The sequence below is a fragment of the Diadema antillarum genome, unplaced genomic scaffold (assembly GCF_040938485.1).
Source record: "Diadema antillarum isolate AM-2024a unplaced genomic scaffold, OU_Dant_1.0 seq00001638_RagTag, whole genome shotgun sequence".
Classification (NCBI taxonomy): domain Eukaryota; kingdom Metazoa; phylum Echinodermata; class Echinoidea; order Diadematoida; family Diadematidae; genus Diadema; species Diadema antillarum.
Window position 1 is genome coordinate 197,277 of NW_027272344.1, and position 226,984 is coordinate 424,260.

The window sequence follows — 226,984 nt, forward strand, 5'->3', positions numbered from 1 at the left end:
TCCCAACTCTATCCATTATTAGTATGACACGCGTTCGTCGCGTTTGCAGCCGTTGGTCGAGTTTGGAGTGCGCCGTACTGACGATCAAGTCACCATATCAAAGAGCAATACTGTACTAATAATGATAGCATTTTTATATACACAATACTGTGTTCATCAGACAATTATTTACCCTTTTATATATTTGGAATCAACACCCTTTTTTTCAAAGTCACCATGGATACCAGGATATTATCTGTTATTCTTCTTGTCTGCACAAATATAGATTGCTCCGTTCCCGACGTTATTAGCTGAGAGAGGGAGGGAAAGGAAATGCTGTGAGATGACGATACTCATTCATTTCTGATCTCTTCGAAAAGATAATTATTTATGATTTGAAGAGATGTTTGTATCGTCTCTCGGAGGGGCAAAGTTGACATAACGCGAGGACAACATTATACCGACTGACTCCGCCGCGCCGTCTCCTCCCGTGTGAATATCGTGACGCTTTCGTTCGGGCACGTGGAGGTAAAGTGAAGCCGGCTAGCTAGGGTGACAGCCAGTGAGCGAGACCCGGCAAGCAGCCCGCCGGTCGGCCGCGGCCACGGCCACGTCCGCGACAGCAGCTAACCGATAATTCGAGAATACACAAACAAACGTAACCTCAAACGTCCCCCGACAGCCAGCAATAAAAACAATCGAGCGAGAGAGAGAGAAATGCACCGAAGTGTCATCTGCAAATCGCTAGAATTTTCTGGCGATGGGGCAAATCGATAAGCATAAAATCAGAGCGGAGCGATCATTAGGAAAGTTGAAATTGAATCAGACAATAGCAAGAAACGAAAATAGTGTAACGTGCGCGAGATTATTTAATTTGCCATTCACTTCAAGCGCAGATGATTGCTCAGGCTAGTATCCACGCATTCATTATGTTGACTCTTTTTTTAACCTATCGAAGAGGATATTTTCGTCTGTACTGGATTAAAAAATTGGCACGTATCCACAAAGTAGAGTGTCAGCTTCTGATAAATGCTGTCAATTCATTTTCAGTCAAGCGGTTTTGTTTGTTCCTATACATAATGTTTGCAGTTTGTTATGCTTTGTAACTCGACCTGACTTAATAATGAAAGAGGTTTTGTCGAAATCACGGTGAAAGATTACTTGCCTTAAATGAAAAAAACACCACACAACAACAAACAAACTTGCTTGTCATTGCTTTTTGATAGTTCCCTTACATTGTGACTACATTAACTACTTTCTTACATTAACTATTTATTTGTTTCTTGTTTGCTAGGTTTTGCTGAATAAGTATGTTTGTACCTGTGCTTCTTTTAACGAAACTGAAATTTTTTAGAGAAATATGTCTACTTCAAAATTCTCTAAAAGCTACTGAATTGCTGTTATGAAATTCTTTTTTTATCATTTCAACGAAAAGCACCCGATTGCAAAGTATATATTTTGTGACGCCATCAGTGGGTGACGACGCGTGGTGAAATGATGACTACCGCACATTCGAAAAAAGCATTCGTTTGAAAATTATAGGACTTCATTTTTTTTTCATGGTCATTTTATCTATTTTCACTAAATAAAACATGCATTCATGAAAATGTGACAATGATAAACTATGATTGACTCAAAATTTGACACACGCACACACACTCACAACATACACAAAACACATACACGATCCCACTAACAATTCACGAGATGACATTTTCACAAACACACCCCTCCATTGTGCAAATCTCACATTAATTCAGAATTATATTGATTAATTCAAGAATACTTTTCAAGTGAAATACACTAAAAAGCCTTCTTAGAACTGTTCGGCCGTCTTACTACATTTCACACTTTTTCATCAGAGTGTATATAATTCCAGATTTGGGGGCCTTGAAGAAAATAAAATATTAACTTTTTGTAGGAGGATATACGACTAGCAGGAAATTTCAGGAACGCCACTGCAGTGCTTTTTAGAGGGGGGGGGGGGGTCAAATGTTAATTTTCATTGTAAAGTTCGACTCCATTGTTAACCAACAAAAGATATACGTATATATATATATATATATATATATATATATATATATATAGGGGGTACACACACAGAGGTGTACTCGGTTTTGTCATTCAGTTACTTGAATTAGCTTAATCATTAGCTTAACATAGAGAAAAAGTTATATCCACTATCTGATATAACTATTGACGTCATAATATCATTGTTAGGATGTTCATCATCATTTTATTATCATCATTAGGGGGGCGCTGTGGCATAGTGGATAAGACTCCGGACTCCCGATAGGAGGACCCGAGTTCGATTCCCGCCCAGTGCTTACGTCCTTGGACAAGATGTTTTTACCCACTATGTCCCTCTCGACCCAGGTGTATGAATGGGTACCTGGCAACGCTAGGGTAATAATGATAGCAGGGCCCTCTGGTAGAGCAGTGGCAACACTGAAGAGGCTACCCTGGGTAAATAAGACATTACTATTATTATTATTATTATTATTATTATTATTATTATTATTATTATTTTGTCATATTTTTTTTATATTATCACCGTTATAATATATCTTATGTAGCTTACTAAAAGCAGTTGCGTGAACAACTTGCCCATTCGCTCCAGCAATAGGTAATCGTGATGAAATTGTCTATTGATATCAATTATTCTACGCTGTAGATTCAAAGTCACATACTTTATAGTGGAAAGGTAGTTTTTGCTTTAGATCTTATCATTAAAGGAGATACACAACAAATCTGAAAATAAACTGAATTAATCATGAAGAAGGGTAGGCCCTATACCTGTATGTATAAATATATATCTAATAAATGATTTCTATTATCGACGATACCACTGATTGTTTAGAATTTTGCAGGCGGAAGGTAAGCATCTTTGTATTCCACTTTCAGTGGAACAGTCATTGAAATTTGAACAGTAGCATAATTACTCTTGGTTGTGTGGAAATACGATGGGGGAGGGATGCTCTTCGTAGGTCCACGGATTTGGCACGCGACCCGTCAGTCATTCCGATTACCCACTGTGTCGATCCACGTATAGAATATTGTTATCAAATTAATGCCATTTGGTAATGTCTTTAGGGGAGGAAAAGAAACTAATTTGCCCATCACCATTCAGACAAATTACGGTAAAACAAATTTCATGGTGGTGTCTGATAGCATGGATTTTTTTTTTCTTTTCGTTTTGTTAGTTCATGCAGATTTGGGCTGCTGTCTGAACGGTCCTGAGCGGGCGAGGACTGGAGGACGAGGAGTTTGCGACAGCGGGAAAGCTGCCGGCCGTGGAGGGAGCTCGAATGTGAAATGTCCACACATCCGTTGCCAAATTTGATATCTCTACGCTGTGTTTGTTTCTCTCTGTAGATCGTTTTCCTGTTCAATTTCCTCGGATGTTTACTTCATTTTCTTGATCAGTCTACAGAGATTGGACGCTTAACACCACACATGTGTTTACTTGTGAGTCGACTGTCACTTATGGTTTTTATGCAGTGAAGTAGTTCTTTTGTCTATCGGAGAACTTTCAGATCGAATTTTGTTGAGGCTTCTATGACAGTTATAGCTTAATCGAAACAAAGAAAAAGACTGTTTAAGAGTGTGTTGTAGAAGCGGGTTCAAACAAATCAAAGGTACACACACGCACACACTCGCACGCATGCGCAGACATCATAATAGTATACACAAGTACACAGAAATTCGTGCGCACATTCGCACCTACAAAATGGGGGACACGAACCATGATGGCATTATGTATTCGATTTTCGACTAATTTGCAAGTCATTTCTTTCACACGTCTCACCTTTATTCCCAGATGCTTGTTGTTGTTGTTCTTGTCATTTTAAACGAATACCTTTGAATGGGACCACCCAACATTCTACGAAAACTTTTCTCCTATTTCGAGTGCTGACAGCGTCTTGGAAGCTTGTTTTGTTCTGCGTATTTTGCTCGCATTCTACATCTTCATGTACTCTTTCCATTTTATACTTACAGATCCAATGTTATCAAGTCACGTGACAGTATCTTTAGGACATAGCATGGCAAGAAGCTTGGATTTGTCAACCATACCAATATCGAGACCAAGAAGAAACCCCGAGGAAGATTTGATATAGAACTGACCATGTCAACGAGTTTTGAGAGAAGAAAAGCTCCCTGTATAATGTTATCATGTGTGGCATAAGTTTATTAGGAGATAAATTCTGCGACACCTGCAAGTGAAAAAGCCCTGCAAATGGTGCAGAGTGAAACGACAAATGGGACAAATTACAGAAAGGAGAGCGCTTTTTTTTTTTTGGCTTGTTCAAGGATCCGATTAACAGCAGCGAAGCCTTGCAGTGACGCCTAATGAGGCTGAGTTGTCCCCCTGTCATGCCTGTTGATTAATAAAAGACAAGCATGGAGTTAGACGAAAGTAAATCTGTACATGTCTTCTGTGTCTCTTTTTACCGGCTGGTGGCTTTTACATCTATGGCCAGAGTGCGGTATAAGAAGCCGATTAGCAAGGGGGATTAGAGAATTAGGTGAAGAAGACAGATAGAGTTTATCTTTCTATTCCTCGATTTGAAACCCCACTACTGACGATTGTTATCACGTTTCTGTGTATGTTTCTTTTTTTTTGTGTAGTTCCAGAGGGCACCAACGCAAAAAAAGACAATGAAAAAGAAAAGAATATTCAAGACAAAGGCTCGTTATAAATCAAAGACGTTTCGATCAGACGCTTAGCTTAGCTGTACAAAATAGATTCGAATAATCATTTCATATAATTTCATTTCATTTATTTCATTTCCAACAATGCAAAACATTTTCATACACAAAATAACACAATATCCATACAATGTAGTAGCAAAGAAAAATACGTGAAATTAACAAGACGACGTATCACAAAAGCAGATGAAATTGAATCAATTGAAAAGTTGTAATTATTCAGAGGAAACAGAAAAAAACTTGGTATAACAATCGTATGTTCTTTAGAGGAAATTAAGATAAGGCTGCGAGTCGCTTGGTATAAGCAGGGAGGTGGAAGAGAGAGTCCCACCTCCCTTGTATGAAGAAGATGAAGAGAGAAAAGAATATCTTGAACAATTATCATTTAATGAAAGAAAATTATTTATCAAAGAATTGCAGAACAAAAACTGTGGTATAATACGAGATGATTCATTTTGTTAAGACTTGTATTCAATATAATAGCACATGCGCATTTCGTTTCCCCAGCATATTCATGTGGACTGCAGCTTCCATTTAATTCTTCCTTTGTCTCTGATTTAGGTGAGGGTACGTTTTGTGCGTGTGTGTGTGTGTGTGTGTGCGTGACGTGTGTGTGTGTGCGTGACGTGTGTGTGCGTGACGTGTGTGTGTGTGTGTGTGTGTGCGTGACGTGTGTGTGTGTGTGTGTGTGTGTTTGTGGGTATGTAAAGGCTATGCAAAGGATGTACCTCCTTAGCATGATAAATTTATTTATTGTTGAAAATTCAATTTAACTTATTCATTGTTGATGATTCAATTTAATTTATTCATTGTTGATAATTTTTACGACTATTTTTCTAAGTCAGTAGGCACCTAAATGAGATTGTTATGTTTTTCACTTGTATTGTGGGAGCAGAAAAGAAAATATAAGAAATTACAGAAAAACCTTGCAAGATGACTAATGAAGGGATAAATGTTACAAATTAATACAATGATATGATTTCGAAATAAGTTTTGTAAAATACAAAACATAATTCAGATGAGACTTCATCAGAATGTACAGAAGTTTGATTTGGTATAAACACGAGGTCTGTATGCATGCGAATTACACTGTGGTCATAATGCGAAAAAAAATATGATGGGGCCTGCGTAAAAGCATTAGCTTGTACAGCCGCAGGTCCCGTGAGTAATCAGATTAGGGGAAGTTTAAAGTACGGATGTTTTTTAAGACCAACTATATCTGGGGAAACCGATTAAAACAAACAAAACAAAAAATCCAATTAAATATATATCACTAAATAAAAATACAGAAAAACAAAAAGCTGAAAGGTCACATGTTGCAGCAGTGAACAACAACTGCAGAGATTCAAGGGGTGTGTTGCAGAGTATAGAAAATGGCGTAACTGTATGTCATAAATACATAAGTAGAAGGTGGGATAATGAGATTTGTCGTGAATGTAAACAATACCGAAAGCTCAGGAGTAACATTCCAGCATGGGTCCTAAAACCAAGCATTCCGTGTATGAATGTCAATCGCCCTCTTCATCAATGTTATACATATGTGATCAGGAAAATGGTACTGGTTAATTAAAGCACGGACTTCACGTTTCCTTAACTCCTTTTTTTCAGTTTTTGATAGTAAATACAATAAATCATAATAAATGATAAACTGGTCATTGCGTATTCGTTTACTTTATTACGAGTATATGATTGTACAACTATTGTATACTGAGGACTGTATTTTATGCGTATATTTGCATGTAAGTATGCATGCATGCATGCATGCATTTAGATAATAATGACAATAATGACAATGAAGCCAGGTCAGGTAGGGTACTAGTATATGAAAAATAGGAATATTGGAGAAGCTATCTGGTTAATACAGATAACATGATTTTTCATTGTTTGAACAACAACATACATTTGTTTTAATAGCGGTTGATTTTGAGAAGACGTTTGATTTGTTTGTTTTTTATGATTTTCTTTACAAAGTATTGAAATTGTTTAGTTTTGGTCCTTTTGCACTTCGGTGAAAAGTTTATAAATGGAATAAGCAGTTGTGTAATGAAGAGAAGGTTTTCAACTGGTTACTTTGATACTGATTGTGGAGATAGGCAATTACGGGGATCCTCTGTCGCTACATATTTTTTTGGAGGGGTTGTACTTGAGATTCTTGCTCAAGCACTGACGAATGATGAAGATATACATGGTATAGGAGGAATTGCTTTGGGGGATTCTATGCATTATCTAAATTTAGTTGTATATCATCTTCAATTGTTGTCCCTTTGTGGGTATTTGCAGAGATTAAAGACAATTCTTTGAATCTTTATGGAGATGAAAAGACCATATGAAAATGTCATTTTGTATCAACTGATCAAGATCACAGGGATGAGGATTAGAATGGCGAATTTTGAGTGTCTATTAAAGCTTAATGAGTAATGTGGGTAAAAATGCTTCTTTGCTGGGAAAAGAATGCGGCCTGGATTTGTTTTGAATTGTATTTTCAAGTCAGTCAGTGGGAATTTATTTTTTCAAAGTAATTATGAAACATATTATTTCTGAAAGTACCAACTTTTTCTACAGAGCTTTTCAAGGGTGGCAGGATTCGGGAAGTTTGCGAAATTTAGAAGATGAGAATATGAAACAAGTGATATCTAATGATGAATTGTTTGTATTTAACGGGTAAAATGATATGCAATGAAAATTTTACCTGAAAAATGTTTATTGATATAATCATTATTTTGATGAAAAAGGCATACGACCGATCGCATATCTTAAAAAAGCAAGATTATGCAGTAATTGGAAATGAATATGTTTGGAGGATTTGTGACGCAATGTTTAAAAGTAGAAGGTCGTAGGTATCTACCATACCTCTTCAGGTCAATGGCCACATGAGGATGTAATTTTACTTTAATCTTCGAGTAAGATTTATAAGTACTGTGTAAGTGATTTACAGCAGTCAGATAATTTGGAAGTACGGGATGGACAGAGTAGTTTCTCTTTTTTCAATAATAATAATAATAATAATAATAATAATAATAATAATAATAATAATACTTATGATAATGATAATAATAATAATAATAATATTTATAATAATAATAATGATGATAATAATAGTAGTAATAATAATAATAACTATAGCTAGTCTTATATTGCGCATTTCACACTTGTTAAGTTTCTCGATGCACTTTACAGACTATTTTTACCCTAGTCACTGGATACATTATTTCCACCCAGCACTGACAGTGCTCACTCTCCATTCCCTGGGGAGCGTTCCAGCCAGTCGCAGCCATTTTACAGGCTCGCACATGCTGATCAACCAACATAGACTTTCTCATCCTACCGGATACCGAGTTACATTGTATAATCTAATCGGGTGGAGAGCAGCAATGTGGACCAAGTACCTTACTGAAAAGACATTCCCGAGATATTATTCTCAGACCAAGAGTTACGACTCTTAGGTGCTATATCCCAAAGCTCAGGGAACTCCAGTTCCAACTTCTTCTTCAATGAGGCATTCTACACAAAAGTTCATTCCAATTCGTACAAGTTTGGCTTTACTATGGGTAATCGTTGTTCCTTTTGCAGTCAAAACATTGAGATATACCGTTGGTACATGTATTCACAGTTATTTTGGGATAGCATAAAAGAGCAGGAATTGTGGCAAATCATTATCCAGAAACTGAATTTAGTGAAATATGATGTGTGTTGGAAAGTTGTTTATACAGGCTTATCAGGGAATTCGATAACATTAAAGGATAGAACATAATTGTATTACTGATTGAATATGTTTTATACTTAGCGAGATCAGAAGGGGGTACGTGTAATGATTTTTTTTAAAATCGAATGTAGAAAAGAAGAAAATAAAATAGTTGTTTAAAGGATAACCATGGAAATGCATATGGTGATGATGGAATGTTTTAACAAGGATTTTGTTTCTTATTCTTTCACTTGTATTTGTTTTGTTGTTGTTTTTTGTTTGTTTGTTTTTGTTTTGTTTTGTTTTGTTTTTGTTTCGTTTTGGGGTTTTTTTGTGCTGTTTTTATGCTTTATCTTTCCATTACTTTCACATCACTACAAGGATGTGTTGTATAAGAACAATGGCAATTAGGCCAGATTCATTCAAATATGAACAGGACTTGAACCTGAGTGCTGGAAGCATGGGCGGGTTGTGTGCTTGTGTGTGTGTGTGTGTGTGTGTGTGTGTGTGTGTGTGTGTGTGTGTGTGTGTGTGTGTGTGTGTGTGTGTGTGTGGTGTTTCAATGCTTACCCCATAATATAGGGCACCAGAAAAGTAACTCCTTTTTTTCCTCCCATGTATGGCATACCACTACTGTAAATACAGTATGTGCCACTGTCAGTCCTTTTCAAAACATAAAGAAGTGCTAAAAAAATTAATAGCTACAGCTAATATTCACGATAATTATCATAACTACATGTTTGCATTAATTTGTAAATACACGTCGTATGTGCGTGTGTGTCCCCTTACCTGTCTTCTCACTGAAGACATTAAAAGTGCTGGCATGCCACATACACATCAATAATGATTCAGACTTCACAGGGATTAGTATGTGTTCTAAATGGGATTTATTGCAATACGGAGAGAACATAACGTTAAATCAAAACAATATAGTATATTCAAACTCAGATATACTTATAAAAATTCAGTGAATTTTCACTTTGAGTATACATGACCGAATCAATCTTGCTTGGATTATGTGCTATAATGTCAATTGGGTAAAATTCATACTTTCATACACAAATCTGGGCCTGAAAATGTTACTGCGAGTCAATCTTCAAGGAGAACATTTCTTTTTTTTTTCATTCCCAGGGCAAGTAAGATCAAAATTCATTAGTTCAATTAATTTGACTCTACCAGTACCTACCAGTGTATTCACACCTCATTAATCTTTCACCTTTGTGCTTCACAACGATACAGCAGTACCATCAGTACTAGTACATGAAAATGATCTGACAACTTGATAACCACACCAAATTATCTCAGCATCACATTACAGTTATGCTAAACGACCAATATCATTTATGATGGTGTAGGTAAATACTGTGAGGGTTTTGCGAGAGTATATATTCCTTTAGCATCATCATTTCCTAACGCAATTTTTTAAATACACCACCATACCGTAATTGCGCTGGGTTCTTTACAGAAAAATGGGGGTTTGATTACTGCATTACATCACAATGATCCCTGTGCAAATATGTGCACAGGGTCTCATCTCATAGAAAAGGGATCACCACATCATACATACAAGCATTCACATCTCTTATCTGCCCCTATAACATCCAAAGTCAAACACTCTCCTGCAAGGATTGTTAACCTGCCAAGGCAAAAGAAGAAGAAAGGGGAAAAAATACATATTACATTTACCAGAAGAACTCAAGGGGGGCAAATAGTTCCTACAAATGACACGCTGTACACTCTAACACCACTCTTCATGTGGGCATGCTTGGACAAAACACTGTTCGGCAAATTTTACTCACAGTATGACTAGTGTCTGTGTGTGGGGTGGGGGTGGGGGTGGGGGAGGGGTAGGTAGGTCGTCTGTGTAAAATAAGGATATACATTTCTTACACACACAAATTTGTCCCCTCAAAAGAGTACCACCAAAACATAAAAAAACTTTCAGTGAAAAAGATCCTGGTTTTCTCTCCAGCCACTTGTGCACTTCGAGGTCAACTTCGATGTTCTTGTAACGACAAAACATTATTTGAGATATGATGATACAAATCTTTGTTCCAGGTGGGCTTGTATGCCAGAGCTCTGAATGGAAATTTGAGGGGAATCTCCTCATTGTGAATGTCACAAAAAGTTGTTGAGAAAGATGGTGTGCTATCTCGGGCGATGCATGCAGTGTCATATCCGGCAGTGTCAATGTATCACAAAAGATTCTTCATTCGGTGCAGTCTGTTGCACTGACAAGTGCACACATTTTACTCTCTCTAAATATATAATTCTTTCTCTCCTTTCTGACCCTTCCTGAAATGAGCAATATTTCTCATGTATTCACATACATGTGTATTTCCCTCATGGGCACACAATACCAAAGCAACCCTGTTTCCAACAACTTTCATGAAAACTGCTTCAATGCAGCCTGAATACACCCCCTAGATCTGCTTCCTTCTGTACTCAAAGGAACAAAATGGCTACCATGGCACCAAAAAGCTTGCCTGCTGCCTGCCTGTCTTTTCTTCGAAACGACTGCTGTAAGCATTGCATAAATCCAGACTTCAAAACAGAATAAAAGAAAGCCAGAAAGAGAATACTGTATCTCTTCATGAGCCATTGTCAGGCAAGAAACATCTGAAAATTTGATCGCACAAGGTAATCCGGCCTACTGTTGCTATGTTGCATGAACCAGTACATTGCCATGGAAACATTGGTCATAAAAGTAGGCGTAAACTTTAAATGCATTATAGAGAAGTCTGCAGTCAAAGACAAAGCAATGCCATAAATACATGTAGGTGCACACATCCTGTACTATCACGTCACTGATAAGGATGAAGGTACATGCATTTATACACTTCAATATGGGTTTATACGTAGCTACAGACAGCCACATAGTCATTATGCTGGTATGTACAGTGTGTCTTCAAAAATATTAATTACAGATATGACGTGGTTTAAAGTATGAATTCACTGCTTCTAACAAGTTATTGGCAATCAGTTATGTATGTATATTTCCATTTGCATGGTGGTGAGCTACATTTTGATGCCAATATGTGAATTTACATCGAGTTAGACTGTACATATTCTCATACGAAGATAGAACATTCAAGACGTAAGAGTGTGTCTAAAGTACAGATTCACTTCATCTAAAGTTGCTTGAAAGAGACCCACTTTGTATATCTGCCGAGTACACTGGATTACATTTAAAAGAAGGCACTTTTCAATCACTTTCAGCTTGATTTTTTTCAGGTAAAATATATCTATTTTTGTTCCATCAAGTTACATATATGTCAAAGATTAGCACGTCCAATACAAGGTACTGACAAAATCGCTCCCGACATCAGTGTCCAATGAATTAAATAATTACATGCTCAATTCATAAATCACACAATATCTTCATGCATATTATTGTGTACGAACACACACACACACACACAAATGGTAAAATTCAAACAATATTTTGTGATTTTACAAATTTCACTTTGAGAAGCTACCATCCACATAATCATTGATTCCTATACACTATAAACTCTATATTAAAAATATACATGATTCTCTCCAGCAGTTCCCACAAAAGCCGATGTCTGATATCGCATCAGAGCAATCGCGTATGCCATCCTATTCAAACAATCACAGCGTAAAATGATGACTTTATGATACACTTTGAATAAATTAAAAACTCATCATACCACAACGAGAACATGTCGATAGCAATAAGACTATTACAACACAAACATTTCAACAAAATCAATGACAGCTATGCATCAAAAATGCTTCTTCCTCTTCTTCTTCTTCTTCTTTTTTTCCACGGAGTACTGCGGTTTAAACATTATTTCACTCAATAACCCGCTAGAAATCTCGACTGTGAAAGTCTGTCATTTCATCACAGTGTGATTTTACAGGAAATGGACAACTGCTAGCTTATTCACACCAAAAAAAATGTGATTCTAAACATTCTAGAAGATGTTTGATCTGCGGCTACTGTAGAACATACGACTCTCTACCCCTTACAGCAAATAAGAATGTGTAGAAAAGCCCCAATGTGTTCAATAAGTTCTTGTTGTTTTTCAAACTATGGCAATGACAGAATTGCAAATCACAAAAGCAAGATAGACCATGTTAGTTTCCATAAAAAAAACTTTTCAGTGAAAAAGATCCTGGTTTTCTCTCCAGCCACTCGTGCACTTCGAGGTCAACTTCGATGTTCTGTTAAAGACAAAACATTATTTGAGATATGATGATACAAATGTTTGTTCCAGGAGGGCTTGTATGCCAGAGCTCTGAATGGAAATTTGAGGGGAATCTCCTCATTGTGAATGTCACAAAAAGTTGTTGAGAAAGAGGTTGTGCTATCTCGGGCGATGCATGCATTGTCATATCCGGCAGTGTCAATGTATCACAAAAGATTCTTCATTCGGTGTAGTCAGTTGCACTGACCTGTGCACACATTTTACTCTCTCTAAATATATAATTCTTTCTCTCCTTTCTGACCCTTCCTGAAATGAGCAATATTTCTCATGTATTCACATACATGTGTATTTCCCTCATGGGCACACAATACCAAAGCAACCCTGTTTCCAACAACTTTCATGAAAACTGCTTCAATGCAGCCTGAATACACCCCTAGATCTGCTTCCTTCTGTACTCAAAGCAACAAAATGGCTACCATGGCACCAAAAAGCTTGCCTGCTGCCTGCCTGTCTTTTCTTCGAAACGACTGCTGTAAGCATTGCATAAATCCAGACTTCAAAACAGAATAAAAGAAAGCCAGAAAGAGAATACTGTATCTCTTCATGAGCCATTGTCAGGCAAGAAACATCTGAAAATTTGATCGCACAAGGTAATCCGGCCTACTGTTGCTATGTTGCATGAGCCAGTACATTGCCATGGAAACATCGGTCATAAAAGTAGGCATAAACTTTAAATGCATTATAGAGAAGTCTGCAGTCAAAGACAAAGCAATGCCATAAATACATGTAGGTGCACACATCCTGTACTATCACGTCACTGATAAGGATGAAGGTACATGCATTTATACACTTCAATATGGGTTTATACGTAGCTACAGACAGCCACATAGTCATTATGAAAAAAAAAAATGAAAAAAAAAATTATGAAAAAAAAAGAGATTAATTTGTGAAGAGAGTATATATTGTGTCAATCACCCCAGAGAAAAAGACGTGCTCTCATATTTATCTACATCTGTATTGTTCTTTTATTTTTCAAAGATTTTGTGAGCTAAAGTATGTCATTGCACCATGTTTCTAATTTTTAAAGGGTATGTGTTATTCTTTGTGTTATCAACTAGGCCTGACAAAATGCAATTCAAATTCAGATTAGATTTCATCTTTCTACTGCGTTAGCTATACTTAAGCTTTAGGACAAATGCATGTGAACCATTTCTCACACTTCTACCACTGACAGCCATACACACATGAGATATTAGTGAATTGTGATGTGCATCGATTATGAACATTCTGCACAAGAAATTATTTTTTTTTATCATTTGTTTAATTTTGCTCAAAAAGAACATCAACATTGAATAAACCACTGGAGTTCTTCCATGTCATGCTTCCGTGCAACTTCTGCATTCAATGTTGCGCCCTCATTGGTACGGAACATCTACTTCCGCCAAACCTCTGGCAGTTATACTCAGAATCAAGGTCAAAGCCACGGTAGGAACACACTTTCAACACACAGGATGACCTCAGAGAATTGTTCTTTCTATATTACAGACTTGCTCTCAATCAAGTGCGCAAGCATTGTGCAGAATGAGAATTTCACATATGGGGCTGACAGGACGACGCACTTAATGACATCACAAATATCAAATTTCATGACATATTCATATGGCCTTCCATTTTTACAGCCTGATTGAATATTCATGCAGCCCAAATATGGATGCTTCGGTTTTCCATTTCAGAAAGGCACAGACACGTAACCTTCTGGCTTTCATCATTTTTTTTTTCTTTCTCTCTCAAGTTTAAAATGCTCCCACAGGGCACCAGTGCATATTTAGCAGGCATGGTAACTACCTTCACACTTACATCCAACACCTTGCGTGACAAGCTTCTAATCAATATAACTCCTGTGAAATAGAAGTAGAATGCAATATATCAGTTACTTCAAAGTAATCAATACTGCTACTGGTGTCTGCAGTGTATCATGGTCTCATTTCTTTGAAAGGCAATGTGTACAAGTGTAGATGATGAAGTTGACTTCTATTATCGGTAATCACACTCTGCCAATCTGAATTCAAGCCGTGATGTGCTTGGCTGTTTTTCTCAGGAGTTCCACATGTTTTATTCTCAAATACAACATCTTCTTTAATTCAGTAATACCAGGTGAATCCTATGAATGAGAAAAATTAAAACTTTCCAGTGATCTACTTGGCAACCCCCTCCCCATCAAAAAAAAAGAAAAAAAAATTCAATTATCCTATCTGAAAAAGCGCTGGGGATAAATGTGTGATAAAGTAGTAATCTAAACTCATCAGAATCTTTGTCATAAAGTGGCTGAGGAACAGAAAGACATTGGTAAGATTGCAGTCATTCTAAGAAACAACAGTGCCTATTTCTTTCTTTTTTTTCCTTTAAGTGGCTTCAACATTTGACACAAAAAGATGTTTAGCTAACACGGCACGGAAAATGCTAACACCGGACAAACGACAATCATCATTTTCTCTGCCAAAATGGTACAGTGTAATGGTAAGCTCTCATATTCTATGGCCTATTTCTTGTCTTGATTGATTCAACTGGCAGTGCATCTATAGGTATCCAAGCATGAAATGAATTGCAACACAAACTGTTGAAGCAAATAAACACAGTATTGTTGTATTAGAATCTTTCTAACGACCGGATAATAATTGCTTATCATAGCCTTTGTACTCACTAGACTAAAACAGACAGAAGATATTTTAAACGCAACACTGGATTTCAACAATAAGTAGAACCACATGTTTCCACACTGAACAAGGAGCAATACAAAGTGATGTAATATGACAGACTCAATTCCAGACAGTTTTGTATGTATACACAAATATTGCTAAAAACCAAACATATGCTTAAAAAAGTTTATTTTAGAAAAAAAAAATATTACAAATTCAATAAGATATGTCAAGCTACACAGAGTACTTTACTTTTAAAAAATCAACTCAAATATACTTTCAGAATAAATAATTCAATTGAAATCCACCTTTGCAAAACACTGCCATAAATTAATTCATAGTTAGCATGCACTTCCTAATATTTCTAAATCCATTTCATTATTTAGAAAAACAAACAAAATAAAACATGAAAATCTAAAGCAGGCTAGTACATCAACCTACATTAGGTCTCTAGCCATTTTTGATGCATGCTTGCAAACAGACAAGACATTACTGAAGAACAGACAACCAAGGAGAGTAAGATATAATCGCCAGAACACGTCAAAGTTCATGAGATGCACAAGAGATAGAGAGAGATAGAAAAAAAAAACTCCCACTCTTTTTATGTCTTGCATCATCTTGACTTCTCAGTTCTCTTCTGCAAGGTGGATGTTTTGAGAGCTGACCTGTGACATGTGACCTCTGACCTCTGACCTCCGTCACGGCCAATCCCGATTGACCCCTGTCTTGTTGAATGCTTCGGGCAGTAACATATAGGACTCATGGTTCCAAACAGTGGGCGAAATGGCACCAAAAGGGCTGCCAAGCAGTGCTTTCTCCCAGCTCAGTTTTGCTAGTATGCATATTTTTTTGTTATTTTTGTCCCCAAAAAAAAATGATGTAAAGTTTTGTCGAGCCATCAGAGATGGATGCTGAAAGTGGCAGATGCAAAAGTGTAACACAGCTAGGACACAATAGAACCGCTCCAGAGTTCCGACAGAAAAACGTTTCGCGTGCTCTTATGCTCTCAACAGAGGTTTTGGTTTCGTGCTTGCTTGACTCCCAGTGACGTGATCCCACGCTGTCCTGAAGAATTTTTCTTTTTGTCTCATCGATAGCATGTTCTGTACAGTGGAGATAATAATGAAAACAACATTTCTATGAAAATTATTTTTTTTAGAAATCAAAATTTAAAATCTCTCTTTAGTATCAGTGACATTGACAGGGCATCCCTACCTTCAGAGTAAGAGAAGTACGTGCGAAATGCATTCCTGATAGTTTTCAGCTCAGGGATGTTCACTTGGCAAGAGATAATCCACATGACATACAAAAAATGTCATCCCCCCCCCCCCCAACCCATCAAAATGGTGTAACTTTTCACTAAAAATGTTTTGAGCAAAATAATGTGGCAGGGGTGTTACTTCACTTTATATTGACTATTAAATAACATTGCTTAAATGAGAATGATCTGCTGAGTCATGCATGAATGAGCACATAGAACAGTACATCACTTTTCCAAAGTCCCAAGAATCATTTTTTTAACGGTCTGTGCAATTAAATTTTCACAAATTCTATTGCTGGTGTATGTTCAGTGTTGTTGTTTTATCATCCATTTTTTGACCCCTTATACCATAACAACAGTACATTTTTGGCATTTATTGCTTGTGAGTTCATTTGACCATGACCAAAGTTCACACATTAAACACCTGGTGTCGAGTCTTTCACTAAACTGACTGGATTTTTGCAGTTAAAGAGGGTTGAACATACATACATGTAGCCATTTTCCAAAGATTGTGCTCATCCAACAGCAAGTTTGAAGTGTCAGGGTTGGCTTAAAAAATCTTGTTTCACAGACTCCCCCAAAAGAACTCTTGTGACTTTTGCGAAGTGACCATTTTTGTCTTTAATGTGAGTTCACTCACATTAAACTCTGAAATAACGCACGACTCAACAGATCATTCTCATTTTTACACAGAAGTGAGCATATATATGTGTGAAGCTGCCACACTATTTTGCTCAAAAACTTTTCATTCAAAAGTCTCTGCATTTTGATGGTGGGGGAGGGGGGACTTTATATATATACATATTCGCATGTCTGAGCCTGAGGCAACTATGGGCATGTACTTTAAATCCTCCCTCGTGAGAATTTCAGCCTATCATGTGTCAATTCCAACCTTGACCAACTACAGAGTTCTAGTGATTCGATAGACCATGGCAGTATGATATAAACATGTTTGGCCCATTATGCATTTTTCAAATGTAGATGTACATAAGTCTGGGCTTAAAATCATGAGGGTTTCTTTCGTCTTTTTGTTTGTTTGTTTGTTTTTTAGTATCGCCAGTTTATCATAGTTTGTAAACCGAGGAGTCTTTTTTCAAGCATCCATTATGTGTCTTATCATTGAATGTTTTAGAATGCAAACATACAAACATAATATACAGACATATATGTATGTATACATTTATATATATATACATACATACATACACACACATAATATACATTGTATATACACATATACATATATATATACACATACATATACATATACATATACATATACATATACATATACATATACATATACATATATATGTCAAAATCAAATTTCACTATCTTTCTCTCACCATGCCTTTTGTCTTCCCACTCCTCCATTCAATTCCTGTCATTTCTTTACAGGTGCTACAAAGATGCTTAAAGGGATGGTACAGTATAACATTGGCTGACATGAGTGCACACAATTCTAAGAGGATTTCAAAGTTTATTTGATAAAAATCAGTTTTGAAATGGCTGATCTATCCAAAAAGCAAGGTAAAACAGAGGAATCCTAATAAAAATTTGGGTCCCACCCTCTATCAGGATAGCTTTGTTTTGGATATCCCAGCCAGCAATTTTCATCACACAAACACTGAATTCCTCTTACAATGATATGCTTTTCTGTATTTTGTAAGAGGTTTCTCATTTTCTCATTAAAACTAGCTGGAAACCTGAAGCCCCATCCCAACCAAAACAATACCATCCCATTAATCTTCCGATTCAATCATATTGATGTGTAGATAACGATGACCACTTTCTAATCATCATCATCACTATCATTTTTCACTATGATAGCACATTATTGTCATTATGAATAATATCTCAACTATTACCTTACTATTCCTTTAAATTACTTTCCCAACATAGGAATGAGAAGCTTTCTGTCACAATCATCATAATTGGATCAAATTAAAGACTTCGATTCAATGTCTTTATTTTGCCTATTGACAGCCTGAGATTGACTGCATTTGCATCTGTTTTTTTTTTTTTTCAAAGTCATTTTCAGGAAATCATGGTGATGCAAAAAAAAACAACAATAAACCAAACCTGAAAAGGCTGTCTGGAAATTCCTCAAAATGATGAAGCTGTGTGGTTTGTTTGTTTGTTTGCTTGCTTGATTTTTGTTTGTTTATTTTTAATAATCTGTGGAGTAATTATCTTACTGGAATATGATCATATTGGTAACTTGTAGATGTATAAGCCTAATCTCATGTTATATTTATTGAATTTTTATTATTATTTACTTTTCACTTTATATTGAGGTTTTGTTGGGGTTTTTTCCTGAAAATACTGTATGTAGTAATGCTATTCTCTCAATTGATTTTTTTATGCTTTTTTTTCCAGGATGCACACAATTATACAAACACATACACACACACACATACACACACACACACACACACACACACACACACACACACACACACACACACACACACACATTCTCATAAATTGCTTCAGGGTCCCCGAGTTCATGCAGCCAACATCTGTTTTAATGCCATTTTTTTTTTCAACATCATCTGAGATGAAAAGTGCGACAATTTTTCCTTTTCAAAAAGGATTGTTCTACTCCTGAACATAAAATGAATAATGTAAAAGAGACCCATGAGCATGTAGTTTGAGGTTACAAATACAAAAGATATTACATTAAATGCGCACAACTCCATGCATGTAATTCTATGATGCATGAATTGATCATTCCATCTCTTTCAGTGCTCGTTTTATCTCTAGCACTTCAAAAAAATCCTGTCCACCTGCTTTCCCACGTTCTGATCCTAGATTTTTTTCTTTCTTTCTTTCTTTCTTGAGGGCTCTTTTGTTGGAGTTTCCTCTGTAGCCGATTGTATTGTTCATCCAAGTGACAACTAAACCATCTACAGAGGTTACAATCCTAATGAACACTTGACTCTTGTTGCATAGTGGCCTTATAATTTAATGTGGGAGTGGGGTGGGGAAGAGTGGATCGAGTATTCATTTTGCAGGAAAATAATTCACAATTTTCATGTGCTTATTCCGAAGTAAAGATAGGCACTGGACTCTCTAGCTATCAACATAGCCCATCTCGAGTTAAATCAATCATTTTGACTTGCATGTAATTTGGGATAGTGATGCAACTACTGGATTGATACACTCCACAATACACTCAACACCGACAGGGATCTAAATCTAATTAACTATAGCCGCCACTTGAAAGTTACAAAAATGGAAAGAGCATACAAATATGGAGCATGACAGACACATCAATCAACACGAGAAACACCTGCATTGTGCTAGCATCCACCGCTAAACCCTATTGTCTGTGATAAAGCCATTGTGTACCATAATCATGATCCAACCATCAAAATTTCTACACGGCATGGAGAGCTGAGATGGGAAAATACACACACAGAAAAAAAAACAGAAAAGGGGGTAAATTCAAATGATTGAGCAATCATACAGCTATAATTAATTATCTTATGCTGATTGCACTATAATGAATGCACGCTGGCATTAGCTTTACAAATAGGTAAAACCACATGCATGTCATGGCCTGCATTTCAGTGTTTGGAATCACAAAAGGATTGTTTTCCTATTATGTGTATGAAAATACAGAAAACCTCGCAGTCAAGTCGAGGGATGAGGGGACTACTTTCAATTTTCACATCACTCGTACTGCATTAACATACAGATCTACCGAGGAGGTGTGACCACACACAGCTCTCGTTTAGTCCCAGTCATGCACTGTTGACCACTGTAATTAATGCATTCCTATTCAAACTGGAATTTCCAGAAAACAGGTGGCGACACACCCCTAGTTAACACCCCTGGTGTCCCCCGTAAATGTTAATTCCATTCCGTAAGACCACATTACGGGTCTGTCCAACATGTTTGCACTGTTGCCGTGCACGCATTCAGACGTGAAACAAGCTATAAAGGCTCTCCTTCTCTTGCAGGAATGAATGGTAATGCAAATAATTAAAGTCGTATGTTGTCATTTTATACCTCTAGCTATTGCCTTATGCCCTCTTTCATTATTCACACACACACATACATACACACACACATGCAAGCACACAAAAACATTTTTGAAAAAAATCTTCCATCATTCATCTGCTGCTATTGATTACGCAGTATTGTAAAAGTGAAAATTTGCGCAGTGTGGAAATTTTCGTGCATTTTGTGCAACCAGAAGCTAGCACGAAAATAAAAGCAAACATATACAGTATATTTGCATGCCATATAATCCAGTCTACAGTTCATGTCCTGATTCAGCAGAATTAAAGACATGCGAAATTTATCTTAGCCGGCCGAGCACAAAAAATTACTCACAGGAAAATATCTACTTTTACTGTATCTATTTAATGAACTATTCCCCTTTTTGTTGATGATTAGTCAGTATAGTTCACAAACTACTCCAGCCAGGGACCTCACACAGGTACATTGTATGTAATGCATTAAGTATGATAACAATGAATACAAGTTCAGGTCCTTTGACCTATGAGTTTAAGCAACTTACCAAAAAATCTTATCATCTAATAAAAATTCCCACGTATATCCATTTTATGTTGATGCCCTATTCTCTTTTGTTCACAATCATTTACAAAGTCCCAAATCATACATGTACACCAAGAATTGTTTGATGTCAATGTTTACCTATAATTGTCACTAAATGTGGTATCGCCAGAAGGCAGATGTATTATACGCAGAAGTTTTTATAACACTTTTATAAAATGGGTTCAAGAATGTAGCCAATAGGAAGCGCTGAAATGAGACACACCTCCTTCCTTTACTTCAGTACAATTGCACTGCCTGTAATCCTATGGTAGATTGCCGATCGTCTGTGCGCGCGGCGGCTCCTTTGATGAATTGCATGCATACGCGTACGCGCTGTCAATCCTGTAAACAACTTCTAGTTCAGGCTGCCGGCCGGCCGGCCTGTCTTCCCTTGTGCATAACATGTGTGGCGTACGTACGTATACTCTACTATACGTACACTTTGTACAGTACAGTAGACCAAGCGTTATGGGACCGGACGCGTACATGGAGTCACTTTGAAGAGCAAATCCAACGATTTAGCAGGTTAATTCTCACGCCGTTTTCAGAGTATGTTGTCTAGTAGGCCTATATGAGGAGTCTATATCAAGTCTTTAAGATATTCTATGTAAAATAAGTAAGTTTTCATGCGGGAACTTAAGTGTCCGGAAACCCAACCCCCCATTATACTTATACTGTATGTGCGGGACTTCCGCGAGTGCGACGTGCGTAAATGTTTGGGACGAACATCTTCGGACGTCTTGACCCACAAAGGTACGTGAAAAACGCTGAAAAATGATGTTAGTTTTCGAATTTTCAACCCATTTTATAAAACAAATGATGCACAGGATTATTTCGTGGCGTTAGTGGAGGCGTAGCTCACTCTCGGGTATTTACAATGTAGTGCAACATGCACTCGGCTTCGCCTCGTGCATGTTTCACAATTGTAAATACCCTCGAGTGCACCACGCCTACACTAACACACTCTATCCTGTGCATCATTTGTATAATCCCGCATTTGACAGATATGAATTCCTCACAGAGGACATGAATCATATCTTGCCATGTGAATATGACATGTCGCCAAAGACATGTCTACAAATAATGCTATTCGTAGAGTATTACCGAAGGTGCACTTCAACGGTTGAATATTAAGAAAAGTTTTGACAATTTTACTTCAATTTTTGCCAGTATATCTAACAATGAATGAACAGACGTGTGTGTACAATCATAAGTGGTAACACATTTATTGGATAAGGCAAAACCTTTTTTTTACAAATGAAATAAAAATGTGTCATATTTTAGATGGGCTGGTAATGACAAATGTTTTTGAAAACTGCAACAGGAAATTACATTGTTTTGTTGTCAGTGGTGGTTTACATGTCTTTCAAATGAGAACATCTCCAACACTACATTCATTCTACGGGTCCAGGCAATTCAAAATTTTAGATTACATATGCCTGAGGGGAAAATGATTATTGTCATGTACAGGTTGCAACATATGTGCATCTTGCCTATTGCTAAAGCATTCACCTGTTACTTGTTCAGATATTGTCAATCTAAATCACATTCTATTGTCTCCCCAATATTTTGCTTGAGGATACATTCCCTTATATCAGGCAGATGGGTTGATGGGTTTCGATCTTCGAACCATCCGTGGAACATGGCCCCCACACGATCCCTCTCTCAGCCATCCAGGACCATCTTACCAGCTTCACCTTTCAGGACCTATCCCTCTGAATGTATTGCTACTTGTGGATGGCTCTGAGATGGTTTCTGTACATTGGATCTATAGCCCTACAAAGTGACCCTAAAGCAAGCCCAGTGTGTTGCTAACCACTTCAAAAACAGTCAGTTCTTTATTCCACAATGCTAAAATCACACTATTGTTGCTGAAACTGCACTCCATATCATTTCTTCCATCTCTCTCTGTCCCTCAGTACATTCAAGAAATCATAACTGACTTTGGGCAGAACGCAACATTTCTGTCTTTGTCTGTACTGAATTCATTGTTGTGTCAAGAGTTGGGCAAAGTCCTTTTTTTGTGTTTTTAAACTTTAGCACAAAGCAAGATTTCTGGAGGGGGACTTGGGAGAGAAAAAAAGATGGACACGTTTGCGACAGCTGTGAAGTTAATTGAGCAAGCACGATGGAGGATATGTTTCTCCAACCCCACCCTCACTCAACTCCCCCCTCCCCCAACTAAAGTAAGATGCTTTGTCTGTTGAAATTAAATGATTGATTTAAAAGTATTGGCAATACTTGTAGAAGAAATAATAGGGACTTCCATATTCAAAGGAAACAATAAGCGCTGCAAACTTATTCTGGCCATGTGCCCTGCAATATACTACAATCTTTACTTGTCAACAACAAAAAGAGTATCTTTAGTAGCAAGGTGAGACCCCCTCTTAAAAAGCCGAGCATTGAACAGCTGACAGCTCGCCCCTGCACTGGTTTACTTTTGAACTTCTGGGCACTGGAGGAGCAGTGCGCCGAACTGTAACGGAGCGCCATCATCGTGCCTCTACATTGTGTTAACAAGACAATCGACTCGAACTTCTCTTCGTCTTTCATTGTGCCGCGGCGTAAGATATGCTGTTGACATTTCGCTTGACTTCTCGTTTCCACATAGGTCGGCTGATCCATCATGCCACTTCCCTGACTTTCCTGGAAGGGGACAATGCTCGGTCGATGTTCACAAAGGTACACATGCATCTTAGAAACAATCGGGCATTTAACTTGGCAAGTCTCCATATGAGTCCTCCCTTGTCCATTTTTTTTTTTTTTTGGAAGACAAAGTGAAATATCCAGCACAGATTTCTCAGTTTTTTGTTTTTTGTTTGTGTGTGTGTGTGTGTGTGTGTGTGTGTGTGTGTTTTTTTGGGGGGGGGGGGGGGGGGTGGGAAGGGGGTGAGAGCTTGCCAAATTTTGAATCTGACATTAATGTCAAACTTGAAATGTGACAAAAAGTTCTTCGGTCATATTCCTCAGTGGAAGCGTCATCTTCTAGCACCTCTCGTGTGTGTGTGTGTGTGTGTGTGTGTGTGTGTATACAAAGCCTATTTTTTGTTACCATTGTGTTGATAAACTATAGCGTAGAAAATGCAATGATATGAAATTATACTCTAGAAAATGCAATTGTAATAATTAGCTTTATCATCATTTTATCTTATCATTTGAAGGAAATAAAAATAAAGATATCAGAAACAAAGTAATGTGTCTTTAGCTTGTGTGCCTGATCTCCCTCCCCCTCCCCTTCCTTTATTTTTGCATTCATTAATGCACAAAGTTCTGCCCAATCTCAATCCTAATAGTGAGGGCAAGATTGCTGAGTACTAACTACCTTGTAGTACTAACTTCATCATCAATATCAGAATTTATCTGAAACAAACGACTGCAACTGAGTCGGAGACATTTGACAACAATCATAGTTTCTGTACCTGATCATCGTTATTCAGAAAGCATTTACGATTGATGTGAAAGCATTTTTCACAATGTTCTTTCCCATTAAATACATATTTTTTGACATAAAAGCGACTTTTGAGATTGATGGCTCCACCTCTACAGTGTAGGAACAACTAGAAATGTCGCTATGGCGACTGATGCCTCCGCCATAATGCATGATTCTCCCAATAGGTGTATAGTACAATGTCTTCACAATGTGTGATGACAGTTTCACATAACTGGCAAAATAATGAAATGACAGGTTTGTCAGAAATATCTTGAATGTTCACTGTCCTTAAACTGGGTTTGCTATAATTGTCTAAGAGTGCAGGTACACATATTTGGGGAATTGAGAATTTTTACTTGACTGCTGACCGACCCTTTTATAAGTTTATGCATTGAGTAATTTTTTTTTTTTTTCTTTTTTTTTGGGGGGGGGCATTAAAACCTGGCCTTTGACCCTTAACCTTTGACCTCTGGCTAGAAATTTCCCAGAGAATCTCCATTAGGTAATGCATGTACAGTCAAACCTGTCTATAGCGGCCACCCATGGGAAACGGAAAAAGTGGCCGTTATAGACAGGTGGCCGCTATAGACAGGTAATCCATCTTTGTGTACATTGCCTAAATGCACATGTATTATCGTTGTATACATCTATAAACACTTACATGTACATGTATGTGTGTACGTATGCACACGTGTGTATCATGCATAAACCAATGTCGGTGTTTATGAAATTGTTGACAGTAACCGTAGCATGTGCACAGTCATGAAGAAAACTTAACACTAGTGCATTATTGGGACTGAATAAGTGATGAATGCAACGGTGGCGATCACTGAACGTTGCCCAGGAATGACTGGCACGGCTAAAAAGCAGAAAAACACACTGAATTATCGGCTCGGCTACGGCTCCATCAGGTTTTTGGCCGCTATAGACAGGTTAAAATCTACCACGGGAAACAAAATTTGTGGCCGCTGGCCGCGTTAGACAGGTGGCCGCTATACACAGGGTCTTTAACATGGCTTTTCTCTCGGGGGGATTTTTCAGTGGCCGCTATAGACAGGTGGCCGCTATAGAGAGGTGGCCGCTAAGGCAGGTTTGACTGTATATGTATTAAGTTTCACCCCTTTAAAACTAATGATGCAAGCATTGCATAAAGTATATGAGGGAAATAATAAAATTTTGAGGGGTTGACCTTGACCTTTGACCCCCTGACTATTGACCCATGACCCCTTAATTCCCTAGATAATCCCTGCCAGTCAGTACATGCGTATGTACCAAGTTCCATGAAGATACATTGAACCATTTGCGAGAAAAGTGATATTGCAACATTTTCACCTAGCCTTTGACCTTTTGACCTTATGACATGAAACTCTCTCTGGAGAATCTTTACGCAGTAGTACATGTCTACACTAAGTTTCAAGAAAATACCTTCGGGCATTGCATAGATATTGGGGAAATAGCAACATTTTTAGCATTTGACCTTGACCTTTAGACCTTTGACCTCTTGCCAATGTCACTTAAATCTACTCAATTAATTGCCCCATCATACATCATCCTTGGACCAAGTTTGGTGAAAGCTGCTTTATCCAGTTTTGAGTCATCACGTAAAGAGATAAATTTTAGGATTTGACCTTGATCTTTGACCTTTGACCTCTGTCCGATTTCACTAAAAAACTAATCAAGTAATTGTCCTATCATACATCATCCTCCGACAAAGTTTGGTGAACTTTGCTCTATCTAGTCTTGAGTTATCAAATAAACGGAAACAATTTCATGATTTGACCTTGACCTTTGACCTTTGGCCTTTGGCCGATTTCACCCCAAATCTTATCAAGTAATTGCCCCATCATACTTTATACTTGGAACAAGTTTGGTAAAATTCCAGTCAATATTACTCAAGTTATTGCGTAAACGAAAGCGGACGGACGTACGTATGGACGTACGGACGGACGGACAACCCGAAAACATAATGCCTCCTGCACCACTTCATGGCAGAGGCATAAAAAGGAAGGAGGGATTGTTGACAACTTGATCATGACCCTGCTGTTGTGACAAAGACGGACAATTAATTCCCCCCCCCCCCCCCCCCCGTAAAAACCTAATCATTTTTGTGAAATCAATTGAAATCTAAAGGATAAACAAAAATGACATAATAGCATTGTTACCGAAATAGCTCAACGTGCAACACGAGCATGTTTGGTGTTAACAGTCAGCAAAACTCTGGAACAATGTAAAAAGTGAATCAGCAACAAATGGGTGTCCATCTGGAATACACTTTGGATGGTAAGTGTTGGCTGGTGATTCAACGTGTAGATAGGCATGATATCATCGGCTATACCTCGTATCTGAAATTTTGGTGAAAATTACATTTTTGGATCAGTGGTTAGATAATCAGTTAAGTGATGTCCTGTCCTAATCCTAGCTGCCTGACCCCACAAATGAAGCCACCACAGCATGTCAAAGGAAAGGCTCTCCCATTTGATACAGTGCTTTGGCTGTGTTTTTCTGCTCTCCTGAACATTTGGCATTTTGTAGATACGAGGTCTTAGTCGCTTCAGCCACGATATGCGTAATTCAACAGCTGTACTCTGTAATCGGTGGACACATGCATCCTTGGCCTATAAAGTAGATTTCTCTTTCTTTGCGTAACCCGTGTCTAGATTATTGATGCACTATGCCACATGTTGTATCAACTGAAGCATGGTTCCTCCTGAAATCACTGTATGACAACATTTCCCATGCACGAACTGCACGATACACAAGAAGGCACAGAAATAAAGGAGGATGCACCCATGTGCACACAACTGGCAAGAGAGGAGCACACGGTAGAGCCGGCACCCAGTTCCCGACTTTTATTGCCGCGGGGCAAACTCCAAAGGAGTCATTTACCAAACTGCATCAAGTGATGGTGGCTAAATCTCACTACCTACGGGTGGGGGTGTGTGGGGGGGGGGGGGGGGGGGGTGAGGAGGGAGATGTTGGGTTTGTTTGCGAGATGACACGCACCACCACACAATGCTACCACCATGCCTCCATTGGCAGCTCCACATACACACACACAGCCCCTACATCAGTCCCATGCAACTACCATGTGCTTTGGAGTGGAGAGAAGATCATCTGCAGCCTGTTCCAGATATATTCAGGTTTTATGGCATAGAAGAGAATGACATGGATCATTTCACATCAACTGACAAAAGACCACATTGCTAAATATAGAGCCATAAACTTCTCTACTTGCCCCCCAGACTGGGACTAATGATACTCCGTGGAACATTTCATACCAGTATTCACATGGGCATAAAGAATAGACAAGATTTCTCTGTGTGTCCTTACAGAGTACATGCCTCTCACCTTTCACCTTTTTAATTTTTGCAGTGATCAAAAAATTGATTTTGATGCCCATAAACAACAACAAAAATCAGAAATACTTCACATTCCAGAGTTCTCATTGCATTTTTCAGATGTGATATGCATCACTTGTCTTTGATTCTAGCGAACAATTCCTTGATAATGGTAAAAAAAACCCAACAACAACAACAACTCAAGTTATCTGACTGCTGCACACTATCAAGCAGAATGTTGTAGCCCTCTTGCTGTAATTTTGTTTTGCCACAGGTATATGGCCCTTCATTTACATCTTGGCATTCATTGATCTTGACTGATAACCATGAGGATTGAAATTCATCACTTTCAGCAGAAAGGGCTTAAAATCTATTTCTATTCATCTCATCAAGCAACATTGTCATTGGATTCTTCTGGCAGAAGTCAGGCAAAGACAAATAAAAACAATAAAAACTAGAAATGTCGCTACGGCGACTGGTATGCCTCCGCCAAAATGCATGGTTCTCCTAATAGGTCTATAGTACAATGTCTTGACAATGTGTGATGACAGTTTCACATAATTGGCAAAATATCAAAATAACAGGTTTGTCACAAATGTGCTGAATGTTCACTTTCCTTGAAGTACACGTGTAGGTTTAATTGGATGAATGACTAAGTTGTCAAAGTGCAGGTTTTTTTACTCGACTTCTGACCCTTTTAGAAGTTTATGCATTGAGTAATTTACAAGGTATGGAGAAAAAGTGTAATTTTAGTATTAAATGGTAAAATATCAATATCTAAACCTGGCCTTTGACCCTTGACCTTAAAGTTTCACAGAGAATCACTGTTTAGTAGAACATGCATGAATATGTAATAAGTTTCATGATGATACCTTGATTTATTATCGAGATATGGAGGAAGCAGTGAAATTGAGCACTTTTACTTGACCTTTGACCATTTGACCTTTGACCTTTTGCCAAGAAACTTTCTATAGAATATCTATTGGGTATATATCAAGTTTCAAGACAAATTCTACAGGCATTGCATAAATATGAGGGTACTGATTGACAAATTGCCCTACATCAACATAAATAAGCACTGAATTAATCATTGTTTTAGTAGTAGCCATGATAAAAAAACCATGGGCGTACATACTCGAGCAGGAGGGAAGTAGTGACATTTTGAGGAGTTGACCTTGACCTTTGACCAGGCGGAGGCATAAAAACAAGAGGGGGGGGGTCTATCGCTCTCCTGATTTCGCAAGTTCACCTTCCACACATTCTTGCAGACCATAACCTACACTTGGGTGCCGTGGCTTGAGGGCGGCATATACCCCGTTTATACTGCTAGCGGGTTTCAGAGCCTCCTCGAGGAGGTTCGAAAGCTCACTCTGAAAAAGCAGCCTCTCGTCTGTTTATACTGCTCGCCAAAAGCAGACCCTAGCAGGCCCTAGCAGGCCCAACCTTCTCCTCTCCTTTGATTTATGGTGCGGGCTTTTGAGTGAAAGTGTGCATGTTGAAAGGCTTTCTGCAGCGGGGATTGGTCGAGATGGCTGGGTTGTTTATGTAAGCAGGCGATGACCTTCAGCAATTACCTCTGGGGTCGGCCAAAAAGCAGCTTCTTGAACCCCCTATGCGTTTATACTGCAGTCGAACCTCCTTGAGGCTGCCTCTGAAACCTCCCCCTGTAGGTGATTTCAGAACCCGACCTTATCGGATCTCCTTTTCTGAATTCTGTCTGTTTATACTGAGCTGAAAGCCTGCTCGAGGCTGCTATAGGAGGCTTCAGAACCCCCTTCTTCCTCAGTATAAACGGGGTAATAGTTTCCATTTTTATATTCTATCACACTGGCTATGATAATACTCTCCAAGTTTGTAGAAAATGGGACCATGGGTTTTCAAAAAGATGATCTAAATGTAAAAACTGACCCCCAATTTAGCCCTCGCCCAAAGGTGGCCACCCCTGGATCTGCCATAAGCAAACTCACTAGTGTATTCATTCAGGGCATTTCCGGTTGTAAAGAAAATTTGGGCTCTGGTTGGGAGGGGGATGGTGCTCAATTGGTATAAATATAAATTCTATCACCCTAGCTGTCATGAATATCCAGTTTGATGATGAATTTGACCATGGGCAATTCCACGGTAACTGACGTTACGCGGAAGGATTTTCATAAAATTGTTTATGTTGTAGTTTTGTGAATGAAAGCACCCGGGGCTTGTAATTAGCATTGATGAATGAGTTCATGAGAATGAAGAAATAGGTGGAAAGTTTTTCTCTCAAACTGCATTTCTTGTCACAAAGCAAGTGAAAATGTGTCGGTAACTGACGTTACGGAAAAAGGACATGAGAAATTATGGTGTAGATTTAAATGGAAATATCTCATGTCCCTGAACCCTAAACTTTATGTGTTTAATATGGCAATAAACCTAGGTTCTTAGGAACAGGTTTGCAAAATAATGTGCACTTTAGATATTTCCTTTTAGCACCATGCCAATTTCAGTGAAGGCATGACGGTAACTGACGTTACGTAACTGACGTTACGCTTACATTTGCCATAGGGTTTACACATGGAAAATCATGATTAGGAATAGTTTTGTGATATTTTATAATTCTGACCTTTCAGAGTGATTTGTTTGATACGGAATCATACCTTGGTTCATCAATTACAAATACCCAAATGAAATGAAACATAAGTCCATTTTCTTTATGTTTTATGAAAACTTAAAGGTAAACATGTCAGTAACTGACGTTACGTAACTGACGTTACACATACTTTTGCTATGAGGTTTACAAAGAATTAATTTATTTAACAGGTTATTATACTGCTGCAGTATACCAGTAACAATCCCAGGCATTAAATTAGCAACAAATTAAAACAAAATCTAAAGACAAAAATGGGGTGGGGCCCTTAGAGGGCAAGCTCCCCCCCCCCCCCCATGCTATAGCACAGTTGAGCAAAAATAATGTAAATGCACCAGAGGATATTTCTTGACATTTGTCTTAAGATTGAATGCTTTTTCAACAGTTAAGATTACACAGAGCCATTTAGATTCAGCAGTTCCAAGTATAAATATTTACATAACTAAGGGTTGTTGTTGTTTGTTTTTTTGGTTGTTTTTTCTTTTTTTGATGAACAGGAAAGTTTCTATCGAGAGTACCCCACCCATAATGCCCTCCAGTACTACACAAAACACAGATGTTTGTGTGTGTGAAAAAAAAAAATATCGTTCAGGTCATGGGAAAAAAACACATACAAATAAAAATATTCATAAATATGTATGAAATCTGCTGTGATATATTCTTTCTTCTTTTCTTTAATTTACTCCTTCTCCCTCAAGGCACTGTTAGGGCCACAAATAAAAAAATGATCTCCATTATCAATAATGATTTAAATGAATAGTGATACACTTTTAATATTTTTTCTGTGAAGAAGAAACATGCTTTCTTAGTCAAAAGGGCATTACTGTATTTGTTTATTCCTTGCTTGAAGGAATGTAATTGTTTATCTTTTCCTTTTCACTGTTATATCTAGGCTTGCAAATACATCCCAGATACCAAGACTTTGCACCGAAAGAATTCTAAGATCAATATAAATGAAACTTCCTGTTCGTAATTATCATGTATTACAAAAATGTCCCTGCATGAATGAAATAAAGTAATCAACAAATATGAACAGTTTTTTATTTTACCCCAGAATCACCTCTCACTTTGAGCAACATCAGTGTTAGTTTCAAACAGTAATAACAGCACATGCCTTATGTCAGGCCTGCTTAGGTATGCAACATTTCAAGATGTGCCATATTAACTAAACCACACATTTAAGTGCAAGCGAAGAAATATATCTGTTCCTGCATTTGCCTTGAGGTAGAAACTCCACTAAGCTTCCAGAAAAAAAAGAAAAACGCTTGCAAAAGTAGTCATTAGTAAAGATTATAAAACTGTTGGTATACAGCTGTACACAAGCTTTTTAATAGAAAAAGGTGGTTACCATGCAACCACATCATTGATTAGGCCTACAAATGTGGTAGCTTTATCATCCCGTAGGACAGTGAGTACTGTATAGTAATTTGAGTGCATTATATGTATAATGCATGTGGTAAACCTAAACTTCCAGATGATTTAACCTTAAACTTGTGCTGAACCAAAAATCAAAAGTTCAAGCCCCCGTCCCCATCAAAAAAATGAATAAATATGATAAATAAATAAATAAGATAAAGTGAACAAAAAAAAATTATCCATGGACATACAGTGTACCATGGTGATGACATCATTCCCTATCAAAGGGATTGCTGCTCTTTGTTGATAACCTTTGACTTCCCAGATGTATTGAAATGGCCTAAAGTCAAAAAATATTCCTAAGTTATAATTACTGTCATGGTAACTGACGTTACATACTGGTATATGACGTTTCAGTAACTGACGTTACACATTTTGATGTGTTCATTTGACTCTCCAGTATGCCAAGTATCCTTATTTTCTGGTATTGAAAGGAAGGCATATGGGCATACATTAGAAATCCTAAGTTACATCATACAGCTCACTTTCTTTGATAAATAATGTTAAAAATTCCTTGTTTTTGGTAACTGACGTTACATCCATCAGTGTCAAACTAATTAAAAGTTTTTATAAAATTCTTTAAAACAACCAGCTTTTTCTTTTTATCATGTGGTAAAAGACTTGCCTGGTATCTGCATGCATATAAAAGATTGTTGTTTAGAGCACTAATAAAGTGGATATACAGAGGGTCAATTATGTGACAATACACTCTTTCTTGCCATTGAGTTATAGGCATATTTTGGCAGCCATTTTGAAAATCAAAATGGCCACTTTTATTGAAAATCATAATGATTCTTAAAACTTCAACTCAAGTATTGTCTGAAAATGTATGGTGTTTGAAACAAATATCATTTTGAATTTTTGGCATCTGTGTCCTACATACCGTGGAATTGCCCCCATGTGTTTCAAGAAGAACATGAAAATGTGCACCAATTTGGTGCTGCCAGGCCAAAACAGACAGAGGTGGATCTGACATAAACTTGAAAATGCACTTACGAATGAATGTACTCATCTAACCACACCATTTTAGCTCTATCCTTCCTGGTTTTGTAGACAAACATCTTTTAAAGATTCTCTAATATGGGGGTTCTGGGCCTTCTGGGGATCCCAGATGGGCCATGATACATACAACTGTAGTCACAAATCTACTTACTCCTAGCATTAACTTCGCTCTGTCACTTTCAACTGCAGAGAAAAACTCTTGCCCAGATTCCCTAATTTGGGGGCTGGGACTCACCCAGGCATAGTGCCCCTGGTGAGCCCCCATATGGGGCATGGTGAACATTTGTACATTCTACCACCCTAGAATAATTCCTGTCAAATTTGGTTAGAACTTTGATCATGCCTTTTTTCAAGAAGAAGATGAAAATGTAAACATTGGGCCTAAATTGGACCCCTCCCCTAACAGGGCTTGGGGAGGGAGGGAGGCATATAATCGGATCTGCCATGGACAAACTGGAAGTACAGCCACCAATGTATTAACTCATAACATCAAATTTGTTTAATCATTTCTGGTTCTAAAGGAGATTTTTGACCCGGTGAAGAAGAGTCCGGAGTACACTCGTGCAAGTGTCTATGGTAAATGCATGTTGTAGCAAAATAAGCCCATCCACAATGGGTTAAAATGATTCCTTATTTTGCAGCCATATGAACAAATGAGATTGATCCTATCACCCTGGGGATATTATGGTCCAAGTTTGGTGAAAATGTATCACAGGGATTTTTTTAACAAGAAGCTGAAAAAATGTAATAAGTTCATGCACGCTGCATGCTGGCTGCCTGAAACCAGACAACACAAGATGCAAGACACACACTGGACAATGAATAATAGCAATGGCTAATTGAGCATTTGGCTCAGGTGAGCTGAAACAAAAAACGGCCTTTGAACATGACAATTCACCTTCCCCCGTCATTTCAGACAACTGACAGTACAGTAACTATCAGCATTCTTAACATATACAACATTACCACCGAACATGAAGTTTTTTTAGATGGGAAATGACATCCTCGACCTTTAACATTTCATCACTATCATTTCACATCTTCACCTGAAACCTTTCTCCACAGTTGTCATGGAAACGATAGGAAATAAATATAAATCTGCTTCTATTTGTACGATATGGTGTATATCTATCCATGCATCCATCCACTTATTCTTCTACATCTCCCCCTTCTTCTACCTTCATTCAAGCTTTATCTCTTTCACATTTCTACTGGTGATGTCACATGGCACTCACACAATCTTCTGCAATGTGTAAATCACATCCATAATATGCATAATCTCCACCACAATCTGCCTGTGCCTTATTCGCAAACTCAACCAAGATACACCACGCTGCATTAATTAGGATCTCAAAAAGTCAACTGTAGAGAACATTGGGCATTGTGCTTCAAATGAACTTTAGACTATTTTCAAACTAGAAAAGCACTCTGAGAGCGCAGACCTCTGCCAAGCATGCAGCTAATTTCCACCACTGATCTTGTTCTTCCATACAGATATCAGTGATTTCCACCCATACGTACTTACAGCATTGTGTGCTGATAGTCGCCCGATTTCCAATATAGAAGCCTTTGTTACGTCATAAACCCTCAGCTGCACGGCGCGCCTCGCCCTAGCAGAAACTAGAGCACGCACTTTAGTGCGCGCATGCAAACCTCAAATACGCGCAGCTTGAACTCTCAAGTTCATTGACCCTACCTGCCAAAATATCAAAAATCCTTCATAAATTCCCCCAAAATTGTCGTATCACTACCAAAATTTAATCATACTGTTACTTGTATCATTCTAAACCTTTCCTGCAAGTTTCATCCAAATCCATTAACTACTTTTTGAGTTATTTTGCACACGGACAAACTAACTAACTAACAAACACACAAACCAAGGGTAAGGAAAACATAACCTCCTCCCTTGGCCGAGGTAACAAAAGTATAGTGAGGTTTGTTACCAATGTGATAGATACTGTCCGCTCAAGGTAAATACTTTGTATCTCATTCTGAATACATAACTTTCATTCTGTTGAGGTTTCCAATGCAAAAAGATACTACCACATGTTAGATCATGTCTACTTACAAATAGCTGACACAAACTAGACTGTGTAAATGGTTTTGCAATACATTGGGATGCTTTGACACCGAATGATTATTCCAAAGGTGGGGGGGGGGGGGGGGAAGACTTCTTATGCTTATTTACTAAAACTATTCAACGGCACACACCATCTGGAAGTTAGAACAAAAATTTGAGCAAATTTCTGGCAGAGAATGGAAGAACTTGTATGGAAAAGTAAATGCCGTTTCAGTCTTCTCACACAACCACATTCACAACATTCCTTCACCGATCTTTAAAACAGGGTTGCACACTAAGCCATTTTTTTCCTACTGGTCCGCACCATAAATTTACTGGTCCTGTATTTTTTTTCAACTGCCCCCAACTGTGTTTTATTTGTTATTTTACTTGTTATGTCAGACCAGTAAATTTAAGCAATCCCTGAAAAGTTATTGTAAAACACGATATTTTCACGACACGAAATTTTCACGAGTTGCCTCCAACATTCAATACGTATAGTGTAGACAAGAACTTTCATGTGCATTTTAATTTCGCGAGTCTTGGCTCTTGCGAAACTCGCGAAATTAAAATGCATGCGAACATTCCTCAATTTCACAGTACTGGTCCGACAGTGATTTTTACTGGTCTGGGACCATCAGACCAGTGCTAGTGTTCGGCGTTGTTTAAAAGCTGTCTCACTTACATAATCTCTCCACATAGTTTCCAGGGAAGGTGCCAAAGAGGCCAGTAGACTCCGAGTATCCCACAAACCAACCGTCGTCACACTTCTCCATAACGACCACGGTGTCACCGTCCTTCAGTTCGAGCTCGTCGTCGTTGTTGGGCTGGTAACTGTACGCAGCTCGATATCTGAGTCAAAAAAGAATGATCATTGGAATGGCTGCAATCAGACGGAACTGAATCAAATTTTATAAATGAAAAGTATGCATTCCCTCAAATTCTTACAGACATACACTGTACAAAAAAAGTTTTTGGTACCTTGGGGTACCAAATAGAAATTTACTATTTTGTTGATTTTCCCTCAAAACCCGGTCACTTTGGCGAATTTGTTGTTTGTTGTTGTTCTCTTCTTTTTTGTTTGCAATTATACTCAATGAAATTGTAGAAAATTAAAAGCGTACAATGTACCTACCACTTCTTGCATAGATCAAATGAGCTGGCCTAACTTTTTCCCTATCATTCCCACATCCATGGGGAAAAAAAATTATTGCTGCAGTCACATTAAACACGTCATAACAGTGCTAACTTACCACTGGGATCATCATCGCCGAGTACTAATATCTGGCAGCCATAATAGTAATGTGTAACTGTACATCTTGCCAACACGAGATGGCACTAGACACAATGTCATAACCCACAGTTTGATAACATCCCGGGTTACAGCATGAAAAAACGTATTGTCTGTTGAGAATGAGAATGGCTTTAAGTTGTCTTGAACACTATGGGTTTAGCGACAACTTAATGCCCTTATCATTCTCAACCGATGATATGTCAAGGGTAATGTTATTTCCCCTCTGCCTTCTGAAGTTTAGTCTTTCAGTTTGCTAGATAAGAGCAGAATTCTCTTCATATTTTCCTCTTTATTCAATTCATTCGTTTTATTTCATTCTTCGGATAAAAAGATCGGAAAATAACAATCATGCATACAATATCACACAATATGTACAGGTATAAAAATGTTAAAATGCAGTTTGGATAGTAAAACTGAGTGGGAAAGGGTGTTGAAGGCCTTCGATAAATCCATAAATATTACAATTGCATGCTTATTTTCATCTATAAGATTTAATACCCGATCGTATAAATCAATTATAGCAAACTCAGTGGAATAATGAGAACGGAAACCATACTGATTAGAACAAAGAATATCATTCTCATTAAGAAAAGTGTAAAACCTATCAAATGCTATTCTCTCCAATATTTTTGCAAAAACCGGTAGTACTGATATAGGTCTGTAGTTATTACAATATCATATATTTCTGATTCAGAAACCGGTTTAAAAAAGAAAGAACATTCAAAATTGCCGGAGAGATAATCAGAAAAACTCATAGACGTATCTGATGTATCAATCGAACAAGACAAATTTGGACCAATATCAACAAAATGTTCATTAAGAATATTTGCTATTAAAACTTGATCACATATTACATCTTTTCCTTGTACCGGTACTAAAATTTCTGGCAGATAACAATCAGTTTTTCCCAGAGTCCGGTTAATAAATTTCCACATACATTTGGAATCAAATTTAGCCTTATAAAATTCATCATAATAATATTTTCTTTTAGCTTGTCGAATAACAGAGTTCAATTTATTACAATATTGCTTATAAAATAATTCATCACTGTTGTTTGGATTCAATTTATACAATTTGAATAATCTGTTTTTCTTCTTGATTGACTTCAGTATTGCATACAGTGTGATCCAGGGCTTTTTAATCCTTTTATCAACAGAACCCCCTTTTCTAAGCGGCATATGTTCATTCAATATACACAGAAAATGGTCCAAATATAACTCATAGGCAAGATTGGCGTCCGTCAGCTCAAAGATATCTGACCAGTCAGCTTTCGATAAATCGCCCATCAGTGATGATAATGACAAAGGTGTTATTTTCCGTGATAATACACTATGCTTTTTACTATTTGAACTCAACATAGCTACAGAAGAAACAGAAAAAACTGGATAATGATCACTCAAATCAGAGAGTAAGATACCAGAAATGAAATGATGGTCAGAAGAATTGGTAAAAATATTGTCTATAGGAGTAGCTGAACTCGAACATACACGGGTTGGTTTACATATCAGGGGGGAATACCCCATTGTAATTCTGAATGACGCTGTTTTGGTCATACCGTATCAAATCAAGATTCAAATCTCCCATGATAAAACACACTTTCAACATTGCATTCAATGTATTAACTAGATCAAAGGATTTTATGAAATCATCGACATTCGAAGAAGGTTTACGATATACAATTCCAATTATTATCTTGTTCTTAATTGCATCCGTGGTTTCGATGAAAAGAGATTCTACGCCATCAACAGACAATTCTATATTTTGTAAAGTTTGAACAGACAGATTTTCTCTCACATATAATGCTACTCCTCCACCTCGGCCTTCAATACAATTGGCTTGGAACATATTACAACCCTGTAGAGAAAAATGATTTGATGCACTGCTCATCCATGTCTCAGTTACTCCTATAACAGAAAAGGGTAACTTAAGAACCTGTAAATCTTCACAAAGTTTATCAAAATTCTTATTCAAACTTCTAGCATTATAATAGATCAAGCTAAGCTTGTTCATCAACGCATGAGAGATACTGAATCACGAAACTGTTCAAAATCATAATAGTTGCAATCAGAAGTGTAAATTTGAGAATAGGAATTCTCATTGTCATCAGAATTGACCGAAAAATCAGTGCCTAGATACTCATAGAAAGACCCCATTGTAAAACAGGGATAATGAAGCTTTATTGACGATACACAAAGAGTCAATGTCGCGGAGAGAAGTGATCAGTTTCTTGGTTCCGTTTTTTGTTATTGTGAAGATTCTTCCGTCAGATGACCATGTTTGCATAGTGTTCATGTGAGATAATGCTTTGTAGTACAGTTCCTGCCTTTCATATGTCAAGTCTTCACGGATGACAATTCCTGTCCCCTTCAATCGCGACTTGGCAGCATACATCCGGTTATGAGCGTTGTACGTCAATGTATCTCACAAATTTGACTAGGAGTGGTCTGGGTTTTGCAGGTGACTGATGGTTGGTAGATCGATCGCCGGAGCGTGGCTTGGAGGTGATCCTATGGCTTCTGTCTAGGTCCCAAACATCCAGGTCGACACCAATCTTGGTGGCAAGAGCGAGGATGGCATCATCCGTATTCTCCTTTGGAAATTCTGGGAGGCCGTATACTCGCAGACAGTGACAACGTGAATACTGTTCCTGTTCCTCCAGCTCTGATTCCAAGTATTTGATCTTCTTCTGGAGTTTCACCGATGATGAAGCAAGTTCACTGATCTTTTCGTCCCTTTGCTTTAGTTCTAGCTGAAACGAAGCTTGAAGTTCGTCCCCAAGTTTCTCGTAGACAGCTGTGTAAACAGCGTCAAATATTTCCTTGATGACAGTTTCTGAACGGAGGGCTTTCACCACTTGCTCAGAAATGAGCTCTTTCATGTCAGCGATCATGACATTGTCCGTGCTCGCATTTGCATTCGCACTTTCACTCGTATCGGCATCACAATTTGCATTTGAATGAGGAGTTGTGCTTGAGTGCCCAGCAGCAGTAGAGACGCCTCTGCAGGGACAACCTATACTGGAATGCCCAGCCAGGTCGGGGGAGTCCTCAGGGGAATCTTCTTCGATGGTTTCAACATGGTGACCAGATTTAGAAGATTTCTTCTTCAGTCTCGTTTTCGACGAAGACATGGTTGGAGACGATTTGGACTTACTCCTGACGTGGCTTGTGATATATGGAAACTTGCAGTTTGTACATTGCAAGTCAAACAGCGTCGAAACGCAGATATACAGTAGACCAGTCATGACACGGTGGAGACACACGGTGCTAACACAAGCCGCCATTCTAATTCAGTAGTGTAGTAAGTTTGTAGTTGTACAACAATTCAGTAATTTTGTAGTTGTACAACACTGACATTTTGAATCGTTGTAGAGTTCTTATCCAGCAATACTGGCACATTAATTTAACATACTCTTTCAAAGTTCATCACATTCTATTTACAAAGACTGTCCAATTCTAAAATTTCACTGATGATGTGTATCAACATCAAGGCATTCACTGAAATCCACATAATATTTGGAGTAAATTCTCCTGCAACTATGTCATTCTTGGTGAATTTTTCTCCTCATTATTCCTCATTTTTAGACAGGAAATGATAGCTGACAAGTTTTATTACCTCGAAAGGCAACATGAAAATACTTTCTACAATCATTGATATTTATCAATTCCTAGTTACCTCATGTTAACAACATCATACCCAATCATAGAAATGAAACAGGGTGCACATGTCACCAGCTATGTGCAAATCAAACACAGCTGAGGTATGTTTCAAGAAGGTCTTATGAGAGACTTTTTGCTCTTAAGACACTTATGAGAGACCTCCGGAAATGAAATTTCAAAGTCTAATACAGCTACATATGAGCGACTTTGGCCATCCTGAGATTTATGTGGAGACTTTTATGCAATGAATTCATAAAAACAACCTCGGGTCAAAGAGTTTAAAAGCTATATTTCTCCCCTTGATAAATCTAATTTTGAAACTACCTACGTATTTCACCATTTAACAAAAATGTGCGTGTGTGGGTTCCATTTTGATCTTGAAATAAATGAAACTATGTTATCTTCCCCCTTGAATATTCAACTACAAATGTATTAATAAAACTTCACCTTGATGATAAAGCTTCTATTATAATTATTATCATATTCCTCCTCATAATCATCATAATTTTTATTATCATTTTCATTATGATAGTACTATGGTTTCAAGTCACAATGTTTGTTTGTTTCATTTTTTCCATCTCAGAAGATGGCTGGATAGCCCATATTCAACTACACGAGCTGGTATTCCATGGGGTCCAGTTTAATGTGAAGCTAGACCACTTCAGCTGTTAATGCATCCTGCCCTTTGTGATGAATGAATGAAGAGGGATTTTTACATGCATGAGTTGTGACTCTCTCACACACACAGGACCTTCATTTAAAGTCCTATCCGAGGGACAGAGTGTTTTGCCTCTTTCTAGAGGGGATGGTATGATCAGACACAACATTGCTCAGATAGACTCGGTAATCGAACCCGGGTCCTTTGGATCGGGAGGCAGATGCGCTACCGGCTGAGCCAAATCACAGCCCTAATGGTGACATCCATATCACAACGGCCTCCAGAGCTTGCACTTAGTGGCAACAGTTGCCTTTTCACTCTTGATCGATTGGCATGTAAATCCTTGTGTCTGGTCGGACAAGAAACTGTCACTCACCGTTCTTGAGTTGGGGAACCAAACTGCCTGGAGGCCTCCGCAGGGCCCTGGCGATGAAAGCCCTGATTCTGGGAACACAAAGATTGACATGTTGTAAAAGACAAAGTGAACGCTTTTGACTGCATGTCACTTAATTGTTTATGCACCACAGTGTAAACCCCCAGTGTGCCATATTATTCTGAGATTTTGAGGATGGCGTGTTTTGTGAAAACATTCTGTTTTTCATCTCAATGCAATTTTTTTTTTTAGATTTTTGTTTTGCTGTATATGCAATGATCAAAGTTGTAGAAAAAATTCAAAGGGTTGATTTGATGTAAATCTCATGTCAAATCTATAATTGTTTTCACTAAAATGATCAGTAACTACATCATTAATTGTCCAGGTAGGACTTTTGCAGACAAAACAGAGACAGAAACTTTTAGAATTTACTCAAAAAAAAAAAAGGAACACTGCGTGATATTCAATCATCTCACAAACAATGCAAGCTGCACGAGAGAGGGATGGGATTGTGAGTGAAGCTTTCTGAGTTTCATTGTGATGTGGCAATTGGCAATTCATTGATCAGTTAGGGCGGGTTTGTGTGTTTGAGCAAAATATGCGAACTTGGCACATCGTCGACTGAGTCGAGCGTGCACATGTGGCTCATAAAGAGTTAGTTCTTCCTAGCACTATAGCTGCACTAATGGAAGCCCAAATCAGATAAGAATGAAACTAATAAACCACAAATGGTGACAAATTGACTCTTGTCATTGACAGAACAAAAGCACTCCACATACACTTTGGCATTCAGCATTGCTCTAAACCTCCATGAGAATATTCCTCTAGAATGCCCTAAATAAAAATCAAATATCACCAGAATTTCTTCCTATTGCGCTAACTTTCCATTAATCTTCACGACATCCATATGTCTTGCAATAAAGCATATGTGTTATAATCTTCAGGATAAAAGGTGGCAGATTGCATCAAAGATAAAGAAGAAAAAGAAGTTGGGAGAGAATGGGGATAGGGGGGAGGAGAAAACAAGAGAAAAACAACAAGAAAAACAAGAACAAAGAAGAAAAAAGAAGGAGATGATGATAATGATAACAACCAAGACAAAGGAGAAGGTATTAAGAAAGAAGGAGACAGAGGAGGAGCAGGAGGGGTAGAAGAAAAAAAACTTCTGGTTGGAGTACCTGGGCAGGTCTGCCAACATTTCCGCCCCTTCCCTGCACCGGCCCGTTGTTCCAGGCAGCCGGCTTCTGCTGCTGCTGCTGCTGATGAGCTGATGGCGGCTGACTCCTCATCCCTCCCGTGGGGCCGTATCCCATGTGATTACTGGACTGTGTCTGGTAGGACGGCGACTTCGCCACCGGGGTGGGGCTGTGAGGTGACCGCCCCGCAGGACTGAGCGGCGCCCCTTTGGGTCCTCCTGACGACAGTTGTGGAGACACGGCTCTCCCTAGATCAGAGTAAGTGGCACAAACATTACACATGAGAATCGCTGACATATTTTGTAACTCTTTTGAGACGCCTCTTTTTTGTAAGATATTTTCACTTTTTCCATGTTGATCATCATCACAATCATAAAAGGTTTATAGGTATCTATGGCTTGTAAATGCCATGACTGCAGATACTACATGTTTGATTCACCGACATTATAATCATTAGAACCCATTTCAATACGGTTGCTTCAAACCGACGATTTGGAAAGCATGGGTCTACTCAGTCTAAACCTGCCATAGCCGCCACCTGCCATCATAGGCGCCGGAAGTGGGGGGGCAGGGGGGGCGGCCGCCCCCCCAATCCAAAAAGTGGGGGGGCAAAACGCATTTTTGCCCCCCCAAAAAGCCCCCCCCCAAAAAAAAAAAAAAGAAGTAATAATAATGATAATAAAAATAAATGAAAAAACAAAGAAAATTAAATAGATATGTATATATATGAATAAAAGGGAAAAAATATGGCTACAAACGGCAGCTTTTGGACTGTAAAATGTCAAAATTTTCAAGCTCGCTCGCTGCGCTCGCTCGCATCCAGCAGTTGAGCCCGGTGCGCCTCCCCCTTAATTTCTAAATCGAAAAACATAGCCACGACGGCAGTTGTTGGACTCTAGAATGTCAAAATGTTCAAGCTCGCTCGCATTGAATCGTTATGCCATTCTCCTAATGTTGCTGACAGTAATTGCCAGTAGTTGCGCCCGATGCCCCCACCCCTTAATTTCCAAAGCGAAAGATAAATATAGCTACAAACGGGAGTTTTGGGACTGTAAAATGTCAAAATTTTCAAGCTCGCTCGCTTCGCTCGCTCGCATTGAATCGTTATGCCACTCTCCTAATGTTGCTGCCAGTAATTGCCAGCAGTTGCGTCCGATGCCCCCCCTTAATTTCCAAAGCGAAAGATATAGCTACAAACGGGAGTTTTTGGACTGTAAAATGTCAAAATTTTCAAGCTCGCTCGCTTCGCTCGCTCGCATTGAATCGTTATGCCACTCTCCTAATGTTGCTGCCAGTAATTGCCAGCAGTTGCGTCCGATGCCCCCCCCCCCTTAATTTCCAAAGCGAAAGATATAGCTACAAACGGGAGTTTTTGGACTGTAAAATGTCAAAATTCTCAAGCTCGCTCGCTTTGCTCGCTCGCATTGAATCGTTATGCCATTCTCCTAATGTTACTGCCAAATTGCCGGCAGTTGCGCCCGATGCGCCGCCCCATTAATTTCCAAAGTGAAAGATAAAGCTACAAACCCCAGTTTTGGGACTGTAGAATGTCAAAATTTTCAAGCTTGCTCGCTTCGCTCGCTCGCATTGAATCGTTATGCCATTCTCCTAAATGTTGCTGCCAATAATTGCCATTAGTTGCGCCCGATGCGCCCCCATTTATTTCAAAGCGAAATATGTAGCTACAATTAAAACTCCAGTTTTGGAACTGTAGAATATCAAAATTTTCAAGCTCGCTCGCTTCGCTCGCTCGCATTTTATTGTTATGCCATTCACCTTATGTTGCTGACAGTATATAATTTGTCGATCGTTTCACACCGTCATTCCATCCATGTAAGGAAAACTTACAATGTTCCTCAATGACTGCGTTGTTGAATGTATCACATTCCGTAATGTATATAATTGTAGTCCCATTATTGCTCACGCACACACGCACAAGCATAGTACAGACCGTCAAAATTACTTTATGGTTCCCCCCATGTTTCGACCCACCGTACGCCACTTTACATATATATATATATATATAATAGATGTGTGTGCGTGTGTGTGTGTGTGTGTGTGTGTATGTGTATATTGTGTAACATATGCATGGTCTAATCTTGAGCCCCCTCCAATGTTTGCCCCCCCAATCCAAAACTGCTTCCGGCGCGCCTGCCTGCCATATACAGCCAATAAACACAATTTCCCACCCCCTCACCCGAGAGAAAAGCCTTGTAAACAACCCTTTCTATAGCAGCCACCTGTCTACAGTGAACACTTTCTTTGTCTCCCTTGGGTGGCCACTATAGACAGGTTTGACTGTAGTATGGTTTGCTCACATGCCACACTTTCAAACACATGCTGGCTATCTCACCACTGTAATCTGTTAAAAGCTGTACAGAGCTGAGACATCTTTCCATTCAACACAATCTTCTCCAGAATGAGTTTCACATTGTTCTCACGTCTGAATCTAACCCATGTACATGATGGTAACACAGGTTTCAGGTACTGCTGGAATGATCCAAATCTTTAGGTGTTGTCAGCTGATAACGAAAAAAGTATTTAGCAGGAGCACACAAGGTCCCATTGCAATGATTCTCTTCATTTTCACAATTTACAACCTAATTGATTTTCTTTTCATTAAAAAAAAAACACTTAATTTTGAGTTCTGCTGACAAAGGTAATGTCCAGCATTGTATATTTTGTGCATTGCTATTCTGACAGAAGTCATTCCTTCCTTACTTATTTTCCTCCTTATACTGGCAACTGGATACACCATTGCAGTATTTGATGTGTCCGTCTTGTTGGAATCTTTGTGTAGAGTAATGTTCGATGTGCAAACTTATGAACAGTTTAATGTAAGTGACTCGAGATATCTCAACTGCAAGAAGGTACAAACACACTTTCTGGGTTTCACGATAATCAATCAATCTCTGATGTGCAGTTTCTCCTTCATCGCAGGTCCATCTGTAAATTTTGATACGCATGACATACTGTTGTCATGGCAACAAGAGGGCACTGCGTCTTCGGACTGACCTGACTGGGGTTCCCTGAGGACCTCGAGGTAGGCGAAGGGGATGATGCCTGCCCTGCCTCCGACCCTGGCTTCCCACCAGTTGGCATCGATCCGCCTCACCAGGTCTATGATTTCTCCCTAGGAATGACCAAACACAGAGCATTTGACATGTTGCAGTGTTCACTACTGTACCTACATTACATGAACCACCTATACATTCTTCACAATGATGTAAACATGGCATTTTACACTTTCTTGAATGCATGACAGGTAGAATATAGTGATAATGATAATAATGATAATAATGATAATAATAATCGTACTATAATTCGAGCAACGTTTGTCTGTCTGTCTGTTTGTTCCTCTACTCCTCCCAGGTCCTTGGTCCGATCTCCATCAAACTTAGTGGGTAGATGCAGGTTCACCGCGAAATTGCCCTTGAGGGGTTCATTTTTGGAAAGGTCAAAGTCACTGGGGTCAAAGGTCAAATAACTCTTTTTCGCTACTTCTCCCAGGTCCGATCTCCATCAAACTTAGTGGGTGGATGCAGGTTCACCACGAAATTGCCCTTGAGGGGTTCATTTTGGGAAAGGTCAAGGTCACTGGGGTCAAAGGTCAAATAACTGTCTTTCGCTACTCCTTGGGATTCCCCCAGAAATATCCTCAATGGAGATTTCCCAGGTGTAGGCCTACATGTACTTGGGACTGCGATAACTTCATCATAGCCCCCCCCCCCCCCCCCCCCCATGCCCCACTTCGGCTGATTCAGCACTCCACGGGTACATTGACTAGTAATAGTAATAATGATAATAATAATGATAATAACAATGATAATAATAATAATAATTATCATTATCATTATTACTATTATTATTATTACCGGAAAACCAAGATTTAATCCGAAATTATACAAAAATACAAATATATCAAAATTGTATGCAGTTCAAACAATAAATGCAGTGTATGAATATGATAAATAAATACTGAAAATCAAACATGCCAAGCACAGAATTATATTCCATATATGACACACAATCTAACTCTCACGATATCATAAGAATACATAAGAACATTCTATAATCAATTCACACATTCCTAATCATTCTGTAGAATTATGTGATTCTCTGGACTAGATATCCTTTCTTTGTATCAAATTATCTAATGTCAAACTATCTAAAGTCCCTCTAACACATCTTTTTTTTTTTTTTTTAATTTAATGGAGGACAGGTGTGTTTCCTATGTTGGCCTTTAAATGATTCTTGCAACCAATGGGAAACACTCACCTTGTTTACTGACAGCTCATTGGCCGTTTCACCCTTGAACTTGTACTTGGCTCTTCCCTTGCCTTCAGCACTCGGTGTGTTCACCTCCAAGTTTCGAGCTTCCTCTATGCTGGTGACAACCTGAGAGAGGATAGATTCACTGCTGTAAATCATGGATACCTTAGAAAGGAAAGATCTAGATATGGTGTCGCATCTTGTGGATACCACAAATATCAACAAAGATATAGCCGGGTTGATCCCTCTCATATTCTCCCTGTCTATTTTTTGTCTCTTTTTAAATTGTTTCATTTTAATTACAAGATTTTCGTCTCTTGACTTTTTGCTCAGTCGCACGTTCCCTCAATTTCATTTTTAATCAACCTATGATGTTCTGTCTAGCCCATACTTGAATAATGATTTCAACTTCCCTTCACTCAATGCATGTGACTGATCACTCTCATTTTGTGTATAATATAAATCTTCTGCTTTTACGGGAACATATAGAACATCTAATAAGCTATAAAATTTGGGGGCCTCTGAGATGTTTTTTGCATGTACATTATTTCAAATTTTAATCCTTTCATGCGCAATTGCAAATTCACTACAGCTCTCCAGACTTACAGCACCGCAAACTTTCAGAGCAAAAGTGAAAGGAAGTAAAGAGTTGTGTGCCCTGGGGGTCAACTCTTTAACTCAAGAGGCACTTTCAATAGTTTTAACTTGCCAAGCTTCTTCATTAGCGTTCAGTAATTCCTCCCAAACTCTAACCAAGTTGTAAAGTTAGCTTGTCCACTTTAGGTGAAGCAATGTGCCTCAGTTCAATGAGAAGACCAACATGACGTATCTGGGATTAAGGGGATTTATAAGTAGTCTCTATTCATTCACGATATCTTCCTTGACATTGTATGTGTCAATCAGCACACGAAGCAACTCCAGCAAGCTTACAAATTGGCGAACGAAGCGCAGAAAGGGTTAAAGGAAACCCAAACACAAAGAGACATGTAGATTGAGTGAAAGCAGCAACATTAGTAGAACACATCAGTGAAAGTTTGAGGGAAATCGGACAGTCGATGCAAAAGTTATGAATTTTTACAGTTTTGGTGTTGGATCCTGGATGAGGAGACTACTAAAGATTATGACATAATTATGTGTGAACAAAAATAAAAAATAAAATATACAGGGAATCCCACAAAAATTCATTTTTCATGAAAATTAAGCATTCCATCAACTTGATACTGACATACGTTAAGGGCAGCAATTATTCCCCCTGCTTTCTGAAAGCGGTTTAATAGTCAAGTGCTCTTTCATTATGATAGAAAAGTGCCTTTAAGAGGAATTCCGTTTATATTTCCTTTATATTGACTTTGTTGTCCACACATGCGTCATAATCTCTGGTAGTCTCCTCATCCAGCGGTTCCAACACCAAAACTTTAAAAATTCATAAGTTTTGCATTGATTGTCCAATTTTCCTCGAACTTTCACTAATGTGTTGTACTAATGTTGCTGCTTTCACTCAATCCACATTTCTCTTAGGGTTTGGGTTTCCTTTAAGGCTTACCTCCACATAGCTCCTGGGAAAGATGCCCTTACTTCCATGGTGCTCGCCCTCAAACCAATTCTTATCCACTTCTCTCGTCAGGAAAATTGTATCCCCCTTCTTGAAACTCAACTCTCTGTTAGGCAATAATCAGCATAATAATGTGTAATAATTTTGATGTATGTATGTATGTATGTATGTGTGAGGATAGACTAACAGTCTGCAAAGCAACTCAGAGTAAACCAATATGACATCGAATATCTGAGTTCAATTGAGTCCTCTTAATTTTTTTTTTTCCCGCACAAATGCAGAAAGGATTCTACAAAGCCACACATGGCAGACTTCTTTTTGCTTCATCATGCGCTGCTTGACACATTCATGGGGGTTTATTACATGTACATTATTGACATTTTCTTTTCAAACCAAAGGGGGGGGGGGGAAGCATTATGGTTTTTTTTTATGATTTGCACACAGCACATAACCTCAGGGAACAAAACCTGCTGGTACACAGTCACTGTGGCTATACAGAACAAGATCTCGAGGGCGAGTTGATCATGACACTGAAACATACAAGACCTAGATCTAGCCATCACAGGTTTGTATTCCAAGGCTCCAGCCATTGTGCCTGTATGACTGTAACTACCCCCTCTATGGTGAGAAAATGCCAATCTCACAAATATCAAAGTCAAATCTCTCAAATATCAATGCAAGTCCACTGTATGAATATATAGGTCTATTTGTCACTACAGTTTGAACAGAAACTGATGAGGATTGTTGGAACAAAAGAACAAAAAGTCATGGTAAAAAAAAAAGGAAGATAAATACATTGTACTACCCGATTCAGTAAAAAAACAAAAACAAACAAAAACAAATACAACAAAACAAAAACATGTTTGTGGTTTGTTGTGGCATCTTCTCATAAACAATATATCTTGTAGTTCAGTGCTGGTATTTCATTGGGCAGAATCACAAATTTCACTCTTCTTTCAGCCCTGTATTATATTGGTCACATATCACTGCTTATCTTGGTTCCATGACAGGCAAAAATCTCAATAACAATCACAAAATTTTAACTGATCCTTACATGTCATCACATGTCAGAGTACAGGCAATGTGCCCATCTCAAATTGGCAACCGTTTTGCATTTTTGTTTTCTGATGTTGAACAGATTTAGTAAATTCAACCAGTTCCAGCTAATCTGTTTCCACTGTAGGAGATGCAGTTAAATTCAGGAGTTGCCAATTTGATGAGGAGAAAATGATCTTTTTCTGCAGCAAACTTATCTGGGGGTTGACAGGTTAAAACAAAAGCTACGTCATACAACAACACTGTTATTATCAAAATCTGTGCTCTTACAATTTACATTAATTACGTTCCTATGTAACATACAGTGTATACTCTGTTCTGATGCAAAAAGAAAGATTATAAAAACGAATCACAAAAACTGCTACCAGAACCATCATTTAATCACTTTTAAAGAGACATTCACTACTTATATTCTCAATGGCACTTGCACAGCAAAGTTTAACTCTTTTTTTATTTTATTTTCTGTATCTATTTCACTTTGTTCATTGCTGTCCAATCCAGGATTCTGTTGAACATCACTAACTAGCACGTCCTGAAAGCTTGCTTATCACTGTTACATATCAGGACAATCTGGACATGTTTAACACAAAGCATTCATTTACACAGATACTTTAATAGTGTATAAACTTACTTCTTGGACTGAGCTGTGAAAGGGTACAGTGCAACAGCACTAGCTTTTGTAATCTGAAACGACAGGGGGAAAATAGAGAAACAGAAAAAGTGAAATTAAAACTCGATATTCGTTCATAATGTGAGACAAGCATGCCAACGTCAAGAGATAAAGGACGACTCTAGACAACAGCCACAATCACCATAAAATACTAGATGGACAGGCACATTGAAATGACACAGAGCAATGTAACATATATATGTATATATGTGGTGTGTCATCACGTTACCCAATATAAAGTCAAAGATCATCAAAGGAAGGAAAAAGCTGGTTTTGGCAGTATAATATTTACTGTTTCCTGACTTTTTTCTTGTGTGTATTTTCCTTGCATTGAAGCAGGGAAAAATATATATTGACTTTTAGCTTAGCATCTGGAAAATTCATATATGTTAAAAAAAGGAGAAAAGATTCTTCCTATATAATATGGTTTTCATGATAACGCATCAAATATATAAAATACATGTCTCTGTATAACAACGTTACTACAATATCCTACAATTTTCGTGCAAGGTACTGATGTTTCAGCACAAAAGTAGGCAACCATCAACTGAAAAAACTGACAGAATTGATCATTGCAGCTGGTAAACACGCTGATGATAAAGGTCTAATACTGAAGGCACATTAATGATAGCATGAAACAATGAGACTATCCACTTATATCACTAACACAGACCTGACAGTTTCACAATTATAAGTACAACAATGAATGCATCATTATGATTTGTACAAGGCTACACCACGTTTCATTGTACTCAAGAGAATGGAAGAGCAGTACATTTTACATTGTCAAGAGGTACACATATCTATTGAAAACAATCATGCAGTCTCAAAGGCTTTACATGCATCCATTAACATTTTGTAAGACAATTCTCTAATAGTTCACCAAGTGAAAATGAATATTGTACACAGCTACCTTAAGCTGAAACTTGCACATGTAAGACCACTTAAAAGTAAAATGCATTCATGTATGAGATCAATAATCGCACATTACAACTGCTAGAGTACTTGAAAGATGTACAATTGTATGCACACTGCTTTCACATTGCAGCAAGAGGGCAGCACAAAGAGCAGTCAACCATTAAACAGCACGACATGCCAGTATTGAAGTGGATCACTTTCTCTGGTGGCGGTCAAATGCTTGACCTTTAAATTGCCACTTTGGACTAATGGTCAGTGATCACCCTGACCTTTGATATCAAACTGCTTGGACCTTCATTCAAGGGTGCTGAAGAAGGAGACAGACAGACAGATAGACAAACAAACAGACAGACAGAGGTCCCACAGAACTAATAAACACAGACTGTAAAGGTATGCCAAATCCCTATTTACAGTAACCTACAATAATGAGAATATTGTGTACATACACTAACATACCTGGGATTATACCTAAATTTTTTAATGCAGACAATTTTTTAACCACAGAAATATATGATTTATAAGGTGTTGTCTCACTGCCTGATTGTTCAGAAACAGTTTGTTCAGCAACTTGCATTCAATTATCACGAATGCTCCTAAAACATATGTTTCTATCAATTCAATTATATTTCATTTTACACTGTACTTTAAAAACCTAATTAATTGCCTTTCATGTTTACTGGAATGTTGCTTTGTATCTATTCTTTTGAAGTATTGTCTCTTTCATAAAAAAGAAAGTCTTCATTCAGTCATAACTGAAAATGAATCTGATTTCTCTTCATCAAGTGCAGCTGTGAGTTGAAAGCATACTGAACATACATCACTCTCGGTTTTTTTAAAAAGAAGAAAAAATGAGGAAAACAATATGAAGTATGAAATCTGAAGATGGAGAGGAGAAGTACAAATATGCAGTGGTACAATAATGATGGTGCATTGCTGTTAATACTGCCAAAGCCTGCTATTATTCATCCACACGACAGATAAATATTGATAGTGCATGTGCCATGCATTGTTGGCTCGTATTTGTGTCTCTTTGATCTGCATGCAAACACTCAATTCTATATAATTCTTTCTACAGTCAGGTTTACTATGTCATAAATCCTTACATCAATAAAATTTAACACAACTATGCAAGTTACTCATGACGGCTAAACTATTAAAGTGCTGCAATGTACAGACATCTGTCTAATATCACCTTCATCATTATTAATGGGTTGTATGTTTTCAAATTGTTATTATCAACAGGATTTTTCTATCAAAATTCTATCTCCACTGTATGACCATTACTGGAAGAAATGCATGATTTCTTCCCTTTTCTCAGTTTGTTTGTTTGTTTGTTTGTTTGTTTGTTTGTTTGTTGTTGTTTTTTGGGGGGCGGTGGGGCCTCGACTATCAATTTTCCATCATACCGCACAGCCTAACAAGAGACCCGCGGGTCTAGCGCTCACCTGAGTATCGCAAGTTCACCTTTCACGCAGTCACTAATCTAAATTATTCACAGCTCTACCAAAATTTGACCAGGCATTCTGAAGTAGAAGATGAAAATGTACAATAAGGGCCCAAATTTTTAAAGATTCCTTAATTTGGGGGATTGGGGGCCCCCTGGGGCCCTCTGGGTGGGGCATGGTGCCCATTTTGATAAATTGAGATCCTGACCCCCTAAGGATGCTACCTGCCAAGTTTGACGAAAATCTATCATGAGGTTTTCAGGAAGAAGATGACAATGTACGATTCAGGCCCCCATTTGGACCTACCTAACCAACCCCCCCCCCCCCCCCCCTGCCCCCAAGAGGGGCACCCCTGGATCTCCTATGAACAAACTCGAAACTACAGTCATTAATGTACTCACTCATAGTATTATCTTAGCTGTATAACTTCTGATTCTAGAAAATTTTTAACGATTCCTTCATTTGGGGGGTTTGGGCCCCCCTGGGGGCCCCCTGGGTGGGACATGGTGCCCATTTTAACAAATTGAGATCCTAACCCCTTAGGGATGCTACCTGCCAAGTTTGGTGAAAATGGGTCATGGGGTTCTAAAAAAGAAGATAAAAATGTACAATTTAGGCCCCATTAGGACCCCTCCTCACCTCCCTCCCCTGGGTCCCAAGGGGGGCACCCCTGATTCTGCCATGAACAAACTTGAAACTGCAGTCATCAATGTACTAACTCATAGTATTAACTTAGCTCCATCACTTCTGGTTCTAGAGAAGAAGATTTTTAAAGATTCCTTAATTTTGGGGGATTTGGGCCCCCTGGGGGTCCCCTGGGGGTCCCCTGGGTGGGGCATGGTGCCCATTTTAACAAATTGAGTTCCTAACCCCCTAGGGATGCTACCTGCCAAGTTTGGTGAAAATGGGTCATGGGGTTCTCAAGAAGAAGATGAAAATGTACAATTTAGGCCCCATTAGAACCCCTCCCCACCCCCCTCCCCTGGGTCCCAAGGGGGGCATCCCTGATTCTGCCATGAACAAACTTGAAACTACAGTCATCAATGAACTAACTCATAGTATTAACTTAGCTCTATCACTTCTGGTTCTAGAGAAGAAGATTTTTAAAGATTCCTTAAATTTGGGGGGTTTGGGCCCCCCTGGGGGCCCCCTGGGTGGGTCATGGTGCCCATTTTAACAAATTGAGTTCCTAACCCCCTAGGGATGCTACCTGCCAAGTTTGATGAAAATTGGTCTTGGGGTTTTCAAGTAGAAGATGAAAATGTAAAAAGTTTACGCACGACGCACGACGGACGACGGACGACGGACGACGGACGACGGACGACGGACGACGGAAGACGGACGACGGACGCCGGACGAAGGGCGATCGCAATAGCTCACTTGAGCCTTTGGCTCAGGTGAGCTAAAAATATATACATATATGAAAGCAGGGAATGACATGAAACTTTCAATCACTGCCAAAATTATCAAAACATGGCACCCCCTCTACAGACTTGGGGGTTTTTTTTCACTTAGAGGTGGTTTTTCATCAAATTCCAATTAAAGTGGGATAATTTTCACAGACGTGTCTGTCTACACATTAATATTGCCTGCATGCTACAGATCACGCTGCAAATGTCACATCGATCAGAATGCATATTGCTAAACTCATTTAGCACAATTGTGCATTCATTCTGCGGTAATACCTCAACGCTGCTGTCAATTCAATTTTGCCTTCTGTCTGGGCAATGCGCCATTTGCTCGGGGAACTTTATTACTGTTGCAATGCAGAGTATTGCAATAGTTGCATTTACATAAAAGTGCTGTTGGTCATATAATGGGAAATATCTACACACCTTCCAATGACTATTTGGAACTATTTCACAATTGTTATTTTTATTTCTTTACTTGCATTTGAATCAATCACAAAAGTAGAAGAGAGAAATTGAATGGTACAGTCATAATCTAATTTTGTACAGCATGGCCTTGGTATCAACTAAAATAAAAGTTGAAGTTACCGAGATGAAACAGCGCAACCAAATTTAGCTATATATCACAAGAATTTGAAGAAATGTGTCCAATCTATCAGTTTCAATGACTTGCAAATTGTGTATTTTTTTCCCTTACATTTAGTTCTTCTGTCCTTTGGCAGCCAACTTTACATGTAACCTTTAAAAACAGCAGCACAGCGCCAATCTGGCCAGAATACATTCCTGCATTCCTGGCACTGCTGGAATTGGCACCCGATAAGTCATCAACCCATTGCTTTCCCCCCATCATGCACCTGTTCGTGACTGTGTCCGACACAATTCATACAACAGCACGCGGGACTATGCACACACCCATCTAATCTTCTGCTAAAGTTAAGTACTGTTTTGAGAGACTTCACTCCTCCTTGACAATGAAATCAAATTTTCATGGGCAATCTCTGTTGTTGCTGTTGTTGTTTCTTGAGTCATGCTTACAGACTGTGTGTCCCTTTTACAACAATGGTCCTTTCATAAGCTGGTATATTGAAGACCTTTCCTCTAAATAATAGAACTAGAAACTTCTTTATGATGGAGGGGAAAATAATACTATAGACTTACGATGAATTTATTCAGACAAAAAAAAATCAAACCATTTCTTTTTCAAACATTTTTGTGTATTCTTGGTTAATACGGAGTTGGTTTTTCATTTCTTTGAACAAAAAATTCTAAGGTGTATTGACTTAAGATTTCATACAGTATACTGGGAGACATTATTTTGTAAACATACAAAATTTCATGATGTTTGCAAAAGGCTGCAGATGTAAAATGCATTCAATTCTCGGTATTCTGCATGCCAAACAAATGGTTTGATTCCTAGATTTCCTTAAAACATAACCTGTTGATGACTGTGGTAGTTATGGGGGTATAGAGTTATGTTGTGACATACTGCACATGACTGAGCACAAAAACCAAAAAAAAAAAAATCATTTTTATATGTACAAAATACTCATTACAGCATCTTACAGTTCCTGCATGCCGAAATTTTTTGGTAAAACTATTGTGGTCATAAACATACTGATCATGATATCTGTAACATATTGATCAATTTTCAGACACATAACTTTTTGAATGAAAGATATTATTCAGAGGGGTGAAGGTTCAGGTTCGCACTGCCGGCAAGCAGGGACAGCCTGGTGGTAGTGTCGCTGCCCGTAAAGCAGTAGATGACAGGTTCGTGTCCCACTGGTTCCTTTTTTCCAACATGTTTGTTAATTAAAGATCAGCAGTTCTCTCATAATGCTTTGCACATAATGCTTTGCACAAGGATGTCATATCCTTCACAACATGAAATTTTTGCCTGGCATTCTGCAAACATACAAATACAAGTTTATGTGAGCATATTTCAAGAGCTGATGCATGCATGCTGCTACCACAAGTGGGAACATGCTTGAATTTTTTTTTTCTTTCACTTGCCAACAGACAAGCACATGCTAAGATACCAGTAGAATAATCATACATATTATACATTAATTAGCTTCATTCCCAGATCACCAAACAAGATTCACACAGAAACCCCTTCCACAAACTAGAATATATGAAAGAAAATTCACGGTTGTAAAACATGCAGTTGCATGGAGGCTGCACATTACAGACTCAAGACAAGATTGCCACAAAAAATAAATCAATGTAATTGTATTGAATGTTCTCTGAAATTCTGATTATCAGACACCCAACATACCTGTCCTTGTCGGATAAGGAAGCTTTTTTATTCTTTGCAAATTTTGATATAATGTATTGGCAAAGGATTTATTCCATTCACTCAAATACCATGAGAAACCCATAAATTGTATGATACCTTATTTCCACTTCTAAAGTGGACAACTTTCCTTTTAGGAGCACCTCCTACAACTGCCTGATGTAATTGTATTGAATGTTCTCTGATCAGGAAAAAATATGATCACTTCCTACATATGCTCCAAGGCCATCTTAAAATTTTAGAATTAATCTTTTCTTCCTAAATGAGGTGGAAAGGAGAATAAAAAAGAAGAAGAAGAAAGAGGAACTCTGGATATAAATTCACACCATTCAGTTGTGCCAAACCAAGGAAGGAAAAAATGGTTAAATTTAGGACAGTATGCCATGTTTTAAAGGTTCACTGCACAATTTCACTCCAGCACGGTGCGTGCGTGTACGCGTGCTGCGGGGGCAGAGTGGAGATGGAGGTACTCCACAGCCCCCCTTTCTCTCTCTACAAGATCTTGGCTAGCCCACCTGTTTGCCGGGAGAGGGAGAACGTTCAACTGGGGGCAGTACCTCCTGTTTGGCCACAGGCACGATGACCGGTGGCGTGAAGTCAAAGTCGTCGAAGCGGTCATCGCTGATGTTCGGCGATTTGATGGGGTTGTACTCCGGCAGGCTCTTGCTGTATGAGGCGTCTGGCTCCCTCACCTCTCGCGGCTTCTTTTCGGCACTCGACCTCTGCTGTGAATGTATATCAACACAACAAATGCAATAATTCATGTACATCGATATGTATTCACATACTATGTAGGAGAGAGGCACATTTTTCAATTAAGAATGATTGTATGTAAGGCCCAGATGAATACACAAAAATATAATCTCCAGGAAAAAAAAAATGTATATATATATGTATAAATATATTCATTTGTTACAAAATATGAAAATCTGCCCGTATGACCCATCCTCACTGAAATTAAAAAAAAAAAACAACAAGAGACCTACCATGCCATGATGAACATGTTCTGAAAACTGATTTCAACATTACTCACTTTTTGACATGTATTTTCTAAACATCTCCAGCAGGTCATAACAAAATATGAAGCTTGATACCTTCTTTTACTCTTCACTATGTTGCAGAATTTATATAATTTGTCTTCTTAATGCTGTTCCTCAATTAGATCTCCATAAAATCTGTATATTTGATTTGTTAGATGATCAGTATATAAAATGTACACATGCTAGAGTATAGTTGAAGAGAACAAACACGTGCTCTTCTCTGGTTATTGCATCGATTCCATCGTAATGCAGTCCAACCTCTCCTATCCGGCCTCCTTTTATCTGGATCTCTCTATTATCCGGACACAATCTCGCCATGATTTTTTTTCTTCAATCTAATTATTATGGGGAAAGGGGAATTCTAAACTCCTGTACACTATATATTATTCCAAACATAAACATACATTCACATCAAATTTTGATCTAAATAACATGCTTTCAGACATTCACCACCCCCAAATCACATCGAGAATGTGGACATAAAACTTTTCATTAAATCAGGGCACGGTACAGGCGATCGTTCATTGAGCAAAATATCAGAAAATTCTGAATGCAGACGAGGTGACGAGGATGTGACATGTTCACGCAAAATTAATACATGTACATGTAGCTACCATTGGGTAGGCAGCTGTGTCTATCAAACATTGAGTCTCCCATATCCGGCCAAATCCCTATCCGGATGAGCGCTGGTCCCAACATGTCCGGATAGGAGAGGTCAAACTGTACTATATGTTCAATATAGCACTTGACACATCACAGCAAACAGACCAGTATGCAGACAGACAGACAGACAGACAGATATATAGACTGAGAAATACACAAACAAATAGACATATATAGACAGACAGATCACATCGACAGATCACATCTCCCCAGATATGGTACCACTTACATCGGCTGTCGATAGCTGGTTCATGTAATCATATCTGCTGTCAGGAACCGTCGGCTTGGTGACTGTTGATGAGGCTGCACGACAGAAGCAATATCAGACAGAAGACAAAGAAATGAAGAGATTAAAACAAAATTATGCATAATCAGCCAATATATTGGATATAACCACTCCAAACTATGGAATGAAAAATGACATGCAATGATTGAAGATGAGCTGAATCAATGCTGAGGGTGTAAATACAGCATATTATATCAAATTACGATTCCAACACACACCAGTACATCAGTTGAATAGTGAGGTGATGTTAAAACTGAACCACATTCACAATGCTTGCATTTTACAACTGGAGTGTGAAAAGAAATTATCATCTAGAGCTGATATTGACACATCATGTACAGTGTACATTAATATACAATGGACACAGTTATAACCATCACATAAATGACATTACATGGAAGCAAGACAAAGTGGTGATATTGAAAGGACAGAGTAGACATACTCTTCCACTTCGTCACAAAATCATTCTCCTAGGAGCAAGAATCCGTGGTGATTCTTATCCTAAAACAGAAATAGGAAAGAGTAAATCCACTGGGCTGGAGTGGGAGGTTGTCCATCGTATTGACCAAAACAGATGATCATCTCTGGGCTGCATTCTTCCTTGTATCTGCCGACCACCTTTACATCTATTGTATTTATTTTCTTACTTCATTTGTACATGACCAACATAATAAATACATAAACATACCCAAATTGGAACACACTTTTTCTGCTTCTTTTGGTGCTGCAAAGTTTTTCCCACACAAACAGCACTGAATGAATAAAATCTCAAAGGATTAAATTCTTAAAGTCCAAATTTTCACTGGACTCTGAAATATACGTACTGCAGCAAAACTTTCATGAAGAGCTCATATAACTTTTACATATTACAAGCAAAGAACAGAAAAAAACTTATTGAGTAAAATCATAACAATTCATGCTAAAAAAGGACAAGTCAAGAAGAATACAGACCACAGGTACAGTGTAAATGATTGGTTTTCTCCTGTGAGACATTTCCTTTATGTGCTAAAAATGTTATTTGCAGATAATGGTACATTATACAATGTATGTTATATTACACCCAACAAGACCCAAAGCATACATTCAAATGACAATGTCTACCAGTAGTTGTAATAAATCAGCCTATATGATTAAATTTCTGCCATTCAGCTGTAAATGGCACTTGTTCCACTGGAAGCAACTGTAAGGGCCCTTGAACTACTTATACAGACTCTACTGGGGGAAAGGAATGTGACAGCATCTTTTAATTTCTCACAGTTGAACCCTTAATGCAATCTGATATCATACCCACACTCCTCTGTTGTACATGAATGCTAACTTCCAGCACAAGATGGCAGATATCCAAAGAGTTATACATTTGAGGGCTCCTACTTATCTCGAGCACTTATCTCCTACATCACATGATTCGTGAGTGATGCTGCACACTCTGTATTTCTCTTCTTGGATGTTTTGAGTGCTTCTCTTGCAGGATATGATACAATTGCCCATGTGTCTGATGTTGCCAAACTGAACACTGACTGGGGTGTTTTTGTATGATTTTGTTAGAAATTACACTGAAAAATGAGTTTCAAGATCTGATGTATTTTGATTCAAAATGAAATAACTTAGAGAGGATCTACCCAAGTGTGCACTAGGAGATATCAGTGTGTTTCATGGCTTAGCCGGGCACGTCTTCTACAGTTACAACCCTCATCCCATGGTAGAGCCTCCTAGATGTTTAACCAAGCAAATCAAATTACAGTAGACATTTCAGTAGCAGCGAAGTCGTTTAACCAGCGTAGTAATATGAGGATCTTTTTCTGACATGTGCTCTTTTTCATCAGCCCGTGACAGCCATGACACGCTTGCTGGTCTCCGATGTCAACCTGACTTTCTGGCTACCATTAACAACCCTTTACATTCATGAGAAATGGCATCTTACCACGCTTTTACACAATAAAATAAAGGTAATATGTACCACCCAACCAAAAATATGAAAATAAATTTCAAACAATCAGAAAATGCTACATTCTCTTCCTAAATTTCATGCCTTGTCAGATGCATGTGACATTCAATTGCTACGTTCACTTCTACCTTACATTCTGCTTCTATGTCCTAACTGCCCTAATCAATGCTGCACTATACAGCTGCTCTTTAAATGTCTCAGATTCTTTTTTTTTGGGGGGGGGGGGAGTGGGAGAGAAGGGGAGGGGACGTACTGTTCTTCTGGCTTTGAACATTGAATCTAGTAACACATAACAAGTGCACAACCTAAAACATATTATTATAAATCTTAGTCTGTGATATATTGTCAAAACCAGTTCATCTTAATAAAAAAAAAGTGAACACACGACTACAGATTCTATTTTTTAAATAATACAATATCATTCATCAATTCAGTGACAGAGAGTAAATGAAATATGACAACTTCATGATTCTTGAAATAAGACATCTGTAACTTATATATGTCCAGTCTTTGAAGATATTATTTGCTATTCCTCATATGCATCTCATGGTATTTTCAGACACCTAGCACCTAAAAACATTACTCTTATCATGCTAAAATATTATCACACCTACAAATGTAATATATCCACACAGTGATACCAACATGCAACCTCACATCCATCGCTGAGTCTGATCTTTACTGACACAATCATGACTACTTTATCAAATAATTAGCATCATTACTGCTTTGCAGTTTTCATTCTAATCGTAAACATAATCGCTCATCAGCATAAGGTAGCATCATTCGCGATGATCATAATGGAACATACTGGAAGGAAGTGAAAATGAGGAGAGGAACACACATCTGCCATCTGTCTTCAGTATCTCATAAGTCGGTTCCCTAATTCTCCGTGCCTCATTGACTACAAGCACGCTTCTCTCAAAACCATCCGTCAAGCCGGGCATCTCCTTCGCTATTTTCACACCCTCCATGTCCCCCATCCATGCTGCAGACACTTCTTACAAATTATTTTCTCTTGCCTATATCTCATATTAAAAATACATTACAAAATGTAAGGAGGAACTTATCTTGTGTCACATTCTTGATCACTATATGACACCAAGAGCCCAAGTGTATAATCAAAATGATTGCAATTACAGAAAGCTGCAATAACTGCAACTACAAAGGTGACATTAAAGAAACAGCGAATCAGCCATGAACATAACAAAAATGTTGCTCCAATAACTGCAATTATTGGAACTTCCATTACTTGAAAATATTTCCTTTAGTACATCCAAGGTTTAGTACTCAAAGGGAGTCTTGGGAAGTTTTCTTTTAGCGAAAAGCAATATTGGAGGCTTATTTCAAATTGAAAAACAGGGTTTCTCAATTAATCACCAGTACACACAAACTTTGGAATCATTTTCATAACTGTGTTATCATCTCGTGCAAATCAAAGTAGACTAATAGTATAAAATAACGTATACAAAGTTTTGACAATGACTGCTCGTACTTTTGCTGTTGAAACTGCACAGGCATAATCATACAGAAGTGACAACAGAGAATCTTCAGTTTAATTTGATCTGATTTGACTATCAAATAATAATTTCAATTCTATGAATTACAGGGAAAGACAGCTGAAATGGTAAGGCTGCATAAAAGGAGGAGCATTCAGCAGTTAAAGCATGGAGAAGTGATAGGAATGAGCACCAATTGAGATGGGAAGAGGCAAGGAAGGATAATTCTTGAAAGGAGGTATCATTAGGGCCTCATTTCAATAAAGATGTTTAGATAGGATAGCAACTCTTGCTGGAACAGCAACATTCCATAGCAACAGCCAATCAGGAAGCTATATTCTTGTCGTTACCATGACAATTGCCATTCCAGCAAGAGTTGCTATCATATCAACTTTTTATGAAATGGGGCCCTGGTCTCCTACCCAGCCCTTCTATGCTTGCTTTAATTTGAGCACCCTTCCACTGATGAGGCGGACTGAATTCCGCCGAGAGGTATCGATGACCCCCTCCCCCACCCCCAAATGGAAAAAAACAAGATCGGGTTGTTATTACGCCGCCCCGCCCGACATCTACACAGGCTGCAAATACTGGCTTGCTTGGCTGGCGTGCAAAGCTAAATGTTATTTTTAGCGGCCCAAATTGGCCCGGAGGAACGCCACAGAGTGCGAGATGGCCGCAACATAACAGGGCACGGGTCTGAAATTGGTTCCGAAGTGAAAAATAATTTGAAAAGAATTCTAGACAGAGACCAGCAAGATTAAGTTGGATCAAGTAATATGTACATCTATCAGTCTGAGGTTTCTCCCTGCATCTCCAGATGGAATTTTATCATTCTGTTGAAAGAATTGTGGCTATGTTCTGCCATACAGCTCCTACAAAAAAAAAAGATTCCCAATCTAACAGACTAAATACATAAAGATCTGCAGGCATTTCTATTTTTGTGCTCTTGTATATTTACCATTTCTGAAAAGTTGTGCTTAAAGGTAAGCAGCGAAAAGCCATAAAAGTTATTTTGAGAAAAAATGCATTGCAAAAAAACCCAACAACAACAAGCAAGGATCCATAAAATGTACACTTTGCCTTATACTTTTATGAGTCATGGAATACACTTTAATACTCACTAAAACAAAGACAAAACAGCAATTGGACTGGGTTTTTGAAACACAACCCAGCAAAGTTTGTGATAACTAGCGTGAGTCCACTGCAGTACTACTTGAAGTTCTGGCTATCATGGTACTAACTAAGTACCATCGACAAAGAATGCACAGGTTGGTAATGTGCCTGTGTGAAAGCAGTCCAGCAGTACATGTTTCCCCCTTCCATAGTCAACTGCATGTGCCATAGAGCAATGCAAAATATTGATCTAACATGAGATATGAATAGAGCGTGCACTGATGGGCTCACAAACTCTTTTGTTATACATTATACAGGCACCCGAATGGGGTCAACGAAAGTCAACATTCAGTGAGTTCAGCCTTGATTGCTACGTATCATCTTTATATGAGTTTTATAGCAAAAACAGGTGCACTAACTGTGTTAGAAAAAGGTAGAGAAAAAAAATTTAAAAGGTAGACAAAAATACACACGGTTTTGATACAGAATAAGAACAGACATTGATAGAAGAAACTCTAATCTTTAAATGAAAGTTATTTTTCTGGCAGGCGTAACACAAATTAACATGAATTTAGGCCACAAATGCTGACACTCTTACCAACAATTTGGGAATCTTGTACATATACCAGTAGGGGGGCATTTCATGAAGCGTTTTGTCAGATATTTTTTCGGACAAAATGTTTTAAGCTACTGAAATCCTTGCATCTGAATGGCTGAGAGCAAATTTGTAAGACAAATTTGTCAGACAAAACGCTTCATGAAATGCCCCCCTTGGTTCCCATATGAGTTGACGCTACAGGAATCTGGTATGGTTCCCGTAACATATGCAAGTAAAATCCATCATTATGGAAGAGGTGCTTGCTTATTATAAGGCAATATGAGAACAATAAAAATAAAAAAATTACGAAAGGAAAATTCTGAACATGAACATAAAATTTCAACTGTCTTCCAAAAGAAACAGAAAAGATTCTCCTTTTAGTTAGAACTCCCATCATTCTGTTTATATGCCATCAGTTGACACATAAGAGACTTCAGTAATGGTTGTACTTTTTCCACAAGCTTGATTTCGTCAATTTGCACTTAATTCACTGGCATACAAGCCGATTTGAGTGATGATGAGCATATTTCCCTTGGACAGTGGTAGAAACAAGTTATGTGTCAGTGATTTGAATCAACAAAGACAATTAGAATATTTCAGTAATTTTTCTTTTATCTTTCCCAGAATTTAAACAACAAGACATCATCTACAATGTATTACACATTATGACACAATAATGTATTTATAGGAGATAAATGACAGAAATTATACCATCTACATTACAAGATAAAGATTATGAATTATACCGTTTGCTCTCACAGAGGATGTTCTAGGTGGAGGATGATACTTTGCAGGTTTCCATACTTTCTTTGCCTTGCCTCCAACATCAACATAAGTGGAGGGAGTTGATACTGTTGCAGCAACGGATGAAGATGTTGTAGAATCAAATGGAGAACTAAAAGATGTGGATGCAGCGAGAGATGCCGAAGGTGATGATGATGATGATGATGATGGTCGAATGGATGATGATGATGATGATGATAATGATGGTACTTCACAAGGGAGAGTACCTTGAGTATGCACCTGTTGCCATGACAACTGAGGGGCTGCGGCAGAATGCGCCGGGGCAGCAAAGTTGGATGCCACAACTATCTTGGGCTGACAGCTGGGCTGATCTTGCGGAAATGAAGGTTCACTTTTCTGGCCAAAAGAGGACTGATATGGAACTTGCTCAGGTGGATATGTTGGTCCGACAGCGGCTAACGCTCCTCTCTGATTCGCTACCGACTCTGAATAATGCGACGGATGCTTCGGTGTTCCGCATCCAAACAAAGAAGAACGCAGCGTCATCTCGCTGTGATCCGGGAGTGAAGACGACAGATAACTCTGTTTGTGGATTTGCGGCGAAAGAGCCGACACGTTCTGCGACTGAGTCGGGATGGGTATGGGCGGAGTGGGCCTAGCTGACGGAATGGAGGAAGATGACATCGACGCTGGGGATGATAGCGATGTTGCATGGGCTGCTATCGCCATGGGGTTCGGTGCAGCGACAGAATAGGGCGGGGCCATACTTTGGGCAGACCCGGGCACGCTTTGGGTGGTCCCAACTAAATTCTGCGAATGTCCACTCAAAGGATATGTTGCCGTCGGTATGGTTGGAACTGTTGACGAATTAACACTTCCAGTCTGGCTGGAAACTGAGGTATCGGTGGCGGATGGAATGGGAAACGGTGGAGGAGACACAGCGGAGGATGGAGAAGTGTCCGTCTTTTTGCCCAGCTGCCCGAGACGTGGACATTGGGGAAGCTGCTCCAGCAAAATGGTGAGAATGTCCGAGGTGAGAGGTCCGGGGTCCGTGTTGGTCCGCCTCATCACTTTGCGCTTCGTGCGGCCGGTTGGCGGCTTGGCAGCCGTCACCTTGGTCAGGTCCTCCGTGCTGGAGCGGCGCTGCGGGTACTGCACCATCTCGAACGTCGGGTTGTTGTGAAACAGACCCTTCTTGCTGGGTCCAAATGGCCGGAAGGCCTGGGTGAATATCATGTTTTTGATGCGAATCAGCTGCAAAAGTCCCAGGGCAGGAAAAGATTTTAGCGCAGGAATCCTTCCAGTACCCTCTGGAATGTCGATTGGTAGTGAAAGGAGAACCACACCACTGGCAGGGCAGCTAACGAACTAGAGCCGACAATCCTATGATCAGCCTTGCGCACTGACAGGGACATTGATACACAAACGCATTCCACTGGGTCACTGGTTCAGCTTCCAGTTGCCACTGGCAATCCAGAGGGCTGGGGGCCCCCCACACACACATGGCATTCCTTTCCAATAACAGAGAGAGGGGTGAATAAACATGTCTTTCAGCAAACTCTCCACAGAGAATCAGGGCCACTTGTAAACCTTCACCTCTAACCCACAAAACAGTGAGTGGGATTTGCCTAAATACAACGCAGCTCATCTGAAAGGCATTATGAGAGGTTTTCCATCATTATTTTTTCATCAAAATAACTGCATGCTTGAAATAACTCTTTTTTCCCTATTCAGTCCTAACCTACACGACAGCGCTCACTGCTGCTCTCTATAAGTCTTATTCTCGGAATTGGCTTTCAGGAATGTTTGCAAGATAAAAAAACCTGTAAATGCTGCAATAATGTCACAATCTTCAGAATAGCTAAATGGAGCTTTGACTGGGGATGTAAAATTGCACCAAAACACCACCTATTTCACTCTAAAACTTCAGGCCCCTTGGTATCATAATGAGGAATAAGGCTTTCCTTTGATTTGCTCTCTGTGACTATAAATATATATGTAATCTACTTCATAATGAAAGTACAAATAATGAGATATTGACAAAGCAATAACAATACCATTTTCATTTTCAACAATTATATAATAATCATACAGTCCTGTAGTTACTTTAGTACCATATTCATTAAATTATCATTATTGCTATTATCATTATTATTATCATCATCATCTCCTTTACTGTTATTATTAGAACAAAGATAGCTCGGTCAATTTGATGCAATTTCTGTTCCAGCCCATTCCAGTACGACGAAAGTTTTTCATTTCTTAACCAGGAAAGCATGAAATCAACAAGATACCATAATCAGAATAGTAGTGACACAACACTCAGAACAAACTGATCTCCAAAGAACTCGCAGAGCGGTAAACACCCCATCATGGGACGGCCAACATTCTTCCCTGATACATGATGTTCTTCCAACGATGCGAGTTGTCACACGCCGGACGACATTCTGATAACGTGGCTCACATCAAATGCACATGTCCTGACAGACCATGACGAATGGTGTGATCTAATTACGCTCCAATCACCGAAAGGATTCCACCCTCACATAGCCTGGCAACATCAGCCTTACAAAAAAACATACAAACAAACAAAATTCCGTTCTTTATGTAATCCAAAGGACTCTTACAAAGCTGACTGAACATACTTCTGCGTGCAGACAGTCCATTTCCACCTTAAAGATGTAGTACTATACAATAACACATTCTACGACAACAATGCTCTTTCTCGAACCATTCCCATTCTAAAGCATGCCAGAAAGAAAGACACAATCACTATCGTGTAGTAACGATGATGCAATGGTAATCGCATTCCCTATCAGCTTTGCCATTGCTGTAATTTATAATTTCATCACCATTCAATCAGTTCAGCTAAATCCTTCTTCTTTTTCTTTTTCTGATTAAGTCTGCCTCCTTCAATGGGCTGAAGATTCTTGCAGACTGATAATGATACATCTACTTTGAAAGAAGTAGAAACAATCTGATAAGACTTAAGAGCAGGCTCAGAAAAATTAAATCAACCTCACATATAAAGTCCTCCAGACCTAGATTTTTTTTTAAAAAGAAGGAAATGTTGTGTTTTTAAAAATGTCCATAAGTGCAATATCTATACCCCTCGATATTTCAACACCCCTATTTTTTCAAACAACCATTACCATTTCCATGTTTGGTGCAGTTGACTTCAGACACTATTCATTATACTACAGAGATTTTTGGTTGCAACGCAGGTTTGCATCTTGGAGCTTGTTATTGACTTTCAAAAATCTTGTAATCACTGGCAAAAATTGATCCACCCAAAGTGTGTTGTTCAAGATATTGTTTTTCTGCCACAAATTTATTCATAATGGTGTAACTGCTGCTTCTAAAAGCACTTACTCCTCAGGGTAAAAATAATTGAATTGTTGTATCGAAATTCAAATAAGCTTGTAGTAGATACTTGCAGTTTAACAGCAGCATCATAATCCAAATTGACGCTGTCAACTGCACATAGCGGGATAAAGCTACAGAAACAGCTGAATAGTTGATGGGCCTAAATTGCACATTTTTATGAGATGCTGATTGAGTAGAAGCTCGCAGGACAGCAAGATGCTTGTAGTCACACAACAATATACAATCATAAATCCAAGCAAGGAACAATTCTCATATCTGCAGAAATTGCAAAGAAACAGATCCCAGTGGAAATCCAAAGAAGCAAAATGATTCCTCTATCCCAAGATCATATTAATCAAAGCCGAGGAGCCACATCCAGCAAATTCCTATGTCCAGAATCATATCCCAATCATAGGGGCATATTGGAAGATCTCTGACAATTAAGCAGTGTTTCTAAAGGCGGATATACATAGAAAGCAGTCAGATGATATGACAAATCACTGCGATACATCTCTTGCACAAAATTGTCCCTTGAAAATGAGAAATACACACTGAGGAGTGAAAACGTTTGGAGAACTCGAAATAAATCGAGAGAGGTGGACATCGACGGAGGACAGTGATGGAATGCTGATGACACTCGGCAATTAGGAGCATCCCTCGGGAGCGACTGTAGCTACTGTCGTGCCAGTTTGAATGTCCAGATGCTCCGCATCCCCTGGGCAATATTGCAGGCATTCGCATCCTCCGCCAAATTGCAACATCAAGATCGGGTACTATTGATTCTCTCCTCCCACCCTCATTGTCGTCTCACTCTCTGATCTTTCCCCCCTCCCTCCTCCCCTCCCCCCCCCCACCCCCACTTCCTCCTTTCTCACTCCCCTTCCTCCTCTCTTCCTCTGTTTCCTGCTGCCGTAGTTTATCTGTTATTGACACATCTCTACCAGCCTCCTTTTCTCTGTTTCACAGTATCCTCATCATATCCTCTTTGGCTCTTTCTTTCTTTCGCTCCCTCCCCCCCCCCACTTCTCTCTGCCTCTCTCCTTCCAACTCTCCCTCTCTCTCTCTCTCTTTCTCTCTCTCTCTTTCTCTCTCTCCCTGTTTCTCCCTTAAAGGGATAGTATAGTTTTCTTTGAGATGGGGGATTCAGACTTGAAGTTTTTGCAAGATAATTAGAAACCACATATGAAATATTAAAGAGCATACAATTCTAAGAGGAAGTTAAAGTTTATTTGGTGAAAATTGGTTTTGAAATGACAGAGATATCCAAAAACAAAGTAAAAACAAAGTGGTCCTAATTAAAGGTGGGTCCCACATTTAATTAGGATCTCTTTGTTTTTGGGTACCTCGGCCATTTCAAAAAAATTTTCATCAAATAAACTTTCACTTTCTCTTTACTAGAATTTTATGCTCTTTCATATTTCAGAAGAAGTTTCTCATCATCTCATAATAAAAAGTTGGAAACCTGAAGCCCCATCTCAACCAAACTATACCATCCCTTTAAGGCTTCCCTGGCACATCACTATAAACCTGCCCTTCTCTCTTTCTCTCTCTCTCTTTCTTTCCCTCCTCCTACCCCTGATGGTACGGTCCCCTTTCTCTTCTCACCTGTCATGCATCAGTCTGATGTTTGATCCATTTCACACTCGAGGGCATCCACTATTGACATTGGTCTTCCCCCTCTCAATATGCTAGCTGTAGCAGCCATGGGCCAAGCAGCCTAGAGAAGGGGAATCTCAACCAGGAGTTCCCTCTCAACAAAAACCCCGAGACAAAAAAAAGAAAGAAAGAAAGAAAAGAAAAACCCCAAAAGGTCACTGCAACACTGAAACAATTTGATGTAATTGTGTGCCGCAGATGTAGGACCACAATAACGACAGGAGAGTTACAATGTGAACACAGAGGAAACATCACTGTGATGCAGCAAACAACTCACTACACTCAAATCATCCAAAGTAATCATGTTAACGTGGCCTTCTCTTCCCCCTTGAGACATGGATGCTGTCCTAACAAGCAGCAAATCATCTCCAACCTACTCTCAATTCCCCCACTTTCTCACAAGCGCAGCAAAGAGCACTGCAAGCCACCAACTGTTTGTCCACCAAATATTTAACGAATCCAGTTCCTAACATCAAAAGCTGGCATACTCCTTCCATAGTATTCTTCAGCTCACTAAAAAAAGCATCACATAAAACAACAACACAAATACAACAATGACATTTCAATTCAGCGGTTAAAAATGCACCAATTAATATTTCTGATCCCCTACGTTAAAAGTCTCCATGACACAAAAAGGTCACTTCAGTAATAGCTGCCATTATTAGCCCTTTATCTGCTCTCTTTCATTTTGCAGAGGGGAAAAATGCTTGTAAGATGTGCATTTAAGATAATGTTTGTAAGTTGACTCTAACCAATATAATAGAAGCACTAATGTTTGGCAAGAAACTCTACCTGTCAAAGTGCTTACTCCATACACTTGTATATAATGCATGAATACTAATGTCTAACAGGGAGGACAGTGTGTATGCTCAGTTCAAGACTTTACCAAGTTTTATCACCCATGTATTCTAGTTGGATGCATTTAGTGAGGAATTATGCTCAAAAACATCCACAGGTTTCTATCAACATTTACAACAAAAACAGAGAATAAAGTTCCTAATGAGTGATTAAGTTACTAATTGCTGATTGACACAACCCAACGATACATTTAAACTACCTCTCAAGCCACAGAGAAACTCTCCATAGCTTTGAGTTAACGTAGTCACACATGCCTTGAGCTGAACTACCAGATACCAAAATGGTGGAAGGTGAAATCTGCAATTAATTGGGGGTGACGAGAGGAACAGATGCCAACTAGTTGTACATGGCATCCCCTCCTTCAAAATAGCCCAGAAGTGGTAACAGTCTCACTGAGCAGGATATGCTACCAGTCTGCACTCAGTGTAACCAGGACTGACATCTGAGGTGCACTGATGAGGCCATCAGTGCAATGAGATAGGGACTGGTTATCATTTTTTGCCATATTTTTACAGAGGCTTCATAGTAAATATGTTGGGAAGATTTGACTTTTCACCCATCTCCACCTGCCTGAGCACTTTCTTATCATCACACATTTTATGCACAACAAGCTGCAAGGATAATACCACAGACTTTGTGACAGAGACGATCTCTTTCTTTCCATTCAATGATTTTTCATTCTTCTGTCGATCCTTCCTTGTGACAATGTAATATGGGAAGACAGACCAAGTTAGATGGATTGACAAACTAGCTGCACTTATACACTATCTTATAAGCTGCTATTTGGATGAATGCAAAGCATCAAACTGGTACCTGCAACAAATTTCAATCACAAACTTTAAACTTATGGACTTACTTCCATCATCCACTGTCTTACCCCGAATGAGATACAAAAAAAAAAAAAATACAGAGGAGGAGAAATATAGCGAGATTAAGTGCAGGGGAGCACTGAGAAATGCAGTGTGCGAAATATCAGTGTCCAGTAATTGCTGATTTAGGGGGCGAAGTATGCAAGCCTACAGAAGCCCCGCAATAAAAGTGTTCGGCCCAGAAACAAACAGCAGCGGCAGTCGAAATCAATAAACAACGTCTTCATCCTCGGAGCATGAAAAGTGATGCATATATGGCACCTCTCTTCCCCTCCCTCTCTATCCCTCCTCTCTGCCACTCTAGAAAGTGCACGGTACTTTCGGCCATCTCTGGAGATGGCACGCCGAGAAATCGCTGCGATCCATTACGCAGGGTACAGACGGACGAGATAAAAGCTGCACCTCTCTCGTTGAGAGATGAAGTGGCCATCAGATGCATGGCTCCAATAAAGAAGGAAAACACTTTTCTGGCACAGAAGTGGAAAGGGATATTCTATTCAGAAGCTCCCAGAGAAATCCACAAAAAGAAAAGAAAGACTTGACATTTTCCCTGATCTTTCTCTATCACAGAAATACTTTTTTATTCATAGAAATCTATGAAAAAGTTTTTGTTGTGGATTCAAAGCTTTCAGCAAGAATAATTCCAACTGATATAAAAATTTGGCTTATTTGCTTTGTTTTATCTATCTACTCATGGCAGTTTAAAACTTTCCCTAAGCTTACAGCTGTTTTTCAGAAGTTGTTCAAGAACAAGAACAACAACAGCACCAACAATCAGTCATAGGTATAGTGCCATAGTAAGTACGGTGCAGGAGCCCACAGATTTACAGAGTTGGAAGACTAAGTAGAAATTATACATTTTGTCTCAAAGCGTAAAAGGAGATGAGAAATATAAAGCATATACAAGGAAATCTGCCAAACCGAATGTGGACATAATTCTTTAAAATGTCCGGCCTGTTCCAAGGTTTTAAAAGAGACATCTACAGACACTGATTCCTATATCTCTCCTCGCTGTTCTTTTTACGCCACCGATAAAGCCGATAACCGACCGAAGGCTAACGTATGACATAAAAACATAATGCACATACACGCACAGTCCTTCTTTCAGAGCTGATGGTTATCCCTGACAATGATGAAGGACGAAAGAAAACTGAGGAAATCCTTCCAATCAAGCTGCAAACTTCTCGTTGAAGAATATCATGATCCACCACCCAACTCTCTGAACACGCCTCAATTCAGAACCCCCCACAGCACTAGATAGGACTTCCACATGGTTTTATCATGCTTTGATGCAGAATCTTCCACACAGAAGAAAGCGACAGCAAGGCCAGCAGCTCATTGAGTTTGAAAAGGTTGGCACACCAACGAGAAAGTTTTTTTTTTCTCTCCAAGCTCCCAAGATGCCAAAAGAAAAACAAAAAACTTTTGTCAATATTCCAGTGGGATTCCAAGCAGCAAAGTCAAGGATAGTACATTATGTTCTCTCATGAGTACAGTCAGATGGATACAACAGTAATGAGAGTAACCACCATCCAGTCCGATACCACTAGGGTTGTTTGGATGTGCCCAGTGGGAGGCGGTGACCTTTTCTCTCATTTGAAGTATAATGTACTGGTATGCCGGGCAAGAGCCGAGAACATTCGTTACCAGTCCACTCAGTCATCAGTGTGAGGATCCCGAGGATCCCACATTGCAGACTACAATGGAGTAATGGTGTCCCTTAATTGCACTGGGAAAACATACCATAGCATACATGTAACTGCACTAACCATCAGCTGGCATGTTTGATCAAAATACAAAGCAATAAGGGTCTATTCATCAAAGAAATGTCATTCAGATTCATATTAGACCACAAATATGATAGCATAATAGCAAGATTATATATCTATATATATATATATATATATATATATATATATATATCATGAATATCATTCACTATAATCTACAAAGTACACAAATGACCACATGGTTCCTAATATCATATTATACATGTACTTTTTCACCATACATTCAGAACAGAAATTATATCAGACGATTCACATTCAATCACATACAAAAACAAATAATGTTTATTCCATTTGGGTAGCCACAGCACTTCAGCCCTCAGAGCATCTCTAGAACAGGAAACCAAACAAACAGTTGTGGTGGCCATAACAGTGAGGTTAACATGCCTCTGAAATGACTAAACCACTCTTCAATCAAGCCATTACTGCAACTCTGAGCACACAACCCACCAACCTGACACACAGAAAAGGGATATGAAAATACCTAAGGGGGGGGGGGGGGGAGTAAACAGAACCCTCAATGACAAGAGACTTGGCACCCCTTTGTAACAAAATGTTATGATCCCCTCAAACTTTATACTGACTACATTTGAGGAAAAGTTAGGCACACATTGTGTGGTGTCCTATAGTGTGAGCCACCATATGCAAGGTAGAAAATCATTCTTTTTTTCAGCTTGTATCTAGCTCTGAAGAGATTTTCAATTCTATCTATCATCTAAAGAAATTCTATCATTATTATGGTATTTTTTTCACTACACACTATCTCTGATGACAAAATATACTTGACAGCATAGTGTGATTTTCTCCACTATCCAAGAGCATAAAGTTTAAATGTAAATGATTCCATAATATTTGCCATCTACATAAAAACACTTCAGCACTTACAGGTCCCATGCACTGCAAATACATGTCGACTTGTGTTGATTTATAGGTCCCTAATCATCACCTTTGTGGCAAAAATAATATCCAAATATGTGACATATATTTTATGATAATTTGTCTACTACTTTTCTTCAGACTACCTGGATATGCTGACAAAAAACCTTCCAAACCAAGATTCAGTCGATGACATAATCTGTCAATCACTAAAATGATTAGCAAAAGACAATGGAATGTACCTTCCCCTTGACTCAGCATAACTTGCATGATTTCATGCATGTCTTTTGTTAATCATATGAGTAAAATTTGCGTTGCTTATAGTTCCTTTAAGAATAGATGACTACCAATAACTAAAATCATACACCTAACCAAGCTCTACCATGAGCAAAAGTGCTTAGTCAAGAAAGTGATTAACTGTGATCGATGAATTGGGTCACTAGTGATAATTACAGATGTTGCAACTGGGTGCATGACCCACAAATCATCACCATGACAGGGTGACCCAATGTTGCTCCCTGTCCCAGATATTGACATACTACAGTCACGGCTCCACGCATCAGGGACTGCCCAGACCAGACGAGGTAAGTCCAAATAAGTTCAGTCACATGGGTAACTGATATCCCAAGTTTAGCACCCCAAACTACCAGCCCTTCCATCTGTTTATTCTTCCTTTCAGTCATAATTCCTTCTGTCATTCGAAAAAAATGAAAACTCAGACTACCATGGCTGACTAAAGCAGAGATGCCCAAATGTACTAGCAAAACTCTCCACTTTATATGTTTGATAACATGCAATGCATGTCTTCTTAGACTCGGCATTTGTAGCATAGTTAGATTCTTACATAATATTCTGCAATCAAATCAAATAATCAACAGTTTCTGGTAAATCTTGTGGCTGATTATGACTAGAGTTTATGAAAAAAAAAGAAGAAGAAGAAATTGCTGGATAGACTTTCCCAATCTTATGACTCACAGCCATAATGCCATATACATCTACAGGAGATGTGAAATCAATCTAACTCAGAATCCCTACATTTGTGGTAAAAACAAAACAAAAAACAAAAACAAATCACTGGAGTCTTTTGTTATTAATGTGCAATCATTTGTTTTGGTTGCAGAATTATCAAAGACCTCTCAATTGCCAAGTATGTACCTGCTTATTAAATTGGCAAGACATTTTTAAAGCTCAAATTCCAATTTCTCTCTCTCATACTGATTTTCTTGCTCATTGCATTCTTTTTATCATTTTGTGCAGATATAATGAATTCAACTAGTTCCATCAAATTTTTCTCTACTATAGAAAATGCAGTGAAATTCAGAGTTGCCAATTTAGTAAGGATTGACTGATAATTTCTGCAGAAAAATATCCCCAGGATTCCATGAGTCAATAGGACAAGAGTAAAAGATATGGAATGCCTGTAGACACAATATGCCCTGCAGTTTGACAGCATGTTCATTTACAGTGGAAAACCGTAGACATAAAAAATGATGTAGGAGGGACTTGCATCATCCTTTAATTATCAGTTCTGGTGACTAAAATTGGCATTCAATACTGTGTGCATTGACATATATGGCCATATGGAAGTCTATATGCAGATGAAAACACAGCATCATGGAAGAAGATATGGTGCAATTCAACTTTCAGAATCACTGACATTAAAAACATATTCAATTAACTACCATCTGTGCTACAAATTCACAATGACATTAATGATTTGACTTGATCACAGAATGGTGCTTTACTGATACATAACGGTTATCCATCCATTTATTTATCCTAGGACCATAATGCCTCTGTACAAATGAGTGGTTCTTTTCGGGTAATCAAATGGCTGCCCATAATTCTACATTACAGACACAGGTATGTCCATCTCCATGCATCTGTCATATGCATGGATCTGGCATGAGCTAGAATCAGGGGAACAGTCCTTCGTCACTGGAAAAGGATGCATTAATACTCTAGTGGAATGACATCTTTCACTCACTATTAATTCATATGAGAAAAGGAACAATTAAATAAACTGGTTAATAACAGGAAGACAATCTTTACCTTGGCTATTCACATGCGTTTCCCAAATCAAAGAATGCATCTGATACGTGCGATCGGCTAAAAGCGTGGCATGGAATTTGACACCGTCGCTATCTGGGATGACACCACTGGTACATAGACAATGGGAGAGCCCCCTCACTCGCAAGACACGCCCATAAATGCTTTGATGAGCACCTGGATCAGTCTTGTAGCAGGGCGAAACACCATAGATTCTGACTACAAAATCGCGTAGTTAATTGTTCCAGTGCGGCGCCACCAATTCCATTCAAGAGGTGGTGGTGAACAAATGACAGTGTTTCGTATTCAGCTGTCTAATGGCTGCCATGCAGTGGTAATGCTTACTTATCGTGCTTCATCAGTCCCAGCCTCAATCAAAATTGCTTGATGCAATATCCAGGCTGGTTTTTCCCTGCGGGCTGGTCTGGTATAAGCCTCCGACATAAGCCCACATAAACCTACATGCTCTGCGTGAACTTTTCGGCCAGTCGTCCAGCTTATAGTGGCCATCCAGGCTCTCCCTAACTCTGCTCCAAGCCTATAACCCCCTGTACCTCTGCCAACACTGTACCATGCAGCAGATCACATTGTCATTTTTTTAATTAGCTCGCGGAGAGAGTGACAGCGATGCCATAACCAGATGTTACTTAAGGACAGACGTTTATGGCCCAGAGCATTCATCATATATGGCATTGCGGTGGCATCAGGATAGACTATCGGGCATTCTACTACACTATGTTTTGGTTTTTCTTTTAATATGTAATTTCATCCCAAATAGAACCTACTGGTAACAAACACATTCATGTCCTGCACACATACATGCACAACCTCTAAGATCCAACACAACTTTATCATTACACTTTGATAAAGCATGGCTTGCTGATCACACTTGTGGGGTCAAAGAAAAGGTAGATATTTTTTTGATATACAGCTAATGACATATATTGGTGTCAACAACACAACAGATGCGTTGAGATTCCAAAACATCATCATATGCCAAATGACTTTCAGTAGAATGTGTCAAATTTCATTATTACTTTTACAAAAACTTCATACTGCTAATCATTTTTTCCATCTGGGGGGCGTTTCATCAACGAGTTCGTCTGAGGTTTTCACCGACAAATTTGCTATCAGCCAATCAGACGCAAGGATTTCAGTAGCTTTAAACAGTTGTCAGTGTAAATCACTGACAAAAAGTTTCATGAAACGGTCCCCTGATCAACCTGAAATTTTGAAGGTAATTGTTTAAAACTAAAGTAAGACAGTTTGTTGCCCCTACTTAACCCCCACATCCCTTGCTCCTGCTGCATTCTACATTTATTTCATACTTAAAAGTCAGTCTAAAAAAATTTCATCACCTTTTTAGTATACATTGTAGACTAGAAACTTACCACATCTCAGATTCTGTTTGTGAATGGCAAAATTAAAATGTCTGAAAGTGACACGATTAAGGCATTGATTGAACAAATAGAGCAAGACCTCCAAACCATAGCCATCCTACAACTGATATCATACTTTCAGTTAGGAGAGAATATTCCCTCAGGTTTGAGACAGGCATTTTGAACCAAGAAATAGAAGAATAACCAAAAGATCAGTGAAGTATCTGGCAAAATGTTTCAAGTTTAGCTGTGTATGTTACAAACATAACAACGTCAGTATCATCAAATAAGCCCACTTTTTTCATGCAGCAACAAAATCATACACCTGGGCCCCATTTCATAAACTTGTTATCAGTGACAAGTTGTCATAGTTGTTATAAGCTACTGAAATCCTTGCATCTGATTGGCTAAAAGCAAATTTGTCACAGAAATGTGGCAGTTGTCACTGATAACAAGTTTTATGAAACGGGACCCTGCTATGTACATTTTCGATAACAAAAAGGTAAAAAGAGTTGATTTTCCTTGACAGTTTATGTAAATGATACATTTTTCAGTTTTTCTGATGATGTATCCCCAAACTTAATATACTTGATACATATTTGGCAATTTTATAAAGGAGAAAACCTTCAGTGTGAGAAAGTGTCATCAAGTTATGGTACCAATGTGCATTGTACTAATCATTCAAATCTGTATAGAAATATTGCATAGATGTCACAAGTAACAGTGACGGTAGATTCAACTCCTACTGGAAGCGAAGTTGCATAACTCAGTGTTATTCAAAAGGCAATAGAGCTTCTCTCAGTGCTTGAGATAATTTGCCTTTCTGCTGACATTGATCTCTCAGAAATGCATGAATCTGCCATATATGCATGTGAAATTCATTAAACAGTCACACACCCTGCATGTATACTGCTTCCAATGCAGAAATTACAGAAATTGTACCCCTACAGTGTATCAAATTTGTATGGAGGGCAAGGAGACACATACCCTGCATATGCACATTAGAACACACTGCTCGTCTTACAGGGAAATCAATATCACAGCATTGTGATCATCACATGACTTTCAAGGGGGTCTCTGCACTTTGCTGCTGCATTTCAACCCATGAGGGCAGCAGACACCTTTCAAGTCATGGAACATCAAAGCTCACATCCGCTGCGATCCATATGTGTGGATGACTCAGCTAGGACACCCATGCTCCAAAATAATACTCAGAGGCATTCATGACTTTAAATACCGGTACTCATGGAAGCATACTCATGTATGACACACTGTCTTTAATATTAAGTGCACGAGATGTAGCTACAGCCTTTATATGCGTTATAGTTCATTCATTACCTGGGAGCAGTGTGTACGTACCCTGCAACCATCAACCATTCCTACCAAGTGGATATACACTGTACTTATTGAGTTTTGATTATCAAATTCCTGAGTAGCAAGATCTATACCCGCCTCAATAGGATGAGATGAAAATTAATTTTGTGGATGCAAATCGCTTCATCGATCAGTTGGTGATGCACTGGAGTCCATGATCAGTCACACATGTATAGTGGTGCATGCTTGTTGGTTGCTTATCCCTGGACCACACAAGACTCTGTTGACCCTGTTCAATCCATGCTCAGCAATTCCTTCTTCTTGCAAAGGGCCTCATCCTTCAAGTCCACACTTTTATTCCTTGGCCCTGATCTGCAGTCCCAACCAACTCCAATAGGCAGCCCTGGCCTACTCAAGCTCCTTCATTGCACCAATGTTCCTTATACTTAGTCCAAGTATCAGTTCTCTCTCTATTAACATAATATTCCTCGATCTGCATCCATACCAGTGAGTCTTGGCAGTAACCAGCAGTCCTCGCATTGTATGGTACTCGTTCAGACTCACGCTGCAAGATATTGTCCTCATCATCATTCCATGACCAGGGCTGATGGGCAATTTTACTCCATGGATACAAATATTCAGTAGTCCTTGACCATATCAATATTTATTGATCCCAATTGAACTGATATCAAAATCAGTGTAAAGTCTGTGAATGGTGGTCAAGTTCCATGCAGGAATCAGTGTAAAGTCTGTGAGTGGTGGTCAAGTGCCATGCAGGAATTCAATCAGCCGTTTCCATGATAACACTTGTCAATGTTCCTCTACATCGGGATTTGTTGATTTTAAGAGGTGTTCCTCACTGCTTGGTGGTCCATTCCCCATTCATTTGGTCAGGGTCAATGTGACTAGTCCATACCCACAGCGCATACAATATTTCGTTGTTTCATATGTCATTTACTAGCACATAAAATCTGTATCAATTTCTCATTTGCCAAGGCTTTGAAATACCACAATTCAGCAATTTAAAAGCATTATCATGAGTCATAGCAGGATATATACAAAAACTCTAAAAAAGAAAATAAAAAATTAGCACATAGGATTAGTAATAGAGTGAGTAAAAAATCAATTGGCAAAACCACAATTACCCAGAATTCTTTGTTCCCCAATTCACAGTCTATAACATTAAAAATAGACAACACAGCAAATAAAACAAACACATACGTTGATACAAAAATCAAGATGCCCAGAAGATATATCAATCGCAAAACAGAAAGGAGATGGGGTTTAACATCATCATAGATTAATTGCCGCAGAAAGTCACTTAATTAGTGAAACATCGTAAGATACCCATTTTCCACTTATTTTCCCTTTTCACTTGTAGCAATCGCACACACAAAAAAGAAAGCCAAATACAAAATCAATGAATTTCATGTAAAGAAATTTCACACTCTTCCAAGCACAAAATTCATAATTGCACAATTCCCCAGCATGAGATACATTCCAACTGTGGGGCAAATGAAGTGTGTGTGGGGGGGGGGGGGAATCAACATGAAAACTTGATATACAAACAAGGCATGAACTGAAATGAGGAAAAAAACTGAAAGCATGTCAACCATGCTTCATGCTTGAAAAATGCATCAGAAATAATGACTGTGACATAAAGGGGATAAATTACACATTTCTGTATAACACAGAACAGTCAAATACAGTAGCATACCAATAACAACAAATTCTAATGGTGCAAACAAAAAGATAACATACACATGCAGAGCAGAGTACTATTTAGAATGTTTACACCTGTGAAATATAATGGATATAGAGAACTAGGCACACTGTGGAAAATTGTTTTAGAACTCTTCGATAGTGGCACCAAAAGTAGTCCAGTATTTCTGAATCCATGTTATAACATAGTAAAGAAACGACTGAATCAAAGGTCTTTGTGATTTACGTATTATTTCTAAAACACTGAATGGGTCTGTATCATCACATAAAATCCACTTTAGCCAAGGTGCTGACAACAACTTGCACTGGTGAACTAAACTAAAATCAGTACATACTACACACAAATAAAGGCTGCGGAGATCTGTGGAACAAAGGTGTATGATGAGGGAAAACAATTCTCTTTGAATATTTTGTTCATGAGAGTTGTTTCATGAGAAATAAATAATTTCAGAAGTAAATATGCAAAGCATTGCCTTCTATGCAACTAAACAAAGACATAATAGATACAACTCGTATATAGCCTTTTTGGGAGTACAGCATGAGGCATAAAGAACAAATGTATAACACAACATAAAATCTTCAGAATAAGCATGAAAAAAAAAATCATGATATACAACCAGGGAAAGAATTTGTAAGAAACCCATGTGTAAGTAACCTTCATGCAGAAAAATGGACAAAGTGAGTTTTCGAGAGGGATGAGTTTTTAAAAAAAAAGTTGCATCTTAAGTTTATAAGCAGAGTTGAATTACTGGGCTTGCTCTCTGCATTAAAAAAAAAAAGGAAACCACGCCCCCCCCCCCCCCCCCCCATTTAAAAAAGATGTTGGGGTGGTGTAAGGGATTATTCTGCTATTATTTTATGAGGCGTCATCTAAACAGTGAACAAACTGTAAATGTGCTTTTAGATATTGAACAAATTATCATACTTGTCTTATATACAGTTTATTGCTGGTTCCTTTTCATTCTAGATTTGTTTTGTTGTTGTTGTTTTGGGGGGGGGGAGGGGGGAGGGGGAGGGAATACATTAATGATATACCATGGTTATCAGGGAGAGGGAATATACACATTAATTAGATACATATGCCTTCATGCATCAAGAATGACAGTTTTTTTCCACTTCCCCTGCTAATCATTTTAACAATTGAAACCACTAACTTGATTTGAGATTAGAACCCAAGTCCAGTGTGTAAAAGACTGCCCAGAGTATCCACGGAAAGGATTAAGAAATTGCTTTTTGGGAGGGGGGTCAAACCCCGTTTGGGGCTGGAGGGGATGGAAATGAGATGGAGCATGCACCTGAAAGTCTGGAAGGGGGCGGGGTCTTTATCCCCAGCCGCTCAGCAGCAGATAACCCGCTCCCCTCACTATAGCGCTGTTTCCTTTTCGGCAGGCTACTCCGCGGGAGAGAGGAGCTCTTCACCGCAGTTGCCGTGGGAACCGTGCTCCCGCTTACACTCCACGACCGCACGGGGGACGGGAGACCATGTGACGGAGGCGTTGATGGAGATGATGATGATGATGGAGGAGGTGGTTGGTGGTAGTGATGTGGAGGAGAGTGGTTTGATGACTGGGTGGGGCTCGCTGTGTAGGGCTTGTTTTCTGTTAGGGGTTAGATTAGTACCAAAAATGGGGGCGTGGTATATAGACACATACATTACGAGATGCACAGGTACTCTATATCAGTATGTGTTTTCACCATCGATGTGTCTACAATTTTGAAACCAACATTCCAACCATGCTAACATCTTTATGGTAGTGCTTGAAATACTGGGGGTTGAATGCACTTGTCAAAGATTTGGCCGAGAATCTGAGATTTGCAAACTCTTGTTATGAGGATGTGTTTTTTCGACTGTGTGCTCAATTCAGTTGGGGAATGCATATGTACAGTGTATGTCATGTTTGATGATATACAAAAAGGATGAATAAAGATGTGAGATGCTGCAGGTAGTAGCAATTCAATATAAGACAATGCAATATCATGCAGAATATGCACACATGACAAATCTATGACTTTCACTACATTGCACATGAGAATGCTTTTGATTTTTTTCTTTCTAAAATAAAATTGAAAATAATGGATGCATTTAGAACAAGCAAGCAACAAAACTCCACTAAAACATGCACCTTTCATGCAATTCAACACTAATTTAGCTAATATTTTTGGGTGAAAATATCAAGAAAAGCATAAGGGACATTTTCAAAACACCAAGAGCACTGGCAATGCAGCATGCAGAATAGACAGAGACAAAGACAGTTTGTACATCACACGCAACAACAGACACACAGACATACACACAGCATTATCAGTGTGACATATGCACCACTTTACCCCCATTGTGCCTTTAAAGCAATGCTCAAGTACAGATAACACACAATGTACAATCACACTGACTGAATGAAAACACAGTTAACAATTACTAACATTGAAAAAAAAGGAGAGAAAATAACTAAAATATCAAAGCAACAAAATCTGTCATTTGATACAATCACTCAGTGCTATAATGAACATCAAAGGTTAGTGCATTGTTTGGTCTGCCATAAAGAACAATGTGCTAAAATAAAAAATGTGCTGAAGTGAGCCATAGAAATGTGTATGGTTTATCAACATGAAACAAAACATTTTATGCGAGAAGTTTAATATCTTCTCACATCTCTATTGCATCATTTATTCTCCCTTAAAAACCATAAGTACTGCACAGAAATACTTTAATGCATAGTCAAATTTGACATGCATATGAAATAAAAAGAAATGCACTACGTCATACCCTGAGAACATTAAACCAAATGAATCTAATCTATTTCAGCACAGTCAATACTGAGAAATCTTATCTAAATCTATGCACCTTTGCCATATTTGCCACATAACAGGGAAATGTGTTAGCATGTGGGACTGGATATTACCTTTAAATTCTATGAGTAGGGGCCCGTTGCATAAAAGTTACAATTATGGTAACTTTGCCATCCAATGGTAACTACCATGGCAACAATACTCAACAGCCAATCAAAATCAAGAATTCCATGGAAGTTACCATTGGATGGGAAAGTTACCATAATTGTAACTTTTATGCAACGGGCCCCAGGTTCCGTTACAGCAAAGTTCTGGTTTCAAATCTTAAACTGTAGCCAAACTTGGTAATACTTTCCTCTTCAACACTTTATGCTTTATACTTACTGCCATTAGTAACAAAATAGAACGCTTAACACAAACATCAATAGTAAATCCCCACAATTTCAGTGAAATTCGAAAGGACTACAATTACATGTATATCACTAATATTAATGGAATGTGAGTTATCTTCACAAAAGAAACTTTTTCAGGCATGACAATATTAATAGATATTGTTTTTTTATCTGATGGTAATGGGGAGACCAAGAATATAATTAGTGATTAGAAATATAGAATTAAAGACAATCAGTTGTTGATAAATAAATGAAGAGACTCATCTATACACATACACATTGTAGCTTTTACCTTCTTTGCAATAGATAACAGGACTTGGATTAGTAAGACAGCATTATTTGTAAAAGTTTTGCATCAAGCTTATTCGTGGTAAGAGCATTTAAGTAATTTCCATTATGGCTTTTTGAGCAACTTTACACTTGGACCAAAAGGACAGCAGTATTTGCACAGGTTTATGTGATACAGGTCTATTTCACCTGGAAATACATGACATAATATCTTGAAACAAAAGGGTAAGCCACGTGGTCAAAAAATTCAACATATTTATTAAACCAAAAAATAGATAAATACTTTGGGATATTTATGACTTTAGCATCTATATCAGGAAGAGGCTCAATCAAATATCATTGGGACTGCAGATATCTGAGGGCAGAAACTGTTTAATGTGGCTCTTAAAAAAAGGAAGGGATGCTCATGGATGCATTTGTGGCATCATCTCATACTAATATTGTGGGAAAAAAAAAACAGAAATAAGAATAATGTTTAATGAAATACAAAAAGTATTCTGTGTATGACGTATCAAGAGTTAGAGAGGTTGGTTATACATGTTGTTCAATAAAACCAAAGTCTTACAAGATGGTATTACCTACGAAATACAAAGAGCTTTGGGATTTCTTCTCTGTTTGTTTCATAGAGCTACACTAAAGTGCCCAAGTAAGAGTTCTGACCAGCAATAAATGATCAGCTACTTGGCAAAGAAGGGAGAAGATAGCCATCTATATAGGACTGCAAAAGCATTTTTTTTTAAGGCTTGCATATTATGGGTGGAGCCAGAAGAAATCCAGGAAAGATAATACCGCTGACCCAAAAAATAGAAGGTCAGACCTTTTGGAACAGGAAGGAAGTTGGGGTTGGATTTGACTTTTTGAGATGCCCATGTCTTTGAAGTCATTCGTAATGGAACCACTTTGGCTCAGAATAGGAAATAGAAGTTTGGGATTCATTCAGCTTATCAAAGGATAATACTTTCTATCTACATTAAATTGTTGCCAGCCTTCCCCAGAAAGCAAGAAACCCACAAATGTATGCGGAGCACAATAGTTAAAAAAAAAAAAAAAAAAAAAGTATTTGGTTGGCATCACACACCTTGGCATGCCTCCCTATTTACACTGCAAGAGGACTTTTTGATATATGCCAGCGCCATTAGCACCAAACATGTGAAATTCATCTCCCTCTGTTCTCTGTTGATCTTGCTAGGTTGTCAAATGTTGCATATTTGGGCAGTCATCTGGGACGGAGCCCGCAAAGACTCAACCCAAGACCAGGTACATGTAGATCAACAATGAGACGACAACCATGGTGAGTGAACAATTAGGAAACGAAGAGCACACATCAAGTGAACACCTTGCTGAGAAGAGTCGAAGTTCACATGGCACAAATGATCACAAGAGGTGGTACAAAGCTTCTTGGAATTTAGGCAGTGTGGTGCACCTTTAAAACAAAATAAACAAAAATGGAGGGGCATTTGGAAAGGAAATGCACAAATTTCCTGGATCCCACAGTGATGCTCACGTGAGGACACTCATGCAAGAATTTGATGGTGAATGAGAAACACCGAAACAGAAATTTTAACAGCTTCAGAGATACGTTTGGTTTTTATGGTTGAAGAGGCATATAAACTCTTGATGAGACCAAAGAACACAGTTCGTCACTGATTTTAGTTACCATCTTGGTTCATGTCCACTCTGCATAGTGTATAATAAAAGTATATGCCACATCAATGTGAAACCTTTTTGGATGATGGATTAAAGTGAAGAAATTCTCCCAAAGGGAAGCTGGTAAAATTTCTCAGATAGACAGAGCACTGAACCAGCTTGTAGAGGGAAATAGAAAAAAAGAATGAGAATTAAACATTGCAGCTTGATACCTTTATGGTCATAATCCATATAAGGGTCAGGAAGCGGAGAAGCCCTGTAGTACGCTTCCCCGGTGTCATCATCGACTGCAACAAACTTTGGTTGCTGCTGCGATCTTGGCTGTTCAATCTGATGGTGAAATGTATCATAGACCCTATCCTCTCGTCTGGCGTAATAAGGTGGTAGCTGCCTACTTCTGGCCACCATGAAAGATGGCTGAGATGGGAAGCCAGGGTTATACGTATCACCATTATTCCCTGGCACTGGGTACATGTCTTTGCCATGTTGAACGTATGTGGGGATGGACTCCCTCTTTTCGCCTCCAGATAGCCGCTGTGGCATTTGTGACCTTGCTGGCACCTGCGAGGGTGTATGAGAATTCTGGTCAACCCGTATACTCTTCTTCGAGCTTCGTTCCTCATCTCCTACCCCATCTGGTCTATCCTGGCCCCTGAATGAAGATGGACACTTAACCGTAGGCCCAGTCTCATATTGCTGAGGTGACTGTGAATGTCTACTACCCTTTTTAGGGGACAATGATGGGGTGCCAATGTCTGTCCCAATATTGTGAGGATTAGACATCCTTGGATTTGTGTCAGTTAATCTTATGGCAACGGAGTAATCATTCATTTCACGTGGCTGAGGTTTCACTGGAGAATCATGTCGAGGAAATGACATGGAACTGTCTTTCAAGTTGTGATCAGTAACTGTTCTTCTCGGTGAGGATGGAGTTGCTGGTGACTGCTGCTTCTTGGACCAGTTTGGGTTATACGGAGGTGGTGGTCCTTTCTTGCCTGATTTGCGACTGTGTTGCTTGCTTCGAGTATCTAATCGAGACATACTGCTGCTCTTCCCCAGCGGCAATACAGGTAATGCTGACCCTGCTTCAATTATCTTGGATTGCTCATTTTCCATAACCTTGACACTGCTTGTCTCAACGGGAGGAACTTTTGCCCTCCCTGAGATCTTCTGTGATTCATCTTGGAGGACTGCCTTTGCTTTCTGCTGGCCTAGAGACCCCCCACCCACCAAGGCGGCTGGTGGATGTTCAGTGGATGGCAGTGTGTTGACCATGTGTTCCTCTTGCACCATTTGCTTTGGTATTCTGATGTCAGTTTCAACTGGTCTTGTCCTGTCAAATGGCAGACATGTAGTTGGTGTTGTACGATACAGCTCGTCCTCTTGTGGCTCTGTGAACACCTCCCATGATCCCTGTGCATCGCTGTCTACATTGGCATCCTGTCGAATAAGTTTGGAGTACCCTTTTCCGTAGTTCAGCTTAAAATTCCGGGGCAGGGATCGCGTCAAAAGATCATCATCCATGTTCCAGTGGCTCAGATCTGACGTCTGGGTGCATTCCGCTCCCCCAAAACTGAAGACACTGCTGGCATCATTCTGGCTGCTCCCATTCTCACGATCCCCTTCCTGCTGCCTGGCCTCATAGGCAGAGATGGACTCCTCCCAGGAATCCTTGACCTTATCATAGGTCTCCAGCCATTCGTCTTCCTCTGAGCTTGGGCTGCGAATCACTACAGATGGTGTGACTTTACCCTCTGGTGTGCTCAATGATCTTACCGGAAGACTGAGATTGCTTCGGGACAGGGAAGAACTCTTAACAATATCACTATTGGTGGCACATGTGTTCACTACTAGACTAGTTCCTTTATCGGGTGAAAATGTTTGGGGAATTTCAGGTGTCTTAGCCTGCGACTGACTGACATCAGAGTGACCAAATGTTGGAGATTTTTGTCCAGCCACATGGGAACTGCTGAAGGGTCTTGGCCTTGGATTGAAATCTCTTCTTTGTCTAACCCCAGCATCAGGAGAAGTAGGGGAAGGAATAGCTTGGGCAGATGGCACTGGACTTTCAGAACTGGTCGTAGAGTCAACCTTATCGTCAGACCACTGGAAAGGTTTCACTGCCGCAGTGTTGACTGGTTTTGACCGCGAAGTGAGGGGGCTGCAGTCCTGGTCAAATGAGCTGGACTGGTACTTCCTGCTATCGCTACTGCCAGATCTGTCCTTGCGAGTCTCCTCTGAAAATTGCCTGCGACGGTGAGCAGCACTGTCATTTAAAAACCTCTCATTTACTTTTTCTTCTTTTCCACTTTGAACAGATACCACTGAAGCTTCCTTGTCATTCCAGACAGTATGAACACTTTCAACATCTGCAGGTGAAACATATTCCACATTTAGATCTACTTGATCTGAATTTTTATTGTCCACCTTTGTGTCTCCCATGCAGGATGATTTGGCATAAGTCGGCCCTGGACTTTGATTGACTGCATCCACATTCTCTTTGACCAGTGCAGGCATAAGAAGAAGGTCTTCTTGATGAATAACTTTGTTATACTTTGATGCGCTAAAGTTTGGATCATTTGAAAGCAGAGTAGGATGTGGATGTAAGTCTGTGTCTTGAATGTTTATTTGTACACTGGCACTACCCTGATTGTAATGCAGCCCTTGAAATGAATGTCCACCTCCCTTGTCATTTTCAGACTGTGGTTGAAGGGGAAAGATATCTGATGACAAGTCTGGCTCCTCTTGGTAGGGCCGTGGTTTGAAGTGTTTCACTGGGGTTGCTGGCAGAGACACAGCCTTGCGTGAAGTTCTTTCTCGAGAGCTGTCTCCACTGGCTATCCCTTCGTATCTCTTATGAAGCTCACTGACGTTAATCTCCCGCTGGGCCATGTGTTTCTTCTTGTCAGCAAACCTCTTCATCTTAAGTCTGTCCAGCCTCTCCTTGCTCTTCCCGTCCACACACAGGCCACAGTCTAGCTTGGTGTAAAAGCTGTGCAGATCATCGATGTTCTGCTCTCTCTTTTGGAGACCTTTCTCCTTTTCTACAGACCAGCGCAATTCATCAAAGCGATCGTTGACAATGGTGTGTCCATGATCTGCCGCCATTTCCATTTCCATATACAGGTGAAGAGTATTGTAAAACCTTTCAAGCTGAGCTGAAGAGGGGAGATATTTCTTAGCCAATGTCTGAGCCTTCTTTTTCTCGTTTTCAGCCAAGTGCTTGTTGACATTTGCATAGAAGTTGACCAGGTCTTGGTAGCGCTCGGTCCTTTGTGATGCCTGCCGGATGCCTGATGCGTACCGCTGGTAAGATTCCGAATCTGCTGCAACGGATCTGACAACCCTCGCCCCAGAATCATTGGCTGATGTTGATCGTTTGTAAGGGGGCTTCTGCTTCTTACCACTCTCTTCTTCCAGAACCTTTGATGCTGAGTGGGCCCTCCTGTGTTTGCTCTTCGCTTTGCTACTGTTGATGCGGTACTGGATTCTGCTTGGCCTCGAAGGACTCTTGAGACGACCCGTCTCCTTCTCCACATCTCTGTCCTCGTCTTCGGTTACCTCCCAATGGTTAGCGCCATCGATGTCATCACTCCCTCTGTTTGGCATCACAGGCATTGGCTGTGGTAACGGATGTCCTCCCAAGTCCAGCCTGGGTTTCCTGAATACAGAAGGAAGTCCTGGCACTGCCTTGCTTCCCGATGCTGTGATGGACTGCAGACAACATGGCCAACTGCTGAGCCAGAATCTACGCCTTCCACTAATTTCTGCCAGATTTGCTTGGTTGTCACTTGCATCCCAGGGACTTTCAGTAGCGAGTCTTCTTTCACTCACCATCTCCTGTGTACATCCACTCATCAAAAGTGAGTATGATGCTGGTGTACTCTGGTCTCCAGCATTCATTGATAGTGATGATTTAGTACAATTGCACCCAGAACAACAATTCATGTTACCCAGGCTATGAAATTTATCAATAAGACTTTCTCCCTTACAGTCCTTGAGGGGTGTGCCATTTTTTCTCAAGGGAACACTTTCAGTACACCTTGCTGACGGCAAACTACACAATGAATCTTGCACAATCTGTGCTCCTACCACATTTGTGTCAAGTTTGGGAGAGCTGTTAGTGGGAAAGGTAAAATCCATGGCTGCATGTGTGAGAATGAAGAGAGTGGCAAACATATTTGTTAGGGTTAGTGCTGTTAAATGGCCTGCCTAACTGTTACGTTCAATTGAACAGTGAAGTTACTTGCTTCATGCTCACAATAGGCTAATCATTAGTATCATGTTGAAATGAAATTAGTTATATGTTTCCATACATTTGCCCACTTCATAGATTTCCTCTTCTAGGATAATTGACCAATAACAGTCCAATAACATTATCATTGTTGTTTATCCTTTCTCTTCTTCTTTTTTATTGATCAAGTGTATCTTAGGTTTCTTAAATAATTCCTCACAGAAAATGTTCAAGAAGTCAATCATCAAGATGCATTAAATTGTAAATAAAATATATCATGATCCTCATCTAGTCAGTGATATCAATAAACCAAATATATATGCACTCCCATGATGCTTTCATTATAGAGTGTGAGTGATTATCTCTCATGACAGAAAATTTTTCCTTGATAATCAAAGGAAAGAGAAGGTTAATCAACCACTTCCTAATCAATATTAATCAGCCGTTTCCTTAATCCCATTGAGTAAATTGCTCAATTCTGATAAATTAACAACACATTATTAGAATATTCAGACAAAAACCTGGGCACATTCCCCAAAATAAAAAGGTTAAGTAACAAACAATTCTTGCACATGCATTGTTCACAACATGCATCAGCCACAGCAATCAAATCCTTGGATTCATTCAAGCAAATCAAGCTCTTCTCTTCTATCTAACAAGCAGTAATATCTATGGAGGGCATTTCACGATTCCTTTGGGGACTGTGTGGCAGAGCCTTTGACGCATCAACTGATACCGTCAATCACAACATGCAAGGCAGGAATGTACTCCCATTCACACTACTGATATCCCCCCTCTGTAATAGCCTCCACTCCACGGTCAGACATGGTTCAAACATCATGGACTCAATCCATCCACCCATCCATCTATCCATCTATCCATCCATCCATCCATCCATCCATCCATCCATCCACAAACACATTTCCAACACGGGCCCACTGCTGTACGCCTCAAGAAGAATGCTACTGGTACAGCCAATGCTTAAAACCTTTTATGACAATGTCATGATGAGTGGCATAATGGGGATACACAAGTGAAAACACCTTTCAACGAGGTAGACACCTATTCAAGTACGTATGGTATGGCAATGTTGCCGATAAGAGCTAAGCTGTCCTTTTGCGATGAGTCAACAATGAGTGAGGAAAGAAGTGTGGTGTTGCACGATGAAGAAATGAGGCTAACCAGGAGGAGTGCAACCCAAGGGGTACTTATAGCCCCCTTTGGCATGCTTGCTGTCCTCCATCATTCTTACCTCTCCGTACTTGAGGAGCTCCCAGACCGAGTCCCTGACTGGGCAGCTGTCCAGACTTGACAAAGTTGCGGTAGGCTTTCCTCGCCTCTTCGTCTGACCCATAGCCAGACCCAGGGGCAGACATTCTTCTTCTAGGGGGCAAGCAATTTACAGGGAACAAGGAGGGAGAAAGAAAACAAAACATTAAAACAACTTACCTCTTATTCATGGATAGTTGCATTATACTATGTGTGGCAGTTATTTTTAGGACTATCTGATTTTTTTTTACCAGGGTGGGTACCTTCAGGAAATATCTAAACAACATATTTTCAGTATTCAGTGCTTGCTATAAAAGGAATTAGAATCTCTTACACAGGACTTAATGTAAACAGAGAGGATTTAAAAATGGCTCCCATGCACCTTCATCTTGTGAAGAACAAATCAATTTGCTACCGGCAAATTTCAGACACAGACCTCTAGAAATGAAACATACAGTATATATTACGCAATACAGCCATTTTTTCTGTGACTTCCAAAGGCAAACAGGAATTGTGCAAACACTGACAAAAAGATGAGATTTGTGAAGCCTCCAAATATTCTTACCCTTGGCCAGCAGGTTCCTTTTGTGCTTGAATCTGAAAATAAACAAAGGACAAAAACATTCACAAAATCATGACGTTCATGTGATGTTTTCAGGAATAGGACATTTGACAGCCAATTGATTTAAGCTGACTGGAAAGTTCTTGTAAGCTTTACTCTGTTAAGACAGACAAAAAAAGAATGTGCAAAGTAGCTCTCTCCAATGAATGGCCAACCCACGTGTATAAATGGGAATACTAGGGTAATAATAATGTTATTATTTCATAACTTACATTTCTTTCATGAGTGGCCAAGGCACTTTGACCAGGTACGAAGTCTGTTATTTTCCCAGGCTGCACCCGGTAGGCTGGGGTGTTCTTCACCACTGGCTCCGGTTCATAATCCCTGATTTGAATCATACGCACACATAGAAAAATAAATAAGTATTGTACATTCAATATACACAGTATGGATGTACAATAAAGGTGTATGTGTGTGTGTGAATACATTTATACATTGATAAGTTACTTCTCCTTCTCCTTCCTCTTCTTTTCCACATTAAAGGGATTGTACAGTACTGTTTGAGGTGAGGATTCAGCTTGTAACGTTTTGCGAGATATTTAGAAACCACTCTATGAAATGTTAAAGAGCATACAATTCTAAGGGGAATCACAAGTTCAGATGATTAAAATCAGTTTTGAAATGATTGAGATATCTGGAAACAAGAAAAAACAAAGAGATTCTAATAAAAGTTATGGCCTGTCAATTTTATTAGGATCGCTTTTTGGGATATCTCAGCAACATCAAGGCCAATTTTCATCAAATAAAAAGTTTAATCCTTCTTGAAATTATATGATCTTTCATATTTCATAAGAGGTTTCTCATTATCTCACCAAAAAAAAAAAAACCTTTTATAAACCTGAATCCTTACCTCAGTCCCTTTTACGAAGGTAATATGTGTTTGTAAAAGCACACTGGAGTTCTGACACACGAGGAAGTTCTGACAAATACACAGCATAAGTAAGTACTTGATGAAGCCCTTCATCCCATCATCATTTTTATGTCAGGTTTATAGACACCATACTGTATGTCTTCAACAGAGATATGGAAAAATTTAGGAACTGTTTTCATTTCTTCTTCTCAGTCACTTAGGTAACATTTTGATAAATGATATTGACTCTTAGAATTGTCTTGGTTTATGACAACTGAAAGTACTTGCCAGGGAATGCTATCAGTATAATGTCAAATCTTGATCATTTGTCTTAAATACACGGAAATCAGTAGTATTCATAATGGAATGAGAAAGTAGATTTCAGTCACTCATGACCTGCAGACTTACTGTCTTACCACAACTGTATCAATGTCTGGCTGTTGCCATTTCTGACAGAAATTCCTGAAAATTTTGTGAACACACTTTGCAACATCAAAATTATATACTAATTTTTCATGTGGAGTACACTCACTTCTGTGTCACGGTCTTCCATGAATCTGTATGTAGGAAAAGAAAGCAATGACATAAATGTATCAAAGCCCTTATACAAAACTTTCATTGTACATGGCTAAACACAATATGCAATGTCTTAGATGTTCTATATATATATATATATATATATATATTTTTTTTTTTTGGGGGGGGGGGGGTATCGAAGCAATGAATTTCTAATGACCAACAAGTCCTAAAGTGATTCACTGTTCACTACAGTTGTATATACTGCAGTAGATATATGACTAATTTAGTGTCTGTTTACAAACTGCTATGTCCATCCGTTGAAGTGTCACTAGATGCATCAAAATGCATAATAAAACAAAGAGGGTGAAAAAACAAAGTTACAGAAGGCCATCGTATTATGGGATTACCAGTCAAATCACACACTGATATTTCATCTTCAGGATCTACATAGAATCGCCGTGTATCCTGATAAGTATTTTATTATAGTCTGTATGTTTCAATGTCACTTGCTTTGTACATTGTATATCTCAAGTTTAACTTTAGCAATGGAAATTTTTTTTCAAGACAAACTTATGTCAACACACAAGTTTCCATTTCCCTTCGTTAAATAACATACAAAAACATATCTTTAATCTATTCTACGGTTTTGAAATACTACTAGTAATCTACTATAACTGGAAAGTACATATCAGGCAGTTTGATGACCAAGAAAAAGAATGCTTTTAACATTTTATAGAAGTGTGAACAGAGGTCATGCTTAGTAAGAATCAATATGTACATGTACGTCACTGCTCTGAGCATTCCATTCATGCTATATCAACAGAAATGCATTAACATTCAAAAATTACCATGCACTTGCTAAGTACATTCAGGTATTCATACTAGCTATTCCACAGCAAACATGCCTTGCAGTCGTGCTAAAAATGGTTTATCATAGGTATGTCAAAGTACAGTCATAAATAGTTTATGCAATATCTCTCAAAGAATATTCATGCATGTTTCATATCATTGCTTTTCTCCACGTTACAGAATCAATCTAGCAAGTTAGTTAAAGCAATATGCCCTAATTCTGAAAAAGTTGTGTAATTTTTAATCCATTGAGGAAAGACTGATTTTGCTACAACAAACATTCCCAATCACACCTGCCCAAGTATTCTCGGTACTTGTCTTTTACGAGTTAACTTCAATCTCCTATACTTTGATACAGTAGTCTGTCATAGAAACTTCAGACATCTTGAAAATGTTTGGTCAATATGTCAAACTCCTTTATTTCAAATGCACAGAGAAAATGATGAAGATATGGAGATATACACCATGTATCATTTTAAAAATATTCAAATAAGATGCACATTTTTCATATGTAGCAAAATCTTCTTTACTTGAAAATATATTTTGACCTAATAGCTGGTACCATTGTGGAAATTTGCTAGATTTGCCATGAAGAAAAGATGGCATTGACACAAAGCTAGATTTGTCAGTGATTTCGGTGTGAGTGACAAAGTTAATATCCTTTATTCTCAAGTTTGCTCTACTCTTTTATCTATTCATGAATATGCAACATTTCATCATAATTGTTAGTACACAAACTTCCACCTACTATTATGTGTTTATGGTCAATATGTTTAATTTTTGTTTTGATACATGGATGCTTACAAAGTGCATTCTGGCTGATAAACTGCTGATTGTTAATTTGAATTTGGCATTCATTAAAAATGATAGCTAAACTAAGATTGTGATGAGGATAATATGATGATAGTTACTTGTATATGGTAATTATTACAATAATAATAATGGTAGTAATGATAGTAGTAGTAGCAGTAGCAGTAGCTGAGTAATATTACTACTAATGATAATGAATACTGTCAATAATTTTAATGTAATTAATGTAATATCACAAAATAATAATTGATAATAACAACAATAATAGTAATAGTAGTAGTAATAACAATAATAATAATAATAATAATAATAATAATAATAATGATAATAATAATAATAATAATAATTATTATTATTATTATTATTATTATTATTATTATTATTACTATTATTATTATTATTATTATTATTATTATTATTATTATTATTATTATTATTATTATTATTATTATTATCATTATCATTATATTGATAATAATAATAGTAGTAGCATTGATAATGTCAGTAGTTATGATAATGTAAACAAAAGTTTAATTTGAATGTCTGGAAAGAGACTGCAAAGAGTAAGCGGCACAACTCCTTCTCACCTCCGGCATGCACAGTCTCATTTTCACTCACAAACACGCTATCTGAGCTGTCGTCTAGGAGTGGGAAATAAAACACCAACAGCGCCACCAAGCAAGGGAAGAGAAGAGAACTAGATTAGTACAACCAACAACCACGGGGGGTAATAGAGGGCAGCATTTCAAACACAGACTAGCTGATGTAGAGCAGAGACTCCAACTCTCCCGTTTTCGACGGGAGATCTCCCGCCGAAAACCCATTTTTGCAAAATCTCCCATTCTCCTGTTTGAGATTTAATTTCTCCCGCCCTGGCTCTTTGTCTCCCGTTGGAAAGGATTTCTTACATATTTCTATCGTATGTTGAAAAAATAAGTCTTAGATAGCACCAGAGAGCATCTAGAACCCTGGGAATTTCGCGCTTCGCACACATCAACTTTGAGTCTCCCGTTTGCTAGGGATTTCAGGCGGGAGAATCTCCAGATCAGAAGGTACTTTGGGTTGGAGTCTCTGGTAGAGTCTGTTGATCACTCTGGTACTCAAAGTCTCTACACTGGCACTTCTAGTGAATTCACTCCTGTCAAGCTTAGTGAAGATGCTGGCATATTTTTGAGCTGTGATTTCATTTTTCAAATTAGCCATGAGCAGATCTGCAAGTCACAGTTAGAGGAGTTAAAGTTTTGCAGATGCTGACACTTCTGCCACATTTGACAAAGATTTCACACAAAAGAAGATTTTAATATTGCAAGAAACATCATTTAAAGAAAGAATGAAACTCATCATGTTCAATCAACATAAAGTGAGATGATCTGCACAAAAAAGGACACAACACACGAGTGTCAGTGAAGAGATTGGTGTTTACAGATGAAATGTGTTTCGCTGAATGTGACGCACACATGTAGACAGCAAACAAACTCACAGCATGCAGCTAAGAAAGAGTCATCCCAAACAAGAGGCAGAACATATCGTTGATGTCATATAACCAGGCACTGCTTTAGCCATATCACATGTCCAGTAAGTAGGTGTAAGTGTGCAATATATCCACCACAAGACAACTTAGGAAAAGATAAAAGTTGCAAGCAGTAGGTCATGCCTGAGAACGAATACCTGGACTGCGTACGAGTCTTTCAGAGAGAACATCGAACATAGAAGTCCAACTATGAATCACATGGCTCATGTCCTTGCCCTTCTTATATGCATACAAAACACTATCTCACAAACTCATGAACAGCACGTGGATATCCTAAGTCTGCCTGTTCTAAGTCTGCCTTGCTCTTGGCTACTTGAAACATGCCTTATTCTGCCCGATGTACTTTAGACAATAATCACATCACACTGAAAACTGCCACCATAGCACCAAATGTTGTTAATACTTTGCACAAAACTCATCGAAGTGCTTGAACAAATTGAATCCTGCTGTAAGATTTAGGAGGATCCAGATCGAGCAGCCCAGGGCACAATGCCAATTGTCTTCTGAGACGTTGAGATACCAATGAACCCTTCAAGAATTGGATCCAAAGCTCTGCCCTGTTAGGCACTGCTAGGATAGTACTGGGACATAACCCAAGAGAAATCAAGAAAAGGTCCAAGTGGTGTATGACACTAATGAACATCAGTTTGACACCTACCTACAAAGGACACACATGTGAACATGCTTCAAGTTACCTCTACAAAAATGAAGAGAGTCATTTCAAATCGTGTTTATATGTCTGTGTGAACTTTGACATTTCAATCTACATTTTTATCTTCAGCAGCAAAAAGTAAGCTTTAAAGGAGTAAAAAAAGTGCTGTATAAGTGGAAGAATTATTCATGAATAACTTGCATTTCTGTTTTACTCTATGAGACTCCAATGTTTTGAATAAGGGCATGAAGTGCAGTTTTTTTTTTCTTTTTCTTCTGTCACTTTTTGCATATAGAATTGAAATTTGAAAGTGTGCTGTAAGAAGGTGATCTAAAAAGTGCAATAGTATTTGACAAAATGAGCTAGACTCAAGGAAGTACAGCAAAGATGACGACGCTTAGAATATTATATGACAAATGCTCTTTCCTGATATAAGACAAGGGTATGAGCATTCAGGATTGGTGCATGCATTGCAGCTATCAAAGTTCGCAGTGGGCAGGGTGTATCCATTGCTTGAGCATATTTGATTCACAATGAATCATGAAGAGAAGTATTCAGAGTCTAAAACCATGAGAAAAGAATTACTGGTAATAAGAATAATTAGAGGGAGAAAGTGCCTAAAATTCATACAAAAGCCACCTCTAAAATGACTATCAAAGAAAGTGTATTGCTCTTGGGATGAGTTGTCCATTACAGTCAAAATGAGACTTAATAAAGGGTTTAGTCAACAATCAGTTCATCTTCAGATACCTCTAAAATATGACCAGGAGCACTAAAGTTAAAGACCTTCACTGGGAGCGTACTCTCTTCTACATGAAGTGATCCTTGAGATTCAAGGTATTGAAGATTGAATGGCAGCAGACAAAGACAATGATCCTCATTTTATTCATTCATTCATATTTTTTTCTTTTTTTTAAACTGAAGTTTCTATAAAGATTACACAATGTGACGAGATTTCTTGCTGGAAGTCCCTGTATTTTCACAGGTTTCCTTGGCTATGCCTTAGGAGATACAATGTACCTTCTGATAAAAAGATGCCTTCTGGATTCCTTACAGGAATTGTCATTTCACAACCGACATTTCAGTGGTTCAATTAAGGACTTAAAGAGAGACCAGTAAACTGCAGCCAAAGAGTGCTGGTAAATAAAGATGGGGCAAGAATTATGGCTTCCAATGATTTTCCGTACTGCCGATCATTACGCCCAATATAAAAGATGCCATCATAGCTATTTCTGCTAGAATGGCAACTTGATGTAGCAACAGCCTATCAGGGAGTGAGATTCTTGTCATTACCATGACACCTGCCATTGAAGCTAGAGTTGCTATCATTGCAACTTTCTATGAAATAGAGCCCAGGGGTACGTGCAAGATCAAGTCTGGAGAAAGCGACATATGATGATGTAACCCTGGTAGAAGAAAGACACATACTAAGGCAAGAGTACCATGCAGCACGATTCTGGGGGGGGGGGGGGTTCATGTCATCCTTGTATTACTCAATGGGAAGATGGAAAGTATAGTGATTCAGGATTGCACAAGACTACATCGGAATTCCAATCACAGCACGTCGTAGGGAGGGAAATGGCATCGTATACTCGAGGAGAAGGAACAAAAAGAGAAATAATTGTCTAGATGTAGGGTAGAGGAATCCTTTGATGATGAAACTGTAAAACTAACCAGGAGGATGGGAGTGATACATATGCTGTACTTCTTCTTCAACCACAGCATGTCGATGACCAATCTATCCACATATTGCATCTGCATCTCTAGAAGGTTCAGTCCTTTTGTTGCTCACATGTGACTTTTTAGAAAATTGGTTCTTGGAGGCTGCACAAAGGACTTGGCTTTTCATTTTGTTTGAAAGATCTCCAAGATTTATGAATCAGCAACTGCCTGAATGGGGGCGGGATTTTGTCCTCCACGGGAGCAGATGTAACTAATTCAGATTTGAATGTCCTAATATCAGGTATATCAGGAATAAATTGCCATCTTCCATTTACATGGCATTAAAACTTGGTGATTGCTGCAGAATTTAATTTTGAGGAAAGGCATACATCATCTCTTTATAGGTGCTATAGCCATGTAACCTATTGAATATGACATTCTGGGGGATTTCTGATACATATCAAAAGTAAAGGGGTTCTACTGTACCAGTGAAGGGAAAAAGAAGAAAATTAAAGACTGTACAGAGCGATACCCTGCATGTCCAATGTCAGGTCATATTAAAGACATAGAGGGTATTTTAATGTTTAATGTGTCACTATGGATGCAACTTTCTCACAGCTTCCTTCAAAAGCCTATAAGGATGGCATGCTAACAGTAAGCTTCAAACTTTACACTCCGGCAAGTTTCTACCTATTTCAATTCCCGTACGTCAAGATGCATATGGAAAGCCAGTCGCAAGCAACTTAAAACTATGTTTTGTTTTGTTTCTTTTTTTTTATGGATGGGCACAGAGAGAAACGAGAGGGCAGGCCTTTCTTTTTCCCCCATGAGCATTGCAGAGAAGACGAGACTTACCCTTTCTTTCATCTTCAATTTCGTGGGGGTACCTATGTCTGGATCTGTAACAGGATTCTGTCATGTCTGTGTTTAATATTCCATTACAGGTGTGCATGTGCGTGGGTGCAAAGACAGGAATAGGAGGGCAGGACAAAAAGAGTTTACATCACTTCTGGACTAGGTTAACTTTCAACAACAGCGAGATTAGCATGTATCTGGGATTTTTCATCCCCATTATGATTTCAGGAGTGAATACGAGAGGGAAAAAAAAGAACAACACAAAGTACAGCTTGGTCAGAAAGCCACTTCTGTATGACAGAAGTTTTCTTTCTAATCTTACTACTAAAAGAGAGGAGATATCACTACAAACTTGATCAATGAAAACCAGAAGGGCATAAGTCTCAAAAAAAAAAAAAAAAATCTATGGAGGTAATATTTTTCTGGTTTTCAAGTGAAGTATGTAAACTGAGTGGACATAAATAAACCAAGAAAAGTAAACAAAAAAAAAGTACCACATTTTCGATGAAAACGGACATGGGTTAGTTAAGACAAGTGTCGCGTTCATCTAGACTGTAAACAGTAACTTTGAATGTGACTACTACGATGAGTTATCACATATGAGGTGAGAGTGATTTTGATGGATGTGACGTATGGAATGCCAACTGTGCCACAGCATTCAGGCAAATATCTAAGCGATGTCAAATGAAAGGGCAAAGAAATAAATTTGGTGTATCATAACCTTCACGGTTTTGTGAGGTTGAATAATCATCATTACCATCTGTAATGAAGAAAATACATATGAAATATGGAGAAGAGTAAGCTGGGACACAAGCATGCAGAAATCTAATTTTCCAGAATTTCTATGAAAAAAAAAAATACTCATCAATAATGAATTGATAGCTCAACCACTATTAAAAGCTGAGGCAGGACAGTAACATTGGAGCCATTTATATTGTTTAATACTGTTTTATGGGATACTTTAATCAGATTTACAGTGAGCAGAACAATTTGGAAGTTAACTGATTTTACAGTCAAACCATTAACATTTTGCATTCAAACCCTTATTGTACATGGTTAGAATCTAAGCAATTTGGGGTTTTTTTCCCCCTTTTAAATCGAATTCACTAAATCTCTTTACATGCTTCTGTAAATAAACACTTAATACATGATTGGTCAGCCACCGCATTCAACTTGGCAATTTTTTTTTACCTTACTGAGTCCATCTTCAGAGAACTTCTTTTCAAAGTATTCTGTAATCTAGACATGCTATTAAAGGTCAAGAAAATATGCTTCTCCTTATCCTTAGGGTGATAATTTGGGCAAGGAAGATTAATCAACTTTAAGGGATAAAAAAAGAACTTAACATTTTTCCCACTTTCTCAGCTAGACAGAGCAAAAATAAAGGTAACTGAGAGGTGTTGAGAAGATTGTGAACTTATATAAACAAACAAACAAACAAAATGACAGATATCAGTAATTGGAGAACTTTGAACTTTAGTGTAAAAGTGCAACACCCTCTTCACTGGTATTATTTCTCATGCCATGCTCTTTTAGAAATAAAACAATTTCATTAGTCAGAACTACCTCAACATCCTGTGAAAACTTGAAATCAAATTATATCAAGGCACATGACATTTTTGTAAAGTGTCAATACTCTTTTAAAAACAAAGTCCTATTCTGCACATGTTACCAAAGGACACTATCAAGGTGTCAACGTTTCTGCACTGCATTCGTGCTTTAAAAGAAATAACAAACAAAAAACAAATGCATTTGTAAAAATTATTGTCAAATTAAGTAAAGAACAGAAACATGTCCTACTATCAAGTTGACATAAGGCGCAGAAACAAAGTGCTTGTGGAAATAACTGCACTCTACTGCATTCTGGCGTGTGCATGTGTTTGTATGAGTGTCACTGCACAAGTCTTCTCTCAGTTAGTTTGATATTCATTCAGATATCAAACAGTATTGGCAATCTAATGACTAGGTCAACATTAATTTCTCACTGTGATTATGGCCACTTTTCCATGTGCTTAAGATATAATTCATACAAATTTGCTTGCAGTTAATTATTATCCTAAAGTAACAGTGACTTGGATGTTCTAATGGATTTTAATAAGCTATTTATCCCTGGCTTAACATTTGCTCTGGTAACTGAAAATATTTGTAGCATATCTTATCAATTTACAGAAGACTGGTACTCCCTTAAAATTCAATGGATTCGGTGCATTCTTCCTCCTTGAAGTATGAAAACCACTGATGTTTGAGTTCTATATCATAATATGGTAAGTGTGAAAAATGTTCAAGTAGCTGTATTTTCACTTTCTTTACGAATGATTAGCTATTACTGTACATTTGATTTCAAAGAGACAATATCCCATTAAAATTCAGTGCTCCCACTGCTATGCATAAGGGTTTACAGTACAAGTGTTGAAAAGGCCAGATCACTCTTAAATAAAAGTATTATCATAGTGTGGGAGCGGTCAATGTTCCTTTGCATAATGGTTTGTCCTAAATGTCAGAGAGATCAGCTGGGGGCCATTTTATAAAGATTGATCTTATGATTGATCTTACGATTGATGAAATTAAAAAAAGATTATGCTCAATCTACTATTAACTTGTGCTTTAAGTCAAGCTTATTGTACGTATCTTTTTGAAACAGCCTCACGATTGATATCGATCTTATGCTCTATTCACCGAGTTACACTTGATAAATTGAGCGTACGATCAAACATAACTCTTCATAAAATGGGACCCAGTAATAAGTTCCCACATCTATATGTCCATGTCTACAAGTGATATAGATGTATACATCAATCTTGTTCATTGACTGAATGCTTCATTCATGGAATTGATACCCAAATGTAAATCAATAATCCATACGGGTATTATAAGAGGTTAATATCCTAGAACACACAATGTGTGATAATGTGTAGTGAAGTGACTGATGGCCAAGTATAGCTAAGTCATTTGAACTTACACCCCTATTAGATTAAAAAGAGAAGAAATGGGTATGAACGGTGGGCGGGTTGGGGGAGGAAGGGGATGTTAATGGGGAAAGTGGGTGATTTCAGTAGTTGAGATGACTGGGGGGTGAGGTGGGTTTACCTTCGTCATTGTCCTGTTTGTGAATCGACTTGAACATTTCCTTGTACCAGTCGTGTCTATTGTCTTCCTTTACATGCTGCAGATGAGAGAAGAAGTTAGAAAGAAACATACGTGAGAAATACTACTAGTTACCCCTTGTTTGAGGCCAGAGGCCTCATGGTATATGGCATGAAACTGCCGTATTTGGTGAGAACGAGCAAGGGATAGCGATTTTATCTGTTCGTGTGTAGATCCAGATGAATTTTGTAGTGTACTCTCGTTGGTAAATTTTCGACAAAAACAATTTACATTTCAGAAACATTTGTCTACACACCTCTTTTGCATTCTTGTCTTTCTTTCGTAACTGTTGCTAGCTATGGGCTCTTAGAAAATCTTCAAGTTTTGCAGCTGTGAAAGATCACCAACAACGAAAAACATGAAATACAACATACGTGTGCAGGGCAAGGACCTCATTCACGAAATACAGGAGATATTCAGAAGACGATTGACCAATGAGATTACAGAATTTACAATCACTAAAAGATCTAAGTATCTTCATCTGCTGTTATCACTTTTGAATCATTGTGATGGAATCACGATACATCAAGGTACTTTTGTTTAATCACTAACACAGACATTGAAAGGCCACATACCTTGCTTCACTAAATAATATTTGAAAAGACAGTCAAATAAATTCACAGTATCAGATCCATGAATCAATAGGTAGTCATATTCTATGGAGTGTAAGATGAAGTAATGTATTTGCCATTGCTTGATAGATACCCAAGATAATCAATTTGCTAACACACACAAAAATATGTGGCACTGTACAAAGTTAAAGCAAACACATCAACACTGTTTAAAAGGCAACCTTTTACACTGCAAATTTGCTCAAGCATGTCCTCGTCGTAAGTTGGAGTGATTTAAAACTTGCAAGTTTTGACTACCGGTATTAAAGCTGAAAGTTCCTGCACAAATCAAACATTGAGAGTTTTTATACTAAGAAGGGCCCCTTATCTGCACACGTCTCCAAACACATTTAATGCTCATCAAGCAATTTTTGTCAGTTCGAATGCAAATATAAAAAAATATTATTTTGTCAAACATAATTTCGAAGTTGTGTTTGGCTAATCACAGTTCAGAAGTGTTATTCAATCAGGTTGTGCTCGACTCTGGGTGCATGTTTGTAATTTGTACAGTTTGAGCCAAAATGCATTTAGAAGCACACATCAGAAGAAATTCACAAATAGGTTGTTTTGTGAGTCTGAAACCCCGAATCGACAGCTGATACGTGTGACCTATCCCGGGTACTTGTGTAGTCTTGCCCATCCAGGCACTTATTGGGTCATATATCATCACCTTGACGACAACTGCCCATCAGTCACCACAGTTACATTATTGTCCTCTCATACCTGTCTCAGACCCAGGGGCATTCCATCCTTGTCCCTCGGTCCTATGCCGTCGTATCGCGGCGCTTCGTGCTTCTTCACTGTCGACGAGTTCCTCGTCACATTCTGGATCGGGTAGAACGTGTCCGTGTGCACGACGTCGCCTTCCACTGTCTGCTTTTGGAAGAGCGCCCCCGGAGGTAGCTTGGTGGGGTCTGCAAGATGGCGTTTGAGAGGCAAATATCCATTTAAAGACTAGAAAGACATTTCAGATGATACAAACACTACACCATTTTTCATTTTTTCACTTCAAATTACTTCAAAATACAATTCAGCATTTTTGCTAATCAAAGTTTCCACAAGCTGTGGTTTGGAAGGGGGGAAATAAACAGTCCATGATCAGATTAGGTTTCACATTCAAACCCAAATTCACCTATGAAATCTTTGTCATATCAGTAACATTTTCACTCAGGGCATATCTTAAGTTTTTGGTATGCAGATATGTATTTTCAATTCGTATTGTTCTGGAAGTTTTGTGTGTATGTACATGCAAGTAAGTCTATGTAAGCTGCGCTTTTGCATGCACTCTTACCCAGACACTTATCTTCTTTTTACATGTATCATAAAATAAATGATAAACATTAAAAACTAATCTACCTACCCTTCCAATACATACAAATGATTACATACATCTGTACCTCTGAGGTAACTACAGGTCTAATCTACTTAAAGGTAATCTCAATGGAAACATATCACAGAATACATCTACGCACATTAGTTGATGAAGGGGAAAGAAATATGTGTATGAAGTGTTGTGGGTGCGGCATCAAATACTGAAGCGATGAAAATGAAGTGCATGTGCAAACTACATATGTACAAATATATGTTGGGAAAAATGTGGGACAAAGACACAAATTACCCATCTGAAATGGGACAGTGAACAGCATATTTTAGATTCTATACCTACAGTAAAGCAATACTATGAAAAAAAAAAAGATGTCAACCTTTACAGTCATAATGTATCATATCAGTCAGTCAATATTAATTTCCTTCTGCTCCCCCTCCCCCCCCCCCCCCCCCCCGGAAAAAAATCTAAATCAATATTACTCTTACATTTTTGTACAAACAAATTCCTTGAACTGCTTCTACAAGAATATACTCAAATTTGCAAATGTACATGTTTCAATAATATACTAATTTCTTTTAAAAGGTGTGAAGAATAATTGTGTTTGGCACATATTCATGGAATGAAACAGATATATAAATAGTGGCACATTCAATAGATATCTGTTAATACATAAATGATGTTGAATATTTTCTGATGTATCTAAATTGACCATCACAAAAGACAGATGCATAATTAGCCTACAAGTTTATCATAATATTTCTTAATTTTTTTCTTCGCTTTAGTTCTTTTTATCGCGACACACAGAACTTTGGTGACACAGCAAAGTTGATGCTTATACATGAAGAGACATTACAAACAAAAAGAATCACATCAAACGGGTATGCATTCAAAGACACTTTTCTATAAACTGCTTTATATACCACACACAACACATACATACACACAGACGTACACACACAAACACACACATACACACGCAGAGATGTGCCAGCTCTAAAATTGATGAAGTCTACCTAGTGATGTGGTGCACATTTACTACTCACTACTTATGAGCCGTGGGTGTTTTACAGACGCTCATATTGATACACTTTGGTTCTTTGATGATCATTACCCATCTCTCCTTCATTCCCTCCTTATTTCTCTCTCTCTTTCTCTCTTTCAATCTCTTCCTTCTCTCTCTCTCAATCTCTCTCTCCCTCCTGCACACGAAGCACTGTGCTAGCAACTCTACCTACAGTGGGGTGAACAAAGTTAAGCTTCATAATGAAAACTAGTGCTGAAAGGACATGAAACACTAAATACACAGAAAAAAAAAAAGAAATCTGACGTGACCAGAGCATGTAAATCTTGAGGTAAAGACAAAACACCATCCTTCAGCTTCCAGTCTTCACTCTCTCAATTAAGAAAAAAAAGAAAAATGAGTATTTCAGTGTCTTCCAGTTTTGTGTTTGAATACACATTATAAGCATTGCATTGCATAGGCCTTATAATTCTATCATTTCACTTTAGATTAGATCCATATCATATTCCTGATTTAACGCTGTTGTAGTTTTGTCAAAATTGACTGGCTGACTGAAAACTCTGGACTGTATTTCCAATATAAGAATCTCTTATGAAAACAAAGACAGCCAACAACTTTGCTACAGCGGAATTTAGATATTTCTATGTCAAGCAGATGATGCCGCTGTCAGTAAGAATTGATAGTCTCACTTCAAGGCACTGAGACTAATTCCAGAAGGCTGTCTCTCTTTGGGAAAACGGTTGTCTCTCTTTGGACGGATATCAAAGATCAAAGATGTCAGATCTATGGTGGGTCCTACAAATAAACATATCATTCATGCATCAGAATAAAAAGTGAGTCTAAAATTGTGACAGAATTTACCACCAGGTTTTTTTTAGAGAGAGATTTTAAATTACAATTGTAGCTTTTCACTCTATTGATGAAACAGGGCAGAGGAACCATTCTCACATGTTCCGTTCCAATGACAGATCTCAATATTTCGGTCCAAAATATGAAGGATTGATGACCCTTTTGAAAACAGATTTTTAGAAATGTCATTTTACAGAGCATTCTGATGGAAACAAATAACATCTTTTCATGATGTCCTACAACTAAACATATGACTACCTTGTAAGCAAATGTTCATGGCGTGAAAGCTTTTGGAAAGACTTGGACAGGATGGATGCTTTTGTTTTCATTGTTGCAGCTCACAAAATGAACAGTGACATTATGCTAACACAACGGATTTTGTAACATCACATTTTGCTCCTATGACACATCACTACAGTGCGCAAAGAACATTTTTCCCTTCTCAAAAAACATATTGGCTCAACAACACAAGTTTTGCCTCACGTCACTTCAATACACTCAGCGACATTTTGAATGTTTGTTAGCCTTCAATTTGTTTGTTTGCTTGTTTGTTTGTTTGTTTGATTGGTTTCCAGTGCAAAACAACAAAATCAACATTTACACATAGAAGACCAACTCAAAGTCTCACCAGTGATGAACGAGGAATTGTCATTGGTCGAGGAGGAAGGGGCGGAGCCTGGCTGCGTGCCCCATGTCAACAAGTCTGGGGCGACGCCCAATAGCGCATACATTAATTTAGTCGTTCCAGTAGCAATGGATGAGATTTAGTAAGAATGAGGGTGGAAATACATTTGGAGGGGTGCAAGGTACAAGGAGGAACAAACCAAAGAAGGGGAGAGATGATAAAATCAATGATTAATGAGCAGTAAAACTCATGGAAGTATAAGATAGTCAACTCAAACCTGTAACACAAATGAGATTGAAAAGGGGGATTTTTTTTTCTTCCAATAAATGCAAGCCTACTGAAGCATGGAGTAGCTGGTTTGGCTCCGACAACATGCAAAGTCATGCTAAAATCCATTTCGGGGGAAGAAATTTAGCCGCTCATTTAAAAACTAATTTTAACAACAACAAGACAAATGTGATACCCTAAATTACAAAAGAAATATGAGTCTGATATCATACATACAAATTCAAAGGCTACATAGGTTATGAAAATCTGTGACTGCAGATGATCAAAATCATCTACTCACACATGTTATCACTTTGGCAAACACTTTGTTATTAGGTACTTTTTAAGAATTACTTTCAACAAACAACAAATATACAACTGAATACAATTTTTCTTGCTGGTCTTATGAGTTTCTAATAGTCATGGAATGTTTCTTCTCATTACCTAAGATACTATCTGTGCAGGTGTATAAACCAATTGGCAGCAATATGATATTCTGAACAAAAGTTTTACTATAGATGCGAAGAGTGATACATCTTCATAACTTCCCCGAGTGTGACGAAACCAGATATCTCCATGCACCAGCTACACAAGTCCATGCCACGTTCAACACAAGTCAGTCGTAAAAATATCAAGTGACGACATCAAATCTCAACCAAATCAAGAATACACTTTTGCAATTGTAGCTACTGGGATATTTCCCCTCCCCTTTCCATCTTAAAATGATTTCAGATTTCCCAATATTGCATGGATCTTCATTTTAAAGACATCATAAAAATAACTGAAAGTTTAGTGCAACAAATGCACACTACAACAATGTTTCAAAGAGTTTTAATCAGACACAATAATACTATTCTTTACTTACTTGTACAAACACACTTTATCTGTTCTACCTTTCTATACCTTCCCAGTAATCTTACACTATGAATTTGTCAAGCATTATGTATAAAAATTTCGTGCTTGAATGGAAACTCCACTCCAAATTTCAAAGTTTGCTGTGATAAATGGAGCAAAATTACAATTTATGGATCAGTCAAAGCTCATCAAAACTGAACAAAAAGTTAGATTCTTATCTGTTTACATAAAAGTCATATCTGTCCCAATAACCTATGCAAATCAAATGAAGACATAAGGTCATGGCCTCACATTTGTTTTGTCAATATAAAAATCATTTGTCAGGTTTGTAAAAAAAAATTGAAACATGCAAAACTTTAAAAATTCATGAATTTTCATGTTTTCCTCTTATCTCTTCTGTTTGATTTCTTACTCTTGTTACTGAATATTAACAAGACCATGAATCAGAGTACGGTGTGTGAATCATTTTATTTTATTTCTTTATTTTGGGGATTTGATTATATTTACTACATACATGAATTACTGTATGCTTCAGATGTAAAGTACATGCATTGACAACACTGGTCACCCAACCATAAGAGAACAAGACTGATTGAAGACTGATTATCATACAGCCTTTATACAGGATTGCATTTCTAACTTCAGTCAACTACATTATCAAGGATTCTGGCTCACACTTTAAACTAAAAGGAGCAGACTATACTACCACATTCGAGTTTATTTCCAGATGTTAGACATTATCACCAATGAGATTACATAACATGTCCACATCAAATGTCTGTCCCCTTAATATATTTGTGGTTCATGCAATCCAGGCAGCTGACAGATACTTTCTGTAACTAGTATCATGTCATCATCAATCATATGCAGGGCGGTCGGAATTCTACTGTACTGCAGTATAGTCGGGTAAGCAAGTCTAACTTGAGCCAACTACTCCACAACTACGCATTCCACTTCTTCATACTTTGTAATGCTTACTATACTTGAGTCTGCCTTACGGACAGTTACTACTAATTCTGTCATACTCAGCTGAATATGCTAGGAAGCTTACTACTTCTATAAAATGTCAACTTGGCACTCAATAATAATAGCATCAATAGCCAAGTTTCTCGATGCTGGTCGACAGACAACTTTCCATGTTTGATCTGTTAGTTTGATTCATTCAGGTACATGTAGCAAGGGTGTGCACGGAGAAAGAAAACCCTACCTGTTGTGAGAGCACCGGATGAGCCCGAGACTGCACTGGCAGGGATGAAGCCGTATCCGTTGGGTATTCCATCATACTGCACAGGTACCCCTTGAGTGGTAGGAGGGGGTCCTCCACCGGAGCTGACTGGAGCCGGAGGAGCGGGTCCAGCTGGGAAGTAGGGGGCCTGCGTGGGGGGCGGTGGGGGAGGCGGTGCGTATTGGTCTTGTGAAGGGGCACTGTGCACCACCACCGGTTGCTGGGGGGACTTGGGCTGGGGGGAGGCAAAGCCCCGGGCCAGAATGTGGGAGGGGTCTGAGAGAGTGTCCACACTTAAGGGCTGAGAGGTTTGGCTTGGACTCAGGGGCGCAGCAGGGGGCTGGCTGGGCGGGGTCCATACTGCTGGTGGTGCTGACGATACCTGCATGGGTTTTAAATCAATGCAGATAAGGGGGTCTTGAAAATCCACATATCATAGGTTCATATTTATGTGTATAGACTTGATTATCAGAGAGGAAAACATTCAAAACAAAACAGCAAAGCTACAAATACAACACTCCACACATAAAATTATGGGACTGCATATGACACAGAAAAAATGTTCTAAAAAACACTTTTTCTGCAATATCAAACAACCTTCAATTTGCCTTGAAGAGAGAAAAAAAAACTGATGCTTCACATTTTGATTACCGATGATAATTTTATTAATACACTTTCTCACAAGTCCCAATTTAAAAAAAATTAAAGTATACTGGCTAAATATGTCGTGAAAACAACCTTTTTTTTCTTTGCATTTTTGTCCTTCTCTGTGATATTATACTATTAAATAATTATGCTGTTTACTATTGAAATCAACTCTCCACATGACCTCAATCAAATATGCATGTGTGCATTAAACAAAATTAACTGTATCAAGGCTGAATATAATTATGCACTTCAGGTTCAAACTGGATCACCACAACTCTTTAGGATGTAAGAGTCTTGATATACTTTAGAGGGATGGTATAGTTTGGGCTCAGATGGGGCTACAGGTTTCCAACTTTTTTGTTTGAAATACTGAGAAACTTCATATGAAATATAAAAGAGCACAAAATTCTTTGAGGAATGGAAAGTTGGTTTGATGAAAATTGCTTTCGTTGAATTGGATGAGATATAAAAACACAAAGAGGTCTTAATTAAAGGTGGGAACCACCTTTTATTAGGACCACTTTGTTTGCTTTGTTCTTGGGTATCTCAGCCATTCCAAAACCGACTTTCATCAAATAAACCTTGAATTTGTCTTTTACAATATTGTAGGCTTTTTGATATTTGATAAGTATTTTCTAATTATTTTGCACAAGTTAAAATCTGAATCCTCCATCTCAACCAAAATTAAACCATCCCTTTAACACATATTTAGTCTCACAGTCTTGGAGGACTGTAAAAGTGGAAATTTTTGCAGTGGTGATATTTTCACGCTAGTGTGAAAATAAAAGCACGCGAATATTTTTGCGTGTCATATGTTCCAGTAGTCGATGTCTTGGTTCCGCAGAATAAAAAACACGCAAGACTCTTCTTACCCGGCCAAGCGCGAAAAATTAGTCGTGCCAAAATATCGACTTTTACAGTAATCTGTGCTGAGGGCAATGTGTAGTTTAAACTATCTTTACATACTCCAGTTTAGTATTAAATGTACACACATCATTACGTGTTGCTGATAAGTGAACATTATACACAATGATGTTCAAACTATCTTTGCATACTCCAGTTAAGTAACACACACATAATATACCGTATGTCCCCCCCAAAAAAAAAATAAAATAAAATAAAATAAAACAAAAAAATAAAAATAAAATAAAAATTACAATGGAACCTTGGCAATGATAACTTTAAAAATAGTGAATCAATCCAAATACAATTTTAGGGTATGAAACTATAACTCATTACCCACTTCTGGCAGAAAACCCTATCCAATTTGCTTTGGTGGTCAAAGAGAAATGAGGCTTTTTGTAGAGCATATCAGGAATCACTTCCCTCCAAGTTCTGTCCATTGTGTTCACACATTAATATGCAATTCCAAGAGCATCAAGTGCTAAACTTGGAAGAATCACATCGACGACATGCTTCACAACGATTCACATTTCTCTGTGACCACTTAATCAAATCGAATGGGGTTTTCTGCAAAATATAGGTAAGAGGTTATATTTTTAGACCCTGAAATAGCATTCAGACAGTTTAGTCATATTGGAAGTTAACAACGTAAAGATCTGATTTTTTTTGGAGGGCATACTGTACAGTATGTGTCACTGATAAGTGACATTTTACACAACCACGTAGACAAGTATACATGTACACAGCTTACCGGTTGGACAGTGCTGGCCTTACTCTTGGGTGTCAGGTCTGGCCTGACCGACTTGAACTCCTTCTTGGGCGCCTGGACACCAGACGGGGCCCAGACGGGGGCCGTGATGTGACTGTCCGGGTTACCGAGGGGTGGCGGTGGCGGGAGGTCGCCATGGGCATCGCTAGGGGTCCACATGTCTGGAGAAAAGAATCACACTCTCAGTCAGTAACTTACAGCAAATGGTCAGTGGACCAAATATGACACTGACCATTAAATGATACCTCCACTTTCAGACATGCAGATTCAGCAGAACGAAAATTATAAGAATCCAGCATTGCAGTAAGGCTGTCATTGCATTCTTAAACGGCCAATGGACAGAATACACATGCACGCATTATTGATACAAGCATGATTCCACAAGTGCAAGAACTCAAATGGTCATCTGTGTAGCAGCATTAAAGGGTCTAAAGCCATGGGACAACTGTAAAAAAATCTTTGTGGACAGACATTACCTAGTATTCCTCATCTGTTTATCACCTGTTTAAATCATAAATTATACTAAATTATCTATGAAAAATGTGAATGGAAACTACACAAAAAGCATTTTTTATTTATTTTTTTTTTTTTTACAGAAAAGAAATCAGAAACACTCCGGAGAAGCTTTACGATAATATGAAGAACAATCAGCCATTTTCTACACATTGGCGTGCACTGTTCTGATGTTCTTCATAACAGAGCAGACTCGAATGTTAACTCTTTCACCTGAGGATTTTCAAAACTTTCTGCATGATCTAACAAGGAAATTTCATGGCAAATTTTGGATCACACTAGATTAATGAAATTTTCCAGTATTGCATGCAGTGTGGATTGCAGATAACCAGCTGGTCTTTAATGTAGTGTAAAATTTCTTTAGTTTCTGCAATATAAAAATAATGCTGATATGCTGAGAAAGCCAAGTATCTGTCTTCAAGGAACTCCTTTCTTAAGAATAGACCGCCTAGATATAAAATCTCCATGCCTAGTAATACACACTTCTACATTGTATCATAATATCCTCTTATATCCCATTATATTCGCATTACAACATTTGTAGATTATAATTCATGCAAGTCAGGAAATACTGTCTACACTATGGAAAAAGTAAGCTTCAATGCATTATCATGAGAGTATGATAAAAGACATATTTGCATATATGGATATATTTCAACAAATATATATACATGGCATGCTTGAATACTTATAAGATATCAAACTATGAATGATTATGTCCAAGAATATCATCTCATGTGATACAGAAGTTATTTTGTTTTACAGCTTTCAAGCAGAGGGAAGTACATGAAATGGATCATATTTACCATAAATATCATGGATGTTTATTCATATAACAATCATCTACGCAAATTGTACATGCTAACAATTTCTCCAAACACTGACACAATGAATCTTCCTTTTTGTTATATCACCGAAGACTTGTATAGTTCAAGTAAAATACCTGATTCCCCGTTTCACACATAAATGACAACATAATTATGTTTATGTTGTTATCTCCTATCTCTCATATTGCTATGTAGATGAGTTTCAAATTCTATCCAAATACCCCTCACACTTATTTAAAGATTCATTTAATGTATTTGCATGTTTGTTTTTCTACAAGAAAATGTTTCTCCATACTGATTTTTACATCTGAATTTTTTTTCTCCAGTTGTAGTCAATATCTATCATCCTCGCTGAACATCTAGAACCTTACATCAACATAAAAGTTGAACATAATTGATTAAAATAATCCTATCTAGTGAAGGGAAGATATTTTTCAGGAGGCATAAGAGGCAATCCTCTAGAGGTTGTGACCTTTGTTTGCAGCCCCTGGGTCAGGGTTTCAGGCAAATACGACTTCATCAGTCCTCTAGAGGTCATGACCTTTGTTTGTAACCCATAGGCAAGGGTCTCAGTAAAACATGACTTCATCAGTCCTCTAGAGGTCATGACCTTTGTTTGTAGCCCATAGGTAAGGTCTCAGGCAAATATGATCAGTCAAGAGGTCATGACCTTTGTTTGTAGCCGATAGGTAAGGTCTCAGGCAAATATGACTTCATCAGTCCTCTAGAGGTCATAACCTTTGTTGTAGCCGATACTTCGATAGGTAAGGTCTCGGGCAAATATGACTTCATCAGTCCTCAAGAGGTCGTGACCTTTGTTGTAGCCGATACTTCGATAGGTAAGGTCTCGGGCAAATATGACTTCATCAGTCCTCAAGAGGTCGTGACCTTTGTTGGTAGCCCATAGGTAAGGTCTCAGGCAAATATGACTTCATCAGTCCTCTAGAGGTCATGACATTGTTGGAACCCATAAGTAAGGGCAAATATGACTTCATCAGACCATAAAATGGCAACTCATGATGAAATCATGCCAAAACATTCCAATGAGGATAAGAAAACAAAACCTGCCCATGTCAAAGCGACCGGAAATCATATTGAGCAAAGCAAAGAAAATATAAGGAGATGCAAGGAACGCTTTCTATCTCTACTGCCACACAACAAAAGATTCTGAATTCATGTTTTAAACATTTCATTCTGATGGTCATCGCTACTGAATGCATTCATATGTTTTATTTCTTTTTTTTTTATGGGAAGGTCAAGAAGAAGATAACCTTTAAATGCCAATGACAAGTACCCATCTGCAATTCCTGTCTCACCTTGGCAATCATTAATTCAATAAGTCTATAATCTAGTTAGCAGGCCCTTTTCTTTACCCATCCTACATCCGCTGCCTTTTCACGGGGCTTGCACTTGAAGAATGAAGATCGCTTCTGCAGGCATGCTTACCTCATAATGCAGTTATACTGCCTCAAACGAGAACGAGTTACTCATGTCGATAAGTTTGAGGGTTTTCTTCTTCTTTTTGAGGGTGTACCGGTACACATTTTGACTTTATACACTGTGCTGGAATGTCAGTACTATTTAAAGCATGAAATTTTCCTAATGTTGCAAGTACTAATTCGAACTGACGACAGACTTATAAACCCATGTGGCAGATATTGCGAGAATCTTTGTTAATATGTTTAAATAGTCATATGCAATAGCATTATTTTATACTTATCAATATATTTTGAAAGATTAATGTTAGGTTTATCTCCTGTCTACACTGTGCAAAAAATATAGAATATCTCATTTAATGATATTACTTTGTACAGGGTATGTCTAAATACACTCTCTCTGCATGGATAGGGAGCAGAACTAAGGCTCACAGCTTCCAATTTTTAGATTTGACCAATATATGTCAAGCACACATTTATCTCATGATGACACATCTTGATCTGAGTCACTCTTCTTTTTGCCTATTGAGTGAGAAATCATATCCTCTTCTTCCAGAGAAACAGTAACGTCCATAATCAAATGCGATCAGAATGATGCAGAACTCAAATAAAATGGCTATTACAGTGCTTTTTGTTGGATTAGAATCTGTAGCATGGGTGTATGAAAGCGGCTGAATGGGTTTCTGACTCAAACTGAAGGACATTCCGCAAAAGTTACAAAATGCTCATGCGCTTCCGTCTCTTGACAAAATAGAACACAAATTGCCTTCCAATGTTTTCAACCAATCTCAGGTCACATAGTCTTGGCTGGCACTTACTGAATATCACATGCAAGTATTATCAGGTCAATGGGAATAATACCATACTGCAATGGAGAGCAACGCAACCATAGTGTCTCGTGATAGCCATGCATGAATCGATCTCGCCATGCCACTGAAAGATGATGGGAAAGATGGGAGGGGGGTATGACCACGGCAGCCAATAATGTGGGGGAAGGGGGGATGGAAATCACGCACGCTAGATAGTGAAAACGAGTCCTACCCCGCTGTTGCTCTTCGCCGGAAGGGGCGTAGGGTTTGAATGGCTTGAAGCCGAATTTTCGCGGTGGGGGGATAACCTTTCGGTTAGGGGCATCTGGACGGCTATCGTGGCGAGTGGCTACTTCTGGCGGACTAGGCGCGCTGGGGGTCATGACCTTTGGTCTGGGCTTGGGCGGTGGAGGTGGAGGGGGAGGCCGGTCCTTACTTTCATCTGGAGGAGGAGGAGGCGGGGGCCAGAATTCATCCTCATCCTTCCGCAGGTTGTTGTTGTTGCTGGGGATGTCCATAATCGGTGGTGGTGGCTCCTCTATGGTGTCAGCAAAGAGGGAAAAAAGAGCAAATGTCACATAATATGTGATATACTCCATACATATATAATGGTGATACTCCTTGCTTCTCCCTATATCAAATACATTTCTCGAATATGACTGCAAAAATTTACACCGTACCAAGTTTGATATTAAGCCTAGATTGAAAACTTCCTCTCCTATTTGGGGAGGATACACTGATGAACATTAGAAAGTTGATTATACTTTGTCCATCCGAGTCAGTATTGCTAAGTTTTACTCTGAACAGTGTGTGGTGACAATTCTGATATTCACAGAAATGAAATATATCAACTTACATCTCCTACTAGCATCCTCTTGATGACTTAGGCTGACACTACCAATTTATTGCACTGCTCCGGAATCTCATCAAGAAATCAAAGGCAATACACCCTGATTCTTCTGAAGTCAAGAAAGTGTAATTTCGGTAACTGGCTGAATATCTTTTTGTCAGACAAGCTACACCTGAAGGTCAAATTACACAGATATATGATAAGTCACAGTGCATGAATAAGCTGCAATTTCCTTTGAATCTTGAAAGGCTCAAGTACATGTGACTCATAACTGATGCAAAAGTTGTTACCCACTACAAAATTATGAAGAGTTAGCAACTTGCATATTCATCAAAATGATGATGATGATGATAACAATAATAATAATAATAATAATAATAATAATAATAATAATAATAATAATAATAATAATAATAATAATAATGATGACAATAATAATAATAAATAAAAAATAACATTTACATTGGAATTACAGATTTGTTGTCTTCTTTGGGGCCTTCTTTTTTTCTTTTTTTCTTTTTTTTTTTTTTTTGGGGGGGGGGGGCTTCGCTTACCAATGCATGGGATCTTCTTTTTTTTTCGGAAAGGGGGACATGTCAGATGTTAATTTCACAGCTTCAGAAACTGTATGGTATTCCCCATGATGCTCTTTTGTCTGTTTTTATGTTTTTAAACAATGAGGGATCCTCTGTTGCTAAAAAGTCAAGATATATCTTTTTGTTGTTGTTGCTAAGGTCTAATATTACCAGTTGGAAATTTTGAGGAAATCTGAGGCAGCAATAAATGAATGTCGCATAATTATTCCTCATGTGAGTTGAAATACAAAATTATTTAGTACAAGTAGTTCCCAATAATTCTGCTACCTTTTATGTCATATTTCCATGTAAAAATGCTAAACAATTTATAAATTTACGTCATACTCAAATGAATCAGCTTTTTCAACCACCCACCCCCACATCTTTTCCCTATTCTGTGTAGGATTGCTGCATTACCTTGGTGCATAAATCTACTGACTTTAAGAGCAGTTTAATGTCATATTCACTTTGGTTTTCATAAGTAAAATCATATGAATCAGACAAATAAACCAATGTAAAATGGTGTGACACAATTCACTGTATTAAGTGTATAAAGCCTAGGAGCTTTATAAGTTAACATACATAATATAAAAAGTAAGCATGAGATATACATTTTATATAGCGTGCACTCTATTCACTCATAAATCAACTTGTGTTATCTACAAACTGTATTCATGAAAACATCATGCCTTTATTTTTACAGCAAGTGCAAAAATTCTTATTGGTTACACTGTATATGCATGTAACATAGAGTAAAACATACTGTTAAAAGGTCTATACAAGTAGGTCTCAAAAGGCTATAAAAAAACACTACATTGTAGCTCATGCAGTTAGTCAATTGTGTTGATACATGTTGATGCATGCAAGGTTCTTGTACATGCATTAGGCCTAAATGTAGACATGCTTTCGGTTAGGTATATCTCATATCACAGAATATTCGCATGTACGTGCATAATACGGGTTTCTCATGAATTAAATACCACACATTTATCATACAATACATCATTGCCCAATTCAATTGACACCATTTGCCAACTTGGTCACAAACATGGGTGTACAAGGTAAGCATAGGTTACTTTGGTAATGGGAACAGTACTATGTCAGGTACACATGAAAAAACTTCCATTTTACATACATACAAATAAAACCCATGACCCATAACATCCCACATGAATTTCCACACAAACTCCATGACACAAAGCATAGATATTGTCTGTTGTGAACAGGAAGGATGAACTTCAACTGAACATTTTCAAACAGGTTTTCGGCGATATTTTCTCAAATGAAAAATTAGACATCTACACCAAATCAATCTCATAAAATCAAAGTCTTTAAACTGAATTATGTTTGCTTCATGTTTGTGTGCAGTTTTAAAAAAGAGAGAGAGAGATTCAGAATTGAAATGGCTGCTCGCTCAATATCCTTTCCTCACTCAGCCCCTACATCTCGTTTGTCGCCATGGTGACGACAAACAGATCAATCTACAAGTCCAAAGGAATCAGGTCACAGCATGGCGCTTTCTTCACCCAAGGACATCAATAACCTTTGACCTGTATGCCCAACAAGATACTAATATATCTGCAAACTTATCTGCACACAGCTCTACTGACTCTCATATACGTACCTGTGCTTCTCTCTTTCAACCTCCCAATTTTTTTCCTCTATCTATCTATCTATCTATCTATCTATCTATCTATCTATCTATCTATCTATCAATCTGTCTGTATATTTATATATCTGTCTGTCTATCTACCTATACATATACATATCTATATCTATCTATAATTTTATCTATTTTGTTTATCTGTATCATCAACCAACAGATTACCTTCAAAATCAGAGCTGGTGGCTTGATTTATACCGTGTGTAATTTTGCCTATATCTTCAAATGTACATTGTATTACTCTCTTTCTTTGTAAGTAGATACACTGAAAAAAAAAAACTCTAAATTTCATTTTAACATTTTATTACTTTGTTCAGATATCACTCCTTCATTCTCCCAGTTCACCTTCTTGCTGTATAACAAATACACACAATAATATTTGACTGTCCTAACATTCTAAAGTCTAGCAGAAGAACTTCATCTAAAGCCTACACATAAATGCCAAACAACAATGGCATTTCATCACAAAGAAAACACAAAGAAACTTTGTCATTTCATTCCTAACTGCCATGTCACTCCTAAAGGTCACATCTGCTGCAAAAAAAAAAGGAAGAAAAAAAACAGAGATGTGATCAGATGTGATCATCTCAGCCCTGCATGGAAAAGAAGTGAAGTATATAGAATAGTAATGGATTGTATTAGTTCCCTGACAAAACCATGATGTCAGCAGTCATTTTCTGCAGACTTATAATTATGGCGTTATGATAAGGTGAGGACAGGGTTAGAAAAACAAGGATGACGGAATAAGCAGAATAATACACCGGGATAAGGAGCTTCCTTGACTTGATACAAAATTATAAAGAAATAATAATAATAATATAGTCAAACCTGTCTTAGCAGCCACCTGTCTATAGTGGTCATCTGCTTAAAGCAGCCACTTAACGATCCTCTCCACAAAATTGCTGTATTATAGACCCTTTGTATAGCAATCACCTGCCTAACGTGGCCAGCGGCCACTCATTTGTATCCCATGGTAAATATCTAACTGCATACAGGGGCCACAAAAATTTAGCTCAAGCATTGAATCAGCCATGAATTTGTTAGCTTTTATGTTCATTGAGTGAATTCTATCCAGTTCTATCAAAAGATAGGCTAAAAGAAAATTTGAAATGAAGTACATTATACAAACAAATCCCCATTATTATCGCTGCTCATGGAAACTTATTTGCTTTTCTTTTAAAGAATACCATGGGGTATTTTATGCTATCATACCATGCAAGTGTTGAAATTTAAAAATGACCACCGACCTCTTTATAGTGGCCACCTGTCTACAGTGGCCATTTTTGCCGGTTCCCTTGGGTGGACGCAATAGACAGGTTTGACTATAATAATAAAAATAATAATGGGGATGAATATACAACACTTAGCATAGGATGGGGCAATGGCAGTGAGTTGAGGGTGAGGGGAACAAAAAAAAAAGATTACAAGATACCTCCTTCATCCCACGATTGATGCAATTGTTTTCGTCTCTCGAAAAGCGCAGCTCCACGAGACTTGGGCAAAAAGCGCGTGGTCATATCTGTCAAGACCCATCCTGTTTTGTGTGTGCATGCAGCAGAGTGGGTAATCCTTTTAAACTTGGTCACATCGACAAATTGCCAATGCACTAACAAGATCTCCTCATGAGTCTTTAAAAATAATTAAGATATGAACTAAGGCATGGACATAATCCCTCAATTTTCTACTTCATCACTTGAAGAGAGAGAGAAAAAAAAAAAAACAGACTGGCTCTTTCAACGATGAGGTAAAATGCAAGGAATTGCATCTAGATCCGCGTCCTCGATTGGCGTAAGTCCAGGGGAAAATGCAGTTTTCCACAACAGTGAACAGTGAAGTAGGTAAATTCACGATGCCATGCACTCTTAATAGCACAGGTCACGATGCACTGTTGCTGTTATTTAATGGATATATCTGCCCGATGCATCGAAGAGACAGCTCTATTACATAAAGTGAGAACGCAGCCATTGCACTCACATCTAGGCACTTTAACTCATCGGGTAAGTAACAGGCAACGTCGAATATGGTTGGCACAAACAACTTCATTTTGAACTGGCATAAACCATTCTTTTTGTCATGCATTCATGCCACTTTATTACGAAATGTTGCCATTTTTGTGCAATAAACAAATGAAAATCTGAGCATAATGAGACATCAAAATCATCCCCGTATCATGTTCTTTAAAATGAGAAAATTATTTTGATACCAATACAAATATTGTATACTTTGGAATACAACTGGACAGAAACCAGTCATATGGGAGCAGAGTCAATAGAACACATCACATAAATGAGATATTCACACAGTATAGTCCTTGGTTAAACAACAGCTATAGGTGTAACATCAAAATAGACAGTTGAGCCAAAAGCACCATAATAATGGAAACACTTTATTCACTTAAAAATCATAACTTTAAGAGAAAACGATCATTTTGGTTGTGAAACTGGAACAAGGGGATGAAATGTTTACATATTGTGAAAATGAATGGTTTTATATTTTGTTGCCTTGTGCATCCTAATCAGACTCACATACATTGCTTTCAATAATGGAACTAATTATCAAATAAAGATAGGTAAATTTATAAACTGGCAATAAAAAGAACAACTTTAAAACATTTCAGAACAAAGACTATCAGCTGGTATGCAAACACAAAGTGTTATGGTGCCAGCACATCATATCAAACTCTGAAGGCAAAGTTTGTGTGAAACAGGGAGTGTTTTAGGTTCACCATCTCTGATCAAAGACAAGAATGATAGATGCCCATCTGTAAAAGAAGGAGAGGAAGGAAATGAAGAAGAAGAAGAAGAAGAAGAAGAAGAAGAAGAAGAAGAAGAAGAAGAAGAAGAAGAAGAGGAAGAAGAAATATTCATGTGCAGTGTTCAGACAGGAAATAGACACAATGCCAGTGCAGAATCATGCAACCAACAAACCGTCCTTTCCCACCAATCCATCACAGGAGATGAAATAAAGGGAATGGTGTGACTCAATGCGAGAGAATCCACTGACCTTTTTGCTGAGCCGTCGTCATCGGGTAACCATTGGTGGGGCTCAACGGAGGTGATGTCGGAGAGCCTGGTGATACAGACAAACAACAAAAACAAACAGAGAAAAATTCATTAAAGTTCAATTTTTTTCTCTTTTAAATGAGGAAAGTGATGTAAGTCTGATGAGTATCAGTCTGTAAACAAAGGCATTCATATAACAATGTCATGGTACAACCCTCTTGAAGTTTGTTGTTTGTTTTTTTCACATTGTTCTTCATTACCAGATCCAACACAGTCTGGACAATGAATGCAGGAACAGAGCACTGCTCTGCCATTGGATACAGCGACTTCTTATCAGCCCCATGGCAACCGTTAACTTGAGTATTTAAACAAAGAAGGAAATGCATAACAATGACAAAGACAATTACCATATTCTGCTAACTATAAACATCGCCAAAGGCTGGGACAGCTTAAAGGGATCGTATAGTTTTGGTTGAGACCTAATTTCAGGTTTCTAACATTTTTTGGTGAGATGATGAGAAACGTCTTGTAAAATATGAAAGAGCGTGTAATTGCACGAGAAATTCAACGTTTATTTGATGAAAATTGGTTTTGAAATGGCTGAGATATCCAAAACAGAGCGATTCTAGTAAAGTGTGGGACCCACACTTTATTACGATCGCTTTGTTTTACTTTGTTTTTGGATGTTTCAGTCATTCCAAACCCGATTTTCATCGAATAAACTTTGAATTCCTCCTAAAATGGTACGCACTGTACTATTTCGTAAGTGTTCTCTTGGTATCTTGCAAAGGGTTAAAAGCCCAATTCTCATCTCCACCAATACTGTACCTTCCCTCTAACTGTCTGTCCCATACCACCACAGATTATCACTGTACCATCAACAGACCCCTGCCTGTGGCATTATCCATTGTTCTGTGTCACAGCATGATGTGAAATGGATTTCTGTCTTTTTCATCATTTTATCCAGTTTCACAACATGACATGAAACTTACAACTGTACTCTCGCTCATCATCGGATGCAATTTTGCTGAATAGGGAGTCGGAAGATTCTGTCAATCACATCATCATGGATTGTAAACACAATGCAAAAATGCATCATATGATTAAAAATGACTATAAGTGTAGTCCCACATTATTCATATTCATGTAAGCACTCCACATGCTAGAAGCTCAGATAAACGGAATCACTGGACAAAGACGATACAATGGGAGACCACAATATTACAGGCTTTGGCAAACAAATAATGAATGCAGCCATTTTCAAAGTTATCACTGTGTAATGTTGTGATTATTGTGATAAGATGCTACCGGTACGCGAGACACACAGAACAGTGATGTGTTAGTCATACAGTCATTTCATGACGCACTTCCTAATTTAGGCTCTGAGCAAACATTGCAGCATTTCATTATAAATCACCTGATTGGGTGCTGAAAAGTCACTCAGCCACATCAGAGGCCCTTGCTCAAATATAAGGAGCAGGGGAGACAAACTTTTGTGCCGTTGAAGCGGGGCTTCGGCTTTCAAGCCATGGCCTGGATCGACCCTTGCATATCATCTCAAGTTGCATACACTTGTAAGATACATTGTATACACACAATTTTATCACAAGAGAGTTATATATTAAAAAGACATGAAAACTGCCATTGTGCATGTCAAACATTATGCATGGGAAAGGGTGGCTGTCTATGCTCAGTGGCGGATCCAGAGGGGGGCACAATTGTGTTCCCTCTGGGCACAACGGGTGCGCACCCCCTCTTTTTTTTTTCGTTTAAACAAAAGAAATAAAAAGGAAAAATGGGGGTCGTGCGCCCCCTTTAATATTGTAAAGGCGCCTCCCCTTTACAGAATTCCTGCATCCGCCCCTGATGCTTGTCTCGTATCGACTGATGTTTGAGTCTGAAGCATGATTGAACTGCCAGCCACTATCATACAGTCCCATAAACTGAATATACCTGGTAAATGACAAATGATGAAACTGTGCAATCAGCTGTCTTCCATCTGAAAATTGTTAGGGAATAGCTTTTATGATCAGGAGAACGGTGATTACAGAAATTAGTTTTGTCTAGAATCAGTCATCATTTTGAAACATTTTAGTTGATTCAATTTTTTTCACTTTATTTTATCAATACGACAACAAAGAAAGCACTGAGTGCTTATTTGCAAGCAACCAAGGGGCCAACAGCTAACAGTCCCATCCAAAGGACTGTGCGATGAGAGAATAAGTTCACTTGCCTTGGGTCACAACCTCTCCTACAAGCTCACTCAAACAAGGGACCTTGAGATTAATAGTCTGCCGTTACCTCGTTAATGGCAGACAGAAGTAATTAGCACTTAGATAATATACCTTGATTAAATTGGGTTGCAGTCTCCCATCATGCAGTGAAAAGAGCATCGCATTAAAGATTAGCTCTGCGTAGAATTTGTTGCACATAAGCATTGGCTCCTTCTCAAGGGATTCCAAAGTATCATGCTGCAGCACTGTTTATCCTGAGGATTTCCAATGTAGATCAGTTTGTTTGTGAGGGGAAGAAATCTCCACGGCAACAGTCATTGGAACAGCATTAACTCTGCCTCATCTTTAAACTACAATCAAACTCTGCATCCCGTCACTCAGGAACAAGTTTGTTTGAAAGTGTACTCTGTATTACATAATGATACAGTTTATGAGCTCATGCTTTTCGCATTCATAGAATGATATTTCATGAACATCTAATCACCCAACATTCACGAGGGGACCATCAAGCTAGGGAGAATGGCCATTTGCCAGCTGGCAATCCACTAGAACAAAGAGCAAGAATTATGCCATCATAACGGCTAATCATCATCATCATTGGATATCCAGTTAATGGTGTGAGGAGATGAGTATACATTCATGCCAAAAGAATGTTTTGACTGCATAATAATGATCTAGCAGTAATGACCCAATACATATTCATGTAAACTGTCCCTTGCTACAGTACATTTACAACAGCAGCAGCAGCAGGTGTCTGCTACATCTGCGGCCATCTTTTCAAATTATGAAGCACGTAAAAGAGATGACTGATCACTACGTTTCTACACATTATCATCTTCCAATGGTCCAACTTGATACAATATGGCACTACAGCTATCCTATGAAACACTCTCCTGTTTCATATCCACCAGATTGTCTGTAGTGACAAATGACCTTTGGTGTTCATGATAAGATAATAAAAAATGAACAAGTTATTCATGACACATCAACTTGTAATCTGAAAGAAAATGTTAGGGAGTACTTTTCAGCTCTATGTCTGCCTTCCTTCCCCCAAGGTCGTTCGCATAGAAGTGATATGTGTATGCAAACACACTAGAGTAGTGGAAGTAAAACACGCTAAATTTAGTCTGCATGCAGTATGTACGTATGCCCACAGCAGGGGTCGCACTTAACTTTTTTTTTAACTAGCCAGGCGGACTACTTAGAATAAATGTTGACACTAAAGCAATATTTTGGCTAGCCAGACGGACTACTTACTTCAGAATTTTATAATTTTTAGCTAGTCCGACATGATTTTGGGTGGCCAATGGCCAGCGGACCATCACCAATTTCGAACCCTGACACAGGATATGCCAAAGAATTCTGAGAAGCTGAATAACATTAGATATTGACAAAGTAGATTTCAACAAAGGTTACAAAATGCACAACAGACATGTATACATTTCATGTGTGCACACATATCAATAATGCATGGGTTGTTGAAGCACTGCCAAATTGAAAGCATGGATCCCTAGTGAGTGTAATGTGTGGTTACGGAAAGCTTTTTCTCGGTAAAAGCTAAAAAAAAAGCAACAACTGTGTTTTATCTTTGACCAAGCTCTTATGCTTGTTTTGCTGCATTGCCTTATTCCCCCCACATTACCAGCTACCAATCAAAATAACACCCAACAACTGTATTTCACTTCAGGAGAGCAGTGCTAAATAAGCTACATGTACAATACCAAATCAATTCATATCAAATAATATCATATGAATAGCATAATCACCAAGAAGCAAAAGAGTCACAATCATGGTGATAGCTGCATATTTTAGCTCAATCACCTTAGCTCAGTAGTGCCCACGCTCATTGGACTAGGATATTGAAGTATCATTTCAAATATATTTCTTGTTATATATCAAGGGAAATATCTTAACACATTCATATGTTTTGCTGGAACCATGTATTATCCCCCCACATTCAAAATACACTATCTGCACACATTTGCTCTGAAGTATTTGCAGTATGTTCATATCACTTGCAGCTGATTTATTGTTTTAACTGGCATAGGAAAAAAATCCTCGTGACAAACTTCACATCTACCCAAGATGGGGAAGTTACGTGGACATCTCCTTTCAATGCATCTCCTTGCCTTTTAAACTGTAAAAATATTATATAATTTATATCATTTTAGGACAAAATTCCTCTCCAATTATTTTTACAGATCAAAATATTATTTGGCAGATGCAAGTACAAAGAGCATACATATTGTACATCCATTTAATAGTGGGAAAGAATTCTATCGAGATGATGGAATGCACACCACTTTCCACAGAACTTTCAGGATGCTTTCTGCACAAGTCAGTTCTTGCTGTAAATAATTTCATTAAGAGTCTACTTTAATGTGTCTTCACAAATAATCAGGATCTCATAGAACTGTGCCATTTGTAAATATCAAAAGTAAAGTTTCTTACAAGGGTTCCATTTCATCGAGAGATTTTCACTCATTATATTTATGTTGCAATAATTACAGCTACGATGGCAAGAAACAGAATCCTTGTCATTTATTGGATAAGGCCCTTCTGTTGCCATGGTAACCACGGTTAATTTACCAAGCAATGACTTTGAATGCTTCAGGAAATGTGATCAAATTAATTTACAGCTCCTCAACATCGAACTCTTTTTAAACCACTACAACAACAACAACTACAAGTCACAGATGTTCATATGATTGGTTGCAATCCCCTTTTCAATTGGCTAACAATCTTTGACAGCAAGTTATGGAATATAAAGTGCAATCAAAGAATATACATTCATGAAGCTTTATTGATGTTCCAGCTCTTATGAATATTCATGCATTAATTTTGCAACACTTTATTTCTTGGTAATAAAACAAAAATCAAAAAAATAAGGGAAGAACCATTTCATACTGTATGATTCTTTAAAATATGTGTTTAGAAAATACTAATCAATCCATATTGAGTTCAATCACTTGCAATACCAATTCATCTCACCAGAGTCAAAAAAACATATAAAACTTCCTTATTTTTGAAGTTTGTGAGTTGTGGCCTATGTGAATTCCTTATGAAGACATTGTAAACAAGCATAACATGATGTTGTATTTTATTGTAAGACGGTAAAGGGCATGTAAACATTTACAATGGTAAATCATCTACTAAAACAAATCAAATGAAATTGGTTCAAATACACTATTTATTTTTCCTAAGGTACATCCCTTTCATGTTATATCATATTTTCCCAACTTTCTTCCACTTCTAGTTGAATCCCCCTTTAACAGGCACAGCCGATCATGGCCCATGGAATACAGCCTCAAAACCCCGGCATGTGAAACATGACAGGAATGCCACGCATAGACCCAAGTGATGACATTAAATGTGGGGGTGTCTGGCACGCGATAACAAACCAGAAAATCTTTCCAAATTTTCCTCTTTATGCTCTTGTTACAAAATAAATACGAGAGCCTGTCCGATCCTCCATGCCTCGGGTTAATGCCACGACAGTCTCAGTCAGTAAATACTGCGATCAGATCATCCCGACAACTTCTTTGTTTAGTGTCAGGCTGGAAACCCCCTCCCCCCCAAAAAAAAAAAAATGACTATGCATTCAAATGCTGTAGAAAAAGAAAGTGAGATAGCTATGGAATGGATCCAAAACATGACTTAACTTGATTTCATGGAGGAAAGGAGCAAGAGGGAGCTGGGAGTGGCTCCTGCTGCATAGATTTGTATCAAAGTTAGCTTTACCAGTTTTTGATGGCCAATCATTCAACTGTGAAAATGAGTATCATTACATAACATGAAATAACTCCTCCCAGACTCCTCCACAAGTGAAGTGTACACGAGTACATCGATATGTGGAGCCTCTGTGGTCATGGGTATGAATTTGTACATATCCATGTTTGCGTTGTGTGTGTGTGTGTGTGTGTGTATATATATATACATATATATATATCACTTCAGATGTAAATCACATACATATGCATTTATACATGACATATGTAAGCATAATCAAGTATTATGAATGCGTAAATATATAAATACTACATACATGCATTGTGTACACATAAACAAATATGCATACATGTATGATATAGAAAACCAGTACGGTATATAACCAGCAGGCTCTGATGCTCCAAACTCAATTAAGTACTGTTGGCAGACTTCAAGGGAAGAGCGGTGACTGAGTTGGCAGCTGCCGATAGTGTTTCAATCATCCCCGTTGCCTGATTCTGCTTCACCACCACCAAATCAGCTTGACATTTTAGCCCCCGTTTACTCCTGACACCCTGACCAGCAAAAACATATCACCATCTCCCCTACCATCTCTCCCACCATCCTTCCCGCCTGGTGTGGACTAAGTGGCATCTATTCTTTCCAGTGGGGATGATTGCCCATTTACTCTTGCTAATCAAATTTCGAGTTGACGGCCATGCTAAATAATCCAAAATGAAAAGTTGTCTCATCTTGACGTAAACTTCTTTGCATCATTATCACTCTGCAGACAATAATGAAACAAAGTTTCTCATCTGTAGATGGCAGCACATGATTCATTTTTTTAATGAAGTAAGTAAATACATGTTTGACAGAAATCAAAAGCCACTCTAAAGAGAAATGATGCAATGTAATATACACTGTAGTGTCATGCAAACATGACATCATTTAACGTCAGCATGCTGTTAATATGCAGTTCAGGGTACAAAATGTCATGAAAACAAATCAAAGATTCTAAAGATATCATCAAGGGTAGCTTAAACTGCTCAACTATGATAAACTATCTTTTATAATTCTACGTCAAACAAATATCCTTAGTCATTCAGCCCTAATATCACACATGTTGACATGGATGATGCCAGTTTCAACATCTCCATGCCAACATATTACTCGATTCATACTACTTCTACATTCTATTGAGAACTAATCTCTTGCAAGTGTTACCCAACTAATCCTGCTGATTGTTCTTGGGCTCAAGCACTGTTGGATCATCTGTTACATGATGTATACCACTTCATACAGCATGTGCCGTAAGATGAAACCTGCTATGTTCAAGTACCCCTTTCGCATCAATGCTCAAAACCTGGAGATGTGCTTTAAAATGTTCAGAATGTTAGGGGGAAAAAAGAGAAAGATAGATGGGGTGTAACTGTGCCTACAGTTCCAATGATCATGTTACCACGTACGAGATGCGATCATTCAAACCCTCTCCTCTCATCAATCCGCGCCACGTGAGATACCCGACCGTTGCCGAGCTGAGAATGCCGCGGACTGTTTACATGACGGCATGCCCCACGCATGCTGTGCAGCTGCAGTTTCACTTTCTTTGTTTCATTACATCGCCGCTGAACTATTTCTGATCTCCCCATTCTGTTCTCTGTCATTTCTGAAATCCTACCAAATGATTTGGGACAAAATGGAAGTGGACAGGGTACATCCCAAGGTAAAATGAAACTTTCCTCTCTAATCAGCTACAGGAATTATCACTGATGTACAGATACACTTATCAAATTAGGACACCAAGATACCATTGCAATAAACAGAGCATGACCACTACAAAGTCTTTCATTTTTTTCCACAACTTTTGAGAGATATTCTGAACATAACAGGGACATTAAAAGTCAAGTGATGTTTGAAATGTAATAAAGTGCCATCAATTATGCCTGCCATCAAGATGCAATGTCCTGAGATTTAGAAGCCCTCCTTTGCAAAGCAATTTGGGTCACTTGCAAACGACTTGAGAGAATCTGGACCAGAAGTTGGCTAATCGCAAATTAGGCCTATGTCTCATGTCAAATATCAATGACGGCATTAAATTCAGCGGTACCGTTTGTCACTTGTAATTGTTCTTAACGCACAAGACCTATTTTTGCTCTAAAGGAATTGAAGGGCAGTTTATATCTTGATAAACATGACAGGAAACTCAATAGTAGTGTATGCACTCCATCCTCTCTAAGTACAAAGACAGCCAACAATTATTTGACCCGTTTCATTACGTCTGCCCTGAATTCTGCAATAAAATGATATTTGATCGAATTACAAACATTCAAAAGAAGGCTACTGACTTTACAGTGAACTTATTTTATAAAGTTAGTATCCACACTTGGGTATACATTTTCTTTTTAACTGCTGGCTAACTGCTAAGACTACCATGACCACTAGTAACTACACTTCATGAGATGACACTGACATTAACAAAACATGTGTTTCTATAAGGGTTAGTATCGCAGTGATAATCATGTATAATACACATATCCATTTGATAAGACTATCTGCCATTTAAATATCTATTACTGATGGTAAACTATACAGCATACACTAAGGTATGTAACTCCTTGTCTGCTTTCAGCAACCAAATTACTTGGCGTAGAATCTTACATGCATGTGTCTATAAATATGGTTAAAGCATTAGTGTTCAGGGCCACTATTAGTATAAACTTACGGCACATTTATTGCAGTTTAAGTTTCTTGGCTTGAGCTCTATAATGTAATGTTACTATCTAAATAGTCATCAATACAGGCATTCAGACCAAAACTTCTTGCAGCACCTATACTCCTGAAAGAATACAATATTCTGTTTTGTGACCTACAGATGGATGTGGTAAAGTCTAGTTAAAACTGATATGGGCTTATACAGATGTAAGTTTTCAAGAACATGTGAGGACACAAAAGCACACAAAGTCCACATCTTAGTGAGACGAAACATGAGCAACACCATGTGCAAACTGGAAGTGTGACATCATGCATCCTGCTGCCTTCCTACCAGTCCATGCAGCCATGCGGACACTCCACACCCCTATAAAGAGAGAATGGTATTACCCAGTTGCTGACCAGGCTGGTTGGCTGTCAGCCAGATGTTGGTCTTGACCGATTTTGGCTTGGGGGGTACCTTGGGGGGTTCATCCACCTCCGTGTCAGTGACGTCCCCTGGGGGTGGGGGGACAGGGGGTGGGGAAAAGGGGACGGGTCGCCACCCTTGCGAGTCTTCCCTGCTGGGGGCTGGGGGCGGGGTGGCAATAACAGTGGCAAAACAAAGATAGGAGGTAACAAAAAGTAGAGAAGAAGACAAGCAAAACGTGTTTCTGAGCTATGAGAGGATTTAGCCTGGTATGCACACCAAACTGTTCACTTTAAGGCACATCAAACAAACCACCTTATTTACGCACATTTGTTTGGACCAATCAAAATTGTAATATCCAATCATCGAATCTAGATAACACAAGTTATTCTGAGATATGGTGAAGATGAGCTATGTTTTAAAACAAACATCTGAATAATCCCTGGAGCATTGTTTTAAGACATGTCCAACTGAAATATCATTGGTTTGTCCAAGCAAATTTAGTGACTGCTCACAAGAGAGCCATTCTGGTTTTTTTTTTCAATCCTTCCTCAAACAAGTTGTTCTTGCCCAATTTATATGACATCATATGATAAAGATAAAAAACCTTGCATATTACATGCTGATGAAGATTCTGTAAAAGCTTCTTTTGTTTAAATACTTGTTTATAAAGTATCATGCACAGAAATCTACAATGTACAAGACACATCAAAAGCTGGAAGGTGACTCAATTTTTGTCTTCGTGAGGAATAATGACAACCTGTTGTGTGATCACCAAGAAAGCATCAATTGCTCAACAGCAAGAACTCTTGCAGTCTATATCCTTGAGATACAATTCCAAATCAAATTCAATGCCAATGCATGATCACTTTTTAAGACTTTAAACTTTCAAAAGGTCTTCTTTTTTTTATACATCCATTTTTTTTTCAGTTGAAACAAAAAGGGTACATAATCTTCAATTCCTTGACTCATTTAAATGATTCAAATTCCTGTGTTCTCATGAACTTTCTTGAAATCTGGTTTGAAGGGTAGCTTGGAACAAAGTGATGACAGGAATTTGTGACTGCATATCTAAGAGATAGTAGGTGAAAGCCACAGTTTCATGAACATACAAACATAAAAGGAAGAGATGTACACCATCCCATCTTTGGAAGCAAAAGGATCTCCCCCAATGCTTTCCTCATCCTTATCTTCTCCAGTCCCTGAGACAGAGGATGTAGGAGAAGACAAAAGAGACACCAGGGATGGGGCCGATGACGACGATGATGACGATGACGATGAAGATGAAGATGATGATGGAGATGGTGATGGTGATGAGGATAACAAAGGTGTTGATGGTTGAGGTTGTGGTGATGGTGATGGTGGTGGTGGTGGTGGTGGTGGTGGTGACAGCATGGAGGATGATGTTGCAGATGGGAGAAGGGAATGAAAAGCAGGAGGGAGACGTGGTGGTAATAGGGGTAATGGAGGAGATAAGATACTTGATGCATAAGGAGCAACATCAAGTGGTCTTGAAATGAGTGGTGATGGAGCGGACGAAAGAGACGAGGACACATTAAAAGGTGGAGATAACAACAGCAAAGATGGAGATGGCGTATGTGACACAGGAAGAGAACACGGAGGAATAGACGCTACTACTGGCTGGATCCCAGCCAGAGGCAAAGCTGGTTGGAGTGGTGATAACAGCAAAGATGAAAATGAGGAAGATGTAAGGGAAGATTGAGACATTGGAAAGGAGCACGACATTATCGACTGAGGGGAGGAAGAATGTGCCTGAACGGATGAGAGAAGGGGTGGGGTCTTCAAGGGAGCTGAGCATGAGGATAACAGTTGTTGAGTTTTGTGACAGCTCTGCAGTGTATCTGAGGTTTCCGATGCAACTGTGACATGACTCAGAGCTGATGGTGATGTAGAAGTTTCTTGGAATTGTCTTGTAAGTGGAGGAGCATTTGGGTTATTTGGGAGAATCGATGATGCGGCTGTACAACAGCATAAAGGACTGGGAGTCAAGAGAGGAAGATGATGTTCAGTAGATGTGTTTGGATCAACCGTTGTTGCCAGACATGACTTAATTAGGGACTGTGTAGGTAGGGTTGACAGGTCACACAAACTCTGCGATTGCCCTTCGAGTGTCAATGTATCTGGCGGTGTCGGCTCGGAGAGAGGAGCAAGTGATGATGGTGGCGACAGCATCACTGATGATGCATTCCCTACCATGGATGATGATGTAGATGAAGGTGGTGTGTCTGATGTAGGTGTAGAATTAGAAAGCAGTATGACATGCAGTGATGGTAATGATGATGATAGTGATGTTGATGATGATGATGATGATGATGACGATGATGACGATGATGATGATGATGATGATGATGATGTTGATGATAATGATGATGACACTGATGATGATGATGGTGGTGGTGGTGGTGGTGGTGGTGAGTGAGATGGGGCAGTAGGACTTTCAGAATTAGTCCTGGAGGATGGAGCATCAGGGCAAGAGGGACCTACGGAGGGTAGAGGGGGTTTACTGGTCACCCTTCCTACCCTTGGTGAGGTTTGGTTATTTGCTAATGGGGGCAGTGTGATCATAGTTTGAGCTAAAAGAATGTAGGTACATAAAAGTGCAAATATGGCATATTGCAATTATGAAGGAAAGAGAAAAGAGAAATGACACATCACTCATTTTATCATACATACTCTCAAATAAAACATTTTAGTACTGATGAATAGAGAACAGCAAAAATTTCAAATTAGTTCAACAAGTCAGATCAAAGATATGCAATGGATTTTCAAGCAATAGATGAAATAATCATCAACATGCTCAAAGAGAACTCATGAATATCATAATTTCTTTCATGAACACAACAATCAAATATCAGTCAAACCATGAAAAGAAATAACTATTAGAGCGAGAAACAAAGTTTGTACAATCAGACTTCCAAACATGAATTCATACACTATATAAACATTCATATTTCATTCTTAATGAACAAAATAGTATATCATGCAATGAAATACAAATGTTCAATAAGTGTATGAATTCGTGTTTGAAAGTCTCATTTCATAAATGTACATAGAATGATGTGGATGGAAGACAGAGCTATGCTTTGTCATCAGACTATGAAGATGATCTCAGTTGGGTATTTCTCTTCTTAAAATCATATGGATCAACAAAGCTGGAATTTCCACACAGCCATGGGAAATAATCATTGCAGAGGCAAGATCTAATAAATGTAATTTTAAAAAAAAGGACTTATGTGATTTTGATGGCCAAGTGTTTCATCAATATTTCTTTGAAGCAACATCGCCTTTGGTGAATACAGAAATTATATAAGTCCGCAATATTCACCTATCTGATGCCTACAGGTTGACATTTTAATTTTTCATATCCACTTGAAAGACACAGACAAGCACCTGTACAATTCATTGAGGCACCATCAGTTGCACTATCTCTGCACTGTCATACCATCGTCATGGCAACCCAGAGATAATTCAAGACATATTCCCTTGCCTGCTATCTATAATGCACAGTTGACTAAATCATTGCACAGCAATTAAGGCAGAAGCCATCCCTAACAAAGTCTCTAAAATCACACCGGCATTCCTACTGACGATGACAATTTTTTTTTTCCCAAGCATAGATTCTCCTTTACCTTCATACAAATGGTTATGACATATTTTGAGAAAGCTCAAAGGGAAATTTATGAAAAGATCCAAGATTTTCTTCTTTGTTTGTTTTTTTTTTGCAAAGTCAGTAGATATATTGCCATATATAAATGTTGTTGTATATTGGAGTGTTTTAAATCAACATCTTTTGTGATAACTATGCAAAATCAATGGGAGGGGGGAGGAATGGCCACTACCATAGAGCAATCCTTGATTGTTGTTAGTGGTGATCAGGGGATGGCATCTATAGAAGTATTTGCATTGCATGGATGATATAACCATCATACACAGATTTCATGTGACTTAGATTTGAATCATGCTATCATATTCATGTAACTCTATTGTGAGCATGGTATCCACTCTGGGCTTGGAGGCATCTACATCTAGGATAAACATACTGAATATGGACTTATTCAAATGTTACTTCATTGAATTTTTGGGGTGACATTTTCCATCTATCATAAATTGAATGTTTCTTTTCTACAAACATCTTGGTGTAGAGAATTAAATTACTGTATTTGTCTTGCTAAATTTATCTTGTAAGGGAGAAGTATTAAGGCTTGCCTTGAATGGGTTTATTTGGCCATGGCAAGCAAAAAAAAAAAATCACTTCAGGCTCAAACATACTCTTTTGTGGAAAAAAAAAGAGAAAAGTACCTCAAACTACCAGTATGCAATGAACCAGGAAGAAAATTGTGGTAATGTTCAAAGGAAGATGAAAACTAATAATTAACCTTTGCAATTCAGCAGTGGTAAATATGTATCAATCTAATAAATTTCTTTAAATTAAAAATTGATTGCAGTTCATGATTCTTTCCCCCTACATAAAAGAGCCCAAAACTCAGATGAAATTTATGAAAAGGGCTAATTTCATCTTCCAAGACTATGGTCAATGGTTTCCTATATCAACCATGGGCTATGCCAACTTCTGGTTCCAAGGGGCCAGTAAGTTGTGAAGATTGTTAAATTCCTGTCACTGCACAGTAAAGTATAAAATGAAACAAATAAGAAACTTAAAATAATTACTACCATGGAAACTACCCTTGCGAAATCTATCATTCTGGAATGTCCATTTTGATCCAGATTTCATAGTATATGGACAGGGCAAGGGAGGGTAAGCCATGCCATATAATGTAAAACCAGAATGATCATACATTAAATTTTAGGTCTTTCACAAGGGTATATAATTATGTTCTCAGGATGTAATAATTTGGGTATATAATCATTCATCTGGATGGGGGTCACTCCAAAATATCACTCTACATTGGATACCATGTAGGCGTCTCATCCTGGGCGGGATTGGTGGACGACCAGTGAGGGGATGTCCTGATTGGACAGTTCAAATGAGACATAACAAAAGTGACTCACAAGATTTATCAGGAAATGTCTGTGCTTGACGCACACATGCACAACTTGATTACAAGTGCTGCTTCATATCGTCGGTTGAGAATGATAAGGGCATTAAGTTGCCACAAAACCCATAGTGTTCAAGACAACTTAAAACCCTTTCTTATTCTCAACAGACGATATGATATGGTTCTATTGGTATACTAAGACTGCCATTGCCAATGTCATTTTCTTAAAAAGGTGACACTGATACTATTCTACAATTTTTGTCTAGGTGCAGATATATAAAACTTCATCTTTGAGAAATATTTCTCCACTGACTAAAGAGTGGAAACAAATGTTGGCAGTAAACAAGTCAACCAAATTTGAGTAAAGCTCAGGATTAACTGGATATGATCGTGATCACATGGGGCAAACAGGACTATTGTGTACTGGTACTAGGAATTGATATACAAAATACAGAGCAAAATTAAGCCAGATTGTTCCCCATCCTCAACTGTATAATGTCTGCTTGTACAGCAATAGAATACTTATGTAAATGTATAAGAGTTGTTGAACATGTTATGAAACTTGCTGTCACGCAGAGTCATGGTTCTCGTGGGCTGGGGTTTACTACTTTAGCTTTGGGAAACTTTACATAAATCGTGCAACCTACAGCTTTACCAGACTAAAGTATGGTCAGATTCCCTAAAAAGGGCCAACAACAATTTTAGGGTCACGAACAAAGCTTATTAAACTCCATATACCACTCTTGTTATTTTCACTATACTTGTACTAGCATGCGCAGTCTTCAACCCTGATCAGCACTCTCTCACGGCGGCTTGAAAAGTTGTTGTATCCAAACAACTTTCAAGTATCAATTGCAATTCATACTTCCATGCCATAAATTAAGCGTACTCCAAAGAGCTGACAGATTTCTGATGACCACATGCAGCATTGCTACACCTACACGTACATCAAGTGCTCTATCATTTCTGTCAATATGCCATATATCTACAGCAAGTAAAATTTTCCTGAATCTGGACTTCCCAACAATTTCGTGAGTGGCTAAATTTGTAGAAAACATCAATGGATGAAGAAATGAAAGTGTGCACATCACTTTCATGTGAGAATCAGATTGAATATTTTCATGTAGCGCAAATTTGTGAATATAGCCTCCACCTTACAAAATTCATAAAAATAAAGCCCTGCAAAATATATATGGCATAAACATGTACAGTATTTGACACTCAACAACTACCACACCTTAAAATTTATGTTTGTACTACTTCACTTCAAAAACTGCTACCTCCTGTCAAATTCCACTCCATGATAACACCTTTATTACAAAGTTATTCAAATATTTGAATTACCCAAAGGTGCATCAAAGGGAGGTCCAAACATGTTTACAAATATCTCCCTCAACCCCTCACACAAAGTTCTCAAAGTACACTTTCTGGGTTATCACTCCCATTCAGGTGGGAAAAGCATTAAATATACACGACACTGCACATCTTTTCATTCTGAAGAGGGGGGTGGGTTCCATTCAAGAACGGGGCAATTTGTTCAAAATATATGTCATTCTTTGCCATATCCAACAAAGACAAGCATTATATGAATACTCCCCCCCCCCCCCCCCCCCCTTTCAGATTGGAACAATCATTAGCATGGCCTGGTACAGAAAGAGAGGGAAAAAAAAGAGAGGAGAGATATAAATGGTAGGGGAAAAAAGAGAAGAGAGAAAAACTCGCAGGGTAATACGCTTGAAGGTTGATACCTTTGATGCATCTGCAAGATGGCTGGATGATACAATGAAATTAATTCCATTTATCGTCGCCAGCGTGTGGAATAGGCTCAAGCCTTTTTACTGCCAGAGCATAGCCCATTTATCAAACTCATATAAAATGACTCAATTGGCTACATGCTATCCTTCATGCTACAAAGCAGACGATACAAGGCGTGATCTACTGCAACAAATTCGAACCCAGATTTGAATGCCGCAAAAGAAGAAATAGAATGTGCATATTAATCAGGTTCTATTTTAGTTCTGTCATCTTTTGCTTTTGTTTGTTTTGTTTTGCATTGGTTTATTTGTCTGAGCTTAGTGGTTGCTTTTTGTTTGTTTGTTTGTTCATTTTTTGCTAATTCTCCCTCTAAAGGACTTCATGGATCCTTCTTTGATTCTTCAACTTATTACAAGAAATGAAGCACGTATTGTGAAGTAGCTTCAGTTCTTTTATGCAGAATGCCATACATCGAATGTAACTTGTCCATCATGTTACTAATCCCACTATTCTTTCTTTAAAAGACTTGTCATAAAATTGGATACACCTGTTCCTACAAACACTTTACTAAAGTATAGCAATTAAGTATAGTAAATATGTATTTTGATAACCATTTTGTTGGGTTTTTTTTCAACAATTATCTACTGTTTTGGTTGTGTGGAGAACCCATATACCTTCTGTTGGGAATTGAGAAATCATTCTCATGTTTTCACATCAAACGAATACTGCTTTAATATAAGAAAGCTTTTTTTTTGTATGTGTATGTGTAGGCACGTGTGCAACAGTACCATCAAAAAAGAGAAATACCAAACAATTACTTAAAAGCCGGTGTAATATCATGTGGGTTTTGAGCTGGGGGGTCACATATCACCTTAGCTATGGTCAGGATTATTTTCAACTAATCTTGATACATTTTTTTTTGCACTCAGTGTATATCTGTCATGTGCATGACAATATCTCACAAAAGCAGGTGCAGCTATTATTTGTGTTGGTGCACAACAACTTGTTTGTGTGCCTAGCTACTTAAACCTAGGAAAGAGTGATTTCTGAGTGTGCAAGATAGCATATCACCTAGTCATAAAACAAATCAAAACAAAAACTCATAAGATATATATTGCAATGTTGTGTTTTTTATATCAGAAATGCAATGGCTCTTGTTTTGTAAAATGGTATTTTCAGGTCTGCATTCAAGACAAATGATTTCATTCAATCCATTAAGTTTGCCTCAAATCAAACATATGTGTAGTCGAAAATGCTGCCATACTTAGAGTTCTTCTGTTTTATAGAAATGGATACAAATGGTTGACTTTTATGAAAATGAGAGCAGCACTGCAACCATGATGATGCGTGATGGGATGATCTCTCATGAGTATTGTTTGTCAAATCTATTTTTTTTTAAATCAAGAACGAAGCATGTTTACTTGCAGCATTTCAGTCTTGATCAAGACTATCACAGCCATGAATGATGTAGAGTCTTGTGAAAAGAAGCGTTGCCTTCCTCTAAAGGTGTGTCATAATGCTATCTCCGCAGCAAATTTGGTGAGATGCAAAGTGAGTGCAAGGGACTGCGTGACGTACCACGAGCTACTGTGAAGCACAAAATCCTGCTGGGTCTGATGGGTCAAAGGTGATGTCATGTGCCCAGAATCACAGGGAGTGCATTCTGCCATCAATCCAAGAAGCAAGTAGCCAGCTGACATGCAACTTCCCTTTTCAATTCACAATTTGTTAAAAAATCACGGCATCCTAAAAATCGCTAAGGAGGGGATGAAGCGTGGTACGTAGGGATCAACCATTCACAATACAGGGGTGTTGTCGAGGGGCAAAATCTCAGGCTAGTTGGAAGATGGGATTTATCAAGACTGGAAAGAGCCCGCAGATCAAAGCATTTCATACAGTGAGACCTGCACACTGACCTTTGCTCCCAGTTGAGTAATACGAGGCAAAAGAGGGCGCCTCACTTATCTCAGACTCGGAATCATGCCCTGTTGGAGTGATGCGCATGCGTATGCGCCCAGGACCTGGGCGCGCGAGGTGAGGGGAGCCATCGCTTGACAGTCGGCGGACTGTGACTGGAGATGGGGACCGACTACGAGTGACCTTTGTGACCTTTGTCGTGGTTGTCCGCACCACCTGAACACTTCCTGGGTCAAATCCTTGCAAGGTCACGCCATCGAGTTGAATGACCCCGTCTTCCTGGGAAGGTTTGCGGTCTAGGCTTTGACTACCTGAGGTTGAAACAGTTTTACGAAAGTCCAACGCTTTGGCTGTGCTGCCTATAGATAGCCTTGACAAATGAGATCTTGGAGACTCAACCATCCAAAATAGGACACACAAACAAACAAATCAAAGACAAGGTAAACACTTCAGAAAAACAAAGCAAATTCATGATCTCTAAATATAGAATAAATATAATTACATCACTGCTGAAGACATACCTAAACCATAAATCAAAATATTCTGGCATCTATTTCCATACTGCATGTAGTCTACGATTTTCAATAGGTTTTGCTATGGTTTCACACAAATTATCTATGTATTAAGGTGAAAAGATTTGATAATGAGTCATGTGAAGTCAACTCTGGTATACAATACAAATCAAATTTAGATTGAGGTAGTTCATCGTAGTTTTGGAGAAGTTGGTATTGGTGTCATTCTGCCTTGGACCACTTCCTAAATATCCACAGGATATTAAATGATGGATCGCTAAAGTTTAATATCTCAGGGAGGTTCCTGTGGGGGAAAGCAGAGAATCTCATGGGTGTGGCCTACCAGACTTACCGGAGGTCACCAAATGGGGTATGAAAAGAAATTGATGCTGGGCCTCCTGTACTCTTGAGCATAATTAGGAGTGTCGCTGTTGTTTTTCTGTTTTTACTGTTACTGTTGTTTCAGATAGCATATCTCAAATTCATAGTCTAGTATGCTGCCCTGTGCATGCTGATACCTCACCTGTACAAGATGCTGGAACAATGTGGGTAATTCATTCAAAGTTTACAATGCATTATCTATATGCTGAAAAGAAATCACAGTCACAAAATTCCCTGGGTCAGGAACTCTCGTGATGTGACTGTCCGCCAATTCTTTGAGCATTCTCTTGGTATTCATAGATTTCACTTATGTAGAGGAGGGGTTCTAGAACATACTCCTATTCTGCTTGTCACAAAAATCAAGGCAGCTTGAACCAGTGTAAAAACATGTGGAGTTACCAAACTTGGTTTCACACAGACATCATGGTGTGTCTTGCAACACAGACATAACAGTACATATAGGTGTTATTTCTCATATATCCCAATATCCAAGTGCAATAATAACTGCAGTGGGTCCTAAAACATGCAATTCAAAGATTAATGACGCACAACATAATGTGCGATTAAAAAAAAAAACTGTCATCATAAACTGGGTTTCAGGTTGTGGGTAGCTTATCATGCCCCTCTCTGACAAGCACAATAATCCTGGCAAAATACATTTGGGCAGGGAGTCAACAAATAGGGTTCTCTTAGAGATTGATGATACTTACAAACCTTTCATCACGATCACAGCCTTTTCATATCTACATCCCAGACAAGACAAGTTATATTTCAATAACAAACTGTACAAGCTGAAATTTTTGGGAATTTTGAGAACCCACTTTGAACCTCGAAAATAACAAAGCGTGAAAACAACAACCAACAAAAAGGATCTTTCTCCTTTTTAAATCTAGCCATGCCAGTGCTGGATCACACTAAGACTAGTCAATAACTATTGTAGGTTTTTACAGCATGTTGCTAGGGCTATGCCGTAGTGATATCTGGGGCACAACAACACGCTAGTACAGTACTTCGAATGCAGAACAAACTACTGGTTTACGAACAGTGAATCACTGAGTAAAAAACATTCAGTGCTCGTATTGTCACTTGTTACCCATTCTTATTCAGGTTGTGAAAGGTGAGGTAATGATTACTAGACCCTTATAGCTGCAAAATGAACAACACATGAAAATGTCAGACAAGTAGCGATTGACAAAAACATCTGTACGTGAAAATTTCAGCTTGTACAATACAACTCTCTTTAACAATCTGTCCTCTCTCTCCACGTTCTCTGTCAATACAACGATGTTATCGCAAGCGACTGCTCTGCGGACTCTTACTGGTCGTGTCTGCCGATCCCGGACGCCAATATCTCTCACCTGTGCCGGAGAAGCCCGAATCATTTGTGACGATGAGGCTGGACTGGGATGACATCTTGCCTTCTGGATGCAGCGATCCGTTCACTGGTTGCTGTTTCCTGCGGCAGAGGGTGGTAGGAATCGAGGAACGATCGCGTCAACTTTAATAATGCCTCATTTCTCAAGGAGAGCTGATGATCATTACAGCAATTCTTGAAACTCTTTGGGGAAAAAAAGTGATTATCTATATAATTTCAATTTCAAGAGCAATTCCATACCATTTTCAAGGTCATTTTGAATCTAAAAATAGCACTGGCTGTCAGGTGGAGGCTCGGTGGTCTAGTGGATAAGATGCCTGTCTGGAGATCAGAAGGTTGCTCAAGTATATATGTCCATGTTGGCATTGTTGATTAGGAGTTCCAATACCTAGTGACATACCAAGTAGTGTCTTGCTTTGGGGCAATTTATAGCTCCCAGCATTTCTACTTGACAAAGTGATTTGGTTTTATATCGACTTTTAATGAGAAGACAGAATCATTGGCCTTAGCTCATTGCAATGCAGCAAGCAAAATAAAAACTACCCTGAGAATAAAAACTACTGTAAAAGTGGTTTCTTTCGCTGTGGTTTTATTTTCGCGCTTTTCGCACTTTGAGATTGAACCGCGAATTTAACATCACGCGAAAATGTTTTTAACTCGTCATTTGTTACAACGCTATTTTTACCGACCGCGAATTTAAACACACACGAAAAAGTCAGCACCGTTGGAAACAGTTAAAGTTTCTGTACGCGAAAGAAACCACTTTTACAGTATCACACATTTCACCTGACTTGAAACTAGCACAAAAATATAAACATGCAATTACTGTTTAGCATGTACTATGGAATCATATGTTATATCTCTTTGATTCCAAGTTGGAATTAAAAATATGAAATTAATTTCACCCAACTGCGCATGAAATATTAATACTCACATGAATATATGTCATATTTTACAGTAAGCTACCCAGTGTTAGTTGTTATGAATCTAAAGAGAGTCATTCCATACAGAAGCAGTACTGCTGGGGAAACAAACAAACACACATACTCACCTATTAATTGTGAGTTGTAGATCATTTACTTTGTTGTGTAGCAGCTTCTGAGCCTGCGTGAGCGCTAGGTCCCCGGTCCTGACACCATTCAACGTCTCTACGATGTCGCCGACATGAAGCTGAGCCCTGGCCGCCTTGCTCCCCGGGTTGATCTGTTTTGATATAAATAGGGACAGTAATTAGAGCATACCAGTCAGTGTTAGGAAGCTCTGGATCTATGGGTCTTCAGGCTATAGACAGCACACAGCTTTCAAGGGCAGCTATAGATAGACCCTTTCTCTACTTTCTTTTTTGTCTACCAACCGTCCTTTGCTCTGATTATAAATTCTAGGTCACCACTCACATGTATCTATGCATACAAATTGTGCATCTTAGTTGTAATCTCAATGGCATGCGTGAAGTCAAATTTGTAACAGAACATTGTACAACTGGCAGGTGACACATGAGTGGTTTCTAGTTCAGTAGGCACTTGCTTTCCATTGCAATAAGTCCCAAAATGATCTTCTTTGTAAGGGAAAATGAAAATTACTAGAAAGTTACTTGAACAAGTCTAGTAAAGGTACGATGAGTGTTTTGCAGATATGCATTATCAATCATTCCTACACACTGGAGTCATTACAATGCATTACAAATCGTTCTTTATCCCCTTAACTGATCATAGTATTTAGATGGCAGATTAACATCATTGATGCAAGGAGGCCCATTGTGATTCACACATCCCTAAAAAAAGTTTATATTGTATTTAAACAAAAACTCAAAATGCAATACAAAACAATGTCAATTAATGTGTGAGAATGGAACAAAAAATAATGACTGTGATTCCGCATCATGAAACAAAAATTAGTTCATCTTTATATTTCGAAATCCTCACAATAATCTCCCTTGCACAGTGTTTGTGAGTGCCATTTGAGTAAGAACTGATTGTTTGTTTTTTCTTTTTAATCCCATGATTCAACATACCCCTTAAAATCCAGGGTAAAGGTGCCCGAGGTCGTAATCTCCGGTGATTCTTTGGGCATGCCCAGTTTGGAGATTTATAGGCCCGAATTCACGAAGGTGGTACAAAAAAAATGAAACCATGGTTTAAACCATGGACAAAGACCATGGAGCGCCAAGTGATGCATGGAATATTTCGTTACGAAACCAGTCATGTCGTCGATGAAATGATTATTTTGTAACGTAATGACAATATTTTGTAACTAAATGAACATTTGGTCCACAAAATAATAATTGACGAAATGACCAATTTCATAACAAAATATTCCGTGCGACACTTGGCACTCCATGGTTTTTGTCTATGGTTTAAACCATGGTTTCATTTGTACCACCTTCGTGAATTCGGGCCAAAGGGTTTTGATTGAAGTTGAGAGATCCCCCCCCCCCCCCCACCCTTGTGTGAATGGCACCAAATAAACATTCTTTTTGTATCATGAATCAACAAGCCACAAATTCTTGTGTATGCATATGCCCCATGATGCACTGCATAAATGCAGTGTCCATATTAAAAAGCCCAGTCTCCAACTGCACCTGCCCTAGCTCCTCCTCATCATCACAGTAGCTCATCTCCTACCCTGCCCTCGATAACCTTGGAGAAGAGCAGATCTCGGCATGGTCAATCATCAATTTGTGAATGGTCAACTGCACCAGATTCTGCATGCTCAGTCCCACAGAATCATGACTCCCCCGAATCAGTAAAGTACAGCGTTTATTAAAAAGTGAGCAGTGATTGAATAGTCTCACACAACATGCCTCTCCATACTGCTGGAGTCAATAAATCTCTTCTTTTCAATTTGGTCAAAATCTCCAGGAAATTTCATGGAAGCCTTGAGACAGGGCTCGATATTAACGGTGGCCCGGTGGTTCTGGGCCACTAAAAATTGATGTCAGGCCACAAAATTTCCAAAATGCTTATCTTTTGGTGGCCCGATTCAGCAACTCAAAATGTATTGTTGTGTTTGCTTTGCTTTCAGGTCATTACCTTTTCTTTTTGGCCCATCAAAATATCATATTTAAAGACTCTCATGTCCCGTTTGGGCCACGAGAGAGAAAAAAAAGTTAGTGTTAAGCCCTGCACTAGGGTTTTTTACTACCAGTAATAATGACATTACCTTACTTTTAATTGCTGAGCTTTAAAGACATACTAAAAGATGCGTTACAGCACTTGAAAACCTGAGCTACATGGCCCCACATGCTATCAATGTCTCTGATACTTTGCACAAGAGAAGATGTGAAGAAAATGCTATTGAAAATGAGAGCAAAAATCTGTGAGCGATACGGTTGATGCTAATCAATATTTCCCCTTCACAGTAGTCATTTTTTTTTATCTAAGAATAAGTTTCATAGGCATGTTGAACTAGATCACAAATATCTTGATGGTGACTGTATAATTTTAATGAATTTTATCTATGTGAACATCATTATGCTGCTCAGTCGGCAAAGTTTGCAAACTTTTCAAGTTGAATCACCATTATTGTTATACCATGCCTCTATACTGTGGCAGGTAGACAGTGCCGAGTCACTGGGATTGCAATCAAGGTTTCTTTTTCTGTCGACTGTTGCCCCAGATATTGCATCGCATTGATCAATACAGTTTCCCTCCAACACTGAGAAGGCTGGTGAAATTCACACAGAAGCACCTGCTACTCCAACAAAGCCACAGTGTACATGTATATATACATTGTATTTCTGCTTCGCATGAGACTGTGCTCTCATTACACAAACCTTAAAGGGAAAATTGGCTCTGTGTTTAGGTACAACTCGAACAGAGCAAAATCATACAAAGCAAATCATCGCAAACAAAAAAGATGATGACTTTGTAAGCAAAGATATGTAGTTCCGTGCATGCTTACAGACCCACAATAACAGAAATGTGGCGAAATATCCGGCTAGTTCCTTTGCCAAATACGAGGTAACACATAGTTTTTGTCCCTACTTGTAAAAAACAACAAAATAAAACAGCAACAGTTCTGATCCACATATACTCTGCCTATACACACACATGTCACTGAAGATGCAAGCAGCAGAAATATTCATAATTCTGCTGGAATTCAAAGAACAGCGAGATGATACTTTTCCATTTGCGAAAAGTGAGTGCCATATTCGTCATGCTTAGGGCATAATGCAATCCAATCAATTCCAATACAGAAGTCTTGCCGGCACCGGCCCTGCCATCTCCTAGCGACTTTCGCGGCAGAAGTACCCCTCAGTCAAAGATACTAGAAAGGTCATCTCCAATACGCCGACACCGTTTGTCACTCGGACATGATGTGTAGTTGTCTCCCCCAAAGGTATTTCTGCCTGCTTATTTGCTCGACCCGTGTTATGAAAACTGAAATCTGGAATTTTATTTATTGCCCGGCCAGTCAGTGCTGGATGAAAGTGATGATTTATGGGCCACAATTGGAAATCTGCGCGACTTTGGTTGGAGCGCCAGTGATGGCATGTCAGTATAGGGGAGGACATCAGGGTGCGCAGATGATGGTGAACGGGGTCGGTATTGGGCGCAAATGAGACGAGATGAAGCATATCAAGGGAGAGAATTGGGCAGCTGAAAACAAACTAAGCACAGAAAAGACAAGAGTCGCATTGGATAACCAGTGATTTATCAGGGTGCATTGAGGAAATACTTTTCCAAGAAGAGATGACTCTGATATACCACATGAAAGTTCAGCCAGCATGAGATGAGATGTTTCGAAGATGTCTTGATCCATTTCACATTGTAGAGACAAAATAAATAGAATAAAAATAGGTAAAGTATCTTCTTACCACGTTGTTACATTATAGCAGTGCTACAGATGCTGATTATCTTATACACCATAACACCAAATTCCATTAAATCTAAATCAGATCACATAATATAAACAACAAATGATTTTATGTAGAAGGACAAATTCCAAACCAAGAACAACCTTCGTTACTGAGAACATGCTAAATATATTCAATCCTTCACAGGCTTGTACACTTTCTATATATCGCCCATGGCCAGACGCATCTAATATCACTCATACTGAATTCATGATGTGATATTGATCGTTCGGTCTGCACCTGTTGCCTTTACCAACAGAGAAAAGCAAGTGCACTGGTCCACATTATCTGTCTAGTCTCTTTGAACAGACAAGTTTGTATTCCAAAATTTTAGCAATCACGTACAAAACCAATTTATTGTTTGTTTGAAGTCCTACTATTTATGGTTGGGTTAATGAGTTATCACCAGACTAAGAAGAAGCTGTCGGAAATTTGGTCTGGATGGTTAGCGGCAAAGACTCCTCATGTGCATTCTGGACCATTTTGATTGGAAGAAAAGTGAGCCAAATGACAAAAACAACAGGCATCAGAGACCAAGCATGCAAAAGAATACCAACATCTGCCTGGGCAAAGGAGTGTAAAGGACAACTGTTTTGGTGCCAAACTAATTTGAATGCATGTCTGTGATAGTGTATTTCATTTCTAGTTTCTTTGTAGTTCCTTTTTTCTTTTATATGACTGAAATATAAAGGCACAACTATACTTTTACTGTTAGTGTTAGTCGCAAATTCCCACATCTATTTCCTGGCTCTTGACTGCTTCATGATGGGTAAAGTATCAAATCTCTGAACAAATCTTTGAATATGTGTATTCAACTGATAGATAAAAAATGAATCCCACAACTAAACAAATCACATGACGTCCTAGCGTCCTAATATCATATCCTTCCATTGGCATTTCCAGCTCACAAGGCCTATAATGATTCGTCAGTGAAGATAGCTCTCCATTTTCATTGCAATTTTGCATTAACAGATAAGGGAGTGAGAACGTCAGCTGCACGATGGTTTTGTTCAAAGGTCTACCACACGCGACCACCGTTAGCATTCCTTTGCTGTAGTGTGTCTAACAGAGTCTACATACATTGACTTTCTCACATACAGCAAGCCAACCTCACTGACAAAGGAAAAAGTTGGAATGGAAGGGGGGTGGGGGAGGTGGGGATGGGGACATCACAAAGACTTGCCTAAGATCTCATTTCAATGACAAATCAAGTCTCCCGAGTGTAAATACCATTCCCTCGTTGTACAACAACCGGCATTAGCCCCGCTCTGAAGAAAATAATCGCCCATTCCTCCCCGCAAAGCAACAATTCCCGCACAATGCACTCTATGTGCAATTCTGGAGTAGTTACACCAACCATCACCACAGCAAACACAGAGAAAAGGGTTTCCAACTCTAAATGCCACACTCCCAAATAAAGGGTATTGATGGCAAAAGGCATTAGAAAGCCAATCTCTTGCCTCGCAGGTAATGATTGAGGGCGGAAAGGAGGGTAGCCCCAAGAGGAGCAATAAAGTTGGCAGTGCCTTGAAAAGCTGACCTTGTGGAGAAATGGCAAGATGTATTACGTGATACCACAATGGCGATCAATACTACATCATTATCAACAGAATGGGGGGGGGGGAGAGAAAAGGGGGCAGCCATTTGCAGAGATTTCAGCTGCATACCTCCAAGCTCCACTCGCCAACAATGCCTCGAATGCGACTGAAGACTGCTTCTCTCTGACAAACTGAAAATGAGCATCTTAAAGAGGAATTCCAGTCAAATTATATGTTTGTCTGAGAAGAGTCAATTCATACCAGCACAATAGTAATAAATTTGATCAGAATTGGATGAAAATTTGGCGAGTTTCAAATGTAATTGTGAAGTTTTGTTAGTTTCTGCAGAACTGTTCTTGTGCAGTTGATATGAATATGCAAATGAGAGAGCTGATGATGTCATCACCTCAAAATCATTGATCGTGTACAAAAAATGACAAAAATTAAATGTTTCTATAATCAAAAGTGGAAATTGAGCAAAGAAAATGAGATTCCATCGGGATTCGACTCTGGATGCTAGCCCGGTGCTCTACAGACTGAGCTATAGAAAGCCCTAGTTCAGTATTCATCCCAGAAACCCTAAATTCTCAATGCTTAAATAATTAATAATTATTGATTATAATTAAAAGTATAACACATGATGTTATGTCTGGAACAATAACTTCAGAATAATGATCAGTTTTAAAGTGATATATCAGAATTTGAAACTGGAGCATACATGTACTTGCATTTGAATGAAAAACTGGAAATTTCAAAATTTCATGTACAAACTATAAGGCAAGTTGCGAGGGGATTATAATCATCACTTCACTATTTGCATATTCATATTGACCGTTTCCTGAAATATTTGCGAAACTTCAGTGTCATAACTTCCTAATTTTTCAGTCGATTTTGCTCAAATTTCATTGTTCCTAGGTATATTTTACTCCTTTTCAGATTAACTTTCATCTGCACTGGAATTCCCCTTTAAAGCTCTTATTTTCCTGAGCTGATCATATATCAGAGCTGTACATCATGCAGTTATGAGATTCGATTGAGTCAATAATATCAAAACTGCTTATGCTTGACGAACAAGAGAGCCCCCCTCCCCCCACCCCCCCCCCCCTTTGCTCTTCCATTCAACATGATGTCAGGTTGACAAGTGAAATACTCTACTAACAGTATATAACTCTCCAATGTTGGCTTTTTTTAATTCATAAGGATATGTAACTTTATAACTTAAAACCTAAAAAGGTAGTCAAAGTGGATAACTCAACAAAATACATAGTCATTACACACAAGAAATACACAGAAAATCATAATTCAAAATATACATCAGCCAAATTTCCAAATTGTTAGTCAAAAGTGTTCGAATGAATGATACAACTAAAACTAATTTCCTAAAACTTGAAACTTCTCAAAAGATACATAAAGCACTGAATGGTATATGTAAAACAAGGAATGTTCGCATGCATTTCACTTTCGCGACTATCGCAAGACATGGAATTTGCGAAATCGAAATGCATGTGAAAGTTCTTGTCTACACTGTATGCACTGAATGCCAGTGACAATTAACAAATATTTCATGCTGTGGAAAAGGCAGTCGGCTCCAATACGCAAACATTTCATGCCGCAAAATCATCTTGCTTTACAGTAACTGATATGAAACATACAGCATAGACCTTCGAGTTGTATATGATTGAATGAATATCATGTCTCGTCTTCAAGATAACTTTTTTAATTGTTAATTAGAAAGCTACAAATCCATAAATGTATCTTCAATACAAAATATCTAAGCTCAATGGGCAAATGAGAAAGAGTGAATATATAGATTCATGGTATAGCAGTATATTTGTAAGGTAAGATGCCAGGCCGTTACCAAATTTTTTAGCTTGTTGCGGAGATCCTTCTCTGTCGTCGTGGTGTTTCCTACCCAAAACATATGCCTTTACTCACAATGATATCAACTCAGTTAGATTTCTTAATTCACCGTGTGTCATCTGAATCTCATACATTCACACATCGATCTCCACAATTATCCTACTGTGAAGCAGCATTTTTGGCTTGAAAAAAGGCTTTGTTTGCTTGGAGAGTGGGTATGGTGGGAGTTAGTCAATAATAGGTACAGGTGTATTTGTATGTATGTGTGCATTGAATGAACAATGGGCGTGTGGAGCTATGCAAGTACAATTATACTATTAAAAAAAATGCCCTCGTATTGTACCATGCACTGACATTGTCATATACATATCAAGGTGTACGACAGAGTATTCTCTCTGCTGTAGGTCATGTCAAAAAAATTTTATATATCCCTTTACATATAAGCAGCCGACAGGTACAAACCAGTGCAAATATGTGTTCAGATTGGCTGTGTGATGACATTTTGCATGACATGCATTTATGGTGCCTCTTTCTATAGTTTTTTGTCTTTTTTTTTTTGCATGTGTGTGTGTGTGTGTGTGTGTGTGTGTGTGAGTTACATGTTTTGTTTTGATCTAGTTGAGCAGAACGATCATCTGTACAGTCAACCACATCACTCTTTTTTTTAGTATGCAGGCACATGCACGCATGAGCATATGCACAGAATCTTGAGATTTTTTTTTTTTTTTTTGCAGAGGTTTGCATTGTGGAGGCCAAGAAGAGCGAGGGTAGTGGCATTACTGCATGACTGCATTATACAACACTATGAATCACATACAATCAACCTGTTGCAATACATATCGCATCACTAAGTACATGTAGGTGCACACAGAAAAAATAGCGGGATTTCCATCGCGATTATCAAGCTTGTTAGCTTCATTTTGTTGAGAGAAGTACAAGCATTCCATCAGCCCACCTGCTCCTCATGCCCCCCCCCCCTTAACCCATTGAGGACGGTTTGGTTTTGCTACAGCACGCATTTCCCATATAAGCTTGCCCGAGTATACTTGGGACTCGTCCTCAACGGGTTAAAAAAAAGAGAGGTTTGATGTTGTGGTTGCTGCTTGAATGGAATGGTAGGCCTATAGTATTGGTTGAGGTACGGATTCAGCTTTTAATGTTTTGTGAGATGTTAGAAACCACTCTGTGAAATGTTAAAGAGCATATAATTCTGAGGGGATCGAAAGTTTATCTGATGAAAATCGGTCTTGAAATGACTGAGATATCCAATAACAAGGTAAAACAAAGCGATCCAAATAAAATTACTTTGTGGCCTGTTGCATATTGTTAGGGTCACTTTGTTTGGATGTGACAGCCATTTCAAGACCAATTTTCATCAACTAAACTTTGAATTCCTCTAAGAATTACATGTTCTATCATATTTCATAAGAGGTTTCTCATTATCTCGCAAACAAACATATACAAAAAAGTTGGAAACCTGCGCAGCTCAATCTAGACCAGAACTGTGCTATGGTACTACATTTGGAGTAGTAGTCTCTTTTATTCCAGAAAATAAAAATGGCTGAGGCCCCTGCAATACAGAAAAGCCATATGAGCAGTAGAAAGTAACTGGTCCAAGTCATATGAGGAAAATACAATTTTCACTTCAAGTTTACATATATTGCACACAGCTTTCATGCCCATTATCCATATCATCATGCATAAAAATCACGAGATCATACAAAATAATCATGTGAAATTTACCCTTATTTTGGATATAATCATACAAGCAAACACATGACCGCAACATGATGTGAATGCATGTTACATGCATGACTTTAAAAAATCGTCTGTGTTCAGATCGCCATCTACATCACATTAAATTTCAAGAATAAGTAGGACACAAAACCAGAATGCCTATTCCATACTTTTTTTTTAAGGGATTGTACAGTTTTGGTTGAGACCTAATTTCAGGTTTCTAGTATTTTTGGGTGAGATAATGAGAAACCTCTTATGAAATATGAAAGAGCATGTAATTCTGTTAGGAAATGTAATTCTGTTAGGAATTCAACGTTTATTTGATGAAAATTGGTTTTGAAATGGCCGAGATATCCAAAAATGAGTGATTCTAATAAAGTGTGGGACCAACACTTTATTACAATCACTTTGTTTTACTTTGTTTTTGGATGTTTCAGTCATTCCAAACCCGATTTTCATCAAATAAACTTTGAATTCCTCTTAAAATGGTATGCTCTGTACAATATCATAAGTCAAGTGTTTTCTTGGTATCTCGCAAAAAGTTACAAGTCCAATTCTCATCTCCACCAATACTGTACTATCCCTTTAAGATCAGACATCTCAATCCTCTTACAGAGGATGGAATGCCCTTCCACAGCTAATATAATTTTAAGCAGCATAAAGTGTCACTTGACACTAACAGACCTATACCTCATTGTTGCTGGTACACAGATAACTTTGCTGATATAATAACAGCCTTCACAGTTCATTGCCCAATATTAAAAACCTAACTCTTTAAATAGCTTCTGCATGTACACTTGGAACAGCTTCATGTAATACACATGTTTAGCATGATGGGAAGGTAAAGCTATTTATCTGATGCTTGATAAAACGCAGAAATATATCACAGGCTCCCACTCTTTTCCGCGACAAATATACCATCTTCCAGTAATGAATAGGGCCTGCGCAAGTCATATCCAGTGCAGCCACTGTCAACCGCATCATTAGTGTAGCCACTATCAACCGCATCATTGAAACCAAACGGTGTCTTCCATACTAGCTCATCAGCCATCGCCAAACGCATCTCCCAGCAACCTCGCATCCTGAAATTGGACTTGTTGCAGAAGCAGGAGGAGAGAAGGCAAACACTTGTAAAACGACAGACGACACCATCGCAACAGAAAAAAAAAAGCAAGAGACCTCGATTACCTTGTCTTGATACACTCGAGCTGTCTGGATGGCTTATCCTCCGATAGAAAATAGTCTTATAAATCCAAAGAGGTGTAGAGGGCCTCTACCGCTTAGGCGCAGCGAGCGGAACATGCAAGGCAAACTGTTTTTTAATGACGATGTCACACAGCCAGGAGCAATCTCGCTATCCCTGCTTCTAATGTTTGTGTGCATGTGTACTCCCTCGGAGGAGGGAAAAAATATATATACACAGGAGAGCGGGGAGGATCGAGAACCGCGATTGGAGACGAGGACATTGAATGCGTGTCAGCTAAACAACACAACCCAGCACTAGCAGGTGATATTTGTGCATGCCGCCGCCATCAGCAACGTGTGTGTGTGTGTGTGCGCGCATGGACTCCCGAATTGGAGAACGTGAATGGGTGCATGTGCTATTGTGATGAAGCTGGACCAGAGGGGCTAAAGCATATTGCTGCATATGTATACAATACAACAACACAATACTGGGGCGAAGTGGAGAAATAAGAGGGAGGGAGGGATAGAGCGCAAGAGACCATAGAGATACAAGTATAGAACTAGAAGGCTTTTCAGTACTGTTGTCTCTCCCTCTCTCTCTGACACACATATCCACACACGCACACACACAACACCAGGCACACACACACACACACACACACACACACACACACACAAGATACACACAATCGCAAAACTGATGAATCGCCATGGAGTACCCAGGCCCAGCCCCAATGGCGTTAGCTCCATTGTACGGCTTTACTTGGGGGCGAAACGCATGGCTGCCTGGAATGCCTGGAATGCAAACGTCTTCCAAACACCGCAAGTCCAGAAAACACAGAGGGACTTCTGCGTAGTCTCTAACACCAGACCCTGACATTCTTTTTTCCAAGAAAACATGAACAGTTTTTCCTGGTGGACAGGAAGTAAGTTCGTTTCCAGCTGGGTTGCAATTTCAAAGGGAAGAGGTGCTGCTGGTTTCTTTGATACTGGTTTTACTGTACTATTCATAGGTACATTTTCTGCATACTTACACACTCAGTAACTTTATGTTTCAGTTTTAGCAACTTCTTTTTCCTTTTGGTGTCCATTTTAGTTGAGGTAGGCTAACGATATATCAAGTAGAATACAACAGTGACAAATGAAATGTAGAATGAAATCCTTGGAAGATTTTACAAAATATACAATAACTTGGATAAATGTGTGAATATGATTTAGCTGGAATTGATAATAATAACTACTTTGCAGATTTGCAAATCAGATTTTGCGGAGCATTAGAGTCCTTTGAAATTGAACTAGATGAACATAATTTCTGACTTACTTCAGAAAGGTCGTAAATAATTTTGGAATCAGGAGCATATTATGTTACTAACTGGTAATTTTTACAGCTGTTTTTGGTTGTTTACAAGAATTTCAATAGATGACTCAAATTTTGTGTTGGGTACACCCATGTATGTAAAGTTCTTCATTGATACCTTAATATTTCAAAGTGAAATGTAAAAATTTAATTATCATAATAATGAAATATAAAAAAATAATAATCATAATTAGAAATTTAAAAAAACACATGGTTTCTTCCAAAGCTTTGCAAGAATATGCTAGGATGTTGCCAATAGAATAATCAAAGCACTTGCATGAGTGATATATTCATATTTTCATATTATGACAGAACACAAAAATATTTTTGAGATAAAGGAAAAAGATTACAGCATAAATTAATGATGTATACAATACAACCACAGAGTGTATGTATCAAATTACATTTTTTATCTTAAAATAGAGCATCCTATTGTCACACACAGTTATGTATACGATGTTTGATGTCACACACACACACACACAAAAAAAAAAAAAATATCGAGAAAACAAGTTGGGTCACACTTCATTTCATCAACTGATTTTGCCCATAAATAGATCAATTCTTTCTAACATACCTTTGACATACAAGCAATGTAATGAGGTGTGACTGCCCAAGAACTCTTTGACTAAGATTGACAAAGGGGGGAAAAAAGGGGGAGTATTTAATTGGCATGCATGCATCAAAACTCTTGAGTTCATAGGCCAATCCAAATGACAGTGTGTTTGTGTAGATATAAATCAAATGAAAGCATGGCATCTAATTTGACAGATGTTTGTAATATATTTCTCCCTCTCCCCTTGATAATTGCTGGTCCCTGTTTGCAGGAATACTTAAGGACTAATAATTTCTTTCCCTAAAACTGTCAAGTGAAGGTAGGAGGTTATAAATGCAGATGCAGATGAAGACAAAAACTTTGGCTAGTTTCACACCAAGAAACATCAGCCAATTAAAGAAACATCATTGCCATGGCGAATTATAATTACGCTATTAACGTCCAGATACACGACCGAGGAAGGCTTCACAGATTCTGCAGTTTTGCATTTCAGAGCAAGGAGGAGATATGAATTCTTTTCAGGTATCCATCGGCAACTCTTGAACAAAGCTTGTGACTCGATACGAGCACTAAATTTGAATTTCTCTTGCTGCTGTTACACCAGATTCACTAGCAGAAGCAGATGTACATACAGATAAACTCTAAATTTTTCTGACAGCCATCTTGCTTCTTGGTTTCATCCTTTAATTCTTTCATGAAGAGGAAGACAGAAAGGTTTCCACACACAAATTTAGCATTTGTACACATTATATTAAAATCTGAAGAAACCAACGTCAGGAACAGCCTTCATCTGCACTCGTAATATGGCACAGCTTTGCATGTAATTTGCATGCAATCGTGCAAGTTTTTTCTAAAGAAGTGCTTAAAAGATATCATGGTAAACTCCCTCCCCCTATCAAACACAAAACAAAACTAGAAATGTCGCTATGGCGACTGGTATGCCTCCGCCATAATGCATGATTCTCCTAATAGGTCTATAGTACATGTGGACAATGTGTGATTACATTTTCACAAAATTGGCAAAATATTAAAATGACATGTTTGTCACAAATGTATTGAATGTTTACCTTCCTTGACCTATGTTTAATTGGATGAATAGGAGAGCATGTATTTGGGGATTTAAGAACTTTAACTTGACTTTGACCATTTCATAAGTTTATGCACTGAGTAATTTTCAAGGTATGGAGAAAAAGCGCAATTTCTGTATTGAACAGTAAATTGTTATCATTTTCATCTGGCCTTTGATTTATAAGAGAATCACTGTCAGGCAGAACATACATAAATTCAGCATGTACTAAGTTTCAAGATAACTTGAGCCACTTCCGGGATATGGAGAAAGAATTAAGTTCAGCACTTTCACTTGATCTTTGACCTTTTGACCTTTGACCTTCTTGGCAAAAAAAAAATCCCAGAGAATCTCTATTGGGTTATACATGCATACATCAAGTTTAAAAAAAAAAAGAAGTCCTGCTGGCATTGCATAAATATAAGGAAAATAGTAAAATTTTGAAGTATTGCCCTTGACCTTTGACCCCATGAACCCTAAATTCCCTAGATAACCACTGCCAGTCAGTAGATGCATATATATACTATGTTCCATGAAGATACTAGGTGTTTCAAAAAACATTTCCCACTTTTGATTCTTAATAATTCATAAACTATATATATCAGATAACACTGTCATTGATATGAGTAATAGCTGAATAGTGTACAATTTGGTTGAAGGTAGTTTGAATATGAAAACATAAATCAGTTTCATGAAATCAATGATTAATTTCACAGTTAGGTTCCAGATTTTGCTCTATTTTCAACCCTCTGTACAAAATTTCACTTTGCACAGGGGTCAATGGGTGTGTATGGGAGTGTGTGGTTAACACCCTGACAATGGTCCTAAACAATGGTTAGGGTTTGAATGCTTCATTATTTATTCATGAGAAATGCCACTATCACAACTAGTCTTTATTCAGCCTCTGGCAGTATCCGTGTAAAGTCAAACGCCTGCCGATACTGTTGTTGGGTCTCGACAGTGCTCTCCCTACTTCTGAAAAATGAAATTACAATGAATACCTTCTGTTCTATCGTAAACATGGTGACAGGAAGCAAAGAAAATCAATCAGAGTATACACTTGTGTGAATGGAGCCTTAAATAAATCTAGTGTGAAACATATCCCCCAATGATAAATGCTGCTGAACTCTTAACCAAAAATGATTTCTTTTTTTGTCAGACTATTTAATTAGTAGACAGTTGTATTAAAATGAGGAACTTTAGATCATTTATGCTTATTTACATCCCATATTTAGTGATATGTGAAGCAAAAATTGAAAATGATTGCCAGCTGGAATGGAATGTGGTGTTTGCAAGCACATGGAAACGTGTGCTTCCTCTTTCCATGTGCATGCAGTTTACCCTTTACCGTGCATGAATCCAGACTAGCAGTGCCCAGGGCAATCCACATGAATTATTGATTAAGCATTCATGTGCCTGGGAGCATGAGACTGACGCCTAGTCAACAGGTGGTTCAGGCATGTCTATTGTTCAGGGCCATTGTCAGCACACACTCACATACACATCATTGGTTCCTGTGCAAAGTTCATTTTTGTACAGAGGGTTAAAAATTGACCAAAATCTGAAACCTTACTTCAAAATCAATCTTAGATTTAATGAAACTGATTTATGCTTTCACATTCAAATTACCTCCAACCAAATTGTACACTATTCAGCTATCATTTATATCAATGACAGTTTTATGGGATGAATGGTTTTTGAGCTATTAAAGATCAAAAGTGGGAAATGTTTTTTGAAACACCTAGTACCTTGAACAATTTCCAAGATACAGAGAAAAAAGTGAAATTTTAACATTTTACTTGACCTTTTGACCTTTGACCTTATGACCTCATGACCCCAAACTTTCACCAGAGAATCTTAATTGGGTAGTACATGTATACACTAAGTTTCAAGAAAATATCTTCAGGCATTGCATAGATATGGGGGAAATAGTAAAATTTTAAGCATTTGACCTTGACCTTTTGACCTTTGACCTTGAGCATGTGCACCCAAAAGTTGATAGGCACAACTTCACCCCCTTATACATATACATGCCAATTTTCATTAGGATACCTCAAAAGGTTTTGGTAGTTACCCTGTCCACAAAATTCATTACGGACGGACGGAAGGACGGACGGACGGAAGGACGGACGGACGGAAGGACGGACGGACGGACGGACGGACGGAAAGACGGACGGACGGACGGACGGACAACCCGAAAACATAATGCCTCCGGCACCACTTCGTGGCGGAGGCATAAACACCATCTGGAGGTCAATCTGTTATGCATAAACTGTTTCCCTCTACCATTCTGGAGAATCATCATTGGAAAACACCTGTAGACTGACATTTGAATTGCATAATTCAAATCCCCCTCCATGATTTCTGTTTGCGTACATGCAGCAAAAATGCGTCATCAGAACAATGATTTTGGTGGTGCATCGCCAGCATCATCATTCTAATGACGCAATCTCCATAAGCGTAAAAATGGTCTTTGTTCAGATAATATCACCCCCTTCATCAGACTTAATGTTATTGATAGGGCCATGATGTAATCAATCATTACTGAACCCTAGGTCATGTTACAGTGCTTTCCTACAAATTGTAGGTGTTTTCTTGTCTCTCTAGTTTTGTTTAAACAAAAATGAAAATAATATGTGTACTGTAATTTTTTTCACCATGAGACAAGATCACAATGACAAACTTCCATGATGTTACTAGCCTAGCTTTCACACCTACCGAGTTTGCTTGATTTGAAACACGATTGTAATGAAGCATCACATCCAATCATGTTTTGCAAGAATTAAGCAAGACTTACCTGTGTGAACGTACGGAAGTTTTATCCAAACGGGATGATGTGATAACATTTGTTGACAAGGTCTACATTGAAGACTACACCAAAACATCAAGACTAACTGAGAATGTGACACTGTCAGATTCTGAACTTCATTCCAGTTGCCAATATTATCACAAATTTTGAGTTTTGTTTAAGTTGCATAGCCTACCAGAAAAGCAAATGTTTCAAGTGAACATTTAAATTCAAGACTAATCCACTAACCCAAGCCCCTTCCCTAACCCAACCCCTAACCCCCCCCCCCCAAAAAAAAAAAAAAGGAGCTCAGACTATTAGCACAGTCCGCGCTGTCCGCAAGCCTGACTTTGAAATGGTTGATTGCATAATAATGACATGGGTAAACAGCCTGACTAATTATTATCTCTTCAGTGGACACAGTTTGGGAAGCGTGTGCTTGCCTTGATGGACGTTTCCAAGGAGGTTAGAATGGTGAGGTTCAATAGCCCCCATGGGATAAGTGTGGGGACGTGATGTAAATCTCTCTCACAAGCTGGATTTAGTACTAATCCGGTGTCAAACAACAGGAAAGTCTGAAAACAAATCTCCTATGCATCATCCGCACAGACAAGCAATGTCATGGAAGCTTCTATTCAGTGTTTGTGTAGGCCTACACCCGTGCTTCCAAAATTTGTACTCTGAACTCAACATCACTTCCGGTTACATTTAACTGTTGCCTCTACGATCAAACTTCTGCAGCCTTTCAGGTTACATCATCACTGCTGAATCAGTTCTCATGAGATGCATACAAAAACCCTTTCTGAGCAAATAGGCATTTTCTGAAATCAGAGGATATCATGCGATATTATACCCAAAACACATAAGGCAAAGGTCAGGCTGACCATGTGAAGTTCATCCAGAAAATCATGTGTTACACAATATAGAGAAATGTATGTAAATTAGTCATGAAAAGGAAAAGTGATAGTAATGAGAGCAAAGTCAGTTTGGTGTTTACTGTGAACAAATTTTTAAAAAAAGCATTAGGAGATACAGCATAAATCACACAGCATCACTCATACACAATCACTGCACGATAGAGATCTATTATATCACTCTACTCTCTTCTACCCACTGACTGCTTCTGAGATCACTGATTTGGCATCATGAAAACTGCACACTGGTAAAAGCATGAACACCACAACACACAACCAATTTGCGATGCTCTACGGCACTGTATACTCAGCCAGGATGAAAACATTAAAATCAGAGATGTATTGCAGACTTTTGCATTTCATTCACAAGACTGAGAGTAAGTGCAAGAGCTTATCAAATGTCACCTAAAAGGAAGAAGATGTTTACAACAAACTCAAGGTAAGTTACTGCGGCGAATGTTTACAGAGATACAAAAGATTAACATCAACAGCATTTGATAAGTGCAGCAATAAGGAGAATAGAATACCTATTGAAGCCTCTCCCCCAGACGGAGAATGTAATTCCAATATTGAAAATCCACTTTCTCTGAGCACGGAGGTCAGCACTTCAAAAGCCTTGCCAAAATGAGTTCTCTACTCGGCCATCCTGGCCAAACTAAAGTAAGAGGCACTGCATCCACCCGAAGCAGTCAGATATCTACCTCTGATGGCGAGTTCTCATCCGGCACGCAAACAAGCAAGGGCAGGCTGTACAGCGGTGGCCGTTTCACACTGTCCACTGACAGGGGGCTCTCTCCTTTCACACCTAATGGCCTTACCATAGCTGGCATTCGATAAAGAGCAGCTTGATATTCAGTACTCCTCCTCTCTCTCTCCTAACTCACATCTCTGATGATTGTTTCTCCAGACTGCAATCTTTGCCATCCTCCTCTTCCCAATGTCCATCCTAAACCATTTCCAATCCTCTGCCTTCTTCTCCCTCTCCCCTCCCTTCCCTCTCCTCCATCCTCCACCCCCCCCCCCCCCCCTCCTTGTTTCCCAACCTTGGTGAAAGAAACATCAAATCAACAAAATTCATTACCCCAGACTAGAGCATGATCACCGCACTAACATCATCAAGAACAATCATTTTTAATATACAGTGTCTTATAATAGTATAAAAGAATTGGAGTCAGCTACAACATTCAAAACACCTTGAAGGTATGGCAGACCCTAACAGAAGGCACTGATAGAAATAACTTATGCCATGACACAAAATGCATTTCATATTTGTGCCAACTATACTATGGTACTGCTTTCATTGTTTCATTGATTGTTACAAAGTGCATATCAACAAGCAACAACCTTTCTGCACAACAACTATAGTTCATTGCGCCAGAATAGGCTAAGGAAGCTCATGCTTTGCACTTACCTAGAGCAATGAGACAAAGTTGAAATTTAAGGATATTAATGAGAAATGCTGATTTCATGAAAAGAGTATTAACCTACAACATCTTGGCAAATTTCAATTTTGCAGGTATTGACTGAAATCCTTTTTTTAACAACTTTAATTGAATGACTGAATGAAAGAATAAAACATGTTGATATGTATCAACAATACATTGCAAGGCCCTTTGCTTTCAAATAAAAAAAAAAAAATTAATATTGTGAGGTCGTTATGAAGCCTCTGAAGAGTAACACAAGACACATCAGTCATCATGCATTAGCCATTGAGTTTGTGTAGATTCAAAGCACAGACAGAGAAGGTAGAAAACACCAGGAACAGAGATTGTTTATAAATGAAATCATAAATATTACAGAAAACTGGAGGCCGGCAATAAATTTCAATCAGGCATGCATAGAAACCACAAGAGAAGAGTAAGAACTCAATTTCCTTCACAAAGCTCCATGGATTGTCGTGTAAGTACACAAGAACACACTTGATTTGTTTATGGTCCACACGTATAAGACTCACAAACCTAGCTGCTTGTATTCTTGGAAAGACGCAATCTAACCCTGGATCATGCCAAGCCAGCAGTAGTTGTACGAAATGACGTAAAATACACTAGCTCACCGACTACATCAATCAATACGTTCATATATCCGAGAGATTGGCACGTGTCATTGCCATGGTATATTGCTATGGTGACAGAGGTCATACAAATTCTACATCTTGGCATTCAAACAAATGTTTTAACACCATCACACCATTTTTTCCTCCATCTAAATTCTCCCCTCTTCCTTTACTGTCCTCTTTTTCTCCTTGTGTTTTGATGAATCATACTGTAGTACACAGATGATTTTCACCAGTGACACACATTCATAAAATGCACAAAACCTAAAAAAGCATAATCAGCAGAGGGGAAAAAAATTGTACTACACATACACAAAAAAAAAGGAAAATGAGAGATATAGTTCAAGCGATAGAGATAAGAGAGGGGCAAACTCCGATGGATAAATACACTCACTCTACATCACTGGGGTAACATGATTGAAAGTGCAAGTCAGCATCCATATTCATGTTGGCCAGATAAAATCAAATGGACAGAATGGTAAAAGTTTCATCTCAATTTGAATGAATATAAAAAAGCTACAGAATATATAATTTCATTTGTTTTCTCTGAACAGAGATATTGAGAGCAACCATACACAGAAATTGAACGTGTGGATGTCATCGCCTCAGAAAGGTGCTGTCAACCTGCACATACATATTTCTACTACATATCCATGTTTTGAGACAAAATCATCAGAATAAGTGGTATAATACACATCAAATTGATACTGTCTTGTTACATAACCATCAAAAACTTTGATTTGGGAGAGAAAAGGTAGTAGAGTTGATACATTGTCAACCAACACATAATTTTAATAATAACACAATTCTTATTGCAAGCCAATGAGAGAGATGTAAAGGAGATGACATCATCCCTCTGCCAATTTGCATAAATATGTGTTTGTGTTTGCAACCACTATCACTTTTCGGTGAAAACGTGACACTCTGAAACACTCGATAACTTTCTTGCAATCATCCTTCGTCTACTGTAGATGTTGAATTTTCTACCATTTTGCATGTCTGCTTTTTATACTGTTTTTATCACAGTCAGCGTGATCACGGCACGGAATCACACTTTAAAAGTTGTGGCAATGTGAGCCGAGTCGAAGCCAGCCCTGTTTTGTGCACTGCAGATGTGATTCAAATATAGCCTACCAACTTCTCAGTGGTCCACACATTTCAGGATGCGCATGATTTCTGTAACAGACACCCCAGATGTGATCTTGACTTTGGAAGACGATACGGCAGTTGCCACCCCTGTTATGCCCGCATCCCCCTTCCTGCTCCTGTTCCACTCCTGCAAACCTCATCAGCATAGATGACTTGCAAGGATGGATGTGATTCATTCATCCCGAGATTAAAACGTTCCCTACCAAGATGGCACCAGGCTACTGCACCTACTCAGCGCCTGAACAATTTCGCTATCCCAAATGTCAACAGACGATTCTGAATAAAGGCAAAGTTGTCTACCTCAATGTCACACTCATCAGTCTTCAGAGTTGGATTTAGAAACTCATCTGCCCTCTGCCAGCTACAATTTATACGCATTCGCATTATGATGTGCTGAGTTGTTATTGCGGATACAATAACATATTATATATGCCTATGCCATTGTATCATTATGTTGTGAAACATTGTGAAAGTTAGTACAGACATTGATAATGTTATTCTTTTGTACATGTCACTCCCTGTTACATCAAAACATGCCTAAAAAAGTTAAGAAAAGTTTAACATCTAATTCAGGGTTTAGTTCAAGGAAACACACAGGAAATGCTTACAAATATTCGCATTTGTGTGCTTTTCTGCATCAATCTTTTGAGAGATGGAATAATTACACATACATGCAACAAAATGTGCTTCCTTTTTGGGATTATAAAAAAAAAATGGCAGGCCACAACTTTAACCCGTTGACGACGAGTCCAGAGTATACTCGGGCAGGTGTCTATGGGAAATGCATGTTGTAGCAAAATCAGTCCGTCCTCATCGAGTTAACATCACTGTCCAACATACTTACGTAGACCTATGACAAAACTTCTTTGCAGAATACAATATATCATAACACTACTATTCAAATTCAATAATTTGTGTGTGAGTGTTTGTTCTTCCTGTTCAAATGCTCACAGATACACAAGGAATTGTGCTGGCAGCCAGCCAGAGAGAGGAATGAAACTAAGCAGGTTTTTTCCACTCACTGTCATATCCATTACCAATTTATTATATCAGAGCTAATTGAAAGGATGGGTGTCACACAATATCGTGCAAACAAATCAAATTGTACCAGACAAAGCAATTCTGAATAGGTCAAGAACTACGAGCCTACATGTAATTTCACATGACTCACATTTGTGATGGACCAGCAAGATGATTTAGTGTTATGCCATCTTTCATCTTGCCTATACCCAAACCCATACATCAGGTAACAAAATCTATGTACATGACATAATACTTGAATGAATTTGTAATATTACTTTAATAATAAGGTTTTGCACCTGATAGCATGGCAGTCAACGATGCAAAGAAATATATTTTTACATAGAATGGCTGAAATCACATCTGCTGATCTCTACACCCTGTCCTTCTCTCTCCATTTAATCCCCCCCCCCCCCCCCCCCCCCCCCCGGCTTGCCTTCATGGGAGCAAAGTTTAAATTGGTGAGCTATTTTACAGTTTAGGAAAATAGCCTGATATTACAATGTGTGTCTTTATCAGCTCCAAAACAGCCTGCTTGGGGAATAAGCCTGAAGTTGATGCATGCCTACTTATAGCATCCTCATTCGGCTTGCTCAGCCACAGAACTCAACACCCACAGAACTCCACGTAGAGTTCTGTGATCTCAGCGCACTGTGCGAATGATGGGATCAAGAAAATTTCAGGCTGATAGAGATGCAACCCAAAGAACGCGCTAATTCACAAATTAGCGCACTATTTCACATACTAGACCAAGATTTTGGGGGAAATTTTCCTGATCATATAGCCTGCTATTTGTGTCTTCATTGCACAAATACTGTGGGCTAATTTCCTAGCAAGCCGTAAAATAGCGCACTATTTTGAAACTTCAGTCTGATGAAGACAGCCCTACAGGTCTGACTACTACGAACTTATGACCATATGTACTAAACATGGCTGCTGCTTTCTTTTAAAAGGTCATTTGAGGTCATTGCCATCCCTTTCAATCAGTGAGTGATCAAAGTGTTAGAACCTGCATTCTAGGCAAGCACCACCATGCCACCGAAATGTCACAAGGGGGCAGCTCTTTGAGGTACGGTAACTGGAGGAGATGAAATTAAAACCCTACCATCTGCTCTCAGGGCTGGCCCACTGTGAGACCAGGGAGGTACTAGGCGAGCATTACCTCCTTGGTAAAACCAGGGAGGTGCAAGAGAGACTGACAAACAGAACAATATTCTATCTCTCCTTTCTCTCTCTCCATCTCCCTCCATATTATCTTACTCTCTCCTGCTCTTTCTGCCTCTCACTCTCTGTCCCCGTTATGAAAGGATAGCAACTCTATCACTCCTGACATATGCAAGATACAATGTAGGAAGTCTAGTTTCTGGCAAATGTTTTCAAGAGGGGCTGTTGTTTAATCATAATCATAACACATATATAGCATCAAAATATATTTCCATCTAGACAGGTGAAAAAACAAGGCAAGTGCCATAATGTGTCTTGCCCATTTGCATACAAGAAATTGTACGCAAATGAAATATAACAGATTTAAAAAAGAGATATAACAGATAAAAAGAGATATAAAAGGGTAAAAATTTATGGCAAAAAAGAAACATGCCATAAAAACTTAACATTGAGCCCTTAAAGCTTGTTGACCCCTGCCTGTGACCTTTGACCTTGAGGTGACCATCCACTTCTCAAGGGACATCCACCATCCAAGTTTGGTAACAAACAGACCTATGGATCAAAAGTTATGACCCATAATAGAAACGCGCCATAAAAACTGAACATTGGGCTCTAAAAGTTTGTTGACCCATGCTTGTGACCATTGACCTTGTGGTGACCATCCACTCCCCAAGGGACATCTACCATCCAAGTTAGTCACAAATGGAGTTATGGATCAAAAGTTATGACCCATAATAGAAACGCACCTGGGCAATTCCGCGGTTAGTAACGTTACATTTAAAGAAATTTAGATATTTATTTTTACCACTAAATCACCATTTATTAATTTCAAGTCAAAATCATGTTACAACATGTTCATCCTTCCCAGGTCTATGATATAGAAAAGAATGAATACAATCCAATAAATATTAGAATTGCTATGGCAACTAAAAGGGCTGGTTAGTAACGTTACGAAAAAAGGACATGACAAAAAAATCAATGTCTTGTAACAAAAAGTGTGCAAAATTTCAAGTTACTTCAAACAAAGTGTTGCATTAATTTCAATTACTGCATCATGACAAATGTTCACACAAATATTTTTAGCAGTTCGACCAATAATTCATTAACTAGACCCCCAAATGCATGGTTAGTAACGTTACGGTTAGTAACGTTACATTTGTCCGGAGTAATTCCGCAGGTCATTTCACCCTTTTGTAATTGACAAAATGTCACATGACTTCTGGAGTATTTAGATGTATTCATCTTTTACCTTTTAGCAAAAATTCAAGGAAAAAATTTCAAAGCAACGCACTCTAATTTGCATTTAAGTGAATTTCAGCATCCCCAGTCCCACATGTACATTTTAAATGATAGTTTCAGATCTCGCAAAATCAATAAATACGAAAAATAAAATCTACTGAATTTGAAAGACCTTAATGATTGGTGAACATCCATGGCACTAGTTGGTACCTAAATTAAAGAGTAAGATAAAGAGGCACATTTCTTTTATCCATGTCATGTCCACCTAACTGCGGAATTGCCCACCTCAAAAACTTAACATTGGGCTCTAAAAGTTCGTTGACCCCTGCCTGTGACCTTTGACGTTGTGGTGACTATCCACTCCCCAAGGGACACCTACCATCCAAGTTTGGTCAAAAATGGAGTTATGGATCAAAAGTTATGACCCATAATAGAAACGTGCCATAAAAACTTAATATTGGGCCCTAAAGTTCATTGACCCCTGCCTGTGAGCTTTGACCTTGAGGTGACCTTCATATATGGTAAAATGTGAAACTTTGTATGACCCCTCTTCCCTTGAAGTTTGATTGCAATTGAAGCCCAGAGTAAAGAGTTATTGAAGTTTTTGTAGCATTACGGACAGACGACAGACGGACGGACGGACAGACGGACAACGGACGGACAGACGACGGACGGATGGATGGACTACGGACGGACGGACGGACAGACGCCGCAGGCGATCCCTTAGTCTCCCCTCACCTCCGGTGGGCTCGACAAAAAATGGTGGGGCAAAGGCATCACCTACATGTATTCTAATTTATACATGTATGCGTTTGTGATTGATATCATTGCTGTCATGGAAACATGTAAAACTTTTAGACATTTCACAAAATTTCTTACATCATGATCTTACATTTTGGGCTAGCTTGAACATCCACGAGAAAAAGTAATTCTTTAGCTGGTCAACTGTCAGTATAAAATGTCTCTTTTGAATTGATAGTAAAGATGAAATTCATTAGTGGCACCATCTGTTCCTGTACAAGAGAGGATTTATCTACACAGGAGCAAACTACACCGTGCTAATAGATGCTCCCCTGTAGTTGTTCACATAGATATGGCACGACATCCATCAAAAGGTATTCATGTAACAAAAGCCTCCATTTTCTGCATCTGTCGCTCAATACACTCCAAACGGTAAACATGTCACCAGGAATAGAACCTACTCTTCATGTGATGTTGTTTACTGCGGTGATGGACAGGGGTGGCTGGTATATGAGGAGAGAGAGAGTGAATTACAGTTGACTCCTTTGACCCCAGAAGCAATAAACTACACACTTGGTTGCCATGGTAACACAAGAGTGCATCTTTCTTGCATGGGTGTTTGCATGTGTCCGTGTGTCACTGTAGGCCTATGCGTACATGTAAAAGTAGTTAAATCTAACAACGCCTTCAACGGCAAGGCTGTTTCATTCAATCAGGTACATTTGTATTTTGAGGTTTTGTAATAAGAAGAGGAATAATGTATTCTTCAGGAGGAATTTCCCCCCTCAGAAATTTACTCCTGTTTGGTATTCAATGTGCTACAGGCATAATGACTACCTTTAGAAAAAGTAAATACACAGAGCTGCATTATGTACTAAAGGTGGTGGTATAAGAAAAAGGACAGTACAGCCCAGCCCTTACCAGAAAGTCACAATAAGACAAACTGGCAATATGAACTACACCAAAGAAAAGACAAAAACAAAATCTATGCTCTGCATGTAAACAAGGATATTGTGTTGTTATTTGTGTGTACATATGTGTGTGAGAGAGAGAGTTTTAGTTTGAAGTATGTGAAGCATGCAACTACACTCTTGGTCAAGCAAACATACAAAAACGAAATGGCAGCTTACTGTATATTGTATTATAAAGCACTAACAAACAAACAAAAACACCAGGTGTCACTATGGCACTGTCACTATAGCAACAGCTAGCTATGTATGTTCATGTCTCTTCCTCTTTTCTTCAATGCAATACTGACAATTTTTGTGTCAGTTTACCATATTTCTCTTTTTCATTCAGTGGCTGGATTATTACTAGTGCAGACTACAAAGTCTGGGACATACTTCCCTTCAACCTTTCACCCCTGACCTGGGAAACAGCAACCATAAAGATCAGTGGTAAAGTTTTAAATCCCCATTCATAATTTTCCTCATAAGGGGTGCCTTAATACTGATTGAATTTCTTTGTTGCAATGTCACGGACAAGTGAGATGTCCACGGTCCCTTTGACAACTGACCCCATATTGTTGATGCTGTATGAATTATTTGCACAGATTGTTCTCTGTAAATCTCTATAAAGTGTCAGCAGGAGGTGCAATATTTTGGTTGAGCCTCCCGATTTGAATTTCATGCCTTCTTTCCAATGCTTTATGAAAATTGTGTGAAGTCCAAAACTTTAACAGTGACCTCCTGTCTTCACCAGATGTATTAAAAAATCAAACTGAAAAGGCATGTGACATCTACGCACCAAAGTCTCATCCAACACTTCTTTCGTCATTGTGTGTAATGGAAAATTGCAAAATGTGACATTTGATCTGTGACCTTTAACCTCACGACCCCAAGAGCTAATCAGTTCATCTCTACATATCACAGCATATATCACATACGACATTCCAATTGCCTTTCTCAAGTTGTTTTGAGGTTTTTAGGTAAGAAATGGAATTATGGATAGAATGGCTAACAAACAGTCATTTCCATACCACTTTCATACCAAAATATGGCAGGGAAGCCAAGTTCAAAAAACTTTTATGAGTGAGATTTTCATGACTCAGCATCTCGGCGAGCAAATGTGCGCGCAAGCGAGGGTGTGGGAGGGTTCCCCCATCCCCCCGTGGCCTCCCACGGTAGGGAGCTTTTTTAATTTTTCGCTCTTAATGGTGCGATCAGGTGCATACTTAAGTGACTATTTTTTACTTATTTTGAAAGACAAAAGGAAAATATAACTTCAGTTGTAACTATCACTTTAATCCTTTGAGCTATGCTCCTTATTATGGGCCAAAATGGCAGACTTTGCCCGATGCGTGAAAAAACTGGGTGCCATGCGTGAGATCGTGAGACGACGCCTAAATGCTTGAGTCTCACTCAGAATGCGTGAGACTTGGTAGCTCTGATATGGTTGGGCTGAAACATGGATGGATTATGTTATATTAACGCACACCTTTAATCGTGGATCAAGGTAAACAAGTTATATAAAACAAACTGTTTGAATTGCCAAAGTCATACAGTATATTTTATTGAACTACAAAAGGCGTCACAAAAGAGATAAACAACACAATCTCGACACTCACACTGATCTGAGGATGAAAAATACCATGGAGTTCCAAACTCCATGAAAATACTGAGAAAGTTTCCAAATTCTGGTTTGCTCAGGAAGGAAAAAAAAAAGTAAGTTGACACTGTTCTGGCAACAGCAGGAGGAACCTTGTAAGGATGGGGATAAACACACTTGGATGTGACTTGGGTGAACTTTGCTTAGGACTGCCTTAATTCCTCTGGGGCAGATTATCAACCAGCGAGGCAGGGAACAGGTTAGGTTCACTGAAAAATCATCTTTGTCAGGCTTCATCAAATACAAGAAAAAAATAAAAAAATAAATAAAAATGAAGATCAACTTCTCAAAAACTGCAGTCACACTGTAGATCAAACATCATTTGCTCTCCAGGAGCTGATTTCTTTTGTTACAGGGTCAGCCTTGTCATTTGTAGCAAAGTACTGTATACTTTTTCGCGAATCGGCACTTCCCGACAATTTCGCGAGTGGTTGAATTCGCGATCGTGGAGTCCTGTACTGAACTGTCATGTATATATGCATACGTCGCAATCATATCAGCATTAGAGTCAATATTTTCGTGTGTTCTTAATTTTGGGAATAGCAGCTGACTTGCGAAATTTGCGAAAATAAAAACCTCACAAAATATTCGGCGTATACAGTAACACAGGTGAAATGGGGCTGTAGGTAAAACATCATCATTTCTAATGCTGCTATGCTCCCTTAACCTCAGAACTGCATCTATGAGAGTCTGGTGTATTCATCGAGGGCATTTTAAGAAGTTTCTTATGATTACTTTTCCTTTCTGTCTCGGCATTACTGCAAAAAGCTGTCATATTTGCAAAGGTTTGATTTTTGCAAATTTTGCAAATCACCACTGGACTGCAAAATTAACAAGACGTGAAAATATCGTGAACAGTAGGCATGGGTGCACTCATTTACTTTGTTTTTGGATGTTTCAGTCATTCCAAACCCGATTTTCATCAAATAAACTTTGAATTCCTCTTAAAATGGTATGCTCTGTACTATATCATAAGTGTTTTCTTGGTATCTCGCAAAAAAGTTAAAAGCCCAATTTTCATCTCCAACAATACTGTACCATCCCTTTAAACTTATAGAGACCATTCATCTCTATCCTACAGTGCTCCTTCTGATACTGAGAAATAAATCACAGATTTCACTTTATAAACTGCTTCTCCCATTCTAATTTCCAGAAGTGATTTTCAAACCAACATACTGTAGTTGCAGTACACTATAGACTAATTTCTTCCATGTCTCATAAGCTGCAATATCTAAAATCTTATGCACATATCAGAAATGATTTAAGTTGACTTAATATGCGAGATAAAACACATTCATTTGTACATTTATCTGGCTGTAAACTTTCTATCATGAGGGAGGGGGAGAGGGAGAAAAAGAGGGAAAGAGGTACTTGTATTTACAATTTGTTTTAGACCAGAAAGTCTGGAAATGTATGACAAATAGCTCTATATAAAATTTGTGACTGATCTACAGTTTAAACACGCAACATACAATTGTAATCACTCATGTTTAGTTTTGGGAATGACTGCATTTCACAGTTTGGATGCACTATGATCACAAAAGAAAAAAAAAATCATTAAAAAAATCATTTCCTTTATTTTTGTGATCATGTTGATACAATTATAGGTCTCTCTTTTCTGATAGGCTTTTCTCTGCACATTAATGTAACCAACCATCAATAATTCTGCATCCATAGTATGTATATCTATATTTATAAAATGGGTTCAAGAATGTAGCCAATAGGAAGCGCTGAAATGAGTCACGTGTGCGTTGGTTATTTTAGTCCCATTGCACTGCGTGTTAAATCCTATTGCCGATCATCTGTGCGCGTGGTGGCTCCTTTGAATTGCATGCATACGCGCTGTCAATCCTGTAAACAACTTCTAGTTCGGGCTGCCGGCCAGCCGGCCTTTCTTGTGCATAACATGTGTGGCGTACGTATACGTACAGTACTTATATGTTCGGGATTTCCGAGTGCGACGTGCGTAAATGTTTGGGACGAACATCTTCGGACATCTTGACCCACAAAGGTACGTGAAAAATGCTGTTAGTTTTCGACCCATTTTATATAACAAATGATGCACAGGATTATTTCGTGGCGTTAGTGGAGATGCAGCTCACTCTCGGGTATTTACAATGTAGTGCAACATGCACTCGGCTTCGCCTCGTGCATGTTTCACAATTGTAAATACCCTTCTCCACTAACGCACTCTATCCTGTGCATCATTTATATAACATCTCCCCCCCCCCCATCTCAATCTCAATCTCTTTCTCTATCCATCCTTCTGTCAATGTGAAATGTACTGAGGATAAACAAAGAGGAATGTACATTTATGTTCATATTTATCGATGATATTCCACCAAGAGGCCATGATCCAGACCCTTGCCACCTCATTTCCCATCTTATCAGCCTTCATTCAATCAACATTGTTCCATCTCGGCAGTCTGACCTTCTTTCGGTGCTGAAAAGAATGTTTGGCACAGACTTCTCTCCTTCTCTCTCATACAGCTATAACAGCCAGTCATTTAAACTACCATTGCTATCTGACTGGGTCCCCGCTTGCTTGGCATCCCCCTCCGCTCCGGTCCTGACAACGTCACGTATTCCCCGGTTTCCCCTGCGGCAGCCCACATACCATGTATGGTTGACACACAAGGTTAAGAAAGGGTATACCAGCGGCGGCGGACGATCAGCTGGCAGTGCCCACTTGGAATAGGACTTTATACATCTCTGACTCTCGTCAACAGGGGGCGGTAGAGTATAATATTGAATCACACACATCGCATACTGGTCTTCATGCTCAGTTGGCTGTGACCACAAACTTGCTTTTCTGCAAGCAGGCAGACATTTTATTTAACTCTTCTGTTCTAGATTCTATAAACTATACGGTGATGATTGCTTCAAAGTATTTCAGATTTCTAATACAGATTTGAGAACATGAGAAAGAAAGAAAACAGTGGTTTCCATAGAAATTCCGATTTACTAGTCATTTCTGTTTTAAACATATATGTATACAGTTAGGACCTTTTGATATGATGGAACCTGACAGCTACACACATACACAAGAAAAGAAATCCAAAACATTCAAAAATCATACAAAGCTATATTGTCAAAAGCATTGATTTTCCTTGTTTGTTTGTTTGTTTTTTGTCTTATCCTGTCACTGATAAATCTTCTTTGAAGAGAGTTCATGATACAGTAGGTCAGTGAAATGTATGCAAAACCTCAACCAAGTTAGATCTGGATGAAGGGAATACTCACCACACAAAGAGTATTGACTGACACATCAAAATTTACTCTCTGTAAAGTTTACTATACATTGCCTGTAATGGAAGTGATAAATGATGAGTTTCAAACACACACTTCTATTATTCAGATTTACGGGCAGATGTGTCTTCACTCTTATCAGTGTTGTCTATACTTTCCATTTCACCATTAGAAAGGAATATATCCATTCTAAAAACATGGTGAACCACATATGATTGTGATCCACAATTTTCTGATCGCTTCTCATTTACACATTAAACAAAAATGCACACATACTGTAAAAGTGGAAATTTTCGCGGTGTTGAAATTTTCGCGCAATTCGCGCAACTAGAAACTACCGCGAAAAAAAGCACGCGAATATTTTTGCTAGCCATATGTTCCTGTTCGTGATGTCTTGATTCTGCGGAATTAAAAACATGCGAAACTCTTCTTACCTGGCCAAGCGCGAAAAATTAGTCGCACAAAAATATCCATTTTTATAGTAGAGCAGATGATTGGAAACAATTTGCTAAAGTTGCATGTCATGTTGGATGATACACAGTGTAACCAAATGACATATCAGAGACTCAATTATATCCTCTCCTGGTCCTTTAAATGACCAACTGCTCTAATTCATTGACTGCATGGTCCCACATATGGCATTTAGAGATTGTATCAGCAGCATCAACACATGATGCTATTTCTTGCCACACAAATACCACAGAGGTTTCTAACATACATAAATAGGCATTTCCCCCTCTCCCCTCCCCAACACACACACACACACACATACACACACAAACATACACACACGCACACACACATATACATATTTAAAGGAATAAAACTCTGGGCAATAATGTCTTCTGAAACTTAAGGTCTAATCTTGTCTGAGAGTTACAAGCTGTTCAGATTATGCAGCCACATATCCTAGCAAACTGCTGGCTACAAACGACATTCCGAGTGACAGCTGCATCACAAGCTTCAAGACCTACCAATCAGACACACAGCTATCGATATGCTTACATGCAAGAGCACTATAACATGTATGCAAGCATCTTGGCATTGATGATTGCAAGTTCAAGGTATAAAGTCCCCAATCATGGACTTAGAAGTCTGGTCCAACTTAAAGGAAACCAAAACCCAAAGAGCAATGTGGATTGAGTGAAGGCAGCATCATCGTGAAAACACGTCAGTGAAAGTTTGAGGAAAATTGGACAATCAATGCAAAAGTTATGAATTTGTAAAGTTTTTGTGTTGTAATGACTGGATAAGGAGACTACTCCAGTTTATGACATCATGAGTGGACAACAATGTAAAGAAAATATTTTTAAAAATTCAACATACTTTCACTTTTTTAGCATAATGAAAGAGCTCTTTACTAACCTCTTTGAGAAAGCAGGGGGAATAATATAACCCTTGACATATGTCAGTAACAAGTTGATGGAATACATAATTTTTATGAAAAATGAATTTTTGTGGAATTCTTCTTTTATTTTCTTTATATTGTTGTCCACACATGACATCTTCTTATTCAGTCATTACAACACCAAATTTGTTTTTAAAAATTCACAACTTAAGCATCGATTGTTTGATTTTCCTCAAACTTTCACTGATGTGTTCTACTAATGTTGCTGCTTTCACTCAATCCACATTGCTCTTTAGGGTTTGGTTTCCTTTAATTTAATATTCAGATTGCAAAAGCCACACTCAGAATCAGACTTGACTATAAAATCTATCAAGTCCATATTTGGCCAGATGTGCTTTGAGAAAATACAGAGAAAGCTCTATGATTTTTCTCTCCATATATTAACTATAAGAATTTAGTTAGCTCGCATAAAAATATATTCCTAAACACATTCACAAACAAGTTCCTTCAAAATTCTGAAACTTCTATCTCTCCCTCTATCCTCTTCTTTTTCTCATCATGGGGTCTGTTTCAACTCTCCGGTCTCCTGACAGAATGAGGTTAGACAGCCCATCACATCCAGCGCCGTGCCTGGGTCATCCCAGAATCTTACAATAATTAGCTTCAGGCATCAGATATCCTATCTTTACTGCTGCTAGGAATGAATATTATATTTCACTTCGCCTATCCTCTTCTTGTCCCCTAACATAGTATGACAGGATAGAACTAAGTATTAAATTTTGACACACAAAAAACTGACCTCTACAAAATGGCTTCATATGCCCACATTGTGGACAAACCTTTCATATTTAGTAAAGTTTCATTGTTTTATACGGGACTGAGCACACAGATATGATTGAACAGAAAAAAAAAATAATCCTACAAATATGTTTATGAGCTATATTGCTTGCTATAAGATATTTGTTGTAAATGTTCACATTAGTAGAAGAAAATTTCATTTGTTAAGGCTGTTTGACGAGTTTTTTGTGGCATGTCAATGTCATCACTGTTACTTCATTCATCATGCATTTGAGGCTATTCAAGTCAAGCCATTTTAAGCATATCCCGCAAACTTATAAAGTTTTTAATCCATTAACAGTGATTATTACTTACTATCAAAGAAGTGTGCCATATCAATTACCCACTACGATCACTTTAAATGCCACACCACTTCATAGGGCGCACTGAATGATGTGTAATATATGGCTGATTGCCTTGACATTTCGATCACTGGGTTCAAGGGGGGTCTGGATAATTGGTTAACTGTCTGTTCATCAACACAGATATAGGTGAGTGGGGCTGTATGATAAATACTTGTTTGAACATTGAAAACATCCATTTTGTAATCGGATTGTCTAATTTTTCTGAGGTGATTCACGCATCTGAACATTAACTTCCAGTATGGATGATCATGACTGAAAACATGTGCAGTTCACCCCACCCCCCCCCCCCCTTTTATAAGGGATCTCCAAAACTCGTTGCAGGCTTTAAGGACAGGAATATGGAGTGACATAATTACAGAAAACTTAATTTTCCAAATGATACCATGCCTTGAACGAAAAAAGTGCACCAGTCTCGGAACCCGACAAGCTAAAGTCTACTGGCAAGGAGAGACCGCTAAGCCATGGACTAGTTCAAAGCCTAGGCGCTGGCATAAAACCTGTGAATCACAGCAAACGATGGCTGATTATTGGACAAACCATTTCCTCATCTGGGCCTGAACAACTTCCTCCATAAATTCCCCAAATTGCCCAGGTCCCTGGCGAAGTGCCGTAAACATTCCACACGTGATGTCATCTGACCATTACTGGTACTCCAGAGTCTGTTCTGGGACCAGTATTCTCCTGTCTCCTGTAAGCCTTTACTTCCTCAGAATCAAGGGGATGGAAAGGGGGGGGGGGGGGGGGGGGGGGGGGGGGAGAACACGGGGTGCATTTGAGCACTCTCCTGAAGAAACCAATCCGTACCAAAACCGCGCCAGAGGAGCTCTCGAACGCTTCTAAAGTGTACTGTACCCAACTGAACCGAGCCAAAAGTGGACCACTTCCCGATGTGCTCCAAAAGGGTACCAAAAACGTACCAGAAGTTGGCATGTGAAGAATGCGTGCAACATGCACATACATCATAATGCAAAGAGTTCATTCTCTTTCTTCGGGACATCTGTAAATAGTTCAAGTGTGCCAGGTGAATGACCCTATCGCTACAAAACTTGTGACCCCCTCTAAATCTCGCACAGTACAATTCATATGCTTTGGTTTGGTTCACTTTGGTTCGCTTTTGAGCACTTGAACGCATCCTTAGATCCCAAAGAGACAGACTAATTTAAATTAACCCCTCAAGTTCCAGAAAAGCACACTTCTGCAGTTTGGAGCTGTGTCTATTTACTAAATACAGAAGAAGAAACAAAATCTTTACATTAATTTCAGCTCTTTCTTGTTCTTGACATATGTCATTGCTTACTTCATTTATAATGTAGGTCCTACAGAATTAGACTTTTCAACTTGTAGCACATTTTGAAAGACTGCAGTTCCAATTTCCCTCTCATTTTTTTTTCTCGTTTTAAAGCCATTCTCTCTGATCTTTGGAAGATGAAAGGAATTAAACCAGTTCCATCTAATTTTTCTTTGGAATAATGAAATTTTGCTCATCTCTAAATATATAACTTAGATGCAGCATCCCTTGTTTAGCTTCATGCATAGTTACAAGACACGCAATCAAATGGGGTAGCTGTACACTGCATGTTAAATTCCAACAGGCAGGTCTGCAGAAATTCAAAGAAACAATCATACCCACATCTCACTTTTTTAAATCAAAAACACAACGTATCAAATGATGTTCATAATTATTATCTTTGGGATATCTTTACCATGAAATGAGTTATGAAAGCATAACTTCAAGTATTTCTCATCATTATGGATTACTGCATAAACCATGCATTCATGACAAATACTTTTATTTCAGAAATGAATTCTTTAAAATATATCTTACTTTTATAAGGCTGAAAATCATTCGTATTCCCTATCCCTGCCATCTGATTCAATATCCTGTACTGATCTACAAATAGGATACTTTGTATCAGTCTATCTATTCCAATTAGTAGATTCTGTGGACTGATTGGAACTCTTAAAATATGTATGTATCTGTTTATTTTTCTGTCTTGTTGTCCACGAGACATTAAAATGCATTTCCCTTCTTCTACACAGTAATAGTATCTGTTCAAAATGGTGTTAAATGTGTCTTGAAAATGTGCGAATTCACCACAAGTACAACTTTGAATGCTTGGTGTTTGTTATTCCCTTTACAGCTTTCAAATGTCTTGAAATTGATAAATGGCATGCATGCATATATTGTATAAACTGAGCACAAAAAAAAGGTTCATAAGAAGCATCCCTATATGTGTATGTATCGATACAGGTATCACACTAAAAATAAGAATGCCAAATTAGACATTTTGACCTGTGTAGTTATGGCAAGTATTCAGCACACATTGATGCCTGTGTACTCTTGCTTGATTAATTCCAAAGTTACACATGCAAAACAAAAGGATCGACCTAGTAAAGGCAGACCAAATAAAAAAAAAAAACTCAACAAAATGAACTATACAGGTGTGAACTTTGCTCTCTGCTGGCAATGTAAGTACAGGCAGACAGGATTGATGGTGTATTGTCATAACACATGACACATGACTAAGAAATGGACCCTGTTTTCACAGCAATGGGGTTACAATAGGGGGCTTGCTCCCAGAGTAAACAATGCTCTGGGACTACACAGATCTTGGGAAAATTCAGGCACTATTGTAGTGGTCTGCCCTCAAGAAAAAGAAAAAAAGAAAAGAAAAAAGGAATAATCAGGAAATTGGATAAGAGCAAGCCTTTTGTGGCTGATGTACAGTATATGGGTGTGGAGTTCTGGTTTTTATTTGGCTTTATCAAGCTAAATTTCAAGTCATCAACAATAGTTACAGAAAGTCATTCAGTACAACACTGATACTGTAGCTCTTGCATGAAAAGAACCGAAAGAGCTGTTCATCGTGAAATCAAACGAGTATTCAAATATTGTACATTGTATGCCATACATTTTGCAGAAGTCCTATTTTCACAAATTTCACAACTGATATTCACACAAAAAAACCCACCCAGACATTGCCTCTGGCAGCACAAATCTTCATGGAATATGTGGTGTCTATTAAAACAAAGGACATTGCTTAAAGGGATGTACAGTATTGGTGGAGATGAGAATTGGGCTTTTCACTTTTTGCAAGATACCAAGAAAACACTTATGAAATAGTACAGAGCATACCATTTTAAGAGGAATTCAAAGTTTATTTGATGAAAATCGGGTCTGGAATGACTGAAACATCCAAAAACAAAGTAAGACAAAGCGATTGTAAGAAAATGTGGGTCCCACACTTTATTAGAATCGCTCTGTTTTGGATATCTCACCCATTTCAAAAACCAATTTTCATGAAATAAATGTTGAATTCCTCATGGAATTACATGCTCTTTCATATTTCACAAGAGGTTTCTCATTATCTTAACCAGTCAGTCCGCAGCGTGAGCGAAAACGCACGTATTTATTCAAGTCGTATGCACGGCTGAGCGGTGCTTGCATACGTAATGAGCAGATACATGGTCATGAATAAATCCTTGTAGAACGAGTATTTCTTGTCAGTTTTCGACACTTTTAATATCGACTGAAAGAGAAAACATTAACAAATATGCTCATGATCAAAATAAAACGGAAAAGAAGAATATAGAATATCAAAATCTCTCTCGAATTCGGTATTGTATTCAAAAATATTCCTTCACGTTTGACGCCAAAAAAATAACCTGAAATCTTTCATGCCCCTCTAAAGTATGGTGAAGACTATGTCCGCTAAAGTATATAGTATCACAATAAGGGTAAGTTTTCTCATCTTCATTTCAATACGGGTCAGGAACTAGCAAAATTCAGAGACATGTCTAGCGTCGAGTTTGAAAAGATTATCCTCGCGTTCGCACCGGAATTCCGGGTCTGTGATTGGTCGAAATCTGTCGTAAGACGCGGCGTGTCGCATTGCGTAGTATCCATTGGCTGCTGACTCAATGCTGTGAGTTCGAAAACTATGTATCAGATAAAAGTGCCATTGATAGGAGTAATAGCTGAATAGTGTACAACTGAGTTGGAGGTAATTTAAAAATGAAAGCCTATATTAGTTTCATGAAATCCATGATTTTTTTAAATGTTAGGTTCCAGATTGTGATCGAATTTTCACTCTCTATACAAAACTTGAACTTTACACAGGAACCAATGATGCGTATGTGAGTGTGCACTTACAATGACCCTGAACAATAGACCTGGCTACCACCTGTCCCGAGCTCTGCTGCAAGGCACATGAATGCTTTATCAATTATTCATGTGGATTGCCCTGTGCACTGCTAGTCTGAATTCTTGACACAGGGCGAAATGCATGCACATGAAAGAAGTAAGCACATGTGTCCATGTGCTTGCACACACCACATTTCAGAATGAAAAAAGACTAGCTGCGATAGTGGAATTCCTCATGAAGCATTCCAATCTTGGTCATTGTCCACGACCATTGTCTGGGTATCAACAACACACTCCACGCGCGTTCATTCACTACCCCACTTCCGGTAAGAAAACATAATTTGCCTTGTTTTCAACAGGAAAATTCACAACCTTAAAAATGGTGCCCCTCTTCGATTTTTAATTGATCATACTCGCTCAAGTTTCACGATTGTGAAATCGAAGAAATTACGGAGATCTATTTTCAATACCAGTCAGGAACTAGCAAAACATCAAACTATGATCTAAAAGCTTCTTGAACACTGGCAAAATAATCGTTTACTTTGATGCTAAAATGGACTACTATATTGAGATCAAAAATAGGGAAATTAGGTATCAAATGAATGAACATAATCAGCTCTATAACCTACCCAACCATCCTGGGTCAAACAATGGACTGCAAAAGCTATGAAAGCTGTTGTTGCGACCTCTGCAAAAACTCTCGCAAAGTATCGCGAAGTCTCGTCAGTCTCAAGGGCACAAACTGCGCAAACGTGATTCTGAATAAAATTGTCGTTCGTGCCTCATTATCGCACGCGCTGCGGACTGACTGTAACAAAGAATGTTAGAAACCTGAAATTAGGTCTCAACCAAAACTATGATCCCTTTAATGTTGCACCTTGAAAATGGCCAATACTTGCTTCTCAATCCACTGATCTGTGGTTCTCTGACTCATTTATATTAAAATTGCTCAGAAAATGGTCTTTCAAGTTATGATTCCCCAAATATGATGCCGTGAAGTACATTTTACAGTATATACAGTTCTGTGAAGAAGATAAATCCTTGAATGCAAACTTTGTACTGCATTGATTCCTAAGAAGAGAAGACTGCAGAATTAGAAACATTAAACTTTAGACATGGTAAATCAGCTCTACAGACAGATGATCTTTCAGCCTGGTGACAATGAATTCCAGGGCAAATTAGAAGTTTCTCAAAGGGGGATGAATTCTAAGGAGTAGTAAGTATATCTCTGGTTGAAGTGGAAACATTATTTTGCAATTGAAGACCTGAATATAAGAACGACCCAAGTCCAATTTTTGGCCAAATTCAGTTTGAAATGGGAAATTGTAGCTAATGCATGGACTCATCTTTTCTGTAAATGATAAATTCTAATTACCCCCGGAAGTGCCTGAAATGAATGAGTTAAATCTTATATTAATGTAAGAATGAAGGACTTGGGTCATTCTTACATTCATATTATAGTGCCCTCTATCATCCTCTCTCATCTCTATAGCAGAATATCATGTATATGAATCAAAGAACGACCCAAGTCCATATAATTCAAAGAACGACCCAAGTGCATCACACAAAATGGCCTCTCCACAATTAATGCAGTTAAATAGAACATTATTGGACAAATAAAAAAGATATGAAGTTTTTTAAAGTTTACTCGAAATGGTCTTCCCTGGACTTGGGTCGTTCTTATATTCAGATACTCAATTGACTGTATACTTGATTTATCATTACTGTCAGGTTACCATAACTGACTCATATAGTTCACTCTGGGAGAGACCAGTGAAGCATGACATATCTACAAAGCCTCTGTCAGATTGATTCTCCTCCAGACGTACTACAGCTGAAATGTTGGCCATGACATCGCAGGCACAAAGCTTTCTGACAGTGAATAATATCAAAGAAGATATGATGCAGTCAATTCACAAAGTAAACAAGTTTTCTTTTCACACTGTTGAAAATTCTTCACAAATTGATGTTCAATGAAATCGACATCACAAGTACAGCTGTAGCTGACTACAGGAAAACCCACATTATGATTCATTTTCTTGTATCCCATTTCAGATAGGTTGGCCTATATTTCAGTTTCAAAGAATGGCAAACTTCAAAAACAAACAAACAAATCTGATTATACTTTTGATACACAAATGATCATTAATTGACCCAATATGCAGTAGCAGATACATTGAAACTGTAATATTATTATTTCATGTCAGTGTTAACCCCTATTTAGTTTTTTTTTCTACAAAAAGCTGACTACACGTAAATTGTATTACACCCTACTCATCATGAGAATAAAAAATGCAAAAGCAAAAGAGGCAGACAGATAGATTTCACCCAAAAAAAATGCTCTCACTCATTAATACAATAAATCATCTGTGTTTTCCATCAAACCAACTTACATTGCAGCATAACAATACTTGCAAAAGTAACTATTTCATGTGTGGATTTCTCTGAGCTTGAAGTATGACAGCAAATTAATACTTGCTTTGAATAGTCCCAAATGATCTATGTAAATAAAGCGGGAACATTCTGGAGTCGGTTTGTACCAATCAACTAGATGGGATCTGCACCTGTGCCACACATTGTAAAACAATGTACAAAGTACAAGAGGCAATTCACCCTGAATCATGCAGGAATGCATATTGCTATGTATCTACATTGTCATACATCTTTGTTGTTTCCTCAGTATTGATGCAGAACATTGTCAGCGGAAGTACTGCACATTATATGTACACTCTAAACTCACATCTTATCTACAGTAAAACACAATATCAGTCCACAGACCATTAGCAGTGTACACAGTAATACAAAGTTATCAAACATTCTTTGAAAATTAAAAAATAAGCAACAACGATCAGTCCAGAAGCTACAGTGTACATTGTACGTGTGTATTTTTTATTGTTATAACACAAGACTTTGGGGAGTATGATATTCACTGATAGTAATCAACTCAGAAAGTTACATGTAGTATTTGAGGCTTCATGCATATAGTCACTGAAAAACAGCAGAAAATACAGAAAACATTTCCTGGATTTACAAAAACAAAGAAGAATAGTAATAAAAGTTTTGATGACAATAATAACAACGAAATATGAGTAGCACATACAATGTACTGTGTGCAGTAGGGGGCCTACATTCTAAAGAAAAAAGCTTGTATTTTCTTTTAAAGAGCATATCATTTCAGATCTTTTCTTCATCATCATGATTTACAAGTATAATGTATTGTACACTGTAAGTTTCGATAACAACATACTTACTCTAGGAAGAAGGAAACACTGAGAAATCATGCACACCTTGTGCAAATAGGATACATTTATGGACAGAACCAAGCTTTCAAAAGGAGACAAATCCAACACCTGCACCAGAGACTTACTCTGTGAGCACAATTGAAGGCTTCAGGTACGCATAGCAGTCATGTACACAAATCATTAATCAACACTGTCATCTTTTTTATGTACTGTTTGAAAGAATATTGCAGAAATAGCCATGACCTTTGGTCCATTGTCAAATGTTCCATGCTCTTGAGTGAATGATCAAACACGTCTATGATGGAAGAAGTTAATCTGTTGCATTCCTTCTTGTTCAAATATTGCAAGCTAGAGGCAATCTAGTGTGCAAAAAAAAAGTGTGGCGCAAAAACACACCGATAGAATAAGTGAGGTTGTGTGGTTTGTATCATTGTGTGGATATCTTGATTACTGGTGTGTTTTGCACATTCTTTGTATGGTTTATGATCAATGCGTGTATATCAAATGACTGAATTTTCTGGTACCTGCATCAATTTGGTGGTTCTTACTCCATGCAGAATGGGCATAAGAGCTCCTACATGTATTCTTGTAAACAGACTGTGAATACAATTTGGAGCACTCACTGGTCACTATATGCATTTTCCAACTAAACAAATTACAAAATTAGTAATTACTGATAATCTATTCCTTCATGAGGAACATATGGAAGGCTTGTCAATTTGTGATGATGTTGCCCAAAAATCAGAATTCAACTACACAAAATAAGGAAATCTTGCTTGAACTTGATGTTGAACAATCACTGCTCACTACAATTATTCGTGGTGTGGAGTGTGTATTTTAATCCCATAACGATAGGCACACTTCAGGACAGTCGAGTAAAAGTCAGGTCAAACTCAAAGTATCATGATGCATAGTAGATGGTGTCTCTTGAATGTGTGTGACTTGGGTCGCAAGAAAGCAAGATTTGAATAGCGATTTGAATCACACTTTTTCTGTGTGTGAATGGGCCTAAATGTGTTTGATGCATCAAAACCGAAATGTTGATAGGAGAACAGGGAGCATATTGACACAGAATGACGCGACTAGTGTTTGAGAAAACAATGTGGGTAATCTAAGACTCCCCAGGTCTTATATTTCTTTCATACCATTCCACCAATTCATTTCCCATGTGCTAGTTCTGATACCCTGAAGTAAATCTGACTGCACAGCAAACATCCATATATACCCTGCAGTAACCTTCATGCACATTAAAGGGGAAAACATCCCTATATTTAGAAGCAACAGCAAAAAAAAAAAAAAAAACTATTGCAATATACAGTGTACATCTCTGTAACATCATGGCTCATCTCTTTTAAAATGGTTGTTACTTTTTTTCTGGATTCAGCTTTTGCATCTGTGCAACTTTCCCTTCTATTTGGAAGAACTCTAAGAATCTGGAGCATCCACAACCCATCCAAAAATATCAGTAACTTGAGTCGGAGCTGAGGTCTGTCCCACAGGGCCGTCATCGTGATACCAAACAGAGCAACCGCAACCTCCCATACATCGCGTCAAACTCACCTTGCTCTATTCAATTACCTGACCATTTTAGCACCACTCAAGATTCAGACTTGTAGAAAGGCTATGTTGATTTAGCTGATCCTTCTCATTAAAATTGCATAATCTGTCTTATGGTATGATGAGGTTTTTGTTTTTTGTTTTTCATCACCAACATATTTTTGTTACCCTGGAAAAATGAGATTCAGACTTCTCATAAGCAATGCATTATAATGTCACTATGAAATATTGTATGAATGCAAGGATATCTTCTTCACCAACAACATACAATTGTAAATATTACACTATCTATTATGTGGTGGAAATATACGGCACACTATAGAAATTTTTGTAATAGCACATTATATTCTGCCACAGAAGTTCTCATTTTCACTCAAAGAAAAATCTACAGCCTAGTACAGGATACAGCCTCGGGTGCACATTCAGACAGCTTTTTCATTAAATGTGTCTAGAAAGCATTCATCTGTAACTTGGTTACAGAGATTTCTTCACCAGGGCCCTTCCCAAATTATTGTTATTGATGTTTTGGTTTTTGTTTTTGTTTTTGTTTTTGTTTTTGTTGTCATTGTTGTTGTTTTTGTTGTTGTTTTTGTTTTTGCTGTTGCGCTGCTGCTGCTGCTGCTGCTGTAGCATACTGCATGTTGTAAATACAAGGAGTAAGATAGATCAATATTATGTATCAGCACTCAACATGAAGACTTCTCAGTCCTGTCCCGACAAAAAGCCTTCCCCTTGTGATTCCAGAAGATTTTTTTTTATTCCAAAGCGAACATCTTGCTCAACGTTCAGTATAATGCCAGTGCCTTCTGTATTTTGTTTCTGTTTTGCTTTGTTTTGTCTGTTTTGTTTTGCTTTGCAATCTTGTTCGGAACCATACCTTTGATAAGAGACTAGTTTCACTGGTCAAGGGAGAAGTACTCTTCCACCTCCCTGGTCATACTGAGAGTCTAGCCTAATTTGACCACTACCTCCAGGGACGCACGGATGTCCTAACGTACATACAACATTAGATGTAGATTATCTATAAAACTCAAGAGAATCCAAGATGTAAGTAATAATAAGTTCGACTGCTAATGGCAGTTCTGTCTATTATCTCGTAAATACGACGTTTATCTCCAGACACTCTCAGACCACTTTCTTTTATCAACATTAAAGGGCCAGCCTCACTGCATCATTAGTCTCTGGTCCAGACTGTTTCTATTTCCCAGCTTATAAGTGCAGTGGACTACATTCGGTCAAACCAATGTTTCTTTACTGTGTCCTGGTTAATGAGTGGGTTAATAATATCAATGTTCTGTTCTGGTATCATACTGTGCTGAAACACAGCAATAATGAAACTATGGTTTAAGTTGTCAATTGCGATATAAAACCTCTTCACATTGGTAACCCAGCTACAAAGCACTGATTACTCTTTTTCCAGCCCAGCAACTTGGGGGAGTGCATCAGGGGAAGCTTGACCTCTTGTACTCTTTTATAACACTTGCTTTGTTTGTTTGTATGTCTGTTTGTTTGTTGATCATTCACTTTCATATTCTTTTGCAAATGCCAATCAAATAGTAATAACGGTGACATACCATTTGCTTCTGCAGCAATTGCTCCAGTCTTATTTTCTCCAAGGATTTTTGGGGAAGGGTTGTGATCTACAGGGTTTTTAGGTTTAGTTTGATGTGAGGATTAGGATTAGGGTTAGGATTATGTTTGTAGGAAGAATTAATGTTTGGCCTGACGTACAGATAATTCATGGGAGCAATAGTCACAGGAGCAAATGTCATGGAACCAGTAATAACAACAACAATAATAGAAAGAAAGCATGCAATACACAAGTACAGTTGAACCTCTATTATCCGGCCTCCCTTTATCCGGATCTCTCTATTATCCAGACGCAATCTCGCCGTGATTTTTTTTAAATAATTACGGGAAGAAAGGGGGATTCCCAACTCCTTGAGAACTCCTACCCAAACACACATGAATTACATATTACTTCCAATATGATTAACATACATTGCATCAAATTTCCTTCCAAATTGCTTACCATCAGACATTTCAACATCCCGAGACATCCCCAAATGTAACAATGAAAAGGTTGCAGTATACACATTACTACATGTGGTACTACAATGGGCTACATCAGTACATGTGTATGTATATGTACATGTATAAAGCATTGAGTCTCCCGTATCCGGCCAAATCCCTTATCCGGACGAGAGGTTCAACTGTAGTACATACTGTATGGTCTCTGCAAGTCACCCACTTGTTCCATGTTGTTTTGTGTGTGTCACTGTGTATTTTTATGTCAAATGTAAAATACATGAAGCGTTCCGCATGCTGACAAGCCATAACTCCAATTAAAAGGCTCGATAAGTGACAGTTCTGCACACATCTGAAGTCAATCATGTCTACAATGTATGTTTATACAATACCTCAATCATATATGTGTGTTTTCACTGGTCTGTGCATTACTGCATGTACCCCAAGTTGCACAGCATGATCCCTGAAGGCAACTGAAAGGGTATTGTACATGAGGCAGGTTTACCCAAAAATCTTTGCCAAAACTTCCTGATTGTCACGGCGCTGTGATCATGATGAGAAGCGCCCTGTAAAGGAGGACACTTCAATGTTTGAATGCTCACTCTGAGAATTCACTGGCCTCTGCTCTGTTATTAATCATACGAACATATCTAAAGTCCTCAGATATCTCATGTTTAGAGTAAATACGCAGAGACTCCAACCCAAAGCACCTTCTGATCTGGAGATTTTCCCGCCTGAAACCCCTAGCAAACGGGAGACTCCAAGTTGATGTGTGCGAAGCGCGAAGTTCCTACGGTTCTAGATGCTCTATCTAAGGCTTATTTTTTCAACATACAATAGCAATAAGTAAGATATCCTTTCCAACGGGAGACACACAGCCAGGGCGGGAGAAATTAAATCTCAAGCGGGAGAACGGGAGATTTTGCAAAAATGGGTTTTCGGCGGGAGATCTCCCGTCGAAAACGGGAGAGTTGGAGTCTCTGAATACAATGATCTTACCTAACACTGCTGAACATAAAGATAAGAAGTTTTCAATGATTATCTTGACCCTGAAAATGACTTTTCAAGACCTTTTGATGGATTGACTGTACTAGAAATAGGAAATATGAGCACCATTTATCTTTTATATTGTACATTTACATCTGAACCCTACCTCTATTTTGTGGTCATTTTTTTCCAAATTGGTACTAGTGACAAACTCTCTTTGTAAAATATAATTGATACCACTTAAATATTATTCAGAAAAAGCAATTTATGCTAGAATGTGATTACTGGCCAAATCAAATCTTCCTTTACTGTATGTATAAAAGCATGTACAAAGTACATATTTAAGAAGATGCAAAAGTGAAATAAAATCGCAATCTATTCTTCAAAGATGATGCCTCAAAGGTCCTCCAAAAAATCAATCTAAACACAAACACCTCAGAGAAAGACTCAAAGCAGAGGCCTAAAAGGATCCATAATTATCTATATATATACCATACACTGCACATCGCGACGCAATAACCTGGTTGTACCGGTAACTTCATCTCATCATGCCCCTTGACATTATGATAATTGTAATGTTATGGCTATGGCTCAGGTTATACTTAGCTCATTAGTCTCACATGTGTGTGTTTGTGTGCTTGTTAAAGTGTGTGTGTTTGTGTGCTTGTTAAAGGACAAGTTCACCTTCATATACAATGTACATGTGGATTGAGTGAATGCAGCAATATTAGTACAACACATCACTGAAGTTTGAAAAAAAAAATTGGACAAACCGTTCAAAAGGTATGAATTTCTGAAGTTTCAGTGCCACCATCACTGGATGAGAATCTATGACTTAAGTTTGTGATGTCACATGTGCAGAATTATAGAAAGAAAATATGATGAGATTCACTCAATCCACAAGTGTACATGAAGGTAAACCCATCCTTTAGAGATTGAACCCAACAACTTCACTCACTTGTACTCACTTCTATTCTTTCTATACCACATATACTTGACCATGAACAATCGAAAAAGAAAATTGAGAAAATAATTATGGTATGTGGATCTATCTATAGATGCACAGTCTATTAAATCGAACTGCAGGATAAAAAAAATATATATATGTTCATTGGGCAGATTATCTGTTAATTAGTGCTACATTACAGTCTTAAACTTACAAACTGACTTTTCATACAGTCAATCACTTTTGTATTGCCATATAATTTCATCACAAGGGATCCAAACCTGTAAAGGTATAATTGTTTACCATTGGGAACAGCGATTTAAAGGACAAGTTCACCTTCATAAACATAAGGATTGAGAGAATGCAACAATATTAGTAGAACACATCAGTGAAAGTTTGAGGAAAATTGGACAATCGATGCAAAAGTTATGAATTTTTAAAATTTTTGTGTTGGAACCGCTGGATGAGGAGACTACTACAGCTTGTGAGTCATATGCGTACAACAGTATAAAGAAAATGTAAAAGAAAATTCAACATATTTTCACTTTTTCGCATAATAAAAGAGCACTTGACTTGCCTGTTTCTAAAGGCAGGGGGAATAATATTACCCACAACATTTGTCGGTAACGAGTCAGGGGAATGTGTACTTTTTTCAAAAGATGGAATTTTGCGAAATTCTCTTTATATTTTCCTTATATTGTTGTACGCATGTGACATCTAAGTTATTCATACACTGCAGTAGTCTTCTCATCCAGCGGTTACTGCACAAAAACTTCAAAAATTCATAACTTTTGAACAGATTATCTGATTTTCCTCAAACTTTCAATGATGTGTTCTACTAATATTGCTACATTCTCTCAATCCTTATGTTTATGAAGGTGAACTTGTCCTTTAAGTGGTCACATTTGATGCATGTGTGTAGGTCAGTTGTATCTCAAAACGTCCTACCATATAAAGATTTTGCAATAAATCCTAAATTATAAAGTGATATCACTATTTTTTTCAATAAACCATAACTGTAAACAGTTTATTCTAGAAACAATTTTAATTTCTAAACTACATTCACATTTTGTATATTAAACACAACTTAAAACTGATTGGGCCTATACTGATTAAGACTTTCTGTGCCAATAAGTAAAATGTGCACAGATTTCACAAACATACAATGTACCTATGGACATGAGATTGATCTGGCATGCAAAGGGTTAACATTCTTACATTGGTTCTTTCTATCCCTAACTCACATTGTAGAACTATTTTGAAGCACTTATAAAGCTGAGTTTTTGTTTACATCTGCAAATGGTATTAAGATAATGCCTTTTATGCCACCTGTGGTCTTTCTATTTCCCTTGTTTATACTAGCCCCTTTAAAGGGAGCATCTATAGTTTTGGTTGAGCCTAACTTCAGGTTCTAATATTTTGGCGAGATAATGAGAAACGTCTCATGAAATATGAAAGAGCATGTAATTCCAAGAGGGATTCAATGTTTATTTGATGAAAATCGGTTTTAAAATGGCCAAGATATCAAAAAAGAGCATTCCTAATAAAAAGCAGGACCCACCTTTAAGTAGGATTGCTTTCTTTTACTTTGTTTTTGGATGTCTCAGCAACTCCAAAACCGATTTTCATCTAATAAACTTTGAATTCCTCTTAAAATGGTATGCTCTGTAATATTTCGTAAGTGGTTTCTTGTATCTCACAAAAAGTTAAAGACCCAATCCTCATCTCCACCAATACTGTACCATACCTTTAAGACGTCTGGGTGTGTAATGCCAGGGTGATCAAGAGGCAGCTGGGAAAGTGGATTGCTATCAATTTACGTCTTCCCTTGTAGTTGATTGATCATTGTATTACAGGCATAGGGGGGCGGCTTTGCGACCCCAAACTTGCCGGTATGGCCCATACGCCTGATCAACGCCTTGCCAACGTGACCACATGTATCCACCACCATTGAGTCAGACTTTGTGTCAACAAGATCGAACCAGGCTAGGATCTAAAATGGCAAGACCTTCTATAGTACACTGACATTCAATACCTAATCAACCCTTTAAAGCTCCATTCTGCTATTAAAGTGACAGTATGTGTACACAAAATAGTTTCACACAATGGTTTTATCTCCCTACAATACCACACTACACCAGCTCAAGACCGATGCATGTTTCTATGCACTTATACTCAAAGGTAATATATTGTACTTTCCCAAAGAAAGAACTTTATCTTCAACATATTTATTCTGTGACATATGTATGTATTAGATCAGTTGAATTTGTCTGAAACAAGGAAAAAAAGTGACAAATAATAAGTTTGTCTTTTCTTCACAGCCAAATAATATTCTGCGCATTCTTCTAGCATCCTAAACTTAACCATGTCGGTCATCTTCAGCCGCATCACAGAAAGGCATTCTATCCTTGACAATGCACATTTCATATGAATCAAGAGCTAACGAGGACTATCACACAAAAAGTGTCACAGCCACACTGTAGGCCTACAGTTTTACATTGTACAATGTACATTAAGATTTACTTTTTTGGTCGAGGGATGCTGTGCTAAGGTGGTATACAACCGTAAAATGACATGTATAATGTAGGCCTATACTGCATTGATTAAGATGTGACATCTTGCATTAATTACGAAAGATGGACACAATTTGTAAACATTTAATGATATCTTCTGGTTTTGTCTCACAACTTTCATTCAAGTACTGGTATAGATATTTCTGTTGAGGATGAACATCTTTTATATTTCCGTCATTTCGAGAGAGGATTATGCTGGCCTTTCATCTCCTGAACATGCATTACCTGACCATTTATTTACAAAGAAATCACCCTCAGTACAAATTATTCTTTCACTGCACACACACATACTGAAATTAAAAGTCCATCTTTACGGTGACATCTTCAAAAATTGTACAGAAAATGATGACCACCACTTTCTTCAAACATGATCAATCCATAATGGCTTCACAGATACAACTCAAAAATATCTGCTTTGATAAAATGCCCATGATCAGAAACTCTCAAGCCATATACTGTAAAACATGATATATTCGCAGCACGAAATTTTCGCAAATTGGAGCCGACGACTTTTTCGTGGCATGAAATTTTCGCGAATTGCCACTGGCGTTCAATGCATATAGTGTAGACAAAAAATTTCGCGTGCATTTTAATTTCGCAAATCTTGGCACTCGCGAAATTCGCGAAATTAAAATGCACGCGAACATTCCTCTTTTTACAGTATATCCTACAAGACGTTCTTTCAGAAACTGTTAAAAGTCATACATGAATACATTTTCCATTTTGTGGATGTGTACAAAGAGCATGATATCTCTGAGAATGAGCTACAGTTTGTAAACATAGAATCTATTGCAATGCTCCTTTTATGAATATTTAGAAGAAGTGAAGTACATGTAGAAGTAGACAACCTTAAGCCTGGAAGTGAGACTACTTCAATAATGGTTGCTATTAGGCCTAATTGGGCGAAGGGTTCGTTGGTGTCACATGAATCTTCGTATTACACTGCAACACCCTTTGGGGGAAATTCTACGCAGTTTGCATTAGGATCATACATACTGTCAATGCATCAGTCAGCGTTGCAGCATTTTGAGCTCAAAAAGAAAACCCTACAAACTAAAAGCTGAATTTTTGTGGTAAAACTCAAGTTTGATACACCAGCAAGCATGTGACTCAATGCCAAAAACATCACTGCTTATTGTGACAAGACTGAAATACAGCAACACCACATCAAGCCAACCCCAAAACCACATAATGTAGAAAAGCCTTGTCCTTGATACAGGTTGTTATTTTGCATTGTTTTCATACATGCATTGTTTTACTGTATACGCTATAATTTTCGCGTACATAAATTTTCGCGAATTGCCGCTGTCACACATTTTCGCGAGTGGTTAAATTCGCGATTGGGGGACCAGAGAAAATATGAAGTGGCAAAGAAAGTGTGAATTTTCAACTTACTAGCAAATAAGAATGATACTAGTTATACACTGCATGAAAAAAACTTACCAAACTCTGCGAACTAGTAAGTTAGAATTCAACATTTTTGAAGTGGATAAGTCCATCGCGCTAGATTTCTGACGAGTGGTCCCCTTGCGATAATGGATTGGCTCTCTGCAGTATTCGTAAGTAGACGTGGACGTGCTATATGCACGTAAACAAGCTTAGCCAGTATGGTCTGTTCGGTAAGCCGTGACATGGTAAACTAGTACTGAAATTTTCGTATCATCAAGGCAAGGGATTCATTTTGGAAGGTAATATTTTCGCGTGTTGTTAATTTCGCGAATAGCTCCCGACTCGCGAAATTCGCGAAAATAAAACCCTCGCGAAATATATAGCGTATACAGTACAATCTGATCTGTGGGCCTCTTTTTTTTTTTTCACGTCAATCAAGGTCATTGCCAATAGGCATTACACAAGAAATGTACCACATATATCCCTACAAATTAATTTCCTGTTATTGTGCATGTGTACATGCAGTCATTGTCATGCTTAATGTCAATTGAAAATCTGGTGCATATTGTAGGCCTACTAGTTTAAAAAGTACATTAAGAGTATGAAACACATCAGATTCAGATATATTTGACAATACAACAGCTTGGATGTCAAGACAAACTTTTAACGCTGACTGATGTCTATTGAAATGTTAATGTGTATTAAAAATACACTGGTACGTGTTATACATATTCAACATCAAATTTCATTCAGCCTCGACCAAAAGGAACTATCCCCCCCCCCCAAAAAAAAAAAAAAAAAAAAATGATAATGGCGTCCATAAATAGGTCCTACATCACATGAATCATTTCTTTTTTCCTTATCAGTGAATGTCAAGACATTGTGACCTAGCTTTCGACTCACACAATTTCTATGTGATATCAAATGCCATAAATGCTACAATGTCAGCCATTTAATTTTCTGGATATGGGATACAGAATGCCCATACAATAGGGCTACAGCTGTACATGTTCAAGGACATTTCAATTTCAACAATCTCCACAGTGAGAGTTGGTGACAGCCAGGACTAAAAATCCCCCACCCCCTCCCAGTCAACCTCTGTCACTTTCAATTCCCCTCATTACCCCTTTCCCCGTGATGCCAGGGTGCGGCGGAGTATAAGGAGGGAGAGTGGATGCGGTATTGCGGATACCACTGGCAACCATATCCATCTCTGAGAGGGTAAACATTCACGGACGGACCAGATACATCACACAACCTCCTCCGGTATTTGGATGTGACGACTGCTGCCAATCGAGGTCTCGCGAACTCGTCACGTTGCCACAGCCTGTGATAACTGTTGCCATGTATGTGTGTCTGACTGATAGTCAGTTGTTCGCCCACATGCTGTGCTGCACAAGACTCCCCCTCCCTTCCCCACCCACAAAAACAAAAAGTATGCCTGTCTCACACACACATTCACACACACACAGAAAAAAATGCATGTTTATGTCACCTGTCAAATTTAAGTAAGGTATCAACCAGACCATTATAACACATTAAACGTTTCCACATCAGCCTGATGTTTCGAAATAGCGCGCTATTTTGTGACTTGGGAAATTAAACCAGATCACAAAATAGCGCGCTATTTGATAATGTGAATACAAATTAGCGCGCTAGTTTTGTCGCTCTGATCGAAAAAATTTCTCCAGTCCAACTCAGGAAATTTCCGAAATAGCAGGATAATTAATGCAAACTAGCGCGCTATTTGATAATGTTCTGGCTTGTGTGAATAGGAAATGAAATAGCGCGCTAATTAGCAATTGCGAAATATATCTCAAGCTTGGATTTTTATCGGGCTGATGTGAAAACGCCTTCTGTGGCATTTCTCAAAGATTTCTGTCAATTGAATGCAACATGTTCACATTCCATTTTTGACAGCACTACTGTATCTCTACTGTATCATTCTTGCTTGATGAAAAAAATGTGAAGTATTTGCAACTGACCACGAATGAAATACACATTTCAGTGTACTTCAACTTGTCACAAAACGATGCCTACTGGAATTAGAATGTAATATACAGCACATGCTAAATATAGTGCACTTTTGAAATACTGTAAAACACAAAATTTTCGCGGCATGAAATTTTCTCAACTTGCCTCTAACATTCAATGTGTATATTGAAGACAAGAACTTTTAATTTCGCGAATCTTGGCTCTCGCGAAATTCTCAAAATTAAAATGCATGCAAACATTCCTCGTTTTACAGTACCGTACTGTATATCGTACATTCAGGGCTGAATGGTAGACCCTTCCATACCACCCTTAAATTACAACTAATACTACAATACACAGACTCACTCTTTCTTGTAGAATACCACACATAACACCTAACACAATAGACACACTGTGTAGCCCAATTGTCAGACAGCCCGTGCCCCATTGATTAGTTTGCGCTATTTTCTGCAAATACAATATCACCCTTTAATCTCTCACATCAGACCCCATTGAGTGCAACAAAAAAGTGAATGTTCAAGGAGAGGGGTCTGAGCCGTGAGTGTGCAAACAATGCACGAATTCCGGGGCACTCAAATCAATAAATGGCGGGTAAACCTACCCCCACGTGACCAGTCATATCATTCTGAATCACACTTTGGTCAGGGGCAACATTTCTCCAGAGTCAGAGAAAAGTCTGCCCGCACACACAAATATTGCCTGCTGAACTAACTGACTCTTCTTTACTGTTGCTGAGGATGTTTTTTTTTTTCCACCTACCCTCTTCTCAAACATTACCAGCACCCCATGTTATTCCTCAGTCCTATCATGGAGCTACTAAGCTCCATGGTACTACAAGTTTGTATCTTGCTGACTGTTTGACTTACAACAAGTACTTGTATGGTACTATTATTAGTGCGAGGGTCTGCAGTTCACTTTTAAAGGGACTGTACAATACTATAAAAGTGGCTTCTTTCGCGGCGGTTTTATTTTCGCGCTTTGAGGTTGAACCGCGAATTTAACATCACGCAAAAATGTTTTGAACTCATCGCTTGTTACAACGCTATTGCGCACATGCACACACAAAGATTCCTCTCATTGAGTGTATTGATGGTCAACACAAACAGCGATACCGCGCAATGTACAATGTAGGTAGGTACAAGCATGTTATAAAGTACTCGAGAGACTGGATTTCAGGTAAGCCTGCATGTAATTTTGATTTCTATTTAATCAATAAAAGAATAATTGGATTATAGTTTGGGTTTTCATGTGCAAAATAAAACAGTTTTTGCCGACTGTGAATTCACAGATTTTGTCGACCACGAATTTAAACACACGCGAAAAAGTCGGCACCGATGGAAACCGCGAAAGTATCTGTACGCGAAAGAAACCACTTTTACAGTACTGGTTGAGGTAAGGATTCAGCTTGAAACTTTTTGTGAGATATTTAGAAGCCACTCTAATTCTACGGGGAATCAAACATTTATTTGATGAAAATCGGTTTTGAAATGACCAAGATATTGTAACAGTGAAAATTTTCGCGGTGTGGAAATTTTTGCGCATTTCGCGCAACCAGACGCTAGCACAAAAATAAAAGCATGCAAATATTTTTGCATGCCATATGTCCCAGAAGTTAATGTCCTGATTCCGCTGAATTAAAAACACACAAAATCCATCTTACCCGGCCAAGCGTGAAAAATTACTTGCGCGAAAATATCCACTTTTACAGTATCTACAAACGCGGTAAAATAAAGAGATCCTAATAAAAGTTGTGGCCTGTCAATCTTATTAGGATTGCATTTTTGGATATCTAAGCCATTTCATGACCAATTTCATCAAATAAACATTGAGTCCTTTTTGAAATTACATGCCCTTTCATATTTCATAAGAGGTTTCTCACTACCTCACTAAAAAATATTATAAACCTGATGTTAGGTCATGACCAAAACTACTGTATACAAGCCCTTTAATCAACTGTTTTCAACCTAACCAACCGACAATTTTAAATCAGACTGATAATGACAACACTCCTTCTGAACTGACGTTTTGTTATTACAGATTGTCCTCTTTGAAAGCTATCAAATCATGTTCAATGTATATTAAAAAGTATAGGCCTATTCTTTGTGCAACTCAACATGCTACGAAATTGAATCCGACTTTATAACCTGTGTGATGATGACATTTCTCTGTTTCAAAGATGTTCATAATCTTACATATTGATGTCTGTTTAGAACTGAGCTCTCCACATACACTTGGCTCTTTCTATGCTGCTCATGGAACTTAACTGTACAGAATAAGAGAGTGGATGTTTCAGCACTGCTGGTCTTTCCTCAACTTATTTTATTTTTTATTTTTTGCTGAAAGTTCATTCTGAATAAATCAATAAGTGCATCAAAACATGTAACAGTCGATTCCCATCACGATCATGTTGCAGTAACATAAATCTGAAAGATTTGCCTGGGGCTACAAATCAACAGCTGCATGGAATAAAAGGAGTAATTTGTCGCAGAGAGAATGAACTGAGCAATGTGCTCTACTAAATTACATGACTTCATTTCACTGGACCCAGCAAATCAAAAAGGAAATATCAAGACACTAACATGAGCTCTTAAAAATGGAAAAAAGGACTGATGCGGGTAATTGTGATGATAGCTTAAACTGGCTCGCAGTCCCTGAAGACGTTGTTTTCAAGCCATCCACGTTGTTCAATCCATCAACATCTTCCCTGGAGCCAGCTAGCTGCTGCCTTCACAGCTGCTTGGCTCAGCCATAAGCTCCCTGCCCCTCCCCTATCCCAGCCAGTCCTTCCTCGACTTCTTGGCCATGGTCAGCTGACCGACACAGGATCCCTTCATTCTAAACATGCCAATGTATCAGTGGATAACCTCAATTATACAGCCCAGAAATACCCATTAGCACTCAATGTCGAAACCCTTCCAGCCCTATATCTTGTTTGGCAGTTGCTGTGGCAGTTCAGGATCAGGTCGATCGAATTAGGGGCTTCTCACATACAGGACTCCTGTGCATTACATTTTGCTGCATTCCAGATCCAATCCGTCAATTAATTTTCAATCTCCAGAAAGATGAATTCATTCATCATCTGCCATATCAAGGCATCATGAGATACCCTATACTATGTAGATGTACATCATGAATCAATGGCCCTTTTTTCAATTTTAATCAGGATTCATGGATGTATACATTGGCCCAGAATAAGGTCATAATATTGATGTGCATACTTTCTATGCTGACAGCATATCATATTGTATGTCTCAATGGATCAAATTATGGTCTCTTTTGATGATGAAGAGATAGATTACAATGAAATTTCATTGCTTAATGGCCACTCTGATCTTTTGGCAGGTCATCATGTCATTCATATCATCATACATGTATGATGAAAAATGTGTCACATTTTCGCTGACTACACTTTCAAATCCTCTTCATCTGCAGCTTTTCACTTGAAAATCTGATCTGAAAGAAATTTCCCTCAGCTTGATCAAAAAAATTGAAAGCCCCCCCCCCCAAAAAAAAAAGAATAAAAATCAATAAATTTAAACATTAATCATTCCTTTTTTACCTTCATTTGTAGTCATTTACTCTTGTACAGCTTGGAGTAGTCATACATCAAAAGGGTCAATAATGATGTGTGATTATAATAGACCAAACTGATCATAATGGTTTTGGTTTTTGTTGTTTTCAGGGGAATGTCACTCAATTAACAGAATGTTGGCTTTGAGTAAATATCCTAGAATCATCTACATTTATACACCAAATAATATGTCCTATCAACAGGTCATGATCAATTCAAATACACCTATTGATGGAATTCTGTCCAGGTCAACAACACTGATTTACCCTGTATGGCTTCATTTCCACACTATTCTTTCTTTTCTTTTCTTTTTTACCTGTTTGGTCAGCAACCAGATGTTGACTTGATTTTTGGTTTGATTGAATATAAACTGCTGAACAATGTGCAAAAAAGTACACTTGCAAAGTCACTAAATTCCAGACTGACACTACATTTATCAAGACTTTCAATCTTGAGCAAGCCCAAACCACAGAGTAGAAGTGAACTTCAGGAAAATTTGATCCACTTTCCTGCTGAGACAGCTGGCACAGTCTAATTTTTCAGATGTGAACTGACCGTGAGTGGATTTCTGGAATTGCGAGAATTCCTGGTCAGCATGACAGTCACTGCCATGGTTGGACCAGCCATGGCTGACAACACAGGATACAAGTAACATTTCAGCAGTCTGATATCATGAAAAATTGGCTTTGATGTTGACTGTGGACTGCTTTATGGTTGTGTTTATGCACCAACTGCCGTTAAATCATTCACTGAGAATGTCTTTTTATCCATCACCATATGCCTCAGGCATGTATCACTGCATAAAACCCAGGGTTCAGTATGTGCATCAATTCTGTTGCCAAGGAATACACGTGTATATGCGTAACCTAACAACGTGGCAAGTCACCCGTGCAATAATTTATGTCAGGAAACCCATTTAATGTGTATAATCTGGTGATAAAACCCAATGATAACATATTTTCAAAATAATGACCTCATCTTTCAAGTCTTCATGTATATGTCTGTTAACTCAGGATTTCCCTTGCTACCTCTTCTGAAAAATATACTTTCAGTCTTTGGTTTTTAGTCTTCAAGCACTTTTAACAGAACACCATCATAGTCATTCCTATATTTCATGACAAACTAGTCACTTTAAAAGAAGTAGGCCTAATCCAAGAAAAAATGTGTTGGCTCCTGATGAGCAAAATTACTGCTTTACAATGCAGAGTCACAGTTATTGATCTCCGACAATATCTGAATATCTAATCAATAATGTCATTCTAATTCATAAAATATTGTACACTGTATCTACACAAGCATCCTCGGACTTGCACTGCAAGTACTAAGTACATTGTACTTTACAAACCATATAATAACCTCCTACACCACAGTAATTTTCTGTCGACTGAACTTTTAGTTTGCAAAGTGTACCATTTATGGATATCTATTTAACCTTTCTGTGCGATAGACGATAGTCAGTGTGTACAATGCTGTGGGGTTTTCTGTGCCAATCGGCACATAAAGCATACAGAGGGTTAAGAGTTAATTACCTCACAAAGTTTGGCAGCTAATCAAATCCCATGTTTCATTAGTGTGCAGAATACATGTATGAACTCACATTGGATTAAGAGGATTAACCTTTAACCTGTTGAAGACTACATGTAGTCTCGAGTTCATGTATACTGAGGCAGAAGTCCGGAGGAAATGTGTGTTGTAGCAAGTTGTAGCCTGTCCTCAACAGGTTAAGGGCCTATCTTACTCTATTTATAGCAGACTTCGCCATGATTGCCGCAACTGGTGCAAATCAAAAGATAATATAAGGCTTGCCAAGAAGGCAACTCCAGAGCAACGTCCGAGACTTCTCAAAAGAAGATGACAACTTCTTCACCCAGAAGTTGCGGATACATACCGCAGTGTCTCCAGTACACTGTACAGTTGTAGGTCTTCAATGGGTCTCCACATGGTTACAGAGACGTCTTGGAGACCTTGTGAACAAAATCAATATTCGCGAATTGGCCACTACTAAGAAGATGTCGCAGAAACATTGTAATGGCGACATCTCCCAGACCAGCTAGACACTGGAAAAAGTTTCCTTCAAGATTGAACACATTCAATTCAATTCTCTTGTGGCTCCCGGAGAACTGGCTAGTGTGCAGGAGATGCTAGATGTCGCAGTCTAGAAATCACAGATATGTCTCTGCAACAATGTACTACTCCAATGACCAGCGAGACTCAAGTCTCCACCATGTCGTCACCGTACCTCCAAGACAGCTAACAATACATCCACTTTACTTCACCATTGGCACATCCACGGGTTTCTTTTCCCGACAAGTCAGTAAAGGTGTACCAGGCATTAATCAAAATTACACTGTACATTGTACCTCATAACTTTTAATAGTGTACAGGGATCGTGCCATCCCCCTAATATCTCTACTACATATATGGCACTGTGACATTCATGACAGAATGTTAAGACAGTTACGTACACCTGAGTGGCTTGATGTAAACTTTGCAATCAGAGTCAAGTTTCAGGAAGGATCAACAAGTTATGCTATAGAAACAGTATGTCTGTCAAGCTACAACGAAGTACATGGGCACATACCTTGTACACATGTATCCTGTATATAGGGTTTTGTATTAAACCATTCCATCATTTGTAGGCATATATCATAAATAATTAGCCTACCATTTAATTTTCAGATAGATGGTACGTCCTGATGACATGATGTGCATGAGTTAGTACCATTACTTGGTTGGGTTGAATATTTCTCATCATGTCCTTGGAGGAAGTAATGCCTCCAGTTTAGAGTTGCAGGGCTCTTAGTCTTAGGAAATTCAATTAATTATTGATGTACCACTTTATCTGCCAGTCCAGCCAGTGGCAGTCATCACTAAGTTGAGAGTTACTTGACAGTGCAATGATATGTGTATTAACAAGTACACAAAATAGAGAAACAAGAAAAAAAGTAGAGATAAGAGTCATATTTACAAGGAATGTGATTCTAAATAAATGAATTTATTTAAATAAATTAATAAAAGTGTGCATTCACTTTTGTTTCACCCTTACAAAGATGTTCACTACCCATAGAAAGGCATTGAATTTACTGCATAGTATCACCCCCTTTCTAACAGCATCTAATTTTATTTCAGTATCATCTCTATCAGAGGTAAAGAATAAAATCAGTTAGATGTTTTCATTTATCATGAAAGATTTACATCATACAAGCTTGAAAAGTTAGATAAGCATTTACATCAAAGAGCACGTAGTTGGTGTCATCTCAGCTGTTTACAATGATACAGAAATATTAAAAGCGTGGTACCACACGGGAGGCGGGCCTTCTCCTACTCTTCGCCCGAGCGAACATGGGACAAAAAATCGTGGTGTCGATGGGAGCGAGGAAACATCTCCCCCTTTCACAGGCATCCAATCCACGCCCATATTATCATCAATGGTCACTCTTTATACAGGCTGGAACAAATTAGGACTCGATGAGATATCATGCACATCACTGACTACTTATGACAACCCTCAATTGATCTAGTATTATATCAAATACAAGCACACTTTCGAGGGAAATCATTGTTACCGGATTTCGGGGAGGCACGGAGCGGATGACAACTCCCAACGGAAACTCACCTTTGCTATCCGCAACGGTTCCCCAGTACCGCTACCACCTTGCAGCCGCAAACCCCAAGGCGCACCGCCTTGGAGAGTTACGACAAAAGCCGACATAGTCCTCCGAAAAATACACCTTCTTATTTACTCGTATTGATATTGAGTTATCCGGATATCATTCCACGTTGATTTTCACAGCTAATCCATAACACGCTCTTGCATTTGGAAGATAAAAGCATTAACTTCAAGCAAGACTAAGCTCCTCCAATTGATCCTACGGTCCTCACTCAACTACAGACAGGGGACTTCACGAAAAGTGCACACTACAATACCGGTACGAGCGCAGCACATAAAAAACAGGGTGAGCTAGCAGCGGCCAGCTCTGTCTACACAATCCATTGTTCACCACGCGTACCTCAAAGCTAATTCACACTTCATGTAAAATCGCGGTTTCAAGGACAGCGCAGTGTCAACAAGCCCACCTTCAGGGGTTGAATGCTCAGGGAGTATGTGAATAGGCCTTCAGGGAAAGCGGGAAACATGAGAGAGAGAGAGAGAAAAAAAAGAAAACACATACACATTTCAAAACCGGCATATTCATAAGTTACTTCCCTACAATTCCTTTTCTCTGCAATCCCCGGGTTATTGTATATTTTGTCAACAAAGCACCAACAGAAACACATCGAGATGCACCACGGTTTCCGTCCACCTATAAGAAGTAAAACTTTTCAGTAATTACCCAAAGAATTTAAAGTGAAACGCACAAACAAAGAAAACCAAATAGCGTCTTACATTTAATTTTCTCTCACTCAGCGTGGTACTGCTGATCGATCCCGCTACTACTCCACTTCTAATGCTCCTGTTGCTGCTGCGTTTTGTCTTGTTTCAATGTTTTGTTCTGTTCTGTTCTGTTTTTCATGTAAGTGACTGTATCAAAGCCTATAGTAACATCATGATTATCACCTCCATGTGCATGGATGATACTGAAAGATCTGACTACTAGTGCTTAGTATCGTGATGATGCTAAAGAGAAAACGCAAAAAAAATGGTATGCTCTTAGTGTGGTATCCTCTTTTTCTCTTTCACTGTCATTGTCCTCATTCTCCGATAGAATTATTATAGGCCCTATAATAGTTTACAGGGGCGGATCCAAGAATTCCGTAAAGGGGAGGCGCCTTTGAAAATTAAGGGGCGCACGTGCCCCCCCCCCCATTTTTTCTTTATATTTCTCTTGTTTTAACAAAAATTAAAGAGGGAGCGCGCGCCCGGTGCGCCCCCTCCAGATCTGGATCCGCCACTGGTTTCCATGTTACCATGAAATAATCTCATTCATATCTTGTGTTGTCTCAAACCATCGCGTGCACCTTGGCAAATATAAATTGTATCAGAGAAATTCTGATATTTTCCCTGAAATGGTTCCATATTCAAAGTCTCATCCAAGACAACTTTAGACAGATATGATGACTGGCAAAGACATCACATTGTTACGGGATTGATGCATAAATTCTTGGATTCATCGATTGTAATCTCTTGTCCTCCTTCCATGAATCTCCTTTCTCTTCTTTTCTACTTTTTTCTTGTCCTCCTCCTTTTTCTTCATCTTTTCCGTCTTTTTTTGTCTTCTTCTCCTTCTTCAGAGCTTCTACTTTTATTACAGTCTTCTTTTCCTTCTTTGGTATCATCAATCATTATCATCAGTGAATCTTTGAATTGGATTCTTACTTTTGTTAATGACAGTTTCTTTGTATCATCGGGTATTCGAAATGTAATTTCATATGCAGTGCATCGGACCGATAATAGTGTTATGTCTGTTTATCGTTATTCAAGACCTTCTTAGAAAGATGGTAATCCGGTAATGTCTGTCGGAGAAAAAAAAAACAACAACAACTAGGTTTTTTGAAGCGTTTATACGTTATTTTTAATATACTTTCGATACGGCTGAATTTGCACAAGTTGCGATTTGTCGTAGAGGGCTCACTATCATAATTTTGGACAGACATCATAAATGCCAAAAACTTGGTTAGGCTTGCATATGGATGACACCTGCAGTGACGAAGACCGGACGAAGACGAAATAGTACTAAAATTTAAGTGAATTTCAATGAGATGCTCATGAATAGATCATATTCGTTATATTTTGAATCCTCGTGTGATTGGTCGAAAGAGCCTACCGTGATTACTAAGCACATGTAAGCTATTTGTTTTCAGCTATTTCAGAATGTCTCCCTGTTTGACACTCCACACAAACTAACAATATTTAGGCACATTGTGGGAGTGTCCCGGTACTTTATCCCATAGACAAAAATATATGCTCTCACAATATAAATTTTACCCCCATAGTGATAGCGAAAATAAGATTAATATCTCCACAATGTACACTACCTCCATCAAAAATACCAATTCTGACATCGCGCAATGCAACTTTAACATCACAAAGCAATTCTGACATCATGCCCTGCATGTTTCGCACTGTAATTTTGTAAAATGTAACATACTAGTAGCAATTGTGACATCACAAAAGGAATTCTGATGTCGCGCGCTGCTTCGCGCGTACAACCACTCTGTGAAATGTAACAAAGCCGAGTCAGGTGACATCGCGCGCTGCAGTTATGTACAGTATAACAATTCTAATTAAAGCAATTGTGACATCACAAACAATTCTGAGGTCGCGCGTTGCTTCGCGCGTACGCCCACTTTGTGAAATGTAACAACGCAATATTGTGACATCACAATGCAATTCGATCTGACGTCGAACGTTGCTCTGCGCGTACTACTAGTACCACTCTGTGTGTAGTCAAAGTACAGTGGCGCGCTACTTTTTGTAGGGCAATTTTGTGAAATATAATAATGAAAGCAACTGTGACATCACAAACAATTATGCTGTCACGCGCGCTGTTCACAATCGCGCGTATGGCCATTTTTGTGAAATGTAACAAAGCAATAATTGTAACATCACAAAGCAATTCAATCTCCTTCCTTTTTTCTAACCTTTTCCCCCACTGAAACCATTGTTGTTGTTGTTGTTGTTGTAATTCGATGTTCAACACAAGTTGCGCTTTTTGTTTTGTTTGTTTGTCTGGTTGCTTGTTTAAACTATTGCTGAGACTATGTAGATGTCAGTGCATGAGACCGTGTTATTTTTTACCCGTGCCAGTTAGCTCGTCAATCTTGCAACAGTACATCGAATTATACTATGGCGGCATCGATCAGTATACTAACGCGTTTCTTAATGTTGCATAATCTAACTTAGGAAAGTTATGAAATTGGGAAGTTCGCCACTTTTTGCAAAGTTCTTGACAGTGTTGATATTTTCACTGTGAGTGGACTGATGACGTCGTCACCTAAATAGAACGTTCCATTTAATGCTGTACTAGAAAAAAAACAATAACACACACACTAACAAAAATTATGCTTTTCCGCTACAAAAGTTTGAAACATAATGTTGAAATCCTTGCCTGAATATGTTCAAAATCAGTTATCAGATACCATTATCAGAGACTCCAACCCCCGCCCAAGCACCTTCTGGTCTGGTGATTCTCCCGCCCGAAACCCCTAGCAAACGGGAGACTCCAAGTTGAACGGGAGATTTTGCAAAACTGGGCTTTACCTCGGCGGGAGATCTCCCGTCGAGAACGGGAGAGTTGGAGTCTCTGCATTATCGATTATCACTCCAATCATTGCTTGCTTTTTCATTTGATGTTATTTGTTTGTTTGTCGCTTGCTTGTTTGCTTGGTCGTTTGTGTGTGAGCGTTGTTGTTTTGTTTTTGGATTTGTTTTTGTTTTGTTTTTGCTTTTGTTTTTTATTCTTACTTCATGCACTGAATCCCGTCTTCGAGGGAAACTGCTCCTGTAGGCCTACCCAACATACTAACAGGGCAGCGATACCAATCCACCAGGTACATCAATGATGACACCAAGGATGTTCGCTGAGGGGTGCACGTGCCTCGACGATAGATGGGGGGAGTACCCGCAGTAGAGGTCGAGTACTAGTATAAGGGTACATGTACGTAGTAGACGTGTCTTTACGCGTGTCCTGTTATGATTCGTCCGTTGCATTGACACAATACAATTAGGGAAGATACACTGTATCTGTACTCTGCTCTGTAGTGCAGTGGCTACCATCGTGTTGTCTAGTAGATAGAATCAAGTTCGTCTGGTTACAGAAGACATTAAATGCGTAACTCACGCCCTTGCTGACAAGTAAGTTGTTGTTGTGAGGTACGGGAAGCTGCTAATCGGTGTGTGTTGGTACGCATAGGAGTGTCTGGCAGCGGGCATCTGACACCACCGCCCGCCGTAACTTAGCCGTGTCTGTGGCGCCTCGTGATCGTGAGCGAAATCCCATCGCTGCGTAGCCCTTACAAAGTCAACGTCACGAGCGAGCAACATCATGTTCGGCCCAACGAAAACCACTCGGTGCATATTTCTCCTAGCTTTTCTCCTTTTGTGTCTAATCAGCATTCATGTAGCCAGTGCACAGGAGGGAGACGTGCCCCTGAAAAGGGGACCACGCCGGGGATTTGAGAAGGATTCTCCACCAACCAATGATTTTGAGGAGGAATGGGATCCGGAAGAGGGGGATGAGGAGGAAGAAGAGGAAGAGGAGGAGGAGGTGCCCGCAAGACCACCTGGGGAACAGAGCTTAGGAACCATCAACTTCTCCACCCCCGATCTTGATGACGAGGAGTACCACTCACCCCACCTTCCGGGTGCAATGAAATGTGATGCTTGCTCTATCCTCACTCATATGGTAAATTAAAGTAGAGTAAATGTCAGTAGTCATATAATAAAAATTCTTCAGGTGTTACTATAAATGTTACACGAAGTAGTACAATCCCATGCCTATGTCCTGCTTGTAAATTGCACGGAGCAACTGAAACCCACTACCATGACTACTGACCAAGTAAATAAATTTATACTATAATACACGTACCTGTTAAATGTATTGGGCCCTTTTCCTTGAAGAAATGGGTTGTTTCTTTGATGCTCATTCAGAAGCTACTTGAGATGGCCTGCAGAAATGTTTTGCTCAAAAATGTTGCCCCACTATAAACACTACATGTAGCCATATCATGCACATCATCGTAATCACTCTCTGTTTTTTGTGGGGGTGTGTAACCAGAGGAAATTTATGGAGACATAGTTAACTATCAGCAAAATTTCCTCCAAATTAACATGCAGAAATCTTCAGACTATCAAGAGTACCTGAAAGCCATGTGCAATTTAAAAAAGAATGTGCATTAAATGTAAGTGTTTTTTTTTTTTTTGGGGGGGGGGGGTATGAAAGGGGTACTGAGCCTTATGGTTATCTATACATTATGCATTTTCTCTCTCTCACTCTCTCTCTCTCTCTCCCCCTCTCTTTCTATCTCTTTCTATCTCTGTCTTTACACTGTTGTATAATATGGAGATACAATTGTATGTCCCAGATGCAAAGTAATATTGCCAGCAAAGTAAAAGAACAGATGGCATCTGTTAATACATTGAGTACAGGAGCAATGAGTCGTTTTGTCGTTGTTGTGCAATAGTCATAAGAAAAACAGGAATGCAAACAGTGTGTTTGTGTGTAATATTTTGTTACTCTTTTCTTGTGTAGATGGTAGAAAGACTTGATGCAGCAAACAAGAAGAGGCCATCACTGAAAAAGAAACTGCCAGAGTCGGAAATCATTGACATCTTTGAGGATCTGTGTGACGACGAATTCAACAAGTAAGTAGCCAGGATATAGATGTTTTACAACAATATTTTATTTTTTTTTTTGGGGGGGGGATATTTAAAAAGTGGTATATTGATACCTAAAGCAAACATTTTGATGATATTTACAGAATTATTTCAGTGGTCATTTTATGAATAATTTATGAACAAATGCACCTGCTCACTATTGATTATATGACATTGTGTACCAATGTTTTCCAGTGTGGATGCGTGCATTCGTAGTGTGCAGGTTTCATAGTGCTCAGCTACATGTATATTCCTACTGTATTGTGTTGTGCCAACATTCATGTACATCAAGGACACCATTTCCGATTATTTCACCAAGTTTTATCAAAATATGTGTACATGACAAAGAATATGCTCGATATGGTAGCAGTGCTCTGAGCAGTATAAAGAATCTTAAATTAAAGGACAAGTCCACCTTCATATCTATACATGTGGATTGAGTAAAGGCAACAATATTAGTAGAGCACATCAGTGAAAGTTTGGGGAAAATCTGACAATCCGTTCAGAAGTTATGAATTTTTGAAGTATCTGCGCAGTCACTGCTGGATGAGAAGACTACTACATTGTATGATGTCACATGCGTACAACGATATAAGGAAAATAAAAAGAGAATTTCACAAAACTTTACTTTTTGAATAAAGTGCACATTTCTTCGACTTGTTACTGTTGTATGTTATGGGTAATATTATACCCCCTGCCTTCTGAAAGAGAGAAGTCGAGTGTTCTTTTGTTATGCGAGAAAAGTGAAAATATGTCGAATTTTCTTTATTCTTTCTTTATATCGTTGTACACATATGACATCACAAGCTAGAGTAGTCTTCTCATCCAGCCGTGCCAGAGCAGAAACTTCAAAAATTCATAACTTTTGAACGGATTGTCCGATTGTCCTCAAACTCTCATTGATGTGTTCTACTAATATTGCTGCATTCACTCAACCCACATGTCTATGAAGGTGAACTTGTCCTTTAAGATGAGTACTTAGACTTAGTGTACCACTTGAGTTTGAGCATTAACATTGGTAATCCACTGAAAAAACATTTATGAGTAATTTAAAATGCATGGTCTTTCTCTGTTTTTGTATTTGTTTCCCACATTTAAAAGTGTTGGAATCAAAGAAGTTAATGGCAAGAAGAGACTGTCAGGCCCTGGATCTAAGATTGCAGACACTCCAGGTATCATGCAAGGAGGAGGCAAATGGCCCTTCAGGTAAGCTGTCTGGATTAAAAGGGGACTGTCTGGATTAAAAGGGGACTTTCCTTTCTTTTAGAACAACAAAAATTCCACCCCACCACAACTTTTTTAGTTATAATCATGTAATAATTATAAGAATAATAGCAGTGGTAGAATAACCCATACCAAAGCTGAAGATTGGCGGTGGCCCAGGGCCACCAGAAATAAATGTTGGGCCACCACTTTTTAAGAAAAGATATATTTTGGTGGCCTAATCAGGCCACCGGAATAAAAATTTAGTGTCAAGCTTTATATACTCTACTCATCTGTTCAGCTGAAATTGGGGGTTTGGAATTTCCTTGAGTAATATCGTTTCACAATAAGAGAGTGCATTGTTGTATTTTCCAGCAGAACCTTTGTTGGTGTACCAGAATCGTGCCGCAGTGGAAGAGGAGGTTTAAATGCTTTTGATATTATCATCTGTGCTATATCATGAAATCTTGACTAACATTTTATGTGAGTTTGTGATGCCACCCTATTTGTTTGCATTGAATATGAAACAGAATATTAGATTAGTAAATGACAATTTTTGTATGAAATCATTGAAGTCCTGTGAGAAAAGGTAGATCTGTAATTAAAGCTTACACACTGTAGGTCATCCTGTGTCTACAAACTTGAAATTAAAGATTTAAAGTCAGCCTGCTTTAGCTGCCCATGTGGCAGTCAACTTCAGGCATGTTTGAAGCTTGCCTCTGTCGATGCTTGACCAAAGGCTAAACTTTCATAGGCTACTGAAACATATGTGGGATGAAAAATATTAAACAATTGTCTGTATGTTTTTAGCATTTCTTCAAAAGTAGAATATCCACTTACACCTGTCATAGCATTTGTTAATCAAATTTTGTGTTGTGAGGGGTAGAATCATGAGTCATAGCTTTGTATGAAGCATAGTTGTTCAAGCATTTACTAAGAATTGACCCTTGACCTTTAACCCCTGTCACAGGATGATGCAGATGTGCCAGGGCTACCTGGGCGACTTTGGGGAGGAGGAGCTCTACCAGTTCTACCTCCAAGGCCAGCTGAAGAAGAAAGTGTGCAGTGGACCACAGGGGGTGTGCAGGAAGGAGAAAAAGAAAGCCAGTAGTAAGAAGGAGCCTAAGAAGAAGAAAGCCAAAAATGAGTTATAGCTGAAATCGAGCACCAAGTTTAGGTATTACTCATGATTCTCTGTGCAACAGTGCCTCATCTAGCATGCCCTTCATGAGACACAATCTTAATCTGCTCTTAACAGCGATCTTATCTTGTCGGCAATTTCCTGTCCTTGTCTCAAATTACTCAATTCAGGATTTCTTCAGTACTTTACATCAGATCCATAGTAATAATGCAGAATTCCTCTTAAGGCCCATTCTATAGCAATATTGCAACGACACACAGACACAAGAAAATATTTAACTATATGGCAGTTGTGAAAACTGGCAAGTTTATGCGACTGTAATGTTGATTCTAAACATGAGAGGATTAGCATTTGAACTGAGCAATCTACTAAGGAAACAATCATTTACATACCAAATTTCAGGCATACATGACAGAAAGATAAAATTCTTTCTCTGTGTGTTTCATAATACATGATTAATCCCATAGTTTAGGAAGGAGGATAGATAATCTTCACAGATTGAAATTCAGCATAATTACCATTATGTCAAATGATGTTTACACCAGATACAGGAAGAAATAGACGATGATAGTGGCAATAATGTAAACAAAGTAATAAGACTAAGAAAATGTGCCAAATCACAAGAACTACATATATCAAGTTTGAAATTTCATCATTGTATGCACCTTCTTTTTTTTTAACACAAAATGTTATTCAGCAGGTGCACAAATTTCTAGCAAGGTCTTTTACCGATTTTGCCTACTGCACGAAAAATTCAATTTTGTGAGGTGAGAGAGAGAGAGCATATATACAGTTTAACCCATGACAATAGGAATCCTATAGGACCTGTGCAGAGTCTATGGGAGTTTCTGAATCTTGGAGGAGAATGGGTTAAATCTATCTCTTCTCTCGGTGATGTTTTATCATAATATTTCAAAATATTTCACCACTTCACAGCCATCTGATCACTGCTCATGAGATTATATATTACTTTTGAATAGACACCTTGACATCTGTTTATTAAAGAAAATGCACTTTTAGTTAGAGAATAGTTCGATGTGATTATATGAAATAGTTTTCATCATTTTGTGAGATGAATAGTTGGTACTCAATGTGAGGGAATAAAATGTTTGGTGTTGATTTCCTGTGTACAGGTTACAGATTAAAATGTAGAAAAATCTGTTGACTGGGATCATTTCAATTTTCCAGTAAATACCCTACAGCTGGTTATCATTTGTGATTTTTTTGAAGCAATATCAGCAGTATATTTTAGAATTGTATGAAATTATAGAAATGTTGAGACAAATTTTACATTCTGAAGTGTGTATTCACAGTAGGGTAATAACATTGATTTTTTAACCTGAGGACAAGTCCCACATATACTTGGGCAAGTGTCTGTGAGAAATATGTGTTGTAACACAATCAGCCTGTCCTCAAGGGGTTAATTAGAGCTCAAATCAATTGTGGAGCATTGTTCTCCAATAATACCTGGACATCATTTTGCTGATCAGAATTGATTTTGGCAACATATTAATGCCATGTACAATGTCCTCTGAACTGTTGTCAGTATACTTTATTTATGTCTAAGTGTGCTGGTAAGTAATGAATGAGCATGTTGTATTTCATTTGGGATGGACCCATTAGCAGGTGTCAATCCATAAAAAGAGATATTTCAAATACATTTTATTGGAAGTGGAGAGTAGTGAAGTATTTCTGTACAAATCTGTTCAGAAAGAAATGAAGATTCTATGCATTTTATGAAAGAGAAGAACATGTATTTTAACACAAGAGATATGATCGCTCTATATAGTGTTTGCTAAGAATTTTTACTTACCTCGCATTATTATTATTATTATTATTGTTATTATTATTATTATTGTTATTATTATTATTATTGTTATTATTATTATTATTATTATTATTATCATTTAGTGTTATTTTTATTTATTTTTTTTGGATTTCAGACTCACCTTACATGGTGTTTCAAAATTAAATGCAAACTAGAGTATCATTGATTAGGTAGTGAATGTGTAACAGGTCTCCAAAAAAGGAGTACATATGACCAAGTTAACCATAAATTGGCTCTGGTTGTTGACTTTGGTTGGGTGAAAAAAAAATGCCAGTAACATAGTTCCTTTCACAGAGGGTGGTTTGCCTTTGCTGTGCTAATTCACGTGGATTTCATGAAACAGTTGGTGGAGATACACTGCTGTAGTTCAGCTTCTAATATTTCAGTTGTGGTGATGTGATGTGCAGTTGGTGGAGCTATGATTGCAGGAAAGGCAAAGAAGACACAGTACAAGTGTATACATCCGATCTGTCCTTAGAAAAACTTTGAAAGGGTTTCTTGTAAAAAAAAAAAAGAAGAAAGAGTGTGACAGTTACAATTTTAAGTACAGTTAAACATAATGTAAGTTGTTACTACTATGACATTGAGTGACATTGCTACTCTTGAATTCGAATTAATCACTTGAATTTTCATTGTGCTCTTCTGTTGCATTTGCCTTTAGACATTGCACCATCACAGCATTTTTTGTTTAATACATGGTACATGTAATAATACATTGTAGTTTTCTTTCTAATGCTGCTTGATTTTTTTTCCTGGTGGTATCTTTTGATAATCATGTCTATATGTTTTCCATTGGAGGCATGTTGCATTCTTGCCACGTCATGTACATGAGGCTACTGACATTTTATGCAATGTGATGGTGTGACATGTTTTTTAACCTTGATTTTTCTTCTTTTTTTTCTTTTTTTTTTACTTTTGGGTCTCAAGCTCTTGTAATTTCACAGAGTGTTGATTTCAAGGTTAAGTCTGCAAATTCTATTTGTCTCAACCACTATATATGCTTGTATGATGCCTTCTTTTTTTACCCAAGTGTTCTACCAGTTGGAAGGTACCTATATACAACTGTACATGCAATATCCAGTGACCTGGCAGTGTTTAACTTGGTAGTGAAATATGCGCAGTAAACCCTACTTCTCTGATTGTTTGTTCTTACCCTTCTGAAGTAGTCCAATGTACTCAGAAAAATGTTGGGTTTAGATTGATTCTTTTAAACCAATATGTAGAGTGTGAAGATTTTGGATAGCATTACTAGTACAGTGTAGTTACGGTGAAATCAGTGGTATGCTTACCCTGTCCGCACCCTTCGCTACAGTACATGGTTCTAATTTCGCACTAGATTCTCAAGTGAATACACACATTGTATTTTTCTGTCAAGTTTCTGTTACTGTTGCAGAGTTCAAAAGAATGAATTCCATTCATGTTCAGTCCCTTCGGTATGGTACATGCTGACCAGAATTATGTCATTTATTCCCAAGTCTACTAGACATCAAAGTTAAAGGGATTAGAAATCAGACAGTGAATATCAACTGATTATTGGATGTAGGCCTACAAGGTCTGGAAAAGAACTCTTCTACTTGTGTAACTTTCTTTGGATTATCAGTGCTTGCAATACCAGCAAAGATAACCTACATATGTACTAACATATATATTTTTGCCAGAGAATATACCCACTCAAATAAAGATTTTCAGACCCTTCAAAAAAAAGGAAGGCTTGCACTGCTTTGTAACTAAGTGGTACTCAGTCCAGTCTCAAAAATGTTGGACTTAATTACACCAATGTGAAGTGATTTGTTGTTGTTCTTGTTGTTCTTGAGCAACCATTCCTTCTAAACTTGTATAAAGTGGATGAGTGGATCAATAACTGAATATAGAGACGGAAAATCAAACGGTAATTTGTGTTGTCCGGTAGATTTCAGCGTGATATCGTCAGCAAACCATGTTTCTTGTTTCTGTGCTCTATATCCACTTATTCATTCTTTTGTATCCTCAGAATACATTCTTCGAAATCAAAATTTAAAAAATGTATGTGATGTTAATAATTTGTTGTGCTGGAACGTGAACACTGAACTCTGATTTCTCTATATATTTCTATTGTATTACATCGAAAATTATGTGTATATTGTGGTCTATAGATGAAATAAATCATGTCCTAGTATGCTTTGTTGTCTTAGTTGACTGTTCTTTTTAGGGTTAAATAACAAGATGATATGCAATATATAATCCAAGTATATGTGCATTTGTGTGTACAGCTGTATTTTGCGTGCTTGTAGTGTTGAACGTTATAGTACTGTTGATCAAGAGTCAACTTAAGAGATTTCAAGTGCTATGTCAGCCCAGGCATGAATTAACTTTAAAGACATATCTGCCCTTTTGCATGCAATTTTTTGAAAATTTGATGAGAACACTAAGTATTAAAGAAAACACTTAGTTGAACTCCAGGGGGTCTTTATTTGTTGAGTTAAATTGACCGTTAAGATTCAAATAATTTTTTCGTACTACAAAAAAATTACAAATCTAAACTACTAGTCTAGTTTTACAGACCCGTGTGATGCACTTATGTAGTTCATGTAAGTGGTGTGTTGTTATTTGCCATAGATAACAAAGTAAATGAAGCTAGTGTGTTCTTCCTTTCTGACAGCTTTAACATACATATCTTTTGTTCAAAGTACAGTATGTCCCCCCAAAAATTACAATCAGATTTTCGCATTGATAACACCCAATATGATTAAACTATCTAAATGTTACTTCAGGGTCTTAAAATATAACATCTCAGCTCTATTTTGCAGAAAACTCCATTCATTTTGGTTAAGCGGTCACAGAGATATGTGGCTTGTTGTAAAGCGTGTTAGTCTGATTCTTCCAAGTTTAGCACTTGGATGCTCTTGTGTGTGAACACAATAGACAGAACTTGGAGGGAAGAGATTCCCGACATGCTCAACAAAATTCCTCAATTCTCTTTGCCCAATGAAGCAAATCGAATGGGGTTTTCTATAAGATGAGGGCAATGAGTTATAGTTTCATATCCTGAAACTGTATTTGGATTGATTCACTATATTTAAAGTTATCATTGCGGAGGGTTCGTTGTAATTTTGTGGGGGACTTACGGTGTAAGTATTATATTACAACCACAGGAGGATTAGTACAGTATATGCAGCTGTGCCTCGTACACAAAATACGTTACGGTGAGCATTTGGTGCATGATTTGAATTTTAATGGCTAACAACCCTCAAATATCACAGAAATGTTATAGCTTTACAGAAGTCTTGTCATTCTGGTGGAATATATCATATGCTGTGCTATTGGGAAGGGATGGCCCATCTTTAATAGGTAGAGTAAAATCACAACAAAATTACAGAGTTTCAGTACTATTGGATGTTAAGTAGGAAATTTACCAGGTTTTAGGGAGTTTCACATGCTTACATGGGAAAGTTACATTGGTCAAAATTTTGCACATTTTTAAATACCCGGTACATATTTATGGGAATGTTTGAGGGTGAGGACATCATCGCCTCTAATTTGGATATAAATAGGCCTACAGGCCTCTCTAGGTAATGAAAGTCCTCGGGACCGACATATTTCTTTCGTTACATCTAAATATTAAAAAATTTTGTTATATCTGAACAAATGATGTATACAGTGTATAAAGATGTATAAAGACATCATTATTTTGGGACCTTAGTTTTAACTTTTTCGTAATAAAAAATGTTATTACCATGTTCATTATTAACTGGACAGCTCTTCACATTTATCTACATGTATGTGGTTGTGGTAAGTATCACTTTTGTGAAAACATGAAACAGAAATTTCATTGCATCAGTTTGTGTCTGGTCTGGTGAATCGTCCATCATTCTACTGGTGTTTTTCTTTCTTTGTTTTCTTTTTCTTTTTTAAAGCCAACTTGTACATAAAATGAAAATTCCCTTTAATAGATGAAAGAACCTATTCATGTAGGCCTTACAAAGATAATTTCCTCCACAATACTTTAAAGATTGTATCCACTTGTAACTTTTGCAAGCTGGATGAAGGTTGGGGTGAAGTTTCAATAAGATTCATAATAAGACACTCATAATACATGTAATGAGATTTTACAATGATTCAGACATGGCTTTTCATACCGGACCATGAGCATCGCTGTAACAAGTATTGTAAGCTAATCGTAAGCACCAGTGCTTCCGTGATGTCAGATGCGGATGTCAGTTTGCATTATACAAGAACCAGATACAACCTGGACTGTCCTTGTCTTCACTTTAATATATTCATATTTATTGCAGTCTGCATGATTTCATTCAATGTTCTTCACTGCATCTTCAAAACACACAAAAATAGAATACAATTGTACATTGTATCAAAATCTGCTTACACACAGATTGCATTTTGAGTTTGTGCGTAATAATACATTTCTGCCTCACACTAGAAAGAAGAAGTTTACAGAATCTTGTTGATGAATATCATGTGCTAAGGTCAAGAATCTGAGTTACATATAAGCTCCTGAGGTGTCATCACAGCACACACAATAGACCTTTCAATGGCATAGCAAAGATGCTGCACATGTGTCTCTTAATATATATACAATACATGTATCATCCTCCGCTCTGATAATTTGTACATTTGCACACCAAAATGATACCTGGACTTTTTCAGGCTACATTTTGCAGACAAGCATCAGCCCTCATGCCTGGATTTATCAGGCATGACACTGACAGAAAGTTGGCAGAAGGCATATATCTGTAGGCTACTGAAAATTTAGGAAGACTGTTGCCAACAGAGAAATATAGCACACCTCGTATATGATTTTCTCAAAGATATCCACAAATTAACGTGTACTCCCCTCATAACAAAGTCCTTGTGATTGGCAGTTTCCTTTCGTTATAACTACTCAATATTGTGTATAAAGATATATAGCTGATGATTTTGGGACCTGAATTCTGATTTTGTTGGAACAAGAATTTCATTGCAACTGTGTTTATTATGACGGGAGTGCACTGTAATGCCAAGTCTTAAATTTCATAAAACTTATACACCAGTTAATGGCTTGCAAGACCGCCAATCCTTGCTATTTCTACCTAAATACTGGCCTGAATAAAAGAGAGAGGGAATCACTCCCTGCTTCTTTCTTCCAACTCCCTCAATAAGTTAGTCTGTTCAGAGCCTATGATAAATTGAATTGGTCATCCTTAGGACATCTCTATCATTTCAAAGGAAAGGCTAGAGCAGCTGGAACCACAGGACAAAAAGACTTGGGAAAGGCAACGCAAGTAGCCACTGATGCATTAGTGAGCAATAGGGCAATACGACTGATTATAACTCATATAAGGTGGTTTTGCTGGGCAATCATAGTTGCTATTTCGATTGGTTGGGAAACCACCAGTTTCTAGCGGGCAATATTAGTATAGTGGGTATCATCCTTCTTCCGGGTTTTGCCATTAACTTTGCATGTAAACACATGCACAAACCGCCAGTTTCCAGTGGGCGACATTAGTGGGTATCGTCCTTCTTCCTGGTTTACATATACACACAAAGAAATAAGAGTTTCTTGCGAAGAGGTTTCGTGATGAAGGGCAAATTCCCATACGTTAGTACAGTATGTAAAAAAAAGAGGATGATCACTGCGACTGTGCATGTGAGCGCGCGGCGTACCTGAATTGTGCATAGGGGTTGTGCAAGCATGTGGGTGTAGTTGAGCGCAGTGGTGTTGGGTTCGACCTGACGCCGAGTGGATTTTGTTACTGTAAATCGGGAAGTTTACATTGTAATGATTTAAGTTAATGCTCGAAGATGCCTGAAATGCCTGAAAATGGGCAATAATAATGATATGGACTGTCTACTTTCGGGGGATACGACATTGATTGCCCTCACTACTAGAATAGTATTGCCCTCGTCTTCGACTCAGGCAATACAAGTCTAGTTCGGGCAATAAATGTCGTATCCCCCTCAAGGCCAGTCCATACTATATTAATAACAATACATGTACCAGTTGCAACGCATTGTAAATGTATGCCATGCGTGATAAATATGTACTGGTGCACTGTGACCAAAATGCACGGACAGCAGTGACAAATGCATTCACATGAGATTACAAATAAAATGCTCACAAGTTAATGGCTTGCAAGACTGGCAATCCTTACTTTTTTATATCACCGCTCTTTTTGTTTCAGGTGATATTTTGTGTTTCGTACGCCTACATCCTCCTGGTTGGAATCAAAAGAAGAAAAAAAGACAGTATCACAGTATTGATTTCCATGTTAGAAACATACTTAGATACAGTCAAATTGCCCTTGTTGCATGCTGATGGAAGGCAGACCTTGCTGAAACTTTTCACTGCAAGATCCCCTTTAAAGTCACACACCATGGTACATGTATGTTGCCTCTAGTTGGTCCTCAATTGTGATGAAAGGTCCATAGGGACAAATTCCTTCTGCTTTTTCGGTGGTTCATTCAGGCCGTGCAACAGTTGGGATGTATTTCCCAAGCATGTTCCATCATAAAGGTAGTAATGACTACCATAAAAGACAACACAAAATAATACCCTTCATGGTGAAGACGTGAAAACAGTATACACAATCCAGGCTAAACATATTTATCATTTCAATATAAAGCTTCCTGTGTAACAGGAAATAGACTGGCCCCAAAGCATATTTCTATCACAGGAAAATCCTGCAGTCCTGGGCCACTATAATTGTGAAGATTTCTGAAAGAATTCCAGCAATTTGCTCAGAGTGCTCTCCGCAGACTCGATGCAACCATCGAAGTTGGAATGAGAGAAACCATCCCCAGCAGCCAGGAGCAAATAAGACTGCTGCTCCAAGATGGTCACATGACCTGGGGCTCCCTCCATTGGCTTGCTGACCTACAGACACAGCAAATGAGGGAAAATGTTTTAGTTTTTAGGTGCTGCCAATGTCACTACCAACATTTTGGAAATATTTTTAAATTCAAAGGATAAATACATAGACAATTAAAATACTTCAAAATAATTATAATATTAATAATGATAATGAGGATGATGATACTACTACTACTACTACTACTACTACTACTGATACCAATAATAATACATGAGATTTATATAGTGCCATTATTCAGTCTGATTAGGTGATTCATGACAGAACAAAGGAAACACAAAAACATACAAGGTAGAAGAAAACAAAGAGGTAGAAACAAAATGAAATGGCTGGAAAGACATTTCCTTGCATATGTTATCACTTTTACGTGTCTATTCCTCTGTCTTTGAATCCAAAAACACTTGGACATGAATACTTTGAGTGGGAATTTCTCTTTCAGATTTAATGACTACTCTTTGAATCATTACACTGAGATCAGTTTAGTCAGTGACCATTAACCATGAGAACCACGTAACGTTCAACACAAATACAATTGAGTTTTGACGATAGGCATATCAACATCAATGGCAAAAAGTGTCAGACAGTTGCTTAACTTACTTATCTTCCAGCAATCAAAAATTTAGGTGAATTAATCATTAGAAGCAGAAATGAAGTGAATGAATGGATTCAATATTTACATAAGCTCTAACAATTTTATGACTGACAACATACTACAGATAAGGGTAGCATAAATTCTGTTTACTTAAAGACATTCCACTTGGAATTTCCGATGAAACGCAATATTTATTTTCAAACTTTGGCTATTGGGGGGGCTACACCTACACATACAACTGAATATTTGTTCAGTTTGGACATGCTTTTGAGAGAATGGCAGAGTGTACCTGTGAATATCTCCATTTCTGACACTTGATGCTTGCTGGCTCTGGCAGGTTGGGGATGACGGCTTTCAGATGCTGCAAGATGATTGGCTGAATGTTTTCCTTGGCTTCTTCCAAGTGCTTGATGCCAAAGGGTACACTGGTGTGCACTACCAGCGAGGGCCCAACGGAATCATCTTCAGGACAGATACCAAATTAACAAGAATAAAGGACACACACATTTCAAGAGCATTACCGGTATCTTCACATTTCTTGTATGTTTGCCTCAATGGCAAGGGAGCAAAAACATAACTGCCAGAAACTCGCCAGATGAATGAGAGATTTTGTTTCACCCATTGAGGATGAGCTGATTCTGCTACAGCACGCATTTCCCATAGACGCCTGCCTGAGTACAGGTGGGACTAAAAGTTAAATAAGTCAAATTTGCAGTCAGTTTTGCTATCAAGATAGTGACATATTACATTATCATCCTCCTTGATGAAATAGTTGTATGGATGCCTAGAGATAATGCTCAGGGTGTCTCAGTCGCCGATGGCCCTGTGATTGACCTCCAGAGTGTAGGCAAAAACATGGCACAATATGAAACTCTTTGTGATACAAATTTTTGACTAAATTTGTGATTCTGACAACAATCAGATAAACATCAAATGTTGCTTCAAGTCTAATCTCTGATCATTGACTGAGCTTTGACATTTTGCCCAATATTCCACTTCTACAGTAGAATATTTCCAAATTTCTCTGGCTCATTACAAACCTTTGGTTCTTTCGAACTCCAGTCCTTAAAGTCAAATTTCACCCAGTGACGATACAGCAACAAATTCACTCGTGGTCTCACCTGCGCCTCTCTTCTTGTTGTCCAAAGACACCCATCGGATGCACGGGTCTCCCTCGACATACTTGCCCACAAAGGGGAGATCGATGGAGACACCAGGGGGATAAAAGAGGGCCAGGGCGTACCTTGAAGAGTACTGGACCTCCTCAAGCTTCTGTCTCAGGGGACTGTTCTCTTCTGTCAACAGGAACCAGAGAGAGGCAGTGGTGTAAATGGCTAATTACAAGTTTTGCTGCTATGCAGACATTCTGACAGAGATGAAAGCTTATCTTTAAGTAAATATAACTCACTGTGATACAATGAACATTTGCAATACATGGCAAAAGCGATTACACTTGCATAATTCTCACAATCAAAATCATGTGAAGATTTACTGTTTACGGCATGGTATTTAGTGAGTCTAATTTTTCGCCAACTGGGAATTCCCTGATAATTTTGCAAGTGGTTAAATTTGCCATCATGGAGTATAACTAATGATCTGCAAAATGTGCGCTTGCACATCACATTTGTGTCAGGATTAGTGTTGATATTTTTGTGTGTTGTTAAACTCTCGATTAGCATCCAACTTGCAAAATTTGCAGTAGTATCGTTACAACATGTCTGCACATTTACCTCAATCTGAAGGAAAATGTTCATGCATGAATTGCATCTAATCTTACACAGAACTTGTTAAACATTGGTATCGACAGAAGGAAGGATCAGTATTCTTCTGGTAGAGAATTACCTAGAGAATGTCGAGTTAGGCCTTCCTGCTGGAGAATCTGAGGAACGGGCATCGTCAGGACGATGGCATCAAAAGCGCCCTCAGTTGACGAGTCTGCCGAGAAAGCTGCCAACTTGGGGTGGTCAGCTGATGTGGCATTGTCTACTTCCACCCTCGATAAGTGGTGGTCAAAGTTCACCACTGCCCCTAGAATGGGACAAAAGGGGAGTGGGAGAGGGGGATAGAGACAGAAAGACAGATACATACACCCACCAAAAAACACAGAAGACAGAGGAGATGAGAAAGGGAGAGGAAGAGAGGAAATCGATGAGAGAGAGGATGAATTACATAACAATTCATCCAAAAAGGCAGAAAAGATAGTCAACAGTCTCATGTGTTGTATTTTAGAATAGATGATATCAATTTTAACTAACACACGCACACACACACACACACACTCACTCACATAAATCACGACCATTACAACAATTATACAACAATGCTCACAGTCTGTTGCATGTTGCAATGACAACATTATCAATGCATACTACATGTCTTGTAAATTCTCCGTAATATGGCTGTACATCTCACATTGTTTGAGCAAAGTTTGTTTTTCAATCATGGCTAACTGTGCCTTAATCAATCATACATCAGTATTAGATGCAGCTGCCCAGAGTTATATAGAAAGTTCTGAGCTGCAATGTTTGTAGTCATCCCCTCCCGCCAACTTCGGCAAACAATGTCTTTTGAATGGACCATATAAACATGGACATGAGATGTCAACTGAAGAGGCCAAATCAAGGCAATTTTTAGTCAATACTACAATACAGTGTGGTAGATACAATATTTCATCACTTATTCATTGAAAATAAACTCATTGCTAATTTTTGGCAGAGTATCATTTCCTAACGCACTCATTGCACAAAATGCGTCGGTGTGACCAAAAATAGAATAAAAATAGATAAATAAATAACAGACAAAGCAATCAATCAGGCTGCCAAAACTCAGCTTTATCTTATTCCAATCTCTTTCTAAGAACAAAAACCTCAGCTGTCAAGAATGAAAGTTATAATGAAAGAGGTGAAGTATCCATGCAAATATTCATAATTTTCATGTTATTAAAATGAGATCCAATCACAAGTATAGGACACAATGAAGCATCGCACAGTGACATATTCTTTATAATCACAGAAGTCCTTCCCTGGATCCATCCAAGACCTTGTTTTCAATTGTTTACTGGTTTCATCTTCTCTCGATTCATTTTATGGTACATGGTTTGGAATTTCACGTCTTTGTCACTGCTCTCTCTCTCTCCATGATTTCATCTCCATAACTTTTCAACCTTCTCCTTCCTCCTCTCTTCATTTCTTTCTTTCTGGATGATCTTTCTCATCAAGTTATTTGCCCTTTATACCTTATTCTCACTAAAGTCTTTATTTTTCCTTATAAGTTACCCCTGTCTCCTATTCTCTCATCTTCATTAGTGCTGTATCAACTGCAAGCTCATTGATGACCTTCCACTATCACTATCTGCCTTTCTTTGAATACACTCCCCTTATGACCTTCCCTCCTCCACTCTCCTCTCTCTATTTTCCAGGACAATATACATATGGTGTTACCACAAATTTGTCTTCCTTACTTATACATTGCCATGCAAACTTTCAGACAACACATATTCCATAAACTTTCACGGTACATTAAGTTAGCTTACCAGATTCTTTGAGGTAGTGTTTGACGATAGAACTTATTCCATTTGGAGTAACATAATTCTTTGTGTCAGGGTTGAAGTATTTCTCTCTTACGCCCTCAATCTTGCCAGCAAGAGACTTGATCAAACCATTGTCCAACAGATCCTTGTAGTACCTGATGAGCAGAAGAAAAAGGTATGTACTGCATATATCATGTGTACAATCCTACATACTACAAAGGATTGTGGAAATTTACTTGACTCATATAACCTCTTGTACTATAAAGGATGTTCAGTGGCCGTGCATGAACAGAAAGCAATTTCTGTTCATGGATTTCAATCAAATAAAGGGTGTCTTTACATGATCAGCACTGATGATTTAAGAGAATATTTGCCATCTGATTCATCAATGTATGTTACTCTGATGAATAGCATCAGGCTCACAACAAGATAATATCTGCACAATATATGAAGTTTGGACTTTACATGAGCCGAGTTTCATATACAGATGGCACGACGAAACACTGCACTTTACAGCAATTGATATTTCAGACTTATTCTTCCTTCCCACAGAAGTGAAAGCATGGAACAACAAAGGAATCACACATACTGGTACTTGAAATAAAGAATATCATTAGTTCTTTCATGGCCAGAAATGTGCAATCTCATACATGTAAATCATATGGAGACAAGAGGTTTGACAGACTTCTGAATACAGATTTCATATGCACAATTAGTGACAAACTTAAATCTTATACCACATACTGCATGCCACGCATTTAGTGAGTCAATTTTATCTCTTTATTTTTTTCTTTTGTGAATCAGGATTTCCCAACAATTAAGTTAGTGCTTAAATTCGTGACAGTGGAGTACAGTAATGAACACGGAAATGTAAGTGTGCATATGTCACATTTGTGCCAGGATAAGAGTCAATACCGTCATGCCTCGTTGAATATACCAATATCAACCTTCTCATGAAATTCAGGGGAAAAAAGTAAAACCCTGCAAAATATATGACAAACATAATCATTATAAATATCAGCTTCTCCATGTCTGTTCATATCCTACCCTGCATGTTTTGTAGCATAGTCAGGAAGCACACTGATGTACTGAGCTCCCAGGTCAGCAATGCACTTCTCATCAGTGGGTGATCTACTCGTACTCATCCTTCCTCCTAGTCAGACAGAGAGAGAGATGGACAAAGGAAGAAGCAGGGAGAGATGACAAAATGATACTCACACAACTACGAGTCCTGAACTACAAATTTTCTTTGCTCTCTTTTCCACTAGTATATATTATATTCATTTCTAGTTAGTTTCCCTTTGTTTGCATTTATTACATATTCAAAACTCTTCATCACTTCGGTGATACCTCGCATTTATCCCCAAGTTGATTTATCCTTTGGGTTTATGTCAGGTTTAAGTGTGTATGTGTCACACCCACCCACACACACAAGCACACACTGCTATGGCTTCTGACCATATGAGCATTGTTGGACTAACATGTACTAGGGCTTTCTATATACAGCTCAGTCAGTAGAGCACTAGGCTAGCAGTAGTAATCCGGAGGTCTCGGATTTGAATCCTGTTGGAATCCCATTTTCTTTGCTCATTTTTTTCCACTAAATTTTTTTTTTTTTTGAAATTCTCTTTATATTTTCCTTATATTGCTCGAAGCATGTGACATTATAAACTGTAACAGTCTTCTCATCAAGCAGTGACTGCACAGAAACTTCAAAAATTCACAACTTTTGAGCTGATTGCCTGATTTTCATCAAACTTTCCCTGATGTATTCTACTAATACATGTATTGCTGCATTAACTTAATCTGCATACATGTATTAAGGTGAGTTTGTCATTTAACAATTACAAACAAAAGTCCAAATCTGTGTAGGATTTAAAATATATAAATATGTCACAAGCAAGGGGTCCTGATCAGTGAAATGAATGATACTCTGTGGGCCATATCCTGCTCACCTGTGCCTTTGGACTTGTCCCACATCACAATGGCAACTTTTTGCTGTAGCTCTCGTCGCAGTCCATTCGCAATCAGGGCCCCCGTGGGTCCAGCTCCAACAATCAACACCCTGTACATCGTGGCCCTTTCCTACATGGATGTCTGACTCTGTGTGGAGAAATACCAACACTCATCATTTTGAAGGAGATGTTGTCTACATAGCCAAATCAAAAAGTTATGGAATCTGAAATGAGAGATCATTATCTTAATTAGTTTCCTGCGATTATCTCAAAATATCAATTGTCATCATGTGGCAGACTTGTTGGCAAAGAAATCTTCATCAAAGCCAGATCTATTCATACCATACATATAATGCACACAGAATGTAAATATGTATCGTATATTCTGCATATTTACACATCATATACTACATTTCTGTTAATACAATGTATTTCTCAAGTTCTTAAAAGGTATCACATGATTTTAGGTGTATTTGCTGTATAAGTACAAAATACTGCCACTGATCCCCACAGAAAAGAGATGCCAGACAATACTATTTACTTGCATAATATGCTATCATCGACAAAATATGATAGCAAACAGCTGTAGCATATACATTGTATATGTACACAAGGAGATACTCCAGCCACATTGTGCATAACAGCCATATTAACTGATCTATTGAAAACGTCCCCATTTGTGAAACCAGCAGCACTATGAAGTGAACTAGGCATATCACACACTGGTAGTTACTAGTAGCATATTTCTATTGCCTACTACATGTACTACTATACCTAGCTGACCGGTCATTATCAAGTATATCCTGATATATTCCATTACATAATAAATTCATCTGAATGATGATCAAACTAAAAACACATCTAACTGTTATGGGAGAGAGACAAAAATTCTCATCAATGAGAATGGCAACCATGATCAAAACAATAACAATGAGATTACTTGACAGTCTATGATGACAATATTGATGAGAGCAGGCGCGCCGGAAGCAGTTTTGGATTGGGGGGGGCAAACATTGGAGGGGGCTCAAGATTAGACCATGCATATGTTACACAATATACACATACACACACACACACACACACACACACACACACACACGCACACACATCTATTATATATATGTGTATATATATATATATATATATATATATATATGTATTTATTTATATATATATATATGTAAAGTGGCGTACGGTGGGTCGAAACATGGGGGGAACCATAAAGTAATTTTGACGGTCTGTATGCTTGTGCGTGAGCAATAATGGGACTACAATACATTACGGAATGTGATACATTCAACAACGCAGTCATTGAGGAACATTGTAAGTTTTCCTTACATGGATTATGGAATGACGGTGTGAAACAATCGACAAATTATATACTGTCAGCAACATAAGGTGAATGGCATAACAATAAAATGCGAGCGAGCGAAGCGAGCGAGCTTGAAAATTTTGATATTCTACAGTTCCAAAACTGGAGTTTTAATTGTAGCTACATATTTCGCTTTGAAATAAATGGGGACGCATCGGGCGCAACTGCTGGCAATTATTGGTAGCAACATTAGGAGAATAGCATAACGATTCAATGTGAGCGAGCGAAGCGAGCAAGCTTGAAAATTTTGACATTCTACAGTCCCAAAACTGGGGTTTGTAGCTTTATCTTTCACTTTGGAAATTAATGGGGCGGCGCATCGGGCGCAACTGCTGGCAATTACTGGCAGCAACATTAGGAGAATGGCATAACGATTCAATGCGAGCGAGCAAAGCGAGCGAGCTTGAGAATTTTGACATTTTACAGTCCCAAAACTCCCCTTTATAGCTATGTCTTTCGCTTTGGAAATTAAGGGGGGGGGCATCGGACGCAACTGCTGGCAATTACTGGCAGCAACATTAGGAGAGTGGGTATTTTACAGTCCCAAACTCCCGTTTGTAGCTATATTTATCTTTCGCTTTGGAAATTAAGGGGTGGGGGCATCGGGCGTAACTACTGGCAAGTACTGTCAGCAACATTAGGAGAATGGCATAACGATTCAATGCGAGCGAGCGAAGCGAGCGAGCTTGAAAATTTTGACATTCTAGAGTCCAACAACTACCGTCGTAGCTATGTTTTTCGCTTTAGAAATTAAGGGGAAGGCGCACCGGGCTCAACTGCTGGATGCGAGCGAGCGAAGCGAGCGAGCTTGAAAATTTTGACATTTTACAGTCCAAAAGCTGCCGTTTGTAGCCATATTTATTTTATTTTCTTTGTTTATTCATTTATTTTTATTATCATTATTATTATTTTTTTTTTTTGGAGGGGGATTTTGGGGGGGGCAAAAATGCATTTTGCCCCCCCACTTTTTGGATTGGGGGGGCGGCCGCCCCCCCTGCCCCCCCACTTCCGGCGCCTATGAGAGCTATTGAAGACGAGTATGAATGCTACCACATATGATAGTAAATACAAGTCCAAAGCTGGCACTGGATTGACTTAATTATGGCATAACGCAGCAACAATTAGTAGACCAGTACTGTACCACATTATCAGTGACGTTAGAGGAAAATTGGAGAATCCAGTAACATGCTAAATCTATACATTTTAAAGTTCTGGTGCTGTCATCGCTGGATGAAAAGATTACAACAGTTCATGACGGGCACCACTGCAGAACAACCATATATAACAGATAATTATATTTATGTATGATGCATAGGGTCTACATACATACATTTAAAAAAATCAATGTATTTTTATTTTTCTAGCATAATGAAAGAAAAATCATTTACATCTCTAGCGCCTAGCAGGGGAATGTATACATGTACAACTACAAGTTTTACCTTTTAACATGTGTCGGTAAGATGAGGAAATGTATATTTTGCATTAAAAAAATGAAATATTGTGGAAATCTCTTTAGACGTATTCTGTATTGTTGTCCTGTGGCGATGTCCCTCAAATAGGAGATAAAATGTAGGTCCCATTGAGAGAGTCAGAATTCAGTCATACACGTAAAAAATCGCACTTCATTCATTCATCGCAAAAAAAGAAAAAGAAAAAAAGAGCAAGGTGCTATTAAACTATACAAACAATAGGTGATGTGGCCACCCACCTACCTATCCACACAAAAACAGTGAGCTTATTCTTCAAGCATAAAGCCTGTACTTAATGGAAGAAGATGTCACAAACTTATCTTAATTTCTTATCCAGTCCTTTCACTCTTTTGATATGCAGCAAGAATGACATTCCCCATTGAATTCAAAGTAGGTATTTGACTACAACTTTACAAATTCATAATTTTTGAATGGATAGTCAGATTTTCCTCACACTTCACTGATTATGTTCTGCTAATAATGCTGCATTAACTCAATCCACACACCAGTTATATTATACTATAAGGCAAAATCATGAAATAGGCCCCGCCACAGTGCGTCTGCATCTGTGTGCATTTTAATAACAAAGCAAGGTTAGGTTAGATTTGAAGGCCACGGGTTTGGTTAGGGTTTAGACAGAAAAATCTGTCTGTCTGGAGGAGTTTTTAATTTTTTTTTATACTTTTGCGGCCCTCTTCCATCCATCCATGTAACTGTGACCAGCCCCATACGCATAGCGTAATGGGCTGGTCGCAGTTACCGTCCATGAAGCCAGACGTACATGTACAGTAGAACATATCATCGACGACAAGATACAGACCGATTTCGGTCAAGTTAAGGTTGTATGCTATGCCATGCATGGTTAAACGTTAAATTAGTCAAGGGACATTAGTGCAATCAGTGCATGATTGCCAGGCAAAGAATAAATAAAGAACAAACGAAAAAAAAAAAGAAAAACAAATTTATTAAGAAGGAAGGATGAAAAATATGCTTGTATCAATATTAAGATTGCTAGCCTGGTACAAGTATAGTATTAGAGAAATCATGCTGCGGAAATCGGCCCCACCGCTGTATCACTCAGTCACGCATAAATGCCATAGTATTACAGTACAGACAGACAGTGGTGGGGCGTATTTCAAATGTACTAGTATGCCAGTATGTATTTGGTTAGTCTTCCCCTTTGAAAGAATGGAGCTGCCTTTTAATCAATGTGAGGTCCAAGTTGGAGGTAATGTTTACAGAGAATGCAAATACCACATATAAATCAATGCATG

At 38.4% G+C, this 226,984-nt stretch overlaps 4 protein-coding genes across 4 annotated transcripts; 1 reads left to right on the top strand and 3 right to left on the bottom strand.

Moving 5' to 3' along the window:
* Positions 1 to 10,211: 10,211 nt before the first annotated feature.
* On the bottom strand, positions 10,212 to 200,311 carry LOC139711295 (uncharacterized). Its single transcript, XM_071623200.1, has 30 exons — positions 200,080 to 200,311; positions 141,455 to 141,606; positions 140,387 to 140,484; positions 138,135 to 138,446; positions 129,427 to 129,606; positions 120,387 to 120,452; positions 114,528 to 114,833; positions 110,693 to 110,871; positions 108,373 to 108,772; positions 106,047 to 106,121; positions 102,945 to 103,135; positions 101,554 to 101,629; positions 98,467 to 98,532; positions 94,354 to 94,407; positions 92,121 to 92,145; positions 90,951 to 91,062; positions 90,682 to 90,713; positions 90,100 to 90,230; positions 80,795 to 81,097; positions 57,668 to 57,741; positions 56,251 to 56,460; positions 49,629 to 49,681; positions 47,933 to 48,047; positions 47,143 to 47,218; positions 46,396 to 46,733; positions 45,133 to 45,250; positions 42,100 to 42,365; positions 40,925 to 40,992; positions 35,623 to 35,789; positions 10,212 to 16,345 (listed from the first exon to the last, which is right to left on the bottom strand). Coding segments are annotated over exons 1-30 (4,341 nt in total). The 5' UTR covers positions 200,176 to 200,311; the 3' UTR covers positions 10,212 to 16,343.
* LOC139711289 (uncharacterized) lies at positions 84,209 to 89,291 on the bottom strand. The gene is made up of 2 exons (XM_071623195.1): positions 84,826 to 89,291; positions 84,209 to 84,306 (listed from the first exon to the last, which is right to left on the bottom strand). Exons 1-2 carry the CDS (start codon positions 88,790 to 88,792, stop codon positions 84,209 to 84,211), a joined length of 4,065 nt encoding a protein of 1,354 aa, XP_071479296.1. The 5' UTR covers positions 88,793 to 89,291.
* A 4,137-nt stretch (positions 200,312 to 204,448) lies between the features above and the next one.
* On the top strand, positions 204,449 to 208,144 carry LOC139711296 (marginal zone B- and B1-cell-specific protein-like). The gene is made up of 4 exons (XM_071623201.1): positions 204,449 to 204,808; positions 205,655 to 205,767; positions 206,881 to 206,985; positions 207,953 to 208,144. Exons 1-4 carry the CDS (start codon positions 204,449 to 204,451, stop codon positions 208,134 to 208,136), a joined length of 762 nt encoding a protein of 253 aa, XP_071479302.1. The 3' UTR covers positions 208,137 to 208,144.
* Positions 208,145 to 216,621: 8,477 nt separating this feature from the next.
* LOC139711302 (renalase-like) lies at positions 216,622 to 223,014 on the bottom strand. Its single transcript, XM_071623206.1, has 7 exons — positions 222,870 to 223,014; positions 221,962 to 222,067; positions 220,918 to 221,069; positions 219,228 to 219,413; positions 218,507 to 218,680; positions 217,675 to 217,847; positions 216,622 to 216,798 (listed from the first exon to the last, which is right to left on the bottom strand). The coding sequence occupies exons 1-7, from the start codon at positions 222,985 to 222,987 to the stop codon at positions 216,622 to 216,624; spliced, it is 1,086 nt and encodes a 361-aa protein (XP_071479307.1). The 5' UTR covers positions 222,988 to 223,014.
* Between the last annotated feature and the right edge of the window lie 3,970 nt (positions 223,015 to 226,984).

What these genes read in the sequence shown, in the direction of transcription:
- LOC139711289 (XM_071623195.1), bottom strand. Translation starts at nt 88,792, where the DNA reads ATGTTTGCCACTCTCTTCATTCTCACACATGCAGCCATGGATTTTACC. An exon ending in TATGGATTATGACCATAAAG is followed by an intron (nt 84,307 to 84,825) that starts GTATCAAGCTGC and finishes GACTCTTCTCAG; the next exon opens with CAAGGTGTTCACTTGATGTG.
- LOC139711295 (XM_071623200.1), bottom strand. Translation starts at nt 200,175, where the DNA reads ATGTCGGCTTTTGTCGTAACTCTCCAAGGCGGTGCGCCTTGGGGTTTG. An exon ending in AAGGAACCTGCTGGCCAAGG is followed by an intron (nt 90,231 to 90,681) that starts GTAAGAATATTT and finishes CTTGCCCCCTAG; the next exon opens with AAGAAGAATGTCTGCCCCTG. An exon ending in GGTTCCCCAACTCAAGAACG is followed by an intron (nt 35,790 to 40,924) that starts GTGAGTGACAGT and finishes TTTTTGACTCAG; the next exon opens with ATATCGAGCTGCGTACAGTT.
- LOC139711296 (XM_071623201.1), top strand. Translation starts at nt 204,449, where the DNA reads ATGTTCGGCCCAACGAAAACCACTCGGTGCATATTTCTCCTAGCTTTT. An exon ending in GCTCTATCCTCACTCATATG is followed by an intron (nt 204,809 to 205,654) that starts GTAAATTAAAGT and finishes TTTCTTGTGTAG; the next exon opens with ATGGTAGAAAGACTTGATGC. An exon ending in TGTGACGACGAATTCAACAA is followed by an intron (nt 205,768 to 206,880) that starts GTAAGTAGCCAG and finishes CACATTTAAAAG; the next exon opens with TGTTGGAATCAAAGAAGTTA.
- LOC139711302 (XM_071623206.1), bottom strand. Translation starts at nt 222,987, where the DNA reads ATGTACAGGGTGTTGATTGTTGGAGCTGGACCCACGGGGGCCCTGATT. An exon ending in GGACAAGTCCAAAGGCACAG is followed by an intron (nt 222,068 to 222,869) that starts GTGAGCAGGATA and finishes CTGTCTGACTAG; the next exon opens with GAGGAAGGATGAGTACGAGT. An exon ending in ACACTACCTCAAAGAATCTG is followed by an intron (nt 219,414 to 220,917) that starts GTAAGCTAACTT and finishes GTCCCATTCTAG; the next exon opens with GGGCAGTGGTGAACTTTGAC.